The sequence below is a fragment of the Vigna umbellata genome, chromosome 1 (assembly GCF_029865625.1).
Source record: "Vigna umbellata cultivar VRB3 chromosome 1, Vumbellata_1.0, whole genome shotgun sequence".
In the NCBI taxonomy this organism is placed as follows: Eukaryota; Viridiplantae; Streptophyta; class Magnoliopsida; order Fabales; family Fabaceae; genus Vigna; species Vigna umbellata.
Window position 1 is genome coordinate 102,443,413 of NC_142165.1, and position 252,450 is coordinate 102,695,862.

Genomic DNA, 252,450 nt, shown 5'->3' on the forward strand with positions numbered 1-252,450 from the left:
TTACTTGATCATTCAAAATAGAATTCAGTTTCAGCTCAAGCTGCAGCTGCTGGAGGTTGATCCTCTTCCTAATAATTGTTTCCCATATAGACAGAGTAGTGTGCCATACGTTGTACAGTGATTTCTGAACCATTGGACAAGTTTTTGTAAAATGACGTAGGGAAATCATTTGTTATACACGATCTTCTGCAAAGCAGAAGAATTACACTAAAAGAATAAGCCAGCTTGAAAGACCGTAAGTCATACCTCCGCTTTTGCATTTTGGATGTAAAATACATCCTCTGCTTGCGCATTGATAAATCTCCATTGCAAGTACCTGTTGTAGAGAAGTCTCAACTGGTGAGCATCTTCTACGAGGGCCGCACCCTTTTTCCCCTTTTTAAAATCAGCAATAAAGCTGAGTACTGAAATTGAATTGTTGGATTGGTTGGATGAATTGGTTGACCTTATTCTAGAAGGACTAACCCCTCTAGGAGGAGTCGAAGGCCTTGACCGAGAAGGACTAACAACACCTCTTGAACTAGAAGAGGATAACACTGAAGTCTTACTTGGTGATGGGTGCCCTGATCCTGGATTAGGCAGGAACTGTGATCTGACTCCAGTAACTGCTAATCCCGTTTTATCCAATGTAATTGCAGGAACAAATTTATGAGGTCTTAACACATGAACATTGTCATCAATTGGTCTCACCTCGCCTCCTACTCTACCACTTTCAACTAGCAACATTAGTCTTGAAGCATCACTAGAAGCTTTCCGCAAGGGCTTACTAGCATCACCTGGTAAAGACAATCTTCTCAGAGAAGACATACTAGTTCCTGGAACTGAAGAGTTCAACGTTCTGGTTGTCTTATCAGTATGATCAATACCTCTACTTGATGCACTAGAACATACCTTCCCACTGATTCTGCCTGGCCACCGGTGCTGATCTATCAACCGTGAATGCAAGCCATCATCAGGTTTCGAATTCTCTGTCTGATTCGAAGCATTATTCCCTTTGAGAGGACTCCTCTTCCTCTCTGGCGTGGGCTTTCTTACAATTGGTGTTTGAACCTGCTTGTGAGTCACGTTTGAATTGGGCCGCAGTGTACGATCAACGGCACTGGTCACGGGCTTCTCCTTCTTGATAACAGGTATGGAAATAGTGTCGGACTGGAAAGAAACACTCAAACTTCGCATTGTGGATGGCCAAAGGACCTCTGGCATTCTGCTACCAGCCGCCCTTCTCGATGATAAATTCACATCTATCGATGAGTCTTGGACAGGTGTAGAAGGACGTGGTGGGGAAGGTGGAGTCGCTGGCCTCTTCCTCTCTGTAGACTGAGCTCTTTTGGGTAACAATTTGGATGATGCCTGTGTTGTCGGCCTTGTGAGGCTTGGAGAGGGACATCGCCGAGAACCAGATGGGGTTGCCCGAGTAGGAGAAGGTGACCTGTACCGTGAAGTAATTTCCCTTGTTGCCAAGCGTCTGGAGGTGATTGCATTGTTTTTTTCAGCTAGACCCAAGGGTTGTCTTGTTCCTGTTCTGTGTTTCCTTAATGCCTGCTCTGACTCGCATACATCCATCCACTCTATCCCAATTAGACCACATTGATGGAAATTTCCATAAAGCTAAACCAAACTTAGCAGCTTTGGCTCTTTGGCAATCATGTGTGCACTCGACGGAATAAGTGAAATGCACAGGTTATCCAGAAAGAAGATCCTTTTCCCTGCAATAAATCTGCCACAAATGAAAATAAAGTAAAGATACTACAGAGTGGGAAACTAAAGAAAAGCAAAGAATAAACCCACCCCCAATCAGAAAAGGAAAAGGGAGAATAAGAAAAGCGCACATCTTTACAGAGACTCAGATCTGCTGGGCAAGGAATTTGAGAATCACGGGCAATAAACGCAAGTTGGTATGTTTTATTCACACAAAAAGGCCAGAATCCAACAAGATCATGACAGAGCAAGAAGAATATGGAGAGGGGAAACAACATTTGGTGTAACGGGTGAGAGAAACTCGCGGAAACTGTCTCAACGTACATTTAACGTTTTATCATGAAAACGTTGTTAGTTTACGGTTAACTGAAGAAAAAAAAGGTTTAATTGGCGGGGAAGGGGGTCCCTCGGAAATTGGGGATACTGGGAAGTGGAATCCATGGAATGAATAATAGAGGGCGCAGGATAAGAGGGCGGAAGTGCGTAGGCTAAGAGAAGGAAGAGAGGCTTTAATTTTCCCCCTTTTGTCTCTCTCACGAGAATGCCATGGTCGGGTGGGCTGGCAATGGGTTCACTCCACATAAACCCACTCTGTCCTATAACTTCTTCTCTCTCAACTCCTTTTCATGAAAGGGAATTCAATGAAAGTGATGCCATAACCTGCATGCCCAAAAAGAAGAAAAAAGGTATCTAATATCTCTTACAATACAATACTCTCTCCCTCTTCCCAAACACACAGAGACACAAGTTAAACTTAAAAGAAGGCTTAGTTACCATAACATACAATAATACTAACACAACTGGGTCATGAGTTTCCTCTATTAAAATACACGGACAGAATTTTCAATGGAGCCTCTTTTGTTTTGTATGCTACGCAGAATATGAAATATATTACCTCACTTTAACTAAAGTTTGAACTCAATGGTGGTGTTGTTGTTCGGGAGATAGGTAAAGACAAGAGGTCCACGTGCAGGGACGATCATTGTCCATCCCCATAAAACTATTGTGAAAACCTAACATGATTCAGAGACATTGTTTCCTGCAATTTCATTAAATAAATAAATTATAATATTTAATGGACTAGTAGTAGCAGTAGTAATTAGGATTTTGACTGGTGTGAAGGAATATCACTGATAAAATCAAGGGAAGGAAAGAAAAAACCTTTTTACCTGAAAGAAACAAATGGTTCTGAACACAGATCCATGACAGATGTATGGATTGGCAGGTTCGTGTCTCGCTCACTGAAGACACGTTTAAGTGTTTCACTGTTCATGTAACCGCACAGAAACAATGCTAGTACTAGAGTCCATTCAATGACCCTTATTCCCAATTTCCTCCTTCAATCTACAAAAACGAGTTGCAAGTTTCGACAAAATCGAACAGCATTAAAATATATCAAAAATTAAATTTACTCATCATAAACAAATTTCTAACCGCATAGTACAAAATTTAGTCATAGCCTAACTGACTATATTACCACAATTTACAAAGAGTTTCTTACCTTCCTTTCACCTGTAAATAGAAACCCGGTTACGAAGAGGATTCAGATTCCGGTCACCGGAGATGGCAGTTTCGTGATTTTGAAGCAGAGAGCGAAAGCTGAGTTAAAAAGTAAATAGAAACAACGATTTCGTGTTACCCGAAAAGGTTTTAATTAAAATAAATATAAAAATTAAAAAGAATACGAGAAAACGGTTTCAGTTAGGAAAAAGGAGGGAGAAGTAGGGACGGTTGTTTTCGCGCCACCTACTTTTAATTGTTCTTGCCTCTTGATCCTTATGCCGTAATTATCGTTATATTTTTTTATTATATTTTAATAATATTCTATATAACTAAACTTCTATTATTTTATTCTTTAAATAAAAGGTACGAACATGTTCTGTGTAATTGCTTACATTGTTAACCATTCTAAAGACGCGTTGTCAATTACATCTCCATCGAAAATTGACTATTATTTTTATAATAAAAAAATTGACAAATATCTTCGATATCATTTTCCTTTTTCTAAACATTATTTGCTTCGAAAGCTTATGATCAAGTACGTTATTTATTTATACGATTTAATCAATTACTTGTTTCACCTACGACCCTTTTTCTTAAAAATAAAATAAAGGGTTTGCTTTTAATTTTAATTATTCACTTAAGCTTTCATTGGATATAAATATTACTAGATGACAATAATTCTGTGTAATGACATGATGTATAAAAACAACATATTTCAGCGCGTTATGCCGTCTAGGTATTTTCATGTGTACATCATCTTTTTGAATTTGTCCAGTATACGAAATATATAACTTGTCATGTTGTATTCAATTAGTGTAACATTTTCTTTTGTTTTTTTGTGAAATAAAGTTGTGGCTTATCACCAAATAAAACGGTCACCTGTGGTAAACGCAATAAGTATTAATTAATGTTGTTAGAGAAAACTTCCATTTCCAGTTTTTAAGTTTTCTAACGAAACTTAAATTAATGAGTTTTGACCAACTATTAATTATGATTTAGGTGGTCAATTAGTAAGCTAAATCAGTCACCAAGTCAGTAACATGTTTGGGTATAAAATATATACTAATAAGCATGGGCAAATACCAAAAAGATTAGTTAATTACACATAAACCCCAATGATTATTCCATAATCCGAACCACAAATTAATAAGTTTGATCGAAATGTCAAATAGACAGGATCAACATACATCAATCTATAGCCTACATCTCACAGTTCAAAGCTCACATCTCACAACTCATAACACAAGTCATCGAGATTGATCGATCACTAAATAAGTTGATGGATCATGTATCAATCCAGATAGTCAATCATCAGCTCGATGAGCAAGACAATAAACCTGACCAGCAATCTAATAGACTGGTCGACCATGAATTAGACTAATTAGATGAACATATAGTAAATTAATCTTAAAATTAATCAAGTTAAAGGTAAAGTATAATTACTTACAATTGTGTAGTAATTAGATTAATGTTAATAAAAAGTTCATTATGAAATTTATAAATAAATGTTTAAAATAAAGAGATATGTTACATGTATTTTATTACATTAATTATCATTTATTAAAAATTCAGCTAACTTTAACATCAAAAATACATTTGAAATTACATGAATTAAACGAACATAAACTTGTTTTTTTTATTAATATATGAACCTTAAATAACAGAATACAATCTAAATTAGTGACCTTTATCTTACACCGAAAAACCATACAAATGAAAAAAAGTGATGCATAAAATTTAAATTTGGACCAAAGGTATGAGAAGAGTTATATTATTTCATTATAATAATTTGTCTCATTGTTTTAATATCAATTAGTAAAACATTTATCTTCCTTCGTAAACGTGTTTTCATTACGAGACTTCTTACCCTTCTATTCCAACTCAATACAGTTGTGAAGCTATAGACGAAGCATCCATATCAAAGTATTATAATAAGATAAATTATAAACATTTTCATTATATCAAGAAAGGCACCCATTACTATAAAAAAAAGTCACTGTGAAGTGTATGGAAAGATTAATGCTAGCACAAATTAAATAGCAATTAACGTAAAAATATATATAACTTAAGAAGTTGGAAAAGAAAAAGATGTATTTATTTATTGGAATGTTCCATAGTAGTAAGAACAATTACATATGACATTAGTGATGAGTAGATGTTACATATGGGGGTTGTTGGAGTTTTTCTCTTTTACAAAAGAAAATGATTGCAGATGGAAATGGGTGAATGTCAGCAGCAGTGAAATTTCTCTTCCTCTGAGCTAAGTTATCTGCTTTTGTTTTTTGCAGTGTGTCCAAAAACATCAATCAAGGTTTTCAGAATAGTTTTGGTCGTTTGTTGTCTGTTTTTTCTGCTTAATTTTTTCTCAATGGAAGCCGATGGTTGCTAAGTCGCTCACTTAATCGCATCTACAGTCTTCCAAATTAAGCTAAAAGTCTCCATTAGATATCTTAAAGCGGAATTTAACCACTACAATAGGCCTAAAATCTTTAAAATAAACAACACCAGGAATTTTAGAAATAAGAGAAACCATATTAGAATTCATATATAGCAAATTCCAATGTTGTAGAAAAAAATTGTTGAACTGCTCTACATACATAATCTCTAATAATGTCCCAACAAGCACGATAAAATGATCCTCCAAAACCATTAGGATGAGAAACATTATCACCATTAAGAGCAAAATCAACACTCTTAAACTCATCTTATTTTTAAGTAAACAATTTTGATTTTCACTTATTTTCTTTACCAACCGACCAGTAATGTACTTTGTGTTGGGTTGAAGAATGAGATTGAGTTAAAACATGTGATTCTAGGAAGGACCATCTCTAATACGAAGGTACAAAGGTTGAAATATGATGAGAGAGACATTATTGATAATAAAAAAAAAAAAAAAAAGGTTTTGAGTAATGAGTTGTCGGCATCAGTGCATGTGTGGTGAGCTCGATGACAGACCCCACAACTTCTATGTCACTCTTTTTCTGAGGCTACATGTATCCATCACATCCTACAACCGAACAACTTTCCTCTTTGCAGCCTTCCACCATGCAATTAAACTGCCTCAAAAGATTATACCCATGTAAGTCTCACGTAAACTATTAATAAAATCAATCTAGAATTATTTTTCTAGAGAGAGTGAAGAAAAATGAATTTAAGAGAAAACAGAGGAAAAAATTGGGTTGTTTGTATAAAAAAAATGAGTTAAATACGTTTTTATTTTTTAATTTTACTGAAAATTGAAATTAATTTATGTTGGAAAATTTAGACTAATTTAGTTTTTCGTTAAGAATTTAACTTTTTTAATTAAATTTATTTAATTTTTTAGACATAAAATGTGTCCAAAGATATAAATAATTCAAAGTCAAGTAGTATAAACAACTTAAATCTATCATAAATGTCTTAAAGACGGTAAACAACTAGTTAAAAATTTTAGGATTTGTTTTTAGTCCTTAAACTATTGGTCGTTTTTTATTTTCGTCCCTCTTTCAAAGTAAGGTACAATTTGGTCCTCATTCTTTTCGAAACGTTCGTTTTAGTCCTCGAAAACTAAACACTGTTTAAAAATTTGGTCCTCATTTAGTAACAAACGAGGACTAAAACCAAAATTCCGAGGACTAAAACAAACGTTTCGAAAAGAATGAGGACCAAATTGTACCTTACTTTGAAAGAGGACGAAAACCAGAAAAGGCCAATAGTTTAGGGACTAAAAACATATTTAACCCAAAATTTTAATAGAATTTGATTAAAAAATTAAATCAAGGTAGTTATAGAGATAGAAGACTAAATTAATGAGAGATTAATTTAAATTTTCATTTAAAGTTAAAGACAAAAAAATATATTTAACCATAAAAATTTGAAAGAAAATTAAATATAATTTTTATATTAAACATACAATATATTAATTTGATAATATATATTATAATTAATTAATTAATTATATAATTTTAATGTTAATTATTAAATATTGAATTGTTTTATTTTATAAGATATTTAAATTCAAATTATTTATTTATGGTTATAATATTATTTATTTTAATTATTTATTATATTATGAATCTGGAATATGTACATTTTTTTAAATAATTCTTTTTCAATTTATTTTTTCAAGTAGACCATTCAATTCTTCGTCATCAGAATTCGGCTTTGGGAAGGTCGAATTTGCACCAACTTTTTTGTTTCCGATGAGTTTGAGAGGGAGAACTGTTAGCGATAAAAAAAATTGGCTATGACTTATTTTTTTGTGATTTTGTATAGTTTTTTTTTTTCCACTAAAAAACATTTTTTGAGTAGCATTGTTGTGCAATACCCTGTAAATATTTAAAAAGAAATGGGTCCTTGTATGTCACGTGAGCACTGGAAAAGCAGTCAGAATTAAGTAAACGAAATTCTAAGTTCTTTTTTCTTGTTTAAAAAATAGGTAGAGAAAAAATATCAGATCATTTAAGTGAAATCATGAGAATAATATTTTATAATTATGGTTTTTTTATAATTTGTATATTTATGTAGTGATAATAATTTATTTAAAAATTTTAGCAGTAGGAAATGCGAAAAATATTTATTTTGGATAGTTATTAATTTAATAAGTAAATAATTGGAAAACGTAAATTAGTTGAAGAATTTTTTCTACTTTCAATGAAATTATGTAAGTGTTTTCACTATGGAAATTATGATATGAGTTGTAGGTGTATGTTAATGAACAAATTCTTTTTTTTAATTATTATATTTTGTGAAAATAAAAGAATTTATTCAATGATATAATGTATTAAATAAATTAAGAAAGGAAAAAAATTGAGAAATTAATTGTTATCGTAATTAATAAAAAATAAAAACTTAATAAGAAATTTTCTTTTATAAAAGCTACCTATCAATAAATAAATATATATATATATATATTTAATTTCAACCATATCTCAACAAATATTAGAAGGATTAATCTTATCATTTATTTTGAAAAAATATTAAATGAAATTAATTACGGTAGTTTAAAAAATAACTTTTTATTACAAATTTTTTTAAGTTTGTATTAAGTATATGAACTTTAACCTGCACTTGATAAGGTCGAAACTTTGTCCCAAATAATATTGTCATCAAAATGGGTTCAAATTCGTGGATCAACCAAATTCACTACGAGTTTGCTTAAAATGAGTTCAAATTCATGTGAGTTAATTTTAAACCCAATTCACTTAGAACACGGCTCATCTAGGTTGAACCCGTGAGTGAACCGAGTTGGTTCACCAACCTACCTAACTTAATTTAATTATTTATTATTTTGTGTTTCAATATTATTAGTTAGTATTTTTTTTATTATACCGTCGAGGACAAAAAAAAAGATTTTAAGAGAAAATAATATTATAAATTTATCTATTCAAAACTCTAATATTATAAATTACGCTTGAGTTATATGATATTTTTATTTTATTTTGAATTATCTTTGGAGTTTAATATCATTTTAGAGTAAAATTTATTTAGATTTAAATTTAAAAAAATTATAATTTTTTATTTTAAAAACTTATAATTAAATGAGCTAGTAAGTCAATCTGTGATGTATCGTCAGATTTTTTTCACCTCATTAACAAATAACTCTAGTTGAATTGATTCACTAAGTGACCACCTCATTGTGAATCGAAACCGAATGAAATCAAATTACCCATGTTGACCCATTACCAAAGACATAACAATTCTCTTCCACGGAAAACAAAACACACGTAATCTTGTTCAAAATTTGACTTCGAAAAATCCAAATCCTGATAAGAAGAAACACTAACACAAAAAAAACTCATGCAAGTTCGAAGGCCCTAATTTTTGTCATAAGTAAAATAATCTACTTTGATAATTAATCTTACAATAGGTCTACTTGGAAAAATAAGCAGGAAAAAGAGTTTATTTAGAAAAAAATCATATATTTTATAATTCTTAAAATAATTTAGCATAAAAGAAAATTTTCTGAAATTGAAAATTAAAATTAAATTAAGATATTCAATTTTTATCAAAATTTAATAAATAAAGAACTACATTTCATAATAAAAATATATTAAAATAAATACATTTTCTTTTTTTATTATTTATTTTATTATAATAATAAAACATATTTATAAATATTTAACTATTATATCTTACATTTTAATTTAAAAATATATGATAAAATTAATTTTAAATTAAAATAATTAAATATTCTATTTTAGAACAGTACTTCTCCGTAGTTTATCTTAACATTGAGAGGAAAGTTTAAACCAAGAAAATGTTATAGTTTTTTCTGTTTCGACATTTTTTTAATCCTTGGTTTTAATAACACTTTCAGCGTATTTCTCTCCATGCCATCTTTTCTCGTCTGCAAACAAACACAATCCAAAAGGTGTTTCAAGAAAAAGAAACATATTTAAATTATCAGTCTCAATTTTAAATGATATGATTTTTTTTTAAAAAAAGAGTTAATGTATTTAGTGGAAGATAAATGAAAAAATTAAAAGAATTATATGAGGATAAATAAAAACATATAAAAAATAAAGCCACATGCAAAAAAAAAAATAGAGCTTAGTAGAGAGTGGTCATGCTGCAGAGAGACAGAAGAAGCATTGAATAGTTTGTTTTTGTGGACAGAAAGATAGCAAGTAACATGTCCCTGACACCCAACATAGAAGCAGGAGTCTGTGATTGAATGAATGGCCTTTGGATTCCCTCACACCAACACGCATTATTTTTTTCTTTTCTGTCTATGGATACATTGCTCTATGAAAGCAATGGGCAGTGTAAAGACATGAAATGAAATGTATTTATAAGTTTTTTTATTACTTAAGAAGTATAATTTTTTATTAATGAATATTAATGAATACCCTTTTCATGATATCTTATTTATAAAAAAATTTGGTTTTACATATTTAATTAAGAAAAAATAGCTTCAACTAATTGTCTCCTAAAGAAAGAACAAATGTGGATTATTTTATCTCTACATAGGATATTTTGCAACTTCAAATTAAGAACTTAAAAAAAGTTCAATTATATTTTCTATTAATTAAGTTTTATTTATAATCTCAAACTTTTTCTAAATTCTTTATATTTTTAAGATTTTTATTTTATCGTTCATTTGTTTGAAGATCAAAGTATATTATAAAATTTTTGATGTCAATGTCTACAATTCTATCTTATCAAAATTTCAAACACAGTGAGTTCATCTTTTACCCTTCTTTTTTGTCTTCAAGGAATCTATTGTTTTTGGGGTGTTTTTGATTTACTTATGACGTTTAAGGATTTAAGATGAATATTTGATCAATTGTGATTGTTAAGGTGTGATTTGATTGTTAATAAGAGTTCTCTGTGTATTGGTAGAGCAATCTAAGTGAGGTAGAATCTACAGAGCTTGTGAAAGTTAAACTTTTGTAGAATACATTTTGGAAGTCTAAGAACATCTATTTGGGAAAGGAAAGCAAGATTAAGTGTAAATAGTTTTATTAAATTATAGTTTGATCTCAGATTGTGAAATTGTGATTGGTACAGTAAAATTGAATTGCTTGTTTTTGTGTTGATTTAATTATGTTGATGTGTGAACTATGAATTGTGAAATTTAGAATTTGGGATGTGGAACTATATTGTAAACTGTTTAAGTATATTGATGGAATTGAATTGTGATTTTATTGCTTGGACTATTATTTTTGGGTTGTTTTAGTATTGTTGTCTCTGAAGCTGATTTAATTTGGCTAAGATTGTTCATTTTGATCTATTTAATGTTATTTCGAACTAAAATAAGGTATTATAAACTAGTAAGAAACTAAAGTTACATAGATTTTCAAGTTGGATAGTCTATTCAAGTTAATTTGGGAGTTAAAACTCTGATATAGCATGACGGTACCACAAAATTATTGGGTGCCACTCACAAGACTCAAGTGGTATAGAGCATCAAGTGTAACTCTGACATTATTGGGCACTCACTTGATACTGAGCTCTAGAGTTCCAAGGCGCCTGGTGATCCCCAGGGCGTTCATTTGACATTGAGCGCTAGAGGATTTGACATTAGGTGTCACTTGGGTTTTTTCTCACGGACTATCTCGGTAAAATTTAGATTACAGTTTTGTTAACCATTGGATCGAGCTAAAATTTTGATAGATAGTTATGGTTCTTCATTTTGATAGGTAGTTCTTGACATATGGTTCTTCATTTTGACAGGTAATTCCTGACTTATGAGTCTTTATTTTGATAGTTGAGATTGTTAATTGGAGGTTTCTGAAAATAAAAATGCATTTTATCGTCATGAATATACTTAACGGAAATATTGTAATTGAATATTATGTTAATCCAATAGAAAATAATTTATGAAACATTAACATGTAAATTGAAAGAAATAATAGGTGATTAATGTTATGTGATGAATTTAGATTAAACTAAAATACATATGTATGATATGATGTGATGATTTAAAGTTATATGTGAGTCATGTGTGATATGTTGTTCTTTGGTTATTCTACCGTGATTGTGTTTACCAAATGTTTATTGTGAATTAGGATGAATATGAATTGAACAATAGAATAATTATTTTTAGGGTAGAAATATTACAATGGAGAATACTACAATCAATAAATATAACATCGATTAAAACAAAAACGAATGTAATGTGTTCCTACGAATCAACTAAATGTTTGTTGAAATATATATTGCATATCGACTCTTTGGAATAACCTTTGTAATATGTAAACACTTTTCGGTTGTTCTAAATAACAAATATAATGTATTATATTTGTAAGAGGAAAAATATGAGTTATATGTATATTATCTTGCAATTTACAAATCAATAACAACTAATTAAACTAAATTGTGAAAAATGAAAACTCAATATTGGCCTAATCTAATAAATAATTAAATTTTCCTTAAAGATAAATATTTATTAATAATTTCATCAAAATTTTCATACATCAAATTATATCTAAACTAACCACGACTAATAATGGGAACTAAATTCATTGTCAAAGTAACACATTATTTCAAACACAACTAATGTTAATTTCTAATACATAAAAAATAAAAAAATATTCAAATATAACCAATCTATTATTGTAATGATAATTTTACTGCAAATAATGGTAACGATTTATGGCAACTCCCATTATATATTACAATGGTGACAAAGGTAAATGACCTAATAAAAAGTTGCATCGTGGAGTGTGGTGGTGTAAAAACGTTCTTATAATTACGAGTGCGGTAGTATCGGTAGTATTGGTGCAAACATATGACATGACGTTGTTTCACATGGACTAAAATACAATTTTAATTTACAATAAAGAAGTGAATATGAAAACCTTGTTTTAAAAATTTACTTTAGAAAGTTGAATTAAACTCTATTTTTTAATATAGTATTACAATCCAGAATTAAAGTTTATCTATTATTTGTTAAATCTATTATTTTATGAAATATAAAATTATTAATTAATATCTAACCTCATAATATAATATATATATATATATATATATATATATAATATATATTATATATATATTATATTATGATATTAATTAATAATTTTATATTTTATGAAATAATAGACCTAACAAATAATAAATCTATAAAAGAATGTAATAAAAGTTTCGTATCAACTTAAAAATAAAATTAATTTATAATATAAATCAACCATACCATCAATTTTTTTATGAGATTATGAAGAAACAACAATCTCACAACTATTCATTACGTTCTCGTGGTTCACGAGTGGAAGAGCACCATGATGGTTTGTCGGTGAAGAGAAGTTTCGAAATGGATTTTTGAAATGGAAGTGTGCCCGAAGTGAAAATGCAAAAGTGTAAATTTACAAAAATGGTGTAAGAGGAAGACACGTTTAAGGATTGATAGGTTTAAAAGGATGATTTATATATTGTTATAAACAATCAATGTAAAAAGTCAATAAAAAAAATACATAAATTCACATATTAAACAATATAATATAGTTGTTTGTACATAATTTACATCTGTACAATTAATGTAATAGCTATTAGTTGCACCAAAACTAAATTTATTTGTGGATGTAAAATAAACGTTTTTCACTAATGGATACGTCAATATATACTAATAAAAAAACAATTATTTGATTAACTAATAAAACCACGAAATAATATGTAAGATATAAAATAAATAAACCAACCCATTAATTTCCGTGGTTAAATACACTGAGTCAAATAAGTATGATTTTAAAATAATTGATAGTTTAATTTATCTTAACGTGGTTGATTTAAAAGTTAAATGAATGATGAAGGTCGAAACCTAAATATCCCACCATAGAGCTAACTGTGAGTTAGATCAGCCATTCACATCCCTCTTTCATATTAAAATTCCCTGACATAAGTATTAATTGTATTGACAAAAATGTCTCAAATAATAGACATTTCTTTTGCATATTTAACAAGCTACAATGCACAATTAGTAAATCTTAATAGACAAACTAAATTAGGTAGGGTTTGGTTTGGATTGATTGTTTATTTAGTAATATAGTATCAATATAAATTATTTATACTTTCATATTACTAATCATAAAATCTTATCACAAGTTACTTTAAAAATAGTCACGTAAATTTTAAGATATTTTTACAAATGTTATTTTAATAGTGAAGTTTTATAAAATCTGCATGTTTATTATTTTTTTTCTTATATGCGTAAGTCAATAAATAATTTATTAGAACAACGTCTTAAATTTACAAATAAATAAATTTATCTACTTTTTTATTTTTAATCTCTATTTATAGGTTTTGATGTAGGTATGAAATTAACAAAAATCATGATCCAAAATCTATTAAACTATGTTTATCGATAACTTTGATTAATTTGCGGTGTTTAAGGATGACTGTCGTAATGTTATGATCGTTCATATTTTTTTCTTTATGACTCATAGTTGATGGATTGTGTGATCGATCAGTCTCTTTTATGGTTTTATCCGATCGGTCGATACTTGACTGTCTGATTATACTATACAACAACTAAAAAATTAAATATGTAATTAAATTTTTACTTTTAAGAAACAAAGACATATACCAAACTCGTGTTTTAAATTTAAAATTCTCATCAGCACATTATCCCATTCTAGTAAATTTTCTTATAAAATCTATGTTAAATTTAAGATCTAATTGATAGTCTTTCAGAGATATTCTAAAAAAGAAAAGATGAATACAAAATGGCTGATAATGTAATTTACATAATCTATAATTTTGTGACTTAATGTGGTAGATTTTTTTAATTCTTAATTTTTTATGATAGACAAATGATAGTAGAAATAATAGCAGTAATAATAATAATAATTAATAAATAAAGTTAAAGTATAACCATAAAAGTAATTATTCTTTGACAAAATAATTTTGATTTCTCATGTATTTTTCTTTCTAGTTTTCATTTCTTATCACCCTAAACCCTAAATGTAACATCCCATAATCTCACACTTCATAATTCATAATTGATATATTTTAACATTACATTTAAGGTAACATCCCATAATCTTACACTTGATAATTCATAGTTGATATATATATATATATATATATATATATATATATATATATATATATATATATATTTAAACTTAGATTTCAACTACAAACTCATAAATATAACTCGAATTCTTCTAATTTATTCTTCTATCTCTTTCTTCATTGGCACTGAATCAGACGATATTTCTTCATAAGCTCCCGTATAACGAATTATACAATCATCGCACATACACAAACACAAACAAGTAGGGTGAGCTAACATGCAACAAATCATTTATAAAACATGCATAATTACTTTGATACACTCAACAAACCTCATATAATAATTATGTCAGACACCCTCGTACCATCATACAAGAATCGCATCATAGATACTCATCCCATCATACCACAATCCCTAATAGATATTCATCCCACAATACCCAATAGACATTCATTCCACAATACCTAATACACACTCATCCCACAATACTCAATAGACATTCATTCCACAATACCCAATAGACACTCATTCGGATGATACGTTGATGAGCGGTCACAGGAGGTTATGCACTTGTGATGACTTGTACTTCTTCTTTCAAATACACTTCCAAAATACTCCATACAATCCACAAGGTTAGTCCTCAACACTATGTCCAAAACCGGCACATAGACCAGGACCTCCTACCCCTCTCACCACATAATTCATCCTTCTCTACTTGAGACTGGATGGTTATTAGAGTATCAGGATAACCTCCAACAACAGAACCCTCAACATCAACATATACACAAATACCATATCATTACAGAATCTCTCCACGAGACTCATACCATGCTCATATTCCTCAACTCATATTAGACCATTACAAAATCTCCCCATAATACTCATATCATGTTCATATGGATAAATTCAAATCCACTATAATAAAATACAATCATCACAGAAATCATACAAAATGAATATATCACAAAATAAATTAACAATACTAAAATATCACCATAAATGGTCACCGGAGAAGAATCAAATGTTTGACGAATCAAACTCACCATAGTACATATGACTAGTCACAACTTACTGGATTTGACCAGGGCTGCTCTATGATCAGGGATGTACCAACTCCAGTTTTTAAGATTCCTGTATCCTACCATCACAATTATAACCTTAATATAAACGTTCTGGAGAACTAAAGAGTTGAATTTGGCATAGCCGGTTAGACATCTTCTTATCCTTCCAGAAAGATGAATCCATCACATGTTTTATATCAATTGAGTATAATGCATAATAGTTTAACAATACTTATCTGTTCAATAGGATTTAAGTTAAAAACCTATCGAGTAGACTTCCAGGAAAGAGAGGTGTGTCACCATGGACAACTTAAGTACCAAGTCTTTCCTTAGCCAAAGTGTTCCTCAACTAGTTTTTAACAAATTTCTTATTTACAGATTAAAAACAACAACATATAATATTAACACATAAATTCAATATAGATAGATATATAACAACCACATATGTTTTTCATTAACAGTATTCACATAAAACTTCAAAACATGAATAGTAATAAAACAATACTAAATCATAATATAAGAGCTTAGAAAGGTTAGCTATCCTACCTATATTCCAGACTTAATCTCTTGTTCAAAATTTGTTTCCTCGAAAACCCTCAAGAACCTCTACTCTTCTTGCAACTAAAAATTTCTTTCTATCTCTTTCTTCTCTATTTCTCAAGATTTCTTGATTCTTTCTCTCTTTGTGCAGAATAATCTCCCCTCTCATGGCTAGTCCAAAATTTTTACTATTTAACAATTTTTTAATATTATTTTATTATATTAATATTTTAATCACCACTTGACATATCTGATCCCATGTTCTTGAAATCACCACAATTTTCTACCATTTAAGCTACCAAAATTTCTTATTTAGCTTTCCACATTTTATTTTTACTAATTAAATTTTCCATTCACATAAAATTGTTACTATTAATGTAAATATTTTTCATGGTCTTACACTAAATATGCAACAGAGGGTGTTTACTGTAAGATTATTTCAACGTATGTAATAAAAGTATGAGAGTTTAAAATTATAAATGATAAAATTTACTAAAAAGATTAGTTGGACATTTATATATAATTTTTTTATAAACCAAGTGACATGATATTTTTACTTAAAAAATGATTATGTATTTATATTTATATTTTAGAAAAGTTAGGTTTTATTTCATTATTATTATTATTATTATTATTATTATTATTATAAAAAATTTAAAAATAAAATCAAATATAAAATAAAAAAATGATTCTGAAAAATGAATTGATGGTAACAAACACCTGGTAATATTTAAGTGAATAAAGTTGGAGTTTGATAGAACGGAGAAAATGTTGAACGTGGAGGTGTTAGGCTTCCACATGGCGAAAATAGACCTTTTCAATTCATGGATGCGTAGCCGAAGAAAGTAGTTGGGGGGCAGTTGGGAAATGACGATGCAGTGTTCATTTCTTCTCTCTTTCTCTCTCACACACAGACACACACTTTCTCGCCAGAAGCCATGGGCAACACATCTTCCATGCTCACCCAATACGACATCGAAGAGGTTCAGCAACACTGCCAACACGCTTGTAACTAACTAACTACCTACCAATCCTTCAATTTTAATTTCATTTTCATTTTCATTTACTCGTCTTTGATTTTTCGCGTGTGCGTGTGTAGTTACGCAGCAGGAGATTGTTTCTCTGTACCAACGCTTCTGTCAACTCGATCGCAACAACTGCGGTTTCATCTCTTCTGATGAATTCCTCTCCATTCCCGAATTCGCCGTCAATCCTCTCTCTCAGGTCTCTCTTTCTCTCGATTCAATTTTCCATTCAATTCAATTGAGGTGTTCACATTGATAACATTGCAGAGTTTGTTGAGGATGCTGGACGGATTGAACTTCAAGGAATTCGTGGCTTTCTTATCTGCCTTCAGTCCCCGCGCCACTCTACACCAAAAAATTCTATGTAAGTTATTTTATCAAAATTATCAATTTATTTTCTCTTTGTTCAATCGAAGACAGATAAATCACATCATTGTTTTAATTTTACTTTTTCATTTTGCAGTCATTTTCAAGTGGTATGATACCGATTGCAATGGAAAAGTGACCTTCCATGACATGCTCAGGGCTTTAAGGGATTTGTCAGGATCCTTCATGTCTGAGCAACAGAGAGAGGTCACTTTATTCTTTTGCTGCCTTTTGCTGATGCTGTTCGGTTTTTCTTTTCTTCTCTTCATATAGCACACTGCACTTTCTTGCTTGGTTTGTTTGACAAAAACTTGGTTTTACCAGTAATTACGAAGCTGCTTTCACTTTGAGTTGAATTTAGTTTTTATGCACTGACCTTAGAGTATAAAAAGTGCTTTACTACCAATTGCAAATTCTAATTGATATGACTTTTAAAATATTAGTAGGGAGTGTTGATTGAGTTATAAACTTTTCGGTGCCTGTTTTGCATTCTTATAAACACAAAAGTCTTTTTCATGTACAAATCAATAAATTTATTATATATAACCGTTTGTATATAAATAACACAGCAAAATGTCCCTAAAGATGCTATTTGCTCTTTTATTTTCCAGTGTTAAAGATTGTGCAGGAAATTAAAAAGAAAACGTGATACTTCTGTAATTATTTGTATTAATGTGTCGTGCAAATCATAGAGGTATTGGCCTTTCACGTTCTATAGTTATCTACCAAACCAATGTTTGTGTTCGATTATTATTCTGGTCCACATGACATCAGAGGAAACACATTACAGCTTACTTCTCACCTTTGTTCCTTTGAAATCAAGTTTTGGAATTGGATGGTTCAAGCAATTGAATTTAGAAGCACCGATAACAATATTCCTTGTATATAAAGTATGAGCCACATAAGCCGGAAACTAAGCAAAAGACAATAAGAGTTTCTTTGAAAGTTGTTATCTATTACAAGGCTCTCGACTTGTAGCTCTAATTGCACTTTTCATGCTTTTAAAATGAAAGGAGAAGAGTGTTTCCTAGCTTCCAAGTTGTATCTGTGAATATGTTACCAGGTGAAAAACATCTTTATCTTTTTTTATGAGAAACATAGAAGCACAATCCTTCATTAACCAAGTATTTATATGAGGTGTATCATCCATGTATGTTTTGTAACATCTCAGATTGCCAAATATATAAAAGGAGGATGTGATCTGCTTATAACAGCATCATGTATTCTCTTTCCTTTGTATATACAGGAAGTTCTGACACAGGTCCTTGAGGAAGCTGGCTATGCAAAGGATTCTTCATTAGTCTTGTCTGACTTCGTGAAGGTACTGAAATTTGCTTGACTTGCCTCTCTAGAAATCTGAAGTTTAGTTTATACAATCTTTTTAATAGGCAAGTACACGCTAAGAGATAGTGAGTTGAGTCTTCTATTATTTTTGGTGTTTCTCCTTCATATCTATTATGATTTTACCATTAACTTCAAAGATATACCAAAATTTGATTTTAACTGTGGTTAGGGCCTTAACATAGATGTGAAGAAGGAAATTAAGTAACAATGCAAAGATGAGTTTATAATGTCAAATGGGAGTTCTATTTTATTGATTTATACTGTAAATTAGAAGGCACAGTTGCCCATATGATGCATATATATTATCTTGCAGTGGTAAAGGTCTCTTACATCCAATATTTTAAACCAAAATAATATTTTCACTTGGTTCATAGGTCGCAATTAGCATAAAACTCATGATTGTTCCTTGGTTAGTGGATATTGCATTTTCATACTCATGACTGTCTAAGGGTCATACAACAGAGTTCTAGCTCATGATTGTTTGAGGGTCTTACACCCTCATACCCATTCTTGTTTTACACCGCGCATACTTAATAAAACTGCTCTTAGTTTGACATTTGTTACTGTGCTACCTTTCATATGGAAATGCTTGACCATCATCCCTTTTACTGACAGATTCTTGGCAATTCGGGTTTGAAGATGGAAGTAGAGATTCCGGTGGATTAGAGAGAGGATAGCACTATTGCCTTGTATAATATAAAAAAAAATAAAATAGCTATCATGAGTACTCTATGAGTTTGATATGGGAGCTTATTGGTTTTGGTATTTTGATCTTTATTGTAATGGGTAATAGATTATTTATTGAGTGTTTAATTACTCTGAAGCAAAATTATAGATGATACAATTTTTAACAAATGCTCTCAGGAAGCAGAATTGAATTTCTGCATGAAGTTTTTTAATGTTTGGAAATTTTATTTCGTTATGAACCACTTAGGTTTTTTAAATAAGTTCCTCTCTCAATTTATACATTAACTTTCAAGTTTCAAAATACTATTAAATTCTTTTTAATTTGGTATTGATACTAATGTAAGGGACAAAGGACTTTTATGACTTAATATTATTTTATGTTAACCATAAAACTTTATATTTTTTATACATGACAAGTGATCAAAATAATAAAATAATTAGCATAAAAAATTCTACCATAAATATTTAATTAAAAAATATAAAACGTTTAAATATTAAAAAAATAATTAATAAAATTCTAATTAAAAATAGAAATTTAAAATTTAATTAATTCTTCATTATATTACATGTGCAAAGTACACACTACACTTTCTTTATACTTTTTTTTCTATTTCTATTTTTTTAACAGTAACATATTTCAAGGGTTTCTATCTCTTAACTAGTATCTTTAAAATCCACGACACTAATTATATTTTTATCAATTATATCATTCACACAGTATTTAATTAGTTTATTTGTTACCACACAGAAATATAATTATATTTTTATCAATTATATCATTCACACAGTATTTAATTAGTTTATTTGTTACCACACAGAAATAAAAAGTAAAATAAGAAATCCTATATATACTTTATTAAAATAAAAAATATTGCATTTGCAAAAAACATCCTTAAAACACTTAAAAAAATACAGAATAAATTTTGTGGAAATTGAATCCACAATTACTCAAATCCTCCTCTCAAATAATAATAGCAGTTAAAGTTCATTTCAACCTTTATTACTGACCTAACCTTACTGCTCCTGTCTACGAGCAATGTCCTAGTTGAAAACATAATTCGCTCTCAGTATGCGTTTAATGACAAATCATTAGCAAGTAGCTATAATATTTTATTAATTAAATACAAAGTAAATGCATTAAACATTTTAATATATACATATAAATTTATTATCAAATCAAATTACACTAGAAAGCGCAACGAAAGAAAATACTACAGCTTAAGATTATCCCATCTATCTAAAATTTGGCAAATGTTTACTACTGTTCATTCTCGTTCAGTGGTATTCTTACTATTATTTAGCTTTTTCTTTAATCTCCTTCACTCTTACTGTATATTATTCTTTTTCTTTTAACAAGTTGTCCTTCAATATTGACAAAAATCTCTTTTTCCTTCTTCACGGGACAATGCTGTTTTTGGCTTAATATATTTTTAGTCAAATAAGTAATAACACCAAATTATTTCTTATTATAACCTGGCTTGATAAAAAATATCAAATCATTTAAGAGAAATTTTTATAGAATCCATACATATGAGGGAAACACATTTGTTGTTATACACAAGAAGAAGCTCTTTCTTTTTTCATCGTCACTCATCAGTTGCTTGGGTTTGAAGGATCTGCAAGGCCTGGTAAATACTTCTGTCAATATAATTGACTCTGAAAAAATGCCAAACTATATATAGTGATTTCTGAAAAACAAAGAACAAAAAATATTGGTAATACGTCCTCGACCAGAAAATAAAAGTAAGTATATATTGATATTTATAAAATGAACAAAGTTGGTAAGATATTTATTTATTATAACTAAAAAAATGGATACTTATAAATTGAATATTCTAAAAAATGAACATTTTAGAAAAATTATCTTTAAATGTAATATAAATATTTAGAGAAAAAAACTAGTCATATATATATATAGTTATTGATTATTAAAAGATTAACCGTTTAAACATAATTTGTTTTGTGAGCTAATAATTTATAATATTATTCTTTGCCTTTTTAACGTGTTGTAGTTACATTGAACAACTAGATTTCATTAATCATACAAAGTTTATGATTTGTAAAGTTTAACCTATACGTATTGAAGAAAAACTTAGTTGTTGTATAACGGTGCTATACGGAATTAACATAAGAACAGTTTAACTAAGATCTTACTGTAATTGAATAATGATAGTAATTTATTATCAGATTTAGCTGTTAAAAGAAAAGCTTATTAAACATAAGAGTATAATTTAATGTAATAATAGTTGGTGAAATGGTTTTTATTTTAGCAGTGTATTAAATTTAACTGTTAAAATAGAAAGGAATGATTTTGTTTGATGCATGAGGAGGCAAGCAGGAAGCGCGTGTTGGAACATTTGATTATGCAAAACATCATCATAAGGTGGTCGTGGTGTGGCTCATTGTAGCCGTTGGAAAGCATGAAGAAACGACTTTTTGAAACACCAAACAGAAAATAAATAAAGAAAGAATCGAAAAGAAGGGACTGCCTATGAAAAGAAAACAAGAAGGGACCTACGAGGAGACCATGGAACAACACAATGACGCGAAGACAAAAACGTTAATGAACCTCCATTTTGTCTGTAATGTAACTGTACATCATAAGGAAACTCACTCTCTGTTCTTTCCCATGGTATTATCATCTTAGGGTTCCTCTTTTTACTGCATCGTCTTCCTCTGCAAAACTCAAACAAACCCCCAAGACACACAGGTTTCATTCTTTTCTTTTTCTTCGGCCTTTCCTTTTCAATTTCCATACAAGAAACATAGGGTTTGGAAATAAATAAATATAATTCTTGGTGGATTTTGGTTTCGGAATATATAAATATGTTAGAGAAGCGTGATGGTGATTTTTTGCGGTTGTGCAATATGTCCCTGTTTAAACCTCGCTTTCTCACGAATTATTTTCGAAAGAAAATATTGAAAGCTGCTATTGTTAAGGTTTTCTACTTTGTCTGGTTTTAGAGAGAATTAATATGCCTCAATTTGTTGAGATCGTAGGATATATAACCTTTCTGATCAAAGTTGTGTTCTTTTGCATGGGGTAAATAGTTCCTAGCCACAAACATAAACATGTGGAATGGACTCTGAAAGCTTGATTTTCATTTTAGGTTATGTGTTTATGATATTTTGCCTTGCATCCGTACCTTAGAGCCATGGTGTTAATATTTAATTATGAAATTGATGACTTAGGAAAGAAATAGAATTGTATTCTATCCAAGCATTGTTTTCTCGTACTGTGTTTGCAGTGAAATAGAAATTGTTATGTTTTTTGTTCAGGAATAAGTGATTGGTGATTGCTTAAACATTTAAACATCAAATGGTAGAGAGCAGCATGGCTGAGAGTGATATAACAGTCATGAAGGAGACGCTTCGTGCCCAGCAGCAACTTCTGCAGAAGCTGTATGCAGAGTTGGATAAGGAAAGAGAAGCCTCTGCAACTGCAGCTAGTGAAACCATGGACATGATACTGCGGTTGCAAGGAGAGAAGGCTGCGGTGAAGATGGAGGCGAGTCACTACAAGAGAATGGCAGAGGAGAAGATAGGTCATGCTGAGGCTACTCTTGAAGTTTTTGAAGAGCTTATGTATCAGAAGGAAATGGAAATTGCTTCTCTTGAGTTTCAGATATTGGCTTATAGAAACAAACTTCTCACCCTGGGGTATGATTTCAATGCCAGTGATCTTGAATTCACTGAAGAACTGTTGATGAGTAGAAGTGCATCAAATGATCAAGGAGAAAATGATCGAGCGAGTAGTAGCACGGTAAGAAGGTTGACTTCATTGCCCCCTATTCCGCTTAAGAATAACTTGAAATCTGCTCGGAAAAGAGAAAGATCACCTAGCCCAGTTCCAGTTCCAGTTCCAGATACGTTTCCTAGAATAGTGGAGAGTGATGGCCGAGAAGCCACTTCTCCAAGCATGGATTTGCCCACAAAATCAGAAGACTATGCAGAGGGAAGTCTTGATGCATACTGGAACCAGATCATGAGGTTAGATGAAAAAGTGAAAGTAATTTCAGATTGTAAAGAGTCAGAAGGAGAACAATGCACCACGTTGAGGAGCAGAAGAGGGAGATCGGGTTCAATATTTTCACAGGCAAACATTAAGTTAAGCACAGACCAAACAGATACTAGTTGCTCAGGGAAAGAAAATCAAACACAGGACAGAGAGGCTGTTGTTATTCCCTCGTGCTCGAGTAATATCCATGATGTGTTTGAAGTTCCACAAACAGGTGAACCTGGGAAAAGAAGACTTGAGAAATGGATTTCAGATGCAGATAACAGGTTAACAAAACCAGACCTGGTGTCTGACGAAATCATTGGATCGCATGTTAAATATGATATGGACAAGCTAAAGAGCATGCTCAGTGCAAATCTTGAGAGCAGAATACCCAGTCCAAAAGACATGAAAGCCATTGTTTGGAAGAAAAAAGAAGGGGTGGATGTGGATTGCAATGCTATAGCTGAGTTTCAAAAGTTGAATCAGAGAATTGATCAGCTTGAGAGGGAGACAGTCAGTGCAATGAAAGAGATTATGAATGAAGTGAAAGGGGAAGAGCATTTGAACTTGTTGAAAGATATATGCAGTCAACTCAAATCAATGGAATCAGAGATGAGAAGTGAAAAAACCCCAAAACCCCCACCTAAGAGGGATACTCCTTTGGATCCTATTCAAGAGGTAATCTATACTCTAATGCTTTTGCCTTTTCTTTTGAGAAAAAAGAACTTTCTGTTGCCTGCAAAATAGAGCCGAGATTCTCTGCTGGGTTTTTTGTGCTATCCTCTGCTGAATATTTAAAATATACTGATGTTGGTGTTTTAAAAATCTTTTTAAGGTTTTTTAAGACATTGAAATCAGTGCCTATCAGTGTATTTTTTGAAGAAACAACATAAGAACAACACAGAAAAACCCAACAGAGAATCCAAATTGCTGCAAAATGTCTCCTTTCTTTGATTCTCTCATACTGGTGGGCTATTTGATAATGTTTTACATTTGATGATTTTGTTCTTGATTTATTTGTGTTCTTCTTCACCTTTGAAAACATTATATGAACAGGCAATGGTGTACTTTTGGCTTTGATCTAGTAAATGCAGAATGGCCATCTCAGAGAAGCACTTAACTGGATGCAAATTAGGTGTAAGTATGGTTTGTCCAGAGAGAGGATTGAATGTATGTGGTGTAGGCAGGTAGAACAGATCTTCTACATTGAATATTAGTTATGAGAAATGTAAATAGACTTTCCTAATTCCATATTTTACAATTGGGACTGGTATGATGGTGACTTGACACTGTTGTGTTGTTAAGTATGGTGTCGTATGTTTTCCCCCAAACAATATACATGACTTAGTTAAATATACAAATGGTTTGATTAGAAAACACATTAGAAAGATATTATCATTCTAATGTTTATGACCTTGTGCTGAACTTCTTAGCATATAACTACGAATTCATATGTTGAAACATAAGTACAACTATAATTCACTAATTAATATATATATCATATGAGATTTTTAATATTTTTCATGTTGAGGATAACAATAAAATAAAATAATAACATAATAGGTCCAATAACAATTATAAAGATGGTCTATGAGATTTTCTTAGCATATGATTTAAAGTCTAATTCAAATTCAACTTATTCAAAAGCTAGTTGAAGGTGTGAAATTTGATATCCAGATAGTTTATTTAAGTTAGTTCTCAGCATAATCTTACAGTACAAAGTTCATATCTTGTACCATGTGCTTCAAGTTATTCTTATGTCTTGCTTTTCATTTTTAATGTTGTGTCAAGAGGTTTTAGGAATGTCTCTGTAACAAGATAGCTTTTGGAGTTTTTGAATGTGAAAGAAATTTTTTTTTTTGTGAGTAAATCTAACTACCATACTTTATTTTCTATTCTTTTAAGTTACCATGTTATGTTTCCATCAAAGAAGGTGCAATATCTAATAGTTAACTTCCTATACATAATTAAACTCGAAATTCAAATACTGGATAATTCTAAGAGCAACATAAATTGTTTGTAAATATGTTTTTTTTGGTGATGCAAAAATTGATTAACTACACTCACAATGAAAACAATATATGATCTAATGTGAGATAGAATAACATTATCTTTTTTACTTCTCAACTTTATTTGGATTAACATGTATACTTGCTAGTTTGCAAATTGTTTTACCTATTTTATTTAACAAGTCAGTAACGTATTTTTGTTGAAATATGAAAATCCTTTTCTTAAAATAGACTAAATAGACTACTTAAATTCCTACAAAATATTTTACTATCTCCAATACTTAAATTGTTTTACTCATTTTATCATTTTCAGTTTGAGTGAACCTTTTGGACACCAGACAAATCTTGTACAAATTTTCTTTTCTTTTCTAAAACTAATTGATATATATATATATATATATATATATATATATATATATATATATATATATATATATATATATATATATATATATAACATCCTAAAAATACAGTCCAAAACTATATAATAGAATAATCACATTAATTAATAATTCAGATAAGTCTTTAAACTAAAATAAAACCGGACGTACATTTACGGCCGAACGGCCTTACAAAAGAGTGATCATAAACTATATAAAATAAGCAAACCTGACCGAACGGTTTACAGAATCAAATACCGAATGGTCATACGTAATATAAGGGAAGGTGATCGAACGACCACCTTACAATAAACTACACTAATGACCGAACGTCCTACTCTTCAGTCTTCACTTCTACCTCGACCAAATTTTCTTCTTCTAGCGCCTCTTTCAACAGCTCGTCTCCTTCTGCTCACATTCACACGAATGATCATTGCAATGACAAAGACGGACGTACCAAAAAAGACAGGACAGGAAAACACAAGGTAAACTTATGTAATTTAATTCATGTATAGACATACATTTCACACAATCAAACACACAAGATATATTTCATCATAGGTTCATATAAATCATAATACTAGACTGACTGTCCGAACTGTATGAAATCTGCGTAGCTACAGGCGTTCGTACACTCGGGTGATGTAGTAACTGGGATGCCCTCAACAGCTGCCACCCGAGGTTAGTCCTATCTGTCGAAAGTACCCCTAAGGATTAGGACCTCCTACCGTTCCCACACATGACCTACCCTTCTCTACGTGAGGACGAGTACTCACGGAACATCAGGATGAACCGCCAGCTTAGCATGCCCACAGTCATACTTTACAAATTCAATACTCATCCATGAGTCGTTCCTCCTTGGAACGCTCGTTCAATCCACAACATTTCATTCATCTCATATTTTCTTCATCTTTCGTTATTAATCTTCTCAAATTCATCTTTCATTACCAATCAGTTAAATTCCACCTTTGTTCAAGGATTCTTAAGGACACCCAGTACCGAACGTTAAATCCTCACTCAGAACGAGAACGAACATTTGGAACGAGATAGAGAAGTCTCCCGTTCCAGAATAGAATAAGACCGAGAGAGTTACTGTCAGATTGAGAAAGAAACCGAGTACAATTATATACCACAAGAACGAACGTTACTTACAACATGAATCAGTTAAATGAACTGACTCTCGTGAGCTCAAACCAACACTTCAAAGAACATGTCAAGTACTAAGGCTCTAGGCCAGAACCAGTGAATGTAGACATGTCAAGACGTTTAAAGAACCATACTTAGAAGAGTTCACATACAGAAACCTAATGTCAGTCAATGACCGAACACGGTAGAGGGAAATTCTACTGAAGTTGGACGAACGTTATTTTCATCAAGATAGATCATACCATAAACGAGTACAAGCGCTTGGTATAAGACCGAGCACTACTCATTTCGAGAGCTTGGTGTGAGACCGAGCACTACTAAACTTATAATAGAAAGCTTACTAAATATAATAAGATACTATTGGAATTGTGTTTAAGAATAACTAACATATACAAATACATATATTTACAAAATTTAAGTTTATCACCGAATACTCAGATGCAACTACGCTTGGCCGAACGCTCAAGCACAATATTACCACACGAAGATGCTCGTCCTCAACTAGGATTCTTCCCAAATGAAAGAATCCAATTCTAACCAAGATTACTAAAAATACCGAACGGTCAATGACCGTTCAGTGACGAACACACCCTTTCATAGAGGAAATTTCATACCAAAACTATTTATATTTCAACTCATTTCTTAACATATAGTTTCATAACTTTATACATTCATATCATAATCAATTTTCATATTCCATACCATCCAAACAGAAATTTCATATATTTCATGCATCATAACATAGCACAATCATTTTTCATATCCAATCAAGTCAACGAACGTTCATGCAACACATAATCATACAAATTAAATTAATAAGTTTCTCTTACCTCTGAGCGTGAACGAACGTCCTAGACAGAATACGGTTCGCCTGACTACAATTTCTTCTACTCTCGACGCTCAACAACTCTTCAATCTAAACCAAACAACAGAAAAACCAACAATGGCTTAGACAAGACAACAGCATGCAACCAAAACTTGGTTTGCATGTACCAGAGAACGAACGACTAAAGACAAGAAAACTTACCAGTTTCAGAACTCGAAACTGTTCGGTTCAAAATGAAGCTCAGGACGCTGGAAATGCTTCTACGGTGCCTGAACGGTGATCGGAGAAGAGAAATGGTGAGTTTTGGTAGAGAGAAGGGAGAGCTTTTAGTGAGAAGGAGGAGAAATGGAAATTATCAGAGTTTGAGGAAGAAGAGTGCATGTAGAGAGTATAACGTGAATTTCAGAAAAATCAGTTTTGTTTAAAACGAACGTCCGCTCCTCTACTGACACCTACATTCCACTATCTAATTTCTGACTCTCCTCAGCTTGACACCTAGTGTCTGATCAGAGGGATTTGGGTGCGTTTTTAATGGTTCTGACAATATATATAACACGTTCATTCTTTAAAATTTACCTTTTTCTTATATGATTGTCATATGGTTTTCTAGTAAAATTATAGAGATATACGAGAGAGAAAAAAATGTTGAAAGTGTTAAGTAGAATTTTAGAAGAATATATACATATACTATTTTTAAATATTTTTATTTTGTGGAATTAATGGTAGGTGCAATACATAAATTATTATTATTATTTTACCAATGAATGATATGATATATGTAAATAGACATATCTTCTTTTTTATGTTAGAGTGATTTTTTATTAATTATAATCATGTATGAGAGTATTTGTAAAATGTGTTTTCGAATAACATATATTTTTATCATAAAGTTTTATTTGTACATATCTTCAGCTAACTATCAAAAGATTTAATACAAAATTACCTACAATAAAATCTGGACATCTAGATCAATTTGTATAAAACTAGATAAATCTTGATAAACACTTGCTTTCTCACTAATAATTCCCTAATCCTTCCTTCAAATTATTTTAACTATTTTCTATTTCATTATTAACTTCTCAAAATCTTACTTAATTATTTTCTATTATTATAATTTCTGTATGTTGTTATTATTAATATATAAACTAATTCTAACTTTTAAAGAAATTTTATTTTTTCTTATAAGTAATTAGAAAAAAAGTTTTCAACCGAACCTCTTATATATATATATATATATATATATATATATATATATATATATATATATATATTTTATTTTTTTTTTATTATTATTACCCATGATCGTACATCAAGTGCAACTGACCCAGCCTAAAATTTCTCATAAAATCAGATTTTGCAGTTGTGTGGTCTTTAAATTAATGTTTTCTTTTTTATAAACTCACTAACTATTATGGTGAAAAAAAATTCCATGAAAGTCCATCTATTAAGAAAGTTTATAAAAAATCATTCACTACAAAAGTCTAAAACAAAACATTTTATCAATTAATAAATGATGAATATTCATTTACTATTTCTCAAAATCCAATAGATTATTACATTAATACTTATGAGTAAAAATAAGTCTAATTAATTTTTCATAGTTAAATACTTTTTCAAGTTACTATTTTTAAAAGATTTAAGAAATATATGTTTAATTCTATTTTATATATTTATTTTAAATTTTTTGTATTTATTTTAAATTTTTAGGAGTATTAGGATAGTTAAGATGTCCTAACAATAAATTGAATTATATATTTGTAAAACAAATAAGATTTTTTTATTAGATTTTAGTGGATCAAAATAAATTAATAACTTTTTTTTATCTTATATACTACTGTTCTTAAACGGATATTTAAAAAAAATATATAATAAAATTGTATGTACATGAATAGTCTCTATAACATATGATTATATGTTTAATCATTATTAAGTTCAACCCACTAGTTTCAACAGATTAAAATTAAAATCTGACCAATCCTAAATGTTGCTTTCAACAATTAAACAAATTAAGTTGACACTAGACTGGTACTTTAATTAACTTTCTTTGGGTCTGATAGTTGTGGTGTTGTTAGATAATAGTTTTACATAAATTAATCATGTGCATAGATACCTAACTTAATCTAATCTATTGATAAGATTATGCAGTGGCATAAACAACAGGAGCACTCAGGGCCTATATGTACTGGTGCATGAACCTACTCCTCTATATTTTTTAATCCAACTTGAGAAGAGGACGTCTGCAATATTTTTTTAAAATTTTAAAAATTACTTTATTATATTTATCAGAAAGAATGTGTTATTAGGTGGTTCAAAAGACATATTTAAAAGTATGATTTAATAAAGTTCTTTAAACCTTTTTGTTATGGAAAAAATTAAATCTATATTTATTCAAATAATATTTACATATCATAACTAACCTAACAATTAGTATTTTTTAAGAAATATTTATTTAATAATCATTTATACTCTCTATATCATCACTATATTCATAAAAATCTTAAATTCTATTAGCAATTTGAATGGCAGAGAATCTTATTTCAGTAGTGTATAATGTCGCGTTCAACGTCAAACCACTCAATAACCAACGTTAAAAATGACCGGTGGCACTGTTGTAAATAAATACAATTATTAAACGTCGTTTAGAATTGTAATTCGACGTAAAAGAATATAAAACGTCGAATGCCCTAGCGTTAGACGTCAAAATTAGTGAATTCAATAAAAATTTGAGCGGGAGATTGAAAATTCATTCACTTTATCTTAGCACGCGAGACTCTCTTGTCTGCTCAAACTTTTTTCGAACGAAGTTTGACGACCATCACATGTAATATTTCTTTCATTTGATACAAATGCATGTTAATTTACTACTTTAGGTATGATTTTTGTTTGTTTTGACTGATTATTTTCGTGTTGTTGTCCTTCATAGGCGCATTTTGTTTTCTCTCTCACTTTATTCCGATGAACCAAGGTTAGTTTTTGTTTTCATTTTCGTTTTGAATAACTTATTTGTTAAACTTGTTTCTTGTTATATTTTGTTGAACTTGTTTGTTGTTATTGTTTGGGTGAACTTGTTTTGTTGTTGTTTGATTGAACTTGTTTGTTGTTTGATTGGACTTGTTTGTTGTTTGTTGCTGATATTTTTACAAATTTTCTATTGAAAATTGTAAAAAAAAAGGATAAGCACGATAATTTATTGAAAATACCGTAAAGTATCGGTATTCTATATCTATATAGATATGGATAAGATACTCGATTAGATAATATCTGTGTAACAGATCAAATGGATATTTTAGGGTTTACATATATTGACAGTTGCTGTTATAATTGGAATGAACAAAGTTTTTTAATAAAAAAGCAATATTGATTGGTTATGTATCAATTTTTATTTTCTGATCTCATTCATAAAAAAACCATTTTCCCGTACATAGTTCATGCTTTACAAAATACCAAAAATTGAAATTTGTTGTTTTTATGCTTTTTAGATCTCGTAGAATTGTAAAAAAGGATTCCAATTAATTTTAACAAATAAAAAAAATTGATTAACGTCGTTTATTGATAAAATTCACACGTCAATTTAACATGCCCAAAATATTCGTAACATACCCAAAATATTCGACGTTGTACGCCGTTTTTGTATTAGTGTTTTGCTAAAAAATCTCTTCTTCTAAATAGTAAAAAAACTTCATTTTAACTAATAAGAACTCTTAAACCACAACTAAGATTTTGACTATTAGAAACGCTTAAATTACAGCTATAAGATTTTGTTACATGTTCACAAATTTATGTTCAAAATTTTAATAAAATAAAAATATTTATTAATTATTGAAAATTAAAATATGAGTAAGATTCTTAAAAGATGATAAAGAAGCGTGTATATATATATATATATATATATATATATATATATATATATATATATATATATATATATATATATATAAATTCTGTTGATCTATTGTTTCATGATTTTGGATTGAAGTTATTATCACTTTTTTAAGTGAGTTTGGTTCAAGTCTGATTGTTGTTGAATTTTCCTGGTAATTTCTTTTGAGAAAGATAAGACAAATTTTATGTATATATTTTATAAGAAATAAATTGTGAAAATAAACCTTAATGATGAACTGAATAAAGGTAAATCTCGTTGGGAATTTTCCTTTTTGGAGGTCACCAATGACAGGTGTTAGGAAGCACCAAAGTCGTCATAGAAGATGCATGCGTGATACACATTCATTACAAAGTGTTTTTGTAGAGATTTTAGGGGACGGAGACATTAACATTTCTAACGCTTGAATCACATGTTTCACCTGGTCCTTCTACCTGGATCGCGTTTTTACCGTTTGATCGCTCGGTTGACTTTTTGACAAAGAAGAAAGTATCTGTAAAAGACACTCTGACGTCCAAGTTCCGACGCCTAAGTTAGGTGTGTGATTGAAGAGCCTTGGCTCTTGATTGAATATTTAGTGAATGATTATTACTATTTGAATATTTGAAAATATGAATAGAGTGTGAGTAGACCCTCGATAGAACGTATCTGGTTGTTGGCCCTTACCCTGCATTTATAAGTTATTTCATGGATCCTAAAATGACATAGGTCCAATAAAATATAAACAGACTTACCTTAAAATCCGGTTGGTTGCTCATAAACTGCCTATTAAGATATAAATATTTTTGATTATTTTATCATCCGTTGGACATTGGGTCCAATAATAATATAAGCGTTGGCCAATTGTGGCCCAGCTTTAATAGAATTGTTTGTCCTGGTTGGCCATAGTGGTGAACGAACGGTATTGCATGTATGACCGTTCGATCTCTACTAGGTATAATACATAGCTTGACGAGCGCTGTTCCGGTTTGACCTAGTTGACGGACACTATTGTTGACGAACGAGCACTGCTACAATAAATAGACTGATCGGTCTTGAATACTAACCGTTCGACCTAAATATCATACTATACACAAAACAATTGCATAAAAGAAAGTTGCTAAACAATATACAATGGTCTTTCTCTAAAGCTAATGTCACTTTTCTTAATAACGCATTAGTAAGAGGATTAATAGTGCTATTTTACCAAATACAATTATATCATCTATCTCTCACTACGTATGTAATACGGATCTCTCCTACTAATATCTCCCAGTACGTATGTAATACAGATTTGTCCTACTAATAACCAGTATAATTTTGGAGCTCATTTTTTAAATCCCAAGTCGATTAGATATAAATTTCATTTTATAAAGATTTTATAAAGTTGAGAAATATTTAATATTTTTTTATCAAATTTATTTAAAATTTATAATTATAAGACTTGATTTTTTTTATGATTTATACACATTATTGAACTGTTTATTAATATTTAATTTTATATTTAATATTTCTATATTTTACTTTAGTAAAACATTAATCAGAGATAAAATAAATTTATAATACTTTTTATATAAATTTTAATGAATGCTGACAAATAAATTGGGTCATAAATTTGGAAAATAGATTGAAACTTCTATTTATGAGTGGTTTTGCTTTTCTTATACGGTCGTGGAATAGGCAATCGATTAAAGTGTAATTTGAGGTTCTTTTATCATGCAAAAGGGACTTGTTACAACAAGTTTTGCTATTATGGTGCTTTTTGTCATTTATGGTAAATATAAATTTAAAAAACTGTTATTAGAGAGAATATAAAAATAACTTTTACGACAAATCTTAATAAGATTGTTTCTCCATTTATAGTAAATAATGTTATTAGAAAGAATGTAAAAAATGGACTTCTTATAACAAGTATGGTTCGGAGTGGATTTTTTTTATTATTTGCAGTAATTAGAAATTATGTTGCAAAATTTTGTTATTATTGGAGAGAATGTAAACATGAACTTGTTCCAACAAGTCCTTTATAATTTTAAGAAATAATTTTACTAATATTGTAGTTCCAAAAATTAACTAATTTCCTATCATATAAAAAAGAAATATTTATCAATTTTAATCATCAATATTGATTATTACAATTTTAAAAGCTAAATTGATAATTGATTCTAAAAAATTACTTATGTAAAATAATTTTTTCATGCAGCTAAAACAATTATTTAACGACAGTTTTCAAATCTTCGTAAATGTTAACATGGTTAAAAATTCGACAAAAATAACAACGGTTAAAATAAAAGTCATTAAAAGTTTCAAATAATGATAATTGTTCTTGAACCGTTGTTAAAAATCATCTAGATAAAGAAAGTAATAATGTGTTACATATTGTGAAAAGATTAACAAAGATAAAACTACTAGAGTAGAGCAGACAAACATCTCCATCTAATTATTAAAAGGCACATAAGTTTTTCATTGATTAACCATTTGCTTGTTTGTGAAGTCGTAGAGATAAATCAGAAACATGTAAACAAATATTTGAATAAATGTAAAGTACTAACCATACGTGAAGAGGAGACTTGTGACAAGGATTTTGAGGTGTACAGAGAGCTTCACAAAGAAACCTTGCAACACAGTGTAGAGAGCTTTGTGGAAAACCCTCACGATATGGATTTTATAGCACGGTGTGACGAAAACTTGCAATGTGTGGTGAGATTGGTAATGCTTCACAACTAGAAGAAGTTTGTGTGGAACAATTCACAACTGGTGAAGGCTTGCAAAGGTTCACTACTGGCGGTAGTGGTAGCTGTGAGATGCTAGGGAAAAAAAAAAGAAAAGTATGAGGGGAAAAAATGAAAATACAAATAGAAGAGAAAAAGAAACACTTAAACGAAAGTTGCAACAAAAGAAAGAATCATATCCTTTTTTATAAAAGTATTGTACATTTGATGACGATTCTCTATATAATATTGTCGTTTCTCCAAATTTTAATGACAATTCTTTATACATTTGTCGTTTTTTTCACCGTCTCACTTTTAATGATGGTTGTATAGAGAATCATTGTCATTTCTACGACGATTATTTAAAGAATTATTGTAGAAAAATTCACAAAAATTATAATTTTGTGACCGTATGTTTCATTCCTATAACTTGTTAAACATCATCCAATGTCATGAAAAATCCTTTTTGCTCGAGTGAATTGAGACGGATATGATGTAATGGAAAGGTTGACAAATAACACACATCCTTTTCGAGGACCCAACCTTTTGTTCTAAAAGTGGAGTAGTAGCCGGCCAAACACAAACTTTTTCGAACACAACTAAGATATTGAGATCAAATTGTGGTGAATATATATATATAGGTGGAAAATGTTCCAACTTATACAATCATACCCTTAATCGATTTGAAGCCAAGGTTATCAATGAAATAAAAAAAAAAAAAAGTTGCCATAACTATTTAATGTTTATCCGGATGGCAAGGGCAAGGTTGTGCAATCGTCATACGGACGTCCGACCCTTTCGATGGCGAGCGGAAGGATACTATGGTTGGATCATTGTGGTTATGCGAACGTCCGGTCCGTTTGTCCGGTCCCAACTGGCACAGCACTTGTTATCTACTCTTGTTTGAGATCTCTATCTTGGACAACTTGACCTACCGACGTAAACAATCATGACAAAGTGATTTTTTAGTGTTAAATGATATCTGCAATCTGAATAGGATTCATGTGTAATGTGTAGTTCTTCTCTTTCCCTTTTTTTTTATTATCAATGTCCACTTCATAACCAGTTAGCTACATAAAAAGTAGCCAGAAAGATAAATGCATATATAATTAATATCAACTTGATAGTCTAAAAGAATAGAAATATTGACACGCGTGTTTCACCCAACTTTACATCACCAAAGAAAAAAACTTTCCTTGCACAAATAGCAGGAAGAATCACGTACAGTGAGAAACTCATGATCAATTCCCGCAATATACAAAAACTAACTGAATTAATGGCAATCACAATAGGATGAATGGGATTAGCCTACGGACTAAAAAAAAACAAGTGTGTTAGGAGAAATAACAGCACACATTAAAGAACATTTTATGTTTGAACTACTTAATGTTTTGTGGTTTTGTTTCAATAAGATATCTTGGTTGCAAAAAGAATTAATGTTGGGATTGACTTGAATGACGTGTGAAGGTCGACTTGGTGAGGTAGTCCTTTAACCTCTCCATCTCTTGTGCTATGTCGTGCATGCTTGGTCTTGTTGAAGGGTTGTGCTGAGTGCAAATCAGCCCCAGCTCAATGAGTTCCAGAATAACATCTTTCCACACTTTGTTGTGAGGATTTGGCAGACCAAAAGGATAGCACCTTTGAAGTGTTTGTTGAACAAAGCTTTGAAGGTGGTGTGGTTGTGTGTATAGTTTCTTAAGCCATTCACTCAAGCTTGAGCCTTCATGGCTGAGCACTTCTGTGGGGCGTCTACCTGAGACCATCTCCAACACAAGCACCCCAAAACTGTAAACATCACCCTCACTTGAAGCATCTTTTCCCATTCCGTACTCTGTGTAATGGAATACAAAACATTTTATGTTATTAAATAGATATAAAAGATACTATCGTACTTCCATTTTAAGAGCATAGTACAGAAAAATGTTGAATCTAAAGTGACAAAGTACATACCGGGAGCTATGTAACCGACCGTCCCACATAGCAAAGCATGTGTTGAACTGAAAGATGAGGTGTTGGTGGATGTGTTCTCATCACTTTGTACAAGCCTTGAAATTCCAAAATCAGTGACCAAAGCTGTCATATCTTCATCAAGGAGTATATTGCTAGGCTTAAGATCACAATGCACTACTTTCACTGGAGAGTAATGGTGCAGATAGGCCATTCCCTCGGCTACATCACTGCAGATTCTTACTAGTTGAACCACATTCAGTCCTTGGCTTGGATATAGGTGACTCTCGAGACTACCATTTGGCATCAAGGGAAAAACAAGAGCATTAAATTCTGGCCTACAACAGATTGTTATGATCCTTATTAAATTTCTGTGCCTTATCTTTTTCAGTATTTGACATTCCCTTCTAAAACTCCTTGAAATCTCACCTTGTGTTGTGTCCAACACCTTCACAGCTACTCTTGTATTATCTTGGAGCATTCCTTCGTAGACCTGCCCAAACCGGCCTGAACCAATTAAGCTTGTAGCACCGAAGCCTCCGGTGGCTTCTTTAAGTTGTTCATATGTGATTCTTGGATACTTGACCTCTTTTGCTCCTTCTTCTACATCCTCAAAATCACCTCTGCTAACAGTTGCAAATCGTTTTTTCACTCTTGACTTCATTACTATTGGGTACCTAAAAAGTATGCATAGGAAAGGGGTGCCAAATAGTGACACAGGAATTAACAAGAACACCAAATGATAACTACATTTCTTGTGACATTGTTGCATGCCTTTGAACGGGCCGCAGAGACCACCGTTTCCCAGGAAAGAGTCTATGGTAAGATTTGAAAATGCTCCCTTGTTTGACACTTTCCCTGAGAATCTGTTGAAAGAGAAATTAAGTTCCTTCAGAGAGGGAGACAACTGCACGGACTGTGGTATTGCCCCAGTCAACTGATTTGAAGACACATCAAGTGCTCTAATATAAAGCAATTGGCCTAATGAATAAGGGAGAGGGCCTTCAAAGGAGTTACCAGAGAGGTTGAGGTACTCCAGTGCTATGCAACTTTCCAGCTGTGGTGGTATGCTGCCAGAGAGGTTATTCATGGATAAATCAATAGCTAGAACCATGTCCATTTTGCTGAGCTTTAATGGAATAGACCCATGCAAGTTATTGTTTGATAAATTCAGGTATAGTTTCAAGCTACTCAAGGCTGCAACTTCTGCAGGAATCAACCCAGTTATATTGTTGTGAGATAAGTCTAAAATCTCCAAATTTACACATTTTGCCAGACTTGGTGGGATTGTTCCAGAAAGTTGGTTGTCATAAAGTAAAAGCCTTCTTAACTGGGGTAGATTTGCAAAACTGTCTGGTATTGGGCCAGAAAGCTTGTTTCTTGACAAGTCTAGAAGTCCCAGATGCTGAATGCCACCAAGGGTTGAAGGAATCTCACCAGATAGTGAATTGTTTGATAAGTAAATTCTTTCTAGCCTATTCATATGGCCGAGGCTGGGAGGGATTGATCCATTTATTAGGTTACTAGACAACTTCAAGAAATTCAGGTTGACAAGGTTGGAAATATGAGGAGGTATAGAGCCATATATGAGATTCTTTTCTAGGTGGAGTTGTTGCAGGCTGGTAGGAAGATCACCAATACTGTGAGGCAGCTTTCCACCAAGATTATTTCCCGCCAATTCAAGTTCTTGAAAGTTCGATAAATTCACCAAGGAGGCAAAGAAAGGTTCAAGGTTGGTATTACCATCATGGCTAGTAAAATTATTGTACGACAAGTAGAGGAATTGTAGTTGTGGCCAATTACTTACAATCTCAGAAGGAAGCTCTCCACTCAACATATTCAACCCCAAATCAAGCCATTTTAGCTTGGTAGAGTTTGAAAGAGCTAAAGGAACTTTTCCTACAAGCTTGTTAGACCAAAGTAATAGGAACTTGAGTTCTTTAAGGATGCACCCTTTGTTCAAGGGGATTTGGCCACCTAAGGAATTGTTAGATAGGTCTACATAACCCAGTGAAGTCCTATTGCAGAAGAGTGAAGAAGGGATCTCTCCCTCAAGATGATTGCTTCCTAAGTTAAGGTAGTCCAAGTTGTGAAGTGAACCAAACTCGGATGGAATGTGATCCTCAAGAAAATTCCCAGACAAACTGAGTTGTCTAAGCCGAACCAAATGGCCTATTTCTTTTGGAATCCGACCCACCAAAAAGTTCCCAGAAAGATCAAGAATTTGCAAGGAAGAGATGTTAGCAAGGGCAGGGGAAATAGTGCCTCCTAGAGACCTTCCACTGAGATCAACCTCTACGATCATGTCACTTGCATTGTTACATCTCACACCCGACCAATCACAAACATGAACACCGGGTGACTTCCAACTATCCAGAGCGTTTTGAGGGTCTGAAACAATGCCTGACATGAATGAAATAAGTGATTTTTTTCCATTCACGATGCCAGCATTTTCTTTCCCAAGAACTGTAGAATGAACAGTGTCCAGACAGAAAAACAGGAACACTGCTAACCTAAACAAACCCATCGTGAATCAAAGTGTCTTGTCTTGTCTTGTCTTGTCTCTATCTTAACAAGGAAAAAGAATGAAGAAAACGTTGAAAAGCAAAGAAAGATGTGCAAGAACTGGGGTGACAAACTAGGCTCAACGTGTCTGAATAAAACGGGAGCACTTAATTTAAAGCAAGGATTAGTGATGGAAAAATTGTGACACCATGTGCCTAATTGCCGTTGAAGTAGCAAACGAACGTTTGGTGCCTACGATGTTTGACTTTGAAACTACGTATAAAGAAATGACACGCGAGCAACGTTAGGGGGTGTTTTGCAATAGTGATTATAGATGTCAGCAGAAGAAGCCTAACATTGATTTTTTATTAACGAAGATATGGTATGATATAAAAATTTTGTTATGCAGCTAAGCGTTGGTTGGTAGATTGAGTTGAAGTAGTGGATTATGTGCTGTTTAAAAGGATAAGCTAGGTTAATAGCACGCCATGTGGGGACTGTGCTGACAATGTTGATTCTGCTGTTTCTGGGTTGCACTTATACATTCATACGTCTTTCGATTTCAGAATTATTTCTTTGTTTCTTGTAACCGTTCAAGAGTTCCCATGGCAATGCCAATTAAGGCGGCGGGACGCGGCGACTTGCCTCTCTCCACTCCTCATGTTAATAATATTTCTTTAAAACATTTAATTATAATAATCCGTTAATTAGTAATTTATTACTTATATTTAGATTTATATTTGTGATTTATTTTAATTTGTATTTTTGTTGTTAACTTAATTTAGACTTTAAATATTTTAAATTGAGTCAATGTTAACTTTTCTTTGTATTAAGGCAATCACTTATTAACTTAATAAAATATAATTAATAATTTAATTATATATTTTTCTTCCCATTCAGATGAACTCCTATATTGTTTATTAATCGAATATTTAATTAATAATTTAGTCATATATTTTTCTTCTCATTCAGATAAGTTCCTATATTGTTTACATGAAAATAACGAGGTTCTTTTTTCAACAACATCATCATCTGATGGTTTTAGGAAGAAACTCAAAAGTCACAAATAATTTCATGTGTTCATCTTTAATAATCTTGAATTTGTAGTTTAGGATATGAAAGAAGATATTTGATTTGAAAAAGATGATCTCAATGAGATTGTATTGCTAGAGAAAAAGAGATTGGAGAGCAAGAAAATGTTTGAACTTATCCGTAGTCCCTTCTTAACAATACAATGTTAATATAAGAGATGAATTTTCTATTTAGAAAATATTACAAAAATTAATCATATATATATATATATATATATATATATATATATATATATATATATATATATATATATATATATATCGTAATCAAACTATTAATTTAATATTTCATTAAATTGATATACTATTTTTTAAACAAAAAATTAACATATTAATATTATTTAACTAATATTAGGATTATTCAATTTAGTAAAAATTAAATATAATGACAAAAAAAAATTAAGCTTAAACATAAAAACTAAATTACTAATTAAATATTACACTAATTAATTAATTTTTTATGTTAAAAAAATACAAATAAAGAGTTATAAAAATTCATGTTTCGTAACATTTTAGTGTAAAACTTCTTCCTATTGTTTAAAAATGGTGTAATGAACTTAAAAAAACAAAGCTAATAGGCGAGAAAATCAAAAAGAAAAAGTAAGAATTAAGCTTAACTAGATGGAGTGATAAATATTATAAAAATATGAATTGGATGAAATGTAAAAATTTTCAAATACTACAAAAATAAATTTAAACAATATATTAATGGGTAGTAATACATAAACATCCCGTTTTCTTTTAAACACTGACAAAATAATAACTTTACTTCAAAATATAAAATAATTTAAAATAAATCGATAACAAAAGTAAAAGAATAAACATTTTTTATTAGATATTAAGAAGGATATGAAATCGAGAGACGTATTTGAAAATTTTTCCTTATAAATATTACAAGATATTTGTAATACAGTGCAAAAGCTAAGAAATAAAATATCAAGGTGTAATGAAATAAAAATACTTAAATGAATGGAACCGATCGTGTGTCTGATTAATATTAAAAAGTTAAAGTCTCCGAATGGATTTGAAACTTGACATGATCACTACTCCAATTTTGTTTTTTCTAATGAAATGCATGAAAAAATATATTTTATAGTTTAATTTTTAATATAAATTATAAATTAAACTTCTTAATTTATTGATATAAGTGTGAGGCATTTAATTTTCGTACTATATCTTACACATATATTTTATTATTTAAAATAATGTGTTTTAAGTACTAATATATTATAATAACTAGTTCGAATTTTATAACATTACCATGTATCAATATTGAAAAAAGGTATTGAAACAGGTTAAATTGAAGATGCACATGCTTCACAAGGATTCAAACCAAATATAAAAAAATCCAAAAGCTATAAACTGGGTGGAGGAAACCCATCATTATGCTACTTCAAAAACATTCATCAAATTGTATTTTTTAAATTGCAAAAAGAGAGTCCCTAGTTGTGTAATAATCTACTATTAATATTTCTTTGCGTGTTCTTTTACTCTGACTTTCATGTTGGAATTGTTTTTCGTTAAAATTAAGACAAGATATTTTTCAAAATCAAATTATTCCAATTAGCCTAAAATTTGGGAATGAAATTAAGAGTAATGTATAAATTAATATATAACTTAATTGGTATAAACTTCCAATATAATTTATTTCGATGCTTATTTTACCTTATGAATAAATTAATTTTAGACTATAAATAAACTTGTTTTTTACTTTCTTTTTCTATAAGTATATTTTGAAATGGTTATAAAAACACGATAGAAAATTTCAAGAATTATTATCATTATTATTATTATTATTATTATTATTATTATTATTATTAATTTTTGTGTGAACAAAGTACACCAGTATTCCAATATTTGGATTCAGAGTAATGTAGTTCATCCAAAAATTGAGTAAAATTTGATATATTTATCAAAAGTTGGTTTCTAAACATAGGTAATGGTGATTACTTCAAAATAATGTAAATACATTTATATAGATTTTAAGTTCATGTTGAAAATTGGTATATATAAAAATAATTATATTTTAAGAAAAGTAATTTTACTTGAATGGATATAAACATTTGATAAGGAAAAGAGAAAAATTGTGAATGGAATGGTCAAAAGTAACAAAGAAAGTAACAGCAGAAATAGCAATACAATGTGATCCATTTGAATCTGTTAATATATGATGTTAGTAAAAATAGCGCAACTACACCACGTGTTTTTTTTCATACATTTTTTTCTTTTTTCAAACACTTGCATATTTAATTACATGAGGAACTCTACCAAACTAATATAATTATTTTACCGTCCTATGTTTTCAATATATGATCATGCCATGATCTATTTTCAAATAAATAATAAATAAAATATATAAAGTCTGTTTTAAATGTTAACATTTGCAAATTATATATACTTATATTGTTTGAGAAATTCGACAAATTACGATTGAATAACATGGTTAACAGCTCTTACTCTGATATTTATCCGACGAGAGGATCTTTGTGTACAGTTTATCACTAATAAAACAAATATAAAATTAATAAAATAAAATAAATTTGTATTAATTTATAAATATAATATTAATATAATTATTTAGAAGAAAGTAATTATAATAATAAATATATGTAAAATAGCTAAATTAATTACTAGACAACCAAAAAGATTCTATAAAGAATCATTTCCACCAAATATATTTTAATACATATTATTCATTTGCTTACATTAATATTGTCGAGAAACGAATAGCACATAAAAAATACTAACACAAAAGATAATAGGGTAAGTAAATGTTTCTACAACTCATAAACATATAATCAATTGACTATAGATTCAATTACCTAGATACATGCTTTAACATGTGTATTCAATATTAGTATGTACCTGTAGTAATATTTATATTTTACAGAGTCATATATATAGGAGTTATCACCATACTACTCACATGATTAATCTTCCACATCTAAGACTAAAAATTCAGGATAAAGACCTCTTGTCACATGCTTCCCTACCTATTCATCTTTAAGATGACGTTTGTTTTCAATACTGTCAATTTAACGTTTTTAACTAAGACATCAAAGTTTATTTTAATATTAAATGTCAAAAATAACAAATGTTAAAAGTCATTTTTGTGATAATGTAAGATAAATAAAATAATGAGAAATATAACAAAAAAGTATATGCAAATCAAGTCATATTCAAACTTAGACGAAATAAATAAAACTTCAAGATTCATTTAATATTTAATGTACACAAACTTTGAATGAAGTTGGAGAGTGAAGAAGGAATTGTCACCACCCTTATGGAAAACTCATTATCACTTGAAAGAGTTCAAAACACACTTCTTACAAAAAAAAATGATGACCTTACAAGTCATTACAATTGCTAAAGAAACTCGAAAAAAAAGAAAGCAAGAAGCTACGAAAGATAAATATTCTCACACTAATTCTTTTTATTTTAAACAATATATAATCTTAGAGTTAACGTATGAAGATCAACATGTCATCATTAATTTTATAAAATAAATAAAAAAAAGTTGAGTTATCATTTTTCAAGTTGGTTCTTTCCTTTAAAAAGTAATCTAAATATATGTTTTTTTCCTTTTATTCAAAGACATAATAGTTCAAATATTTGACTTTAAACTTTTCGTTCCACAAAAAGGTCATAGCACTCTTCACATGGGTATACTTGTTATTTTAGATTATACTGATATTTCTAATAACTTATTTGTGATAATAAATTAAAATGTTATCATAATTAGAAAGCAAAACAAAGATGAAGATTAGGCTATATTTTATTCATTGTAATTTGTAGATTAGAAAGAAATGAAAATGACTCGAAAATCTGTTTATGTAGCAAAACAAAAACTTATTTGATAATATATGATTGATACAAACATAGATTAGGCTATATTTTATTCATTTTAATTTGTAGAAAATATTTATTACAGGTATAATTTATTACAATAATTATCCACTACAGGTATAATTATTGTGAATAAAGAGTGCTGCCATATTTTTTAAAAATACTTTAATTAATTATCTTAATATATATTCTATAAAGTAAACGACAATGGGGATTTCTCGTATAAATTTTTTCCATTATTCACTCTAATTAGAGATATTATAAAATTATTACATAATTTTAAAATATAAAAATATAATAATTCTTATAACTATTAACAGGAAGACATCGTGAGAAAATATGAAGTATTTAATAAATATTGAAATAAAATAAAGAAATGCGATCTTTTAGTAGATATGATCTTGAAAATATAAAATATAAACACGTTTATTTTATTTAATAATAAAGTTAGTTAAAGAATTGTTAGCTATGATAACAAATTTCATTTAATATCACAGTGTTATAAATGCATTATTTATGAGTTCTATAAATTTTAATAACTTATCATACAAGTTAACTACATTGTATTCAAAGAAAACAAAAGAAAATCTAAAAAATGTAAAAAAGAATAAAAATAAAACACAATAAAAACAGGGAGGGGTTTAGAAAGGTTTGATGTTATTCACATTCCAATGTCTGCACTGTCCACGCATTGCTTTCAATGGAATTTGCAACTTTCTTTCCCACCCCAATCCCTCACAGGGGAATCCCACCAGCAAAATCTCAATCTCTTCATCACTTTCTCTTCTTCCCAACCTCCATTTCCTCTTCTTTTCCTTCCTCTCTTATTCCAGTAACAATCAAACCCTCAAGATCTCAGTTTCATATTCTCTTTGATTCATTCCGACACAATTTCGTCCAAGACATCGAAAATTGTCACAAACCGGTTAGTGGGTTTCATCAGACCGAGGCCCCGGACCCACTCCAGAGGGTTTTCATCCAAGACTCACCTTGGATTTTGAACGACTCGTTGATGAATGACATTGAGGAGGAGGAGAAGCACAATTTGCTGAGGAGGAGGCAGATTCAAATGGAGACTGAAGCGTTGGAGAGTATGGTGGAGGAGTACAGAGAGCTAGAGAGGGAAATGCGTGAGAAGAATCTGATTCCCAATTTGCCTCACGTGAAGGCTCTATTCTTGGGGTGGTTTGATCCTCTCAAAGAGGCTATAGAGGCAGAGCAGAAGTAAAAAAGGTCGAAGAAGCACAAAGCGGCATTTGCACCCCACATTGATTCATTGCCTGCGGCAAAAATGGCTGTAATTGTCATGCACAAGCTGATGGGTTTGCTGAGTATGGAGTATCATCATGCGGGTTGTGTTCTCCTTGTGGATGCTGCTGTTCAGATTGGTATGGCAGTGGAACAGGAGGTACGTCATATGTCAACTTCCTCTTTATTGGTTTATCAATTGAAGGCAGGTGTTATTTCTGGCCAAGAAAGTGGTAAAGAATGTATTGGATTGAGATTTGAATTTTTTAAAAGACTGTTTTGGCATTTCTTTTTAGTATTTTTATGTAAAAATGCAACTATTTATAAGAATTTTTTTGAATGACTGTTATAATCAATATTTTGTAGTTAATATTTTAATGGATTTTATCATAAGAACTTACAAGATTTTAAAATGAATTTTATGGCTACTAATGTCAAACATACAATCTATATGTTATAAGAAAAAAAAAATATTAACAACGGTTGTTACATAAAAAATAATACAAAATACTGGGTGATTATAAAAGATATGTGTGATTTGTAATGTTTTCTACTGTTGAAGTGTGCGTGAGTTACTTGTAGCATTTGAATAGTTTGTTTCTGTTTATTTGTAATTTTAAAATATAACTAAAGGTAAGATAGAAATATGAAATGTGTAATGTGTTATGATGTTTTTGATGATTTGTAATGTGTTGTGATGTTGAAGTGTGTGGAGTTACTTTTATCATTTAGATAGTTGATTTCCATTCTTCTTTTTTCCTTTATTTTCTTTTAATTTTAAAGTATATTTAACGTTAGAATAAAAATATAAAATGTGTACAGTTAAAGAAAGAATCTTGTTATAGATTATAGACAGTGTTGTTAGTAGGATATTAAGTGTACTACTATAAGCTGTAGGAAGCTGTTTTTCAAGTAATAGTATTTGAGAAGACTCCTTAGATCTTTCAATAAACATTCAAAATTTAATCATTTCAACATCATTTTTGCAGAACATGTTTTGGCTTTGAACATTGTATCCAAAAGCCAAAAAAGCTCACCACCACCCGAACAGGATCTTTGTTTCTGCTGGTTTTGTGGTCCACGTGTAAGTTTTGAGGGACCCTAAAGAGTTTTGTTTTTGACTTATTAAAATTTAATTTATTTGGGTTTATTTTAGTGTGTTGATTTGTTTTGTCACCTAGTGAGATAATAAGGCTTTGTTATTGTTGTTAGGGCATAATAGTGAAATGATATGTGGTGAGGGACTTCCGAATGGCCAATTGGCACGTTTACAACCTTTTGCTTTTTGCTGTTGCATTTTGCATGGTACCTTACACTCACGTTTTCAGTAAAGTTTGCTGGACCCTTAGTCTGATAGTGTGTTTTGTGACTTTTTGTTACTGTTTTCACTTGAAGTTTCTGGCATTGGGAATAAAAGTGAAATGAGTTGTTCTGATGATCCAATACTTAACCCTTTGTTTGGGTTGCTAAAGGAAAGCATGTGTATCTCTTTCCCACCAGAAATCCAAACATTCTATTAATAATATGTTATACTGACTGAGGTTCAATCCTTTAATTACTCCTTTTAGATTGTATCTAGTCCAGGGGGCTCTTTGTCAAGGAATTCTCACATCCAATTTTACTGTTGGGGGAGGGAAGGTACTACTGGGAGTTCTGTTTCATTGAAGTTTCCTTCTGTGGTCGTGTCACTTTTATTGGTTGTTGTTGCTGTAATCTAGCATTAATAGCGAAGTGAGATAAGAATTGCACTCTTTCTACTTGTTCACTTTGGTTATAAATCACATATTTGTTTTGGCTATCTTATTGATTGTACTATAGGTTAGGATTCATAACTTCCTGGAAAAGACTAGAACACGCAAGAGTAAGAAAACAGAGGTTGTTCGTGAAGACTGTACGGATAATGATACACAAAAATTAAGGAAACATGTAAATGGCTTGATTAAAAGAAGAAGACTTAAACAGGTTCAGATGCTATTGAAAGAGGACGAATGTGGCCCTTGGGGGCGTGATACCCAGGCTAAGGTTTGTTTTAATGTTTGAGTGTAATTATCTTTGACTTTATTGTTTTAATTGGAACTAATAAGTGCACTCTATGAATCTCTGCAGCTGGGAAGTCGATTAATAGATTTATTAATTCAAACAGCATTTGTACACTCTCCAGTTAATCAGTCTGCTGACACTCCACCTGATATTCAACCAGCATTCAGGCATAGATTTAAAGTTATATCAAAGAATCCAGAGTGAGGCTTCACCCTTTTCTAAAGAAATTAAATCAATATAATGATTGGTTTAATAGTTTAATCCTTAGTAACTGAATTGCACTATCAGATTAGAGGAAGTAGCGATTGGCTGTTTGCTTGAATATTATGATGCTTTTAATCAATAATTATTAGTTTAGGATTCTCATTGACGAGCAGAAATTATAAGGTATTGTGATGAAGTATGATTGTTTCTTTACTTAAAGAAAATGAGAGGATAAAAATCTCACATTTTGAAGAGGGACTCATATTTCATGTGTATGTCAATTATAGATCTTTTAGAGTGTGAACAACAAAATATCTCCAAAGATAGGTGTTTAATGATTTGATCAAAGTGACTTCATTTAACCCGTGTGTTTTTATTGTTATATTTTGAATATCTGTTTGATATTTGTAGGCAAAAATTTTTGAAGAATTATGGTGTTATAGAATGTGATCCCTTAATCCTTGCTGGGATGGATAAATCTGTAAGTTGAGAGATCTATCCCCCACCCTCCTGATATGTTTAAACAATAACTTGAAGTTGAATTTGTCCTACTGAGTTGTAAAGGTTTTCATTTTACTGAGCGTGAAAGCAAAGCAAATTAATAATTGTGTATAACAGTATTGCATTATCCTGCTGTAAATTAGGTTTTGAACTTCTTATTACTCTCCTTCCCCTAAAGAACTTGTATTCAGGTGGAGGTACAGAAGGGCCTTAACACCTGGATTCTAATTGCTTTGTGTAAACTTCATGGTGAAGAGATTTTTGTGCTTTAAAGGACTTTATCTTTTCTTGATAGTCCTAGTTAAAAGCGTGAAGTTTCTTTTTTTTTTTTTTGAAATCATTGAACATTCACATTTCTTCTAACATGTTCTTCTGTTTGTTATTTGTAAATCTGTTTTCTTTTAATGTTAGTAAGGGCTTATTCTTTCCCAAAGGAGAGGATAACAATACCTTATCTTAATCTGTTTTTTTTTTTTTTTTTTATATTAATCTATGCATTTGTTTTGTGCAGGTTAAGCATATGTTAATGCCTTACATGCCAATGCTAGTACCTCCAAAAGAGTGGAAAGGGTATGGCACGTGGAATGGCTTATACTAGTATTTCATGTTGAAATATCTGCATTCCTTAGATTTAATGAGACTTGGCTTGAGTTATTGCCATGTTTAAACCCTTCTCAAAGCTGGAGAGAGGTGGACTTTGAGCCTAAGAACACAGCATAATATGTTATCCAATGATGAGTACAAGGAGTTTTTGCACTTCAGGGCATCATCTTTAGCCACTGGCTTATACTCGTAATTCTATGCTGTCTCTCTCAATCCTCGTTTGTTGACCATTTGATTATGGATTCTTGTGCTTCTAATCATGTACTTGGTAATCCTTTTCTTAACTCTAAATCATCCCAACTTAAAACTCCTCATCACATTACTTTGTAGGTGTGTCAAAAGGTAAAGCTAGTGGCAATGGTCAGTCACTCTTCCATCTTTATCTCCTGATTATGTTCTTGTCTCTAATTACGTTTTTAATTTGATTTCTGTCAGTCCTCCAACTCGTAGTCAAAATTATTTTATAAACTTTTCTTCTGATTCTATTTTTATATAGAATAGGAATATAAGGTGACAATTGGTACATGATATGAATCACGTGGGATTTATTACCTCCAGTCTTAATCCTCGGTTGCATGCACCAGTACAAGGTCTCCTAATCTTCTTTGTTGTTGGTTGAGCCATAATCTTAAAAATTTAAAGAAAGGGTTCCTCATTAATCTTATTTGTAGTACTTAGAGTGTGAATCTTGTCAGCTTGAAAAACATTTTTTTTTCTTGGTATCCTTGCAGTGTCTAGTCACAAACTATGCTCCTTTTGCTGTTATTCACTCTAACGTACGATGTCAAGGTTGTGTCACTTGTTCTAGGATGGGTTTTTTGTAACCATTATTGGTGAGTTTTCCATATACATGTGGATTTTTATCAAAATTATATGGTGTAACTAAAAAACTCTTTAAAATAATTCTAAATTAGTTTGATTGTTCTATTTATATTCTACGTAGTGATAATGCAAAAAAAAGTATTCTTCAACTCCTTGTATTTCTTTTATGGTCAATAGTGGATTAATACTTGTGTTTTTGTCCTTATACTCAATAAAATGGTATTATTAATATAAACAGTTATATTATGGAAATTGTATGTACTTTACTTATGAGTACTATTTCGCCTTTGAAGTTTTGGGGAAATATTGTCCTTATTTCACTTTTTATAAGTGAAATGCTATCTTCCACTAATCAAGACAAGGTGCCTCATTCTGTATTGTTTTCTGATGAATCCATGGTTTGTATTCCTCCTCAGGATTTTGGCTCCACTTGCTCTGTTCTTGATCTTAGTCCAAGACTTGACAAACTATTTTGCTTGTGTTGTGAAACATGTTTTCCTTGACTATTCTAGAGTTTAGAGGTATCAATGTCACTGTCCTTCTGCACATCATTTTTACACGTTAGAAATTATCAATTTCTTTGAAGGTATTCCTTTCCTGCTTCTCAAGCACTACTTATTCTTTGACTCACCTCAATTGTCCATCTACTTCTGTCCCGGATAGGTCAACTCCATTATATTCATAAAGGCAATCCTACTCCTTGTCCCTTGATAACTCATGAGTGTCGTTTGTGTAATGTCTTTGTTGAGATATCTCCTGCGAAAGCTCACTTGAGTTGTCTTTTGTCCCAACCTTCTACTATGGATTTTCTGGAGTTATTAACAGATCTGCATTCCAGTTTATAAAGGTATCCATTTCTCTTCTATTTATAATTTCCCTAGTTTATCACTATTTTTCTCCTCTGCACTATACCTGTGTCTTCATTCTTTCTTATGTCACTACTCTTAAGTCTCTGCTGCTCGTTCGCATCCAGATTGGCAATAGACTATGATTGATTAGATGACAATTTTAGGCTCCAGCCAAATGTGGACCCTTATTCATTCTCCTCCTGGAGATTGTACCGTTTGATGACACTGGGTCTATGTTGTAAAAGTTGGTCTAGACAGGGTAATTGATAGGATGATAGCTCATTTGGTGGCTAAAAGCTATACCAACATGTTTGCCCTTGACTATAATGATACTCCATGTGGCTAAAATGACCTGTATTAATTTCTTTCTTTCTATGGAAGCCATGTGACATTGATAATTGTACCAGCTAGATACGAAAATGACCTGTATTAATGGAAACTTAGAAGAGGTAATGGAACAGCCAAATGGTTTTGTTGCCCAGGGAAATCACATGGATGTACATTCTCTTTACAAGGTTTCATATAGTCTCAAATAGTCCCCTCAAGCATGCTTTATAAAATTTAGTAGTTATCTAGCATTTTCCCCTGATTTGGAGTGCAGTAGACTACTCCATTTTTAAGTGTGCTCCTTTACACAATATTTTTATTTGGTTGTTTATGTTCATATAGTCATTACATGCCATGATCATAACAGGAGTGCTAAACTGAAAGAATACGGACTGTATCATTTCCAAACAAAAAATCTAGGTTGGTTGTGGTACTTCTATAGGTAGCTAAGTAAAAGACAGGAATTGTTATATCTAGTGTAAGTAAATGAATATAAATGTCTTCAAGAATGGGATTTGAATTGGTGGTATTTTAAACTTGAAAAACTTATACCCCTAGATCTTTTTGAAAAGGGAAAACTTTGTAAAACGTCCTTTATTTCTCAAATGAATTGATTTACAAGTTTGAACTGAGCAGTGAAGGAACCTTTAATGATCTCTTCAAGAATTTAAGCAAATCTCCAGTTAATCGAATAAAGATTAAAAAAGTGAAAAATATTGGACAAAATAGACCACACAACCCTTTTTATACTGATTCAATTTCAACTCTTAAACTACACCAGTCTTGAACAATCAACACTTGATTGTAGGATTCCACTATAATTAATATTATGTGTACAGTTGTCACAACCTGATCCACTCCAACCAAATCACTTAGACACCTTATCTAGTACCCCTTGAGACTACCTATCTCAAGAACACAATCCACTTAGCTGGAACACAAAATTCGGCTCCCAACTCTTTACACAAATTTGTAAGTAAAAATAGGAAGGATTAAATCTACAGAAGCATGCACATCTATCTAATCTCTCCAAACATTCTATCTCTCTTTTCCAGGTGTAATTATGGATCGACTTGTGTATCATGTGTGGTAGAACTAACATTTATTTATGAGATCATACGTTGACAGATGTAATTGGTTACATTGTTCTTAATGTTCATACCGGTTTTCCAGAAACTATTCTAAGATTATGTAATCAATTACAATAGAGAACACCTTAATTCTGACTTAAAAATATTTTCCTTGTGTGAAATTATCTCGCTTGTAACCAATTACAACTTAGAGCTCATATACTTAACTGAGTTACGTTTTACCTTATGCAATTGATTACCATTGTTCATGGTTTTACCTTTGTAACTGATTTTCTTGCTTGTAACTGTTTATGATTGTTTTGTAATCTATCATTCCAAGCAGCATGTTTTCCTTGAAATTCAAGATTACATTACATAATCAATTAATTCAAGATTCTAATCAATTGTATAATAGAATCTTGTTTTCCAGGATTTTAGGATTTACTCTCTAATCACTATCATCTAGGTCCTGGGCTAGCTTGCCATCTTCAATGTTTGGAACTTACGAAGAGCAAAAACTATCTTCAAAACTTCTATGGCTTTTGCTTCTTGCTTCAAACATTTTACTTCCTCTTCTTTTATATGTAACACAGATGGTCCACATTAGATATTATGTTTTCATAGGAAGTATTTGAGATTATAATTTGATTTGTATTTATGAAATTAGCCTATTTATAGGAAATTCGTTGTACAATTTTAATTAGGATAGATTTATTTCATTCCCCCCTTATTTTTGGGTTCTTGTATCTATATATTCACTCATCCTTTGTATGGTTTAATCCATTAAAAATATGTGTATTTTTTAATCTTTTCATTAGGTCTCAATTGAGAATAACAAATTTGAGTTGAACAGCGAACTTAACAACTTATAGCCATTTCTTTTTAGAAGCAATTTTACATCATCTTTACAACCTTAAATTCTTAGGCGCTTCTCTCTCCTTTCATAAGACTGCATGTCTAGTATCTGACCACAGTCTTTCCAGGTATGAAAATGGTGGCTATTTGTTCTTGACATCTTATATCATGCGCACTCATGGATCCAAGAAGCAGCAAGATGTAATGAAGAATGTTGGGAGGAAACAATTGCGAAAAGTTTTTGAGGTACTTTATATAAATTTTTATTTCCCTTTTTCATTACCATGAAAGTTCTTAGAAGGTAATTAGGCATTAGCTGTTACAAATTATAGGAAATTAATCATTGATTCCTGATTATCATGTAAGAATTTATTGTATTTCATTTTTTAAATTGATATAAATACATACCATGTTGTTTGCATTTGTCACACAACACTCATAACATTTTTTTAATATTGTGGTACCCAGTAGTTTAGGTTTTTGATCTGCAGAAAGCTGATGAGAGGGTCGCACCTCCCACAAAAGTTGTGCATAAAAGAATGCAGTATAGTTACTAGGAAGTGACTCCTAGGTCGTCTCTCAAGGACCAATTTGGGTTCAGTCTCAGATCAAACACGTAATGGGGGGATTTGATGGTTGTTTTTGTGCAGGAAAATGTAAATGTTGAAAGTAGTAAATTAACAAACCTTAAAAATAAAACAGTAAATAGTAAAAACGAAATTAAACAGTAAAAATCGAAATCACAGTGAAAATAAAATGCGGAACAGTAAATTGCAGAGACGCACAATTACGGAAATTAAATTTTGAAAGTGAAATTATTTCTAAAAATTCCTAAATACCATAATATGTTGAGCTTCCATGTATTTCATTCAAAAGAAAAAAATAAAATAAAATAAAACAAAAGGAAATAGGTTCTTCAAACAAAAAAAAACCGTGGCCTCTCATCCTCTCCACAAGTAAACATACTTACTTCTCCTATGATTAAACTACAATTTAAAATCAAGTGCTAAAGTATTCTACCAACTCTTATCCTTCACGTAAAGAAAAGAAGCCAAAACCAAATTCTCTTCTCATTTAATTAAGTTGCTCAAAGAAAAACCAAGCTCCTGACAATAAGATTCAACACTAAGTATGCGGAAATAAGATTCTCATTCAGCTGAGTAAAGAACTTGAATTGCAAAGATAAGCCAATGCTAGTAAAATTTCAGTGATGTGCTAATAAAATAACAGTACATTCCAGCAGCTCAAGAAGAGAAATAGAACAACATTCAAGCTACTATAAGAAGTGAAAACACGTTCATGGAATAGAACAAAATGAGTGAACTTCCCCTCTTTCACGTTCCTTTCTCCATGTGTCAGCTCAACTCTTCCAGCTCAACCGTAACCCTCCATTCTCTCAACGTACTGCTCCCCTCTTCAAAGCAAAGAAAACCAAAAAAAACTCTAGGTGGCGGCTGGATGCCTCACACGTCCAACTCCCTTTTTTTCTTTCAACTCCACAGGTTTTTTAAACCCTCATGTGCCATCTGTCCAGCCCTTACGTGTGTTGCTGGACTTGCTTCTCCACCGTGCACACCCCAAGCTTGCTGCTCCAGATTAATCTGTCCGTGGGCCCCTTGTGCCAAGCTGCTGGACTGCTGCTTCTTGTTGTTGTGTTGGGCCGGGAGCTGCTTGGATTGGACCGAGATGCTCCTGGAAAGCTGGACGCTCCCTCCAAGCTGCTGAACTTGAAGGCTTCTACTGGACCAAGCTGCTGTCAACGCTTCTCCAAGCAGAAAATGAAGTTTCGTGGTGTAGCCCTTTGCTGGATGCTACCTTCCATTGCTTTTCTTCAACTGATCCAGCGTGGACGCTGCCTTCCACTCTGCTGGGCTGTTGGATGTGCTGCCATTGTGGGCCGTGGCATTCTCTTTCCCAGCCAGCTGGACACGTGAGTTCCTCTTCAAAACGTGTATATCCAAAGCTGCTCCTACTTGAAGGCAATAAAGAAACCAAAACTTCAATTTGTGGGCCGTTCGTGTGCTTCTTGCTGGACGTGTGAAGGCCTTAAATGAAAGATTACTTCCTCCTTAGGTGGCAACTGCTGCTTCCTTCCGTGCTGCTGTGTTGCTGGACCGTGGAATTCTCTCCTCAACGTGGCTGTTGGACCATGAAGAAACATGTTGGACGCTCTGCTGGACTCCACTGGAAGGCCTGCTGTCTCCTTTTGCTGCACCTCCCATTCTCTCCAAACACACCTGCTCAAATCCATGCTGCTGGACCAATAGCCAAGTGCCTAGTCCGTGTGTGAAGTCCAAGATATAATTTAATCTCCACCTCCTCTTTGCTTTTTAGTTTAAACAAAATTGATGTCACATTTTCTTTTGACCTCCAAAATGTCCCAAATATTATCCAATAATTTTCCTACAATTAATAATGAAAATAATTAGCTCAAATAATTCAAATTAATTAAAATAAGAATTTTTGGTCAAATTAAGCACAATTAGCAAAAACGAAAAAAATACCGGACATTTAAGCACAATTCCCTGATTAAATCTGGTACAATAAACTAAGTGAAATCAATAAAATATTGACTTATCAAAGGCTCCTATTTTTTCTTTTCTTTTCTTTTTTCTTGGGTGAACTCTACCCACAGCCACTGTGTGCCCTTTCCCTCCATCACCTAGTGTTATTTTCCTTTGGTGACTATTAGCAACCAGAATCACCCTCCGTTGGCAGCCACCGAGCTTTTTTCATCACTCCATTCCAGTGTCTCACATACCCACACAAGCAGCTTCTTCCAGGCGTGTGTTGCACGTGCCTGTAATATACTATACGCCTTCTGCCTCCTTCCTCATACCTAGTCACACTTAGGTGTCCCTTTTAGGTTCGTTCCCATGACTTCCAACAGTTCCCTTTAAAGAACCGTTTTGCAGTGTCTTTTACCATTGTTTTGCTGATTCCATGTGAAAAAATGACCAGGATAAGCAACTGCAGCTCTTGGGCTGCTGCTGTCAAGTTGTGGTTCTTGGGTCAAGGTCATGACAACCACTTGACCAAACAGGCCAAAGATATTCCTATCACTAAACAAATTAGGTGGTAGCTTTGGGTAACTCTGTGTAGTGTTCTCTAGCTCTCCATTGATGTTAAATTGCAGCCCAAAACCAAGATTTTACTATCTATTATGATGTCTGGAATAAAGCCAAGAGAGTTTACTCCAATGATGCTATCGACTAACAACGTTATCTCCAACCTTGTTTCTATAAAGCTGGAAAACCATGATATACAAGCTTTCTTGGTAAGCTCCATTGATTAATTTCTGATTTTGATCTAGTGATTCCTTTCACTAATGATGCGGCAAACATCTCAACATCGTGGAAATTTTTTATAGTTCGGTCTATTGTTGAACTTCCTCTTGAATTTGATTTTGTTTACAATCAAATATTATCTTACATTGTTGTTCCATCTTATGATAATGTTAGTCAACAATTAGTTCGCTTAGCAGTTTCTCACATGTTTGGGCAATCTCTTGAACTTTCAATTCGTTTGCCTTTTACTCCCACTTTACCTACCAGGTGGACGAAGTGGAAATTGTGGCCGACATTGTCATTGCAACTTTTGTCAATTATATGGCCATATTGAGGTAGACTGACATACAAAGGCATGACATCAACTCAAGATCACTAATTTTTCTCAAGTCATTTATCCAGGAGCATTTGGTGGTCTCTCAATTTTTGTTGATGCTTACCATGAGTATCTCCAATACAAGGCAGCCATGTAACATAGACAACCTGTTGCCACAGTTGCTCAATCTAGTAATCCTGTAGCCTTTGTTTCTTAGTCTTCCTCCCTTGGACCTTAGATGCTTGACTCTAATGCATTTGATCGTATGTTTGGTAACAATTCCCTTTTCTATGATCTATCTTATTTGGATTCTTTACCTGTTGCTACCATGGTAGAAGACTCAAATAAAATCATAACATTGGTTGAACACAACCACTTCCATGATTTTGAGCTTTATATTCCTAGGCATCCTTTTGATTTAATCTCCATAAGTAAGCTCAATAGCACCCAAAATTTATTTGTTCACTTTGTTTTTGTTCTTGTTTAGGATTAGCATACTGGACACATAACTAGAGTACGACATGAGTCTTGAGGATTATACTATCTGTCACAATCAATTTCTTGTATTTCTATTGTGTCTCAATCTCTTGAGCATAGACACTTAGGCCATCCTAGTATTACCAAAATTTATCTTATGGTTGTAAGTTTTTCTCACAATTCAATCTTTCAATGCAAGTTTGCCAGTTAGGAAAACACACTCATCATACCTATGATGCTCAAGTTAATAAAATTGTTTCCTTTCCTTTTGTCTTGGTTCATTAAGATATTTGGGTCGTAGTTGTGTTATTTCAACTTAGGGTTTTTATTACTTTTATTGATGATTTTTCTTGATGTACAGGTTATTCTTAGTGAAAAATCGTTTTGATGATTTTTCTGAATTCCAAAGTTTCTCAATTGAAATTCAAAATCAATTTGGCAATTCTATTAAAATTTTATGCATTCACAATGCTTGTGAATATGTCTTGCTAGTTTCAGTCTATTTTGAGTATCAGAGTATTCTTCATCAAACATCTTGTTCTCACATAACACAACAGAATGGTGTCATCGAAAGAAGGAATTGACACTCGGTTGAAATTGCCCATATCTTTCGTTGCCACAATGTTCATCTTTGCTTCTAGGGTGATGTGATTCTCATAACCTGTTATTTACTGCATGCTTTCCTTTACCCTTAATAATTAGGTTATGCATTCTCTCTTATATTCAACTAGAGGTCTTTACTCTATATCTCTTCATATCTTTGGTTGCACATGTTTCCATGACCTTAGTCGAGGTAAAGATGAACTTTCTGCCAAATATCTGAAGTGTATTTTTCTTGGTTACCCGTGCCTAAGGGCTACCATTGTTTTTATCCTCAACTTCAAGTGTATATTACTTCTAAACTCACCTTTTTTTTAGACTACCCTCCTTCCCATTGAATTTTATTCTATAAATTGGCATAATACATACTATGGTTCACATTTGACACAACATTTAGATAACATTTTCTTTTTATAAAAGTAACATGGCAATATTCCAAATGAGCGGTTCCAATTTTTTTATGAAATACTATTGTTAATTTCCTTTAACTTTCAATTTTTGTAGTCTCCTACGTTTAAAGGTGCTTTGGATTGAGCAGTTAATTTATATCTTAAAATCTTATTTGGGTATCATTCTTTTTAATTTTCCTTGTACAAAGGCACAATTCTTTTCAACACTTTCTTCTTTAGTCTTATTTTGGTACCATGCTCCTGGTGTATAAGCTTAACCTATTTATTTTTTTTAATGACAAATTTTTGTAGGCCCTGGATACACTTGGCAACACCAAATGGCGAGTAAATGGAAGAGTACTTGGTGTTGTGGAGTACCTCTGGGCTGCAGGAGGTAACATTGCAGGTTTGATAGATCGGAAAGATGTAAGCATAAACAGTATGTATTTCTGTTTTTAGAGATGTCTTTATAGGTATTTTTTCTGTTTTTCAATTTATTTTAAAAATTAGACGGAAAAGATAAATAAATGAAAGGACGTTTAACATAAACTAATTAAATATATTCACCTGTATGTTTCCTCCCTTTTTCACCAAATGCTTGAAGTATGACGAGTTTTCAGCATTCCTATTCTATGTAATTTGTCTAACCTATATATATATATATATATGTATATATTTTAAATTGACTTGTAGGTTCCTATACCAGAGAAGCCACGTTTGGAGGAATTAAAACAAATTCAGGAATGGAAGTGGAGTGTAAAGAAGGCAGAGAAAATTAATCTAGAGAGACATTCTCTAAGATGTGACACGGAACTCAAGCTTTCTGTAAGACCTCTCCAATTATCAGTACTTCTCTATTTTATGATTTGAAGAATTGAAAATTCCAGTTTTATATGTTACATCAGTGACCTATGGTCTTGTCTTGATCTTCCATACTAGAATGTTGGTTCCATTTGATCATGAGTTTCATAATCTCAACTAAATTTTCAATAATTATTTTCTATTCCATGTTTCACTTACTGAATAATAATTACAATATCATCTGAAACAGGTGGCTCAGAAAATGAAAGAGGAGGAAGGCTTTTATTATCCCCACAATATTGACTTCCGTGGTAGAGCATATCCCATGCACTCTCATTTGAACCATTTAAGTTGTGATCTATGTCGAGGATTGCTTGAGTTTGCTGAAGGGCGCCCATTAGGAAAGTCTGGACTACACTGGCTAAAAATACACTTGGCAAATTTATATGCTGGTGGTATTGAAAAGCTGTCTTATGATGAACGGCTGGCTTTTGTAGAGAATCATCTCCATGATATATTTGACTCTGCTGATAACCCTATTAATGGAAATCGGTGGTGGTTAGGTGCCGAGGATCCTTTCCAGTGCCTTGCTGCTTGTATTAATCTGTCAGAAGGCTTAAGAAGCTCGTCACCAAATTCTGTTCTTTCACACCTGCCTATTCATCAGGTATTTCATTGGAAGCCTTAGATAAGATGTTTTAACTTTGTAGACTACTTTTTTATAAGTGATCAAACCAACTCCAAGCACCCCTGTGGGCTTATGATACGTAGAAAATTTCTGCCAGATCATTAATAGAAATTATGGTATCTAAATAGTAACATACAACCATAAGAAAAGTCAGAATAGATAAAAAGAAATTCTACAACGATGGTAGGCTCTTCATATTGGAAAATCATTGTCATGTGTCCAGCTTTCGGTTTAATATTTTGATAAAAGGACAGTATGATTTGTTTTGTCAAGTATTGCACTTGCCTATAAAATGCTTGATGTCAGTCTTGGTACCTTCCTAATAAAAAAGTATTGAAATTTGCTTGTAGGTTCTAACAAAACCTGAATGCCAATTGGGGTGATGAGTGAAATTTTGATAAAATGGTAGGATGCCTGGAAAAATTTTCAGGCAACACCAATTGATCTTTGTGGAATAACAATCCTTTTTTAGAGGAGAAATTGGCAAGGGGCTGTGTCCACAATGTGACTTGTATAATCAGTCTCGTTCCTTCATCTGCTTCAATTTCCTTCTCCCACACCTCTCATTCAGCCAAATTTAACCCTGATAAAGATGATACATCATATGCTTGGAGAGAACATTGACTGCTCTATTTAAACTTCCCAGTTTGTACTGTACTTCAAAGTCAAAAGCGAGAAATTTGGAAGTTCATTCAAATTGATCCTCCCCAATAACCCTTTAGTCAACAAAAAATTTCAAGCTCTCTGTTCTATTTTTATGGTAAAATGCTGACCAAGAAGATAATGTCCCTTTTTCTGCACTGCCATCACAATGGCCAATAACTGTCTTTCGTAAGCAGATTTTTATTGGACCCTTGGAGATAGTGGTTGGATGAAAAAGGAAACTGGTCTTCCTTAGTTTAACAACACTTCCCTCACTCTCGTACTTGAAGTGTTAGTTTCAACAGTAAGTGGTTTGGAGAAATCTGGCAGCCAAAACGGTGAAGCCATTGTATACTTTGAGCTAATTGAAAGCATTTTCAGCCTCATCAGACCAAAGAAAGTGGTCTTTCTTGAGTAGTTCCGTAAGAGGCCATGCAATCGCCCCATGCTCTTTTACAAAGCACCTATAGTAGCGTGCATTCCTAATAATATCATCAGCCCTTTTAGTACCTTTGGAATTGCCTAATTTAGCATTTCTTTCAATTTCTTTGGATCAGCTGATACCCCAAAATCACACCTCCTTTTATTTACCCCCAATTCATTCTTCTGTAATAATTGAAAGACCTTCCTTAATTGTGTCACATGACTTTCCTCATCTTTGTTATATTTTAGTATATCATTAAAAAATTCTGACATAAATTTCCTAAGTATGGTTTAATATCATTCATCAAAGCTTGGAATGTAAAAGGTGCATTAGTTAGGCCAAAATGCATTATCAAATACTCGTAGTGATTGTCATTCATCCTAAAAGTTGTTTTAGGTATATCCTCCTCCTTCATTCTAATTTTGTCGTAATTAAGATCCAACTTGATAAAAATTACTGCACCCCACATATTCAAGAATTCATCAATTAGATGGGATAGGAAATTTATTAGGAATTGTTACCTTGTTTAATGCTTTATTTATATTCCACACAAAAATGCCAACTTTCATCCTTCTTCTTTACTACTATCAATTACTAGCTTCTCAATTTCAGATTATTGAAAATGAGGATATCTATAATGCCTGAGATTGGTGATTGTTGCTTCTTCTTTCAACAATATAAGCATGGTCATGAATCAAAAGTGCAAAGATCATCGTCTCATTCAATGAATAGGGCTTACAGATCCTTGATGGGCTCACTTAAATCTTAGATTTTAATTCTAAGTAAAATTTGAACGAGTTTTCTACCATTATGGGCTGAAATCTTTTCATGATTGCTTCTCCAAACTCCCTCAATTAAGATTCTTTGTGCTAGATTCCCACCACTGTAACTAGGAAAGTGCCTCCCCTCCATGGTTACCTAGACTGCATGCATCTATTCTTCTTTATTAAGGTTCATTAAGCAAAAATACCTTTTAATTCTCCCTATCCAACCTGGTGCTTCATCTCCTTCAGAACGGGATAGTTCTGCCTTCCTAAGTCATTCCTCAGTTGCCAAATCTCCTGTTTTGGGATTCAATGAACTGCTGCTTCCCTGGTTTTGATTTTGCCTGTACATTTCTCCTCCCATTTTAAAGTTCCCATTTCGATTCACCCCAAGATTAGAACTCCCTTATCGATTACCCATTTGTTGAAGTGGTACTTGTGTCCATTCCTCCGCTTTACAAAATTCTCTCTAGATCTTCAGTTCTTGCAAACCATAAAAAAAATTGTTGGATTGTTCTTCTTGGATACCGATTGATAGGATTCAATTGGCAGAATGGAAGATTTTGAAGAAAATAACTAGGAAATGAGCCTACATTTTCATCAAATGTCTATTGGTCAATGTTACCTACACATACAATAAGGTATTCTAGAGATCTCTTCTTAAAACTTGTGAATCAATTCTAACTTCCAACTACCATCCTTTATCCTCCTATTTATAAACTATTAGGTAATAGTTGTATGTCCACTGATAGCCCTTACATACACTCTCTTAAACACTGGTCTCCTATCACTTTTACTGGTATCTTTTTTAAAAAATTGCTAACAACACTACTTTGATGAATTTTAGGATGGTTCCTGTAATGGCTTACAACACTATGCTGCTTTGGGAAGAGATTCTGTAAGTCTACTTATATCCCGTTTTGATTTTGAAATCACTCATTACTCTTGAAATAATCCCTTCTATTTGTTCCCATAAGTTTGTACTTCCTCAATTTTGTAACAATTTTAGTATGATTCATTGTTCTATAGTTTTCTTCATTAGTTTATTTTTGTCACTATATTTTGAAATGTTAGTGTTATTTTGGAGTTTAACATAGCTTGTTCAATGTAAAATGGTATACTTTCTTGTTTTGGGTGCTTTACAATGTTTTTACCTTCGTTTTGTTTGGTATTATATTCAATAGTATGACCATTATTCACAACTATGTTGTGGCAATATAACTGATAAGCATTAAGACCACCTAGGCCACAACGATCCACTATTTGGAAAGTTTATTCTAGGAAAATTAGGAGCCTGGATACCCTTGGTTGACCTTGACTATTTAGTAGCATAGAATCATGACCTCAAGTAGAGGCTTCCACATGTTTGACCACATCTATGGAAAATAGCTCATCAAGAAACTGTAGCTGTAGCTTGATCTACTCACTTTCATTCTTTTCTGTCAGCCTTTCTTCAATTTTACCATTTGAAAGAATGTCCTATGTACCCAAGACCATGTAGGGTATAGTCTACCAATGGCTCTCTGAAGGCTCGTGTTAAACTCACGGCTTGATTCTTCCAACTTTGTTGTTTCACTAATGTGCAGAATTTCATTATAATCACCAATAAAGAGCTGGGGAGGTTTGACTGTACCGTAATGCCAAAACTCAGTTTTAATAACTGATATGTGACAGTTTATGGAGCAGTTATCATTTTCACTTTTATGTTTGAGTGTTAGGAGACAGTTATGTGTGCTGTTAGACAGTTTCTGGACTCGCAGAGCCTCTATATGAGTTTCTGAACTTTAGAACAGCATGAAATTGCTGTAATTTCTGTAACATGGTGTTATTTAAGTCTATTTACCATCTATTACAATTGGTGTTTTATCAATAATATTTTATTATCGTTAGTTTCTTCCCCATTCTCCCAATTGTTAATCATGAACTCCGATGAGTCAGAGCAGCCTTCTGACTTATTGTGTTATAGAGGACTCTTCTTTCTTCTTGTTAATCTACTTAAAAGATAGATATGCTTTATACAGACTCTCTATTTCCCGGACACGTGAGTCAGTTGGACCTGTAATTTCAATACTGAATAACTGATTATATTTCAACAGCAACTAAAGTGTTTGTTAGCGAGAAGTCAATCTAAAGTTGCAACCAAAGCACAACAATTAGAGGAGCACATGAATCTGTTTATCTAAGTTATTAAGTATTTATGTGTTCACTTTCATAAATTATTTTGATAAGAAGGGCAATTAAACTGATTAATTATTCTATAATATTTTCTATTCTGACTTTTCTGGAATAAAAATTATTTCAGATGGAGGCTGCTGCTGTTAACTTGGTGGCTAGTGAGAGACCAGCTGACGTTTACTCAGAGATTGCTGTTAGGTATGTTAAATCCATTATCAGCATCTTATACACTTCACATTCAAACCACTGTTTCAGGGTATATTATTTCAAGCTCATAATCATTACATTAATCCCTTGTTGAAGTCTGAATGCAAAATGCATTTTTTCATAACTGCATTGAAATACTAATATCAGTCATATAGATTTTTTGGTTAAAATATGTTACCTCGTGACCTACTTTGCTTGAATATACTTACTATATTATCATACAAGTAGTAGTTTGTCTACACCCCAACAAAGTACTAAGTGCACTATACAATTAATTTTACCAACTTACTGTGGATAATCAGTATCTAATTTTTACTTGAATATTTGAGCAGGGTTCATGATATTATGAGAAGGGACAGTAACAAAGATCCAGCTGTCTATCCAAATGCTTTGTTGGCAAGAGTTTTAATTGATCAGGTCAATATTAATTAAAATATATGTTCCTCCAATTAGGTATAATCTCTTCTTTTCACTCACCCAACTTTTGGTAACTTTCAGATTGACAGAAAGCTGGTCAAGCAGACGGTGATGACCTCGGTTTATGGTGTTACTTTTGTTGGTGCACGAGAGCAAATGAAGAGAAAATTACAGGAGAAAGGCCTTATTAATGATGAACAACTTTTATTTACTGCAGCTTGCTATGCTGCTAAAGTAAGTTTCAGCCATGTTATCAGACCTATGTTAGCTGTTAGAAAGTGCAATAGCTGATTTAATGTGTTTTTCCTATCCTTGCATCATTGGGAGATTATACCCTACTAAAACACTTACAGTCTATGAAGCATGGACACGATAAAGACAGTCACAGCAACATTTATAGTCTCTAAAATGTTGGACACGGCGACTGGGACACATATATATACACATATCAGGACTGATTTAAATTTATATTTTTAAAATCATTTAGAATAAAGTTAGTCGAATTTAACAATCTAAACACATTGTTGTCTAATACAAGAATGAACCTGATCAATCATCTACAATCTAAAAAATGATTTAGTTCATTTAGGACATTTCACCTAAAAAGACACCCTCTAACTAACGTTCATCTAAAAACAAATTAGCAACTTCAAGAATTCCACAGTATACGGGAGATATAATATGAGAATAAAACAATGTTCCTACTAATATATATACAATGTTGATATTATTTTTGTATAGGATTTACTCTGTCTCTATAATTGTAGCACAAACTTAAGCAATAATTTTCCGACTTCTGGAAAAATCACCATGTCTAACCTCATTATAGCTGTGTTGGAACCATTTAAAAGCCGTGTCGAAGCTGCAAAATATGTTTTTAAATTTGACATTTCAGCGGAGTAAGAGACACAAAGACATGCCATTGAATAGCCATGTTCGTGTTTCATGGCTTATAGTATACAATATTAATTTTTAAACCTGATCAATATGAAACCTAGATATAGTTTTATGATCAAATTGATTATTTTAGAGAATTGTTTATTTGGTACTATCTCTGTGTTTATTTCTTGATGGGTTTGGTTTTACTAAATCTAACTGTAATATGAGAGGAAATACATGTGAACCAACATGCAAAATAATGCTTATACAATAAATCTGCTCTAGTCTCCTGTTAGAGATATTTCTCTTTGCATCTTTTCTATTAGTTGTTAGAGATATCTCTCTTTGTATTTTTTGGTTAAGTGAATCTTTTTCGTTTTTCTGTTTTGTTCTTTTTGCTTAGTTGTTATTACAGATTTGTGTAGTTATATTCTGATAATCATTTTATAGGTGACATTAACTGCCCTTGGAGAAATTTTTGGAGCTGCACGTGTCATCATGAGTTGGCTTGGTGATTGTGCAAAGGTTTGGTCTCAGCCATGTTAAACTTCAAATTTTGGCACTGTTGTGTGTGTTCCTGCATGTTTTCAAGCTTTCTTTCTATTCCTGAATGGTGGGACCTTAAAATTTTGATAGGTGATTACTTCCGAAAATCATCCTGTTAGTTGGACCACTCCTCTTGGTCTTCCAGTTATACAGCCATACTGTAAAACTGAGCGTCATCTGGTAAGCTTTTATAAAACGTGATTCTGGGCCCTGTGCTCCCCTCCCCACTTCCCCTCCTTTCTTTATGTTATAGGCATTAATTTACTCAACAGTGACAAGTTAAAACCATCATACTAAATATACAATGGAAGATGTTATTGTAGTAATAAAACATCATCCTCTAGGATTGAATAAGCTGAGTACTAGATTACTAATTCACGTAATTTTGAGCAACAAAAAATATTAAGTGAAATGATGAACATAAACAATTGATGGGAATTCAAATAATATAAACAATGTTAAAAAATTGATTTCATACCTTTTCATATAAATTTTCCCCTTTCCAATTGATGTGTCAATTATAATTACCCACTTGAGTTTATTAAGAGCTTGTTTACCCTTAATTCCTTAGACAGCCAAACTTATCCATTGAATTCTAACCCCCAATCCCTTAGGTAAGTTAGAAAATTCAATAAAATCATGAAGAACAATTATTATCTCAATTGCAAACTAATTAGTTGTGTTCAATTTTTCAATTGTGACAACATCTAATCTGTTCTATTTATAATCGCAAATAATTCCCAATTTCCCAATTGTGAAACTGCTCATAGAATAGACATTAGAACATAAATAGAACACTAGGATAATTAAAATTACTAAACATCAATTAAAAAGGTTCAGAAATTATAATCAAAAGTTTTACATCAATCCTCTAACAAAAAGGAAATTAGTTCTGCATAATGTAAAAATTCTGAAGAAAAACTCAAAAGAAGAAGAAGAAGCAGTGTAGAAGGTGTTCCGTCCTTTTTTATGTCCGCCCCCTTCCAAAATCACGTCCCAAAATCCTCTTTTCACTTTTCGACTCATTCCCCTTTTTAGGAGAGTGTTTACTCCCTCTAAGTAACTGCCCTTCATTTCTCTATTTTTTAATCTCTTTAAATCTACATAATATGAAAGGTTAGTAACTGCTCTGAAAAATTTCACAACTCGTGGAAAAATCCACAATATGCTTGTGCTCTTCTTTGATTTCAATTATGCACTTCCTGAAGTAAATCCACAAGTTGTGGTAAAAGCCACAACTCACTTGTGGAACTCTTGTTTTGCCTTCTATTTCTCTCGAGATAAATCCACATGTTGTGAAAACTTTCACAGCTCAGTTGTGGAACTCTCTCTTTTGCCTCTGTAATTTGGAGCCAAATTCACAGGTTGTGGAACTGTCCACAGCTAGGTTGTGGAACTCTCTTATTTCATCGCTGCATCTTGGACATTAATTCTTCCCAAGTTGTGATTTTGACACTTAGAATCACTAATTACAAGAAAAACACAAAATCCAAATGTATGATCCGAAACAAAGATATGCATGATGAAATCATTCAATTAATGCAATTGTGTATGCAAATGACCTAAACTAAGATATGAATGTAATTGCATTTTATTCATACATCAAAATATCTCAAGCTTAGACTTTTGCTTGTCCTCAAGCAAAGAGAATTCAACTAACACAGAATGATAATGTACACAGAATGATGAATGAATTTAAATGGAAATATACCCTCTCATCTTAAGTTCAGTTCAAATAATGATATTCCTCAAGCACACAATTCACAATGCTTTTAGAATAATGACTAACTTATTGAGTCCCTAAGTGCAATTACTTAGTTCAGGTATGACACTAGACATCAAGGCAGATAATATTTGGAATTTTAGTTTCTCTTTAAAAGGATTTTCTATTAGGTTCCTCACTTAGAAGACACTTACCTGTCAACTAAGCATGGATCTTCCACTCAATTGTTTTCTCTTTTTCTTGCCACACTCAGTTTCAAAGCAGTGTCTCTTCCCCAGTAACATATAGTCTCAAAGGGTATCAATTTATTCACTCAATTTTTTTTTCAATTTTTTTCAATTTTTTTTTAGTTTTTTGACAGACAATTATCTAGTAAGCAAGTGCAATGAGTGTCACCATAGAAATCTAACAAAAAAAATATTTTCTATCATTTATGTACATCTCAAAAGTTATATTCCTTAAGTGTCAAATCTCACTGTGTAGTGTGTGAAGTTTACCAACAAGCAGTCACAAATAGATATTCACGGTATGCTTAGAAAATGTCACTGAACAAAAATAGAACTCAGAGTTAAGATGATACATTTCCATTTAAACATGAGATGCAATATGCAAATGTAAAAATGATATAAGATGCCATGCATAATAACACCCCAAGCTTAAATATTTACATGGTCCCCAATGTATAGAAAATAAAAAGTGTAGGGGGCTACAACTCACAAGATTACTGATGACGAGAGCAGAGCATGGTGAGAACGTCTTGCAAGAGTTGTTCCACATTTTTCTGATGGAAAAGTGTTTGGTTAAAAGGGATGATCGGTATTGCTTGGTCATGAGTGATATTATAGGCATGCCACCTCAACCTCTTCCTAATCCTGAGTTCACTACGGTGCATGGTAAAGATAGATGGATTTTCTCTGGATCTCAGTGCCGAAATACCTTTCCTCATGCTCCTGCTCCCTCATCTCACATTCCTCCCATTTCTATGCCTTCTTCTTTTGACACACTTCATCTTCAGTAGTCCATTACTGAACTCTGAACTCAACAACTCCAACATTATCAAGAGTTCATACGGTTTCAAGATACTCAACTTCTCCATCAGAAAAATGTGGAACAACTCTTGCAAGACGTTCTCACCATGCTCTATTCTCGTCATCAGTAATCTTGTGAGTTGTAGCCCCGTACACTTTTTATTTTCTATACATTGGGGACCATGTAAATATTTAAGCTTGGGGTGTTATTATGCATGGCATCTTACATCATTTTTACCTTTGCATATTGCATCTCATGTTTAAATGGAAATGTATCATCTCAACTCTAAATTCTATGTTTGTTCAATGATATTTTCTAAGCATAATGTGAATATCTATTTGTGATTCCTTGTTAGGAAACTTCACACACTACGCAGTGAAATTTGACACTTAAGGAAGATGATTTTTGAGATGTACATAAATGATAGAAAATATTTTTTTTTGTTAGGTTTCTATGGTGACACTCACTACACTTGGTTACTGGATATTTGTCTATCAAAAAAATTTAAAAAATTAAAAAAAATTGAAAAGAAAATTCAGTGAATAAATTGACACGCCTTGGAGACTATATGTTACTGGGGAAGAGACACTCCTTTGAAAATGAGTGTGGCAAGAAAAAGAAAACAATTGAGTGGAAGATCCATGCTTAGTTGGCAGGTAAGTGTCTTCTAAGGCAGGAACCTGATAGAAAATCCTTTAAAAAAAAATTTCAAAAATTATTTGCCTTGATGTCTTGTGTCATACCTCAACTAAGTAATTGCACTAAGGGACCCAATAAGTTAGTCATCATTCTAAAAACATTGTGAAGTGTGTACTTGAGGAATATCATTGTTTGAACTAGACTTGGATGAGAGGGTATATTTCCATTTAAATTCATTCATCATTATGTGTGCATTATCATTCTGTGTTAGTTTAATTCTCTTTGCTTGAGGACAAGCAAAAGTCTAAGCTTGGGGTATTTTGATTTGTGAATAAAATGTAATTGTATTCATATCTTAGTTTAGGCCATTTGCATGCATAATTGCATTAATTTAATGATTTCATCATGTATTATCTTTGTTTTGGATCATACATTTGGATTTTGTGTTTTTCTTGTAGATTTGTGATTCTAAGTGTCAAAATCACAACTTGGGAAGAATTGATGTCCAAGATCCAGAGAGTTCCACAGCCTAGCTGTAGTTCTGTGGATTTTGCTCCAAAATGCAGAGGCAAAAGAGAGAGTTCCACAATTGAGCTGTGAAAATTTCCATGGATTTATCTTGAGAGAAATAGAAGGCAAAACAAAGAGTTCCACAAGTGAGTTGTGGCTTTTACCACAACTTGTGGATTTACTTCAGAAAGTGCATAATTGAAACCAAAGAAGAGCACAAGCAAATTGTGGATTTTTCCATGAGCTCTGAAATTTTTCAGAGCAGTTACTAACCTTTCATACTACGTGAATTTAAAGAAATTAAAAAAATAGAGAAATGAAGGGCAGTTACTTAGAGGAGTAACCACTCTCCTAAAAAGGGGGAATGAGTGGAAAATTGATAAAAAAAGAAAAGGATTTTTGGGACGTGAAATTAGGGGGTGAGAGGACGCACATCAACATGGACTTAAGAGCTTCTACACTTCTTTTAGTTTTTCTTTGGAATTTTACATTATGTAGAACTAATTTTTCGTTTATTAGAGGATTGATGTAGTACTTTTTTATTATAATTTCTGAGCCTTTTCAATTGATGATTAGTAATTTTAATTATCAAAGTGTTTTATTTATGTATTAATGTCTATTCTATGAGCAGTTTCACAATTGGAAAATTGGGGATTGTTTGCGATTATAAATAGAACAGATTAGATGTTGTCACAATTGGATACAACTAATTAGTTTGCAATTGAGATAATAATTGTTCTTCTGATTTTATTGAATTTTGTAACTGACCTAAGGGATTTGGGGTTAGAATTCAATGGATAAGTTTTTCTATCTAAGAAATTAGGAATAAACAAGCTCTTAATAAACTCAAGTGGATAATTATAATTCGCATATCAATTGGAAAGGGTAGGAATTTATATGAATAGGTGTGAAATCAATTCTCTAACATTGTTTATATTATTTGAATTCTCATCATTTGTTTATGTTCATCATTTCACTTGATATTTTTGTTGCTCAAAATTACGTGAATTAGTAAATTTAGTAATCAACTCATTCAATCCCAGAGGACGATATTTTGTTACTACAATAACGATTGGTATACTTGTCAAACGTTCATCAAGTTTCTATGGTTTGGTTGCTGGGATCCTAATAGTTATACAGCCATACTAGCGTCATATGTAAGCTTTTATAAAACGTGATTCTGGCCCTGTGCTCCCCTCCCCACTTCTCCTCCTTTCTTTATGTTATAGGCATTAATTTACTGAACAGTGACAAGTTAAAACCATCATACTAAATATACAATGGAAGATATCCACCTAACTGGTTAAAAGAACGAATTTTGTTAAAAGCCCACTTAAAATGGTAACTTACGTGACATTATGCAATGGGTTGATGTGTTAATGGATTGTCATGGAACTGTAGATCTTTCTTCAACATGTTGCTACCATATGGCTGTAATTGTACGTGTTTCACCATTTCTTGACCAGTTGTTATGCTAAGATTCATAACCGCTATTCTCTACAAACTACATATTTTGTATTACTTGCTTTGGTGACTCGTCACTTCAGTAACTTTTGAGATGTTTGGTGATTTATTTAACCCAATAGTCTATCAATTGTGTGATACCTCAACAAATTCTTGCTATTAGGCAATGCAATGGAGATAGACTATGACCAGTCAGTTACCTGTGGAATATGTAATAAATTAATCTTGGTGGCTGTAAGACTCCACTGCATTTCAAACTATTTCGGTATGACCTTTTGATATTTCCTCATAATCTCTCAGCGATTATAATGCTGTGTGCTTGTTTGCTTCTCAGAGCTCAACACTAGTATTAAGAAGCACTTCTTTTAGGCTGTAGAGAGAAATGGTAAATATTCACGTGATATCATCCCCTTGTGTATATGAATACAGCTGAGGAACATAAATACATAACAGTGCCCAAGCTCATCTACAAAATATTCCTAGCATAAGCTATATAGATTTGCAGGCGCTGTGAAAGAAGCTGTAAAAACCCAAGACAACCAATAATTATACATTTGAATCAAAAATAATAGTTTAAGGATATTTTAACTATCTTGAGGCATGACAGTTATGAATCTCGCCATTGACTGCAGATAAAAACATCTCTTCAATTTTTGGCTTTGAGACGAGAGGGTAACACAGTAAGTGTACGCGTCCTCATTTTTGCAGCTTTCCTTTCTGTTGATATTTTCAATTAAAACTATTCACATTCCAGGTAGATGCCAAGAAACAGAGATCTGCATTTCCCCCAAACTTCATACATTCACTAGACAGTTCACACATGATGATGACTGCTCTTGCCTGTAGGGATGCTGGTTTAAGTTTCGCAGGTTTTAAGTTCTCCTTTCACTAACAAAATCCTAAAGCATATTCAAAATTTCGATCTAAAGTTGCAAAAATATAGAATATTTGTTTAATACTTATATTTTCTTGTTCGAAGGCAGTGTAAACCTAGGAAGGGATGGAAGTGTATGCCTTCTATTTCTGTTATTCCTATTGCCATGACAACTGGAAATACTACTTATCTTGGTTTACCTTTGTGGAGTTGTGATTCCTTAGTCAACCATATCATGACCATCTGAAAACAGAAATCTATTTTGATCTGTGAAGACAATTTCAATGTTAGGAACTGAGTTTCCTGTTATGTGTTGTTGCTGCGAAACAACCTTATCCAAGGTTGGTACAGTAATGCTTGTTCCCATGGCTCACTTCATCATAGGAAGGGAACCCACTGGCTGTTGCCCTTCAATTCAGGTCTAGAGGCTTGGGTGGTGGTCTATATGAAAGAATTGTTGACTCCTTTAAGAGTTGCTTCTTTTCCAGAATTCCCATGGACCATACGATTGTTCTATACTGCCTTCTGACCTGGTGACCACTTACATGGGCCTGGATTTTAACTCTTATGATGAATGATCAAGAATTCTTTTCTCTTCTTCCACCCCCAAAACCTTTTTTGTATTTTTATAGCAGCAGTACTGGTGAAGCCCTCTCCTTGCCCAGATTTGTTCATCCTAGAAGCTAAAAAGGAAAGAACTTGTTGATCTGACCATCCAATTCCTTCATCATCATCATGTTGAGCTAACGGTTTCCTCTGAATGTTATATGCAGCCCTGCAAAGAAATATCCCTGCCATTGGTCTTCTAGTGTTTTATATGTTTGTGACAACCATATTTTTTTCCCACTCCAGACAACTGCATCTTCTACTTTATTTCCAGCCATAACAATCACCCTGTTCCCACCATATTCTGCTTTCTTTCCTCTGTCTTCACCCTTCTTCACTGTTTTGACATACACATCACAACCTACGCCACTATCTCCCCTAGAAACAACAACTTTTGCCATTTCCTGGGCAGCAACACCAACAATGTCTCCATCACAATTTTTGTCTTCTGCACTGATATCTCCTTCTCTTTCCTTCCCAGAAATAGCAGCTTTTGCAACTTTACTTGGAGAAGCAAGAGTAACAACCTTCTCATCATGGTCTTCACCTGATGTATTTGCCCTATTGTGAACAATGGAGAAGATTGGGAGAAATCTCCCTTGTGTATTTTGCATACACATAGGGTAGTTTATTTATAATGTAAGATATGGGCCAAGGCCCTTAATACAAAATGGGCTGAGCCCAATTAACATAAACACACATCTTAACATCTAACACTCCCCTTAAGCTGGAGCATATAAATCATATGTTCCATGCTTGTTACAAAGATAGACAATTCTAGGTCCTCGTAAGGACTTAGTGAATATGTCTGCCAACTGGTTACTTGAGTTAACGAACTCAGTCTTGGTTTTTTCTTGAATAAAATGACAATCAACTTCAATGTGCTTGGTTCTCTCATGGAAGACAAGGGTTAGAGCTACTATGGAGAGCAGCTTGATTATCACATATAAGTGTCATGTGAGTGACATCTCCAAATTTCAATTCACTAAGTAATTATTTAAGCCACACAAGCTCGCAAGTAGCTAATGCCATAGCTCTATATTCTGCTTCTACGCTGGACCTTGCCACAACACTTTGCTTCTTACTTTTCCAAGATATCAGGTTGCCACCAATAGAGACATAATATCCAAAAGTAGATCTTCTATTAGAAGGGGAACCAGTCCAATCAACATCTGAATAGCAAACGATTTTTGTATCGTTGTTAGAACCATATAGCAAACCTTTTCCAGGTGATCCTTTAATATACTTCAGTATGCGAACAACTACATCCCAATGGTCTTCACATGGGGAGTTTAGGAATTGACTCACCTTGCTAACTGTGAAGGAAATGTTAGGACGCGTAACAGTAAGATAGTTTAATTTACCAACTAATCTTCTGTACCGTTCAGAATCTGAGAAAGGCTCCCCCTGATTTGGTAGGAGTTTGATGTTAGGATCTGTAGATGTCTCAAGATTTAGAGTTCATTAACCCTGTTTCCTTTAAGATGTCTAACGCATACTTCCTCTGAGATATGACAATACCAGTGTTGGATTGTGCTACTTCAATACCCAAAAAGTACCGGAGTTTGCCAAGATCTTTGATTTGAAAATGGTGACAAAGGTGTTGTTTCATCTGAGAGATGCCAAGATAGTCGCTATTCCTGTGAGAACAATGTCATCGACATACACTATTAAGTATACATCCAGCACTTGAGTGGCGATAGAACACTGAATGATCCGCTTCACTGCGAGACATACCAAATTGTTGAACAACACAGCTGAATTTACCAAACCAGGCCCGAGGAGACTGTTTTAGGCCATATAAGGATTTGCGAAGACGACACACCAATCCAGATGACTCCCCCTGAGCAACAAAGTCGAGCGGTTGCTCCATATAAATTTCTTCATGCAAATCACCATTAAGGAAATCATTTTTGACATCAAGTTGGTAAAGAGGCCATTGTCGAAGAGCGGCCATGGCAATAAATAGGCAAACAGAGGTCATTTTTGCCACTGGAGAAAAAGTATCACCATAATCCAAACCAAAAATTTGTGTGTAGCCTTTGGCAACCAATCGAGCTTTCAGACGATCAATTGTACCATCAGGGCCAACCTTGATAGCATACACCCACCTGCAACCAACAACAGACTTTCCAGATGGTAATTGGACAAGCTCCCAAGTTCCCCTTTTCTGTAAAGCACTTAATTCATCCAACATGGCTTGACGCCAGCCAGGATGAGTTAAGGCATCACCCATAGACTTGGGAATTGACACAGAAGAAATGGATGAGAGACATGCGTAAAAAGATGGAGATAATTTTTGGTAACTAAGAACAGTATAATGGGGGGAAGAGTTACGGGTAGAGCGTATACCTTTACGGAGGGCAATGGGCAGGTCAGACTCATTTGCTGGAGCCGGAGGAGACATAGGAGGCGGCACTGGAAGTGAGCCATGAGGGAGACGATTGCGGCAACTATAAACCTGAAGGGGTGGTGGTGAAGGACGATCCTGTGGTGAATGAGAGTCTAAAGAAGGAGGAGGCAAAATGGGTGGAGCATCATGAGGAGGATCACAGAAAATAGGAATATCAACAATAGCAGGTGGAGGTACAGAACTAGAAGATAGATGTGAAAAGTAAAAAGAAGATTCATCAAAAGTGTCATCAGCAGAGATAAAATGACGATTGAGGGAAGGGGAAAAACACTTATAGCCCTTTTGTGACCATGGAAATCCTAAGACACATTTGTGAGATCTAGGAGATAACTTATCAAGACCAGGACTAAAATCATGAACAAAACATGTAGACCCAAAAACTCTAAGAGGTAATGGATGTAGAGGGTCTTGAGGAAATAAGATAGAATGAGGGATTTTGTTATCTAGGACTGAAGATGGCATGCGGTTTATAAGATAACATGCAATGAGAACTACATCATCCCAAAAACGCGAGGGTACTTGACCATGACTTAGAAGTGTACGAGTTGTTTCAATAAGGTGTTTATTCTTGCGCTCAGCCACCCCATTTTGTTGAGGGGTATAAGCACTTGAGGTTTGGTGAAGAATGCCATGAGAAGCCATAAAATGTTTAAACAATTGAGAAAGGTATTCACGACCATTATCATTGTGTAAAGTTCGAATAGAAACCCTAAACTGTGTTTTTATTTCATTGAAAAATGATTGGAAAATAGTAAACAACTCATAACGATTTTTCACTAAAAACAACCAAGTACATCTGGAATAGTCATCAATGAAGGTAACAAAATACTGAAAACCTAAAGTGGACTTAACACGACTAGGTCCCCAAATATCAGAATGAACCAATGAAAAGGGGGACGACGCTCGTTCTGAGACACTACGAGGAAAGGAACTACAAGTATGTTTTCCTAACTGACAAGACTCGAACGACAAACTTGATAATTTCGACAAACTCGGAAAAAGTTGCTGCAGTTTGGCAAGACTAGGATGACCTAACTGAGCATGAAGAAGGGATGGTGACTCCATGATTACGCCAACATGTGGAGAAGGGCAGAGATGATATAGTCCATGAGACTCACATCCTGTGTCAATCATGTGTTTCGAACTCCGGTCCTGCAACCAAACAAAATCTTTGGTAAATGAAATAACACAATTAAGGGCACGAGTTAGACGACTTATGGACAATAAGTTGAAGGGAGACCCAGGGACATAAAGTACATGATCAATGGATATGGACGGAAAAATATGAACAGTACCAACAACATGAGATGAGACTCTAGATCCATCAGCCATTATTACCGAGGGTAAATTATCCGGACATGACAAGGAAGAAAACAAGGACTTGTTACCAGTGATATGATCGGTGGCGCCTGAGTCAAGTACCCAAGGTCCGAGGGAGTGAAAGTGAGTCAGACCAACAAAAGGTGTACCTTGTACGTGCAACAGATGCTAGTATAGTGGAACTAGAGTGCTGATGATCCTCATACCATCTGAGAAATCCGTGAAAGATTGCAGGGTTTTCTACAGTATTAGATGAAGTAGGATGGTCTGCAGACGGTGATCGGGGAGGTGGATCAAAATTAGCCATTGCGACGAGGAGGATGTCCATGAAGCGCATAACATCTTTCAATTTTGTGGCCTAACTTGCCACAATGGTCACATTTTGGACGTCCTTTACTTGGCTTGCGAAACCGACTTCGATCATCACGTTGGGCAGCCATAACTGAGGAATCATCAGTATGAGAAGATGTCTCAGTGACTGGTTTGCTCGGTATACGCAAAAGACCATATCAAGTAGAAGTAAAGTTGGGTATGACAGGAGAACCCAAAATCTGATCACGGACATGAGAGAAATCATCAGAGTCCGTATAATGCCAACAACATGAAGAACTTTGATCGTTGTTCCAGTTCTTCAGTAAGAGTGGAAGCTGGAGGTAATAGCTCATTAAAATCATGAAAGAGGGCATGAACTTTACCCAAATATTCTGCCATGGGACCAGGACTGCACGGACCAATAACAGTGAATAGGTCCTGACAAACACCATAAAGACGCTGAGTGTCATTTGTGTATAGCAACTTCGCTTATGCCCATACTTCTGAACATGTTTCATATGATCGAAACATTTGTTTCAGTGAGGAGTGAATGGTGGACTTTATAACAATGCATAACTGGGCATCAATTTTCATCCAGCGGGAAGTGTCATCTATGGTAATAGTAGTCACATTTTGAGTAAGGTGATCTATGTACCCCTGACTCTTCAACCAAAGTTTGATGTCGAACGCCCATGTTGCATATTTTGTGCCATTTAACTTGTCAATGGATAAGTGTACATTCACATAATTGGTGTATATTGAGGGATTAGATGATGAGCCACCAACAGTTTGTAGACGAGGAAGACGCCATGGAGAGGGAGAAACCCTAAATATCCAAAGTGCTCCGATTGACGCAATGACCACAGATCCAGAAAGAGGGCGAGGAGGCGATCACGACGGTGTGGAATAGAAATGCCCAAGAAACAAGAAATATCGCTAGGATAGGCTCTAACCATGGCTTTGATACCATGTGAATAATGGAGAAGATTGGGAGAAATCTCCCTTGTGTATTTTGCATACACATAGGGTAGTTTATTTATAATGTAAGATATGGGCCAAGGCCCTTAATACAGAATGGGCTGAGCCCAATTAACATAAACACATCTTAACATCTAATACCTACCAACATTTGTCACGTCATCCACCCCTACAGCAGCAACTCCTGCAACTTTCTCAACAGAAGCTTCTGTGACTTCTGTAGTTTGGGCTAACTTCTCAAAAGCAGAACCTCTAACTCTTCCTCCGAACCGCCTTATCAATGCCTCTTTCAATTCTTTCCAAGAAGGGTTCTTGGTTTTATTTTTCCAGACCCTGAGCCAATAGATTGTGCCTCCCTCCATGCTACTATAGGTCAATCTTAATTTTTCCCTTGGTGCCACATTTTGGATCTCAAAAATTTTCTCTGCTTTGGATATCCATTCCTCTGGATCAATCCCCTCAAAAATAGGCAATTCTACCTTCTTCCTCCAATTTCGCAGCACTTTGCCCCTATCTTCCTCCAGCTCTTCCTCTAAACTATCTTTCTTTCCTTTCATGATAGATTTCTCACTTTTTTCTGAGCCCTTTATGTGAATCTTGATTTCCTGCAACACACCCACACAGAATACTGGACAACAATAGTACTGAATATTATTTTGATGAACAACCCTCTCCTCTCAAGAACACACCAAACAGAACTGAATAGAATGTAATTGATGTATGAGTGAATCAGAATACAAAGAATCACCCCCAAGGAAGCCTTCCTCCCTCCACTGGACAATGTTCCAGTCTAACAATTCACAAATCCAAAAACTGCCCTCTACCAGACCCCCCTTGCCTTCTTATAAAGGCAACCCACTTCTAACTACCCAACAACAATTAATTCCTAAAATTGTTTTCTCTGTTCTACCCCTGTTACCCATTAAAACCTATCTTATTATATCCTATCATGTTTTATGTCAATCATTTTAGCAAGATGTCTCATAAATACTCAGATCCCTTAAGACATGTTCTTTTTAAAAGAAGGCACAATATATTTTTGTTAATGACATTTTTTAAGAAGTGGACTTTAAGCCTAACTCAATCCCACAAAACTGAATTTTAAGGTGAGGTTTGCACCCACTTATATACTTTAAATTGACCTTATCTCTAGTTGATGTGAGACTTCCAACACAATCTCCTCATGTCAAGGTATATACATCTTGTGCGTGAGACTAGACATGAATTGGTGGTCTGATAGCGTGTGGGACAATCTCGCTAGAATAGGCTCTAACCCATGACTCTGATCCCATGTTAAGAAGTTGACTTTAAGCCTAACTCAACCCTACAAAACTGACTTTTAAGATAAGGTTTACACCTACTTATATACTCTAAATTTGTCTTATCTCAAGTCGACGTGGGACTTCCAACAACATTCAATGTTTCTTTCATGTGACTAGACATTAATGGGTGGTCCAATAGTGGGTGGAACAATCTCGTTAGAATAGGCTCTAACCCATGACTCTGATACCATGTTAAGAAGTTGACTTTAAGCCTAACTCAACCCTACAAAACTGACTTTTAAGATAAGGTTTGCACCTACTTATATATTCTAAATTTGTCTTATCTCAAGTCGACGTGGGACTTCCAACAACATTCAATGTTTCTTTCATGCGAGTCAAAGAGTAGCCTCTCTCACATGGACCAATCAATACACAATGTCACGTATAGCAAAGACTTAGGATACAATAATTAAAAAGATTTCTTGAGGCTGATTTTTGGAGGATATCAACAAAAAACTTGATAAATTATATACGGTCCTAATTCTGAGAAATCTGAACTCAGATTTTGATCATGTATGTGATCAAATTTTCCCTTCTACATAGGTTAAGACCTGTTTCTGAATAAACTACTCCACACCCAAAACAAGGGATTGTTTCCTCCCTTAAAAGATAACCCCTAACCCCTATTAGACTTTGTAACTTCCTCTAACCACCAATGAACTGTCCAACCACTGTTGACTGTTTCGTGACTTCTAATTTTGAATCCTTTTCCTAACATACACCTTGAAAGTCTTATCAACTTCATGTCTCCAGGTTTAGACAAACTTTGCAAAGGATATTAAATGTTTTTTTTTGGAATATTCCTACCTTCAAAGAAGATACAAAAGTTATTTTCCAACTATCAAAAGGTACTATATGCAAACTTATGTCACCTTTATTTATTATGACATGCCTTTTTGTCGTCATAGAAGTTCTTGCTTACATTCAACATGATATCACTATTCCAACCTTTGGTCCTTCGATGACTTAGTTTCTTCTAACTCCACCCGAATGAAAACCAATCTGGCATTTCTCTTCCATCTCTCCTTACATTCCCACGCAAGACAGAAAAAACTTCTCCCACTCTTCCTAAAGTCTCTCATTATTCAAATCTTACTCCAATAGTTTCATATGATGGATCCTTCGTGATCAACTCTTTCACATAACACCACTTCAAAGTAACCTATTGCTCTTAGAATAGATATTTGGTCTACTTGTAATACATATTCTATTTAGAATTTTTTGAGTTATCATTATTTGCCTCCATCTATTCTTCTTTTGTTTCTTCTTCATATGTCAATATTTTTTCCTAAAACCATTCATGAGACACTGAACCATCCTTGAAAGTGACAAGCCATCATTGATGAAAGGTTGGTTCTTGAAGCAAAGACATGTGGGAGCTTGTTCCTCTTCTCTTTGTAAAGAAGGCATTTAGTTGTAGAGGCGTCTTTATTGTTAGAGTTTGGCCTAGTGGTGAAGTTGATTGCCTTAAAGTTTGGTTGATGGCCAAAAGATATATAATTTTACTACTGTGCTACTTCTTCTCTTGTGGCCTAGATTAGCACAATTAGATTTTTCCTTGCTATGGTTATTAATCACCACTTCAACCTAACATTAAAGTTCATTTTTTATTATGATCTTGAGGAGGAATCAACATGGACCACCCTCTTGGATTTGTTGCCAGGGAGAGTTTGTTTGTGTGTAACTTACACCACTCTCTTTATAACCTGAAACAATCTCCCCAAGCTTGATTTGGTAATATAGGTCATTCTATGCAAGCTTTTGGATTGAAACAAAGTGAGATAGATCATTCAGTTTTTTATTGGAATACTTCTCTTAGGATGTGTGAATCTAATGGTCTATGTTGATGATATACTTATTCAACCATTTGCAGACCAAAGGTCGTGGTTATTTAAAATACTTTTTGGGTATTGAATTGGTTCAATAAGAAGAAAGGTGTTTTTATTTCAACAAAAAAGAAAAAAAATTCTTCTGACACTCTAGAGGAGATAGGGTTGGCAAATTGCAAGCCTATTGATATACGGATCCAAATCACAAGTTAATGGTGGATCAAGGTGAAACTGTTTCAGATCCAGAAGGATATAAAAGGCTGGTAGGAAAAACCATTTATCTTAGCATTACAAGATTTGCTATTTCTTATGCAATAATTGGATTTGTTAGCCAATTCATGTAAGACTCTCACATTAATCATTGGAATGTTGTAATTTGCATTCTAATATTCCAAAAATTTTCTAGGACGAGGATTATTGTATGAGGACAAAGGAAATACTCAAATTATATGCTATTGTGATGCAAATTGGGTCAGCTGTTATATTTTCACGAGATCTATCACATGATATGATGTATTCATTGGAGGAAATATTGTCTCCCGGAAGAGCAAGAAACATAATATTTTTTCCCAACCCAATGCAAAAGTTGAGTATAGAGCTATGACTTTGGCCACTTGTGAATTTGTATGGATTAATCAACTCCTTTTAAGAGTTGAAATTTTGTGAAGTTGAGCAAATGAAGTTGTATTGTGATAATCAAGTAGTCTTCCATATTGCTTCCAATCTTTTGTTTCATGATGGGACATTATATACTGAGATTGATTGTCATTTTACTAGAGAGAAGATATTGTCCAAAGAACTCCGTAATGGATTTATCAACTCTAATGATCAGCTTGCAGATATTCTCACCCCTTGAGAGAATCTAGAATTTAGTTTATATGTTCCAAGCTGGCTCATACAATTTATTTGCTAGAGGGAGTATTAAAATTATTATTTTTATTGTATTGTACAACTTGTGCTTGTAATGTATTCTTCCCTTTTTCATACACACATACGTGTGTGTGTGTATACAGCTGAGAAATAATTCGCCAATTTTTTATTACATTCAAATTCAAGTGAGGCTATGATGCTAATTCTCAAGGCACATTTATGCTAGTAACCACTGTAGTTAAATCCGTAATCTAGTTATCTGGTTCAGTATATATATTTACGTCCAACTTTCACTTTATATACTACATGCTGGAGAAATTTTGGTGGAAAAGTAAATTAATTAAAGAAAAATACTTTTTTATATTTTGGTGCTTAAATTTTGTGAAATAAATGTGTGTGCAGGGGTTCATGACTCGTTTTGGACACATGCATGTGACGTGGAGAAAATGAGTCACATTCTTAGAGAAAAGTTTGTGGAGCTTTATAACATGCCAATACTTGAAAATGTAAGGTTTTTCTGTATTATGAGAAACACTGGCTTATGTAATCGGAATACATGGAGAAGAGTTATTTCTTACTTTCTCAGCATCAAATATTAAACATCACGATAATAGCACCATCCTACTTAATGCAAATCCTTTTCCTTTTAAACCAACAGAGGGAGAATGAAAACCTCATTATTTTATCTGTTAACAGTTGTTGGAAGGTTTTGAGACATCATACCCGGGATTAGCCTTCCCTCCTGTGCCAAAGAGAGGTGATTTTGACTTGGGGAAGGTTCTCGAGTCTCCATACTTCTTCAACTGAACGTTCCTTCAAAGGAAGCTATTACAAGATTCCATGGAAGTGTTGTTACCTTCACTTTTGAGGCAAAATAGTTCAGAATCTTCTGCTTCTGAGACAACACTTCATCCGGTCGGAAGTTGTGATTCAAAGAAAGACCCCAAGTTGCTTTTGGGAAAGGCCTGGAAAGAAATCTCCTGTTACTAGAATGCTCAAAACAATACTTATTTGGCTGGTTTAAGAAGAGAGAAGCGTTCATTATTTCTTACATATCTAATATTGGCGATTTCCTCGACTCAAACTTATATGTAGAAAGGCTTAAGCACAATGCGGAGCTGAAGACCTTAACTGATTTTGATGATGTAAACCATTTTTTCTTTCTTATAATGTATGAATATCTGTATTACATCTAAGATTGAAAGATAGATCGTTAGGCATAGAATAAATTATTTTTGTGACTTGTACATAGAGTTATTCATTTCATTAACTTAAATTATATATTAAAATTATATCAAGATTGAAGTAGATAGCAGAGTTCATCCTTGTTATGTCTATCCGCTTGATGCTATAAATCTGATATAATTTCATTTCTAAGGCCTGCAAAGAGAATTATGGTCATATCATCTTATCTTCCTTTCTAAATGTCTTGAAGTAACATCTTGCTTTTAAACTGTGACACATGTCTGAGTTAAACATGAAGGCCATAGACTTTGGGTTGTCAGATTTTGTTAAACCGCGTATACTTTGATTCCTTCAAAATATGTTGTGTTATTTATTATATTGGAGTTGCTTTATTTCTTGACTTTTCATTGTCCTTTATATATCAAAGACTTAGTGATATTGGTAGTCCATTTCAAGGTTATTAAATTTGAGAATTTACTTAAACTCGTAAGAGTAAACTCGACTCCTAAATTTAACTCGAGTTTATTTCACATAAAAAAATTATATAAATAATATCTTAATTTAAATAAGTCTACAAAATTATATAACTTTAAATAAATAAAATTTATAGTTATATTATTCACAAAAATAAATATTGTAAAACATAAATACTTGGATTATTGTCATTAATTTTGATGTATTTCATTAAATATATAACTGCTCCAAACTCGCGATTCTATACGATCTTATCGATTATGTAAAAAACAAGTTTACTTCCGAGTTAACTCGAAAGCCAGATCTGAGAACGTAAATTTACGAGTTAATTCGAGAGTTTGATAAGTATAGTCAATACTGTGTGGCTCATGGAGTTTACCGTGAGCTTTTGGGAATTTGTAATTTCATTTTTCTTGGATGATTTTCTCATTAATTAAAGGTGCTGATCATGTTGATAATCGGGTTCGAAATTCACAAAAACCCATATCCCTCTATACTCTGTTGACTGTTGCAATAAAACTACAGATGTTAGTAAATCTATCATCGGTTCCAGATTATCTTTTTCAGAATAAAAATTGGAATAAAAAGCATATGTTTTAAATTAACTGTTCCAAAATTTATAGCAGAGATTTACCTTTTCTCTAAATATGAGGTTGCATGAAAAACCAAATCGGATGCAAGAAAAAACAATCCACTTGTTATGTACCATGATAGCTCAATTTATTACCAAACTAACAAAAAAAGCAACAACCTATGCCAACATCGTCAACTTTTTACACAGGTTTCACACTCCGGCTTCTTAAACCAACTAATATGGTTGGTAGATAATGTACGAAACATTGGTTCTTGGGCAAGCAATTCATAGATTTATTAACACTGATCTGATAAAGCTCATGAAAATAAAAGAGGAACTTCGATTAGCACTCATATATAAATTAGTATTTTAGTTTATCGATTATACATAATAATAATTCTTTACTTTTATACAATTAGAATTTTAATAAGAAAATAATTAGTTCCATATATAAATTTCTGAATCATCTTGACCAAAGCCTTATTAAAGAGTTACTTTCACTCTTATTAAGACACATAAACCAGGTGACTTATCATAAGCCTAAACATTAATTCCAATATTTTTTTTATAATATTGTAGAGAGAGAGAAATGACAGGAGTTTTGGCATTATTTAGTGAATAGGAAAAGAAACAAAAAGCAGCTATAGTGGTACATAGACCACAAATCAGAATCACCCACTTGCAATCACCAATACAGTTTTAAGACAACACAACACACCAAAGTGTATCATTACTTAGTACAAGGACCCTAAGTTAATAAACATATTATTGATTTTAACATGTTTTAATTATAACTAATTGAGATTATTATCTAATATGAGTTTGTGTTGCGTCACTATACTTATCCTTTTGAAAAGGAGACAGAACATGTGGGATGCAGCAAAATCTATGAATGTGCACTTTGTGGCTCTGCCATGCGTAAATACATATATATGATGTGAGCATAGATGCATGCTTACTTGTTGATGTATTCGTATGCTGTGTTGTTGTGCTGTGGTGGTCCTTCTCGATCTTCATCATTCCCCTTTTAAGGTCACACATCATTGTCCTCAAATTTGAGGATGACCCAATTTTGAATTTTCTGGATTCTAAAATAATCAGAAATTCAACATTGGTCATTTCGAACTGTACATACTTAATTAATAACTAGGCCCATGTTTTCTATTTTGATAGTAATATGTTAAATTGGTTTTCGTTTTTTAAAAATTTTTAATTTTAACTTTCAAAAAGTGTTTTAATTAGTTTTTTTTTTAAATTACTGATCACGTTGACATGTCATTATGTGGTTTATTTATTTATTTTAATATTTTTTATTTATTATACTAATATTTATATTAATCTTTTGTGGTTAAAGTCATGATTATCAATAACATAGATTAATAATATACAATAATTTTTAATAAAAATATCAATGTAACATTTATATAAATAATAATTTTTATTTCAATTTAGAGAAAATATTATTTCATTTTTTAAAAAATTAAAATTATATTAAATCAAAGAAAGATATATAAAAACTAAATTAAAATTACGACACTGATATTTAACATTGATATTAATATATGGAAGTATCTATTACATCGTATTATCATGAGTCATATAAAAACCTTAACACATAACAACAACAAAATTTACAAAATTTTGAAAAAAAATTAAAAACATAAAAAACCTGTTAGTAATTTGTCAAAAAAAAATTGGTTAGCATACTTTTTCAAAAATTAGGATGTAATTAAAAAAAATTAAAAGTGAAAATCAACTTAACACTCTTACATCAAATAATTAAGTCAATAGTATAATATAGCAACATAAGGAGCCACATGTAAGAAGAAGATAAGATTGGACGGAGATTAACCACAGATGATATTGTGATAGACATGTGCTATTTTGAATCAAAGAGGACTTGTTTCTATATTATTATAATGTAATATGTATAATACCATATTATATATATATATATATATATATATATATATATATATATATAATATTCAGAAGAGGTATAGTTTAATTCCAACAAAATATTTGATAGGATGTGATGATGCAGATATTTGAATGATCATATCTTTGTCTGTTTTTTTATTGTTTCTGCGTGTGCATACACCTCATACAAAGAGGGCAAAACAAATTATTAAATTTTCTGAAAAAAAAAAAGAGAAATATTTTGGAATATTCCATAACCTCATTCCGTGATGAAATAATGTAAACCAATGTTCTGAATCCATCTTACTCTAATATTTCTTTCTTAACTAAAACCAATGATTATAGTTTTGAATCTAAGTTCCCGTTCAACTTTAATTTTTGACTAAAACAACTTTCATTATCTATTATTACAAAAAAAAAATCATAATCTATTTATCAATTATTATATAAAAATACAAATATGTAAATAAATTGAATATTACATAGAAATATTATCTATGTAAGTAATATAAGCATTAAATATAGAAATACTATTCTATCAATTATAATATATATATATATATATATATATATATATGTATATATATATATATATATATATATATATATATATATATATATATATATAAGCATTAGATATAGATATTACCTATATATTATAATTTTTGAATTTTTTAAATATGATGAAATATATATTTTGTTTTATTTATTTATAATTATGTTTCTATTTTTATTTAATTTTTGCCTTATTATTATGTTTTATTAATACAAAAACATCTACATATATTTTTAATGAACACGATACTTACATATATGATACTTACATATGTTCTGTATGATATTATTACCGGATGATATCAGTAAGTAATTATTTACGGATGTGATTAATAAATATACTTACAAATTTTGTTAGTAGATGATTACTAAGAATTTTATAAATAAATAATATATTCAGAGATTTACCTATAATTTTGTTATTATAAATAAATCACAATTATCTTCATAATTCAGTTATTACTTACAGATCATAGATAATTGTTTTTTTTTCTTGTAGTGATTTACTTTCAACTTTGTCATGTTAATACAAAATAAAATCGTCAACATAGTCATTATAATTTTTTTTATCAACATTTACATAGTTTGAAATGCAAAGGAAAAAATAATCACGTGATGGAATTGAATTACTAATTGTAGTAGTACTATGAAACCAGCAAGATGCCGTGCCAGAAAGAGACTTCAATTATCACAAAAATAATAAAAATAGAAAGAAGAAAGAAAGAGACTTCAATAATTCAATATTAAGTAGTTAACCGTTGTACTTAATGAAAATCTCTATCAAGTTATTATTAAACTGAGACGCAGAAATAATTATTTATGATATTGACTTTTCCACAGAACAAACTCGTTTTCTGAATGATATAATTAATTATGAGAGTTTTCACTTTGGGTTGTTTCCTTAGCAGTTTGATCGAAAACGATGTCGTTGCCAACATTGACCTTCATGTTTCTCCCTCAAGAAAACGACCATTGAAATGGTTAATTAAACCTTTTGGTTTTATTGAACACGTTACTCATCGTTGTTACCATAGATAAAAGGGAAATGGGGACCACGTGCCGAATATTTAGACATGAAAAAAAGAGATGAAACTATGTGGAAATTGCGATCCCTTTTCTTTCAATATTCTTATGTTCTAATTTTGAAACCTATCGGAATCAGATGCTTTCGCATTTACATGTGTTTGTTCTTAGGGAAGTTTCCAGGAACTTACCCTTAAGTTTCATTATGAGCCACAAAACAACCACTATCAGATAAATCCCACAACATCATCGTCCATTGTCGCCATGTCCAATAAATATTCACCAAGACAAAATAAGTCGCAAATACTTTTATGTGAGATTATTCAGTATAATATAATTATATAACACTCTCGTGAGTCGTAATTACTATAATAGGAGAATAACGCTTTATCATGATGACCACAATATCAAACTTTTTTTTTACTGTATATTTAAGAATTTTTAAAATATTTTCAGAGGAAAATTACAAGTAATAATATGTTTATTTTGTTGCAGAGTATCAATTATTATATTTATTGTAATTCCTCTCTCTGAAAGATCTACTTGACATGAATGATTGGTTGGTGGCTCACGTGGTAATTGTAATTGTCATTTCATAAGGAAAATGGCTGTGGTATTATAATGTTTAAAGGTGATTTTGTAAATCAATAATTGTGTTCGTTTGTTCGGAAAAGCAACGTATGCGGACATTATTTGCGTTTTCATTCACTGTCAACTTTCGAGTTTCTATATTTTATGTCTACTTCCGTTTCCACACGTGACTAATTACGTACCTTCATTTGTTATTATACCATTAAAAATACAGTAAGAATACGTATTTTTACTTAAACGACTGTATAGTTTGAATTGGATTTTAGTATACCATTTGTAGAAGTTTGTGGATACGAACTCAAGAACTATATACATAATTGTACATGCATATATAATATTGTGTTGTTCTTGTATAAATTATACTACTCTTCAAATTTGTATACGTGAGACATTCATAAGATTTAATACCAAGAGTTATCTCTCATTCGATTTTTTATTTCTAAAACTATCATATAAAATTTTATAAGAAGCAAATTGTGACACAATAGATGCAATTTTTATTTCAAATTAGAAAATGCAAAAAAGGGTTGCAAGCACGATATGCTAAGAACACCAAATTTATCCAAAAATATTTTGTATGTGTTAATGTCGTTCTCCATTCGAACATGAAAAAGTCTTAGTATCAATTGGAACTAGTCAAATGCAAACAATAAAAAAAAAACAACAACTGTTTACTTTATATGGATATAAATATTACAAATTGAAAATATTTCAAAAGCAAAAACAAAAACTGAGAAAAATAATTATTGCTTTGAACAGGCATAAGCATGGCAAATTGGAAATATAAAATTTGAGAAAGCCCTTCTTTGGTTACTCATGGAGACAAAAATGAATGTTGTAACTTTGAAGAAAATGAAATAAAGGGCAGAAGAAAAACAAAATATGAAATGACTCTATAATACAAATTTAACTGCTTTTTGATAGAAAATTAAATAAAAAAAACAACATGCATTCACTTTACTTGTACTACCAGTGAAAACACGTCTCTATATACATATGTATTTATTTATTTTTATTATAATAAAAAAATAATTATTATTTATATAATTATTATTTAAAAAATAAAAATAGAATAAATAACTTTTATAATTCTATTAAAGATATTAATTAAATTTTAAAAAACCATTACAGAGTTTAAATGGTACAATAATAAAATATTTATGGGTAAAGATAAAATTGGTAACGAAATATGTGTATTAAAAAATAGTTATAAAAGCTAATCTTTTTATTAATAGATATAAATAATAATACAAAATAAAAAATATTAGAATAAGTATAATTACATATGTTCCATGACTTTTTTTATGATAATAAAATATAAAAATTATAATTGTAAGAATATAAAAATTTAAGTATTGGAGTTAATATGGGTTTTAAAATAATAGATCGAGTATTTTAATTTTAAAATAATTCAATAAAATTTCTTAAACTCGTTTGATTATCTAAAACACACTCACCTTCTATCTAAAAACTTTATTTTTGAGTTCTCTCTACCTTTTCTAACTCTTGAGTCATCTCTTTGACGATTAGGAGGTGCCTAAACGATCACGACAGTGAAATCTACATTTCTACCCAATCAATTTCTTTTATAAAGCACATAAGTTTCTGCTCCTTTTTTCTTTCGCTATTTGTTTCTAAAATCTTTGGTTTAGGGGTGACGCATATGTCGGTCACCTCTCTTTTCTTGTTCTTTATTGATTAGTGGTCCTAAGGACTCACTTTGTTTCTAATTTTGCGATTGTTAGGCGTTTTTAAGTTTCCTAGTCATAAGTAAGGGTGTTGATGTTTTTAGAGCTTGATAGTTTCGGTGTAAGGTAAGAAGAGCTAGTGTTTATTCTTAACTTTTAATTTACATGTATGATTTTGTGGTTATTGGATGATGGAATGATTTAATTACAATGGAGATATTTATTTTGTGTTCATTGTGTTTGAATGAGTTTAATTAATTGTATGTTGCTTGAATGGCTAATATGTTTCTATTTGGATTGAATTTGACCTTGGGAAAGTTTGCTAGTGTGAAGGCTTATGGTGTGCGATTGTTATATTTGAGGGAAATAGGAATTAAGTAGAGTCTTAGCTTGTTTAAGTTGTTTTATGATTTTTATTGTATTGTTTCTGATACTTTGATGGGTATTTAGTGGTTTCATGTGATTGTCCGTTATGTTTATATGAAGTTATATATATGTGAATGAAAGGTGTGGAAAAGAGTTCCATTGAGAAAATTCTTATTGGTGGTTTCAGGTGTTGGTGGTATGAATGTATGCAACTTAATTCTAGAGGGTTATCCTAATACTCTAATGATCATTCAGGCTCAAATAGAGAGAGATGAGTCATGTGATGAGAGTAAGAGGAGGTCCTAGTCTGAGGGCCTTTTCTCCAATTAGGAAATGACGCTTTAATGGACTAACCTTGTGTGGTAGCTTTGAGTGGGTCAACTGTTCCACCACACAAGTGCAAAACCTTTGATATCTATATGTTCATACTATATCGAGATAGTCTAGTCTAGGTCTTGACATGATTAAGATGTTTGGATTGCTTTATGTGACATGTGACTCATGTTTGAAATATCAATATATATGTTATGATGCATTTTGTACCACTAGTTCACCCTTTTGTTTGTGTATTGTTTGTTTGTTCCTTGTGGGTGTGAAGAGAGGGTGATGATGTTTTCGGCGAACAACCTTTGGAGAGAAGACCAACAAATATTTAATTATCTTTAGATTATTTGCAAAGTATATAGTTTTGTTCTAGTTAACTTGTATCTAAAGTTTTAATTTATAGATGACTTTAATGAAATTTTTATTTTTCCTCTTTTTAACGATTTCTTCTTATTAATGATGTGATAATTTCTCTAAAGTATTTATATTATTTGAATGGAATGTTATAGTTGTTATTACTATTATAATTATTAAAATAGTTAAAAAAATTATAAAAGTAATATTGTTACGGAAGGTATTTTTTTTTTATAAATTATTTTTATCATAGATAAAATAACTATTTAAAAGATAAAATGATAAGAAGAAATAATAATGGATATTAAAATAATAAATGATAAGTAGGTATGTGATATATTAAAGAAGGTGAGTGATTTTGAAAGTGTAATTATTAGAAACATGAAATAAGAGAAACAAATAAATGCTAAATTGAAAAATAATATTGTAGGAGATAACTAATAATTCAATGTAGTAATTCTAGAAATATATATATATATATATATATATATATATATATATATATATATATTATACTGGCTTTTTAAGAGTTTACTTTTCTTATATATGTCGTTAAATAACAAAAAAAAAGCTATGATAATAAAAACTATAGAAAGTATAATTTTTAAAATAGCTATTACAGAAGTAAATAAACGTACATGCTAATAAACGTATTTATTGCATGTTAATTCGTTATCGAATACCGTTGTAAAATCTGTTAACATGATTATGACTAGTGCATAAACTTCTTTTATTTTTAAAACTTTAATTATAAGTTATAAATATTAAACAATTAAAACTTTACAGTTACATATAATGAATTTGCTAACTTTACAATAAAGTTAAGTGTATGTTGTCTTTATTTATCTATTACACTTTACTTTTTTCAAACATACATGCTAATAAGTATATATTTATTTGAACATTTTCTTTTTGTCTTTAACTTTTTCTTTACTTTGGAGTTTTTTTTTTCGTTGAAAGAGAAGTTAAAATTAAACAACACGTCCTTTCTCAATAAAAATATTGAGAATTTTTTTTCCAAAAGATAGGTGAAAAACAACTTCAAACAAAAAAATAATAATTAAAATATTATAACTATATTTCTTCCTTTAAAACGGTCTGTTATTTTATTAAAAGAAAAGGAGAGAAAATATAATACACGTAACGTATACCATATAACTATAATATTCAACTTCATCATAAATAAACAATAACAAAAATATTTACCTACTCTTTTCTTATTTATTCTGAAAGTAACTGATCCAAAGATAACTGCGATGTACTATTATTCTATGACCAACTAACAAATTTGTTATCTCTTTATTATATCTTAAACTTAATATATTATTATTTTGTTGCGTAATACCAACCGTTTTTAAGATATAATTTTTAGTAAATAAAAAATGGAAAAATCTGTGCGTGCACCATATGATTTTTATCCCCTAATTGATAAGAATTTCTGATAAAGATATTTTTTATATATTCTTTCAGGTTCCTATTTTGATTTTCTTTTAGAATTTTGTCCTTCTTTTTTCCTTTTTTACTTTCTATATAAGTTTTAGTATTACATGTTCTTTAACCAAATTATATCGTTAAAAAAATGATAATAAATATATCAAGATAGTCATAATGGATCATTGATCAGAGTGAAATATCTAGTTTTGAATCATGTGTAAGTTTAAAATTTTAGAAAATATTGTAAAATAATTTAGACTTTTGTATATAATAAATTATTTTGGTGTAGGGGTGAGGAGTTATTCAAGTACATAAACTCATGCTTGTATGTTGAATTAAATTGTCGAAATGTATTATTGTTAAAGTTACTTGATCGTTAGAATGTAATTATATATACCTTTGGAATTGTAATTGTAATATTACTAAAATTAAAAAGGAAATTAATTATTATTGTAAGTGTATGATGAATGTTACATATAATTAAAATGAGGTATAAATGATATTGAATTTTTAAGTATGATAAAATATGGAATCATATGGTTTTAGACGTATATTTCTTAAGTGATGAAATACTGGTAAGTAATTATTGCATGTATCAATACTAAAGTGATAAAACATACCATTCAAATTATGGCTTAAGGAATAAGTGAGAAATATGTAAAGACAAGTTACTATATACTTTTCAGTGACAAATGATCACTCAAGCATTGAGGTGTGAAAGTTGTGTATGGTGTTTTTCAAACTTGTTAGATCATGCAAATAAGTATCTTACTTATACGATATAGTTGTTCAAATGTTAAGGAGACAATGTGATTATTGTTTTTGAAATTTGTTTGATTACACAAATCTTCTTATTCAAGCATCTATATGACACTTGAATGACAAACGAAGATAATGGTTACTTAAGCGATAAGTGATCACTTGAGTGGAATAAATTTAACTAATTATATTTTTTTTTGGAATTGATGTACCTTAATCTATATAATACTTTCTATAAGAATAATTTTTTTTTCTTCTTTGAGAATTAAAATCATTCATGTGAAAGGAGTACTACTTAAGTGGTATACATCTAGTGATATTGTGATGAATTGATGAAAAACACACACACACACATACATATATATATATATATATATATATATATATATATATATATATATATATATTGGTGAAGATATGATAATATTGATGAGATGAATACACTTACATCATTTACTCACTACCGTTTATTTTATTTTATTTTATGGGCTTATATGTATGATATTATAACTTAGTATGATTACCTAAAGTATCGAACAAGTAATTGTATGATATTATGTACAAAAACTTATTATAAAAAAAAATATATTTAACTTTGTTAGTTCAATGAGATTTGTGCTTAAGTTGTTACCATGAAAAAAAAAAGGATGTATTTTCTAATGTGTTTCTTTTTGGTTGTGTTAAACGTTAATGAAATATTCTTAATAAGAATATTTTAAAAGATGATATATATACATAACAAAATACTATAAATTATTGAAATACAATCTATGATCCCTTTAATATTAGATAAAATTATTTCACGTGTAATTCAACGTGGCCTCTTCTTAAATGAAAATATAATGTATATTAACATACTTATATGTATTATGTTGATTTTAAATGATTAACCCATATTATGAAATGTTATATTTACACTTGATATATGTACTGGTAAGCCATGTACTTCTAAAAATAATAAACAAACTTATGAATACATATTTTCTTTATAATATTTCTTTATATTTTTTACATTTTAAAAATTGAGACTTAATTAAACATTAAAATAAAATGAAAATCAAATCAAACAAACTAAACAAAAATAAAAACTAAATCAGAAGGTAAACCATAAAATAAAAAGTCAGTGATATTTAGAAAAAAAATCATTACGATGATACAAAATAAATTTTATAGTATAAAATAAATAGACGTAATAGACACCTTATAAATTACATAAAAGATAATTTTGTTAATGGAGTCTGTAAAGTTTGTTGAGATTAGAGTAAAACAGGCACTAAGTTCTAAAAATAAATTCAGTTGAATTATTCTAATTTATTGGTCAGCGCAAGCCAGAACGACAATATTTTAGTTGTTATTATTATTATAATAATTTAGTTATTGCGTTGTGCCTAAGTTGACAGTGAGGTTTTATTTCCTTAAAAACATATTAACAGAATTTCTTTTTTCAGATACATTACAGATTGAATGTTATGTAAAAACAAAATGGGCGTTGTTATTAGCTTAACGTTTTTCAGGGTAAAAAAAAAACAGTAGCGGGTGCAATGTATCTTAATCTTTGCATAACCATCTTAAATGATTATCATGGCTAAAGTTAAAAGTAATCAGTTAATAAATGCGGATTACGCTCTATAATTCGATGTGATATATATAACAATTCACTACAGTGTCTGCTTTTTCAATCCTTCCAAACGTTCAGCCAAGACAGAAGAGAGAAGAGAAGAGAGAAGAGAGAAGAGAGAAGAGAGAGAGACGGGGTTCTGTTATGCCAGAGTTACTTCCCGCAGAAGGTTCTGTGTGGAATCTATAAGACAAATATGGGGAAAAGAGAAGAATAAATGCATAGGAAGAGAGAGAGACTGGAAGAGAGAGAAACTGTATAATTTTAAATTGGTTGTTGCAGTGATTGATTTCTAAGAAATCATCTAAAGGGTTTCGTGGTAGCCTTGTTCTTCTGCTTAGCCGAGATTCTGGAAAATCAAAATCTCCACGTAATCTTCTTCTAATCATATTCTTCCTTGTCACTCCAAGATTTTCGCCTTACCCTCTTCCCTCAACAACCAAACGGACTCTGTACTTCTCAATTTTGTTATGTATGCTCTGTCACGTGTTGGATTCTGACTTTCCTTCACGAACTGGGTTCCGGGTGGGGCGTAATTCGGGTTTTTTCTACGCCCTCGTTTTTGGGGTTTGATAGCTTCGTCTCTTTTGGGGCATTTTCTTCATTATCGCCTTTTGACAACGATAAGGGGTGTTTTAGTGTCGGCCTCATTGATTGTTGCTCACGTGGGTCTGTTGTTCGAGTTGGGGTGCTTCTAACTAGGGTTTTCGAGGGGATCCGAGGTTAAAGTTCGTGTCTTTCCGCGAATATCTCTGCTGGGTATGTGCAAAGTTGAGCTGTTGATGCAGTGTTAAGGGCTGAATTGATTGATTAATTGATTTGAATTTTTAGCGTAAAATCTATTTGGTTGTACGTTTTATTCTTCCGTTGGTTGGACTATTTTCCGGATTCAGTAATCTGAGAATTTATTAGGTTCCTAATCCAGAATTTTGTCCTTGTACCTCTTCTATACATTTTATCAAGTGAAGTGCAAGTTTGTGAGGTAAAAAAAAAGGGTTATGCTGGATTTTCCTTGGTGTTGTTTTGTGTTTAAGCTATTGGTGGGGGTGTGATTCGAACCCTTTGTGTGGTTTTGATTGGCTTAATATTTTGGTGGACAAAGGGATTGTGATTCATTCTTGTGTCGATTGGTGGATAAGATGAGTAGCAGCGTGTCTGGAAGTTTAGTCCATCAGGGCCAGTTGCTTGTTCATATTGCTGAGAATGGGCACAGTTTTGAGTTGGATTGCAATGAAAACACACTTGTTGAAGCAGTTATGAGGTCTATTGAATCTGTTACTGGAATTAATCTCAGTGATCAGCTTGTTCTTTGTAAGGAAATGAAGCTGGAATCACATCGCCCGCTATCTGTGTACAAGCTTCCATCTGACGAGAAGGAGGTGTTCATATTCAACAAATCAAGGCTTCAAAACAATTCGCCGGCTCCACCGCCGGAGCAAGTTGATATTCCCAGCCATTTAGAGCCTCCATCGCCGGCATCCTCCCATGATCCACACCCTCTTGATGATGCTTCAGATCCTGCTCTGAAGGCTTTACCTTCTTATGAGCGACAATTCAGGTACCATTATCATCGGGGGCATGCTATATATACTAGTACTGTAATGAAATATGAGCACTGTGAGAGGCTTTGGAGAGAACAGATGGTCCAAGAAAGAGCAGTGGACGTTGCAAGGGGTAATTTGGATCAGTATTATCGAATGATCAACCAAAGCTATGTGGAATTCATGAAACGTTATATGCAACAACACAGGATGCATTCTGATCTTGTGGTGAATTTTGGGAAGAATGTTGAGAAACTAAGATCCATCAAACTTCACCCTGCTTTGCAAACTGCTAATCGCAAATGCTTACTGGATTTGGTCAAGGAGGAAAGCTTGAGGAAGTCAGTGGAGAATTGCACCAGCTCCCACAAGCAGTTTGAGAATAAAATGTCACAATTTAAGCAGACTTTTGGGGAAGTGAAGCGTCGGGCGGAGGAATTGTTGTCCTCCAGGGCTTTCTTGCCCACCAAGAATATAGAACAGACAATTAAAGAACACCAGAGATATATTAATGAACAAAAGAGTATCATGCAATCTCTGAGGTTAGTTTGTATTTTAATATTTTTCAACTATTTTTTGTGTGCTCTGTCTTGTTGACGAAGCATCTAAGGTTAATGTGTATACCAAGTTTAATATGGCATCCTGTTTTTAACTTGTTTTTCTCTCATAAATATGCAAAATCTGGTTCTCAACTTCCCATATGCTGTGTTAGCGCATAGCGAGCCTGAAATAGTTAAACACCATTTCTGCAAAGTTCTCGATCCATTCCATGTTGATTATTTAACGTGTACGTATGATACTTTTTTTTTTTTGGCTTTTAGGAGTGCCTATAGTTCACTGGAGACGAATCAAATTGAATAATACTTGCTGTACTTAATTATTATTGTAATTTGTAACTTAATTTATATTTATATTTCATTTATTCTGAGATATTTTCATAATATTTAATGTTATCAGAACATCTTATCAATTATATTTTCATGGGATTTTTGCAGCAAGGATGTTAACACCGTAAAGAAACTGGTAGATGATTGTCTATCCTCTCAATTGTCTTCCTCACTTCGTCCTCATGATGCAGTTTCAGCCTTGGGTCCTATGTACGATGTTCATGACAAAAATCACCTGCCCAAAATGCAGGCTTGTGATCGTGCTATTTCAAAGCTACTAGAATTTTGCAAGGAAAACAAGAATGAGATGAATAACTTTGTGCACAATTACACTCGAAACATAACTTATGTTTCTTATCTCATTAAAGATCAAAAACTGCAGTTCCCTGTTTTTAAAGAGGCAATGGCTCGTCAGGATGACTTGTTTGGGGAATTAAAGTTGTTCTACAGTATTGGTGCAGCATACAGAGCTTGCTTTGCTGAGGTAGTGAGACGAAAGGCTTCTATGAAGCTTTACATGGGCATGGCTGGGCAAATGGCTGAAATATTAGCTGCAAAACGTGAGGTCGAAATCAGAAGACGAGAGGATTTTTTGAGAGTTAATAGTTCATGCATTTCTAAAGATGTATTAACATCTATGGGATTGTTTGACAATCCGAACCAGTGTGATGTCAATATAGCTCCGTTTGATGGTGATCTGCTTAATATTGACATATCAGATGTGGATCGTTATGCTCCTGAATATCTAACAGGAGTAACTTCCAAGATGGAGAAGCTAGGAAGCTTTAAAGGTTCAACTGCTTTGAGTAGTGATAGCTCTCATTTGGCTGAGGATGTCCATATTACTGCTGACTTAATTGAGAGATATGATTCTGAAGGTTTGCCAGATGGCAGTGAGTTGATTGAAATTGCTGGAACCTGCAAGATGGAAGTTGAGAATGCAAAACTGAAAGCTGAGCTTGCTGGTAGAATAGCTTTAATATGTTCACTCTGTCCCGAGGTAGAGTATGAGTCATTGGATGATGAAAGGGTGAATAATATGCTAAAGAATGCCAGAGAAAAGACAGAGGAAGCCTTGAATTTGAAAGATGAATATATTAAACATATTCAGTCCATGCTTAAGATGAAGCAAGTGCAATGTATGTCATATGAGAAACGTATTCAAGAATTGGAGCAGAAATTGTCTGATCAGTATATGCTTGGGCAGAAGCTTTCCAATGTAAATGATGTGACTGGGAAGGAAATAAAGTCAGAATCTATCAGCAGTGAAGCTCACATGCCTTCCATATCTACTTCTGAGCCCATGGATGAGGTTTCATGCATCTCAAGTTCCTTGGATGCAAAACTTGGTTTGTTCACAGAACATACAGTTAAAGTGTTAGATGGGGTGGATGAAAACATGTTGGATTCCTCTGGAGTTCAGAACCCACAGTTGGACTCTTCTATGATGGAGCCTCATCGTGAAGAAGCACAGAGTGCTGATAAAGATAAGAAAGACAAGATAATCGGACAATTAGGCATGTCATTAACAAACAGTTCTACTGGTGAGAACATACCTGTGTCACATGACCTTGTACCTTGTGACTCCACAGTTTCTCAAGACTCAGAATCCAAAGTAAATGATGATAAGGTGTTGTTGGAACTACGAAGTACACTTGCAGATAAGTCGGATCAATTGATTGAAACTGAAACCAAGCTGAAAAATGTTATAGAGGAGGTTGTTGTGCTCAAAAGGGAGCTGGAAGCTAGTAAAAAACTACTTGATGAATCTCAGGTAACTGTGGAGTTGAATCATACCCATCATTTTAGGGTTGCAATTTTTTTTAAAATCTGTTGTTTAGTTCTCCTATACTATTTATTATTTGTCTATTTATTTATTTCTCCCACTTTGCTATTTTAATGTCATTTTTTAATTTCCAATTTCTGTCCATTTTCTTCACCTGTTTCATACATTATAGAAGCATGCATTCTATTGGTTATTCTTCTGAAAAGTGTTTAAATTATTGTGTCAAAAACCAAATAGAGAATTTTTTTTATCATCTTTATATTGCTCTTGCCTTGCGACACCCACATTCTTGTTGTATTTTAGTGTCTATAGATCCCATTGAAGTGGTTATAGATGTATTACTAAAAGCAAATTTCCTAAGAAAAATATGCATTAATTTTGTTGTTCTATAAAGCCATGCCATGCAGAGTTTTATTTGACTCTTGTCAGTTGGGAAGTTTACTATAGATAAGCGAGGCTCATAAGGGCATAGTCTTCTGTAGATACATGTTGCAAATCTGTCGGGCTGAACTACAGGCATTTCTGTAAAAAGAAACCAAATTAAGTTTCTTAATTCTTTTGTATATTGGATCTGAGATGAAGTTGAATCCGTATGGTGAATTGAGAATTTCGTTCAAAGACTTGTGTAGGATCAGAAGGATATTGGGTGAATGAACTGTACATGTTGAAGTTTTTTTTTGCCACCGGCTAAGCTTTATTAACTTTATACCCATTTTTGGTTCAGTATTGTGCTTGCCTTCCATATTCTAATGAAATATTTCACTTTCATTACAGATGAATTGTGCTCACTTGGAAAATTGTTTGCATGAAGCAAGAGAGGAAGCTCAAACACAAAAAAGTTCTGCTGACAGGAGGGCTTTAGAGTATAATTCACTACGGGCATCTGTCATTAAAACACGCAGCTTTTTTGAAAGACTCAAGACTTGTGTTTATTCTCCCGGTGGTGTGGCTGGTTTTGCAGATTCCCTTCGTAATTTGTCGCAGTCTTTGGCCAAGTAATTTACTTATACTATGCCCATTCCCACTGAAAATATAAAATGACTTGTGGTGGTAGGCTTGTAGTGATGAAAACAATTTCTTCACTTATTAGAACTTATAAGTCCCCCATTTTATTACTCTCTCTGTTTCTTTTTGAGGGTCAGATTTTTAAGATTTTTTATGTCTATTTATCTGTTAAGTGATTTACATGTGTATTTATTGTGTGGGGGTGGATAGGGAAAGAGTCAAATTTTATACAACTATTTTATTAGAATCAAGAATTTTTATTATATTTCTTAGTTCACACAAAACAAACTTAAAAGAGTTAAACAAGAACGGAGGAAGTAGTAGGAATGTTCATTCATTAAGTTTGATGTTGATGATAACGAGGTTATTGATAATAAAGGAATTCATTCTGCAATCACTTTGTTAGGTTGACGATTGAGACTTTCTCCAACTGAGTAAACAGTTTTTGCTTCTTTTGTTCTCTTGCATGGAGGAGAATCTGATATAAACATTTCCAACAAATTTCTATGCCATTTTTCATGAACTGGAGAAGATTCCAGGCCTTTGTTTGAGACTGATGCGCTTTCCATTGATATTTTATATTCATATTCATTCTTAACGAATTGCTACTAGAAGAATGATTGGAACACTTATCTTTTTTCAGTTCTGCTAATGACAGAGATGATGATGACATTGCTGAGTTTCGAAAATGTATTCGTGTCTTGGCCGATAAAGTTAGTTTCTTGTCAAGGCACCGGGAAGAGCTGCATGAGAAGTACTCAAGAACGGAAGCTGCTAATGAACAGCTTCGGAAAGAATTGGAGGAGAAAATAGACCAGGTCAAAACTTATTACAATAAGCATCAACTTGAGAAGCAGGTATTACCTTGTTTTCTTAATGTGACAATAAAATGTTTGAGCCTATGAGATGAGCTAGTTTGTATCCACAGCATGGATGGTATTTTACTGTATTTTCTACCCATTTCAAAATTGTGGATTGAGTTATATTCTGCTTGTGATTTTCTGCAGGCAAATAAAGAGAAGATTTCTTTTGGTTGCCTGGAAGTTCATGAGATAGCAGCCTTTGTGCTCACTTCTGCTGGGTATTATGAGGCAATTACCAGGAACTGCTCTAATTATTACTTATCCGATGAATCTGTAGCCCTGTTTGCAGAACATGTTCCAAGCAGACCTAACTACATTGTTGGACAAATTGTGCATATCGAACGCCAGATTGTGAAGGCGGCACCCCCTCGGCCTGAGCATGGTAGGGCTGAAAAGTTTACTACTCCTGACAAAGGGACTGACTGGTTGACCTTGAATTCAGGATCAACTCCAAACCCATACGGTCTCCCTGTTGGCTGTGAATATTTCCTAGTGACAGTAGCCATGTTACCTGATACCACCATTCATTCATCGTCTCCTTCCTGATCCTGCTTCATCCCTGGCAGCAGATTAGACGTGATGGAAGAATTCAATTGTACATAAACTACATTCAAAGTCCAAGTGCTCTTCATTATGCCTGGTTTAACCATTTGTACAGCTGCTGATAATGATAAACAAATTTAGTTTCAATCTCCCTCTGTGAATATTTCAACCCTTTTATGACATTTTGTATAGATTGTGAATATTATTTACAACTTGTTTATTTCGACTTCTGCTGCTCCTTTCCAAATATGATATTTTGATATCTAAAATATATTTAATTTATAACTCGTTTTAATAATATAATGATACATACTAGCATTTTAAGTCAATTGAAAAATATAATTAAAGCGTATTAATTGTTAAATTGGTGATTGCAAGAGGTACTTTTTAAATCCACTTGATTCAAGTGGCTGCAACAGAACCTCTCAAATTACAATGATCTTTTTTTGTTATGGTCAGAGTTCAGAAGTCACAGTTCCCCCCACCTAACAACTTATTGCTATATAAATATCTGTATGTGGCACTCATTTCAATGTGATGACATTCCTTTAATATAATGTTAGGTACGAGGATATCCACCATTCTCCCCGTCTTCAATGTAATAAAAAGTTGATTCACCGTTAAAATAAATTTTGTTGAACGAGTTTAATTTAAAACTTTTACATCTCAAGCACAATAACCATGAAAGTGAAGTTTTAATTTAAAAGTGGCTCTTAGGATTTTCTTATATTTGAAACTAAAGAGAGAAACATTGTAGAAACAAACTAGATAACAAGACATTACTATACATAGAAGTTATATATCTTTTAATACAACATACCTACCTACCAATTGGTGGTTAAAAATCAAGAAATAATACAATGTTTGAATAATAGCTAGGCCCCTCAACTTAAACAGCGGTATTAGCCCAATATTCTATTAGGTAACACATCGTGTACAAATCCTAATGGTTCGAATGGTAAAAAGTTAAAGATGGCGTATTCTCTATGCACAGCTTGATCTTGACCATTTTTTATATTTCAAATATCAGAGTAACTATCAGGTTTAGCAGTCACTGTCATCTTCTGATATGTTAAGCAAGAATTTTGACAGTGAAGCAATACGAGGAAGGTGAAGAAGAAACTCTCCGAAAGAGTCTTTCCTGGACATGCCACAAGAAACATCTCTGAAGTCCACCTCAGCAGGCCTGACATCTATTTTCATTTTGATGTTGTGCATTGATTCAAGATCAATATTTTTTCCATCATCAGGTCCATCAGCAACATTTTCCTTGTCATGTGCACTCTGCAAAGCTGCAGGGTCCGTCTGTAGAAGACAGCAGAGAGAATTGACCCTTGTCATGAGTGATTTTTCATCAGAAGCCGCAATAACTTGATTGTCATTAAGAAGATGCTGTGCAATTTCCTCCAGCATTTCCTGAAAACCTCGTCTTCCATCACAAAAGGACGGATCCCCACAAGTTATTTGTTCCGAAAGGCAATGTTCAATGTGGCCAATAAAATCACTCACTGACATAGAAGTGCGCAGTCCAGGCAATTTTATCTGATCGCAATTTCTTGGGCCCTTGGAATCAGCTTCAGAGCTTGTGCTCCCTTCAATTACACAACAATTCATGAATTTTACAAGAACAATAAGTTAAAACCACACTTATTGTTTGAAATGTTTAAAATAGAATGACATGGGATAAAATTTAATGAAATGGATTCTATTCAAACAAGATTTAAGTTCTTACAGTACCTGAACTGGTGGAAGGTGCTTCACAGGGTGAACTATCCAAGCTAATGCCAAGACGACCATTATACTCATTCTTAAATGATGGTGACGGGGATGAATGAGGAGATCCTATGTCCTGCAAACAAGATGTGGTAGATACTTTTGCATTGACTTGATGGAAATCACGATCTTCTGGATTGTCAAGGTTCTCAAAAGCAGCAGGTCGTGTATCAAAATGAGGTGAATCCAAGATTATCTCAGGTTGCTGGCTTACGAAATTAAGATGTGCGTCACACTGAACAAGCCTTTCAAAATGCTTGGCTAACATCCCTTGCGGAAATTCCAAAAAATGTTGCCTACAAAACCACGGCATGAAGTTCTCAATATCATGGCCTAGTAAATACATAATAAAACCATGAGAAATGATACTTTAACACACAAATTTTTTATATTCATTCAATGATATCCTTTCTTACTTTTTATTTTTTTCTTTTTTTAAAAAATACAAAAATTTACTCTTCTATAACCATTTTATCCTCATAATGTGTATCAAATGAACATAAATGTGTATCATACTACTATTACTCTAAAACCATTATTCATGAGTCACAAGCCAACAACACAAGAGGACTTAACACCACATTTAAACTAAAACCTTCATAGGTTTGTAGAGTATTCTTATTTGTATGTTGCTCAACTTGATCATTTCTATACGATGTAAAACTCCTATTCAATCTTAAACTCTAACATTATTATTATTCAAAAGAGTCCTCTAAAGGCAACAAAAGATAGTGCATCAAATGCAACTCAACCACTCTTCCTCAACTATTTCAGTAAGCTATCTTGCTCTTATCAAGGTTTTATTGAAAGCTGGTTTTCCAGCTCAGCTCAAGATAAATCATAAGAAAACTGATCCTATGCAAAACTGTTGAGCTCACAGCCACACATCAGAAGACTGAAAAGAATATATACCTGTGTTTGCCAGCCTCTCCATCGGTAAAATCTGATGTTGTTTGCCATAGTGTATGCTTTCTAGGCTGAGGATTAGTCTCTTTGAAGAAAAGAGGTTCTCTTGCGAGCTGCAATACACAAACACACCAATAGTTCAATGAAAATGAAACTGAACATTCAGCCAAACATACGTGTTTGTATCATTGTATTGTAAAAGAACACTCAAAGTAGCTGTATAGAGAGGTATGAGAACAAATTACAGCTACAGTCAACGAGCTAGGTCCCGTATCAGGACAATTTGCCTTAAGTGACATGATATCTGACCACTGGATTTCCATTTTTCTCTTTAGTTCGCCTTCAAGAACTTCCCAAACTAGCTTTCGTTTAGCGAAGTAACATTTCGCCACTAAATCACCCTCGTGTTTTGATTTATACTGCCACAAAGAGAGACATCCTTGAGTTATTTAAAACTCAATGAAAATAATAGTTTCCCAAAATTCTAGAGACTAGTAGTTATATCTAGAATATACCTCCCACGAACCAATTCTTAAAAGTGAAGCTGGGAAATTTGAAGCCTTAAGCTTTTCAACAGAGCCTGATGCAGCCGCAGCCGGACTTTCCCTTTTCAAACCAGAGCTTAAATTTTCATTTTGTGTATTTGCAATAAAAGTAGTCCCTTGAGAAAGCTTCTTCTGTATCAAATGTAATAGCGAAGGGCTCTTCCTAAGACGTAAACCCAGAGGGCTAGGCTCATCAAGTATATTGTACTGGGGAGGAGAACTGGAAGCTGTACTATTTGAAGCATGCCATTGCTAAACATGCACAAGGAGAAAAGGAAGTTATCAAAGTGAGCATATATTAAACACGCAGCTTACAAAAAATGAGTACAAAGAACACAAACAAACAAATCCTTAAAATCTTGAACTGTTTCATCTAAGTATTTAAACTTGATCTTATTTTTCCAGTGATATAAACTTTTGAATTTTGGATTAATATGTTTGATAGATTGCATTCTTAAATACTTATTTAACATGACAGTACAGTACAAGTTTTTTAAAAACTTTCTCTGTGATATGAAAAATGCATGTTCTTCTATGATCTCAGCTTTATATTACTGACACTTCTCGTTCAAAGATTAAAACTGATAGACCCCTGGCACAGGCTTATCTATCTATCTTAGAAAAAGGATGATGATATTGAAAAGGATGAGAAACCTCTTGTGAAGCGGATGAAGGTTTGAAACGCTTATTGAGAGGAGCATGCTCTTCTTGCAGCGGTTCCTCCACCTCCAACTTGAACGACACCGTTTCTAGATACGTCATGAAACTCGTTGGTAGAACCATGAAAAACTTTGAGTGAAGCAAGAAATGGTGAGTCGCAAAAACCCTTAAAAAAGAAAAAGAAAACGCGGAGAAGACCAAACCAAACAAGAAAAAATGGAACTTTTGATTTGGTTGGAGTTGGTTGGCAACTGGCGGAAAGAAAACAAAACATCCTTCGATGCTTCTGAGGTGCAGCGCGTGAACGTGATCAATGGCGCGTGCGAATCTTTCAACTGTCTAAAGGAAGACATTTGCTTAGTTATTGTCGGCGCGTGTGCTGGCATACACACATGAAACGAAATGGGTTACGGATAATGTGGGCCCTTCTTTTTTCGCTTTTAAGTCACGTGGCCAATGGTTCAAATATTTTGCCAAGTGTACTCTTTGCATTCAACGACAATGGATAAGAGGGCGTTTTCACGTTTTGCATTCTCAATTTTACCTTTTCCTTTTGCTATTTACATTTTTTTATATTGCTCTTTCAAAATTTTCCACTTTTTTTACATTGTACATATTATACTATGTTTAAGAAGTGCCGTATAAATTAAGGAGAGAGTCATGGGATAAACATAAATTTTAGAATTTTCTTAATAATTTTTGTTTAAATCTTATTTTATTAGTTTTTAGGTATAGTAATATTTAGTTTGATTGGATAGAGATAAAATAGGGATACGTAGTTATGATTTTTGATTTATATAGATACTTTATTATTTTATTTCATTGATATAAGATAGAGATAAATTAAGTAGATTTTATTTTAAGTTAGTTGATATTCTATTGTCAATTTTTATTTGTATTTGGCCCAAGACCCTATCTGCACCTATTTAAAGGTTGTCGATATTCAATAAAAAGTGACCCAGTGAATTGAAGAGTATTATTATTTGTGTGGGTCACGTTTTTCTCAACAGTGATATCAGAGCCGACCGTATATAAAGATGAAAGACTTATTAACACATTGCTTTAAAGTTTTGGATAAAGAATGATGTTGATCCCTTATATAGTTGGCTCAAATGTTATTAATATTTATATAACCCATATGCCCTCTCGATAGACCCAACGTCTTGATCTCTCTAATTAAACTATATTAACATTTTGTTGATTAATGTTTTGGGAAGGAAGTAACTTCTAAGAAATATTATCAAAAGTTCAAAGGAGACGAAGATCGCATTTTGTTTTAAAAAAAATTAAAGCATTAATTTATATTTACTATCCTAACTTCTTAAAAAAGGAATGATGACAACCCGTTTGTATTTACTCTTTTAACATTTGATGGTATTTGATTAGTTGAAATTTCTTCTACCCACATATTTTTTATTCAAACTTGTTGGTTTATATGTTAAAGAGTATTTTTAGAGTAAAATAGTCACTTAAAATCTTAAATATAATATTTTACTTTTAAGAGATCTTTATCTAAAGTTATATTAAAAATTTAAGATATAAAAGGTGGGTTTTTTAAGAAGAACACTCAACGTCCTTAGAAAATATTTTTTTTATATATTCTTCCTCTAAAATTTAAATTGATAATTTTTTAAACTAATAAAAAGTTACTAGTGAAATTTATTATTAAAATAAAAATTAAATTAGATATTATATCCTCTGTGACATAAACAATACTATGATATATATATCATTACAAAAAAAATTAAATAGTAAAACTAAAAATAATTAGTCACTCTAATAAATAATTTATATATTAATTTGTAAATTAAAAATTATTAGTAGTTAAAATAATTTTTATTATAAATAAAAATTATAATTGGTTTCTAAATTAATAACTAGAATAATTTCTACATAAATTAGGATTTAAATTGATGATTAATATTAACTACCAAAATTTTAATTACTAAAAAAAATTAGTTTTTAAATATATATTTTGTCACTTCATTATTTATGAATTTTATTATAATATATATTTATTATTTAGGAAGGTGTGGTTGCATAGTGACCAAAACTCCTTAATAAAAGGTTTTAAAAAAGCAAAATTATGTTTTTGACATGTCTAAGAACATGTCGTTACGAATTTATAAATATACTATGAAGCGTATTCCTTTTAGATTATCTTTATTTTTCTTTGTAAAATATCTTCAATAATAAAACTATTTTGACACTGATAATTCTTCTGTATAAATTTTAGGAATTGTTTTTAAGATAAAGAGAAAATATGTGAAGGAAATAGTTATTTGTCGTATTTTCACAAAAGTTGTTCCGTACCGTTTTGCTGATTAAGGAACGGTACTTCCTGCATCATAATTTTTCACTGTCTTTTTATTAATGATTTTTTTGACATTTTTATAAGTGTTTTCTTTGGAATCTTTATTAATGATTATTAATTTTTATCAATCATTATTAACAATGCATTTTTCCTTTTCAAAGCATCATATCACTCAAGAGTCTTGGTTTGTTTGTAATGATTTATCACTGAAAAAAAATTTACGGATGATTGTTTTGGAATAAAAATACATAAGTAAAAATATGAAAGGAGGAGAATTGATTCTCCTCTTGCCAAATCAATTCCCCTCCTGGATATTGCTTTTATACGAAGTAATAGTGATAATGATAAATTATTATTATTCAAATTTATTCCTACAAATATTTTTTAATTTCAATTTTAACTTTTTTTGTAATTTTAAATAATAACTTCCTTTTCAACATAATTTTACTATTTATATTTAAATTTATATCATATTTACTTAGTAAAATAGTAATCGTATAATTTTATTTATCAAAACGTTTTTTTAATTTCTTATACTCATTATATTATATACAAAATTTTATCGTATAATCTTTCTCTTGATCCAAACAATCCTGAGAGTGCAGAAACATAATTTGCTATTAATTAAATTTATTAAAAATTTCAAAATCAAGAAAGAATCATACTAAACTTTATAACTTTGAACGAATTTCAACCAACAAAAAAAATATAATTTGATACTTAACATGAAAGGAAGAACGCAAAACTCAGTTTCAAGTTATCTACTCATGTTCCTCGAAAAACAATGATAAACTGTGTATCCCTTAAATTTTACCTAACAAAATGTTAGCTACACACTATTCAACATATTTTTTTTCATCATTATTAGATAGAAATCATGAGTAAATTCCATCTAACAGTAAATAGTATTTTTAAAAGAATGATTTATAAACAATTTCGTTAATATCCCTCTTCCGTTTTGATGAAGTATCCCTCATTACATCGTAAAAAGAAGAAAATAAAATCAAGATATACGCAAGAAGGAAGCTTGATTTTTCTTTAGCTATAACTTGAATTCGAACTTCATGCATAAAAAAAGTACAAAAGTTGCACATCCGGAACACCTTGTTTCAACTTATCAAATATGTAAAGTAAAAATATACCAGCTACACACTTTAACTACTCTTCGTTATTAGATAGAATTCATGATAGATTCCACATAGGTATATCACGTAACAGTAAATAGTAATATGAGAAGAAAGTATTGTAGAGTATTTTGTTAATATTACTCATTCTACATAACTCACCAAATAGATTATGATGCTCACGTGATTTTTATCATAGCTTACCAAACAAATCCAGAGATAAACAGGAAGATGGGAAATAAATAGCAATACTGGGATGTCAATAAATACCCATGTTACATGACACAGAAAGGTAAATCACATTCTTAAGATACCGATGTCTCAATTAGCCAAAACAAACTGTATTCATTTGAAAGCAGATTAGAGGCGTCACCATTCACAACTAAACACAGCTAGGCTTTTGACTCAGTTTTGCAAACACGACATCTATTTAGCATTTCTGTTTACTTTCAGATATGGCAAGGCTCCAATTACGTTGTCATAGTCGCTCCTGCTGACCGGATGCTGTGCAAGACGATAAAAAGAAAATTAAGACACGAGAAAACCAATCCCATAATTTAATAAAACAATCCAAATTCTAGCCAAAACATTTATTATAAATAACTCAAGGTCAACAAGAATAACAGCTGAATCCAGCCGTGTCATTCTAGAAATTCAACTACTGTTGAGATAGATATAGATTAGGCAGAAGTTATAGATAGCTGTATTCACATTAAGTTATCAAATAAAATTGAAATAGTTTGTTGATATTGGACAAGAAAATCACGGATGCTTAGTTAAATTAGGATTTTGAAATGAGCACAGAATATATGCAACTTGGAATAAACTGCTCAAGGCAGTTCAGTGACATATGACTGAGACTTTGGCTATGCTAACTTGGAGGATAAAAAAAGAATCAATGACATGTTTTGAATATCAGATGCTCCAAAAGGCTTGTTCACCATACACATCAAGTTCAAAACTGTTACAATCTCCAAATTTCAATTATACACAACACATATCCCTCAAAATCAAGCAGGTACATCTGAAAATAATTGTACCATTGCAGAGTTTTTCACATCATCTCTACAGATTAAATTTCAGATCCTAATACAAACAATGATGAAAATGCTAACAGCTGAGTGGCATTAATTAAACAATTAAATATGGAAAGCTTCTACGGAGAAGTGTTAGGAATGCAAACCTCGCCCCCATCATGATTTCTTACAAAAATTTCTTTTTATTATTCCTTAACCAGTTCCCTTAAATCACTCATTAGTAGGACTCTACAATAATTATCTGACAGAAGAAACCCATTACAGACAAAGTCCACATGTAGGAGACAAGAAATAAGCATTCTAAACTTGAATTTGGTATTGGTGAATGTTGGATTGCACAAAATTAGAAACCATTAAGAAAAGAATAGATTAACATTTCATAGGAAAAGGAGGGAGAAGGTTCAATTGAATATTTTCTAACTTGTTATTTCTTGCAAGCTCTTTCTCCCAAAATAAGATAAAAATTGCTTTCAAGTATCAACACTAAGACATTGAATGCAACAAACTATCATATGGCATCCATTAAACAAGGATAAACAAAATGCATCAACTAAATTGAACTCTAAAAGTTGTTCAAAAAAACTAGATTGAACTGTATAGTTGTTCAGATGAAATAAACTGGACAATATAATTTGACGAAACTGAGCCGAACTAAACTATTTTGAATTATTATCAACGAATATCTTATTTTAAAACATATTTTCAATCTTATAAGATGTAGTTCAGTTTAGTTCAAGTAATTCTATGTAAGAACTATTCAGTTTTTAAAGAAAACTAAAAATAACAACAATTCAGGATTCTATGAAATTCACTTGAATATCAATTTAGTTCAATTCAAATTGTTTTTTAACAGTCTTAACTACATCAGTCACTTAAAGTGTGGTTGTATTAATTTGTGCAATGGAAAGTGAAAAACTTCCGTTCAACTACAACCTTAATCGAACATTACTTATGCAATGCAGATTTACTTTTTCTATGCATAAGGGAAGAAGTTTTAAAGTTTGTTTGAATAATTTTTTCTCAAAGCACATAACAGAAGAAATAAGAAAGAAAATAACACAGACTTCTCTACTTTTCATATAAACTTTTCCAAAAGATGATTTTTAATCTATATGCATCTAAGCCGATTTTAGTTTATGAAGAAGGTTTTTTTTAAGGTATTGATGGGAAACAGTATCCAAATATATATCAAATCTTGAGTTTATGTTCTGGTGAAATGGGAGAGCAGATTAGAAGACAGAATTGACCCTCCAAAGGCAACGCTGTTCTTCTATCTCATAATTAACACCACAGCAAAGAAACTAGCAAGCACACTAAGGTTGTCAAGTTATAATGAAATGCAGTCTAAACAAGGAAATCTAACAAAATGCACAACCAAGCCCCAAAGGCAACTGTAGAACAATCAAAGCAGTCATTGGCCACCACAAAATCCATCACGCCTAGACAATTCACCAAAACCGGGTAACAAAAAGTGCGCTGGGAACATTGACTTGATTAGGTTAAGCAAGGAGAAAGTAGAGAGGATGATAATGCCATAAACATAATCTAACCATTTTGGAGAGTCGTAATTTGCGCTTGGTGTTCTTCTTGACAAGCAAATGCTGCTTGCCAGCTCTCCTACGAACAATTTTGCCTCGCCCCGTGACCCTAAACCGCTTTGCCGATGCCTTTATCATCCATTAACCAAATTCAATTTCGAAAAACCCGAATGAAGTCGGAAAAATAGAGAAAGAGAGAGAGAGAAAGAGACCTTGTGGGTTTTCATTTTGTAGCCCTTAGCGGATACAATGGTGAGAGGGCGAAGGGTTGGAGGGACAGGAGAAGGAGTTGTGCAGAGCTTTTGACGAAGAAGTGGGGCGGAGATGGAAGCTGAAGAACTAAGATTGAGGGAGTTGGCGTTGTTGGATGTAGGGAATCGAACTGAAGTGTAAGAGAGACGAATTGAAGAAGAAGAAGAAGCGCAAGGTAAAAGTCCCAAGCCCAACGACACGGTAGCCATCTTCAGTGTGAGGTGAGCTCAGCTTCGTTTAACCCAAACTTCTGGTCTATGGATAAAGCTGAGGTGCTAACTGCCTATGCAGCCAGGGAGAGCTAGCTCTTGTCCTCTAATTTTTCTCCCTCACATTCACCTCATCACAATTTCTTTTTATTTTTTAAGTTTGCTTTTTTACAGTTACAATTAATCTTTGTATTTAGCTTTATCACAAGCAGTCAGGATGGCCGAGTGGTCTAAGGCGCTAGACTCAAGTTCTAGTCTTCGAAAGGGGGCGTGGGTTCAAATCCCACTTCTGACATTTTTTTTCTGATCGAAAAAACTTACATTAAAAATCAACAAAAATATGCTGCAAGGTATAAAAACTCCACATCCAGTTTTGACGAAAAAAAATGCCAAAATTATTTCAGAAATAACATTTAAAATTTGTCTTTTAAATAATAATATATTAATATAATTTTTCAAAATTACCTTTAAAATTCGAATTCTATTCTCTTAATTTTTTAACTGATAAATTAATACATCTTCACCTAATATATATAGTTGTCAATCGTCTTGGGGCTTCTAATGACCAGAAATAACAAGTTAGGCTGCAAAGACACGATATCATAATAACGTTGCTCTGCAATGGGACAGATCATGAAAACATGATTACTTATATGATTATACTGCACAAATATCATTATTAGGATCACTTTTTCCCGAAAGAAACTCCTCCCAACCAGCTCCATTGTGTCATCTTTACAGGCATCAGTCCCGCCAAAGAGAAAAGATCTCTAAAAGCTAAAGAACTGTTAACATTATATATAATCTTGAAAATTTGAAGTTCCAGCCTTTTCGCCTGCAGTCAGAACCTCTTCCCTCCCTCCCCAGCACAAACAAATAAGGTGGTATGACATAGTTAACATGTTTTTGACCTAGTAAAAAAATGGAGTTTATACGAATCTAAAATAATAAAATCTAAGGAATTAAAAATGTAACGAGGCAAACTACCAAGACACAATACTTTTCATATTCACAAGCTATATCACCTGAGGTCTTCAAACTCATTCGCTTTTCTGCCTCTAAATATCTAATTCTAATGGATGTAGATTCTGCAGATTTCCTCCTTCTGGAGAGAAACTAGACATGATGGGCATTTGCAGACAGCATGCTTTCGTTAAAGACAAATTGTATTAACATAGAGAAAAATGGATATTTTTCTGTCAAAGGGGAAGTAGTACAGTAGATTGCGATTGTTGGAGACAACGAAAATGTACAACTAAAACATAAATATTACAGCTATAAATTAAGAGTAAATTTGACAGATACAGCATTTCATAAGCAATGCAGTCCATCTCTAGAGTGCAAAAGATGACGAAGCTAATTCCTCCGGTGTCACAGGATCGTGCAGCTGCACTCACAAGCAAATATAAAGTAAGGATAAGGTAAACTTAAAACACCGAGGCAGTTAACATTAATTTGTCTATTTCTAATATCTTTTGAATCATTGAAATGAAGTTCTTTGTCATATGCTATTTTGATGTAATGAATGGGAGAAAGACACAATAATTGACAAACAACAAATCAGAATCATTTAAATACAAGTCTCTTCGTTCCCGTCAGCATTTTATTTACTTTAAATTTTGAATGAATTCGCTGAAATTCAAAGTGCATGAACAAGGGCCAGAATTTGTGCTTCTGGAGGTGCATCCTCTACCCAACAAGAACTTCCACGCCTGAGAGACGAAGCCGGTAATACATGGGCTACCTTGTTCTCTGCCTCCCAAGTCCTAGTATGCAAACAATTTAAGTTTCTAAACAGAGAGGACAAAGTTCTAAACAATTTAAGTCTGGACAGTGCCTTGAGATAATCAGGTGGAGCCATTCCAAGTCCAAGCTACTAGCCTAGCCTCCACAAACGACATTCAAGAGGAAAAATCCTCTTAACGTCTACACAAGTCACAACTCAACAAGCTTTGGGCTAAATCTCAATTAATTTCTAGACTAACATTGTGTGATTGGAGAGAAAGACCTCATAACATATAATCAAGAAGCAATTTCCCAAATATATGGCAATCAAATGCACATACCATGAATTTCCCAATGCATAATGAAGAAAAACAACACTGAAAAATTCGTCATTGTACAAACAGTAAATACTGAGTTTTAATGTAACCAAAATGTCCAATAACTAAATCAAACTACCGCACTGCCATAGTGAGTGAATCAGAAAATACTTACAGCTTTTGCAACAGTAAGCCAATGAAAAGCTCGGAGCATTTCATCGTTATGGGAAGGAACGTAGTCATGGTTCCAATAGGTAATGTCCTGAAACGTTGCTTTGGTGACCCAAGAATTCGAGTATTGTTTAGACGACGGAGGCGATGTTTTCTTAGCCAGAACAAAACCTACAGAGCCACAGACAGGAACAGAAACCATTCATTCATTTTCATCAATTGTTGTCAACAACAAAGAAAAGTTAAATTTAACATATAAATATGAGAGAGGGAGACGAAGATAATGATATACCAGAGTAACCGTGAGGAAGTTGGAGAGTGGTTCCCTGGAGTAGCCTTCCTCTGAAATGCGCTTCCTGTAATGGCAAACCTTCGTCAGAGACGCCGTTGTGTTTGGGTTTGAAGTAGTGGGAAACGGAGGCGGGACCGTCGTGCTTGACGCAGCAGGGGAGTTGATGAACGCAGCCGCTCAAATCTTCTCCATGTGGCTTGAGATCTACGGTGGCGTTTTCCATGTCGGCCTTTGCTCTTCCAATCCACACCGTTGGGTTCTGTCGAGGGAGGTACGACACTGGAGGCGCGTATTTTGGTTTTGCCGCTAAAATCAAACCCCAATTCTTAATTAACATTCTTTCCTTCCCTCTGCTTTTATTTCCTCCCAAACCAAACAGGACTCAGGCAAAATTAATATAAGATACGTTACTTCAAGAAAATAAAATTAGGTGTGTAAAAAATTTAAAAATAGTTAACAAATTGTAGTGAAGTCTGAAACGAAAAATAAATTTTAAATTAAAATACATCTGGTTTTACTACAGTGAAACAAAGTTTGAGTGAGTTGAGTTTGCTATATCTTGATAAGTCATTGAAATTGAATCAATCGAACGGATGAATTAGTAGTGATTGCGTAATTGGAGTGATTGGTTAAACTTTAATATACTATTAGAATTTGAAAAAACTAAAAAATACAGTACAAAAAATTAAATTAAAAATATATATTTCATAATTATTAGATAAAACTAAGAAAACAAGACTAACATCGTGTATAATCAATATTCTTATTACATATAGAATTCAATAAATATATATTGCATATAATCACAGACTCGCTTCCAGTTAAAAATGAAATACGTAATTAATTCACGGCATTGAAGTATGCAAAAGTTAGCTATACAATAATTAATTTTATGACTTTCATTCATTTAGAATTTAATAAATACATGTAAGTTGTAGCATGTAGCTGCTATCACGAATTTACCTTAATTTATTGGTTTGTTTGTTGCAGCCGATATGGAGTAAAAAGGAAGAGATGGTGCTGAAAATAGCGGGCTTCACATGAATTTCAATTCCTTGGTAGAGGATTAACAAGAAAAAAAATGAAAATATCTGCTTCCATTCTTTTCGTTTTCTTCTTTCTTCTAAACATAAATTAAAAAAATAAATCCTCGTGTTCACATTAACAAGGGAATGCACTTTAGGTAATTCGGGTGGTAGGTAGTAGGAATTGGTAGAATGTGCCCCTTTGAGTCACTTTTCGCATGCTACATATTGTACAATCCCAAAATCCATTTGCGTGCAAATGGCTTTACAAAACGAATAGAACATTGCGGAATACATAAAAAGGATAAATAGTCCGTTAAAAGCTCCACTCCTTTGTATCACTTGCAATTTTATCCTTTCTGAAATTCAAGCCACCAAATGGTAGAAACTCTGAATGTTATTGTCTTGTCAATATGGCCACTGCTTCCCATTCTAAACTACATATCACATCCTGCATAGTAGTCGTATATCATCAGAAAGGAAGTTACCACTTTCATCTTTTCCTTACTTTCTCTTTCTACCATTTCTATTTTATTAATGTAAACAAAAACTATTTACAGTGCGTTTGTTTCTCCATTTAAAAAATCCATGGAGTTTCTCACTTTCCTAGCAACCAAGGATAAGTGTGACAACGAAGAAACAAGCACACTTGATCTGTTTTTAAGAAACGAAAAATTAAGAGCTAAAAAGCAACAACAAAATAATTCCGTCATAATAGTAATGCAAAGAGTATTAGCTGCCAGTCACTTACCGATGGATTATGTCGATCAATATCAAAGCTGTTGATTGCACAAGCTTCAGCTAAAAGCTCAACAGGTTCCTCACCTATACAATAAAGACGTCACAGAAGCACCAAATCAATCCCACCATTTCAGTATATTCAAAAGCTGTTTGATTTGGAAAAATACTAGCTTAGCTTTAATTGCAAAAAGGCCCCTTCTTTTTTACCATTTCCTATACAAATATTAGAAAACAAAAAACAAAACGAAAATGCGGTGATATTTTGGTAATTAAAAACAAAAAACAAGTAATGAAAACAGAACATTAAGAACAAAATAAACTGTTTTCCTAAATTTTCTGGTTCCACTGACTTGTAAACAGACTGTAAATTGCACATTAGAATTTTGCAAATTCCAATAAACATACCTTGCTCAATCACTGCGAGAATTCCATCCTCTGAGCAGATCATGGAAGGTAAGATCCGGGTTGATGAAGTGTTTGATTTTATGCAACGGTCATACTGTACCTCCCAAACCTCGCTTTCACATATTGACTGGATCATAGTGTTGCTGGCTCCAGTCCCAGCCCCTGCACCAGAAAGTATAATTGGTTGTTGCTGCCACCTAAGATCCCAAGCAAAAACAGTACCCAAGGAGCCACCAGCCTGAGCATATATTATAATCCCAGAAATGTCAGCAGCATACAAGAAAAAGAACTACGCATCTCTAAGGTTCGAAACCACCAGTTTAATTTATTAAAATCTGATACAAGAAATCAACTATCACTCATTCTTTTATTCATTTATGTCAGAGCAGTCGTTAATGCAGAAGTGAAAGACAGACAACAGCTCCCATAATGTCATTAAACCACCCCTAAATTTTGTTCGATCGCAGATAAAGCACATTACCAACACATCATAGAAGTGCATTTTAGTTCTCCCGACATTATGCAACATTCATAATTTCAACTTTAGCAGGGTAATACTTGTACTCGTTCAACTAGTAGTCTACTGCTGAGCATGAAGAAGTACCAGCATGAGCCATCGATGGGAAAAATATAAAATCTAAAAATCGAGGAGACAATGCTCCCAGATCTTTGCATGAACGTTCACAGAGAGACATGTATTTATTATCCATCCTATGGCCAAATCCACAAAATAACAAATGGAATGCACGCATCTTACCAGACAGGTGTGCTTTCGTGACGGATGAATGTCAATGGAGTGCACAATTCCTGAACTCAAATTTTTATCCCTGCAAACATAATTACAGGGCAACCATCAGGCAGATTTCTAACAACAATAAACTTCTATATGTATATCATCACGCGCACATCTAGCCGATAGTGAAGTAGTAACCATAGGAATTAAAAAATGCCACACATTTCAAGAGAGAGATGGCATCCATTTTGAAATCACTGATGAAATAAATGCGCTTTCACTGCCGTAACATTTTTCTCTTACCAGTTACCCTTAAAATTAGAAACCGGTCCTCCCGGTTTCCGTTGATCCCACCACTGAAGGCTGAAGCCGTACCCACCGGTAGCAAACTCCACCGACGAGGCCCACCTCGCCGCCGTGTAAGACACCAAGCCGCCGCTATCAAACAACCTCCGGCAACTCAAATTCGACTCCCCAACACCAACCAAGTTGACCTTCCCATCCTCCCCGACGGTGACGCACTCGACGCCACCGTCCATTAGGTCGACGGAAGAAGCGGGGACGGAATGAAGCGTACCCTCGGGAAGCGATACCTCGGAGTCGAACGAGGCGTCCGAGGAATCCGCGAAGAGGAAGTGAAGAGAGCCGGCGGCGGTGGAAGCGACAATGAGGGGTTTCTGAAGGAAGAGCGAGGTCTTGAGAGAGGAAATGCGGGAAGGCGAGGACCACGAGAATTGGGGATGGAGGGAGAAGGGATTTGGGGTGAGAGAGTGGATTTGGATAGATGAAGCATCGGAATCAAAATCAAATAAAGCAAGAACCGCAAATCGATCTAACGGAGATAATTGAGGAAGCCAACGAACTGCGTCTACATATTGGTCTTGGGGGAACTTGTGCATTGCCGTAGCTGCCATTGCCAGGGTTTCTCTGCAACTGCAACAAACTACACGCAGGGTTCAAAACCCCAACGGTGGCAAATTATTTTATGACCTGTGTATGTTTAGTTTTCTTCTATGAGAAATTAATATTTTAGACAAAAATTAAGAAATATAATTAATATTTTATATTTATTATACAATCTATTATGCAATTTCTAATATATTTTCTTTTATATTAGAAATTTTATTTATTTATTTTTTATTCCTTAATAAATGGTTATTGACCTAAAGAATATTTAATATTCTGTTGCTCTTGTAAGATAATAAAATAAAACTTTTTTTCAAATATTAAATAAATATGTCAAAATCATTAAATTCTTCATCTTAGTAGGAAACTTGTGTCTGCAAGAGGGGAATAAGACTCAGGAAGTGGAAGACAGGTGGCTGTAGGAGAGTGGACGATCGGTTTGCTGAAGAAATATATAATCTAAAATTTTAAAAGCTGGTTCCACTTTCTGCATGCAATCTTCTCCTCCAAACCTTCTGAACTTGTTTCTCCTCCTTCTCTCTAACTTCTCTCTAAAATTATCATCTTTTCCTCCATTAATTCTCACGTTTTCTTCCATCTGATCATCCATCAGAGTGTATGTAAGGTTGCTGGTGGCAAGGATCCTCCTTTCAACCGATTGTTTAGTAGTTTGAACTGGTAGGTTCGTTTACTTCTAAGAAAGTCTAGTTTTTGGGTACATGCAAGTTTAGTTTATGGTTGCATGTAGTTGTCTTCTTCTTCTTCTTCAAATCTGATCATATTTCCGGTCCTTGGGTTGGTTCATTTCTTTAATCAGTGAATCTGGGCGTTTGAGTGTTAGTCGTGGTGCAAAATTCGTATTGTGAGCGATCGGTCTGTTAAGAAGTAAGGAAAGCTATTAAATTTAATTATGCATGTGATGATTTTGTGTATATATGGAATGAGTTGATTGATGATTTGTATATGAATGTATGAAATGCATGTTTCTGGGTTTTTGGTGGTTCTGTATAAGTTTATAAGGATTCTACAAAATTATGTAGAATAGTTGGGTGTTCGGTCTCAACCGTTCGATTATGGTCAGGGAATAAGTTATCAATAGATTTAGCATTTTAGCCTTACCAGGGTATAATAGTTCGATTTATAGGAAGTGATTAATATATCAAGTGTTGATGGTTATATACATTTATAATGAGTCTTATTGGATTAGGTATTTTAGTTTGTGATAACTCATATATTATTATTACTAGACTTTGTATTTGGACTAGGCTTAAAATACGTTCGTTTATGATCGGATACCATTTTATGTGTAATTCAGTTAAAATGTCTTAATGTTCGGTTTCCTTGAAAGTATTAGGTTGGATGAATAGTTTGTAAGAATAATTATAAGTGTTCAGTATAAGCTTTAAGCGTTTGGTTTTGTCAGACAGTGAAATAGCGTTCGTCCTTGTTTTGAGAATAGTAGAATATCGTTCGTTATTACTTTGAGATAGTGAAATACCGTTCGCTCTAGTATTGAGGATAGTTAAATATGGTTCGGTCTTATATTAAGTATTTGGTTTAATTAGAGTGTTTTATTCTTAAGCTGTGTTCGGCTCATGTCAAAGTCCTATCTATTAAATAAACGTTAGGTTATATTCGTCTGTTGTTTAGATCCTTTCCGTTCGTTTGTAATTAAGGATGGTGTTATTTGAGCGTTCGATCTTCTTATGTGAAATGTTCTTTGATCTTTCAATGCTGATGTTATGGCTTGGTGTTGGTTGTTTATTACAGCAATGATCTATTATGTATGGGAAATATTATTGGTATTCAAGTAAAAGTTTATGTTTCAAGTAATATGGAAGAGAATTCCGGGAAGGAATGTCTTAGTGTAAGGATAATGTGGTGGTAAAGTATGAATACGGATAATGAAATTCACGGAGTTCATCCTGATATTCTGATGATTACCAATTCTCAAGTAGAGATGGGTAAGTCATTGTGTGAGAATGGCGGGAGGTCCTAGCCCATAGGTTCTTGGGTGAGTTATAACGGACTAACCTCGGGCGGCAGCTGATGGTTTTTCAGTTACTACACCACTCGAGTGCACGAACGGCCTCAAGCTACGTATTCATACAATCCGGATGGTCAAGTCAAGTGTCAGTTGTACGTAAATTATGATATTCAAGTTATGTGTGATATCTACGTTGGCTCTTGTATGTTATAGCGTTCGGTCTGTAATGATTTGTAGTTTTATTTCATGTACGAATGCATGCTTAATTGAATTATAGTAGCTTACCCTTATTTTATGTTTTTATCCATGTTGCTATTCGGTTTTCTATTGCAATGATCATCTTTGTTGGAAATGAGCAGAAGGCGAAGGGCTTACGTTGGAACAGGAGCTGGACGGTGAGACTCTTGCCGAATAGGAGATGACCGTTCGGTCATATAGTATAGATAGTTTTGGTGAACCGACCATTCACTATTTTTGTTCTGTAAATATAACTGTTCGGTTATATGATGAACGTTCGGTAGCAGTATAGGAAGCTCTTGTAAAGTTTGGAAAATTTTATGTTATTTTTGTAATAACTGTAAATTTGACTTTTTTATTGTAGTAATTGTTCTATCATATTATTAAATGTTAACACCTGTGTATATAATTGTGTGCTATATTTTTGAGATGTTACAAATAACACGAAAATAAATTTTACTTTCTCGTTGAGGAGAGCTTGTTTTTAAAGAAGGATTTAAGATAATAGATTTAAGAGAAGAGAGATGTGAAAGCGAGATTATGAGGATAAAGAAAATAAAAGAAATTAATGGATTTAAAAACAATGTTTATCAAAGTTTATAAATAATGTGATATTTGATAAATTTAGAATTTAAATATTATTTTGATTTTGATTTTCGCGAAATTTGTGTCATTGAGTTATTGCTAATGTTTGTTTTAGTGGAATGACAACCTTCATGGTAAATAAATCTTTATCTGAACTATAATCAGTTTTATTTTGATCTTCATTGCTAATGATTGCTAATGTGTGTATTAATCAGTTTATCTACTATATTTATATTTTTTTTATCTGAACTATAATAAATGGTGAAGGACAGAAAAAATCTATTAATATTAAAAAATAAAAATAAAAATGAGATAATTTTTTTCTCAAGTCAAATAAAATGAGAGAAAAAAACTAAATATAATTATCACTTCCTCTAAAAAAATATGTAGAAATTATATTCATTTCGATTGGTGTAGTTTGGTTTACCTTAAATGAAAATTACGAGGCTACCCTTCTTTGTTTGGGTGACTTAAAGCTAACGTAACTTGTTTACTGTGAAAAGCCAGTGGATAAGAGAAAATGGTAGGCACTGGAATTAGGTGTGGTGTTTTGGGCTTCAATTACTATGTTCCTATGAAAAAAATTGGAAGAAGGTCTGGAACCACGCTGGCTAAAAGGAAGGATTTTGACGAGAATGATAAGCTCCAACTGCGACCCTTTTCCCCTCTGAAGATTTCAAAGTCAAATATTGCTCGCGCTGCCATTGGAGTGTTTGGATTGGGGTTCATTGATGCCGGGTTAGTTGCTTAGTATGTTTTCTTTTCTTTCTGGTTGAGTTTGTTAATTCATGAAAATGCACAAATGTATGTTGTTTCAGGTACAGCGGTGATTGGTCGAGGATCGGAGTAATAACATCAGAGAGTGAGGAATTGCTTAAGGTTGCAGCTTTTCTTGTTGTTCCCTTGTGTATTTTTCTTGTTTTTTTCCTGCCAACAGACACAGATTCTTAAATTTTTTAACAAATGAAGTGTGAATTTGGTTGAAAATCTTGTAAACATAGAATCAATGGGCTGCTATTGTTCATCTTATGAGTTTCAGATCATACTTAAGATATGAATAAGCTCAATCCACCCACTTATATTCTGCAACTGAGTTGGAAGGTGAACTAACAGATCCAGAAATGCTAAAGGGTTTGAAAGAATGTTACTTGAATGATCTAATGGAAATAATAAAAATAAATAAATTGAATGATCACTTGGGAGTTGATTGGTGTCGTTGTATCAGTTCCTAGATTTAAATAAAATTTTCAAGATGTCATTGAAGTTAGATTTAGTCTATAATATTAGTTTAGAAGTTATTTCTCCTTGGCAAATGTTAATGTCCATGTTTGTATAATGTCAGGGACTAAGTGAGATATCAAAAATATGGTTAGTTTAAAAAAAAGTACAATATTAAAATTTATTTAAAAATCCATATATGATTAAATAAAAATAAAATAAGTGTTTCTTAAGACTAAAATTTGCATATATGAATTACCTGTTTTACATGTTATTAAGAAAATTCATAAGTTTTGCATGTTTTAAATGTCACAATATAAATAATATTTATATTAATATATGTTTTTGAAAAAAATCATATTAGTTATGACATAAAACTTCATCGAATAAAATAAATTATGTTGCTTACTAAATTGAATTTTAGTAAATAATAATTAGAATTATTTATAGATTTTCTTACAAAACTTATCTGAATATACTTTATTCTTGGCTTTAAAGTCTCTAACATATCATTAGCATATAGATTTATAGTATATTTATAGTATATAAATTTAAACATAAAATTAAAATTTGTTTTATTTTACAATTTATTACATCTTTATTTTTAAACTTAAAAGTAAATAAATATAATTTTCTTAACTTAATAACATTATTTTTTTTTCACATGTTAAACGACATTTTAACACAAGTAGAAAAGATAAAGTTAAAACAATTAAATTGTAATGATTATATCTATTTAGTTTTAAAATTTGAAGTCAAAAATTTAAGACAAAAATGAATTTCAATTTCAAATAAAAACTAAAAACATATTTAATATATAAGTTTTTCTTATATAAGATTTATTGGAAGACTCTTATGCTTCATAATAGACCTAATATGATGCAGCTAATCATCTAAATCAATATGTTAATCCGCCAAACAAATATAAGATAAAAGGTTATTTTCGCCAATATAAAAATGAAAGAATTTTTTTTAAAAGATTCTGATCGAACTGTGTTACAAATCTCATATATATTAAAATAAGATAAATTTATATTATATAAATAATAACCAACCTCGTCTTATAATATAGAATTAAATAAAGCTTAAAAAAATTTACTTACAAAATTTCACCACAAAATTTCTCATTAGTTATTACTTTTTCATCAGATCTCCAATCATTTAATAAGTAAAAGACAAACTATCTTAAAATCTTCCTTAAAAGCATAATATAGATCAATTACTTAATGACTTTTGTCTCTTTTGCATTATTAAACACATAAACATGGTCATCATTGTTTAGGATGAGATTCAATGAAAAAAATTATATTTCATCTGTGTCCCATCATATTTCAAATACAATACATTTGTCTTTTATCTCTGCAAGAAGTTTAAATTTAAGCTTAGCAATGTGTGTCTATCTGTTTCTTTTTCTATCCATAATATATTCAGGTGTATCTTTTATTAAAATTAACTGATTAATTTTTTTTGTTGCATGCATTTTTGTACAACTTTTCTTCTTTACTACGCAGTATTATTGTTAACAAGACAATACACTGAAACATAGAGTGCTTGAAAATACAACATTCTTCATAATGCCCTTTTTTCTGTTGTGATTACATTTTCTATGACTACGTCAAGAATAAAAGTTGTAAAAAAAATCAGAATTGCTAAAACACAATATCACTCTACTTTGCTCTGAGGAAAAAGTTGAAGGGTCTCTCTCAATTACCCAACCATTTTTCACTCCAATAATATGACAATGCATGCAATAGGAAACTGATACAATATCTCTCTCAAGTGTTCTAAAACATGTATGTATTAATTGGCTAATCCGCACAAGTAGGTAATCTCAGTCGGAAATCCAATATGACTAGTGTGGCAACACTATGGGCAAGTGCGCCGAGAACAACAAAGACATGAAAAATTTGATGGCTTTGCCCTGCGATGTCAAATGCTCCAGGCTTCCATCGTTCTGGTATTCTAGAAACATAAAACCCTGCTCCAGTGGCATATAGAATGGCCATAGCAAGCTCATATCCAAGTGCAACAAATATATGAGGCTGACCCCAGTACAGGATAACAGCATGAGCTGCCGGAATGACACCTGAAAAGCCCATGGAAAGGAATAAGGTGGCTCTGAGGGGTCGGAACCGAGGGGTAGAAAGTGAAGGTGCAAGCAGGGCAATGATGGCAAGAACTCCAAGCAGAGATATTGACGCCAAATAAAATAACCTTGAGTAAGGATTGCAGAAGAAAGCATAGTAAATAGGGGCAAAGAAGGAACACACAATCATAAGAGAGATCCCAGCATAATCTAGACGCCAGAAGAATAAGTTAAAGTCTTTAGAGTGGCAGGCCAGAAGATGGGAAAGAGAACTGCAAGCTAGGCAGCCCATTCCTCCAGCTAAGAAAACGAACCATGGCCATCGAGGAATTGTCGCCACCCCAAATCCTCTCATCCCACTAAGAATGGATGGGTCCATAACTTGTCTAAAATGCAAATCCTGAAAAACATAACAGAAAAACAAAACAAACAATAGGTAGAATAGCTAATGAGCTCTTACTTATATTACTTATATTATGTTAAGGGACCCACATTGTCCATCAAATTATAGCAAAGTACAATCTAGAAAATATGATTATAACATTGTCTACAATAGGATGAGTAAGATAACATTGTTCTCTATAATGCTATATACAAGATTGTGGTGAAAATCTAAAAGGGGATGAGGATGCGAAAGCATTAAAGAAGTGATGCTTAAACTTTAATAGATAATGTAAAAAATCTCAAGTGAAGCTAAATTGTAATCTTAGCACTCTGTTTCATTACTGATTCCTACTTTGTTCTCCAATTTTTTCTGCCATTTTAGTTCCTGAATTTTTTTAAAATTCACAATTTTTATATAATTATAAATTTTTGCACATGTTTATTTCTTTTATTCTATATTTTAATGGGTTAAATTATTTTCTGGTAGTATTTTAAATGAATATTTTGGGTTTAAAAGATTCAATTGAACCAAAATAAATATAAGGTATACAAAATTAAGAATTACACCAAGATCATAGTTTGTTTAATAGATGAAGAGTAGATCAGAAGTACCAAAATCAATCATAGATAGTTATGCCACAATTAATGTCAGAAGAAAACTGATAGTGTTGGGTAGGTATGGATGGTGTTGTTTCTAATCAAAGTTTGATTTTCTCATTAAATATGTAAGTAAGATTTGTCCTTAATGTTACTACAATCTTTGTCATATCTTCTTAATTTCTTTAAAAGATAAAGTAAATGCATTTAATGTTAAACATAAAAAACACTTAATATCGCCTTAAATAGGAAGATTAATAGAATATTTGTTTGGAGATTTTGAATTGGCAAAAATACAATAGGTGCTTCTAGCATTGTTTTTCAGTTTATATGCATAAAATATTCCATGTCTACCTTGCTTTCCTGATCAGAAAGGTGACCGAAGACACTTTCAACTAATTTAATTTGTATCATTATTTTATCTAACAATAAACTTTCTGAAATTAATTTTGCAATACACGCATAAAAAATTAATAATCACTGTCACTATTAACCATTATTATATAAAAAATTTCAGATGAACTTAGAAAACATTACCAAGAATGCGTCACTGTCAGAGCTATTAATCTCCGCCGCCATCGTCGGCGATCCGAGCGCCGTAAAGGATCTGGCGGTCCCATCTCACATTCACACAACATCAGTTCATTCATTCATTCACTCTCCTAGCGAATTAACACTATACAGAAACATCAAAAACGACTCCGCGATCCTGCGTTTAGCATACCTGAGCCAATTCCAGATCTCCGGGGTGGTGCTCAAAGCCGCCAACACGGCAAATATAAGAAAGCCTCCTACATGCCTGCAGTCAGCAAGCGCGATAAATTAAGCATCAAGCAAATGGAACAATCGCGCTAAAATTGAAATGTTTAAGGAAAGACTGGTGGAATTGAATTGGTGACGTACGTCCAAATGTTTAGGGTTTCGTTGTGCCATGCGAAGATGCTCCACAAGGCTTCCTTCACGGGCCATTCGGAGCGGTAATAGTCCAATATGAACTCGCTATCCTTTAAGTACTCCGGAAGCTCCTCGAACTTCACCAATCGCCGTTCGAATCGCTTCGATTTCACCGGCATGATTCTGCCGTGTTTCTTGTTGCCGCTCCGGCGAAGGCTTTTCATCCTTATCGTTCACCTTCGCCAGCGATTCTTCGCTCTGGGTTACACCTATTATACTCTTTTCCCCTTCAGAGGCACTTCACTCTACAATATCTTTGATTTCTATGGTATTCACGTTTTCTACAATAGTATTAAACAATCTATAAATTGAAGTGTTAATCTGTATTCATTCTTACTTTAGAAACAGATACAGATTATTTATAATTTATTTTGAATTTATATTGACATATTTCTTGCATTATAACCAATCAAATATGTTTTAGAAAAATAATTTGTTTGAAAATAAAATATAATAGACTTAGTTGTGTCAGCTAGACTTTGTTAGTGCTCCACTTATTTTAGTTTTACAAAGTAAATATTATAATATTCAACACTTTTATTTAATAAAATATGAAAATGTTAAACAGATAAAGTTTAAGCACAAAAAACACTATTCAAATTAAATAAATATTTACCTCGACAACAATCCTTACAAATGTTACGGTAATTTAGTGGTGGAATTAATAGTGTCTATTTTTTAAATGGTGAAAATAATTAAACAATTTAAAATACGAAGGTTATTAGAATGATACGCTTTAGAATATATAGGATAAAATTAATTATTAAAATCATGAAATAAAAGTTTCCCCATACTAACTTTACGAATAAAGAGTATGATGAATTCTTATTATAGTTTAGCAAAAATAACATGTAAATGTGTGGATCTTTACTTTATAAAATCAATTTATTATAAACTAAAGATATCTATAAAGATCTTTACTGTGTTTTTAATTTTTTTTATGAATAATATTAGGTTAAATTTTTATGTCTCGTTGGTTTATATGGAAGTAAAGAGGTGGATAAAGAAACTAAAATTATAGATTATTTGATTAAATGAAAATAAAGTTAAAATAGGATAAAGCTCGTTAATATATTTCCATTTTGTTTTTCAATCATTTTCATTTAAACCTTGTTATTTTTAGTTTGTTTAATTTAAATAACTTTGATTTTTATTTTACTTGTGGTGTATTTGTATCTACCTTATTAGTTTTCATTTATTCAATTTGATATGGATATCTTCGAAACTTGACATTGTTTTACCATTTTCTTCTTCTTGTCATGTCATGTCATTTGGTACTTGTGAATTAACCAATACTACACTAATGTCTGTAAAAACCAGGATTAAAAGTAATGCACTTTAAAAATTAAATAGATGAAATTAAAACATTTTTTAAAAGGACTAAAACAGAACTTTATTTATTTTAGATAAAATAGAAAACACATTTTACTCTATAATTACCTATGCTGAACCATTATGATGAATGTTTGAGCCTATGCGAATTATTATCTTTGGTCGCAATTTTTATTTTTTTTACATGAATTACAACCAATAATAAATATGTTCTTTTTTAATAAGATTACTAAAATAACGCCACTCCCAACTAATATAATACTTTTATTGAGATAAAGAAAACCAACTAATCTGATAATAAATAATTAATATTTCGTTGAAAATTGGAAACAATAATTAATTTTTATTTTTTTAACATATTAAATTGTTATAATTTTGAAACAAATAGAATAGTTTGGTGATGAGTGAACTTTATGGTCTAATAATAAATAAATATATAATTATCCTGGGATTTGAACAATAAAATAAATCGAGTGCAATGGAAAACTCGTTTATACATTGTACTAAAAAAAAAAGGAACGTTGCTCCTCCACCGTCACGGTATGCTTCCAGCATTTTCTAAAAATTTTTTATTTTCAAAACTATCATTAGGTTAAAATGTTTTACTTTTATCACGAATTTTTAATTTATTTTTTAAACCTAATTTTATTTTATTCATATTCTATGAACACAGCAGCTGCATCCCTAATTTAATATTCTTCTACTTAGTTGTATTTAATTTGATAAATTTATTAATCACTATGTTATCGGTTGAGTATTTGAAAAATATTATAGTATATTTTTTTTTATGTCACTGGATACCACACATATATTTTATACTTTTTAATTTAAAAAGAATAAAATATAAAGTTAGATTAGAATTCAAATCAAATTATATGAAAAATTAGTCCAAAAAAATTTAACTTTTTTAGTAACTAAATTTAAATGAACCGCAACAAAATATAAATTATAAAGATTTAATATCTTACAAAATAAATTCAATTTTATAGGTCTAAATAAAAAAAATAGAAATATGTGAATACAAATTTTAAATTATTCTTAAATGATTAATAGATTTTTATTATTAATTTTATTTTCATCATTCAAATTTAAAAAATTAATTAACTAAAACTCAATAATAATTATTAGATATAATCGAATACATGATAGTTTTATATACTTCATCAACAAAAAATAATTAAATATTCATATCTGATATGGATACAACTAGGTAGAAGAAGATTGAGTTGACATGGAGATAGGGATGGAGATGTAGTTGCTGTGAATAAAGTAAAATTAGAGTTTGAAAAATAAATAAAAAATTTGTGATAAAAATAAAAAAAAATTAACCTTTAACTTAAGGATGATTTTGGAAATAAAAGATTGGATAACATGGCCGAAATCCTATCCTATGCTAATCAGTGGGATGGGTCATGTCGTGTTGGGCTTCTTCTCACTGGTTCTGGCTTTCCTTTTGGGCTTTAATAATTGCAGTGATGCGAGGGTTTTGGTCATTTCTTCCTACACCTCCATAAATTCTAATATCCCACTTCACCCTTGATTAAAATATAATAAAAACCTCAAATCTAATTTCTTCTTCTTTCTTTCTTCTTATTCAGCAGCGCCAGTAACCTGCAACTCCGACGGAGGCAACGAGAGAACCAAGGAGAAGCTCCTCCAGGCTGCCATTGCCTCCGGAAAAATCAACACTGCAACCTCGCCACCCGAGAGCTCCACAAGATCTACTACCTCCACGCCATTTTCAAACTGAACATGCATCGCGTCGACGCCTAGACGAAGAGGACGCCAGAGTTTCCGCCGGACGGAGGGAGGGGTGGTTGGCAGGGACCGTTGGAGAAGAAACTGAGGCTACAAATGTTTGTTTTCTTCCCGTGACTCCATGCATGAGATGAACTGAAGCTTGGAGATGGAGATGGAGATGGAGGTATGCGGGGCACATGGAAGGAGGTACTGAGATTAATTTAGGGTTTTTATTGTAATTTAAATGAGAGTGCAGGAAGAAAAAAAGGAAGGTGCAAGAAGAAAAGACCAAGGTTTCTTTTTCTTAGATTATGAACTCTGATTGGCTGTTAAGAGTTGATGTTTTCACTTTTAAAAATTATTTTAAAATAAAAATATGGCGTAATAGTATTTCACAAATGAATAATCAAGATGATATTTTTGTTTTGTTTTAATTTGTTACCTACGTGATTTCTATCATTAAAGAAACATCTCTTATATAGTAGTTAATTTATGATTTTTAATACTTAACGTCACAAAATCAATCTGTAGATTTACTTGTATATTATATTTCGATTTTATTTTTATTTGATTGGTGATGTTAAGAGACGTGTCAAATAAATTCAGCTACTTTTACTATAATATAAGGAGCATACACAATTAACTAATTCATATGGTTAAATTTAAGATAATAATATATTTATGGTTTAATTGCTTCCTTTGTCCCCAGTTTGGTTGAATTGTGTCAAATCCATCCTCATTTTTTAAAAAGTTTCATTGTCATCCTCACGTGGTGTAAAAGTTTCATTGTCGTCCTTTGTGTCAAAGTAGTCATTTTTCCTATATATCTGTGTCTTCCTTTCATACAATCAAGTACAGATATTCATTTTACCTTATCCAATTTAAGGCTTTTCATAACTCCAGAGAAGTGACATATGAAAGGAAGACACAGAAATATAGAAAAAATGACTACTTTGACACAAATTTTTTCTATGTTTGGATTCAATTGACACTTTTATACACGTGAGGATGACAATGAAACTTTTTTAAAAATGAGGATGAATTTGACACAATTCAACCAAACTGGGGACAAAGGAAGCAATTAAACCTATATTTATCAAGCGGTCTTAATTCTTCTTATACTAATATAAATATTTCACAAGATAGTTTTGTGAGGTGTATCATGTAATAGAAGGATAATATGCAATTAATTGAAATTTGTGTGACAATCATTTATCGACAACGAATTTCATTATTTCTCCCAACTTTTTTCATTAGTATTCTTTCATTTTTTTTCTAACAACATTACCAACATAAGATTAAATATTTATAAATAGTCTAAGAGAAATCTAATAATTGAATACAATATAATATCCTAGAAGAACTTCAATAGAATGAGTTATATCATCTTGAATTTATGTTCATCTTAACCTAAAAAAAATTATGAATGATAATTGCAACATTTATATATTATAATTTGATTTGATTTTATTTAATATAAGATATTTAACACACTTCCATCTCCTCCATCTCCTCAATGGTTTTGCTTTCTAAAGACAAAGTCAATTATAATTGTATTAAATTTCTGATTTTTTTTCTTAATTCTATTATGTATATTTTAGTAGGTTCATTAGGAAACTTCTTACTTATTTTAATAATATTACATCGAAATCTCTTATAAAAGTGCATACACTTTTATTAATTGTTAAAAGGTATGAAAGTTTGCACGTGATCATTGATAAGAAAACAAAATCTAAATAAAAATATCTTAGAATATTAGAGATTAATTTATTCAATTACTTTATCTCCACTGTCTGATTATATATAAATATGTAAGCAATTTCTTATCAATATTTATATTAATTTAATTTTCATTAAAAAAAACACAGAAAAGTATAAGAAACAGAAATGATAAAACAAAAACAGAATCTTTCGAAACAAATAAAATTGAAACTCCTTTAATTTTTTTCCTTCAAACTTAATATATCTGAAAATTATGAAATGAAGTTAGAATATTGAGAAAAGAAAAATGAAGATGGGTAAAAATTATAGGGTGCAACAGAGGAAAGAAGAAGAGAGTGAAAAAGGGGTTGTTTGGTATATTAGGTGTAATTTAGGTGAGTCTAAGTGAGTGGAAGTGAGAGTGAGTGTTTGAAAATGAGCTACGGTTTGCTTACCAAATTTCTACTAAACAGCGATGCATGACTAATCAATGCACATCTTTTTTTGGGTGGTAAAACGCAAATGTGGTTTTCTCATTTAACAATTCAGAGTGCAATATGCATGCCACTCCATCTACCTCTCTTTCTCTCCATCCACTATAAGAACCAAATACTACTTACTTCAACCATGATCTAATTCTTAGGCCCCTACCACAAACATTAAAGTTTGAAAAAAAGCACGAATTTTCAGAAAATGGTGGAAAAGAGGAACACCCCAAACCCAAAAACTGCATCACCCTTTTAATCCATCACATGGGGTAGTTACACCTACATTGTAACATGGGGCAACTGCTCTCTGTTAAATTCCATGTCTAAGGAGACAACATTAGGTAACTTAGTATTATATTATACATTTCATATTTCTCTTTCGAAAAAACTTGAAGTAAATGGTTCAACCACATGTGCTATTGTGTTGATAATTAGGTCTAACAACGCATGTTTGTATGCTCCAAAATCACCCTCTTTGGTTAAGCTGTGCATATTCAACCGGCTAATGACTTTAAACATATATAACACCATGTCATGATTCTTTTTGTTTGCACCACTTGTACCATTTGACAACTCAAATTTAGAAATATTTTAGTTATTAAAAAAATTAGCTTTTGTAAAAAGAAATTAAAGAATAAAATAGTAAATATAAAATGTGTGTAAAAATTTGTTGGATAAATTTTAATAGATATCATGCATGTTTATAAGTAAGAAATTAAACCCATATTTAGGATTCATATATCATCATTTTAAAAAAGTATTGTAAGCTAGATTTATATATACCTAAATAAAAGATGAGAAGAGAAGGAAGGTGATGATAGAGAATGAAGATAGGTAGAAAAGAAAGGAAAAAGTTAGTATAATATTAAGAAATAAAAGAGATATGAAAACGTATTGAAAAGTACATGACATGCAGAAAGTGAGAATGAAGACAAGAGGGAAAGAATTTAACATAGAGCCGATTTTACAGACGGCCAGAAACATCCATGTTTGAGCCGGCTCTCCCCATCTTTGCCAGCACAATCTATTCTAACCCATCCTTTACCCCATTCCTTTATAAACAAACCCTCTTCACTTCAAATCACTACTTATATATATTTCATATTCATACATTTCTATATATATATATACAAGAAAAAAAAACTTATTTTTTCTAATGAACCATTAATATCATCAACATCCATCCATCTATATCTTATTCTTCTTTTCTCTTGCATGGTGCAACCTTTTCCATGGCCAAAAGATCACACTCACAGCTTCGAACCCAGAAAAACAATGCGACCAACATTGCCAATAATCTTAATGCAACCAACACTGTCCCCACCAAGGTCAAACGAACAAGGAGAAGTGTCCCCAGAGACTCCCCTCCTCAACGCAGCTCCATATACCGAGGAGTCACTAGGTTAATACATGTTCTTCTATCTCAACTTGTTCAATTCCAATCATTTTACGTATCATTAGCTAATTTCATTTAATGGGTGTTCATCTCCAGGCACCGATGGACTGGTCGCTACGAAGCTCATTTATGGGACAAGCATTGCTGGAATGAAACACAGAACAAAAAAGGACGACAAGGTTTCATGCTCTTTAAATACTTACATATGTATATGTGCAGTTTTAATGTTTGATGAAGTTGGCTGATGTTTTTAATGTGATTTACTTCCATGCGGTGTTCTCAATCTTGTGGGGGTTCTTCACATACGTAACCACCTCAGTTTACCTTGGTACGTGTATTAGATTATACATTGATTAAAGAATCAGCATGTTCGGTTACATGGATATTAAGAAATTGGTTCTGTAATTCAGGTGCTTATGACAATGAAGTGGCAGCAGCACATGCTTATGATCTAGCTGCACTAAAATACTGGGGTCAAGATACCATTCTTAATTTTCCGGTACTTAATTATATTCTAATTAATCTATGTTCTGTGGTTTTTCACATTACATATATGTATGCATGGTTCGTGTGGATTAATTTAGAACAAAACAAACTAAATTTGTGTTTCATTTGCAGTTATCAAACTATCTGAACGAACTGAAAGAAATGGAGGGTCAATCACGGGAGGAGTATATTGGATCTCTGAGGAGGTAAAAACATGATTTTGCAGAAAAAACTATTCCTTACATATGCAGAAGAACTTATTCAATATTAAACCGCAGGAAAAGCAGTGGTTTCTCTCGAGGGATTTCTAAATACAGAGGGGTTGCAAGGTATACTTATTATATTAAGCATTAATGTTTCATATTTACTCTTGGAGATCAACCATGCGTCTGTGGTAGTGATCATCTTAATTATAGTTAATAATATTTTCGTGACTTTTCTTATGATCAGACATCATCACAATGGACGGTGGGAGGCTCGGATTGGCAAAGTTTTTGGCAATAAATATCTTTATCTGGGAACTTACGGTAAGAAAATACTACAATATCATTAGTACGTAATTAATACACGAAAATGCTTTGGATCTTTACGTAACTACCTTGTTGTTGTTCTCTAGTATTTGCTATTATATGTGCAGTGGGAACACTTAATTAGTGAACATTGGATAACTTTGGATTTTATATATATCTTATTAAAAATCATTAAAGTTTAATCTTAGTAATTATCATTATAAATATTTAACGTCTGACATCTCAAAGATGAAGCTTTTATTTTCATTTTTGTCAACAAGTGCCACAGCTATAACTCTACAAGTGATCAATCCTTGCATAAAATTATCACCATTTGAAACTTAAATCAGTTTTGTAAATCAAAACCATCCAGAAGTAAAGTACTGCTTGAATAAATCTGTTTGGTCCATCACATTCAATTCCGTTATTATTTAATTAATTAGCTTATTCTCACGCCATGGGTTTGCATGGGTCATGTATGGCGAATTTATCAGCAGTATTCAATGGGGGCAGGCAGAAAAGCCACCAACTCTTAACTGATTTGTTAACTTAACCTTTTCCTGCTACGCACTATACAATAACATGTCATTATCGTTATAATAAACAAAGTTTAAATTGATTATATGATATCAATCATTATAAAAATCTTAAATCTGTCATCTGTTTAATTTATGTATATAATTATCACAGCTACCCAAGAAGAAGCTGCTACGGCCTATGACCTGGCAGCTATAGAATACCGTGGACTCAATGCTGTCACCAATTTCGATCTCAGCCGTTACATCAAGTGGCTTAAGCCTAATAACAACACCAACAATAATGACCAGATTAGCATTAATCTCAATGACATGAATAACAATTGCACCAGCAGCAACTTCACCCCAAACCCTGATCAAGAACAAGAGCAAGAACTAAGCTTCCTCCACAACCAGGATTCAGTGAATACTGTTGTAGAAGAAGCCACATCGGTGACACATCAGCCCCGTGCATCAGGTGCCACGTCAGCATTGGAGCTTCTGCTTCAGTCATCAAAGTTCAAGGAAATGATGGAGATGACATCTGTGGCCAATATGTCGACACAGATGGAGTCTGAGTTGCCACAGTGTGCGTTTCCTGATCACATTCAAACGTACTTTGAGTATGAAGATTCCAACAGATATGAGGAAGTGGATGATCTCATGTTCAAGTTCAACGAGTTCAGCTCCATTGTGCCGTTTTACCACTGTGACGAGTTCCAGAGTTGAAGAAGTGAACTTTACATAATCAATGCATGCAGACAACAAAATATTATATGTTTGTTTATTTGTTTAATTGGTCCATTATATGTGTTAAAGACCACTCTGGAATCTTCAGTCAAGTTTAAGGTTTTCGAAGAGGGTCACCAGTCACAAAAATATTTATAATAAGTGAACTTATTTTCAATCTGTGAATATGAAAAATTTATCTGTTAATTGCCTTCGCCACCAATTAATATTTTTATAATAATACTAACATTTAAGTCAATTAATGAGTTATTGGCAAATACTTAAATATATAATAACTTTATTTTTTTTATTTTTTAAAGAAAAGGATGACTGATTCTTCATTATCAATGTATTTCTATATAGATACTTCTCTAACATATTTAAGGCTCTAGAATACAAACAACCATTTTCTTATGGTTGATATTAACAAATTGAACTTTTGGATTTATTACAGTATCCATATTGACTCCTGAGAGCTGTTTTATGAACATGCGAAAAAGTTAGATTTGCATTATATAGAGGTTTTATTTGTGGTGAAGTTGTTGGATTTTAAAATGTAGAAATTTCTTGCAATTGAAATATGATTAAAACGAAATTATATATGAACACTTTTGGCTTGTACTTGAAGTGAGTTTGAATAAGCTTTGTTTGAACGTTTATGTTATAGTTTTTTTAAGAGTTTAAGCAATTACGAAAACTGATATGTGCAAGGACATTCTTTCAAACTACTGAAGGTCAAAAACCTGTTTTCATAAAATTTGAGGTACAAAAGTTTGATGTTACTAATGAATATGCATCTAACTCTGGTACATCTTAAGACTGTATTTTCTTCTGGGTTCCAAGGGTCGAATTCAACTGCTCATCAAACTTTCGCAAGTACTTACAACTTATCCTTTCACACAGTAATGTTTACCAAGATTAAACCAACAATCACGAAGAAAAGGATGGTGTCAACCATTTCAGGCTAAAATTGAAAACTCAAAAAAAAAGAAGACTGTACTGAAGATTTTTTTTTCACAGATCCCTAAAAACATCATCCAAATGCATCTTATTTTGGCATGTAATAGCCTTATATGTCCCACTATCATCTCCCTAAGGAGTGTAAGAGCAGTGCTTGTTCTGTCTGGAACAGCTGGCATTTGATGATTGCATTCAATTATAGCTCCTTTGCTCAGAACAATTGATGAGGTAAAAAAAAATAGAGCTGAATCTGTAACCAACAACATGATGTCGACAAATTATGTGGCTCTGCTGATTTTTCTGTTTCATAAACATGATGTTGAATGAATAGATAAAAATGAATTTACCAAGAATTCATTTGTCTGAGACAACCTTTGCAGTGGCTGCAGCTGACCCGGGGAACATCACTTCCAATGCCATTCTGCAAACACATTCCACTGGAATACCCAATTGCACCCTAACCCGAAAGTAAGCCTTAATTAGCTTCAAATTAAAGCAACAGAAGATTCAGTGCATAAAGAAATTAAACGTAACTTTTGAGCTTTAGGAAAAACAAACTTATCTGTTATTTGTTCAAAGGAAAAGAAATGATAGAATTGGCTAAAGTTGTATTTCAGTTCATAAGTGTAAAGAAGAAGATTTTAATTTACCTTCAACCCCATCAATAATTTATGATCCTCTCTTCTCTATCAATTAAAATAAAAAGAAGAAGCAAAGATTACAGAAAAGCAAAGACCAATTACTTACAGCTACATCATATGGGATAAAATAATTGAAACACAAGAAAACCATTGATCCAAGATACAGATGTATAAGTGATAGCCCTTCTATAGAAATATCATTTAACGTTAACTTAATTGGTCTTTGCTTTTCTGTAATGTTTTCTTCAACTAAAGTTTATTTAACCTAAGGTCCAAAGCCATTAAGCATTCATTTTAAGAAATATATATTCAATTTAAAAATGGTAATAGTTAGATTATATTAAGATGTAATCATTAAGATGTATACTTAAACGTTAACTTAATGATAAAGAATCCTCAAGAAGTACGAATTTGAGAACAAATCATTTTCAAGAAGGACGATAGAGGACCATCTCTTGAAACATATATAAGATCAAAGATCAAAACACGTCTCTTTGAATCATGATTCTTATAATCTTCCATAAAAAATGACATTTAAAGAACATGAAGATCATCAGCACAATTGAAGAATAAATTAGAAAATTAAATAAATTGTATTTTTATTTTAATTGCAAACAATTTATTTCTATTTTTCAAGTTATTTTTGGACCCAATGTCATTGGACTTTCTTTTAGGGTTTCTTAATTGCCTTAAACATTTGTACTTGTATATAGGAGCATCAAATACATATATATGCATTTGCATTTTTGAGAGAGGATTCACTTGGTTCTTGGTTTAGAACTTTTATTCTTATCAAAAATTAACATTTTTGTAGCGAATCTTCCTTAACTTATCAATTTGCTAGATTGTGGCATCTTTATCTCTATCTTATTTCGCGTTTTTCTCTGATTTATTTTTATTGTATCCCTAGAAAATTCAAATTCAGAAAAGATCGTACTCTTTTCTGGAAATGATCGTATTATTCAGTCTCATAAAATTAACACAAATTTTATTAAGATAAATTTTAACTCATGATTTAAATATTAAAAAATTTTAAATTTAACTAAATCATATAAGATAAAGTTTGCATTTATATATATATATATATATATATATATATAAATATATATATATATATATATATATATTCCAAATTATCAATTTCAATAATTTTATTTATTAATTTTTTAAAATTATTTGATTTTCATTATTAAGGAATGGCAATGCACTATATACAGTAGTGTCTATTCACTATCTCCTCAGTTAAAAAATCTATCTCGTTAGTCATCCTTTTTAACTATTGAGTATCTGTACAAAAGTATTTACCGTTTTTTTTACATCGAGTATCCATAAATATAAGCATAAATATTTATATTTTATTTATAAAAATGTTAAATAAAATTATTTAAAAATAAGTAATTAAAATATAAACCTAAATAACAAAATGAAATTTTGAATATTCATTCAAATCAAATTACTCGATAAAATATTTACACAAATAAATTTAATATTAATAAAAAAATAATTTCAATAAATTGCATTAAAATATAAATTTTAAAAAATTATTTTTTACAAATTAATTTTAATTTCATATATCTAAATAAAAAATATAAATATAAAAATAAAATATTAGGTAATTCTTCCGTGATTAATATTTTTTCAGACATAATTTTATTTAAATTATTTAAATAAAAATAAATACTTAAATAAAATTTATTAATAATATTCAAGCTAGTTACCTAGATTTATCCGTTAAAGTTATCTATTTACATTCCGTCACAAATTTTACTATTAAAATATTTACAAATATATATTTTTATCATCTTTAATTTTAAATGTAAAAATAAGAATGTTCAATGGATTTAAGACGACATTAGATGTCCATTTGTATTTCTCTCTAAATTTAATTACATTTCATATCAATCAAGACGTAAAATTAAATATCCAGCAAAATAAAAATGTTGGATGAATTTAAGACTAGTTGGGTGGTGAATATACTTTTACTCTTTAAACTTTAACTTAAAAGTTTAATTTATTTATTTTTCGAAATTTTAACATAATTATGTAAACTTTAAGAGTGAAAGATACAGTTTTTCTAACCTTTGCATTAAAAAAATTAAATATTTCGGGTTAGCGTTTTTTCTTCTTCAAATTATCCAAATCTATTCATTTAATTTTTGAAGATCATAAATTAAAATAGAACATTGTACAACCCAAATTTGTGTTATTTTCTTGCTTTATGATTTTTATATTCAAGTTTTTTATTTGTTTTAATTTTTTATATTTATTTATTTTACTTAATTAAGTCTTTATTTTACTTTTGAAAAGACTCAATTAAGATTTTGTTTTTGTAAAAAAAAAGTCGTAATATTTTTTAATAATTTAGCGTTAATGCTGTTACAAAGTGTCACACATTAAAATTATCAGAAAATGAATATACTCATTTTTGTCTATTTATTTTTTCAAATATTAATTAATTTTCTTAAAAAAATAAAAACATAATATCATGTGTTCAATGTAAAAAATATACACATTTTATTTTCTCCTGTTTCAAACATTAGGAAAGAAAATATAATTGAATTGACAGGATTGGATAAAAGTAAAATAAAAGTAGAAAATAATGGAAAAAACAATCAATTGTGGGTCGTAGACATAAGTAACGAAACTAAGAATAAAACAAACCTAATACATGTTTAATTTTTTCGTGAACTAAGTGACATAATTTTCATCATGTTCTTCACCTTACTTAATTGTCTTTAAGTGTTAATGTAAAATTTTGTGATTAATATATTGAAAATATGTTGGATAGAAATTGTTCGTCACCTACGTTAATAGCCATTACAACAACTTTTGGAGACGAAAAATAACAGTATGAAAATCACAAGGAAATACGACAATATCATTATTTAATATATTTCATTAAAAATCACTTATTATTTTATATTAATAATAATATATTTTATATATAAATCTTAAAATCTCATATTTCTTAACATGTTAAGATGTAAAAAGTAAACAAGATAATTCTAATGTTAAACTAAACAATAATCACCTTAAAGTTAAAAAAAAAACCCCACAAAAGTCACTTAAATATATAAAAATTAAATTAATATTTTAAACATTTAAGGATCAAATATATATTTAAATATTTAGTGAATAATGTTGCATGTCGATAAAACCACTACAATGAAAAGTAAATATATGTTTGTTTTTATTTATTTTTACTAAGGTCTTAAATGTTAGTGCATAGAGAAGAAGTGCAGGAGGTCTATTTTCCCTTGAGAAAGCTCCTACATATCATTTTCCAGCACTCCTGGTCTGCCTCAGCAGACTCAAGCCGACACTTCAAATCTTCTGCCAATCCTTTCTGAATCATGACCATAAGAAAGCTTCACTCATACATTCCAAGACCAAAAAAACAAAAACAAAACTACATATTGCAATGTTACCTGTATGACATCCATTTGGAGAAGGCGATCAATGAGATTAAACAATATATCTATGGTGTACTCAGGATGACCCTGAATTCCGAGAATGTTGTCCGCAATTGCAAACATTTCCACCCGAGTTTTGTCTGAAGATGCAATCACATCTGCACCCTCAGGAACCTCATAAACCTCATCTTGGTGCACTTCTATGATCGAAAGGAATGATGACATTTCATGATGATCTAGGTACCTATAACATCCACCTACATCTTTCATGAAATGCACTTCTCTAAACCCAATATCCCATCCTGTCTTCGATTTCCCTACCCTTCCACCCAAAGCCCTGCACAGCACCTATAACATCAACGTCATTCACAGAATTACAACTCTAAACCTTAAAACTTCAATTTGCATCTATTATCTTAAGTTATATAGATATAAAAAAAAAGTCATACTTTATATAATTACTGTAAAATGAAGAAACTGTGAAAGTCTCTGATTTGGTTACCCTTTACTCAGAAACTAAGGTCCAAATAAGCATTATAGATACCTGGTGGCCAAAGCAAATGCCAAGGAGCTTCTTCTCCATTGCAACAATGATTCGCAAAATGAAACAAAGTTTAAGGATCCAGTAATCATTTCCATAAGCATCACTGGGGCTACCAGTGATCACAAACCCATCATATTTATGTAGATCGTTCAATTCAGGAAAATCCCCCTCATACACTCTGAACAAATCCCACACATCTCCCTCTTCCCCAAAGGCTTCTACGTAGACGTTGTAGTACCCACCGTACACTTTCTCTACATACTCAGAATCATGCACTGCTTGCAGCACACCATATCTTCTACTTTCACAATCAATTGCCATCTTCAAGCTATGGCTAGGCTTGAAAAATATGAGCTTTGGTTGTTAGAAAGAGAAAGAGAGAAACCAAATTTGTTGTGTGTTGGGTCGTTGAGTGAAAGGTCTTATATAGATGGCAATTCCTTAGTACATGATCTAAATAACTTGTTTTTTGGAGTATCTCTAAGAACAGACATATTTGGAAGATGGTGCAGTTGATATGATGGACAAAGCATGTTTTAAACATCATGGAGTATGAGCTAAGGATACATGTCATTTACGAGCATCCAATTCTTATTCTTTGCTAAATCCATTTCATCTATACACAATGTTGATGGTATTTAGTAGCAAAGAAGGAATAGTTTAGTTCAAGTCACTGAAAACGTAGAGATTATTGTTCCAGTATAGATTTTGTTCGAATTTAAAGAGATGTAGACAGAATATTTTTTAAGTATATTTTGTAGACTAATTTTTAGTAAGTCAAATCTCAAGTTTTAATCTTATAGTGTTATATCTATGTTCTGGAAGCCAATCCAAATTCGTTTGTGGTATTGTGGGTGGCGAATATCAGGAGGTATTGTTGTGAGCAATAGATAACTATTGAAAATATGTTCTTTCTTTTATTGTTATAGAATTTTATATTTTAATCAATGATCATTTTATATATTTCTCGGTTGAACAACCATTTATGCTTGAAATATATAAAAAAAACACATGATATTTAATTTCGAAATTGCGATGGACTTACCATTTTTCTTTTAAAAGGAATAGATATTTGAAATAAATATAATGAATAATTTATTTAAGATTATATTAGAATACAAATAAAAATTAAATATTTTATAATTTATTTGATGAGAAAATGTTAAATAAATATACTGAGAAAAAAATATTAATGTTACGCGGTCCAGATGAAATGAAAAAGATCACGTGATCCAAGACTGTTGTTGCAGAGGTATTGATTAACCCAAGAATGTTGATGCAGAATGCTCAGTCTATAATTTCAAGGACCTTCTACAAAAATGACACATCAGAAAAACTATGACAAATGTCTTATTTATTAAAACATCACCGCTACACCATTTAATTTATTTTGTCATTTTACTCTAAATATAAATATATTATATACAATATAAAATAATATGGTATATATTATGTGCTGTCATTTGTCATAACTTTTCATGTATAAACTTTCTATTATTTAGTTTTTTTTTTTTACGTTTAATTTTTAATGTGTTTGTGTTTGATTCATATTTATGTTATTTTTTTAATAATAATTTTTATTAGATAAAAAAATATTAATGTATTTTACGGTGCTTTTAAGTGAGATATTATAATATATAACTATATACATAAATACTTAATATTATGATATAGATTTTAAGTTTAGTTTAACTTTATTAAATTAATATATAAAATAAAATTTATATTTATTTATATATTGTAAATTAATTTAATATTTAGTTAATATAGACTTAGCAACAAATTTGTGGAGCAATAAATTTATTAACAATGTTTCGTTTATTTATTTTAAACATGTATGGAAAGCTTACATTAAAAAATAAAACAACTTCTAATTTAAAAAAGAACAAAAATAACCATATTCAATTACATATTATTATCAACATAATAACAGTATAATTCATTAGGTAATTTACATCATACATAACCCAATATAATAAAAAAATGTGGTAAATATTTTTATTAATATTTATATTTTTTATTATAACAATAAAAAATTAAAATTATTATTAAAATCATAGATAAAGGAAATTTATTAGTTTATCTGATTCATACAATTTTATTTTCTATTTATTGTTTTTATTCTCATTTTTCGCGTCCTACTTCATATAACCTAATCTACACAGCATAAATGAGGTTAGAAAACACTCTTTCAAGACTTATACGCCTAAATGAATGTATCTTTAGGCATATTAAAAGTAAATTGTAGGCTAGTGGAATATATTATTTCTTTTTTAAGTTATGGCTAAGATATTAATATTAAGAATATTAAAATTTTTAAATTGATTTGTTATTGTCCCACGTATAAGGTTTCCATCACCCTAAGTTACAGCGTTTGATTTTCATGCATTATTTTGTACTACATAAAAAGTTATGACTAGAATAGTCAACTGTTAGAAAAAAAATTATATACTTGTCTTCTGCTATGAAATCAAACTAACAGTGAAAGATTTAATTTAATATTTTCAATTTTAGCTCTTAAAAAAGTGAATTTGAAGCATAAGTCTCACTTTAGAGCTAGCTTCCCAATTCAAGGACATTAGCGTGCTAGTTAAACTAATACTAATAACTAAAATAATATTAATTAGTAAATAATATAGGGACAATTAAATCTCTCTTTTTTTATTTTAAAAAATATTTAATTTAAGGTCGATTAAATAAAATATACTTTCAATATCAATTTAATTTGTGTCAATGTAGTTAAAGTTAACGAAAGTAATTTAAAATAAAATTATCGTAGTCTCTTCATCGTTAACAAAACAAAATATAAAAAAAAGTGGATAAAAAAATAAAAAACAAAACATGTACTTTTAGACTGATATACTAACTTATTCTATTATTATTAGAGTATTCCCAATTTCATCATAATCTTTGTAAACCTTTTAATTAGAGCTTCTTTGAATCGTGTGGTGTTTTTTTTTTTTTTTAATATAAATGTTATGCTTAACAGTATGTTTGGTCCTTATATTTGAAATACTAATTTAGTGTTTTTCTTTTGTTTATTTTTGAGTCGTATTTGAAAAAGAAAAAACTCATTGTGGTTCTTTTTAATAGTTTATAGTTTAACATTATTTAAGGTTGGTCCTTATATTTGAAATACTAATTTAGTGTTTATTTATTTATTTATTTTTTACTTATATTTAAAAAAAAACTCGTTGCGGTTTTTTTATTAGATTCTAGTTTTAACGTTATTCGAGGTTAATGGTACAGTGTATGTTAGTGTTAGAAAAATGATAATAAAGAACATGATGAAGAAGAAAAATGTCTACTGCAAAATAATAATATGTGTTCCTTTTTGAAGATATAACAAATCATTAGATGGATCACATTTTTATAAATATCAATTTTTTAAAAATTTATACAAAACAAAAATTAAATACACTTTTACGTGAGTTATTGTGTTTTTTTACGTGAGTTATTGTATTTGTTATACGATAGATTATATTTATGCATAAAAAATAGTAAATAGAAATAAATATAATTTGAATAAAACAATAAACAATAATAGGTTTGATTAAACTAAAATAAATATAATAAAGGTAGAAAATTGTTCACCCATAAACAATATTTAATCATAAAATTAATATTTCGTACAAATATGACTATAATAGGATTATTTATTTATTAAATTATATTAAATTAAATATTTGTAATAGTTAAGTCCTTCCTTTTCTTTTATGTTTTTTTTTTCTACGTGATCCTTCCATTATATTAATAATAATGTTATTAGATATTGATTTGGCATATACTAAATTATTTTATTATTCTTTTTCATTCTCATATTTTTTTCCATATTAAATATGCTAGGTAAAGGAGAGGAGAATGGAAAGGAAAAATAGACATGGATCATTAGTAGGAATGAAAATGTGAGGTGGGTCGATAAACCTACAAAAAAAAATGTATAATATATTGAATATTTTAGTTCATACGGGTCAATGATAAATTGTCCCATAGACTTAAATTTTAAAAGTCCATCCATATTGGTACTTGTGTGTGTTTTTTATAAACAACTTATTCATTCACATTTAGGGTGTTGTTGCTCGCTCCACCATCACATCTTTCTCTCTTCACTCCTATTTACTATTTTGCTCCTAAGTAAAAATTTATTTTTAGGGTTATTATTTTTTAATTTTACGTAACCTTTAAATGGAGGTGACATCCTTCAACGGATGTCAACATCCGTTTAAGGTAAAACGGATGTCGACATCCGTTTTTCCTTAAAAGGATGTCAAAGGTTACGTTTTTTATTTTAGGGTTTGTTTTATTAGTTTATTCTTTATTTTGAAAATATTTTAATAATTTAATTTAAATGTTTTGATTTATTATTTTTGAATATATTTTAATATATTTTAATAATGTGAGGAAAATGAAGAAGAATGAAACGAAGAAGGAGAAGTGAAACGGAAAAGACAAATGGGTTGTAGAGTAAAACGGAAGACAAATTGTTAAACAGAAATGAGAGATGAAAAGATTGGGTGCAGGGAGTAAAATAAGAAAACTAGGTTTGAAATAAATTAAAATAGTAAAAGTAAAAAAAATTTATCTGAAAATATAATTGAAATTAAAAAAAATTGGAGAGGTAGAGACAGAGGAAGAAAGATGTAGTGATGGTGGGAACAACAAACTCACGTTTATTCTCTTATCTATCTACAAGTAATTCATTCATTTATGATAAGTCCGTTAAGAGATAACCTCTATGTTTGTTTTGATTTAGTTCAAAAATATTTTTATTTTTAATAAATTTTACTTATAATTTAATAAATTGTATAATTATGAATATTATTTATTGAAAAAAAATAAACTTATAAAATTTATTATTTCTATTAATTTAATAAAATAAAAGTAAAATTATTAAAATTCTTATATGTATCACAACGCAAACATTATATAAACCAAAGAATTTAGTATATATTTCTTATACAGGTAAGGCAAGTTTATACTATACAGAAATTATATACAGTATTGACTACTCCCTTATGATTTGACAAAAAGGGCACCAGCTGAAAGAAGTACAGGAAACAAAAGTTCATAAGACACAGTGCATAAAAGACATAAAGGTTCATAATGTGTCATGGACAAAAGGCACAAAAACAAAAGTGTAGGAAATTGAAAAATTTAGATACCCATCTTCAGAGCCACAAGCTTCTGCAAATCTCAGGATCAAATCTTCTTTTTCAAACAAGAAAAAAATGGAGGGGAAGGTTGCAACACCACTCACATCAAAGATTAGAGAAAAATAGCATGGAATAAAAGGAAAGCACAAATGAAGAAAAAGAAGTCTCAGGAAACATACCAAACATAATCTTAGGAAACATATATTGTAATTGGGACACGAAGAGCAGTCGAAGGTTTTTCTTCATTTGACCAGAACTCAAACATTTGTTACATAGGTAGTTTGGGCCTTCCCTGTTTGAGAGCTTGTTTTGGTAAATTTATAAGACGAAACACACAGTCTCAACCCCACTCCAACTTTGTTGTTTGTTGTATTAACAAATGAGCATTCATGTGTTTTCTTACTTTTCCTATTGAAGATAAAAACTCATCAAGCTACAACAGTTGGTTCTGTTGGACCTTATATTGGTTTAAGAGCTACCCTACTCTTTTCTTCAGGTACCTCTTTCTCTTTCTCTTTCTCTTTCTCCCTTTCTCCACCCCAGAGAAAAAGCCCGTTTTATTTTTCCATAATCTGACTTTTCCTCAGACATTCTGTCTCTTCCTGCTCTCCAATCAAAACTTTTAGCTCACCATTTTCCACCTAATTATCTTCCAATCTTCCTATTCCCAACAAAAATAATAATAAACTCATCTTTTATGATTACTGTTGACCATTAGCTACATAATTTTCAACTTCAACTATTTTACTTGGTCAAAAACCAGTCATCATTAACCGTAAGTTGGTTAAACAAAAGGAAAAAAAGGGGTTAGTTAAAGCCTAAAGGTGTGTGCTCTCTTTAATTCAAAGTATACATATATATTGTATTGTGTACTATTAATGAGTGTTTTTAAATTAGAATAAAATACTGTAATAAAGTTATGTTATGTGGAAGTGTGCTGAGTTATTTTTGAAAAATAATGTTTTTGATGGTGTGGTGTAAAAGGACTGGTTAAGGAGGGAAGTGGGCTTTTGGGCTTATGGGCCCTCCACGGGTGTAACAGTTGGATTGCATTAATGAACGAAGATTAAGGAGATAAGCAGTTGAGCATCCCAAGAAAAAATGAAATTGGGAAGCGAATGAAAATGTTAGGTATTTGGTGGTTATCTCCAAAACTTTAACCTCGGCCCAAGTGCGTATTTTCAGTGTAACCAACCTTTCAAAATTCCTGCTCCTTCTGCTTCGTTACAAAAACCTAACTACTACAGTGAGAACGGCTACACCCAACTTTCCTGCTCCCGCAAAACCCTCTCATTTATTAAATATTTAACTTTATTACATTTAAGTTACTTATATATATATATATATGATCGGTAGACTTTTAAGTATTATTTTAATTCAAATAAATATTTTAAACGCAAACTTTTATTATGTTCAGTCTTTTTTTTTTCTAAAGACTCCTTCTTTCAAACCTTTAAGAGTGGTCCTCTTTTGAATCATATTTTAATTATCATAAATTGGAGAAAGAGACAAATGGATGCAAATTTCTTTTCAGTGTAGTGTGTCACGTTGGTAAGGTTTTGGCATTAGATAAAGACATATCTTCGGTCAATGGTTTTAATTTCTATAGGGATATTTTCAAAAATAATTAATTAAATGGATAGATATAATAATATACTTTTATTTAAGGAAATTATTTTCATTTAAAAATAATATAAAAGGTAACTCCTAAAATTGTTATCTTATTCAGCTGTTAGTATTCCGTAGAAATGCATTTAATTGATCAATTAACACCTGAATAAAACCCAAATTTAAACATGTTATATTAAGACTGCTTAATTTTCACCGTTATTCTAAAAATAAAAATTGACAATAACTGTTACATAAAAATATGTAACAAATTAACATATTACTAATATTTACTAAATAATAATCTTCACTTTAATATTTAACTATATAATTAACCAATGTGACTGAAACTTAGGTAGAATTACAATCGAACAACTTCTGTTACTGTATTGAAAATACCAATATATATATATATATATATATATATATATATATATATATATATATATACCCAAACTTACAAAAGTGAAAAACTCTTTAAACCTCAAATCATATTGATTGTTATCAACTTGTATCATGCACACATTGATAATAAATGAATGGAATGTGACATGTATTTAATATCATGACATCATGAGTATATTGAAATATATACAGAATATAATAAATATAGAGTCGGGTGGTTAAATATATCCATCAGACTTGTTTTTATTTTGCGGGTAAATTTATATGAATTAAATTGATTATTATATATATAATAGTGAATTTCCAATATAGTTTTTTATTTTTATCTTAATATGACATTATCATATTTGTTATAAAAAGTAATATTGAAAATTCGTATATGTCCAACATAAATATAATACAAGAGAAAAGAGTTATAAATTTATTGTTTTAAGATTTTTTTATTAAAAATTGTACAAGTCAGTTATGTGGATTGATCTTATAATACATTTATATTATCTTTTGTTAATGAAATTTAAAAAAAAATATAATACTAATCAATGGTATTAGAGGTGTTGTGTTGTTGTGATAAAAACAAAATAATAATATTACTACAATAATAATAATAAAGTTCAAAATAAAGGTAATTATACATATTTTAATGTAAGGAAAATATGTCAATGTAAAAGGGATTCAATTTTGAGAGATGAAAAATAGTGTCAATCTTTTACGTGGATTAATCTCAAATCATTGTGTAATCTTTCTCTAATAAATCATTCCTAAAAAAACTATAAGGGATATTATATTACATGTTTTTACTGAGGGCAAATGTATCGACGTAGAAGAAACTCAACCTTAAAAAAATATTATTGAAAATCTAAGGTGATACTTTAACTCATGGGAGAATATATGAATGTAGAAGGGACTCGTTGAAGTTTTGGTGTAGAATTGTTCTCACGTTGGAAGTTGAATGAAAATAACTTAACTGCACATATCAAGAATTAGAAATCCACAAGAACAAATGTAATAATCAGTCACCCATTACAAATATTTAGTCTTTGATCCACAAAAATCCCAACTTTGCTACTCCTTTCAATGTTTACAAAATAAAATGTTTTTCACGTTAGTAAATTAATACACAGTTTGCAACATAGCTTTTATCAGTACTCATTATAACATCGTTATCATAAGGAATCACATTTACTAATTTTAATAAATACAAACACCACATTAAGAAAAACTAAAGAATTATATGATTATTATACTTGTTAAAAAGAGTCATGTTAGAAAAATCAAATGAGTTTAAGTAGAAATGAAAAACATAAGTACCATAAGAGAAAAACTCACATTTATTATTTTGAGATTTTGGATTAGTTGTACCAATCATTTATATGGGTTGGTCTCATTATACACTTATGTTATCTCTTCTTAATGATTATTCCTTTTAAAAAATCATTAAAAATCATTAGTGGTATTAAGGTTGTCGTGACATAAACAATAAATAAGTAAAGGTTGTTGTGGTAAAAAAACAATAACACAACAATGTTATTGCAACATCAATAACAACATAGCTATAAGTAAATGTCATTATATATGTTTTCATTCAAGGAAAGTATGTTAACGTAGAAGGAACTTACACTTGAGGATTAGTCTTAAATCATTTATGTGGATTAGTCTTAAATCACATTTAGGTAATCTATCTCTAATGAATTCTTAAAAAACTAGTAGTGGTATCATATTACATGTTTTTACTCGAGGGGAAATGCATCAATGTAGAAGAGACTCACTTTTAAGAAAAAGATTGTTAAAAATCTAAAAGTGATACTTTAACTCATGATTGTAAAATGAATTCACCTTTATGAGAAAAATGGTTGAAAAAGTCTTACATGAAATAAAAACGAGAAAATTGAACAATATAAATAAAAAAGATTTATAAATTTATTGTTTTAAAATTTTGAATTAAAAATTATATTAATTCTTTATAGGTGACTAGGATAATAATAGTATTTTTCCTCCTTAGATATAATTAGATTATGTTCTCTTTTCTTTTTCTACTGTGATATTTGAAAATTAAATAAAAATCACTTAACTATACAATGAGAATTTCACAAACACAAATGAAATTATCAATCACTCGTTACAAATATTCAATCTAAAAAATTTGAATATCTAATTGATTCACAAAATAAACTCCAATTTGGCTACTCCTTTCAATATTTACAAATAAGATATTTTTCACGTTAACAAAATAATTAACACTTTATAACATAGGTTTTATCACTACTCATTAATTATAACAGTATTATTAGAAGAACCACATTTACTAATTTTAATAAATACAAACACTAAGTTAAAAAAAAAACTAAAGAATTATATCAAAAGCTTATTATAAATATTTGAAAAAAAATGGTATTAAACCATTTTTGTAAACACAAACATAACAAACTCATTTCACTTCTAACTACGAACAACATTAAACAATCATTTTTAAAAGGCGTCGTTCATTGGAAATTAATATCAACGATCAGAAAATAATTATCTGAATCCTACTTTTTGAATGATATTATTAATTGATGGAAATCGAATTATCCGAAATTAATAGTTAATATAACGATAACAGTAACACCATAAAACATAATATCAGAGGCTTATATTAATTTTATAAAGTAATAATTTCTTCATCTTCCTTTTTTCTACAGTTCACTAATTTTTTACTTGAATACCCTTCTCTTATGTGATATAAAACGAGAGAAAATATAATTTATAACATGTTTTAAATTGAGAAAAACAGGAGCCTACAATGAAGACAAAATACTATTAGTTAATACTTATAGTATATTTAAAAATAATGGGATGAGAAGAAGTTTTGGCATATTTTGTTATATTTTTAACGGACGTTGAAAGCACAATAATAATTGGAGATCGAAAAGCATATATAAATGAAAATGGAGCGTAAATAGTAGTATTGTATGGTGAGATGTAGGTGGGGAGAGTAGGGAAGTAGAATCCAAAGGGAGAGAAGAGAAAAGTAATAGAAAAAGAGAGAGGAAGGAGTTTGGAAGAAGGAGGGACCCGAATGGAATTATGGTGATTGACGAAGGTGAAGAAAGGAAGAGAAAAGAGGACAGAGGTTGCTTGCGCAAATCTAGCTAATCTGGGCTTCTGGGCACCCAGTGGAGAAAGAAAAGGATTGAGATTTGAGTTGAGGTGAGTTCAGAGAGAGAGAGAAAGACGAAAACACAACACAACACAAGACACAGAAAGCACAAGAGAATTATCTCCATGCTCGAACCGTACACAAAAAAGGCACACCAACCATTCATTTTCTTTTGCCCACGTTATGTTTGGCCAGACAATCACACTGTCTTCCTTCTTCACCTCTTAGCTACCACTTACCTCGCCTCTACCATATTCCACCACAACCCCTTTTCACCCATTCTTCTTCTCTCACTCATGCTTCCATTTTCGCCACCACTCCGGGGGAGCCCCTCGCTCTGGTGCCGCCACCACCACCACCAAAATATGCTCACAGACTATGGGATCCGACCACAATGCTTTCTCTTTCACTCCACCATCCCTCCCAGGCAAAAGGGTTTCGCTCAACTCCAATTCTTGCCTGTCACTACGCTCTTCTTCTTTTTCTTCTCCTGATTATACATCATGCTGCTGCTGGTGATATTGGCTAGATGGCTCAATCTGTTAGCTTAGTGGTATTAGCATTTAGCACTTAGCATTGCTATTATTTTTGTTTACTTACTCTCTTTGTAACCAATGTTAATATGCCAGGAGTGGATATTTCAAATTCAAACCAAATCTTATGTTGCTTTGCTACATTTCTTTTTTCTTTTATTGTTTGTCATGATCTGAGTTTGCTGACTGTTGTTTTTTGTTTTGTTTTGGGGTTTGGTAAAACGAAACAAAATTTGTTTTTTTGCCTGTGTGTGTTTTGAATTGAAGAAGGCCTGGGAAAGAAAGCAAGGAAGGAGGTAGACATTACTTGGTTTGAGCTTTGGGTTGCTACATTTTTGCAGTAAATGGGGATGCACCTAATCCTGTAGGATTTTAGTCAGTGATGCTTTAAATTTTGGGGGTCCCTTGAGGTACAGACTACAGACCCTTCAACGTCCAAACAATCTTTTATTACCGTTTCAAATTTAATGTCAGTCTTTGCTTCTGTCTTTTTTGCAAATTTTATTGATTTTTCTTGGGCAATGTGGGGCTTCTTATATTAATAAGGGGGGGTAAAAAAGGAGACCCATTTCTGATAAACCAGTAGCCTCAATCATCATGGTTTAAAAACTTTAGATTAACAAGTTGTCATTAGCAGCTCCCTTGGAACATTTTTATGGATTGGTTGAATTGAATGCGTTAAATAATGGTGTGTTGTTTTAATCTATATTGTCCAATCAGTGTGTGTTTATGAGGGTTGGTGAGGTGACAATGCAACAGGTGAAGTAGGGTCTTGGCTTGCAAAACACTGAAATTGGCAGTCCAAAGGAGCCTGTGTTGAGCACAATCATAGAGCATTTTATTTTATTTTTCTTGCATAGCGAATTAACTGGGTTAGTATTAGTAACGCAAAAACAGACACAGAGACAATGAAAGTTGAGCTTCGGGTGACGAATGCTTCTTTAGTCTATTTGCAAGTGTCCTATCAATTATGCTCCCAAACTCTTCTTTTCTCTCAATCCTTTTAGTTTTAGTATGCACGTGAAAGTGGGGATTCTGCCCTGCACCATTAAAAGGAATAAAGCTTCAAATTTTAAACCAAAATCAAACGAATATGATTCTTCCTCCGAAATGGACGTGTCTTCTTTAAACCACGGATCCTAAGCATTCAACTAAACTAAACCATCTTGCTAATTTTAGCTTCTCTCGGTTCCATAATTTTAGAAACTGACTCCTTTCGGTCCCTTTAGTTATACCCTTTACGCCACAACTTCAATTATTATTAATCTTAATCAGCATTTAGCGTGATACCAAACAACACCTAACCAATCATTCTCTCTTCCCAAATTTTCATACTTATAATGTCTGTCATCTGTTTCATTCTATTTTTAATTATTTTCTGTCTCTAGTATTATAGTCTGCTTTTGTCTCTGATATACTGTTTATAGACGTTCCTATCAAGCGTTTTCTTTATTTTTAATATCTCTCTTTAACGTTAGGATTCTTTTGGTAAAGTAGTTATGTGGCTAACTGCTGATTTCCTAATATTTTTTTCTTAACTCTCTCTTGGGCCTTGTGCTACCCTTTTAACATGGCATTGATGCAATTAAACCCCTCCTTTTCATTTCATATGAACTCGTTGAAACAGAGAAGCAACAAAGGACAAAAAGTAAAGAAAAACATCACATGCACTCGTTGAAACCAGCATATGCATCTTTGCACATGAACTACAACAACTTTCCAAACAAGCCTTACCGTTTCCATTTTCAAGTCAGTAGCAGAGTAGCTTTCACATACCAAACCAAGGATTTAAAATAACCAAAAACGATCGAGCTGAAAAGGGTCACGCTTCAAAGTGACGACAGATCATTGATCTCGGTGTGTTAGATAACATAACACAGGGATCAATTCCACTCCACAAAAATCATGATATTCTTATGAAAAATCCCCTTTTTTATATTTATTTCTTACGTAAAATTATGTAACTCTTTTTACCTGTTATCTGAAAAGTGATTAGAATAGTGTGATCGTAAGGAACCAAGTGGGTACGGTCCCATCGACCACAATTTAGAAGTACTTTGTACATTGTCTTCATAATGAGTTCGTTCCCTGCTTCTCTTTTTGTTTCCATATTGGACTTGTAATAAAGATCCATGTTGCCTTAGCAACTTTGAATTTTGGAGTCAGGTTTGGCCACGTGACTTGATCCCAACAAAAATTTCCATATTAATTGGAAGTTAGCAGTAGCAGTGTTCGAACTTCCAAGTTTAGGTACCAGAAAAGTGAAAAGAGAAAAGAAACTTGCAGAACAAAAGCATATATTTTTTTATCAACAAGTAATACATCATTTTGTATTGTAATAATGAGAGCCACTGAGTGAAAGCTTAATTATTTGATTCATAGTTGTTTATTTTCATCTTGATTGCCTCAAATTTTAACAAAGTTAAATTCAATGACAGTTGTCAAAGCCAGTGAAAAAGTACATGCTATTTGAACCGAATAGCTTGACTTAATTATAGTATCATCAGTGTTTGTGGGCAAATTTCTGTTCTTTCTCAATAAGGATCTTATTAATGAGTGTTTTATGATTACCAATTACCGTAAGAAATAAAAAAATACCATTTTTACTCACAGTTACAGTAAGGGTACATTACAAAACATAACAGAGCACATCGATTACTGCTCCTGCACTTTTTTTACTTTTAATATCCCAAAGAATACCAATGACATTATTTTTCATATACTTTATGGGAATGTTTAAATTTATTAATTTTCATGACATATAGTTTGGTTAAATAAAAAGAGAGACTGAAAACTTTCAATGAATATCAAATGATAAAAGGTAAATTAAAGGAAGATATTGGAACCCATTTCACTGTTCCAAAAGAGGAAAGCAGATAGAGAAAAGAATAGAGGCAAAATAGTGAGACCACAATCACAATAGGATATGCTACATGTGCATTCAATATGTACATATATAGCAGTAAAATTGAACAGACAAGGAGAGAAATATTTTTCTTCACACTAAAGCACAGCATTAGAAAAGCCATACTTAATGAAAGGATTATTGTTAATCATCTACATCTAAATTTTCAGCATTGCTTCCTTGAGTAGTATTACAAGCAATAATGTTAAGTTATGGTTATGTTTAAACTCGATGCACTAAATTAAATGGCATTAACAGTGCAATATGATATTAGAATTGAGGGGCTCTATATTTGTGATTTGAGGAAGTGAATCGTACAGTGGTTTTATCTATGAAATTGGGCTGCAGCCTACAAAAGCTAAGGTCCAGGAGAAGGGACAGGCACCATTTACGGCAAAATAGAAAAAGAAAAAGAAATCCCAACACGTTAAAGTTTAAACTGCACATGAGGGTGCAGCAGTAAATATAATCATCAATCAACTTTATCAGAAATCTTTTTCACATTTTATTTTCTTTTGTCTGTCTTTCTTTTTATCATTTTATTTGTCTGCAAACATCACCAGAAATTCCAAAAGGAAGCCATAGAGTGCACTTGATATAGTGCCTTTTTATAATGCATTCTTCTTGTGAATTTGATTAACTGAAGTATAGTTTGTGATGTGTATTCAATTCAAACATATGCCACTACAGAAAGTAAATGCCTGCATAGAATGATATCAGTTTCAATGATTCGCATATTGAAAGCAAATCAGGGTAACCAGATACGTCAGAAGATTGTTCATGGGAAAAACTACCATTGGCTTTTAGCTTTAGCTTTGTTTGAAGTGATATACGTGTCCCTTACTCACTAATTCTGGGTTAATAATTGAATCATTTTGATCTCAACATCAGTGACAGACAGTGGCAGTGGACTTTACACATAAGAAGAAAAGAGAAAATAGGTATTGGCAAAAGAAAAGATATGCAGAAGGAGTAGGAGGCGCGTGAGAGTGAAGTTTGAGATAGGGTTGTGTTATTATTAGATAGAGAATATTGAAAGTGAAGGTCGTGCAAGGACGGCTGAGCAGGCATAATGTAAATAAGAAGAAGTTGAAAGCAAGAAAGTGAGATTTTGTGGACCAGAATTATTGGAGAAGAATGGATCTTAGTTTTATTATGTTTGGTTCCTTAAAGGGTGAAATGAGGAGCAAAAGGGTTTAACTATAGTGAGAGAGTTAACCAGTTATGCAGTGTTATGCAGTATGGAATGAAAAGTGTTGTTGTGCACATTTTCATGCTCTTTCATACCATTATCAATGCTTGATTTAGATTTAGTATAAACAGAGACACACATCATGCTGCCTCTACACCTAGTTATCTTCATTTCTCCCCACTTTTCCATCTTTGAGAATTTGGTCTGAGACTGCAATGGGGGCCTCATGTTAAAGCACATACAATCGACAGTGACTTCCTAGTGCCACCTTTTTCTGTACGATCATGCCTAAAATACGACCAATGGTCCATCTCATGTTCAAATCAATAATAAAAATAAATGATTCTTTTAAGAAATAGACTTTAAATGTAATTCAATTTCACAAAAGTTATAAACAACAAACAACAAATATATTAATATAAGTTTTAAACAGACTCTAAAATTACGTTAAAAAATGAACTTTAAATCTAACTCAATTCCAAACAATTAACTTTTGAAAGAAAAGTTTGCATTCACTTGTACTTCAAATTGATCTTACCTTTACTAACATGAGACTTCCAACACTTTTCTTCTACAAAAATTTATACATGAATCATGGTATCGTCCATATTGAAATGTGAAATTACATGACAGTTTTGTCCCTTATAATATAAAAAGAAAAAGAAAAAGAAACTACAAAACAATGTCGAACTATTTGGACATGGTATAAGAATGTCCATGATTCAATTTCGTGGAACAGTGTCTTGTGATAGCAAGGCATCCAACAATATAGAGGTAAGGTTTTTTCTTTTGTTTTTTTTTTGCTCCCACAACTCCATGGGCCCAACAAACACCCATAGCTGGTCTGGTGGCCTTACAAATTTGCTGCATAGGCCTGGAGTATGCATTACGGTTTCTAGATGAAATGTTGGAATAAAATATTTCGTCTTTGAATCTGTTTGAAGAATGAGTTTTTTTTTATAGTATAATTGGAAGGAGAAATAATTTATATTTATAAAAAATGTAAAATATTTTATGATAAAATATGTTGTTTGTATAATTTGTTTAAAGAAATTTAAATTATAGGAATTGGATTAATTAAAATTAGATGGTTTTAAATTTTACCTTGAAAAAGTAAGAATTTTTTTTCCTCGGTTAAATTTTGACTCGAATATCGTCCATTTAACTTCCATTTAGACGATGTTGACTTGGACGAAGTTAAAGGATCATCCACACAACACTACTGTTTAGGTTGATAATGTGTTTATAGGTTTATCTATAGGTTAAAGTTAATGAAAATTATTTTTTACTCAGTTATCAAAGGTTATCTTTGGACAGAACATTCCAATGTTACTAAACTTTTGTTTAGATTTTCTCTATTAACATTAGCGATTATCAATTGTGATTATTTTTAGTTGAGATTGTTTTTCAACTAACATTGATCAAGACGTCATTCACTTGAACATAATTCTCAATCAACATTAATTAAAATTTTCTTGCATGACTATTTTTTTTAATATCAATCATGATTTTTATTTAAGTCAATAAGACTATTTTTTTTCCAGATACAAGAAAACATTTTTACTCAACATTGATGTGAGTTATTTTTTTTATATTACTAAAACCTTTTATCTTTCTTAAGATTTTGTTGATCAATATTGTTTGGACAATTTTTCTATTAATGTAAAAAAAAAAATCGACTGAATCTCTTGTGGTTTTGTTGTGGATTTTTCACTTAGCATGCCTAGTGCTAACGAATGGTAGTTTTATATTCAGAGGTAAATGTAATATTTTATCACTAAAAACTTAAAATTTAATATATATATATATATATATATATATATATATATATATATATATATATATATATATATATATATATATGTATTGTATCGAAAATGTTATATGTTACTTAAATTAGCGGGTTGAAAAGAACGTATCATCTTTTAGACAGTTTTATTGGTACATGGCATTGATACTGACAGTGAAGTTTCAATGTGCCTCACTATAAAAAGCATATGTAATTGTAAGGTGTAAATTACTCCTTGCATCTGCTTCAATCTAACATGCAGCAATGCCACTTTTTGTATTTGGGTTTGAGTTTGGGCCTGTATCGGTTTGGGTTTGGGCCCGTATGGGCATAAATTGCAAGAGAAGCAAGGTCCACGCTAACTAAAGCAGGACATGTTATGACAGTTGACCCCAAAAGTGGAAAACAGAGAATCTCACATTATTGAAATCGATATGGCACTTGGCAAAAAGAAAAAAGGTTGATAAGAACGAAGAGGTACAAAAGAAGCTATCATGAATTTATCATTGAAACACTGTTAAGAGAATTCAATAATTTCTAATCCACCAGACAAGATAAATTATTGTTTAAATTACAGGCTAGCATATCAGATTTATATACACCCAATTATCAAACGATAACACAATAAAATCTATTCAGAAGCACTTCACGAAAAACATCCAAGTCTGATGCTTTAGAAAGGAATATAAAATCGAAAGCTACAAGCTATTTTTACTGTGATAAGATTTATAATTAAATATATGGTTAGTATTTGACCTATAGTTTTTGGTAGTTAAAGTTATTGTTTTTGTTTGTTTTGTTTGACTTGAGTTTTTTCTTTTCTCAAATGTGTTATGATTTAACATTTGAACCTACTAATGCATGATGCAGGTTTTGGAATTGACCTTGGGTTATTGGGATTAGACCCTGCAGCACTGAGGAAATTTGATGGTACAAAAGAGAAGAAGTGGGTTGTGGGGAGTGTGGTTCTTTATGCTCTAATGATTGAGATCATGGATGAGGAAGTACAATTTCTATCTCAAACATATGTGTGTGTAATAATGCAGAGGAAACTTAGTTTTGAAAGGCAGATAAATGGGTGCTACTGTGCACTGCAGTGGAATCAATCATGAAACCAAATTTTAAGAATCTAAATGGGGTTTTGGTTTTGGCAAGGAAAGCTAAAATTACAGTGAATTAGAAAGGAAATGTGTTTTATAGCCACCCAATGGTGAATAGTGAGAAAAAGGTTGAAGGGGTGAATCACTGTTAAAGGTTTGTGTTTTGAAATTGTTTCCATCCAAGTATGCGTCCGCACATACAAATATTGTTTGTTTGAGAAATTTTGTTTCATATAGTACATACACACACACACACACACATATATATATATATATATATATATATATATATATATATATATTTTTTATTTTTTTTAAGGTAACACAATGTAGATAATATTTACTTCGATAGTATGGTTTTTTTACAGGTTATAATTCGGTTTTCGAATAACTAAATCTTGACTTGAATTTTTGTGAATTTAATGAAATTGTAGTTTAAAATTTGGATTTTTGTGAAATCGAGTTATAAAATTTTTTTAGTGAATTTCGTTAAGATATATTTCAAAATTTTGTTTTCGGATAATTGAATTCTGACTTAATTATTCGAAGAGTTAAGTTCTGACTTAGTTTTTTCGTAATTTTAAATTAAGTCAGAATTCGGATAATTGAAAACTAAATTCTAATATATATCTTAGTCAAGATCATAAAAATTTAATTTCTCAAAATACAATTCGATTAAATTCATGAAAATTCAAGACAGAATTCGATTATCCATCCGATAACTAAATTCTGACCTATAAAAAACCATGTTATTCACACAGTGGGCTACTTTGAGAAATAAAAAAAGCAAAGTATGCAATGTTTAAAATAATTTCATTGGTTTGAAGTTTTATCTATCTTAATTTTATCTTAAAAAGTATTTTAAAAAAGAAAAAAGAAAAAAGAAAAAGTATTTAAAATATATTTAACCTTAAGTTTGAAATAATATGTAATTATTGGATGTAATAGAACAAAAGTTAAAATGAGAGGAAGGGAAGAAATGAACCTGGTTGGTTGAAGGAACGAAGATAAAGAATCAAGTTCCAACAAGAGGAGGATGGAATGGAAGAAGAATAAACGCACTCCAACGAAGATTTTGTGTCTGAAATAATGGAGATTCCCACGTTACCACTACATATCCACTGTTCCATCAATTTCAAAATCTTTTCTAACTTCTCACCAAATATCTTTTACCTTCGTCTTAATAAACTATTATATCAATTTCTGTTATCATTATAATAAAGATTTTAATTAAAAGATTTACAAACTAAGAATCTCATTTGAACGAAAGGAACATGACCCAATAATATCCTAAAGCAGCAACTGGGTTCCATTCCCTGAGCCACTCATCTCATCACTCAGAATCACGATAATCAAACATACTTTTTGTAGAAAATGGATAAGATATTCATCCATACATAAAAACTAAGTTTGTGATATATTTCTATAAACGAATATTTTAATCATTTTAACTGATCGTTAATGAAATCATTCTTTATATTTAAATAACCTATTTTAGTTTAATTCAAAATCCTTCTAATCCATTTCCTTGATATCCTAAATTTAAATCCTAAGCAGAGGATTTTCAGCCACAGATAATTATGATGTGAATGCAGTGTCTATTAATTTTGAACACGTTTCAAAAGAATTTCTCAGGGCATTCCGGATCCATAATTGAATTTGTGTTTGAGCTAGTTGTCATATCCTAACTAACTTTTACTTTATATACTTTTTTCTTTCAATAATGATATGTCTGAGAGATTTTTTAGTTTTTACTAGTGAGAAAATAGGTACTTTTTAACTCTATTTTTAATAATTGTAATAAAAAATTATAACAGTGTTTACATAATTGATTGGTATACGGTGTATAAATAGGAATGTAAAAATGCGAGGTGGAATTTTCGTTTGATATCAGTTTAAGCGGACTCGCATAAGTTGTAGTCTCTACGTATTAATAACAGCTCAGAACACATTGGTCTGTATAATTCATAAAAAACAATTTGTCATATTCTAATTTCTAAGTTAGATATAAATTTGTTATTTTTTTTATTTTGTTGTTTTTTTTTATTCTATACTAAAATTATAAGTTAGTTCTTTTTTTCGTTTAACATCAATTAATTATTATAATTTTTTTAACTTAGATAATAATAATTATTTTTTATGTTTATTTTTTATAAAAAATTTAATTTTGATATATTTATTTCACATGAATTTTAATATTATGTTTAGTTTATTTATTTCAATTCTATTATGATAGACTCATGAATAAAGACTTTAAACATTGAAGTAAAATTATAGTTACAATATATATATATATATATATATATATATATATATATATATATATATATATATATGTATGTATATATATATGTATGTATGTATATAAAAGATTATGATTTGAAAATCCTACATTTAAGTATAATGGGAAAGTTAGTATCATAAAAATATCCATAAAAGTTACATATTATTGAGGTTTTTGGTAATAGATGATGTTATAAATTGACTCGTGTTTCATTCTCCTAGTTTACTTTTCTAGTAAAATTTCAAGAATGATAAAATCCAATCATAATTAGGATTAGAAAAATGTGTTGAGATAATAAAAAATAAGTGTATTACACTATGATAAAAAATAACCTATAATAACATTCAACTCACGGTTAAAATAAATGATTGTTGAAAATTTAGGTTAAATGTATGTAATAATATTTTATATGAATAATTTATATCTAAATCTCTTTAATCTATCTCCTAAAAATATTTTAACAATACATATTTGTAGCCAACTTTATTATTATTATTATTACTCAAACGTATTAAAATATTTTCATTCTTGAAAAAAAATTGTAAAGTCATTATTTTTGTTTGATACTTATTTTATTCCCTGAAATTCTGACGAGGATCAAAATAAAAGAATATGAATATATTATACCTTTTTTTTACTTTTTAATCAAACGAACACATATTTTAAATAATGGAGACGTATATAAATAAAAGTAAACATACTTTGGGATGAAAACTGGTTTTACTAGTGTAATGAACTTAAACAAACTTTGATATGTTGTTCATTAAGAATATTGTTCAATAATACTTTAATCTTGTTAACCATACAACACAATTATTTACTTTATTTGTATATATGTTGATTTATGTATTACACATCTTCATGAAAATGTTATTAAAATATGACATTTACTTATGTTTTGTGTATGATTCAAGTTATTGATTATATAATTGTACTTTATAAAAAGTATAATATTTTAAAAGTTTAATAAATTATTTGGTTCTTATTTTTATCTAAAAAAAAGTTAAGTTAATTCTCCAGTATATATATATATATATATATATATATTCTCGTTTTGATGTCGATTTTGTGAAAATTGATAAATTTAGTAATTTTTGTTAAATTTTTTAAAACGATTCAATGATTTTTCATCAATTAATTGACATTTAAATTATGTTAATTACAAAAAAAACAAATATTTTTTGTTACAAATTTCAAATCTGATAAAAAAATCTTTAATACGTTTCAATAAATTAAATTTAATGAAAATAAGAAAATCATATCAATTTTTCATAAATTATATCTAAATTACATCAATTTTTAAAAATTAAAATCAAATTAAAAATAAAGTAATTAGAGAACCACCTTAATTTTTTTTACTATGTGACTAATCAGACCTATTTTAAATGATAATAAACATGCTAACCGAGTAAGAAAGAACTACAGTTACATTTTGTATTTACCAAACATTTTCTAAAGTCTTCCTAATCGTATAATAAATAAAACATACATATATTATGAGTTATGTGAATATTGTATTATTAGTCGATATATACAAAATAATGTTGGAAAATTTTACAAATAAACTTAATCAAAATAATAGGAAGAGTCCAAATTTTAAAAAAATAAAAGTATACTCACATATAGTTTTATTACATAATGATATTTAATTTGGAAAAAAAATCTTAAAACAACTCATCATGTATTGATTTTATATCAATATTTTAAAAATAATAAACAAAAAATAATTTATCCAATTATTTACTCATTTATATTCTTTTGTAATAATTTATTTTCCTTTTTTTTCATTTCATAACTTTTCTTCGTCCAATTAGAAAAAGCAAAGAAGAAATAAGGAGGGACCCACTGTGTGGTTGGACGGAACAATTGGCTGCGCAGTGCAGTGAGGGAGTCTTTGTCAGATCAAGGCAGCTTTGCTTGATCGGTATCATCATCGCTTGCCTCATTTCCTCTCTAATTATTATTCTAATTTACTCCAAATCTTAATTAATATTTTGGTCAATTTCGTTAAACATAGTACTCATATTTTAACCATGTCTAGCAAGCTTCTATGGCAAGAATAAGGATGAAAATGTTTGTACTACTCATCTCATACCCATGTTCATAAGAAAAAACTTATACTTCACCTCACAATAATTTTAATCATCATCCTCGTATTTATTTTATTTTGGATTAATTATGTTGAGTTTCATTTTAAATTAATTATGTTTTGGTTTATTTTGGAAACTTTCTAACATTTTTATCTTCAAATTAAAAAATTTCAAATTTAAAAATAGTGAATATAATTATTTAAATTCAATTATATTAAATTTTTTTAATGTATCTAATAAATTTTTTAAATAAATATAGAAGTAAACTCGCGTCAAATTATATAAATAACTTAAATATTAGTAAAAAAATACATTTAACATGTAAAAAAATTAAAAAATTATATCAATTTATTTTTAAGATTTAAAAACTAAAATATATCAAAATTCAAAAATTAAAAATATACTTAATCTTCCTATTTCGATTTATTTGTTATTCATGTTTTCTCATAAATATATATAAAACTAAAAAGTAAAAAAATATTACAAAATTTCATGTGAAGATCTAATTATTTTTTGTATCTTATAGTAAAGTTACTAACGCCATATAATTTTTTTTTATTAACTTATGAAAAATATATTCATATTTTTATATCATTCACTTTATCTTTGTGTTATATTTGAAATACATGTACTGTGTATACTTTTTTTTAAATGACATAAACAGGGGAACAAATTAAAGTATTAATAAAGAAGTGAAACATGTTTTAGATAATCATATTCAAGCATGTCTCATGTGATGACAATGCCACCTTTGCTATTTCAAAACTTATGATAGTTTTATTTCTATTAGAGTGTATATAAAGAATCATCTTGTAATTTGTATTTGTACTTATGATTGTATAACTTGGTTAAGAGATAAAAAAGTATTTGAAATTTTCAACCGACATTAGTTCTTCACCTTCTTAGGTTTAATAGTCAATCTCTACAAATTTTGATAGAAAAAAAATGGTTTGAAGAGTGGAAAATAGTGGAAGAATTCATTGTTTTTGTGAACTTATAATATAACACAATATTCAATTAAAAAAACTCAATAATTTTAAAAGTTATTGTAAGATTAACATCTAGTTTGGAATAAAAAGTATGTAACACTTAAATTTTGAAAATATATGTGATTTAGTAGAATTTCTTTTTTATCAAAACATATATCGTATAACATATATGATTTTTATCCAAATTCATAGGTAGAATTATCATTTAAAGTATTAACATGTTTGAAAGTATGACAGAGGATCAAATTGCCATTATTAAAGAAGAACCCCAGGCTTATTAAAAAGTAGACTTTAAATTTAACTTAATCTCACAAAACCAGTCTTGTAAATGGAGGTTTACACCCACTTATATATTATAAATTGACCTTATCTCTAGTTGATGTGAAACTTTCAACACACCTCCTCATGCTGAAATATATACATATCGAGCGTAAGACTAGACATTAACGGGTGGTCCAATAACAACCCAATAGCGAGTGGAACAACATACCCAACAAACAACAAAATATCACTAGATAGATTCTAACCACGACTCTAATACCATGTTAATAAGTATATTTTAAGTCTAACTCAACCCCATAAAAATGGCTTGTAAGGATAGCTTTACACCAATTTATATATTATAAATTAATCTTATCTCTGGTCTAAGTAAAACTTCCAACACTATCAATATTGCTTATGGGTTAATCCTCGTTATATTATGCTTGTATACTATTAATAAAACTTATACGTTTTTGGGATTTATTTGAAAGTAAAACAAACCAAGAAACAGTAACACTTTTTCATTGCGATGAATGTAATATATAGTTGTTGGATTGTTCAAATGTTTCATTTGAATGACAAGTTTGTAACCACATGTGAAAAATAACAGTGAAAATATGTATGAACTATAACTCTAACAAAGTTCTAATATTATGTTAATAATTCCTCCTTAAGTAAAAAAAATAACAATAATAAAAATATGTTATTTTTTCTTAACGATTCGTAAGCAGTCAAAGTATATATTTATTGTATTAAAACATAAAAAAGAATAAAATTTAAACTAGTAAGAATTTGATAGAATACCTTGAAAATGTCTAATTTTGATTGATATTAGTTTAAGTTTGTTGAGATTACATCATACCACCCTTAATTAGGAGTAAATTGGGAGTTGTGATTCCTAATTTGAGGTATGTTTTGATATAATATGGATGTTTGATAAGTCATGAATTAAATACTCAACAAGTTATTCGGTCTTACATGGAATAGTGGATCAGACTATGAATAAAGTTAATCATAAAAATAATTATATCAACTTTAAATGAAATTATTATTATTTAAATCATAATTAAATCAATATTAATCATAAATTCATCAAAAGAACGATTAAATACAAATTTAATATTCAATTAATCAGTTACTTTTTTTTATTATGTATTTATGGTCAGAGCATTCATATAAACACTGACGTGTTTTATATACATGTAACTTCCACTCGATCTAAAAGAAAATGTTGAAAACAAAATTTTAACCTTAAATATTACAAACCCTTTAAAAGAGCATACTTAACCTCCATCCCATAAATCAAAATAAAATCAATTCCAAAAGACTGAGTTAAACATTCAAAATACTTAACTTAATTTTAACATGATTAAATAGGTTGGAACTAAATGTAAATTTTCATTAAATATAGTCTGGGAAAGCAATCATAAAAATAATCCTTATTTTAATTTCTACCCAGTAAACAAATTAATTTTTGAAAGTAAGTTGGTTATAAAAATATTAAAGAGAGTGAGTATTATTGACAAGACAAGAGCAGTGACATATATAAAATAGTAAAATGAAAGTGGGAAAAGAAAAAGCAGTAGAAGGAAGCAACGCACAGTGTAGGCTGGGACTGCACTGCAATGCAACATCTGATGGACGTTTTGATTCTCGCGGCCTCCTTCACGTTCTTCTGCTGAGTAAAAAGCAATCACACAGAAGAGAAGAGAGAGAGAGAAAGCAAAAGAGGAAAGAGATATACCAAAAGAAGGAAGAGGAGAGAGAAATCAAAACATAAAAGAAAAGATTGGTTTGGTGTAGTTGCTTTGGTCTAGTCTCATTCCTAGCACCAACCTTTCTTTCATCTCAACTCAACCTCCCTTTTCAAATATCACGCTCTTCTCTCCCTCGTCCTCCACTCCCATTTCCACGCTCATGGCTCTGCTCTTCCTCTTTCTCCTCCTCTTCCTCTCTCTTTCCTCTGCTTCTCAGCCTCGCAATCCCGAAGGTCTGTAACCATAACTCGCCCTGTTTCTACCATTTTTAAGCTTCACTTAATTCATATTATAATTGTTCGTACTGATATAAGTGAATTGCAGTGGAGGCTTTGATGAACATAAAAGCAGCTCTCAATGATCCTCACGGCGTCTTGAATAACTGGGATGAATACTCCGTCGACGCTTGCAGTTGGGCCATGATCACCTGCTCTTCTGATGACCTTGTCATAGGCCTGTTAGTGCTAAACTAAACGCCTTCTTTTCTGAACTTTTTTTTTTCGCTTTTCCTGCATTTCTTTTCTCACTTTGATTTTTTTTTTCTCCGCAGAGGTGCGCCTAGCCAATCTCTCTCTGGCACTTTCTCTCCGGCAATTGGAAATCTAACAAATCTTCGACAAGTGTCAGTACCTTCTCCTCTTTGCAATCTCTATAACTTTTTTTTTCCTGTTTTTCATGTCTCTAATAGTGTAACGGTCATCTTATGCTACACGGATAGCTGGCATGATTATCTTTTTATGCGGTTTTTTAGTATTTTTTGTTGCTTTATGTGGTTTGGAGTGCTCTAAAAGCGGTTTGGTGGTTGAATGTAGATTGCTGCAGAACAACAATATCTCAGGCAATATACCACCGGAACTTGGAGCGCTTCCCAAGCTTCAGACATTAGACCTTTCCAATAACAGATTCTCAGGGGTGATTCCTGCATCTCTTAGTCAATTGAATAGTCTCCAGTACCTGTGAGTAATTATTGTTTCCTTGATTTTAGTCCTCTTTTGGTAAAGAAAGTGCGGGAAATTATTTAAGCAAAGATTGGCTAATGCCCACTATCTGTTCTTTAGTTGTTGACTTGCTTTCTTTTTTCTGTTGAGGTGTAAAGTTTATTATTTTATTTTGTGTGTTTTTGGATTCTGTTGCCTCTTTTTCGGATTCAAATCTGGTTGTGTAAATTATGTAATGTAATTTATTAATTTACTGTTTCTTTGTCCATAATGGGAGCAGGAGGCTCAACAACAATAATTTGTCCGGATCCTTTCCCGAGTCACTGGCAAAAACCCCACAGCTTGCTTTCTTGTGAGTGTAGTTCCCTCTTCTCACACGTCAGTGTCTTGAAAATCGAAACAACCTGCCACTTGGTTCATTTCTTACTGTTTGTCAATTTCTTTGCTGAAACTGATATGCTAAATCTATGCACTCAGGGACCTGTCTTATAACAATCTCAGTGGACCATTACCTAAGTTCCCAGCCAGGTCATTCAAGTATGCTTCTCTCTTTATTGCTCATCTGTTTGTTTTGTGAACACGGTATTATATTATTTCACAGTGTTAACTGTGCTTCTGTCCTGATTCACTGTTTCTTCTGTTTGTTTAGTATTGTGGGCAACCCATTAGTTTGTGGGAGCAGCACTACTGAAGGTTGCTCTGGGTCAGCGACCCTCATACCCATTTCCTTCTCGCAAGTGTCATCAGAGGGTACGTCATTTTACCTCCCACCTTCTCGGTTTCTTCTATTTTCTTTACACAACGTTTTTAATATGTATTTCATTTTTTGTTTACAGGAAAGCACAAATCCAAAAAACTAGCAATAGCACTTGGGACCAGTCTTAGTTGTGCTTCTGTCATCCTCCTGCTTGTTGGGCTATTTTGGTATAGAAAGAAACGACAGCTCGGAGCCATCCTATATATCAGTGGTGGGTAGTTTTGCACCTGGGGTTCTTAAATTATATGGTACTGGATTGGTATTATCAAGGTATTAATATTTATGGCTTTGGTATTGTTGCAGATTACAAGGAAGAAGGAGTTCTTAGCTTGGGAAATCTAAAGAATTTCACTTTCAGAGAGCTTCAACATGCAACGGATAATTTCAGCTCCAAGAATATACTTGGTGCTGGAGGCTTTGGCAATGTTTATCGGGGGAAGTTTGGAGATGGCACGATGGTAGCGGTGAAAAGGCTGAAAGATGTAAATGGCAGTGCTGGCGAATCGCAGTTCCAAACAGAGTTGGAGATGATCAGCTTGGCAGTTCATCGCAATTTACTTCGCTTAATTGGCTATTGTGCTACTCCTAATGAAAAACTTTTGGTTTATCCTTATATGTCTAACGGCAGTGTGGCCTCCAGGCTTAGAGGTTGGATATTCTCTCCATGCCAGCGCACTTTCTGTGACTATATAATATTATATATTTTATTAGGTGCAATATTATCTACTTGTCATCTTGCTTGGACCTTGTTTTAATCTGTTATCTGTCTTTCATGTTTTGGCTTCGATATTCTTGTGATTGAAGGGCCTTAACGTTCATTTCAAATTGCAATATAATATGGCTTGGGACTTTGGGCACTATTTCTTTCCCTTTCTTTTGTTTTAGTTAAGTAATTTGCAATGTTAAGCCTACTTGTTAGTGTTAAAACATGTAATGATGCATTCATGCTTACAATATGTCATTGGTGTTCGCTATCTTGGTGCATTCTATCAAATAAAAATTCCCAAATTGTTGTAATTTTGAATGATATGCTAGAAAGGGTCTGAATAGTCGATAATCAGGGATACGCCTACAAAAGGTAGTTGGGTAATTGATATCCTAATAAAACTCTGATTGGATGATTTCTTGTCAGGTTTTCAATAATGTTTATCTAGGCGTCGGATCCCTACTTTTGTTAGAATGATAGATTCAATATTACTTGTTTCTTTGTGGCTGTTAGCAAGAGTTGCTATAAAGCCAATGGTATTTTCCTTTCAATAGCACAATAAATGAAAAGTGTGGGAGGTTTTTCTTAACTAACTGTTTACCTTCAAATTTTCCATATGACCAGGGACGATTTAGCTATTGAATCTTAGTACTTTCACACTCTTTGTGATTTAATATAATGTATGTTATATGATAGGCAAACCAGCTTTAGATTGGAACACGAGAAAGAGGATAGCAATTGGAGCTGCCAGAGGCCTTCTGTATTTACACGAGCAATGTGATCCAAAGATAATACACAGAGACGTGAAGGCCGCCAATGTGCTTCTGGATGACTATTATGAGGCTGTTGTTGGAGATTTTGGCCTTGCAAAGCTCCTTGACCACGCTGATTCCCATGTCACCACTGCTGTCCGTGGCACTGTTGGACACATTGCACCTGAGTACCTCTCGACCGGCCAATCATCTGAGAAAACAGATGTGTTTGGATTTGGCATTCTCTTGTTAGAGCTCATAACCGGAATGACAGCACTCGAGTTTGGGAAAACGGTGAATCAAAAAGGTGCTATGCTAGAGTGGGTAAGTCTATTCTCTGCAACCTAAACAAAACAATTACGGCATTCTAAAATATTAGACATGGTAATTGGCAGTTAGTCTAATATCTTTTAGCTTATGCAATATTTAACTCTCCATTAGGAGTTCCTCATGCATGGTTTTTTTTTAACATGGTCTTTTTAATAATTTGCTCTGATCTGCACTGGGCTACAGCTTCTACGAAAATGTCTTCATTTTATTTTATGCATTTGTCCTAATGTATTGAATGCGCTTAACCATAGTCTACACTTCTGTCGTCTGGTATGTGCATTGTATTAGACCAAACTGTTTTAACTAATTGCTCTTAATAACTCAAAAACATGGTTAGTTATGTGTCTGTGACTGGTCCAATATATTAGTTATTGCTTTTGAGCAGTTGATGGCTTATGTGCTGTAATTACTAAATTACAAGAGGAACTTACTATCTGCAGCTGATGATGGATGATACTCTTTTTTTCTTGAATAGTCAGTATGATATTAATGGAATATATAGTGAATATAGTTGGTTGCTACCTGTAAACCAAACTTCCTGGTCCCCCTTCTCCTCTCAGAAAAAAAGCATATTGAGTGTTGAGTAGTTGTTGAAATAGGTATCTGAAGGTTGGCTGAAAGAGTTATGTACACTTCAGAGACCAGAGATGAATATTTGTCCGTATGTTGTGACAGGTTAGGAAAATACTACATGAAAAGAAGGTTGCAGTGTTGGTGGACAAAGAGCTAGGAAACAATTATGATATAATAGAGGTGGGGGAGATGCTGCAAGTTGCTTTACTGTGTACTCAATATTTGACAGCCCACCGCCCTAAAATGTCTGATGTGGTTCGAATGCTAGAAGGTGACGGGCTTGCTGAGAAGTGGGCATCATCACATAATTACGGTAATCACGACATGAACCCGAGCCACAGCAACAATAGTTCATCCCTCCATACCTCTGCTTCGAAACATGATGATGTTCATGACCGTTCAAGCATGTTTGGCATGACAATGGATGATGATGATGAACAGTCTTTGGAATCCTATGCCATGGAACTCTCTGGTCCTAGATAAACAATAAATGGGGAAAAGAAAACAGGAAGAAGATAGAAAAGGAGAAAAAAGGAGTTATATTGGTCATGAATCTTAAATCAGTTAGTTTTGGTTATTCTAGGATAATATAATCAAATCAAATGTATATATATATATTCCAAAAAGTTGTCATATTGGGTCTGTGTTGTAAATAAAGAGGTTAGTACCAGTGCAGTTGTACTCTGTTCCTGTGTATTATTTGGGTGCAAAATATATATAATGGAGGACAATGCGGTTGGTGGGTGCGCAATACGCACATTAGACTTTTTATAGGGTTGGACAGGGAACATCATCAGATTCTTTGCCCTGGAGTGTGAAGCAGCAGAGACAAGAGGGTGTGTTCCGCAGAATGATATTTGACTGAAGACGAAGATGGGCATGCATATCTCGTAGTGTCCTCTCATATGTCTTGTTCATGTATGTTCAAACTTGGAAGTATCAGTGTGTGATGGTCACAGTCTGAGCTTTTGAGCTGTTAGAGGTCATTGTCAATCTGATGCTTTGCAGGGTCACGCTTGCCCTTTTTCTCCATTTAGTGTCTTTTCGTGTGTTCTTTTTTACCTTTCTGTCTTTGCTACTCGTATAGTAGTGTTGGAAATTTTCCCTTTTCTCCCTTTGTATGATTTCCTTTGACTCCAATACCTACTCCAAAATATGTCTAACGAACATGGTCCTCATGAATTGGTTGATTGTCAAAGTACGCTAATTCTTATTATTGAGAGCAGTTTTGGGGGGTTAAAATGGTGCTTAAACACAAACTCAAGAGACAGTACCAAAAGACAACCTCGTCAATAGAATCTCCACCTCCTCATATACTTTTAAACTTTAATAAAGGATCCTCTTGGCCAATCAGCGCCACTGTTATGAATTTTTTTTCGCTTTTTGTACTGTTCCTTTTTTAAAGTGACACCGGGTCTATGTTTTAACCGTTATTTAAAATTAACTTTGCTATTTTTTGTATGGAGATTTACTCTTCCTTGATGTTGGAGTTGATTTACGGGGCTACTAGCTGATAAAAAGAAAAAAACAGGGCTACTTCTGAACTATAAATAATATAAATTGTTTCAAAAAATTTAAAATACTGGGTTAAATTCTCTTTTAGAAATGTGATCTCGATAGTAACTAAAATGTCATTACTTGAAAATTAACTTTTGGAATGCTAAAATTCCGTTTCAAAATATTAATTCATAAATGATTTAAAAAATTAATTTCGGATGACCTGATACGCTCCGACAATAAAATATCTGAAACCATTTTTGTTATAACAAAGAGAAAGCAAGTATTGAAACCGTTACCAGAAAAAAAAAGGCAACGCGAAAATCAACATCCCGTCGCCAGGATGCCGCAGGTTGAATTTTGTTAAAGAAATGGAAATGAATATTTTATTTTTAAATTATAAAAAAAAATATTTTATAAAAATAAATATATTTAACATATCAAGTATATAAAGAAAAAATCTTGTGTACTGAGAATGTAAAATAGTTTTACATTACCACGAATTACAAATATGCAATAAAGTTAATAGTTTTTATTATAAACGTTACGTTTAAAAGAAATTATAAGAAAAAAACGTGTTCTCCTCTTTTCTTTGAAAACTATTATTTATTTTTCTTAAAAAGTCGATCAAATAAATGAATAGCTGTTATTAACTTTTGATAATATAATCCCTGTAACAAAATTGTCTTTTACAAAATACCTTTTGTTTACAAAATTATGGAATGAGTTCTTTCATTAAACCTTTCATTGAAGACCCACTTTCCTCACTTAAAAAGCCCTTACCAGAAAGAATATGCTGTATAAATTCAAATACTAATTTTCAGTAAGTAGCAACAATCGATCCACAGAACTCCTGAAGAAGATTGAGTTATTATTTTTATGGCTCACTGTTCAAGTTCTTATATTCCCGGTTCACAATTCAATTTTACTTCTATGCATATGATCTACTGTTTACTAATAAAAGTACAAACACGACAACCTGTGTGTCCATTTCTTCATGTCGTAATAAAATAAAATATTTAATCTAAATAAAAAAATTATAACAACTCATTTCATTTAATAGTATAAAAACTATTAAATAAAACATTATAAGTTTTAATAATGCACAACAAATAAATAAGAAAAATACAAAACATTAATCCAGTTATGCAGTAGAATAACTATAATATAGTATATGTATAAGAATATATGTATAAAAATACATGAAAACTATACAAGTTTTTCAAAAGACAAGAAACTACTATTAGTGGATAATTAACACTTAAACAATCATTTTGTAGTATCATCGATTTTTATTAAAGACATGTCGATACTTAACTCACTCTCTTCTTATATCGAGAGATAATCATTGTAAAAGATAAACAACATACAAAAGAAAAAGACATGGTAATTTAGTGTTCAAAAGTAAACATCATAATAAAATGGAATCATATTCAAATATCAGTTCAACATTTATGAAGTAATATAATTCATAAAAACATATATACAATTGACTCTACACTCATTTATCTCAATACATACTTCAACATAAGGCTTCACTGAAGGTGTGCACTTGTAGTAGTATTTATGCTCTGCAGAGTCATAAACATAAGGGTTATCACCCTACTATTCACGGTGTTAATCTTTTACGCCTAAGACCAAAAGTCCAGGGTAAAGACCTATTGTCATTTTCTCCCACACCCCATTCATCTTTATATGAGTTGAACAATTGAGGATACCTTCTTTTTGAACTCTCATATGTCAAAGCATACACTGAACAAGCCACAATCTATTCGTTCACCAAGTAGTGCTTAAAAGTACTCTCGCCTAGCAACTAGATAGCTCGCACAATCGTTATAACCCCTGTCAAGTTAGTGGATTCTTTGACTTTGGTTAATGAGATTTTCTCACCTAGCGACTAAGTCAGTAGCTCTCTGACTTTGAGCTCGTCTGATGACCATATTCTCGCCCAATGAAGGCCAAGTCGGTGAATCCCTTAACTTTGGTTTCGCCCAACAGCAATCAAGTCAGTAGCTTTCTGACTTTAACCTCACTCAATGAGTATATGCTCACCTAGCGAGTTTGCATAATTCTGTAAAATAAGAATTTGCATATTTATGTAACATAAGCCTCTACAATTTAGTTTAATACTAACCACAAATGTCAAAACAACCAACTATCAGATTATATACAATTCAATAACTCAATTTACTTCAAATACAATATCAACAATTCAACATGTCAAAATTATAGTCACGTCATCGCTAAAGACTATTAAAACTCCATAACTCAACTCAACAAGTCATATTTCATCAAACAACTCAATTACAAAAATCAATTACCATATAAGCATATAATGAACAATTATAACAATCAACAAAAAAAATTGTTTAATAAATTACAAATCTCAATAAAAAATTTAATAAATGTCAAATCGTAATAAAAATTGATTTTAAATATATATTTGATCTCTTAAATTCTTAATACATTGGAAAATGATTTTTTAACAACTTTTTTATAATGCCCACGTGATAGTTTGTGATTGATCCGTTTCAAATATTCTTTTTCATCTCTCACACTATGTATTCAAATACACTTTAAACAAACATATATATATATATATATATATATATATATATATATATATATATATGGGGTTTGCTAACGTGCGTACGCCTGTTTTTCAGTTGGTACATTTTAGCAATGTGTACCGGATTTTAGTAGACAAAAATACCCTTATATATTATGGATTCTAAGTTTTAAGGTTAAGGGTATTTTAATAATTTTCATTCTCAAAACTTAAAAAAAAAAAAGAAACCCCCCAAACCCTTACTCACCTCTCTCATTCCTCTCAATCCTTTCTCTTTCATCTCTCTCATTCCAACCTTTTCTCTGTCATCCCTACTATAGCCCCAATTGAAAAAATCAGAAACACATGCCTTTAAAAAATTTTCCTTTGTAAAGAGTTGAGTCATTGACATATTCACCTTCAAGGCAAAGGTTCATTTAAGATCTCTTCAATTTCACCATCTTCACTAACCTCTCTAATTTCATCATGTGTATTTGTTGAATCATCATCTCTAAAAAAACCCTCCAAGCCAATTACCAATTCTTTCGGATGTCATTATGCTTGTGAAAATTAGATAAAATTATATACGACAAAAATTATAAAATGAAAATTCGTCATTTTTTGTAAGAAATTGTTTAACAACTGAGTGTTTCTGATTTTTTTTCGAGGCCAATTATCAACTCCTTTGATTTATAATTTCATCATGTGTATTTGTTGAATCATCATCTCTAAAAAAACCCTCCAAGCCAATTACTAATTCTTTCGGATGTCATTATGCTTGTGAAAATTACATAAAATTAGATAAGACAAATTATAAAATAAAAACTCATTATAAAATCATTTTTTGTAAGAAATTGTTTAACAACGTGTATTTCTGATTTTTTCCAGGTCAATTACCAATTCCTTTATACTTGTAAAAATTGGATAAAATTAGATAAGACAATTATAAGATGAAAACTCATTATAAAATCATTTTTTTTGTAAGATTGTTTAAGAGCAAATGTTTATGATTTTTTCAATTGGGGTTACAATAGGGATGACAAAGAAAAGATTGGAGTAAGAAAGAGAAAAGAGAAAGGGTTGAGAGGAATGAGAGAAGTGAGTAAGGGTTTGGGTGGTTTCTTTTTTTTTTTTTAGTTTTGAGAATGAAAATTATTAAAATACCCTTAACCTTATTTTAGCAATGTGCACAGAGTTTAGTAGACAAAAATATCCTTATATATCATGAATTCTAACTTTTAAGGTTAAGGGTATTTTAATAATTTTCATTCTCAAAAAAAAGAAACCCCCAAACCCTTATTCACCTCCCTCATTGCTCTCAACCCTTTCTCTTTCATCTCTCTCACTCGAGCCTTTTCTCTATCATCCCTATTGTAACCCCAATTGAAAAAATCATAAACACTTGCCGTTAAACAATTTGATTGAGTCATTGACATATTCACCTTCAGGCAAAGGTTCATTCAAGATTCCTTCAATTTTACCATTTTCTCTAACCTCTCTAATTTCATCATCTACATATGTTGAATCATCATCTCTAAAAAAAATTCTCCAGGCCAATTACCAATTCCTTCAGATGTCATTATGCTTGTGAAAATTAGATAAAATTATATACGACAAAAATTATAAAATGAAAACTCATTATAAAATCATTTTTTGTAAGAAATTGTTTAACAACGAGTGTTTCTGGTTTTTTTTCAGGCCAATTACCAATTCATTTGATGTCATTATGCTTGTGAAAATTAGATAAAATTAAGACAAAAATTATAAAATGAAAACTCATTATAAAATCATTTTTTGTAAGAAATTGTTTAACAATGAGTATTTTTTATTTTTTCCCGGTCAATTACGAATTCCTTTATGCTTGTGAAAATTAGATAAAACAAAAATTATAAAATGAAAACTCATTATAAAATCATTTTTTGTAAGATTGTTTAACAACCAATGTTTCTGATTTTTTTGAGTTGGACTATCATAGGATGATAGAGAAAATGTTAGAGTGAGAGAGATGAAAGAAAAAGGATTGAGAGGAATGAGGGAAATGAGTAAGGGTTTGAGGTTTCTTTTTTCTTTTTTAATTTTGAGAATGAAAATTATTAAAATATCTTTAACCTTAAAACTTAGAATCCATGATATATATAATGGTATTTTTATCTACTAAAACTTGATACACATTACTAAAATGTATCAAAAATAGGCGCGTGTTAACAAACTCATATATATATATATATATATATATATATATATATATATATATATATATATATATATATATATATATATATATATATATATATATATATATATATATATATATATATATATATATATATTCTCTTGTTTTAATATCATTTGTTTTAAATATCTTTTATTTCTGTTCATCTATCATTGTTCCCATTTAAATATCAATATATGTTACTAAAATTTTGCTTATTTATAATATAATTTATACATTTAGAAGTGTTTAATCTATTTGTTAAAATATATGTTACTAAAATTTACTTATATGTAATATAATTTATATCTTAGAAGTATTTAACTTTTTATAGTTTAATTAAGTTTTTTAAGTGTCATATAAATTTAAAAACTTTCAATAAGTTTTTACTAAATTTTTCTGATTTATTGAATATTCAAAAATTAAAAAATTTTAAATTAAGTAATGTTCGATGTTTTCAAAGATGTTTTTAACGAGTGATATGACCTTTATTTTGTCACTTTATTTAGTTTGTACTAATTTTATATAAAATTAAAAAAATATAATTATATAATAACATTTAAAATCAAGACAACAATAACATCACTTGAATAACAGAAGAAACCAATAGCAGAAATTCAATTGATAAATTATAAATTTTTAAAAACTGAAAATCTTAATTAAAATTTTTAATATTTATCAATAATTAAACTTTTATTATTAAAAAGTTATAGAAATTTACAACTAACCTGATAATATATTTGATTTGAAGTGAGAGAATATATTTTTAAAAAGGATAGTTGTTTTAAGGGTGAAATATCAAAATTCTTAACCATCATCTATAAATACCTATCAGAAAACAATCAGAAGAAGGAGAGGGAGAATGCTTCTATTTGGTTTGGGAATGGTGATTATAGGTAGGGATTGGGGAAGCTTCTGAGCAGCACATGTAATTGAGACTCAATTCAATGGCCAACCACTCTTCTACTTCTTCTATCCTCTGCGCTTCTTTCAACCAGGACCTTAGGTCAATTATTGCTCTTTCAATTTCTTCCTTTTCCTCCAAAATTCCATTCAAATTCGCTCACTTCATACATATATATATTTTGTTCTAGTTACTTTGCTGTTGGCACCAGGGACGGTTTTAGAATATTTGAGACCAATTCAGGAAAACTCTGCTATGAAAGAGGTAAATTCCATTCAATTGATTAAAAACTTTTTTTTTCTTTTAATTTAATTTCTTAATATTCCCCCTTCTTTCCTGCAGCTGTTGGAGCTTTTGTTATTGTGGAGATGCTGTTTAGCTCCAGTCTTATTGCTATCGTTGGTGCTGGTGATCAGGTGCTGTACTAATGATTACTCAACAAGCTTTGCTATTGGGCATGGACTTGAGCTTCGGGCTTTTTTTTTGTTTGTTTAATTGTCTATTTACATGCAGCCATCTTTGTCCCCTCGCCGTCTCTCTTTATTCAATACAGCCTCGGGTGCTGCTTCTAAAGAATTGAACTTTCTAACTTCCATACTTGCTGTTCGCATGAATAGAGAAAGGTCAAACCTCCATCTTTTCTGTCAGGCCATTTTTTTTGTATAAAATCATATTCTGCTGTGTTTTTAATATTGAAATGGGCATCGAACATTCGTGAAGCCTGGTGGGTGGTTGATCACTGAAACAATGATTATTTATGTATACATATGATGAAGGCATCATGATATTTTCTAATACTCAGTGTAGCATTGCCAAATGCTTATTTTTGTAACGAAGTATGTTGCTGTTGTAACTATGCTGACTAGTGGTTATTTTTTCTCTATGATATCTGTGTCTTACTTTATGAGGTTACTCTTTGTGTTTTAACTTATATTTCATATTGTTGGGACTGAAAGGGGCAACTTTTAGACATTAGTTAGAAAGATTGGTTACGTCAGCAGGGGAAACTAAGACTCAGATTAGGGCTTAATTGTGAATTTGATAGTTTGTGAGTGACGGGAGTAATCCTTTTTGAAAGTGGAAATCGTGCAGGAGAGACTCTCCTCGGTTCTATTCTCAATCATCTAACAAAATCGTTGATTTCTTTCCATTTGTTTCCATCTATCATTCTCGCTCTTCTCACTTGGTTTGTAACATCTAGAGTAGGAGAACTAAGGAGAAAGTTTGGGACTTGTCTGTGGGTTGTTTTTGTCCAAATTTGCTGATCATTCAGGTGACTCAAATGAGAATGTTTACCAAATTGGTGTTCTGTCTGTGTTTCTGGAGCTTTGTATGTGGTCATTGTGTAGTAGAGAGATATGGTCAGATTATTATTTTGCTAGTTTATATTGAACATTAATGCATGCTAGTCTACGAGTTTTGGATTCAGCCACTTTCCTATATATTAAATTTTTTTAGTTGTTATTCTTTTCTCAATAAAGGTTTTTTCAAGTCCTATTGCCTTCTTTGACCACTAATATTACTCTAATCTCTCTGTTTCTCCATAATGTAGACTTGTTGTCATTTTACAAGACAAAGCATATGTATATGAAATGCGTAGTCTCAGTATTGTGGACATTATTGACACGGTGCCAAATAATAAAGGTGAGGGTGGAATCAATATGGGCCTTAATTTCATTTAATTGGATACTTTAATTGTTAATTGTAGTTCTTACTTTTTAGATTATGACTATATTATTCTATTCTCATCGGATTGCCACAAGCACGGTGGATTAAACTTTTAATCATGCCACCAAACTGCTATATCATGCATATAATTTTCTGAGGCAGTTTTTCCCCACAGGGCTTTGTGCTTTTTCCCCTTGCTTGGATGCTTGCTATTTGGCTCTGCCTGCCAGTACTACCAAAGGATCTGCATTGTTGTATAATGTCATGAATCGTCATTTACACTGTGAGGTTATGCATAAATTTCCTTCTGAATGCTAAACGACTATGTTACTATAATTTCATGAATTTTTACTTTTGTATCATCCTATCTTGTAGCATCAAACTAGTGAGATGATAAAACTTACAATATTATGCTTTAGGTTTTTGAATGTTTAGTAATAATCAATTTTATTTACTGTCTTCGTGATTTGGCATATCTTGTTTGTTCTAATATGTTAATATATTAACCAGTTACATGGATGGTATGCTAATGCCTACTTGCATTGTGGGATTTCCTCCTTTAGTGAGCACAGTAGAAAAAAGTTTTGAGTTAAACTACATATCAGCAATTGACTTATTTTATCTTCTGACAGTGGTATTTTCTTTTTAATGGTTGACGTATGAGCTGATAGTTGTTTATATTTTTTACCTGTATTCATGAACATTGTCAAACAAGAATTACAGATTGAGGCTCATCGTTCACCATTGGCTGCAATGGTTCTTTCTTCTAATGGAATGTACATAGCTACAGCATCTGAGCAAGGTACCATAATCAGAGTTCATTTGGTGTCAGATGCAACAAAGGTGATAAATTGAAGTCAATATTTCTAAATATTAATTGGGAATATTGGTGGTATAAACCATTATTTCTGACATCTTTCTGTATTCTTTCTCCTTTAAATTATGGTCATAATATTGGTACTGTTCTCTGGTAGGTCCCTTCAAGTCATATCAACACACAGTCCCTTAACTAAGAATGTTGGCTCAAGTGTGTGAATTCTTATAATATTAGCTGGCAGTCTTCCTAAACTATTTTTGCACCGTGGACATATATCCTCCATTTTATATTTTGCATGTGTACTATCTCATAGGAAATTTATGCAACGAGTCTTTACTTATGCATTTGTGTGGCGGTTTCTGTATTCAATGAGCATTTGGTATTGGTTGTGTTTGAGGGAGAAACCCTATCTGTTAGGGCTTGGGCGTTTATATTTGTAAACTGAGAGAGTGGTTAATTGGTCTTGTGCAATTCCTTGATTCTAATTCTCTCCCTTCTCATTCTCTGTTCAATTGCCTTCTATGTTGGATGACTCTTAAAGATAAGAGCAGTTGTATGTTTTATGTGAATAGGCTGTCAATCCTCCTGTTGTTTTCTCATATCCTTATTTAAGGTTGTGTACTGTCTGTCTACCAGATGAAACTTTGGATAGAACACTAACTGATAAACCAATTAAATACATTAATGGACAGAGAAATCGTACATGATACATTTATACAATTGCTGTCCCAGAGACAGGTCCTACTAAGGTTATTGTTTGCCCACAAACTTCGAAAAACAACACACTTGCCTAAAAATACATACTATCATGTTGGTTTTCTTATGATTCAATGCTTCAGCTATTATTTTGTTAAGGTTTTCTGGATCACTTAAATTCAATTTATAATTCATCAATACCTATTTTGGTAATATTTAGAAACTTAGTGTTTTGACTGCTTTCTTGCTCCATTGAGAATCTCTTTTGCTAGACACAAATCCTGATTGACAATCTCAAAGACATGACTATATTTGGTGGCGTACATGTCTTGATATTCTGGTTACATTCAGTAGATAGTAGATGTTATGGATTTTTACTGAATAATATGCTGACACAGATTTGGTGACCAAAGACTAGTTACAGTTTTTTCTCTAACCATGTTATTGAAGGTAAACATGTAAAGTGTCTAGCATAAATTGAACCATGGAATCAAATATTTTCCTCTAACGTAATGCTCTTTTTTTCTCAAGTGCTATTTCTTTGAAGTAATTCATGCATGAGTTATATTCATTGTGAATTATGTACCTTGTGGCTGTTTTTATGCTTTTACTTGTTACTATTTTACTTCAACTGTTGAACTGACATGTTTTTTTCAGCAGTCATATAGCTTTAGAAGGGGGACATACCCGTCTACTATATTTTCACTGTCGTTTGGACCATCGAAGGAGCTTCCAGATATTCTTGCAGCCTCAAGTTCTTCTGGTTCTATTCATCTTTTCACTCTTGGATTTGCTTCACATCCAAGGCGAGAATTGCAACTTAAAATATTCTTCTCCACTTTCCATCTTTTTGGCTACTTCATTGTTATATTCGGTGAATATTGTCATATAAGTTTAGGTTTCTTAAGATCACCGATGTATAGCAGCCTAATTTAAATTTAAAGCAACGTTATTTATCTTGCTTGACTCAGTTACCACTAAAATGGACCAGCAAGCGTGAGAGACCTCTCATAATGAAAACTTCAACTTTGATTCTGGTTATTTGGAGAGAGTTAGGGTCAAATAGTATATAAAGGAAGATGTGGTTGCATAATAGTGATTTCGTGATAAATGTGTACAACCTCTGACTGATTTTAGTTTTGCATATAATCTGGATTAGCTTTCTTTGCTCTTTGAGAAAAATTCTCTCCGATGTTTTTTCTCTTAATTATCTTGCTTTCTCTGAAATCGATTTGGTAAGTCATCTCATGTATATTTGGTGACTTTAGCAGGAGTATGAGTTCAAGTGGCTTTCTAGGATCAATAATTCCTGGTGCTGTGAGTGGTGTGCTCGATCCTGCTTATCATCACGTACTTCATGATGCTGTTCCTGCAGGGGTGAAAAGGTAAAGTATTGTTTGGCTATGTAGCTTTTTATTATATTGACCATTTTAAAACTTGGAACTTTTTCATATGATCTTTATTTTCCATAATCTGAAGAACTTTCTTTACCTTGAGATTTTATTGTGTTATCCAAACGAACCTTGTTGAGGATTTATGATTTCGTATTTGTATGAAATTTGCATATTTAGAATTATTTTTTAAAATCTTCTGTTTGTCTTACAGCTATGTAGTAATTCGCAAGGTTGAAAATTTGACCAACTCCTCATCATCTGAACTCCTAGCTTGTAGGTGAGTGCTCATTATTGATCTTGATCTCAGATGTTGATAGTATTTGATCTCAGCTGTGTGGCATTAAGAATTTATCACATAATTTTTCCAGAAATTTTCTTCATAGTTTTACCTTTTCTGTGCTTCGTATAACTTTTGATATCAATTTCATTTGCTATAGTTTTTATGTTTTTCCATTTTCCAGGGCAATTTTGTCGGTAATAACATCTAACGGATTCTTCAAGGAATACAACATAAGCATTAATGCCCGGAATGAATTATCTTGGGCTTTAGGTCGTGAGTTCAATCTTTTGACTGTGACCTAGGACAAGCAACCGGGAGTGGCAAAACACTGTTTATAGCGAACCATCTATAACTGTAAAGCTTGAGGAATTGCATTCTACACTCAAACTTCTAGAACTACCCCTGCTACCAACATTCAAGTGTTCCTCAGAAATTCTCAGAGCTCTCATGGCTTCCATCATGAGTGTTACTTGCACGAGTCAGTGATACAAAATTCTGTATAAGTTATGTGTACAGAGTAAGAACTTCATTTACTTTTCTCGGACAATGCAAGGGAAGTACGTTAAAATTATATTTAATCTGGGTTTCTAAAAGTATTTATAATCTGGTTCTCGTATGTTAAATTGGTTTATCAAGTGGTAAGTGCCTTGGATAACCCAAATTAGTACTCATGATGAACATACTGACTATTTTGGTCATCCTCGAAAATGTAATTATCAATGTTTGAAATAAATGATAAGGATATATTTGGAGCCACAGTTCACTTTGACATATTTGTATTTCGTGGTATTAATTATTAAGGTCATTTCTTTTTCATACGTTATCTTCAACTGCTATCAATGATGGCACCCGGACGATTATAGGAACTTTAAACCATTGTTTTCTAAACTAAACACAAGTTTTTTTCTTAGTAAAATTAATATAATGTTTTTGAGTATTTTTTTATTCCTTTTATTTTATTAGAAAAGAATTTCAGTTTGGAAAAAGGATAAAAAATCATGAAATTAACTATTTCTGAACTATTTTTTACTTGATAACAAAATGAATAGATTAAGAAATATTGTTAAGAATTAGTGAATCAAAAGATGTGCGCCTATTTTCTTTTTTCAAATGATTATTATTCAAACATTTTCATTTTAATTGAATTGATACGCCGACAAATTACATTTTGTAAAATTGCTACATTAATTATTATCTCATAATCATGTCACATGAGACTTTAATTTGAGAAACACTTGTATATACATGTACAGAAATAAAAATGAAAATAAAGATACACAAAGAAATATTTTAAAATTTATAAATACGTTTCAAACTATGAATTTCTTATCATACGTTCTGTTTAAATTTGTGGTACAAAAATTATGCAACTTAAATTATATTTTATATTTAAACAACATAAACATATTACTCTCACGAAATCTCATCCAAAATATAAAATAAAAACAGTATCTAAACGTATCTAAGTGAATAAATTTTACAAACACTCTTAAACTCATATAATATATACCTTTTTTATATCTAAGTAATAAATCTTTGAATGTTATATGTGTAGTATTTAATTTGATTTATTTTTGTTTTTAAGATAGGAATAACATCAAATTCAATATGATTCATAAGAGGATTGACATTTTCCAGTGACAGTACCAGCAAATTTCAACCAATTAGTAAAATGTTGATAGTGCTCTAAGATTTTGATCTCAATTTTTTTTTTCAGTACTTTAATGTAACCATCATTTTATTTTAATATTACTTTGTGATATTTAAACATTTTTCATTTCTTCAAAATATACTGATTTTTTTTACTATCTAAAGACTAATATATAATTAAAAAAAAGTCTAACCACCAAATAATTTTGTTTACCACACTGGTCGCCTAATTTGTTTATACGAATAGATAAAAAGTTACAATGTTTTTTTTCTTGCATATTGTGATTTTTCTATTTTCATTTTCTAATATTATTCTCAATCTAAATGTTAATTCTTTTTTAATTCTTTAACTTTTATTTTTGAAAATTTATTTAATCACTATATGAAATATTTCATTCTAGTTATAAGAGGGATGATATAACATGCTAAGATACGTATAATTTTGATTATATTTTTTGTTATCCACTAAGTAAAATTTGAAATAAAAGGTATATTAATAATCAAAGTAAATGTATCAATTATTGCAAAAAAACAAAAATAATAATAATCAAAGTAAATGTATCAATTATTGCAAAAAAACGGAAGCCACTCTATCAGAGACAGGTTTCGATCCAGGTTTCGACGATCCTGGGACCTGTGGGTTATGGGCCCACCACGCTTCCGCTGCGCCACTCTGATTTGTTGAGAGTTACTTGTTCTGTTTGCTTTATAAATATAAATATTCTGCGGACAAAAAAATTGTTTAACAGAAACTCCTTCAATTCTGTCAATTGGAAGAAAATTTATTGTGAAATCATATATCTAACAAGTTAAGAATAAAAATCAAGAAAAGAGGAGAAGAGCATGCTGAAATCAAATTCTCACACACAGTTATTTTAGTTAAATTGTTCAAATTATCATTAAGCTGATTGGAGAAACTGCAAGAATATAAATTCTAAGAATATGTTAAAAAGGTTCCTCGAAGGTTTCATATATATGTCAGATTTTAAAAAGTTAGAAAAAATAGTAACTAAGTTTTTATGGGACAGATTCAATACAAAAGGAATGGAGTAACTAACTTGTTCCTAGCTCCAGAAATGTTGTGTTATTGATGAATATCTCCATTGGTGAACCACCTGTTCCACAACTTGCGGTGATGGACATTGGTAGCAGCCTTACATGGTTTATTTGTCAACCTTGCACATCTTGTTCACCGCAATCTGTTTCAATATTTGATCCTTCAAAATCCTTCACATGCAGTGAATGTAACAAATGTGATGTGATGAATAATGGTGCTGAGTGAAGAAAGGCCCACTATTTTGAAGATGACTATGAAAGTTTTTCTTCTATTTGAATGGGATGCATCTCTATTTTCAGAGAATTGACTGTCAACTTCTTGATGGATGAGTATAAATTAGTGCTAATTCTGTCTTCTTTTTCCATTCTACATGAGAATTTACTCAACACGTTAAAGGAGGTGAGGTAATTAACGTTCTTATAATTTTTTTTTGTTTTGCCAATGCTTTGCGAAATAAAGAAACATAATATTTTTTAACTTTAATAAGATATTTCTATTTTTTATTTAAATTTTTCATTACTACGTCACAATGATAAAGATATATATAAAAATGACACAGAATAGTAAAAATCTTTTAAACATGGACACCCAAAAAGTAACTAAAAATGAAACATTAACATTTTTTGTGCTATCGAGTTTTGATATGCAAGCTACCAGTGACAGTACTCATTTTTACACACCTAGGATTTCAAAAACCTCCGTTTAAGCAATTCCACATCGTTCACTTTAGAAGATGTTGAGACGTTTGATAAATATGATGAATCTCGAAATTGACAACTCTTAATCTCAATATCCCACAAAGGTTAGCTTTTCCAAATACTTCTTCTAAACTGTGTAAAATTACATATTCTTGGAGGGCATAAAAGCGGAAAATAATGTTATACATGGAATACAACCCAGACTTTGTGCAGCATGTTCTCCCAATAACGTCGGAAGTTTCAGGGCTATCTCCATCAATATTGGGTTACAGTGTAACTGGGTGCGTACACTGAAACAAACTATCTAGTTCTTGTCTTCGCAAACTTGGGTCTCGATGCCTTCTTCTCCATCTTTTCCCTCTTCTTGCGGGTCTTTTCATCTTCAAATGATTCCTAATTCACAGAAGAAATACATAATTTACGTTATTAGGGTCTAGTTCTTTTGTGGTCCGAAAGTAAACACTGAGCAACAAGGTATATGGTTCTCTTTGTGGTCGGAAGTGAACATTGATCATCAAGGTGACCGTACCTCTGAACCTTGTGGCAAAAATCCTTTAATGAAGCCAAAGGACTTGTATGCTCCAAAAGCCGGTATCTAGAAAATGCCAAGCAAAGGCAAAATTATTTCACAGACTTAGTTATGTTTGATTTCAAATTTAAGAAAATGTTTGATTTATATACAATTAAATAAAAGTTGTTCATATAGAAAGAGATGCAATACAAGACACCAAGCCAAGCGTGGAATTGTTGAGAGAAGGGTTGAAAAAAAAATGAAAACTGAAATTAATGATAAAAAACACCTAATTTTATTTTTGGTATCTAAAATACCGGCTTTGGAAAAAATGTAGACTTCACAGATTTTGGATGAGAAATTGATTGATTGGTAGTGTAAAATCATTTGTGTATGGGCACCACGGACATCGCTTAGCTAACAGTTGGAGAATAATCTTTTCAGAGACAGAGACCATCAAAGTGAACTATGTCTCTCTTAACAAAGTGTTGTTCTCTATACACATGACTAGGAACTGAACCTTGGCCAACATGCTAAAGAAACTCAATTATAGATAAATGACACTATTTTTGTCAGCTCCTCTCTCTAGCATTCCAGTCTCTCCAATTGTACATTGATTGTTTTCAGGTATAAAGAATACACAACATGCACTACAAGAAACTTGTTCTGTCTGGTTTCTCTCTTTCTTGGAAAGTACTCTTCCCTAGGGTATAAGCACTCCTATGTCTAACTACAGCACAAGATAGCGAGAGCACATACAAATGCACACAGCTAAGGATGGAGTACAGTAAATCTCTCTTTACGGACACAAGAGTGTTTGAAGTAGCTCTAGCGCAAAAACTATATCATTAAAAATTTAAAAGCCTATATTCTAAAGCTGACACATTTGTGAGCAGAGCCTTACCACAAGATATGTATACCAGAACTTTCCAGAGATAATGGACATGACTTGCACAAAACATGTTATGTAGATAACATCGTGTAAATATCTGCAAAAGATTAATAATGAACATCATACACCAACTCAGAAGATATAAAGAGAGTGAATTTAATCGTCACACAGTGACAGCGTAAAACAATTTTACCCATATGACAGTTCATGTACTTATACTTTTAGGTCGTTATAATAAACTCAGAACAGAATATGTTCTGTGATCGGATGACAGTGTATTTCTTAGTATCTGAGAGGGGTCTAATCCCAAAAATAAAAAACATAAAACTAAGAAGAATCATGAAACATAGTCATCCCAGATACATCAGCAATTAACACAGGAAGTAGTTGAAAATGATACAACAACAAAGACATACCCACAAACTCCACCTGTAGACATATCAAACCCACCATCTAAAAGTTCACCATCTTCAGCGTAAGCAGGAGTCGCCATCCTTGCGAGCTGTTGATAGGGAATAACATATGCCAAAGAAGTCAAAATCAACCCAATCCAGTGCTTCCAGGTGAAACTCGAATGGAACACCAACATTCTTAGCAACACATAGATAACCTATATATCAATTCAAAAGTAAACATAAATTAGGTTCTCAATCGACAGTATCGAAAAAAAATTGGTTGCAACAATCACAATTTAAGAGAATAAGAGAGAGCACGTTGCAGGCGATGATGACTTGGCGTAGCCTAGCCATGTGACGAGCATTCTCTTCCTTGCGTTTCTTAGCGCCCTGATTCGCCATTGTTCTCTTCTCCTTCTTCCCCAAACGACCACACGCTACTGCACTTCCGATTCTGCTTATGCGTTGTCGTTTGCTGGAACAGACCGCAATAACACTCGAACTTCGACAGTGGGCCTTCCGGCCCATCACACTGAATTGGACTGTACAATTAAACAGTACTGGAAGTTGCTTCCTCCACCACCTCCTTCCGCACCTCTCCAAACAATTTTTAATTACAAAATCACCCTTTTTTTACTTTAAATTTTTTATCTTTTTACTTTTTAATTTATGAAAACCCTAATCTTTACCTCTAATTTTCACTCTATACACAGCCGCACACCCACCCCCTCCCAAACTCTCTCTTTCTCTCAAGATCCGTTTTTCCCAATCCATTCTTCACATCCGTTTTCACTTCTTTAATTTTTTCTTCTCCATTTTATGCTTTGGTCACATATTACTTGTGCGGTGGTGTCGTGGTGGTGCAGTGGTGGTTTGGTGCGTTTATTATGCAGTTTCCTCGATTCAAACTAAATTTATTTCATTTGAATTTACTGGAATATAATTTGTGTGTTGTATGTTTGGCCTTTGTTCTTAGGTTGATGCATTTTCTGTGTTTTTTATGGGTGCAGAGGAAATCGTCCAGACTCAACGGATATGGCAGATCCGTTTCTCCTTCAACGGATATCGATGTCTATTTACGGATGTTGACATTCGTGTAATATTTCGTGGCATACTCACATCCGTTACCTTCAACCACCACCACCAGACGAAGTTTTGGTATCAGCGAGACTGTTGGTTCGATATGGGTAGGGTGGTTTGGGTCAATATTTTGTTGTGGTGTTTTGTTTGAACCCCAACTCACTCTTGTAAAAGAAAAACACACTCGGGTTGATAAGAAAAGAAAGAAGATCAAGGTTTCACCCTCTCGGGTTGGATCACATAGATCAGAGTCTTCTTCATTACTACTCATTCGTTTCGCATAGGTGGATTGTTGCTCTTTCGTTTCACATGGGTGCTGCAGTGGAACTCTTTCTGAATTAAATCCTTTATTCTCTAATTAATGAATAAAATCTCATTAACTCCGTTTGGTTATATTTAATGGAAGGGACTATTTTGACTCAAAAATTTAAAAATAAAGACCAATTTCAAATATATTTCTAAAGATGGACTAAATTGATATTTGCCAACCAAACCACGGACAAAGTTGGCTATTAAACCTTTATATAAATCTTTTAAATTTTTGTATAAATATAAAAATTATACATAAATTTAAATATAATTATAAAATAATAAAAATTTAAATACAATTATGAAATAATAAAATATATATATATAATCAGCATGAATGGCATTTCATTTCTAAAATGAAACTTCGGATGTGGATATCCGAACCTATATGCATCCTATGTGTATATCCGATGGGCACTGTAATTATTATTTAATCTAAATTATTTTTATTAATTTTAATAAATTAATTTATATTAATTAAAAATTATATTACTATTTATAAACATTTAAAAAAATTATAAAATAATAAAATAATTAAAAGTGTAATATAATTAAAGTTTTATATATAACATATTAAACCTGCCGTCGGATATTGATATCCCAAATCTTCATCATCGGATCTCTATGTCCGATTTCTACAAACTCGGATTTTCATATTGATACTTTCATTTTCAATTTTTTATATTCAAAATTAGTTTTATTAATTTTAATACATTCATAAAATTATTTTATATTAATTAAAAATGATATAGTACATTATAAATTCATACATAAAATGTGTAGTTCAAAGGTGGAGGGAGTATAGGGTTTTTTAATAAAGATGAAATGAGGTGCAAAGGTGTACTGGGTGTAGAGTTTTTTTATAAAGATGAAATGAGATGCAAGATGGAAGATGTAGAGGTGCAAGGATGCAGGAGTGAAGGGATGCCACGTGCAGCAAAAATGCATGTTTGGTGATCGAAAGAAAATGAAGGTGGAGTCAATGTCCTGCACATAAATCCTTAATAATAAAATTTTTTAAATCACTATTAATTAGGGATATTTTAGGGAATTAGAGATGCATGATGAAATCCTTAAAGGTGTAAGGTGAAGCACTCTAGGAAGTTTCATCCTGCACTGTCCAACATATTACCATGTACTTCCAATTACTCCACTTTTAATTTTTATAAATATTTTTTATAAAATCAATATGCACTTTCTTTAGTACAGATTTTGATATCTAATTCATATATTTTTTTAAAATTTTACTTTTAAGTTTAAAATTTAATAATAATAATAATAATATAATCTAATTTAAATTTTAATATTATTTAATATACATTTATATCTTAATAATTATTTAATATATATTATTAAAAATATTATTAAATCTACATTTATTTAATATATATTTAATATCTTTAAAATATATATTAAATAATTATTAAGATAAATGTATATTAAATAATATTAAAATTTTAAATTAGATTAGATTATTATTAATTTAAAATTTAAAAATAAAACCTAAAAAAAATTATGAATCAGATTTCGAAATCCGTGTTAGAAGAGGTGCAGAGTGATTTTAAGAAGAAAGATAAAAAATTAAAAAACATTAAGAAGAAAGATAAAAAATTAAAAAACATTAATAAAGGTTAAAAATTGAATAATTGGAGGTGTAGGGTGAGATTAGGAATGATAAGGAGTCGGATCGGGCATAAATAATACCTACCGGTAATCCGACTTCAAAAAAAATTCATTCGCCACTCGCACGGATACTCACTTAACAAATATTCATGGTATTTTAAAACCCATGGATATACGCGGATACCCGTAAATATTTTAAAAATATATATTTTTATAAATTATTAAAATAAAAATTAAATAAAATTATAAAAAATATATAAAATATAATATAAATTAATTAAATTTAACCTTATATAATATAAATTAATTTTAATTTTAATTAAATTTAACTTAATAAAGTATAAAATAATTTTTTTTAATTATTTTTTCACGGTAACGGCAGATACAGATAATATAATACTCACACCTGACTCACTTATAAATGGATATTAAAATACCCGCAGATAGTAAATATCCACGAGTATCAATTATTCGTTGTGGATTTTATCTGCGGATATCTATGAGCACGAATTTTTTTGCCATCTCTATGTAATATGTTCAGTGTCATGTCACATTGTTATTGTCATGTGGTCACAATGTCGGTTTGACAGGTGACATATTTATTTTATTTTCCTAAAAAAAATTTAAAAAAATTAAAAAATAAAAATAATAAACAAATATTTAAAAAATTCAAAAAAATCACGAACTGATGACACGTGACACCTTTAATTATGTTGTACGGAATTTACTACAATGACTTAATTGCTTTAATTTTTCGAAAATAGAAATCCAATTAAGATAAGAAAAATAAGTAAAAACCTATTTAAAACTTTTTAACAAAATTAAAAATCTCGAAAATGATTAAATCTAAAAAAATATCTATTTTGAAATATAGAATTACCCGAAAAACCGTGTGGTGCAAAATTTTTGAATGAAAGAGAATGGAAGAAGATCATCTTTTAAAATACAGGAGGGATAAGATTTTTTTCTTGTTTACTTTAAAATATTTGAGAGAAAAAAGTGTACATTTATAAAATAACACAAATATTTTTACACAAACAAACTAAGAACAATTTATAAAAGAACACAAAAAACTTAAATATACCTCATAGTTCAACAAAGACACTGAGAAGAATTTAAATATTTCAAATATCTCAACCAAATTAAAATTGAAACCATACTTTTTATTGTTTCATTTTTAATCATAAAACGAGTTTGGGATTAAAAGCTTAAAAGTATCCATCCATATATTTGTAAAAATGATTCATACACTATTGAATTTGTGAGTTTTAGAGCAGGTCAATGGATTGATATGATTTTGACCTAAATTAGAAAAGAAAAAAACAAATTATAGTCCAAATCAATTTCTCCAAAATTGTTTTTTATCCCTTGTTTGTTGCAGTTTTTCAAAACAATTTAAAGAATAATAATATTTTGACTCCATTTAAATTTTTAAACACAAAAGAATAATTAAAATTTGAAAAATAAAAGTAAAAATATAATTTAAGAAAATAATTGGATCCTATCAATTGCAGTAATTTAATAGTTTGTATTTGAACCCAACCATTACAAATCCGAAATTTTAAACCAAGTAATTGATAACCTGTATAAATCTGTTTGTTAACATTTATTTTCTCTCATTTGTTTTTTTAAGTTTGACTCAAGTTAAACTTAGGGGAGTAAAGAGAGCCACTGGCATGAATTTAAAATGAGCTAAACTCTTATTATTTTTTTATAAGTTAAAAGTTTTGTAATTCAACTTGATTTATTATAAATTAATAAGACATTGGATTCACTTATTTAAAAATATTTTATTTTTAATTTATTTTATATATTTATTATATTGCAATCAAAGTGATTTGACTATTACTTTATTTTATAATATATAATTAAAGTGTTCTTATATTTTATTAAACATTAATTATTATAAAAAATATAATTAAAATTTAAATTTTACGAGTGTTAAAGTTGATTAATTCGATTCGTTATGGATTAAGTTAAAAAATTATCAGTTCAATCTCATTTTTTATTAATCCATAAATTATATATCTTGATTTGATTCATTACGAATTATAAATTGACTCGCTTATAAATATTTAATTTATGTAATTTATTTTATGTATTTGTTATAGTATAATAAAAGTAAATTGACGTTATTCAATTTTTTATAAGAGTGAAATTAAAATACTTAAATTTTCAAATATTATTATAAATAATATATTTGAAAATTAAAGTATTAACATATATAAGTTAACAAAAAAAATTAAACATAAAATTTATTTAAACATTATTAAACAATATTGTATTATATAAAAGATCAAATTTTGTAATCTTATATGATTAGAAATAATAATTAATTATAACAAAAAACTTATAAAAAAATGGTAAAAATATTGATAAAGTATTATTGCTAGTAAATTAATTGAGTGAGTTCAGTTCAACTCTTTTTTGAAAAATTGAAATTTTTTAAATTTAAGATGACTTAAACTTTTGCTGAATCAGATTGATTCATATATTAGAATTTATTTTAATATATCTAATTAATTTATATAAATTGACAAACAAATAAATTAAATATTTAAATAATTTAAACATTATTGATAAAAAGACATCAAATTATCAAACTATCATTATAAGTAATAAATAATTATAATAAAAACATTGTGAAATAATAATAAAAATTATTAAAAATTATTTGTAAATTTTGGATCAATTCACTTTCATAGTTAATTTGTGGATTAAGTGAGTACAATATAAAAGTATTGAATTTTTTTGGACATGTCTAACTAAATTTTCTCGGTATAACTGATTCAATTTTGTTAGTACATTTTACATTTGTTTACTTAAAGAACTTAGACAATTCGTGTTCTTTTTTCATATATTTCTGGGCCGAAGGACTTTTACTTAAAATTATAATTAAGCATAATTTTGGATGAAATATGTATTTTATTACAATAGGTCTTGAATAATTTTATTTTAATTTAGTAATAAAAAATGGACAAGTCTTTATATATTTACTTTTGTTCCGATTTTAACAGTCAACTAAGTCTTTAATTGGGCATACGAATTATTTAACATATTTCTATTTTTATAAAATAACTTGTGACAGTTTACAAGTATTTTGTACGACTTTTTTTAATATATTAGCCAAAATTGACCGGTTTATTTAAATTATACTTTAGTTTGTATAATACTATGCCTCATCTCTAAATTCATTTTTTATGTTTTTGTATCTAGTAATAAAGAAAAAGTGAACACATAAATATAATAATTCGACAGTAGAAAATAAGTTAAGGGTTAGATAAAATATTTTTCACATCTTTTTACTCATAATATCATATATTAAATTGTCAGATAAATTTCATGTAGTTGCTTTAGTAATTGATGATATTTTTATTAATAATTTCTGACAAGAGTATTTTCCTTATTTAATAAAAACTTTTTTAAGTAATGTTATAAGATAAAAATGTCAAAAAAACTAGTTTTCATGACTGTAATATACTATATTATTAAATGTAACATCACACCGTCACTTAATCACAACAGTTAAAATAATGCATTAAAATTATAGACAAAACAAAACGTGAAAGACCAACCAAATATGAGTCAATAATTTGAAAATAAATATCACGAAAATTTTTTGTAGAAAAATGAAAATATCAGAATTTAGTATAAAAACAAAATAAAAAAATTACATGTCCAAGATGATATAAAATATCTTTAACATATTTATAAATAATATATTATAATACAATAATTTATTACTAAATTAGTTATATTTTAACATATAAAATATCTTTAAATATTTACATTTAATATCTTATAATATAATAAATTATTATTATATTCTATTATAATTTTAAAATATTATAATATAACAACTGATTACCTAATATTTTCAAGATATAATAATTTATTATATCGAATAATAGAATATGTTTGAATATATTTATTTATGATTTATAAATAAATATGGCACTAACCATACTATAATATAAAATTAATAATAAAAATTATCTTTATATTCAATATTACTGTATCGATCTTCACTTAGATGTCAAAGAATATTTTGTAGACTCCACTTCAATGCATCTTATTAAATTTTGATAAGAAATTTTGACATTCATTGTGAGATTTATTATCATATCACAAGTCTTATGGTAATATATTAGAATCAAGGTAAAAATGATGTACTATTTTTTCCAAACAAAATTATAAAGAGACATATTTTAAGTTGTCGAAATTATTGTATGAATATCAAGTATGATATCACTAGTTTGACACAAACTTGGTAATGCAAGAAAAATTAAGCATGGAGACAATTTGACCATAATCTGAAATGATCCATAACTCATATAGTGGATTCACTCCATAAGAATATATGAACTTGATGAATTTGGTGGAAAATTGTTGTTGAGTAGAGAACATAGAATGGCACACATATAAAAATTACTTTAATTAGGCTCGAAGGGTAATACATATGTATGATACTTCAATTATACTTTGATGGCAAGACATTTGTAAGCAAATACAATATAACTTTAGATTGAAACACATATATTAAGTACTTAAAAACATCTAAAAGCATTAAGAAATGAAAGATATTCAATTACTAAAGTGTTTAAAAGCGTCAAGTATTGAAATATATATAATAATCAAAAGACACCTAGGTATCAAAGTGTAAAAAAGTGTCAAAAATAAAAAGATATATGAGTATCAAAGCATGTAGAAGTGCAAGGGATCGAAAGTTATCCACAGATTGAGAAATATCAATGAAAGATATCCATGAATTAAAATACAATTTAGTATAAAAGCGTTAAAAAACATAAAGGAATGACCTTACACTCTTTAATAATTTAAAATATGCTTTGCTGGCCACACACTCACAAACAACACATGATTCTCATAAAGTGATATATATACTCTTTTTCTTTTCATAAATTAATTTTTTTTCTTAAATTAGGTGTTTTGTCTAATAAAATTTTAACGAGACACGTTCTTCCAAGTACATATATCATTTCAGATGTACCTACATTTAAAAGTACGATTAATGGAGAACGATAACTTGTTTATTCATCAACATAGTTTACTTACATCTTATTTATGACTTCTTAGCAGAGAACTTATATACATACCCCAAAAATATTACGAAATATTTAAAAATATTTACAAATAATATCTTATTATATAATAACTAATTATCAAGTTTTCCTATGTCTAAAAAATATTATGAAATATATCTAAGATATTTACTTTTAGTATCTTATGATACAATAATTTATATATTCTATTATATTATAGTATTATAATTAATTATCGAATATCTACAAAAATATAACGATATAATAATAAATTATATAATATATTTAAAATATTATGATATGGTAATTGATTATCTAATCTATAAAAACATGATACTTAATTATAATCAAATAACTTAATATATTTGTTTATTCATAGTTTAGAAAATTTATAAATACGACGTGACATCACACGAATTACTTACAACTCAATATTTAATAATGAAAATTAAGACTCAATCTGTATTTTCTGTATGCTTATTATCTTTATTTTCTTATTAATTTAAACATTAAATAATCATTTACAGGTGAATATTTTTATATTATCACACTTAAAAGTTTATATTATTAAACAATAGCAACCTAATATTCAAAAGCAAAAGTTCTATCTCAAAATCTAAAAAAAAAAACATAATAACTAAATAAATATTATAACCTGAATTATCTTCAAACAATTTGTTTAAACAATAATATTTCACTTAATAAAACTTATTATAAAACTCAAATAAAAATAAATTCATTATATAGAGACTAATTAATATTTCATTAAATCAATACTTCAATCTATCATATTTTATATTTTATTTAAAATAAAATAAAAGATAAAAATCATTTGTATAAAATACATGATTTTTTTAAAAAAATCTTTCTTATCTCTACGTGTTCCTTGATTTATATCCACGTCACGTAAGCGTAAAGTAGTACGTGTTGGATTAAAATATGAATAAAAAATGGATAGTTGAGTTGATGGTGACAAAACAATAATAATTAAAGATTTGAAGCAACGTGGATTGTTGGAATTGTTTCTTTCCATAGGTGTCGAGAGAAAGTGGTGTTAAAACATAACCTGGGATTTCAACTCATAATAGTGCCTGAATTTGGAATCCACCATGTTTGATTGCTTCCGCGAATTGCTCATTTGTCATTCTATACTTTATGCACTCATTATCATTCTTCAAAACAAATCACAATAAAAGAGAACTCCATTATTTTTTATTAAAAATTTTATTCAAAATAAGAAAAAAAAACATGGCCTATAAAAACATGTTTATTTTTTTCTCCTAACAAATTTAGTAGTTGCTGGTGACGGTGGAAACGAATTCATTGGAACACGTGGAAGATGCCACCTGCAAGTTTTTGGGGTCTATTATTAATTATTGTACGGATTAAAAATGAAAAAAATAATCAAAATTATTATAACTGTGTTTAAACAAATGATATAAATTGGTAAAAATATTATATTATTTATGCCTTTTATCAGCTGTGTAAAGACAATGAATATAACAACGTCCATATACTAGAAGACAAACTTTCGAATAGGATCAATGCTCAACACAAGTGGTAAAAAATATAATAAATTCAAACTATCCAGTTATAGGTTTACACCTATGGTAGAGAGAAATATCACAGATATTAATCATTTAAAGCCTCTTACAGATATATTAAAAAATAGTTTAATTAAGTTTTAATTATATTTTAAATGTGTGTATTTTAATTGATTTTTTATTAATTCTTTTACTATTAGATATTTAAAATTTATATTTTTTAATTAAATATTTATCATTTAATTTTGTTATTAATAGGTTTACGTGATTATTAAATTGTATTGTCGTTTTATAAATTAAGAAATATAAATTTTTGTAGTCAATGTAAAATAATAATAAAAATTTATTTTATCTGACTTGTAATGTCACCAAGATAATATATACATTGCTTAATCAACAAAAATGAAGATTGAGCAACAAAAATTTAATTAAAAAATATAAAAAATTCGAGTCTTTAATTAACAAATTTTTAATTAAAAACACTTATATTTTATAAACACTATTTTAAGAGAAAAATATATCAAAATTAGTTTCTTTATAATTTAAAAATAATTTATATGAATTAATTTATAAAAATTCTCTCATACATTTTTTTAATTTTATTTTCAAATTATTCATAGATACATTTTAGTTTATTTAATTTAAATTATAAATACTACTTTATACAAATTTCAATTTTTTTTTTAATTTACAAAAGATCATTTAAAATCTTCTTCTTATGGAGACATATTTATATAGAAAATAATATAAAGATACTCAAAGTCTATTAAATTGCTTAACATTTTGAAATTAGTATTCAAATATTGATAAAAATAATAATGCGCGAGTCCTCTAAAATACGTGTATCAATTAATTTATATGTTGATTGCAAAATATAGTTAGTTTTTAATTTTGTCAAATATAAATTCAATCTCATCATAATTTTAAAAAGATAATCTTATAACAAAAAAATTACTATTATAGTTTATTTATATAATCTATAACGCAACGTCGCAGTTCAGAAAAGCTAAGTCCTAATTCAAAAGATTTCTAAAAATAATCTATATTTATACTTTCAAGTGAACTTTTATAAGATATTATTAAAATGTAATTTAATCTGTCATAGGTTTGAATTATAATTCAATGATAATATAGTGAAGTTATAAAAAAAAACTTAAAAAAATTGTTTTTTAATATATATATATATATATATATATATATATATATTTATTTATTTATTTTTTTATTTATTGTTAAAATAAAGAAGGGCAAAGAGAAAACAGTGGGTATCAATATTGTCATTCTTATTGACCTTTAGGTTATGCCAAAAAAATTAAAGCCAAGCTGACCTTAGCTTGTAGGCTCCATCATATGTGAAAAATTCCCACATTTCATGAACAAAATTAGTCCATAAAGTAAAAGAGGAGGCATTACCACGACCACGTTGTTGCAGCTCTTGAGCAAGCATCTTCACTTTTTTCTGAGTCCCTTTGCATCTTCAACTTTCTGAACAACTTGTATCATCGTAATCAGAGATCGTCATCTCTCTCTCTTCCAAACACTCTCTTTTCTTTTCCTTTTCTATTTACTACTGCTGTTCCTGTTTAGTGGGAGTGCTCTTTTCAGGGCATTTTCTACGTCCACCCAGGTGAGGTTTTTTATCCTTTAAATAATTATAGCGAGTGTTCAGTCTTTTTTTTTTTTCATTTTTTTCTCATTCCGTACTTTTTCTCATCGAAACGAATTGGAAATTAGCGGTTTTATGTGGTCTTATTAAGTTAACCTTGTTTTGAATCATGCATGTCTGTTGCATTTATTGGTAGATTCAATCGGCGCTTTGTTTAGTCGGAATATTCTCGCCAAGTTACGAATTTACCCTTTCGCTGTCTCTAATTTTGGTCAAAGCGCAATACCTTCTTAATCCTGTCTCGAGATTTTTTTGTTATTAATTTTGGATATTTTTTTGTACTGAGAAACTGTGGTGAATCACTAGTGTCTTTGATTTGGGATTTCTTGAAATTTGTTCATTTATAATTCTTGGGGAAAGTCGGAGTTCAAAGACCCATGATTTAATTTTGGTTTCATTGTCATGATTAAAAATTGAATTTTTAGTGAGTTGTGTTTCTGAAATCAGGGACAGTTAATTCCTTTCTTGGGGGCTCATTAGAGGAATTGGGAGTTGGGAGTTGTTGAGGATGAGAAACGTGCTCCGTTGTCTGCGACAATGGCGACCAGCCTTTCAGAGGCGACATTGTGTTTTGTTCAGTGTTAATGGTGCAGAAGAATCCCCATGTCATTTTGGAAAGAGCTGTCATATTCACAGTTCAGCTTATAGAGTTATTGATACTGCTGAGACCAACTTTTTCAAAAACCATTCGTTTGTAGCAATCACGAGAGCTCTCTCGACCGATGCTGCAAAACTCAGAAACACAGGTTCTCATCTATTTTTCTCTCGGTGTGCTGGATTCAGGAGGGTTTGAAACTTATTCTCTTCTTATTTCTTTTTGTATTGGAATTTGTTTTCTAAGTTACAGAAACAACCAAAGCTGGGCCTCTTGTTGAGTATGAACGAAGAATTGCTAATGGTGAACTTGTAGAAGGTGATGCTTGCCAGGTAGTGTCTACATTTCATTTTAATGCCTAATTTCATTGATGAAATGGATTTTCCTGCTTATTTTATCGATAAAAGGTTGTTGGATATTACTATATGGATTATATACTGTGGCACTTATTCCTCAGTTGTTGCACTTATTCTTCATTTCCTTTGTTCTTTGTTTTCTTTTCTTTTGAAACAGGTTGACACTCTGTCAGAACTTCAGAGACTATATGATGAGCTTGTTGAGTCTGCTGATGTCTGCCAACTGGATCGCAATCATGAAAAACCTGTAAGGTAATCAACCATTGCTTACTTCCAGTATAGGTCTTGCATCGTGCTGATATGTCTGCTCAAATCTTGAAGCTTATTTTTCACATTTTGTTTGCCTATTTGGTTCTGAATTTATTGATCTTTTGATTTTGCAGGAGTGGGTGGCTGTGGTCTAGGCTCTTGTCACATCCTTCTTACTCACCTGTAAAAGGTTTATATCTTTTTGGAGGAGTGGGTACTGGTAAAACTATGCTGATGGACTTGTTTTTTGATCAATTGTGAGTTTGAATGAATTTATTTTCTAGTGACTTTTGTTTTCTCATTTGATGTTGTCTTGTTGCATTAGTTGCCATAGCTTTTGAACTTTCAATATAGGAAGAATATGAGGCATTTTTAGAATATACTATGGAAGTGTGTCCTTATGAGGATTTATACCTTTACTGTCTTCACCGGTTGATTCTTATCAGGCCCTCTAATTGGAGGAAAAAGAGGATTCATTTTCATGACTTTATGTTGAATGTACATAGCATGTTACAGGTAAGTTTACCCAACCTGTTAATTTCCCGTCAAATGTTTTTCTTTTCTTTTCTTTTTGGTGGATAAAAGAGGCAAATCTATTTATTGTGATACATCTTACACTACAGTTTTCCCAATATAGTTACTGTTGATAATAAATCCAAGTAACCTACAGTCGAATTGCTTTACTTGTGTCTATTTTTGTGGTTGGAATTTGCTTTACAGTCGAATTTATTACTTAATACAGGGGGACAGTGCCAATAATTATGTATGTTTTTGCAAAGGATTTGTTTGAAAATCTTCGTAAGACAAAAAAGATGTCTTATGCTTTGAGCATTAATTGTTTGTTTCCAGTTTCCAGAATGATGTTGTCTTTGTATGTTTAATTGGCAAACAGAATAAGATGAAACCTATCTCAGATTTCCTATTGTTGTATCCTTGTAGAAGCACAAGGGGTTGTCAGATCCACTTGATGTGGTTGCAGGAGAGATTTCTGATGATTCAATTTTATTATGCCTTGACGAATTTATGGTAAAGTTTTAGCATAACATTTATTTATTTTGTGATAATAGATCATGCAAACTTTTTGATGCTATGTCTTGGAATTGTTGTTTGGTTTTTCAATAGGTAACAGATGTAGCAGATGCATTGGTACTAAATCGCTTGTTTAGACATTTGTTCAACAAAGGCATTGTAAGTAATATAGCTGTGTGGTGGTCTGTCAAAACAATAATTGTGGGATTATTGCCTAATTAATTTCAAACATTCGTGTGTTTCAATGTGCTTGAACACGAGTATAGATTCTAGTAGCCACATCGAATCGTGCACCAGATAAGCTGTATGAAGGTGGACTGCAGAGGGATCTCTTTCTACCCTTCATTGCATCACTGAAGGTATGTTTCTGTGTTAGATTGGCTTTCCAAGTCCATTGCTACATCTGCTTTGTGGAATTCGGGTGTGTACTGTGGAAGAAAGCAAGGAATAAAGACATATTTATATTTTTGTCTTTGTAATTGCCTATTATATGTTTTCTTATGTTATTTTCCCCTTTGTTATTTCCTAATACATGTATACTCCTGTAGGAAAGATGCGTAGTACATGAGATTGGTTCATCAGTTGACTACCGCAAAATGACTTCGGTATGATGAGGAATCTTATATATGTAAGTGCACTAATCTCAAATTGTTGTTTTTTTAATTGATTTTCTGCAAATTTGGATTGTAGGGCGAAGAAGGATTCTATTTCGTTGGGGGAGACTTATCTGGATTTCTCAAGCAAAGGTTTCAACAGTTGATTGGAGAAGGTACAGCTACTCCCCAAGAAGTAGAAGTAGTTATGGGAAGGAAACTGCAAGTATGTACTAAATTGATACTGGACACATTGAGCACACAATCGTGGTTATAATCAATTTTAAGCTGTGCTTGTTTTCTGCATTAGGTTCCATTGGGAGCTAACGGATGTGCCTATTTTCCTTTCGAGGAACTTTGTGACAGACCTCTTGGGGCTGCAGACTATTTTGGGTTATTTAGTAAGTCATTTTTGAGTGAACTTTCTCATTCATGCATACATACATTTTTTGTGTCCTATCCAGAAGACAGGGTACAGTTTTATTGTTTGCTATGAATTGCACATGGTAATGATAAAAGTAACAATGCTTTGAATATGTTAAAACCAAAAAAAATGATTTATTTTTTGTGTAACTTCATTTATTCTCATTGTGGGAAGTTTGGTATCCTCAGCTTCTAATGTAAGAACAATAAATCGAAGTTCTCACAGGATATCAATTTTGTTTTCAGAGAAGTTCCACACGTTGGCTTTAGAAGGCATTCCAATTTTTGGGCTTCACAATAAATCAGCTGCACATAGATTTGTCACTTTAGTTGACGTAAGTCTCTTGCCATTCTAAATGGGTTTTCTGTATATAAAACTTTATTTGTTGTGAGTTTCATTAGCATATTTTATCAAAACCTTTATATTGTAATATTTCATTCTGCCCACGGAATGACCTTGCTATCAGTCGTTCCCTTGCTTGTTGACTCTAGTATCATGCAGAGACGAATGCTAGAGCACATTTTGAATGTTGCTATCCACTCTCTATTGTTGAGTGGATTTCACTTCCCATCCCAGGTTCCTTGCGATAGTAGTGTGTCAGAAGTGTATTGTTATCATTTCTCTTATGTATATTACTCTCACTCTGAATAACTGAGTGTGTTTTTCTCCATCTAGCTGAGTTTGTTCCTGTGAATCTTGATATTTATAAATATTCCTTATATGGCATAAAATGTGGGCTTTTTCTACAAAAATAAAGAATAAAATTCTGCTTGTGTTTCCGAAACATCGAACAACCAAGAATTCTCATAACGTGAAGCTTAGGAATAATTACATTTAAATGAATTATCATATTCTTTTCCATTACCCTCTAGGTTTCTTTTTCCCAGCGTGAGAAGAATAATTTGCATTTTTCACTGTGATTACAGGTAATATACGAGAACAAGGCCAGACTATTATGTACTGCTGAGGGGACTCCTCAAGATCTCTTTGAAAAAATAGTAACAATATCTGAAGCTAAAAATATGGCTCCCAGAACCTCTTCAAGATCAAGGAAAAATGATGATTCTAATCTTTGCGTGGATAATGAATTGGGGTTTGCAAAAGACCGCACCATTAGTAGGTATGGTATATCTCTACGCAAAACAACTAGTAATATTTTTTTGTAACAATTTAGTGATGCCAATTGGAATATCTCGCCTTTTAATATTACTTATATGATCATCTAAGATCGAGAAAAACTATAGATTGAGTACTAGCAATGCAATTGAAGTTGCACCCTTAAATTTGTGAAATAGAGAAGAAAACTAGGATGTTAAAGAACTGGATAATGGTCGATGTGCAATAATAGGAGCCGACAGCCGCCCTTTATTCATCAGTATATTTTTTCATAGAAATATTCAAGCACTAAATCTCTTACCTCAACCTAAGATGTACATCCAATCTCCGGGATCTTGTAAAGTGTTGGTTATCAGGGGTACAAATGGAGTGAGAAGTGATGTACCTGAAACAACAATCTCAACACCTGAGATTTGGTATCTGAGTGTACTAGAGTAGAATTGAAACTGCTTTTGCCTGCAGTATATTATGAGTCAGTTGCAAAGATGTCTCTAGTGATTCAGGTACATAGGTTTACACCCATAGGGATCTAGCCGGTTTTGGGATTGATTGGCATTGGGTTATTCTGTTTTGACATTACCAAGAGCTAAAAGAAATATGAGCATGGAAATATATCATACAGTTACCAAGATAATCACAACTCTTCCTTGTAACAGGTATGTATTTGTTGCAATTACTGATTGTGATATAAATTTAATGCAGATTGACAGAGATTAACAGCAAGGAATATTTACAGCATCATGCTGCCATGTTATCAGAAAAGAAGGAAAGTATGGATCAGAATGCCCTTGAAGCCTGAAGAAAGCATCGAAAACTTCTTCATATTTTGGTTCCTACTGTTGTAGCTTATGGTGTGAAAGTGGAGTAAATTGATCGTGAGCAACCAAAAATTTAAAACAAAAAGAAATCCATATGCAGCGCATTATGATTTGGCTGAGTTTGGTTCTTATTGTTGCCTCGTTAATTTTCAATAAAAAGCAAGTGTAGAGAGCTTTATATTGCCACCTGCACTGGAAGAGAGATGTTAGATAGTATCAATTAGTTACTAGCATATCCAAAAATGTATAATCTGTGTAATGCAAAAATTCAAATAATTTATATGGATGTTGATCTTCCTATCTACATTCATTTATTTTTAATTTTTTCGAAGTTTCAATCATTATATTCATTGCTTTTATAAATAATATTCCCCATGTCAAGTCAGTTTGTTCTTACATGCTAGATGAAACCTTTGATTCCCACCAATCAATGGATTTGATATTCATAATAACTGCCTGCACTTTCTACTAACTGTAAAAAAGTGAAAAGATATAACTTAATCTGAGTCTCTTCTCTTGCACTCTTTGGTTACATTTCCTATGAGCACTCTTGGGTCTTTTGCTTTTCTTTGAAGAATATTTCTTCTTTCTCCAAAATCACTGCACAGTTGTGGCTGACTTCTTTTTTAACTTCCGGATAGCTTAATCCAGAAAATTCCTAGATTATTCGATCAGACACTTTTCAGATATTTGTTCCAGAAATGATTTGGAAGATTTTCAGATCGAGAACACTGATCTCACTATTCCATAATATTCTGTAAGAAAAAAAAAATCTTAATTCATGTTCAGAATTGTCCAATTAAGAATGATTACCTTTTTCTTATAAATATTTTATGGACTGTTTATTATCAGATGATCCGAAAACCAGTCAGTCACTAAAACAAATAAAAGCTCATTGATATTAACTTTCGTAATTTTTGCAACTACCAAAGGGGAATTAACTTTAAATCATCAGTAAAGCTCACAGCAATCCTTAAACTTGTAGTAATAGAGGATAAACTTCTAATGAAGTCAAAGAAAAAACACACCGGCAAGTAAAAAACTAGGAAGAAGGCACCATTCAAATAAAACATAAAGAGTAAAATAATCATTTGAAAAATTAGGGAACATAAAGAGTAAAATAATCATCTGAAAAAATTAGGGGTGGAGGAAGCAAAAGTTTCTCGTTTTAGTTTTTGAACAAGTGGAGGAAGAAGACACTTGTTCTTCTTTGTTCAGATTTTACAAATGCAAATTTTATAAATGTTGATAATATATATTAACATTATAAAATAATGTTTTTCATTGTTGATTTTTTTTTCCAAATTTGTCTTTGGTCAGTTCTCTAACTTTCGAAAATGTTGTTTTAATATCTGTTATACTTAAAATTTAACATTTAAAGATAACTTTTTATTATTGCAAAATTGATAAAAAGGTTAAAATTCATATAATATTATATTCATATTGTTATGTTTAAATTTAACATGTTATGATAGCTTTTTTCTGTCACAAAACTATATTAAACGTCTAAGGGTGTTTCTCCCTCCACCACCACCCTATACTTCCTCCACCTCCCTACATTATTTTAAATACAATTATATTCTTAAGTTAAAAAGATTTTTACTTTTACCCTATTTTAAATAATTTGAAACCCTAATTTTACTTTTTCATCACCCACCCACGGAACTCTCTTCCCCTTTCTCCATTTTCGTTTCACCTCCCCACCTCCTACACTTTCATTCCTTTTTCTTTCCAGTTTTTTTTTGTTTGAAAGCTTCCATTGCCGCCGTGGTGTGAAAGAGCGTCGCCGCCATGGTGTGGAAGAACATCGAAGAGCGTCCAGAACATCAACCAGCGTGAGGAAGTATACATCAACGGAGGTGACATCGTTCAACAGATGTCCCCTAATAAAACAAACTCTAAAATAAAAAAAAGTAACCTTTAAACGGAGGTGACATCTTCAACGGATGTCAACATCCGTTGGAGGATACATCCGTTGAAGGATGTTGATATCCGTTGAAGGATGTCACATCCGTTTACGTTTTTTATTTTAGGGTTTTATTTGAAGGTTTATTCGAATACGATGAAACACGACACGCACTGCACCACGAGAGCGACACTGCACCATGAGAGGGAGACTCCTTGATAATTCTTTCCACCACCACCAACCTTTGCAACTTGTAGTATCTCACAACGACGAAAAAAAGAGAAGAAGAAATATACTGTTAAAATGAAATAAAAGTATTTTATTCATGTACGGGACTATATTAGGTTATTAGTGAAATAGGTTGCGAATGGATAAAATTAAAAAATATTAACCCTAAAAATAAAATTTTACGGAACAAAATAGTAAAGAAGAGGTGAAAGGAGAAAGGTGTGATGGTGGAGGAAGCAACACCCAACGTCTAATCTCACACCGTTATTAAAATTTGAGAACTATAAGTTATAAATCAATTTTTAAAGTACCAAACAAAAAGGCAAATTTAAAAACAGATCAAAAGCAAATTTAATCCACGTTATAATTCAAAAATCATGTAATTCAAGAAAAGGTAATTATATAAGAAAGTAATATATATATATATATATATATATATATATATATATATATATATATAATCATTGTACCACAAAAAAACAATTTATACCATGTAATAAGAAAATTTGTTTTGATTTCTCAAAAATACCAATTAAAATTATAAGTATTTTCAACATGTTTTATAGTTTTTATAAGTTAACATGTTAGTTTTAATTTTAATTTGTGAATTTTCTTTTCAATTTAAAATTATTTGTTAATAATTCCAAAAAAATATTTACCCAACCAAAATCTGCAACCAAATATAAGTATTTTCAACATGTTTTATAGTTTTTATTAAAATATTTATTACCACTAACGAAAATACAGGTGCTCTTATTTTTGTTATGTTATTCTATGCCATTGAGTCAAAATTTAATTGTTGTAATAATTTTAATCATCTTACATATTAAAATATTAATTTTTGTTTTAATATTTATTTAATAATATTTACATAGTTTATTCATTTTTATGTTGTTTTATTTAAACTTGAAATATCATTTAAAAAAAATTAAATTTAAGGTAAGAATGTAAAGTCATCACATAGAATAAATGATATGAGCAAGAATGGATACAGATAAAGAAATAAAAAAAAATTCCTTAGATTAGGGATATATTAGAGAGTATAAAACGTGTAAGAAAATCCACTATCATTTCTGTGATCACTATCAAAATCATGGTCAGTGTCATTATATTATTATTTTTAATCTCATTAATGAATTATTTTTCATAAAAATTTAATAGTTATAAGTTGTTTTCAAATAAACAGTCTCACATAATGAATAATTAGCATATAGAAATAAACCCTAGGGCTCATTTTCTACTTTCTTTCTCTGTTAATAATCAATTAAAGCACGCGAGACAAAGTTAGCTGTGGCAAGAAGAAATTAGGGAATGAAGAACAAAAGAATAAAATTGAATGGACGTTTCTACAGCAGCAATTGTCTTCCAGTAGTCCCTCTCATAAATTAAATGCTTACTTGATTTGTCACGTCATTATTCCGATATTAGAACCGCGGACTGCCACTATTAGTTTGAATGATTTGGAGGGCAGTTCATCCAGTTTTCAACAAGCTTGAAGGAACCTAAAAAAGAGGATAAGCAAGGATTAAATTAAAGAAAAAGTAGGCCGAAACAGGAAATTTGTAACATTATTCTTGTATTGCAATGCAAGCAAATCCGTTACCAACCTTGCAAACTGCCAAACCATCGAGGCGTTAATTAAACTAAAATACGATAAGAATATAACGCCTTCCCTAGCTAGGGTGACTAATATATTCTTAAATGGTGTTTTCAGCAACTATTGAATAATGGCAGCCAGCATATGCGAGGGACCAACAAGCAGATAGAATTCAGCCCCGACACAGTGGAACATAGTTCAAATTAAACGTAATTGTAATAATTACTAGGCAATTCCACATTCATTTTAGATCATTCGTACCTATAAAGTCAGTACTAAGTTACAGGGAATGTTTTGCACTTTTTCAATAGCTAAAGTTTAGAGACAAGTTTATAACTCAACAAATCCATGATTTTTCAGAAACAAACCGATCTTTACAAACACTAAATCCAAGAACAGGATGCATGGGATAACTGAAGAAAATTCTTCGGTTTTTATGGCATGTGGTTAAGTGACATTAACTACTATTAAGAAATGGATTACCTTCACATGATGAGGCATGATCTTGACATCAAATGGAACATAAAGCCATGCTTCAGGTGAATGCAAAAGAAAATTCTCCGGCTTACTGGTATAAACATCTGCATACTGGTGGATGTGATATGCAAAAGCAGATTCTTGTCCTGTGCTAGTCTGGAAGGTTGCTCCAAAACATCTATTAAAAATCGTCTTCATCTTGCTGCGTGTTTTTTGTCTCTCCACATTAAGTTCTTCCAGAAGTGAATTGAAAGCTGGAGTTCTCACGCTACTACATGCCGTTGCGTGCAATTTACCAAGTAATTCTTGTATTATATGAAACTTTGCCTGCATTTTTCAACAGGACACAATGCATAAAAATTGACAGCTCTAACAGTAGATAAAGAAATAAATTATACTGTTACTCAACCAAACAGACTCTTTTTACCTTCTATAATAAGTTAAGAAATATTAAAACATTCATGTAAACCTTTCTTTTCAATAGTATTAAATTAAAATGTTTGACACAAATTCTATTAATTATTTGTGTAGTTATAAAAACACTTTCATAATGTCCAGAGGTTTCAGAACATCTGCGATTTTAACTTGGAAGGCAGAGAACTGTGACTATTTTCTTACAGCACACAAGCAAACTCATAAAGAAGGAAGACTACACTAAACACTAAATTGATTTAATTCTTAAAAATCTGTTTCTAGCATTTCACTCCGCAAAAACATGAAGTTGTAATTTATATCACAACTCTTAAACTACAATCATGTACGTATAGTGAGGTATAAAATGGACTCATAATCAATAAATTGGCTCAATCTCCATAACAAATTTTTATATTACTATTCATTCCTAATTCAGGAAAGTGTCTGAAAAGTAATAATTTGTCAGTGTTTACTAAGAGCAGGCAACAAACAAGTAAATTACAATTAAACTCTATGGAAAATAATAATACGTTTATACCAGTAGCTACTTGATTGATATAATTATGTTAGCAATTTTAATTTTATGAAATCTCAGTATGCAAGATAAATAACAACATTTGCATGAACTACTACTGATCCCAAAATTCTTCTGAATCACTCACACCTCAAGCTCTTATAAGAGTAAAATAGTTTTTAGTTGGTGAGTCACCGAGTCTTCAATACAATACAACCACTCATGGAAAATAACAGGAAAACATCGACAGTTTATGAACTAATAAGTATGAAGTTGTAGAGAAGTAATGTCAGTATGAACAAAAACGTGAAGTTACCAGCTCAGAACGGTAGGTATCTTCATTTTGCATTTGAATTTCGCTCTGCATTGTTAAAGAAGCAAATTCATAAATGTCTGTGTTCTGATGTTAACTATGACAAAAGTTCTACATGCATCAGATCCTAATTAAGAAACATATAAATTTGAAGGAGCATTCAACAAGCATAATTTAACTTTAAAAAAAATTACCAAGCACAATTATATTAATAATGTAGCAACTGCATAACCAACTGGAATTCTAAAGATTGATATTCATCTTTAGCAACTGTGTAACCAACTGACACATTAAAGACTTGACTCAACTACAACTGTTTTTACATTCATAACGACCATCATCACACGTACAGGAACGGCAAATTAAATTTTACTTTTGATAAGGTCAGTTTTCATATAAATGACCAAAAAAAAAAAATCTTCAACAATAAGAAAATAAATGTCATTGTCATTGTCTAAGGAGACAATATAATAATAAATGAAGAACAAAACAAGCACAATGATGCAAAAAACCTAGTGACTATTTACTGAAGCTAAGCCTCTCTATTAGAGAGAACTCACTGCCGATGGAGTTCTGTGTCTTACACCCAGCCACTAGGGGATTTGCACTACCTCTCAGTATGGACAAGTAAGCAAGAGGCCTACACACACTGGCAATGGTAAACCAAGCTACAGTGCTGGTGCCACTTATAAGGAGAACCAACACTCACAAGCCAGGCTGATAAGAGAGAGAGCCTCCTATGTAAATCAGAGTTCATGTTTCACACATACAGCTCATCTAAGACTCAGATTTTAGTTTCACAAACTCAGGCAAGTATAATGAGAGCCATCACGAATGCTGATAAATGAACTAACCTCGTTGGAAGCCCGACCACACAAAATATCTAAACTTGTACATATTTGGCCTCAGCAAACATAATATGATACGACATTTTCATGCCTGTTTTCTAGGGAGTCATATTTAAGAACCCACAGAAGGAGGAATGCCAACTTTGATCTATTTATCAGAAGTCATGAGAAATAATGACAAGCAAGCTCTAAAATCTACGAGAAAATGGATTAGATGGCACACATGCCTCTAGTTCATGGATGATTGCTGCTGTACGCCAACCTGCCTTTGATGGCCCTCTCAAGTCGCTAAATAGATGATCTCCAAAATATATCACCTAATTAAAAATGTGAATATTAGGATTTAGGGATTCCATGTGAAAAAATATTTATGTCAAATTCCATATTTGTTTTATAATTAACAATCATCGTAAAATTCATGTAAGTAAATGGAAATATTGCATACAATGGTTTATTATCAGACATCAAATAAAGCATACCTCTGGGCCGTTCCACTTGGTTATTCTGAGAAAGGATTTCAGGCATCCATGATAATAAATTTTACCTGGAAGAAATTCATCAACCTTGGTAAAAGTTAATGTGTCCTTCTCCGTGTCGTAACAACTGCGTGAAAGAGCAGGTTTCAGGACCTTTTCAAAAAATTCAAAATTTAAGAATATAAATTCAAAGAGATAATAATGAAAATAAATAATTAGCCAAAAATGATTCGCAAAAGAAAATATCCACGTTAGCTACATGTCAGGAAAATTATTTGTTTCTACCAGTTCTTCAATCACTGAATCCTAAATAAAGCCACATTTAAATGATCTCGTCCCGAAGTCAGTTTTATTATGTTTTTAATAAAAATAAATAAAAGGCCTATAGCACAATGTGACTCCCAAGTATCCTTTACTAAAAAATAGACCAGAATCAGAATAAGAAGAATTAAGTTAGAATAGAAAACAAGCTCCATATCACATGATAAAATTACATGTAAGGGATACAAACCGGAATGGATGCTCAGATGTATAAAATTGCGGTTTATTGGCCTTAGCAATCACAACATCAAACAATTCCGTCCAGGAGTCTCTACAATCCATAGAATCCTAATCAACAGTCAAGAATAAACTCAAGGAAATTATGTCCAGAAATGATAAGTGCTAAACAATCATGAAACACAAAAATTACATTTAAAAATAAGTAGGGAACTTTCAACCAAACAATTTAAGAGACCTGACTGCCATCTAAGTACTACGTGTACTATACCATAACTCCGCCATATACGTTCCCTTCCCTTTAAAAAAGTTAAGGGCAAGTCTAAATTATATTCCATATTCTCGTTCATGAGCACAGGTAGATCTCAGAACACGATAATTTTACTCCAAAACACTAAAGGATTAACAGTGAGATAACTGAAATTAGGTCATAGAGAGAAACCCAGGTTATAGTCAACGGCTACAACAAATGACATCGTGGAAAAATATAGAACTGACGCATGTGACCCTCATATCAAACTACTATTAAATGTAATTGGTTTGCCACATTTTAACCTGATAAAGCACAATCTGCTAATAAATGTGAGCACCGTGCTAAGGTTTGTGGATATATATGCCTTACAATGAAGTAGAATACCGTAACTCCTTTATCATCCACAATATTCTCACAAAATTTGAAATATATTTTCGCATCTATCTTCTAGTTCTGTACCTCTCCCTGTTACTGTTGATATTCCTCTTATATGTGATCCTCCTGGTGATGCTCCACCCATTTTGTCTTCTCCTTCTTTAGACTCTCATTCACCACAGGATCATCCTTCACCTCCACCCCTTTAGGTTTATAGTCGCCGTAATCGTCTCCCTCATGACTCACTTCCGGTGCCGCCTCATGTGTGTCCTCCGGCTCCAGCAACTGAGTCTGACTTGCCTATTGCCCTCCGTAAAGGTATACGCTCTACCCGTAACCCTTCCCCCCATTATACTGTTCTTAATTACCACAGATTATCTCCATCTTTTTATACTTGTCTCTCATCCATTTCTTCTGTGTCAATTCCCAAATCTGTGAGTGATGCCTTAACTCATCCTGGTTGGCGTCAAGCTATGATGGATGAATTAAGTGCTTTACAGGAAAGTGGAACTTGGGAGCTGGTCCAATTACCATCTGGAAAGTCTGTTGTTGGTTGCAGGTGGGTGTATGCTATCAAGGTTGGTCCTGATGGCACGATTGATCGTCTGAAAGCTCGACTGGTTGCCAAAGGCTACACACAGATTTTTGGTTTGGATTATGGTGATACTTTTTCTCCAGTGGCAAAATTGACCTCTGTTCGCCTCTTCATTGCCATGGCCGCTCTTCGACAATGGCCTTTTTACCAACTTGATGTCAAAAATGCTTTCCTCAATGGTGATTTGCATGAAGAAATTTATATGGAGCAACCGCCTGGCTTTGTTGCTCAGGGGGAGTCATCTGGATTGGTATGTCGTCTTCGCAAATCCTTATATGGCCTAACAGTCTCCTCGGGCCTGGTTTGGTAAATTCAGTTGTGTTGTTCAACAATTTGGTATGTCTCGCAGTGAAGCGGATCATTCAGTGTTCTATCGCCACTCGAGTGCTGGATGTATCTACTTAATAGTGTATGTCGATGATATTGTTCTCACAGGAAGCGACTATCTTGGCATCTCTCAGATGAAACAACACCTTTGTCATCATTTTCAAACCAAAGATCTTGGCAAACTCCGGTACTTTTTGGGTATTGAAGTAGCACAATCCAATGATGGTATTGTCATATCTCAGAGGAAGTATGCGTTAGACATCTTGGAGGAAACAGGGTTAATGAACTGTAAATCTGTTGAGACACCTATGGACCCTAACATCAAACTCCTACCAAATCAGGGGGAGCCTTTCTCAGATCCTGAACGGTACAGAAGACTAGTTGGTAAATTAAACTATCTTACTGTTACGCGTCCTGATATTTCCTTCGCAGTTAGTGTGGTGAGTCAATTTCTAAACTCCCCATGTGAAGACCATTGGGATGCAGTTGTTCGCATACTGAAATATATTAAAAGATCACCTGGAAAAGGTTTGCTATATGGCCCTAACAACGATACAAAAATTGTTTGTTATTCAGATGCTGATTGGGCTGGTTCCCCTTCTGATAGGAGGTCTACTTCTAGATATTGTGTCTCTGTTGGTAGCAACCTGATATCTTGGAAAAGTAAGAAGCAAAGTGTTGTGGCAAGGTCCAGTGCAGAAGCAGAATATAGAGCTATGGCATCAGCTACTTGCGAGCTTGTGTGGCTTAAACAATTGCTTAGTGAATTGAAATTTGGAGACGTCACTCACATGATACTTATATGTGATAATCAAGCTGCTCTCCATATTAGCTCTAACCCTGTCTTCCATGAGAGAACCAAACACATTGAAGTTGATTGTCATTTCATTCGAGAAAAAATCATATCCGGAGATATCAAGACTGAGTTTGTTAACTCAAGCAACCAGTTGGCAGACATATTCACTAAGTCCTTACCTTACGAGGACCTAGAATTGATTATCTTTGTAACAAGCTTGGAACATATGATTTATATGCTCCAGCTTGAGGGGGAGTGTTAGATGTTAAGATGTGTGTTTCTGTTATTTGCTTAGTCTATTCTGTATTAAGGGCATTGGCTCATATCTTACAATATAAATAAATTACCCTATGTGTATGCAAAATACACAAGGGATATTTTCTCCCAATCTTCTCTATTTCTCATAGAAGTAATGCACACAATCCGCAAGAAAACTGAAAAGTACAGAGGATCTCCATTCCAGATTCCTTCATCATGTAATGTAAATGTAAATTACAATCATTATAATAGTTAGAACTGACCACATTCATTATTCTACCAATACTGTTTTTGCATTATTTGAATAATAGTTTGCATATGTATTTTAGAGATGGAGCTTTGAAGCTGTTGAATCAATTGAACCATGTGATTTTCATCTGTGTCGACCATAATTGGACAACATCAACTGGTAAAGTGGGAATGAAGTCATAATAAAAATTCATAGGTTTGTCAGAAATAGAAGCCTTTACTGTTTATTATCCTTCCACGTATATTAGAAAGTTGTGATACTTAATTTCTTTTCTCATTTTCTCACATGTCTAATTATTGATTTGGTACCTATAGTTACAAAAATATTTCCTTCTAGTCCTTATCCTTGAAAATATCCTCTTTTAGTCCCTGTGCATATAACTTTGAATACCTTTTAGTCCTCCCTATATGGACTAAAAGGGATTAAAATGTTGTGTTTAGAGACTACACTAAAAGGGGATAATTTTAAGAATAGGAAGGAAAATTTTTATAACTATAGAGACCAGATAATTACTTACACCTGAAGACAAAATGCATGATACAGTTTCCTTTCTGTTAAATACCTCTAACATAAAACGCATTCCTCCATCCACAAAGTAATAAGGAGAATTAGTCAATAAGAAAAGCTTCTTCCCTCGCTCCCTTAGCATCTTAAGAAAATGTAATATCTTTCCCTGAAATATTCATCACAAAGAAAAAAATAAAGCCACAAACTCTCAATAGGAGAATAAAATAATTCAATCTGTTAATAAGACAACAGGAAGAAACAATGTCTACCTTGATAATAGATAGTACAACAGTCAAAATAAAACTTAAATGGATTAAGATAATAGACCCTGAGATAGCATTTTGCTCATATTATGACCACTTATTGCAGCATCCATTCAACACATTCATTGATACCAATTAAAGGAAATGAACAAAATGGTTGATTTGAACTTACATTTTTCACCAAGTATCTACGTGGATCAGATAGAATTCCTCGATGAACCAGGCCACTTCGATGGACATGTTCAATTGCACGAACAACATCTTCATATACATAGGAAGGATCGAATTCTAGCTTAGCATCAACAAAGTACTGCACTATGTCTGCAAGAAGGCATGCCTACAGAGCAACAACGCAAACAATCAGTTCTCAACCCTAGGATAGAAAGAGACTTCGTCCAAGAAGAGGCAAATGAAATTGGAGGATATTTTAGCTTTCAGTAGATTTTTCAAATTTCCAAGTGAATCAACTCCATACAAGGAGCCTTCCCTTAAAATGAAAGTTCTGTAATTTCAAAAATTGGCAACATAGTTCTTGCTTGCAATAGTGGTATAGCTTTCCTAGACAGTCTAAGAAGGTCTCTATCACTTTGAGTGCAACCGTCAACAACATAATAAATGGTCAATTGAAGAAGCAAGGGCAATTAGGATTGAATATACTAGGTCAAGTCTCAATAAGGGTGCGTACATTTGGATAAACTTTTGAAAACGATACTTTTGCTTTGATATTAGCTTATTATTGGAAAAGCAACTAAGCACCAAAACTACTTTTTTGGTTTCTTTTTCAAAAATAAAAAATATCTAATCAAAACTACTTTTTTGGTTTTTATTTCAAAAAAGAAAAATATCTAATCATCAGACAAATATTTAAAAATTGTGCCCTGGAAGGAAGTAACTTTTTATCTTACGAGATTTAATTTTTCCCTACATCCTATGGCTGCTTCATGTGTTGTAGTGGCTCAAATCAAAGACAGAAAGATACTGCAGTATGGCCATTCTGAATGCAAATCAATTATTTGTGTGCGCAACTTTATGACATGTATACACGAAATAACAATAATCTTCTTTGACATATGAAGAAGAGTACAAAACTCAGCATAAAAGTTCATTGAGGTAAAGCTCCAACATTACACAATACAAAAGCAGAAATTATTATTTATTAACAGGATACAAGGATCTAACCTCACTAAAGCAGAAGAAATCCATCAAACCAACAAGTGATCGAGCTTGATCACGACCAATATGTCGAGTGCCATATATCTCATGTATTTCCTTTTGACTTAGCTGAAAAATTATTCAATGGAAAGAAATCAACGCATAAAAAGAAATCTCTTTTACTGGCACTATTTTAATATATGAAAAAACAGACAAACTATGCTGGCTGACGTTTGTCAAATATAACTACCATTTCATTTGTACTCGTGCAATCTATAAAATAAAATTCACAGTGCCAACTGTATGTGAATTTTCAGAACCATGGAAACATTTCATGGAGTTTAAAACCAAGTTATAGAGAGGTGCGTTCAACTGCCAATGAAACAAAACAATGAGTTCCAAATACCTTCCGTCTACCATAGAAGCATTCATCCAGCTCAATTGAACCAAAGAAATCCAGCTTCATGAGGCACCCTTTTGCCTTATCATAGTATAGGCCTCTAATGGGGAAAGTTGGATCATATTTAAAACTCAAGCAAACCTCCGGATACCTAAGCTGAAAGAAGAAACAAGACAAGTAAGGAAACGAACCACAGCAATAAAAACGCACAGCCAGAGCGCGTTGTATAAGAGCTAACCTCACCAACCAAATACTCCTTGGCAAGGTCGTAAATCAAAGTCTGCAAATGCGACGAGTAATGCGCCAAAGTGTAATCATAGTCGAATCCATAAACTTGCAATTTATCCAATCTCAAGTTCCTATTCACATATATGCCTAATCAAATAAACATAAGATTAAAAAAAAAAAAAAAACTATCAACATAATTCCGAAAAGAAATATTAAAGCAACAAACCTTTAGGATTCATTTTGGGCATTCTTCTGAACGCATCTGGAATAGCGAGAAAACTCTGTTTGACGGCTTCGAATTCGCTACGGAGTACGGATATCTCTTCCTCATCGGGCTTCAGTAAACAATGTTGCGAAGATTCAACGACGCTGTAGCTTCGAGAGCTTCCCGAAAACCCTGAATTATACACGTATCAGCAAAACGGTTTCTGACGCAATGGTTAAGCGCGATTCGATATTAATTTTTTTCTATTTCTACTGTTAGTTTACTGATTAAAAAACACAAACAGGTAAAAGGCATAATAATAAGTAGTAGGTAAAAGTCTAAGAAAGAAAGTGACGATAGGAAAAAAGACCTTGGTGGAGTGGAGAAGGTGAAAGCAACGTCCGCTGTGAAGAATGAAAGAGAAAAATGAATGAATGTGGTTGAAGGAGAATGAATGAGAGTAGTGTAGCGTTATACATACGTGTATGGAGAAACAGAGAGGGAGACCGGTACGAATACGAAGAGAGGCCATTTGATTGGGCTTTAGAGTTACGTGCAGAGTTCAATCAAGATTGAGGAAGAAAAAGGAGCTTTTGTGTCCGTATTAGGAAAAGTATGTGTATGGTCAGAAAGCGCGAAGAACGTGCCCTTGCTTTTACGCGCCTATTCCCAACGAGCTTTAGTTTTTAGACAACCACTATTAATCTTCTCCGGTTCCTGAAAATTGAACTATCCGGTTTAAACGTTTTGCTCTTCATTTATGTTTTTATCTTTCAGGTAAAAGTGTTAAAATTAATAAAACAAAATGTATATTTTATTCAGTGTAGTATGTGATTATAGATGATTTTTTTTCCTGCCACCAAAAATTAATTAAAAAGACAAAAAAACAAAAAGGAATAATGATATTACGCACAAGAGATAGAATAAAAATAAAGGTAAGAAAATTCATAAATAATAATATAACTAAATAAGTATTTATTTGTTTGTTTATAATTATAATTATAATTCTACATTAAAAGGAATGAGTAGATTCTTTAACATTAAAAAGTCTACTGTATTTAAAAATTAAATATATAAACTATGTTTATATTTAATAAACAATTTAAATTATAGTGTGAAGTTGTTTTTAACATGAGATGAATACATAATTAAATATAAATATAAATAAAAAAAGTAAAAATAATTTAAAATATTAAGAAAAATTATTTTCACCTAATTATAAAAGGTGTGTGAAACATCTCTAGGCGACATATTGAAATTGAGAGACTAAAAAAAAATGCAATGATAAATACATTCAAAGAGATCAAGATAAATTCATTGTAGGATGAAGATATTAAAAAAGAAGATAATTACATATGGAAACAAAATAAAAGGAAATTGGTTATATATATATATATATATATATATATATATATATATATATATATATATATATATATATATATATATATATATATATACAAACACACTTTAATTTTACAATGTAATTATTATTTTATAAATTGATCACTTTATAAATTCATTCGAAGAAGTGAAATTAAATTTATTACATTTATTGAAGAATACATAATAAAATTAAATCACAAGAATAAAAAAAATACAAACAAATTTATTTTTTTAATTTCAAAATCCAGAAATTACAATTAAATCAACCAAAAGACTTAAAAAAAAGTTTCTAAAGATATTATATATTTTAAAAATAATATAACTAATTCATGATAAAATTATTTATATTAAAACTTGTTAATATTAAAATAATTAAATTTCATTATTTTTGAACTATTATTACTTTTAAAATGTCAATTTTTTTTGAGTCTTTGCATCTACTTCCGTAAAATAATCTAAGTTTAAGTAGTAAAGTAATAAATAATCAAGTTCAAACATTAAAACAATAATGGATGTTTAAGTATTAAAACAATGTTACTAGTTTCATTTTTCTATCACTAGTGTGACAGACAAAGCTACACTTCATTAACTTTATTTTTAATTTTAACACTTCCAAGAATTTAGTTCACAACGAATTCCGTTTTCAAATAATTTGGTGTATCCTTACATTTTTCTTTTGGTCCTAGGTTTCTAATGTTCGATAACTTTAAAGAACTATCGTACATAAGATAGTATATTTAACTATTGAAATTATAATTAAATATTCTTTTAAAAAAAGTGCGATGCAGAATTTTATACATCTAGCATAGCCCTCATTATATCAAACAATATGATTAAAACATCTTAAAATTCAGAAGTTAAAAAATAGTTAATGAAATGCATTTTCTATTGGCTGTTTTTACTAAATCAATTTCGGAAACATTTTTTTTTTAAAGACGCTCACCCAATTCTATTCTGGATAAGATTTTCCAGAAACTTTGATGGGATGTAAGAAAAAAATTGATAAGTTGCAGGAAAAAAACAGCCTTTTTTATTTTAGTTGTAGCTGCCCTATAAGCGCAAGGGCTTCATTGCATATTCGTTTCCTAAACCATAAAGCCAGTTGAACAAATTTGATTATACTGAGACACTAAATTTCCTAGGGAAATTAACCATTTGTTGCTTCATGAAAAGCTTCTACTTATTAGGTGGTCTGCAGTTCATGCTATGCAGACCTCCAACCCCTATTACTCATCTTTCTTGTCAAGTGAACAAAAGAACAGAAGACTCGCAACAAACCAAATACAACCTCTTATCTACACAGGACGATCCGTAATGGAGAATGGATTCTTCCTTCTCGATACTATCTCTGATGCCCAAGCTTTGCCAGTTTCAGTCTGGAACTTCCCTGCAATAGGGTAAAATTTTCCCAAACACATTATCTAACCATAAAAAGCAGAAAATGGATACTTCGTAAACAGGTGAAAAATCAATCATTCCAATCCAAGATCAACTCCTTACCAAGTGAACTAAAATATGCAGAATATCAAAGTCATGGGATAAATTCACAAATCAAGTAAGCGACTTAGAAATGTCGATTTTGAGATGTTATATATGACAATCAATCTCATGTTAGCAAGCAGTTACTGCCGAGGCTTAACATTGTTGTTCCACACACAAAAAAGGACAGGTAAGAGAAAATCATAAATGTGTAATTTCTTCTTATTAACAAACCACGTAATATCTAGCTTCAATCTTTCAATTTCCGAATACAAAGTAATAAACCACACTTTGAAAAAAATTCATACCAGCAGTTGACCGGAAAAATTCTTCCAAATTTTTTCCCTGCCCTGCAAAAGTCAAGAAAGAAAATTCAGAATATCTAAACCAGTATTATAACAGTGAAAAAAATAACCAAAATACCCCTTGATTTCAGTGTATACTAATATAAAGTTTTAACTCTAAATGCAACATGTACTAGAATTAAAAACCAGTAGGATGCAACCTGTATTATTCCCCACAATATCATTACAACAGAGAAGTCAACCCATCATATAAGTAGATGGTAAAGGATATCCTATTCAATCTAACCGAAGAAGAAACATATAAGGTTATTATTTTTTAAATTCTATGAAAAAGGCCCAACACTGCATAAAATTACTGATTAGGAACATTTGTATAAAAGATATATGAATGCGCAGTTAAACAGTTGTTTGCCCTCATCATTCTTATTTTAATATAACATATCATCAATGATATCCTATAGATAACAAATTCCGAAAAATTCTAGCCAAAATATTAGATATAGTTGCTAATCTGTTAAGGAGCATAATAAAACTCATAAGTTGTCGTGCCTCTGACCCTCCACCAAGCTTGTCTTAATTATTGAGGCCATCCACTTGGTCCAGGAAACCATGTGCCCAAAACTCAACATCACTTCTCTTATACAAATTCCTTGAACATATATAGATTAATTTGTAGATATTTATTATAAGAATTGTCAAACTATCCAAATGATTTAAAAAGGCCTGAATATGATCATAACAAAGTTAAAAGATAAGAAGAAAAATAAAATTCAAAAAATTGTCTCACCATCTTCGTATTCCAAAGCTTGGAGTATCATCTCAACCTGTATGGAACAGAATTTAGAGAATCGGGATAACTAGTTGTAAATATGGCAAGACTCCAAGGCATTCAGGCAAAAATGTGACAATAATTTTAAATAAATTAAAATCATCTGCCTGATAGAATATTAACAATAAATGCGATAGAGGAAAAGCAGTATCACATATTATATCATCTTTTCCCTTTCAATTAACATAAGTCATGAATCACAATATCTCATTATTAAAATGAATCAAAAAGTAATCCTGAGCCTAGCTCACTTGGATGGGACACGGCAAGTTCTCAGGATAAGTCCAATAAACCCTACAATCCCTTCCCCTTTCCCCCCTCCAAATGGAACAGCCCTTTCCCATTCCCCCACTTTCCACTTTTGCTCTTTACTCTCTATATTCCCCTCATGAGGACCTATTGATCACATAGGCACCAAATTACACAAAAGTCAAAAAAGCCACCAACCTTGTCAAGGTCCTTGACGAATTTAGCTTCTAGAGAAAAATTTGATTCATACTCCATCCACAACTCAGTTATTTCCGTCGCTTCAATATGAAAATTCAAATAAAAACCAAGGAGTGAGTTTTCTCCATCCTCACATTAACAAACTCATGTACAGACTACAGAGTGAAAAATACCTGCAGATCCTCCTCCGAGTACTTTACACATTTGATCTAATGCTGTTTTTTCAAGATAAGTTTTTTCCTTTTTAGACACGCCATCCATTGGCGTTATGTCTCCAACAATTGCTGTTAAACAAAGCACCAAAGTGAACAAATGAAACTGCAAACCTGATCTCTGATGAGAAGGCATGAGAGATATGATGATATTGTAAAACACTTATATTAAAGCTTCTAATAACTTGAAAACTCAAATTATGCTTCCATAGTAAACCCAAAATAGGGGTTATGAAAGCATTGTGAATTAGATGTAGTACTAAGTAAAACAAATTTACACATGTGGATTTCTAGTAGTTTTGGCATTTATCAAGTTCTCATCGTGTGAAACATTAAAACAGTAAAATAGAAGGCAGAAATGCATGTGCAATAATGTACATTAGTTTGTAGATCACTGATAGCTTGACATCATAACATAACAACTTGTTGCAGTCAGGATTTCCATCTAGAACACTATATATTACATAACGAATCTATTTCAAATTTCAAACCTAAACTTTCCTTTGTATTCACTCGATATCGTCCACTGTTTCAAGTATATTTACATTTCTAGAAGAAGTTAGCCTAAATTGTTCACAAACTCAATCTCATCCACTGTTTCAAGTTTATTTACATTTCCAGCAGAAGTTAACCTAATTTGTCCACAATATTATATGATTATTCGTAACAATGCTTTAGGCTTGCAGAACCACTTTAACCAGGCATAGACAATTAACTGAAAGCAAGTGGCAGATTAGCATACCTTCTGCGATGTCATGAACAATAGCCAATTTAATGCACCTGAAATAAGCGAACACAAACAAGTTTCAGGAAACCTACTTCCCTTTATATTATGGTCAATTTCATTACAAAAATAAAGTCATTAAGAAACGTATAATCATCTAATAGAAAAGGAATGTGAATTTACTTGTTTCGGTCAAAACCGGGAACATCTGGTGCAATTAAAGCCATCAAACCCATTCGATACATGTGATCAGCAATAGATTCTGGATTCTTAACACCTTTTCGTAACCACCCTGTTCTCTTTGTTGTCTGTTTTACATACCACACAGAAGTCAAAGAAGTTAGAACACTGCAAATTAAAAGCAGGCAAAGCACAAAATACGAGACGAAGCAACGCAAGTGAAATCTAACTTTTATTGAAGTCACTTAAAGTCAAGCAATACAAACAAATTTAATTCTGAAATCAATCTTAGGTTAACTAGTTCTGACAGTTTTAGCAAGCGAAATTAATCGGATCTTATCTAGATAATTTCTCCGGCACTTCTGAAAAACAAAGTACTACATTACAAAATAGAAAGCTCGTTTACAGATAAACACCTTGAGGCTTTGACAGAGGGAAAGGAAGTCAATGACGGAGGAAGCAGAAGAAGCGCCATTGCGAACCGCGTCGTCGGAAGGTGAAGCAGCCATGTGACAAACCCTAGTGCAAGAAAATGCAGATTTGAATTTAAAGAAGGTAGCAGAAAGAAAAGGAACGGGAGCACGGGATATAAGAGGGAATCGCATTCCACTCTCCCCAACTAATTACTTTGGATTGCTTCTCTCCAGATTTTTGGGAAAGTAATTGTGATTGTGTACAATATATGGAATGATACATAATGAATTGCGAAGAAAATTATCCGGAATAATTAATTTGTAAAAATGTTAAAATTAATTTTAAACATAGTATATGCTGAACTGTTTCAAAATTTATATAGATGATATTAATAAAAAAAATCTAACAAACTGTAAGATGGAATTCTATGATAAAAATGTTTTATAAATATAAACAGAGGTAAATTATTCAGATATAGTATAATAATGTTGATGATAAGTATAATATAAATAAAAATCATATAACCAATAATTAACATGAATGTGTATTTGATAACATAAAACTGTATAGCACCAGGCATGTGTTTTTAGTATAAGTATCACTTACATCATCTTCATGTTTATTGTAAATCCCTGGTAAATATAATGAATTTTATATATTTAAACACATTTTCTGGAAAGTATAGAATAAATTATCATGGTACACTTTATTGAGTATAGTTCTTGAATATGTATTTATATATGTTTAGCTACACATAATCACTCGTGATAAAAAAAAATTATAGAAATAACATTATAAGTTAACTTAAATTTAAGATGATAATGATAAAATGATAAAAAAATTATTTAATTTTGACATGCACAATTATGTATTATTTATATTATAAATGCATTTATAAATACAAAAGTTGATATGAGATTTAGGATGAGCGTTTTTTAAAATATTATTAATTATATCATTCTAAAAACTAATATTTTACCGAGTCCAAAAACTTACAACAACAACACAAAAGTAAGAATTAAGAATAAGAGTGAATTCATTATAATCCAAATCCCATTTTATGTTATAAAACAAATTCTTTCACTATTTCATTGCTTAATGATATCTTAGCCTATATAATTTGGTCTGATGCAAGAACATCTCTAATACGTAATATATGTTATTTTGCTTAATATACAAATTAGTTTATAAAATCATACAAGAATTTTGACATGCAACCTTCTTCTTACATGTACATTATTCCTAAACATTATATTTAAATCACAATGACATTATTTGATAGTATATATCATGCATCGTTTAAATAAATTAAACAAATAATATTCAACTTGTTGTCACATGATATCACGTACTTTTGCTTCATGATGCATATCGCAATTAAAAACAACTCTTAATTTTGTCTCTTTTCATATATTTAATTATCTATTACGATTAAAATCATTAGCATAATAATAAATAATTACTTTTTTATTATAATTTTAGTTTAAATAATAATTGTATGGTTTAATTTATATATCTATTTAACTTGTTCATACTTCTAAGTATAATAATTATTCTTGATTTTTTATATATTTAAGAATCATACAGTGGTATTTAAGTATTATTCAAATAAATTTACATATTTATAGATATAGGCTGTAACGTCCCTAAATTACTTCATGCTAAGCACGCTTAATCATGAAGTTTTTTGGCTTGGGCTACCGAAAAGCAAATGCATTTTGGTGATATGAGTAGCCAAATCAATCCCTTTAAGCTATCCCTCAACTGTATAGTCTCATACCTATACAGTCTCTAGATCCTTCTCATTCCGGTGTACGGTTCGTCCTCGAACCACACCATACTGGGAGAGGCTAGGCTCTGATACCACTTGTAACGCCCCGGCAACTTACAGGGAATATTGACTGCCCTCACACATTACCACGAGGCTTTCCAATGTGTTTTATCCTCACTCGCACACTTTTTGGGAAAACTTCCCAGAAGGTCATCCATCCCTAAATTACTCCATACTAAGCACACTTAACCATGGAGTTCTTATGGGTTAGGCTACCAAAGCGGAAGCGTGGTGGGCATGTAACACCTGGGCACTGACGAGGACGGGGAATGATCGCTAGTGCAAGAGACACGAAGTATAGGTATGAGACTATAGAGTTGAAGGATAGCTTAAAGGGATTGATTTGGCTACTCATATCATTAAAATGCATTTGCTTTTCGATAACCTAACCCATAAAAACGTCACGGTTAAACGTGCTTAGTTTGGAGTAATTTAAGTTGCCGGGACGTTCCATAGACTAACTAACATTTACATTTATATTCATATTTTAATATTTATTACTTATTGTATTGGAAAAAGTCATCAATTAAATAATTAAACTTCAATTATATACAATTTTCAAAATCCTATGCCTATCTACATTTATTTTTTATCTATGTTTCTCTTTATTTATATATAGTGATATTTGTATTTAACATATTTTTTTTATGAAACTTTATAATATCGAGTTACATTTTATGTGTCTGAATTTACATAAACCATACTCTAAAAAAAAAACTAAATCTAAAATATTTCAAAATTTAAATATATAACAATAGAAAGAAAAAAAAAGATAGATTTATTATTTTATACATTGTGTCTATCACTTCTATTTATTATTTTTATTGCATAAACATTACGGTTAAACCACATAGGATGTTAGTTAATTATTAAACTAACTTTTAATGGCGTGTTATTCCATTCCACCTCGATCACGATTGGCAACTAATATATATGAAGAACAAATTTCTAATACAATGTTATAGAGTAAACATATTTTCTTTTTTTCCTTTAAATTTAGACAATATTCTAAATCTTCTCTATCTCTTTTTCTTATATTCAAACATGATAACTTATTTAAACATTTTAATATATAATTTATTTAATTATTGACCAATTTTTGTCAATAAAATTAAATTTATTAACAAATTTTATTGATGAATTAAATTTTTTTAATTACTAATACAAATTTTTTAAATAAAATGTGTCAACAAAATACATCATAAAATTAAACTTTTAAATATTAATGGATTATTCTGTTCATTGATAATTATGTCAATAAAATTTGTTAATAGTTAAATTTTTTTTTTATGATTTTTTTCATTGATAAAGTAGACACCAAATTTTCTGTTTTAAATATGATTAAATAAAAATTATTTGATAATTCATCGGTAATTATATTTTTTGGAAATTCATCAATATGTCAATAAATTGATACTAAATTTTCAATAAAATCTTATAAAGTATGTTTATGAATTAATGAGACGAGTGAAAAAAATATAAAATAATAAAAAGAAAAGAGAAAGAAGATAAGAAGAAGACTATAAAAGCAATAGTGACCATAACAGATCAGGGGTGCAATAATGATGAAGTAACAGTAAAGGTATTAACGGTGAAGAGGAATACAGAGAATAAAATAATGATGAAATAACAGTAATAAAAGGTGTTAATGGTAAGAAGGAATACAATACAAATAAGAAAATAAGAAAGAGAAAAAAAAACAGAGAGAAGAGAAGAAAAGAAAAAGAGAAAAAAAAAAGAAAAGAAAGACATATTGTGATACTTACTGATAAGTTTTATTATAGTAAAAATTTGTAAGTATTTACTAATAATTTTTATCGTGGAATAATTATTGAATGATTTTTTTAATAATTTAAAATAAATAAATAATTTTTTGGTCATATCAATAAATTTTTATACCGTTACTAAATATTATTGTTCAGTATTTAACCAATATTTGTTTTCATTAATTTAATTTACCTTTAATTTTTTGTGATTATCAATTAATTCTGTTTATTGACAAGAAAAAAACTTTTTATGATGTATTTAGGCTATTTAAATTATAATCCCCTAATCTTGTATAAATAATGTAGATTCCAAGTTAAATGCTTATAACTTGACGTAGGAGATAACCTTTGTTTTATTTAAGAATTGATAAAAACAATTAGTGTCTAAGTTAAGAAACTCCAACATTAAAAGCCAAATAATGTATGAAAGAGTGCGTAGATTGTTCATTACCCAACCATCATCATGGCTTGATAAAGGGTAACAATTGGAATGAAGCTATTGTAATTGCTTCACAAATAGGTAGGTCTATGCTTTTCACGTTACCAAGGGTGCTAAGATTATATATGGTTGGTCAGTGTTTAAAGTTTAAAACGTGGAAAAGAAAAAAAAAAACATCTAAAATAACAATTATGTTTTATGGTGCATAAATACGACATGTGTCTGATACTGGATATATTTATTTTGAAAATAAATAATATTTAATATATGACATATACATATTAAAAAGTGAATATTTTTTATAAATTACTATCATCATAAAAATTTTAATGTCTCATAAATTAGATCTTTATCGATAAAAGATTCATAAAATATCGGATATAAATATAGGTTGAACATGGACAAATAATCCAAATTGAAATATCAATACACCGTAAATCACATCTAATTGAATTTGGATCAAATTAGTAAATACTTATTTTTATAAAAATCTACAGATATTAAAATCTCGTTTATTTTCATAGACGCAACAGTACTAAAAAATAAAATAATACTTAGTTATTTTTAATAAAAGCTCGTTATCTCGTCAAATTATTTTATATTGAATGAAAATAAAATAAAATAAAAACACGTTAGGTATATGCATAAACTTTTACAAGCATTAAAGCCTATCTAATCTCTTACTAGGTATATTCAATTTCGATATTTTTCTCATTGTAAATATAATATTTTGAAAACCTCTCATTTTGTTTACTTTGTTTTTCGGGATTTTAAAGATAAGTGTAACGAATATTATATTATATTATATTATATTATATATATATATATATATATATATATATATATATATATATATTATGTTTTTACTATTTTATATTCACTTGAAAGTAAAAATAAAAATAAAATTAAATAACTTAGCATCTTTATATTTACTTGTAAAAATTAAAATAAAAACGTAAAACACATTTTCTCAAATCAAACAAACTTTAACCAGTTAGTTCTTTAATTAGGTAAAAAATAAAGTAAATTACTAAAAATAGTTAAGTAGTAATTCATTAAGGCGATGCTGACAAACTTTTTGGCTATAAACATCCAAAATCTATTTTAATTTTGACAACCTAAAATATATAGATAGCGAATTTTATCGCAATATGTTAAAATGATATTCTATTGCTTTATTCATATGCATAAGTCTTTAACTTGTATAACAGCTTGATCCTATTAAACTTTGTAGATATAAGCTACGAGCCTGCCACAGAAAGTTAGTACATAAATTAGCCGAAATATATAGTTAACCAAATTAAAAATATTCGTTAAAATTAAATATTAAAATAATTAGCACGTGAAGAATAAGGACTTCGTTTAACAAGTGTCTTGAATAATTTGAATAGTGGCAGTTAAATTTAATTTTTTGTCTAAATTCTAATTTATTTATGTATTTAATTAAGGTGGGTAATGAGTTGTGAGTAGGGTAGTTTTAGACTTTACTATAAAATAATGGTTGTCTTAAATTTGATGGGGTAAGAATAACAATTCCGGGTGGTGTACATATTAAAAACAATATGAGCATAAAGCGTTGTTTGTAACTGAAATAATTTTAGTATAGAAGAATGGTGAACTTATATGTTGGTCGGGTGCAAGGTAAGGAAGTTCTTCTCCAACCCCTCTTTTTCAACTTTCATCTTTCCCCTTGTAATCTCTTGTGTATTTCGAATTGTTTTAAAAAGAAAAGATTTGGTGAATTTTCACCTCATTTTTGGTGTTATTTGGTTGGAGATTTGAGTTTTTGGATGCCACTAAGGAAATTCTTTTAATATTTTAGTTCATCATTTTCTCCAACTCTTCTTATTCTCTAGACTCGTTGAAAGTATAAATTAAGCGAAATTAACTTCATTCTTATATTTCAATTTAGACTTTTAAGCAATGACTTAATTTTGTAGTTGAGGGATATATATTGAGATTAGTTAACTTGGCACTTTAATCTTATATTTTAAATTGACGAATTTTTTGCATGATTTAACAGTGGTGATTTATTGTGCAAATTTCATTTATCTCTTATCGGTTGAGAGAGATAATATTGTATTTTTTTATTTGAGTATTAGAATATGAAGTGAGTAAATAAAACTGGTTAAACTTCAATGTTATATTATAAATTGATGATTATTTAGTATGATTTGAGAATGCTGGTTTTTTTTTTCGCAATTTCCATTTCTCTCTTATCAAATGAGAGAAATAATGTTGTATTTTTTTTAGTATTGAAATAGGAACTCAAATAAGTAAAAGAAACTATTTTAATTTGTCACGTACCAAATTTTTAAAGTGATGATATTTGCACTCTTACCAAATTTTGTCACGTACCAAATAAACAATACTAATTTTTCTCTCTACATATATATCAAGTATAAAATTTTAAATATAGCTGGAAAAATATCGAAAATATTTACAGTGTTGTACTTGTTTTCATATTGGGTAAATTCTGTCTGTGATCCCAATCTATAAGCATATTAAAAATTCATTGATGAGTTTTTGGTAATTCTAGAAAAAACCTGAAAAATTAGTATTTTTAAAACTTGACATTTAATAAATATATAAATTTAGTTGTGCCAAAAACTTTATTATTGAGAAATAAACATTGTAATTAAATATTTGTAAAATATACTGGTATCTAACCCTGTGAAATGAACGTGTCAATCCCTTAATTAAAAAAGGAAAGAATAATTAATTGCTGGGATTAAGTTTAAGTGATTACTATTGTGAGAATATATACGTGTGTGTGTGTGTGTGTGTATATATATATATATATATATATATATATATATATATATATATATATATATATATATATATATATATATATATATATATATATATATATATATATATATATATATATATATATATATATATATATATATATATATATAAATAATATTTGGATGTTTTTATTATTATTATTCAGAAAGGTTAAAATTCTGAAAAATGAGTTTTTAAAAATACAGAAGCCTAGGTGAAAAACATTCGTGTTCTTATTTTTCAAAGTTTTTCCTTTTTCTTTATTTTCCACTCATTTTAGAATCTAAGATCCTAGTATAGACAAATACGTGAGCGAGGAGTGATAGTATAGATAAAGTTAGTAGCTCTATAGCTTTTAAAATTAAGAAATATTAATTTAATTAAGAGTATTTATAGATTTTTAAAGATTGAATGTATTTAAACAAATATTAAATCCCAGTCTTTTAAAATATTTTAAACTTTTATAGCTGTTATTTTGTAAAGATTTTAAGTACTCAGCTGGATCATATTTATATATTAATAAGACGTCTAACGTATATTATATGTGAGTAAAAAAAATGAGAGATGCGATTTTAATAATGTGAGTAAAAATACTTAATGCTGAAAATATTGTTTGATGGTTTGTCCTTTGGCATTCTTATGGAAGGAAAAAGATTAGATTGAAGCAAGCAGCGTTGAAGGCAGTGAGTCAATCAATCCAAGCTGGCTGAATAAAGAGTCGTTTTTTTAACGCGTATCTCTTGTGCAACTGTTTCTTAATACCTATCAATAACGCCATAAACCGCCCAAGCTCCTTAATTTTGGCAACTAGGCCCAAAACTCTCATATTTCACTTTATAAACAAGCAACAACAAATCAGAAGATGATAGCTTCTGGTTACTTAACAAACAATTACTTCTGTTTGTACCTCAATCAAAATCATTTTTATTATTAAATAAATAAATAAATAAATTTATATATATTATCGTTTATTTTGTTCAGGCTAATCGACAAACCAGCTCACATGTTGATTGGGCCCACAAGACATGTCGGTGGATGTGATGTAACATTGTTAATCTACAAGAAATGAATTGGATTAAGTTAAGCACGCCACTTAGAGAAGATAAGATAGGCTTCAAAGACGACTAATAAGCAAATTAATCACTCCTGCCGCTAGAGGCCAAGGTCTCCATTTGAAGCAATTTTTTCGTCATCAATTACAGAAAGTGGTTTCATACGCACATCAAGAATAACAAGCAAGAAGAATGGCTTGGGACCCACCAGAAAAGTGCAGAGGTATGTGTGTGCAGTAATCTCCACCTAAAACAAAAAATAAAATAAAATAAAAATAACACCATTCACCATGCTTGTTTTCTTCACAGAGTGTCGGCAAGCTGACACTGTATTTGTGGTGAACCCACCATGACATGACCACCACTGCACTGCTACTTACTACGTAAGTACTTTACAGCTGGACAAATCCATCAAATTCCCAAAAATCCAACGGTCATCACTGTCTGTCCCACACTCTCACCACTTTGTGGATCCCATCATCACAACCATTTCACCACTTGTCCCTGTCATCCTAGCTGTCTCCACCCTTTCATATATTTTATCTCTCCTACAAAATCACATTACTAAAATTCCTTTTTTCAAAATTCATTTTTCTCACCTACCTAAAATAAAACCTCTTATTCAGATTGCATTCAATATAACCAGTTCCTCATACTTTTACCAAATCCAACACAACAATTCGCTAGCAAACCGTATCCTCCTTATACCTGCACTGACATTATTGGATTAATCAAACCTTTTAAATGCAGTTCAGTTGTTAAACCGACCATTCACAAAACAGCGACCATTGACAGTGCAACGCATTTCGGCTATAAATTAAATAAAACCGCAGGGAAAGTAAAAGAGATAACAAGATTTAAAGGAGACAGACAAAGGAGATGAACTTGAACTTTCTTTCTTTACAGAAAAAGAAAATGTAAAAAAAAAAAACACCAATTAATACCAAAAAAAGGAAAGAAATAAAGGAAGGAACAACAGCTGGTTTAGCTGGCCTCCTAAGTAAAGAATCTACTCTTATCCTTCTCTTTTTTTTCTTCTCTCTCGGATCCATTAAGCCTGTTTCCCTTCTTCTAGACCAGGGGTTCTTTCCCTTTTTTTTACACTGTCTGTTTTTATCTGTGACTTAAAAGCCTACCGTACTAAAAAACAGAAAAAACCCTCCCCACAAAAAAATAAGGGAAACAAAATTAATTTACAGATTTGCCGTGATTGTAGCCGTAATAGGAAAGGTACCACTTGACGAACTTTTTCAACCCGGTTTGCAAATCGGTCGTTGGCTTGTATCCGAATTCTCTCCGGGCGGAACTAATATTCGCGTGAGTAAACGGAACGTCGCCGTTTCCAGGCATGTCCACGATATTCCTCTTCGCCTTAACCTTCAAATGTCGCTCCAAGATACTCACAAGAGTGGGCACGGTAACGGGGGAAGTGTTTCCGAGGTTAAATATCCGATAAGGAGCGGGTCCCCGTTTCTTCCCACCCGACCCGGTACTCTGGCCAGCAGTATCCAACGAACCAAGGCACCCCTTCACGATATCATCAATGTAGGTGAAATCGCGAGCGAGGTCGACGTGGTTTTTACCGCGGTAGACGGTAATGGGTTTCCCCTGTAAGATATTGCGGGTGAAAGAGAAATAAGCCATGTCGGGTCTCCCCCACGGTCCGTACACAGTGAAGAACCTCAAACCGGTGATCGACAATCCGTAAATATGATTGTAAGTGTGAGTGATTTCCTCCCCGGCTTTTTTGGTGGCGGCGTAGAGGCTAGCGGGCTGGTCGGTGCGGTCCGATTCGGAGAAAGGGACCTTCTCGTTGAGCCCGTAGACGGAACTGGACGAGGCCCAAACGATGGCGGGCTGAGGGTTGGCCGATTTGCAGGTTTCGAGAAGCGTGACGAGGCCCGCGATGTTGCTGTGCACGTAGGATTGGGGATTCTCCATGGCGTAGCGCACGCCGGCCTGTGCGGCAAGGTGCATGACGTGAGTGAAGGCCACGACGTCGAAGAGCTTGGCGAGAAGCTTGGCGTCGTTGACGTCGCCTTCGACGATGAAGACCTCGTGCGTGTTGAGCAGCGATTTGCGGGCTTTCTTGAGGGAGGGATCGTAGTAGTCGTTGAAGTTGTCCAGTCCAACCACGCCATCTCCGCGTCGTTTCAAGGCGAGGGAGACGTGGGACCCGACGAAACCGGCTGCGCCCGTTACCAGTACAGACATGCCTCCCTGGCGGTGGATCTGAGCGGATGTGCGGACTTGCTTCTCCCACTGGATCCCGCCCCAGGAGGCGGAGAGGTAGCGGCTGCCGGAATCGACGAAACCCTGGAAGCTGAGGTAGGAGGCGGTGAGGGCTATGAGAAAGAGAGCCCAGAGAAACATGGTACTGGTAGAGGCGAAACAGCGGTAGAGCTGGCGGTTCATGGTATGGGCACGCTCGATCTTGAATTTGCCTGGAGTTGAGGGGAAGGTCTCGTCTTCCAACGGCGGCATTTTAGTGTTTACTTTCCTAATTGAAAAATGGATCTTGATTATTGGTGGTGGTGTTGATGATTTGCGTAAACGAAAAGAGTGGAAGGGTACAGATGCAGAGGAAAGAAACAAAAGAGAGATCAATTCTCCTGCACCTGCTGAATGAAGCAATGGGAAGGGTTGTTATATATAGTGGTCACCCACGGACAAGTGACAAGCTAGTCTACGCGTGAACGCGTTAAAGGAGGGACAGAGGAGAGAGAAATTAAACAGAGGAGCCCAGCGACTGAACCACCAGGAATTTAGCCCAGCCTCTCCTTCTCTCTCCTCTTTTTTAGATCCATAAACCAACTAACTGCGCCTCATGACTCACATAAGTTTAATCTCGCAGATAAAACTGGAGCATTGTCCATTTTTTTAATGCTCTACAAATTCTTATTTATTCCTCGATTTTCCCTATTTTTTTTCCCAATCAAATTTCCATTCTTTTTTTTTTTATTTCCTCCATTCACATCCCACCTACAAATTATCATTTTTAGTATGAGATAATAATCATCACAATACATTCCACTGTGGATGGATGCACAAGACCGGACCCCAAATGCTATGGTACCTAATATAACTAATGCATCTGGCGGTTTCATCACTTTTAGTTAAAGATCAACTCGATTAAATTATCTTAACTTTTTTTTTTTTAGGTAACCATCAACTGAATTTATATTTTACCCATTAACCCAATTACCACTGGTTTGCTTTATATGATAAAAAATGTTTTACTTTTATTAATTATCTCAATATTCTAATACAGTGTTATTAAATAGCATTTTATATATATGTTTTGAATCTCCCCTACTTAAGATATACCATTTATGATATAGTGTCTAAAATACTCATTTATCATTTTTTTTATATATATGTGTGTCTGATTAGTTAAACGTGTATTTATGGTTTATCAGTGTATGATTGAAGTCCGATATCTCACATAACTAAATTAGAGGAATTAGAGAGGGATTGAAGTCACAGTATTTATTATTCATTCATGTCATCACAATTGGTTATTCAAGTGTTAAATATATATCGGTCCCAACTCTAAAACCTTAAGTTTTATGGTGGAAGAGGTTCAAAGATAAGGTAAAATTGATTCTCTAATCAAATTTCTAAATGATAAACAACTTTCCACAATTGAATGTGAATGTGCAAAACATAAAAATGGTACACATACCTAATTAATAGAGTTCTGAAAAAATTAAACAGTACTACAACCTTTGATGAATTTCTACCTTTGAATTAAAAGTAATGGTCACATAATAATCATATCAAAATTCAATTTCATCTGAGAAGGAAAACCTGGTTAACTTGATTGTCACAATTACTTTTACAAATATCTCATTTCTCTTTATCTTGTCAAATAATGTTTGAGCAAGCAAATAACTGTGGGTAATTCAAAGTGGAAAAAAAGAAGAAGAACGACTTCCATAAAAAGGGATAGTTTTTTTTAATTGTTATATATAATAAATTTATCTATTTTGGTAAGATATTTTTTATTAGAAAAATGTGATATTTAATAGAAAAATATAACATAGATCACATGTATAACTTTTCTTTTAAAAAATATCAAACATGCTGCATTTATACGTCGTTGGTGTGTTAATTACTAAATTAGAGGAATTTGAAAAATAATTCGAAGAGGATGGTAAAAATAAATCCAATTGCAACTATATAATTTTAGAAAGTCAAATGTGGATCTCAATTTTAATTTATTAAAATAAAATAGTCAATTTGAAGTATCCGGATTTTCATAATTCAATCTTAATGTTTAAATTTGACTTTTGTATTTATTGAAATCTTATATAGCTTTTATTAAAATTGAAAGACATTGTCACTCAGAAAAACATGGAAAAATATCCTTAGAAGTATGACTAATCAATATTAATAATACTATGAATATAATCCTTATCATGTTTCCATTTATTCTCTAGAGCAGATCAAATTTAAGCCAATTTTATTAATGTTTTCCTTCATATGTCTATCCATTATCTGAAGTTTTTCTCAATATTTAATAATGGAATTAATAGGGGATTACGAAGGACGTGAGCCCCACGACGACATGCAGCTTGGCAGACAAGCATAACTATTATACTATCAAAGGTAGGCTTTGTTTTATTATATGAGAAAAATTAATTATTATGTTAAAATAATTTTATAATAATGTACTACCTATAATATCTCCCTCTCCTTCAGTTTCATTTTATCTGTTTCATCATATTTTTCTTTGACTAATCCTTGGTCTTAGTTGCTCTTTACACACTCAATTATCATAATTTTCTCATTCCATGTTTTTATTTTTTTATTACTTTTGAAATTTACGTATGTATTTTAATGGTTAATTGAATAAGCAAAAATATGTTGTGGATTTATGTAAAATAAAAATTAAAATGGCAATAAGATGATATTGTTTTATTTATGATTATATATTAACACATAGATAGAGTAAAATGTCTAAAAGTATTGTAATAATAAAATTCATAAAACAAATTAAATATTAAAAGCATGTGCGCAGGAGACAAAGCTTACCTTGGTAGGAACCCGAACAGCAAAAAAACACATTAACATATAACGACGCCGATTTTTTTTACCACTTTGGTTCATGTGCCAAATCGAATCCCTGCATAATTGTGTTTCTATTAAAAAAAATGTTAAAATTATTTTTTATTCAACACCTGCTACTCGTTTGAGTATAACATTTCTTATTGACAATATCAGATGAATACTAATTTTATATAATTAAAGTTGTAAAAAGTATTTAATTAAAACACACAGCTTATATTTAATTCAAATAGAATTTACTTATGATAAATAATTTATACTATGATTTATGTGATATCTTAGTGCATGATAACTGCAATGTTTAAAATTTAATTTTAAAATATTAAAATAGACAGATGGATAAGGTTAAATTAATGATTAGGAAAACTTGCTAAAAAATAGCTCAGTGTTATATATTTAACTTTTATAATAACTGTTAAAATACTAGGTGCATGCCTAAAAAAGGTTAAATTAAATGTAAATAATTTATTTTTATAATTAAGGAACAAACTTTTATGTCACGTACTTAGAATTTTAAAAGAGTAAAAGTTAAAATTTTAAGTTATATTTAATGTATAAATTAAACTTTTAACTATCCACTGATTTATTTTACACTATCACATTTTTTTATAGATCTGTTTTCTTTATAATCATTGTGAAATTTTACTACACATATAATATTGTGGAGTTCTGATTTTGTGATGAGTTGAAAATCTGGGCTAATCACTTCAAATTAAAAGTTCGCCTTAATCAAATATATATTTGTATGTTGCATTATTTTCATTTCAATTATAATTTGTAATGAAGTTATCAAATATATTAATAATGTTAAAATGAAAAAAAGATAAATAATTGAAAGTTTGGATAGTTGTATTATATTTCAAAAAAATATATTGTTTTCTGCATATTCCTTCAGTGACATGTTGTTTAATGAACTCAAAACCAGAACAATTTGGTGATGTAATCAATTCGAATTCATTTGATAGAGATTTATTGTTTACAAAGTCTTAACCTAAAAATAAATAGACAATTTAAATAATTAAAATATTTCAAATCATTTATTTTAACCAAATAAGTTAAGTGATATGAACCATATTTTATTTGTGAATTTTGGATCTGCCTTTTTCTACTTTGTTTCTCCTGGTATTAGTGAAATAATAAAAAATATATAACTGATATTTTTTTTTTACCATGAAAACTGTAAGTAATTATTTCAGTGGTGTTGCGTAGTAAAAAACTGAAGAAAATTCTCATTCAAGTTTTTTTATAGTACATATAAAAAATTATTCTGACTTATTAAGATTAAATTTTATCAAAAATATTTTTTATGCATCAAATGTTTTTTTTGTTTAAATATTCTTAATATGATTATCTTTGAAAAGGAACGTGACAAATTTTTTTAAATCATGAACAATAATTGATTATTCCTGTATTTTTAGATATAAGTAATTCAAGTGCAAAATATTGTATTTATTTTTTTAAAGTTGGAGTGTGTTTTGATTTCTTGTGATTGTGAATGTGTATTAATTAAATGTTTATATATCTGTCGAGATATATGTATGAGATCCAAATTCTTGGTTCAACGATATACATATGTAATTTGAAATTATATAATTATATCAAATATACAAAAATCTCTTATACTATAGATATTAGCAAAAGAAATAAAAAACGAATACATGGAATTATATATATTTTTTACTGTTTACATTTTTTTATGACTATATATACCTACTTTTTTCTTTTAACCGCATATTTTAGAATATCTGGATAAGATTGCAATTTGTAGTATATACTGAAAAACCAAAGAGTGTCACTTATTTTGGTGCATTGGAAAATAATTTTTACCAACAGGTTCAAATGAGTATGCTAACATCACCAAAAAAATATATTTAAGGGCTTAGTCTCAACCTGTTTCATTTTAAAATAATAGCAATAAAATATTAAAGGCTATTTTTCATGCTAACTGTTAAACGTATATAGTTTGTAGAATATATATAATTCTTATAAATACAAACGATCAAATATATTAATTTTATAATATTGTCTATTATCACTGTCTGTCAAAGAGACACGACTTTTTATTTTTGTTTAAACAAGATGTGTTACGCAAAAACATTTTTAGGATTATTTTTATCTTCATTAATCCATGTGGTTTATAGTATTTAACTTAGTAATTTTTAATTGTTTTGAAATACATTGCTTGATTTCAGTTTTGGTTTTGTCAAACAAAAACACGTTTTCGTGTAAGATAAACTAAATTCTAACATTATTAAAATCTTAGTCAATATAAAATTAAAGTTTAACGACCAAAATATAAATTTCACAATTCGATATCATTAGAGACGTTGTGTTTCATTAAAAAATGTAACTGTATATTTGTTAATCATTATTGTATGATAGAATTTATTTATTACATTATTGTTTATATTTATAACATCGTTAGTAATAAACATAGATTTTCCTTAATTTGTTTTCACTTATAATATCATACAAAATATTTAAGATTATAAATGTCCATACATGGAAAATTTATGAATTTTGAAACTAAAACTTAATCTATATCATTGGGATAAGTAAAAAGTTAAAGCTAGATTTTGATTTGAATTCTAAATAAAATGTAAAAATAAAAGAAAAAAGAAAAACGCTGGCAGAAAAAACTTTTTTAATGTCAAAGTTAAACTCGACTGTATTTTTAGATAAATACTTAACAAATAAAATTCAAAAAATACAATACTATTTTTTATATTAAAATCATGGAGATGAATACCAAATGATTTAATTTTAGATTTATATAGATGCTATTTTGTTCTTATATATTATTTACAGCGACAATATAGCTATAATGTAATATAATAGATAACTTTTCCAAATTCTCTATCAATATACTAATGATACTGATTTTTTTGTTATACAGCGTAATATCATAAAAAAATATATATTTACAGCAAATATTTCTTGGGGAAAAATCAAAAGCAAGACATTGGTACTATAAAAGTATTGAAAATTTAAGTTTTATGATAAGCAGAAGAAAAAGTTAAATATTTCACCAAAAAAAAAATATAAGCCTTTTATTTTAAAATTTTAAATTAGAAATGATGTGTTAATTTCTTATATAAAATTAGACTCATATTTTATTATTTTTCCAACAAATATTTCTTGAATGATTAATTAGAAAAAATATTTCTTTCAATTAAACATAATATTATATAGAAACTAGTAATATGAAATACGGTTTTGGTAATCTTGATATTAATATGAATGTATATTGATAAGTAATTTATACGAGAAAAAAATGGTTGAGTATTATAAAAGTAATATTGATTTATTATATTTACATAGTTAAAATAAATTTTAGAAAAATGAAATATAAGTTTGTTTGACCTTATCGGTGCTTCCATTCATGCGAATTGACAAGAGAGAGAAAAAGACGGTGAAGTTGATGGTTTTATGCCAGCTGGCGAATCATGGGAACATGTTTTCTTTCTGATATGCATTTTGGAACCTTCCCTTTTTTTTCTTCTCCACTTATTCAAATAAATAACTAAAAAAAATCAGATTTATCCTATTATTTTTCTCCACTAATCATGCAGGGGAATATTTATTGCTTCAATTTTAGGATCACTCCAAATGGATCTACTTCCTCCCATCTTAATTGCTTCTGCCACTCTAATTATTATCTCATGATTTTAGGTTTGATTAACGATTTTTAATAAGAATCAATCTAATGCGTACTTAATATTAATTATTTTTATGCAAAACTTTAATTACAAAATCCTTATGTAGTCCGATAAATAATAAGAGTAATAATTAATACATAATCTTGCTATTTTTATACATAGTGAATAACAATAAATAAAATAAATTTTTCAATAACGAGGATAATTAAGGAATTGAAATTAATAAAAATGTTTCAAAAATTCAATGACTCTCATTAATACGGAGGGTATTTTTGGGAAAAAAGTGTATAAATTTAAAACAACATTGAAACATGAATAGTCAGTAACTTTGACTTTATGAAAAATTAATTTGACTGTCGACATACACGGTAAAAAACAAATAATAAAAATACTAATAAAGAAAGATATTCTGGAACTTTTAATTAATATAAATATTAGGAAAAAGTCAAAACGTGTTTCATCGTGTTAAGAGTATTCTTGGAAAAATATGTAAATATAAATAAAAATTGAAAATAGGAATTAGATTTATCGATTTCATTAATTTGAGAAAATTAGTTAATTAAATCTTAAAATGAAGAACAAGAGACGATTGAAAAACAATTTAAATATATGTTCACAAAATATAAATCTTTGGACGACAAAGGGCTGCTTTGAGGGGGTGTATTGTTAAACATGGGGTTCAAAGTAGCAATTAGGTGCTTATTATATAAGAATGTGCAATGAATTGGGTCTTCACTTGGGCTTAACTCATCAGGTCTGCAACTTCATAGATGGCAAATAGTTTGAAACAAATTAAAAACAAGAGATATAAATTTGATGTAAAAATGCCGAAATTAAAATGACAGTGAATTAGTTAAATATGGGCTTTAACGCAAATAATTAAACACACAAATTCCAACAATTAAATAACTAATTTTACTAAACATGTTTACTACAAGTAAACAAATTAATTGATCTTTCTTCTGGGCACGTAACTTTCATTCTCATGGAAAACTCATGAACGGAGAGGTAGAACAAAAACAGCAAGTTTTTGTAATGTGCATTTCTCAAAGAAACTTTTATTTATTACGTATACATGACGTATGTATGCGCTTACATGATCAAACGTATATCGATACGGAACATTCACATGGATATGATATGACTATGATTCATAAATGGTTTTGCGTTTCCCTCTAACTATATATGTATTCCAACTTAATTATTCAATTCCCATAAAAAAGTAAATAATAATCTCATGTTTAGTTTTGCTTCTTTTTTAATCTTTGAAGTGAAGCAACTCGTTTAATACGAACAAATAATTTAAGATTTGGCTTTTTGAGAGGAAAAGAGTGCCTGATAATAGCCTGAACACCCTTTTTAATCTTTCAAAGCAAGCAATTTGAAATAATGTTATAGATGGTCCCAAGTTTTCTATAGGATATTCAAGCAAGAACTTAAAAGCAACTCCTTTAGGTAGTTTGACATTAATAAAAGAATGAATTTTGTATTGCATTGATGATGTGTTTACCATCTTTTAAAGAAATTATCATTGAAGTGATTGGCTTAGCATAGAACCCTTGTTATTGTCCAATGATCTCTTTAACAGTAAAGTGAGTATCTACCAAGGAAATTCAAAATAAAACTTTTCCTACTTTCTTTAGCCAACTAAAGAGGTTTTAACAATTCACATGCAAAATTTGCCATAAATTACCACCAAACTTAGAATAACCTCTTTGAATTCCAAATAAATAGTTAAAAATTTCTTTGGAACTCAAAACAATGATAAAAAAGTAAAGTCAAACTTGAGAAACAACAAATATATCATAACAATTCAGCCGCCCAAAGGTAACTGTTTTCCTTTATAGAATGCGATGCTGGCGCTTCACTCCTTTTGGTAGAAAAAAAAACAGGCAAATCAAGAAATTGACAGGAAAAACAAAACAACAATAAAAGAACACTAAACTATATACTGGAAATAAAATTTTCGGACTTTTAAGAATTTACGATGATTAACAATAATAATCATGAAAAAAAATTAACTTCGAAAAAATACTTATAGAAGTAAAAACCTTTGAATATAAACCGATAAATTAAATTTCACTAAAATCAAATATAAATATAAAAGAGTTAAATAAAAAGCATCTGTAATAAAAGAATTTAATGATATTCTTAATATGTAAAAACATTATTATTTTTACATATGTATAATAAGAAAAAAATATTATTCTCAACATTAAAAATCGTACTGTTTAATTTTTCTTTATACATATATAAAAATAATAATATTTTTAAATTTAAAGAGAGAAAAAAGAAAAACATAAAATAAGGTAATATAGCGAGAAAAAATTCTCTATCACTATTCCAAATAATGAAGAATCATATATCATATAACTGTTGTAAAAATTTCAAATTCATTCAACAACTAACACAGAAAATATGTTACATCCCAATTATATAGAAAGTATATATAATAAAGACATCCACATGCATAATCTAGGAAAGCAGTGAGAGTAAATAGAATTACAGTCATCCTCTAAGTAGCTTCAGAATATAAGCTTAAACTCCAAAAAGATATAAAATATAAGCTGAAATGGGAAATAGTATCCTAGAATATAAGATCAACTAATAACATCCTTGGAGACTAGGCAGCAGCATTGTCCTCAACTTCCAGAGCTGTTTCCAAAGGAACCTCATCGCCATCTGCTTCCATCCAATTGGATGATCATCGCAAGAAGAAACATACACAAGCAACACAAACAAGCAAGGGTGAGCTAGATATAAAAATCATGTTATTCAATCACACACGACATGCAACAGTCACTCAAACATAGTATATTGACATCACAAGACTCATTGCTTTATAGACCGACTCGTCCGGACCAAAATGATTACCGAGCTATGGCGGGTTATGCACTCGTGGTGGCCTCTACTGCTTTGCAAAGCTGTTGCCAATGGGTTCCACCCTACCACACTCACAAGGTTAGTCCGTTCCGCGCCCTGGAGCATACTGGAAGCCTCCAAGACTAGGACCTCCTGCTACTCCTCACCACATGGATCAATCCTCTCTACTTGAGAATGAAAGACCATTGGATCTGATAAGTGTGAAAAAGAGTTGTTTTTATACTTATAAATGAACTCAATCTTGTAATTATTCATGTTGTTCCTCATTGAAAAGTTGTAATAGGTAGTAGATTGTTATGTAAAATATTGTACAGGGAATGGTGTATTATTTAGATTCTGTCAGCCAATTTTCGCAAAGCGAAAGCCAAAATTCGCACTGCTAGGAAATGGAAATTCGCATAGCGCACCATTACTTGTGCGCTGTGCGAATAACATCAGTTGAGAGGCAGCGGTTACACAAAATTCGCATAGCGCACCAATACATGTGCGTTAAGCGAATTAATGAATTTAAGTGGCTTTAAAAGACGTGACAGAGCGACAGAAACATGGTCTTCAAAAAAAGAAGTTCCAGACAAAAGCAAGAAAGGAAAACATCTCAGGAACTTCCGGAGACTACTTCAAGGCATCAAGACACCATTTTTTGCAAGGGATTGCTTCAAATGTGTACGTTTAGATGACTAGGAGTAGTTTTTCTTTCATTGGAATTGGATGTAATGAACTTACTCTGATGTAATTTTCCTGTTCAATATATTGTTCTTCGTTCATATGCTCTTTCTTGAATTTACTATCATTGTATGAAAATATAATGTTATTTGAATGTTTCTGATTACTGGAAAGTAACTTTGAACATGGACGTAGATAGAGCACTTAAGTGATTTGGGATCTAGGAATAGACTCAATAACTTGATCATTCCTAACATCGGACTTAATGCAAATTGTATATTAAATTGACTAAGGGATTAGCATTTTAATATATTAATTTAGAACTAGTTGCTAAGGGATTAGGACTAGTATGCCTTGATGTGAATGTTTGAATGAAGTAATGAAATATTGAACAGAGTTTTATATTCATATGATTCATGAAACCCAATTCCAACGAAGTTTCATTTAAATATAATTCCGTGCACACCAACTGTTTGATAAAAATACCAAAAAGAGTTTCTTGTGTTTTTCTGTACACTTTGATGTCTAATTGAGTTATAAAAGGAAGAATTGTCATGTGTTGCACAAGTCCCTTGGGAGAACGATACTTTTACTTATTCACTGTATTACTTGGAACGATTTGGTATACTTGCCAAAAAGTTATCAGGATCGTCAGGAAAACCCCCAAGACTGAGCTACCATGCAATCATTCTACACACCACCAGGACACCACCATGAATCTTCTCCTTGAAGATCATGGAATTACGTCCATCAACCATATTGTTACACTTACGCCAATCACAACCGTGTTTCATACATACTTCCAAACTATAATTCACATATACAATACAACATACCTTCAATCATGTAGAAAAATCAAGCCACCCAAATCAGTTATATAGACATACATACATCTTGGCAGTCAAACAACATCAAACAACTCAAACAGATGAGGAAAAATGTGAAACTCACTGCACCAGGTCGCACAGCGCACCAAGGTGCAAGTTAAGACAACAAAAATTCGCACAGCGCACCACCCTTGGTGCGCTGAGCGTATTTTCCTGACGGAGGGAGTGTTTTTCAGCTAAAATTCGCATAGCGCACCACCCTTAATGCGCTGAGGGAATTTTCCTGACAAGAGGACAACTAAAATTCGCATAGCGCACCAAGTTTATGCGCTATGCTAAACTAAAATTCTAATACACATTATCAGTCCCTAAACCCTCGCATAGCGTCCCTAATTCGCTATTCGAATTAAATGGGCAGTGATCCCAGACCACCACCAGTCGCATAGCGACAGGATTCGCCATGACGAGTCCAAAAACAGTGAGCATCACCCTCTGGTAATTCGCACAGCGCAGTAACTCACACAGCGAATTACCAAGACAGTGAGCACTCTCTACAGGGTCTCGCTATGCGAGACAACTCGCATAGCGACACTGCAAAATCTGTAGAACGTGAATTCTACAGAATCACACACTCAGACTAATCCTTACCGTTTTCATTTATTTTCCCCAACTTCTAACCCTCCTAATTCTTGTATCACACCTAATTAAACTTGTCTAGATGATTATAACCATTCTTAGCATGATTCTAAAGTGATCACTACCACATTTTAACTTAAACCTCCAATCCTCATTAACCCAAGGACCCAATTTCGATTCTACCATTTTGAACATGACTTTACTCATTTTTATGATCCTAACCTGTTTTAATTGGCTCATACAAGCTAGCCACACTGTCCAATTGCACTCAAGACCACCTATGCTCAAATTCCCTACCTCAGTTCCTCTCAAAGGACTAAAAACAATACTCTCTTAACCTTGTACTCCTCTAACATGACTAACACAAGATTTCCACCTCAACCACATCTTCTTAACCCAATTGGTCATCGGAGAAGAATCATATGTCTGAACGCATCAGTCTCACCTTCGACGCCAGCACATATGACTAGTCACAACTGACTAGACCATGCTAGGGCTGCTCTATGATCAGGGATGTGCCAACTCAGGTTTTTAAGATTCTTCTATCCTACCAACAAAGTGCTCTCACAATTTACAGTTAATTTATCTAAGTTACCCAAACTGTCCTATGGTACTCTAGACCCCCATTGTCCAATTTCCCTACTCCACTTCCCTCACAATAGCCTAAGACAGTACTTGTACCCACTCACTACCCATTGTAACTATTAGAGTCCTTACTCCATTCCAGAAATCCAGTACAGCCAACACACACTCATCCAAGTCAAACAAGGTTCATTACACCATGGATACACAACTTCCACACATCCAGCAGATACAAATCAACATGCTTACCACACAAATACAATTCAACAGCAATAAATTGCAAATTATCAAGCATACCCACAGTACAGTTCAAACAAAACATAACTAGCTCCCCTTACCTTGAAGTTGAGCAGTACAGCCAACTAGAGTGCCCTAATAGTGCCTTCACAGTGAAGACCCAAACAGTGCCCTACAACCACCTAAATGGTGACGGAGACAACTCTTAGAGCTAGGATAAACAGGGAATCAAAAGGAACACCATGCAACCAATAAAGTTGCATGCCCTAAGTTCAAGAAAAGTAGAGAAATCGACTTACTCGTCCAATCAGAATTTCAATCAGATGAATGGGAAGCTCTCAACTTCGTGAACGAAAGCACACCACCTATTCAAAATTTCAACGGTGGAAAGTGGTGGAAAGGTAGAGAGAAGTCAGAGCAAGAAGAAGAAAATGGAGATTAGTCTAGAGAGAGAAAAGGAAACTGGAAATTGGTTCAGAGTTAGAAAAATAAAGGAACCCCTTCTAAGGTTATGGTGCCTTTGGCCCTTTGGGCCTGGCTGTCTCAGAAAATAGGGCCCCCTAGCCCATAAATTTTCAGGACCTTACAAAATAATTTACAAAAACATTAAGTAGACCAACACATTTTTTTTTTCAAACTGTAAAAATAACATTATCTCCTGAATGACCCTTCTTATTTACCTTAATTGAAACAAATTAAACTTAATTAAATCAGACTTTTATACAAATATAAACTTAATTAAATTAGAATTTTTAGACCATTGAGAGTCCAATTAGAATTTTCAGAACCCAAAAACTCTCGTGACATTCTAAATAAAACTCTTTCATCATTATTTTGCAATGTATAACACTTTCTATTTTCATTACTCATTTTTATTTATTTATTATGTTATTTATATAATAAGGTGTTCCTAACCTCATTTATTATATATTTTTATTTAATTTATTTAATGAAATGTTTATAATTATAATATCTCACAATTAATGTTATCCTGTACATGACATTTTGTCCAAAAAAAATGAAGAAAAGAAGTTATTATTATTTTATCATTTTACTTATTACACCCATATGTTACTATTTTGAAACCCTCATCCACCAGGTTTTTGCCGCTTCTTCTAATGGGCCAACTAACCTACTACGTTTTCATGGTCTTTAACTTTCTAATTTTTTTTTTTAAGAAAACCAACCTACTTCAATAATTTTATTGTATTATTTTTAGCTAAGTACTCCTCCCATCATTTTTTATTTTTTCTATCTAATTATTTTATTAATATTTTATAATTTTTCTACATTCATCGTTTCTACCCATCACTCTATAAATATCTACATATTTTCTCCTCAAGATACTACTTCATTTATATCTAAACTCTTTATTACAAGTTTCAAATTCTTTTTTTTATTTATCTTCTTCATATCCATTACTTAGAAGTTCTAAAATATCTTTAAGAGAAGAAAAACATCTATCATTTTATATATTTCATTTATATATATTTATTGATTTATTTATATTTATTGATTTATTTTATCTTAATATCTTATTTTTAATTATTTATTATTATACTATATGGTGTACGGATGGCGTACGCTTAGGAAAACTGACTATCCACAGAGCATAGTCGTTCAGACAGACAATCGTTAAAAGTAGTTAAGAGTCAATTAATATGGTAACAGTTATTAATGGACAGTTAATAGGTATCTTAACAGTCAATTAATAGGTTTGATCATTATAAACTCTATGAATATAGATTTAATGTCAAGGTAAACACATTTTTTTGGACATAATTAATACATGATTTCATGTGTTTGAAGAGCATTTTGAAAGAAGGCGTGAACATAAAATTAGGAGCGAGTCAGAACCAGAACCAGACAAACGTCCATCGACCCTAAATAGAAACAATTATTATTATTATTTTATTAATAAGATATTTATAACCTTATTTTTATTTTTATATTTATTATTATTATTTTATTAATAAGGTGTGTAACCTATTTTTATTTATTTATTGTCACTGTTTTTATTTTGAAAGAGAAATTAATGTTTTTTTAGGGAGAGTTTAGTTTATAAAAAAAAGAAAGGAGTTTTGTGAAAACAGAATTTTAAAGTAATCACATGAGGGACGGGACCTATTTTTACAACTCCATCTTATATATGTGAAGGTATTTTTTTTTCTTTGTAAATTAGAAAGGAAACAGTAGAAGCAATTCCTGTAAAGCAGTTTGATATTAATAAAAAAATATATTAATTTATATACATTCACCTTTATAATGTCCTAAGTAAATAATCTGTATTAAAATCCTCTTAACTATCCTTAAAATACTGGATAAATAAATAAAAATATTTTGATATTAATTTACGTACTTAGAAAATGTATTAAAACTTATTATATATGGCTAAGATCTGGTTGATCTAATTTTAGTACAGTAAACAAGTAATAAACAGTTGTACTGAAAGTTTTAATAATAATAAATATAATTAAAATTGAAAGGATCATTTTTTTGTTATGATGTGAAATTAAATATATTCATTTGTATTTTAATTAAATGGACAGGTAATTATGTTTTAAATAAAACTTTCTATACTTTAATAAGATCACATATTTTAAAGATCACAACATATTAAAAAAATATTGTAATAAGATTAATTTTGTTTTGATTTTAAAATTTATTTTTTTAATAGTGATAACATCGCTTAATTTAAAAGGTTGTTTATAAAGAATAAACAAAAGAAACTTTTATAAATAAACTGATTATATTTAAATAAATATTTATAATAATTGTTTATGTAATGTTTTGAGATAATATATCTAAAATGTTAAGAGAAATTATAACAATATTAAAATAATGCACATAAAAATTCAAACAAAAAGGAACAACATCATGTCTTAATGTGAATTAGTATAATTTTGTGTGTTATTTCATTAGATGATCTAATTTAAAACTAATTATATCACACCTTAATCTAATTAAATTTATGTATTTTTTTTAAAAATAAAATAAGATCACTAGTAAATGAATCTCCCTTAAACTGTGAACCTCTGGAAAATTTTCATGATATTATATTTTATGCTAAAATAATTATTAAATATATATTAATGAAAATGAGACAAAATTGCAATTCGAGATTGACATTTTATAAGAGAGCTTAATGATTCTTAAAAATGAAATTTAAGTGTATCTATATTTAATTAATCTAAAAACTAATTTACTATAAAATAAAATATTAAGATTACAAACATAGCCCTCTCTCTTTTCGTAGTTAACAGACAGTGATGATGATTGGACAAGCACTAGAAATTATTAGCCATAGTTACTTTATTGAACATATACAAAACAAAAAGAAAAGACGGACACATGCAAAGGAGACATGACCTTATTTTTTTGACTCACGATATACTACCTATCGAACTAACAATGACACCATAATATCTTCCTTTCACCATCTCATGCATGACTTTACTTTCCGTTACCACCGTATGATCCTGACCCAGCACGAGACCCTGCGTATGAACCTGCTTCTGACCCAGCTCTGGAGGACCCTGAGCCAGCATGGGACCCTGCATAGGAACCAGCTTCGGAACCTGCTCCGGAGCCTGATCCCGATGAGGAAGAAGAAGAACCAGAACTTGAATAAGATGAAGAGCCGGAACCAGAACCAGAGCCAGAGCCCGAACCTGCACCTGCACCTGCACCAGAGCCCCCACCGCCAAGGCCAATTCCAAGCCCAGCACCCACCCCAATTCCCACCCCACCAAGGTCCAACCCGAGGTCCTTTCTTGCCACTCTACTTTCACACACTATTGCATTGATTGCAACAAGCAAAGCAACAAGAGCCATAACCCTCCCAGTCATAGCAGATGCCATTGCCAAGGATCAATATAAAACTAGGGTTGATGAGTTAGCTATCTAAGTGGTTGATTAATTTTTTGTGAAGAGGCGATTAGATGCATGCTATTTATAGTTGAGAATTGATAGATTTACCTAGGAAGGTCGGCAGAGCACGTGTAAAAGCATGACGCGTGCGTAGTAGGACATTACGAAGTGGGGGTGTCACTTGCAGCCTTTGTCCCAGAGAATGTTTGCACCAGTTTTCATTATATTTTTGGTACAAGTGGACTTCTATCCTTCACATATTTTTTCAATTCAATCAAATCATTATAAATATTTTTTTCTTCTAATCTCTTTTAACATGTCACCTGTATAATTTACAATAAAAATCCTTGATAATGTTACGCCTATCTATGAAGTAATCATATTATGTATAATAAGCCTGATTGTGGAAGTGGAAAGCTATATATATGCAGTTTAATGGTAGGATATTATTTTATCAATGAGGCCATTAACAGCAGCAGATCCCACTCACTTAAGCACAATGATTTGCGGGATGTATGATTGGCACGGAATTCAATTTCTAAAGATAAAACTATTAAGGATATGTTTTCCTAATGCAAAACCACTAAAACATGTTGGAGATATAAAACATACGGGGAGAACAATCTAGAAAAGCAACCAATAACCTTTATCATAACTACATCAAATTCTGTCCTCCTTCAAAATCTTTTATTGAAGTTCGAATTGACTGAAGTTTTTCGTTTGTCTCAAACCCATGTCATTGCTATAATGAATTGAATTTGTACATATATTTGCTCATTTAAAAAAAATGAAATATTTATTTATGATGGAGATAAAAATGTTTTAGGCCCTGTTCTCTTGAGTGGATTTGAGGGAATGGATTTGAGGGGATTTGAGAGGATTTGAAAATAATTTTTTTTATCGTTTTTTTGAGCGAATTTGGAGGTAAATGAGAGTGAATTTGAAAATAAAATTTATGAGAATTAGTATAGAATTGTATTGACATGACATATTAAAAAAAATTATTTTTAAATTCACTCTCATTTACCTCCAAATTTACTCAAAAAAACGATAAAAAAAATTATCTTCAAATCCTCTCAAATCCCCTCAAATCCATTCCCTCAAATCCACTCAAGAGAACAGGGCCTTAAAAATTCAATGAATTGAAATGTTTTAAAATATTAAAATTAATTCAATATAAAGATGGAGATAAAAGAAAGTATTTTAAAAAAGATAAATAGTGAAAAACGCTTTGCAAATTGCCTAATAGGGTTCACTTTTAAAAAGATTCAAAGTCTTTTAAAACATAGAGACATTTGTTAAGGTTAAGTTTTCACATATTTAGAATCCCAGTAAAGATATTTTTTTCATTGTGTTGCTAAGAACACCTTTGTTTAACTCTACAACTAGGAAATGCGAATATCACTACTATTGCGAATATCGTTATTGCGAACGTGAATATTGTCTTTGGTTGCTTCTGATTGTTTTGTTTCAGTCTAAGTTCATAATGTATGTAAGAAGAACAACAAAAAAATAAAAATAAAAACAATTTTATAATAAAATTAGGTTATAGAAAAAAACTGAAGCATACAGGAAAAAATAGGCTTTGATTACTTAAAAAACTGAAACATATAGTCAAATACAGTTGTTTTTAAAAAGTCTATTATCCGCTTCTAAGTTTTATTTTTTTATTTTCAATTTTTTTTAATTGTTTTTAGTTTTAGTTGTTAAGACAACAAAAATCTATTCTAGAAGTATAAGTTTTCGATTAGGAACCAAAGACAGTAAAAAAAAAACTGATGTCAAAATATTTTGCAATGAAACATAATTAAGACTATTGAATTGATAAATTGTTTACTATAATTACAGGTATAAGATGTGAAATACACAGTAAGCGTCTTTGTTAACTTCTTGGCAAGTATACCAAATCGTTCCAAGTAATATAAAGTAAGTTCAAAGTATCGTTCTCCCAAGGGACTTGTGCAACACATGACAATTCTTCCTTTTATAACTCAATTAGACATCAAAGTGTACAAAAAACACAAGAAACTCCTTTTGGTATTTTTATCAAACAATTGGTGTGCAAGGAATTATATTTAAAAGAAACTTCGTTGGAATTGGGTTTCATGAATCATATGAATATAAAACTCTGTTCAATATTTCATTACTTCATTCAAACATTCACATCAAGGCATACTAGTCCTAATCCCTTAGCCACTCGTTCTAAATTAATATATTAAAATGATAATCCCTTAGTCAATTTAACATACAATTTGCATTAAGTTCGATGTTAAGAATGATCAAGTTATCGAGTCTATCCCTAGATCCCAATCACTTAAGTGCTCTATCTACGTTCATGTTCAAAGTTACTTTCCAGTAATCAAAGACATTCAAATAACATTATATTTTCATACAATGATAATAAATTCAAGAAAGAGCATATGAACGAACAACGATATATTGAACAGAAAAATTAAATCACAGTGAGTTCATTACATCCAATCCCAACGAAAGAGAAATTTAACTACTCCTAGTCATCTAAAACGTACACATTTGAAGCAATCCCTTGCAACAATGGTGTCTTGATGCATTGAAGTAGTCTCCAGAAGTTCCTGAGATGTTTTCGTTTCTTTCTTTTGTCCGGAACTTCTGTCAGAAGAAGTGTTTTTGTCGCTCTGTCATGTCTTTTAAAGCAACTTAAATTCATTAATTCGCTCAGCGCACATGTACTGGTGCCCTATGCGAATTTTCTTAACTGATGCACTTTAACTGATGTTATTCGCTCAGCGCACAGGTACTGGTGCGCTATGCGAATTTCCTTCTTCTGGCAGTGCGAATTTTGGCTTTCGCTTTGCGAAAATTGGCCGACAGAGTCTAAATTGTTATATAAAAGAGTACCGTTATATTGCAAAATATCTTCCGAAATATATGTTTTGAGAGTGAAGCTTTCTGTTGCATCCTTCTTCCGAAAGAAGTGGATTCACGTGGCTGCAACCTTTCGTGGTCAAAACCACTCCCGCAAGGTTTGGGATTAAACCGTGAAGAGAGTTTCGCAAGATATGGGATTTTCCCGTTGGTTTTGGGCCTTGGGCCAACTTCGGTTATTTTCTTCTCTATAAATAGAGTTGCTGCTTTCATTCCAGTATCATCAAAACCGAGTGTTCTCTTTCTCTCTGATTATTGAGCTTGCTCTCATTCCTTTTTCATAGATTTTCGTTAGTTTCTTTTTTAGTTCCTTTTCTTCTCTTATTCTGGGTTTCATTATTTCTCTTTAAGAGATCCTTGTTAGTTCTGAGATCCTCAGAAATTCTGAGAAGTTCCTGTTGTATCTTGGGGGGCTTGCGCAATACACCGCGGATAAGTCTTTAAGGACAGTGATCTACACGCCTCAGGAAGTATATTGTTCGAGATCTTTATTCTACTATTGTCAGCTTTTACAACATAAATAATACACCATTTCCTGTACAATATTTTACATAACAATCTACTACCTATTACAACTTTTCAATCACAGTGAGTTCATTACATCCAATCCCAACGAAAGAGAAATTTAACTACTCCTAGTCATCTAAAACGTACACATTTGAAGCAATCTCTTGCAACAATGGTGTCTTGATGCATTGAACTAGTCTCCAGAAGTTCCTGAGATGTTTTCGTTTCTTTCTTTTGTCCGGAACTTCTGTCAGAAGAAGTGTTTTTGTCGCTCTGTCACGTCTTTTAAAGCCACTTAAATTCATTAATTCGCTCAGCGCACATGTACTGGTGCCCTATGCGAATTTTCTTAACTGATGCACTTTAACTGATGTTATTCGCTCAGCGCGCAGGTACTGGTGTGCTATGCGAATTTCCTTCTTCTCGCAGTACGAATTTTGGCTTTTGCTTTGCAAAAATTGGCTAACAGAGCCTAAATTGTTATATAAAAGAGTACCGTTATATTGCAAAATATCTTCCGAAATATATGTTTTCAGAGTGAAGCTTTCTGTTGCATCCTTCTTTCGAAAGAAGTGGATTCACGTGGCTGCAACCTTTCGTGGTCAAAACCACTCCCGCAAGGTTTGGGATTAAACCGTGAAGAGAGTTTCGCAAGATACGGGATTTTCCCGTTGGTTTTGGGCCTTGGGCCAACTTCGGTTATTTTCTTCTCTATAAATAGAGTTGCTGCTTTCATTCCAGTATCATCAAAACCGAGTGTTCTCTTTCTCTCTGATTATTGAGCTTGCTCTCATTCCTTTTTCATAGATTTTCGTTAGTTTCTTTTTTAGTTCCTTTTCTTCTCTTATTCTGGGTTTCATTATTTCTCTTTAAGAGATCCTTGTTAGTTCTGAGATCCTCAGAAATTCTGAGAAGTTCCTGTTGTATCGTGGGGGCTTGCGCAATACACCGCGGATAAGTCTTTAAGGACAGTGATCTACACGCCTCAGGAAGTATATTGTTCGAGATCTTTATTCTACTATTGTCAGCTTTTACAACATAAATAATACACCATTTCCTGTACAATATTTTACATAACAATCTACTACCTATTACAACTTTTCAATCACAGTGAGTTCATTACATCCAATCCCAACGAAAGAGAAATTTAACTACTCCTAGTCATCTAAAACGTACACATTTGAAGCAATCCCTTGCAACAATGGTGTCTTGATGCATTGAACTAGTCTCCAGAAGTTCCTGAGATGTTTTCGTTTCTTTCTTTTGTCCGGAAC

At 31.2% G+C, this 252,450-nt stretch overlaps 22 protein-coding genes and 1 non-coding gene across 27 annotated transcripts in view; 10 read left to right on the top strand and 13 right to left on the bottom strand.

Moving 5' to 3' along the window:
- Positions 1 to 2,358, bottom strand: part of LOC124837681 (AUGMIN subunit 8-like) — a 4,594-nt gene extending 2,236 nt beyond the window's left edge. The window contains exons 1-3 of the mRNA XM_047313116.2: positions 1,830 to 2,358; positions 247 to 1,717; positions 5 to 124 (exon numbers count right to left, since the gene is read on the bottom strand). Of these exons, the coding sequence (XP_047169072.2) occupies positions 5 to 124; positions 247 to 1,563 (1,437 nt within the window). The 5' untranslated portion in view covers positions 1,564 to 1,717; positions 1,830 to 2,358. The remainder of the gene's footprint in view (positions 1 to 4; positions 125 to 246; positions 1,718 to 1,829) is intronic.
- A 14,635-nt stretch (positions 2,359 to 16,993) lies between these two features.
- On the top strand, positions 16,994 to 19,829 carry LOC124844091 (uncharacterized). Its single transcript, XM_047320949.2, has 6 exons — positions 16,994 to 17,247; positions 17,339 to 17,463; positions 17,532 to 17,628; positions 17,728 to 17,837; positions 18,877 to 18,951; positions 19,590 to 19,829. Exons 1-6 carry the CDS (start codon positions 17,178 to 17,180, stop codon positions 19,638 to 19,640), a joined length of 528 nt encoding a protein of 175 aa, XP_047176905.1. The 5' UTR covers positions 16,994 to 17,177; the 3' UTR covers positions 19,641 to 19,829.
- Positions 19,830 to 22,137: 2,308 nt separating this feature from the next.
- Positions 22,138 to 25,031, top strand: LOC124844089 (uncharacterized). Its single transcript, XM_047320948.2, has 3 exons — positions 22,138 to 22,371; positions 22,941 to 24,339; positions 24,718 to 25,031. The coding sequence occupies exons 2-3, from the start codon at positions 22,981 to 22,983 to the stop codon at positions 24,739 to 24,741; spliced, it is 1,383 nt and encodes a 460-aa protein (XP_047176904.2). The 5' UTR covers positions 22,138 to 22,371; positions 22,941 to 22,980; the 3' UTR covers positions 24,742 to 25,031.
- A 10,773-nt stretch (positions 25,032 to 35,804) lies between these two features.
- On the bottom strand, positions 35,805 to 39,063 carry LOC124821595 (Leucine-rich receptor-like protein kinase family protein). The gene is made up of 2 exons (XM_047293503.2): positions 36,540 to 39,063; positions 35,805 to 36,420 (listed from the first exon to the last, which is right to left on the bottom strand). The coding sequence occupies exons 1-2, from the start codon at positions 39,061 to 39,063 to the stop codon at positions 36,023 to 36,025; spliced, it is 2,922 nt and encodes a 973-aa protein (XP_047149459.1). The 3' UTR covers positions 35,805 to 36,022.
- Positions 39,064 to 44,678: 5,615 nt separating this feature from the next.
- LOC124821594 (DNA-directed RNA polymerase 3B, chloroplastic) lies at positions 44,679 to 82,305 on the top strand. The gene is made up of 21 exons (XM_088109349.1): positions 44,679 to 45,202; positions 45,250 to 45,386; positions 46,216 to 46,310; positions 47,045 to 47,248; positions 47,333 to 47,466; positions 47,882 to 47,951; positions 48,483 to 48,541; positions 52,625 to 52,742; positions 57,878 to 57,991; positions 58,259 to 58,390; positions 58,617 to 59,033; positions 61,732 to 61,782; positions 63,187 to 63,257; positions 63,599 to 63,683; positions 63,765 to 63,917; positions 65,013 to 65,087; positions 65,199 to 65,288; positions 71,106 to 71,153; positions 71,228 to 71,342; positions 81,400 to 81,503; positions 81,694 to 82,305. Exons 1-21 carry the CDS (start codon positions 44,679 to 44,681, stop codon positions 81,802 to 81,804), a joined length of 2,907 nt encoding a protein of 968 aa, XP_087965475.1. The 3' UTR covers positions 81,805 to 82,305.
- An 11,631-nt stretch (positions 82,306 to 93,936) lies between these two features.
- Positions 93,937 to 100,713, top strand: LOC124836643 (autophagy-like protein). Of its 2 annotated transcripts, none has more exons than XM_047311817.2 (5): positions 93,937 to 95,945; positions 96,399 to 98,064; positions 98,851 to 99,071; positions 99,725 to 99,938; positions 100,089 to 100,713. In XM_047311817.2, exons 1-5 carry the CDS (start codon positions 95,002 to 95,004, stop codon positions 100,488 to 100,490), a joined length of 3,447 nt encoding a protein of 1,148 aa, XP_047167773.2. In that variant the 5' UTR covers positions 93,937 to 95,001; the 3' UTR covers positions 100,491 to 100,713. The 2 variants fall into 2 exon arrangements, with proteins under 2 accessions (XP_047167773.2, XP_087961385.1); XM_088105259.1 differs by having other exon boundaries at positions 99,740 to 99,938.
- Positions 100,714 to 101,252: 539 nt separating this feature from the next.
- Positions 101,253 to 104,648, bottom strand: LOC124836655 (ATP-dependent DNA helicase). The gene is made up of 6 exons (XM_047311831.2): positions 104,366 to 104,648; positions 103,682 to 103,963; positions 103,412 to 103,585; positions 103,173 to 103,279; positions 102,225 to 102,556; positions 101,253 to 102,079 (listed from the first exon to the last, which is right to left on the bottom strand). Exons 1-6 carry the CDS (start codon positions 104,492 to 104,494, stop codon positions 101,532 to 101,534), a joined length of 1,572 nt encoding a protein of 523 aa, XP_047167787.2. The 5' UTR covers positions 104,495 to 104,648; the 3' UTR covers positions 101,253 to 101,531.
- Positions 104,649 to 107,975: 3,327 nt separating this feature from the next.
- PRPL35 (Ribosomal protein L35) lies at positions 107,976 to 110,962 on the bottom strand. Its single transcript, XM_047311829.2, has 3 exons — positions 110,597 to 110,962; positions 110,397 to 110,513; positions 107,976 to 108,313 (listed from the first exon to the last, which is right to left on the bottom strand). Exons 1-3 carry the CDS (start codon positions 110,843 to 110,845, stop codon positions 108,236 to 108,238), a joined length of 444 nt encoding a protein of 147 aa, XP_047167785.1. The 5' UTR covers positions 110,846 to 110,962; the 3' UTR covers positions 107,976 to 108,235.
- Positions 110,963 to 111,056: 94 nt separating this feature from the next.
- Positions 111,057 to 111,140, top strand: TRNAL-CAA (transfer RNA leucine (anticodon CAA)). The gene has a single exon. It is a non-coding gene; the product is annotated as a tRNA-Leu (tRNA).
- An 853-nt stretch (positions 111,141 to 111,993) lies between these two features.
- LOC124836645 (ribonuclease H2 subunit C-like protein) lies at positions 111,994 to 113,703 on the bottom strand. The gene is made up of 3 exons (XM_047311819.2): positions 113,351 to 113,703; positions 113,063 to 113,229; positions 111,994 to 112,232 (listed from the first exon to the last, which is right to left on the bottom strand). The coding sequence occupies exons 1-3, from the start codon at positions 113,685 to 113,687 to the stop codon at positions 112,179 to 112,181; spliced, it is 558 nt and encodes a 185-aa protein (XP_047167775.2). The 5' UTR covers positions 113,688 to 113,703; the 3' UTR covers positions 111,994 to 112,178.
- A 729-nt stretch (positions 113,704 to 114,432) lies between these two features.
- On the bottom strand, positions 114,433 to 117,244 carry LOC124836651 (Transducin/WD40 repeat-like superfamily protein). The gene is made up of 5 exons (XM_047311827.2): positions 116,558 to 117,244; positions 116,279 to 116,348; positions 115,522 to 115,759; positions 115,127 to 115,200; positions 114,433 to 114,826 (listed from the first exon to the last, which is right to left on the bottom strand). Exons 1-5 carry the CDS (start codon positions 117,166 to 117,168, stop codon positions 114,773 to 114,775), a joined length of 1,047 nt encoding a protein of 348 aa, XP_047167783.1. The 5' UTR covers positions 117,169 to 117,244; the 3' UTR covers positions 114,433 to 114,772.
- A 3,210-nt stretch (positions 117,245 to 120,454) lies between these two features.
- Positions 120,455 to 121,030, top strand: LOC124836649 (DNA-directed RNA polymerase subunit beta). Its single transcript, XM_047311825.2, has 2 exons — positions 120,455 to 120,707; positions 120,788 to 121,030. The coding sequence occupies exons 1-2, from the start codon at positions 120,490 to 120,492 to the stop codon at positions 120,918 to 120,920; spliced, it is 351 nt and encodes a 116-aa protein (XP_047167781.1). The 5' UTR covers positions 120,455 to 120,489; the 3' UTR covers positions 120,921 to 121,030.
- A 1,705-nt stretch (positions 121,031 to 122,735) lies between these two features.
- Positions 122,736 to 125,510, bottom strand: HHP2 (heptahelical transmembrane protein2). The gene is made up of 4 exons (XM_047311820.2): positions 125,158 to 125,510; positions 124,979 to 125,053; positions 124,792 to 124,861; positions 122,736 to 123,673 (listed from the first exon to the last, which is right to left on the bottom strand). The coding sequence occupies exons 1-4, from the start codon at positions 125,370 to 125,372 to the stop codon at positions 122,996 to 122,998; spliced, it is 1,038 nt and encodes a 345-aa protein (XP_047167776.1). The 5' UTR covers positions 125,373 to 125,510; the 3' UTR covers positions 122,736 to 122,995.
- Positions 125,511 to 131,621: 6,111 nt separating this feature from the next.
- LOC124836647 (AP2-like ethylene-responsive transcription factor At1g16060) lies at positions 131,622 to 134,234 on the top strand. Its single transcript, XM_047311822.2, has 8 exons — positions 131,622 to 131,871; positions 131,962 to 132,044; positions 132,185 to 132,193; positions 132,276 to 132,364; positions 132,484 to 132,557; positions 132,630 to 132,680; positions 132,802 to 132,878; positions 133,551 to 134,234. The coding sequence occupies exons 1-8, from the start codon at positions 131,702 to 131,704 to the stop codon at positions 134,102 to 134,104; spliced, it is 1,107 nt and encodes a 368-aa protein (XP_047167778.1). The 5' UTR covers positions 131,622 to 131,701; the 3' UTR covers positions 134,105 to 134,234.
- Positions 134,235 to 138,743: 4,509 nt separating this feature from the next.
- LOC124836648 (gamma-glutamyl peptidase 3-like) lies at positions 138,744 to 140,142 on the bottom strand. The gene is made up of 3 exons (XM_047311824.2): positions 139,663 to 140,142; positions 139,134 to 139,466; positions 138,744 to 139,051 (listed from the first exon to the last, which is right to left on the bottom strand). Exons 1-3 carry the CDS (start codon positions 139,981 to 139,983, stop codon positions 138,953 to 138,955), a joined length of 753 nt encoding a protein of 250 aa, XP_047167780.2. The 5' UTR covers positions 139,984 to 140,142; the 3' UTR covers positions 138,744 to 138,952.
- A 24,531-nt stretch (positions 140,143 to 164,673) lies between these two features.
- LOC124836644 (protein CLAVATA3 INSENSITIVE RECEPTOR KINASE 2-like) lies at positions 164,674 to 170,044 on the top strand. Its single transcript, XM_047311818.2, has 11 exons — positions 164,674 to 165,097; positions 165,189 to 165,321; positions 165,415 to 165,486; positions 165,677 to 165,820; positions 166,083 to 166,154; positions 166,280 to 166,339; positions 166,452 to 166,552; positions 166,639 to 166,770; positions 166,863 to 167,207; positions 167,962 to 168,341; positions 169,023 to 170,044. Exons 1-11 carry the CDS (start codon positions 165,025 to 165,027, stop codon positions 169,401 to 169,403), a joined length of 1,893 nt encoding a protein of 630 aa, XP_047167774.1. The 5' UTR covers positions 164,674 to 165,024; the 3' UTR covers positions 169,404 to 170,044.
- Positions 170,045 to 176,007: 5,963 nt separating this feature from the next.
- ATG18B (autophagy 18 B-like protein) lies at positions 176,008 to 181,692 on the top strand. 2 transcript variants are annotated; one of them, XM_047321725.2, is made up of 11 exons: positions 176,008 to 176,183; positions 176,272 to 176,345; positions 176,424 to 176,497; positions 176,595 to 176,704; positions 177,634 to 177,725; positions 177,925 to 178,037; positions 178,473 to 178,592; positions 179,920 to 180,068; positions 180,534 to 180,647; positions 180,868 to 180,933; positions 181,118 to 181,692. In XM_047321725.2, exons 1-11 carry the CDS (start codon positions 176,125 to 176,127, stop codon positions 181,236 to 181,238), a joined length of 1,092 nt encoding a protein of 363 aa, XP_047177681.2. In that variant the 5' UTR covers positions 176,008 to 176,124; the 3' UTR covers positions 181,239 to 181,692. The 2 variants fall into 2 exon arrangements, with proteins under 2 accessions (XP_047177681.2, XP_047177682.2); XM_047321726.2 differs by having other exon boundaries at positions 179,923 to 180,068.
- A 2,695-nt stretch (positions 181,693 to 184,387) lies between these two features.
- LOC124844731 (uncharacterized) lies at positions 184,388 to 186,616 on the bottom strand. Its single transcript, XM_047321727.2, has 5 exons — positions 186,458 to 186,616; positions 186,161 to 186,354; positions 185,757 to 185,841; positions 184,871 to 184,936; positions 184,388 to 184,734 (listed from the first exon to the last, which is right to left on the bottom strand). The coding sequence occupies exons 1-5, from the start codon at positions 186,539 to 186,541 to the stop codon at positions 184,642 to 184,644; spliced, it is 522 nt and encodes a 173-aa protein (XP_047177683.1). The 5' UTR covers positions 186,542 to 186,616; the 3' UTR covers positions 184,388 to 184,641.
- A 10,489-nt stretch (positions 186,617 to 197,105) lies between these two features.
- Positions 197,106 to 202,945, top strand: LOC124844905 (uncharacterized). Of its 2 annotated transcripts, none has more exons than XM_088105261.1 (15): positions 197,106 to 197,382; positions 197,869 to 198,167; positions 198,263 to 198,348; positions 198,530 to 198,624; positions 198,756 to 198,878; positions 199,068 to 199,137; positions 199,561 to 199,647; positions 199,744 to 199,809; positions 199,917 to 200,009; positions 200,199 to 200,255; positions 200,341 to 200,469; positions 200,554 to 200,644; positions 200,913 to 201,001; positions 201,594 to 201,787; positions 202,486 to 202,945. In XM_088105261.1, exons 2-15 carry the CDS (start codon positions 197,930 to 197,932, stop codon positions 202,580 to 202,582), a joined length of 1,515 nt encoding a protein of 504 aa, XP_087961387.1. In that variant the 5' UTR covers positions 197,106 to 197,382; positions 197,869 to 197,929; the 3' UTR covers positions 202,583 to 202,945. The 2 variants fall into 2 exon arrangements, with proteins under 2 accessions (XP_087961387.1, XP_087961388.1); XM_088105262.1 differs by having other exon boundaries at positions 197,107 to 197,382; positions 198,269 to 198,348.
- A 3,001-nt stretch (positions 202,946 to 205,946) lies between these two features.
- LOC124834379 (HAD-superfamily hydrolase, subfamily IG, 5'-nucleotidase) lies at positions 205,947 to 216,158 on the bottom strand. Its single transcript, XM_088105263.1, has 14 exons — positions 215,963 to 216,158; positions 215,852 to 215,885; positions 215,503 to 215,673; positions 215,287 to 215,423; positions 215,055 to 215,204; positions 214,676 to 214,777; positions 213,669 to 213,833; positions 213,289 to 213,399; positions 209,886 to 209,983; positions 209,378 to 209,501; positions 209,126 to 209,215; positions 208,054 to 208,098; positions 206,816 to 207,136; positions 205,947 to 206,237 (listed from the first exon to the last, which is right to left on the bottom strand). Exons 1-14 carry the CDS (start codon positions 216,011 to 216,013, stop codon positions 206,208 to 206,210), a joined length of 1,629 nt encoding a protein of 542 aa, XP_087961389.1. The 5' UTR covers positions 216,014 to 216,158; the 3' UTR covers positions 205,947 to 206,207.
- A 1,716-nt stretch (positions 216,159 to 217,874) lies between these two features.
- On the bottom strand, positions 217,875 to 221,707 carry LOC148207007 (uncharacterized). 2 transcript variants are annotated; one of them, XM_088105264.1, is made up of 8 exons: positions 221,460 to 221,704; positions 221,047 to 221,171; positions 220,882 to 220,919; positions 220,101 to 220,211; positions 219,928 to 220,007; positions 219,439 to 219,475; positions 218,655 to 218,696; positions 217,875 to 218,254 (listed from the first exon to the last, which is right to left on the bottom strand). In XM_088105264.1, the coding sequence occupies exons 1-8, from the start codon at positions 221,646 to 221,648 to the stop codon at positions 218,163 to 218,165; spliced, it is 714 nt and encodes a 237-aa protein (XP_087961390.1). In that variant the 5' UTR covers positions 221,649 to 221,704; the 3' UTR covers positions 217,875 to 218,162. The 2 variants fall into 2 exon arrangements, with proteins under 2 accessions (XP_087961390.1, XP_087961391.1); XM_088105265.1 differs by lacking the exon at positions 219,439 to 219,475 and having other exon boundaries at positions 221,460 to 221,707.
- Positions 221,708 to 230,218: 8,511 nt separating this feature from the next.
- On the bottom strand, positions 230,219 to 232,150 carry GAE1 (UDP-D-glucuronate 4-epimerase 1). Its single transcript, XM_047291396.2, has one exon. It carries the CDS (start codon positions 231,820 to 231,822, stop codon positions 230,527 to 230,529), a length of 1,296 nt encoding a protein of 431 aa, XP_047147352.1. The 5' UTR covers positions 231,823 to 232,150; the 3' UTR covers positions 230,219 to 230,526.
- A 14,936-nt stretch (positions 232,151 to 247,086) lies between these two features.
- On the bottom strand, positions 247,087 to 247,823 carry LOC148207008 (uncharacterized). Its single transcript, XM_088115629.1, has one exon. The coding sequence runs from the start codon at positions 247,754 to 247,756 to the stop codon at positions 247,349 to 247,351; it is 408 nt and encodes a 135-aa protein (XP_087971755.1). The 5' UTR covers positions 247,757 to 247,823; the 3' UTR covers positions 247,087 to 247,348.
- Between the last annotated feature and the right edge of the window lie 4,627 nt (positions 247,824 to 252,450).

Coding starts and splice junctions, on each gene's coding strand:
- LOC124836643 (XM_047311817.2), top strand. CDS start 95,002: ATGAGTAGCAGCGTGTCTGGAAGTTTAGTCCATCAGGGCCAGTTGCTT. Junction 98,065..98,850: donor AACTACTTGATGAATCTCAG/GTAACTGTGGAG, acceptor CTTTCATTACAG/ATGAATTGTGCTCACTTGGA. Junction 99,939..100,088: donor AGCATCAACTTGAGAAGCAG/GTATTACCTTGT, acceptor GATTTTCTGCAG/GCAAATAAAGAGAAGATTTC.
- LOC124836648 (XM_047311824.2), bottom strand. CDS start 139,983: ATGGCAATTGATTGTGAAAGTAGAAGATATGGTGTGCTGCAAGCAGTG. Junction 139,467..139,662: donor GCATTTGCTTTGGCCACCAG/GTATCTATAATG, acceptor TTGATGTTATAG/GTGCTGTGCAGGGCTTTGGG. Junction 139,052..139,133: donor TCCAAATGGATGTCATACAG/GTAACATTGCAA, acceptor GTCATGATTCAG/AAAGGATTGGCAGAAGATTT.
- HHP2 (XM_047311820.2), bottom strand. CDS start 125,372: ATGAAAAGCCTTCGCCGGAGCGGCAACAAGAAACACGGCAGAATCATG. Junction 125,054..125,157: donor GAAACCCTAAACATTTGGAC/GTACGTCACCAA, acceptor TGCTGACTGCAG/GCATGTAGGAGGCTTTCTTA. Junction 123,674..124,791: donor CTGACAGTGACGCATTCTTG/GTAATGTTTTCT, acceptor TATGTTTTTCAG/GATTTGCATTTTAGACAAGT.
- LOC124836649 (XM_047311825.2), top strand. CDS start 120,490: ATGGTAGGCACTGGAATTAGGTGTGGTGTTTTGGGCTTCAATTACTAT. Junction 120,708..120,787: donor TTGGGGTTCATTGATGCCGG/GTTAGTTGCTTA, acceptor ATGTTGTTTCAG/GTACAGCGGTGATTGGTCGA.
- PRPL35 (XM_047311829.2), bottom strand. CDS start 110,845: ATGGCTACCGTGTCGTTGGGCTTGGGACTTTTACCTTGCGCTTCTTCT. Junction 110,514..110,596: donor ACAAAATGAAAACCCACAAG/GTCTCTTTCTCT, acceptor TGGATGATAAAG/GCATCGGCAAAGCGGTTTAG. Junction 108,314..110,396: donor AATTACGACTCTCCAAAATG/GTTAGATTATGT, acceptor CGTCTTGCACAG/CATCCGGTCAGCAGGAGCGA.
- LOC148207008 (XM_088115629.1), bottom strand. CDS start 247,756: ATGGCATCTGCTATGACTGGGAGGGTTATGGCTCTTGTTGCTTTGCTT.
- LOC124836647 (XM_047311822.2), top strand. CDS start 131,702: ATGGCCAAAAGATCACACTCACAGCTTCGAACCCAGAAAAACAATGCG. Junction 132,365..132,483: donor ATACCATTCTTAATTTTCCG/GTACTTAATTAT, acceptor TTTCATTTGCAG/TTATCAAACTATCTGAACGA. Junction 132,681..132,801: donor AAATACAGAGGGGTTGCAAG/GTATACTTATTA, acceptor TCTTATGATCAG/ACATCATCACAATGGACGGT.
- ATG18B (XM_047321725.2), top strand. CDS start 176,125: ATGGCCAACCACTCTTCTACTTCTTCTATCCTCTGCGCTTCTTTCAAC. Junction 178,593..179,919: donor TGGTGTCAGATGCAACAAAG/GTGATAAATTGA, acceptor TGTTTTTTTCAG/CAGTCATATAGCTTTAGAAG. Junction 180,934..181,117: donor TCTGAACTCCTAGCTTGTAG/GTGAGTGCTCAT, acceptor TCCATTTTCCAG/GGCAATTTTGTCGGTAATAA.
- LOC124844091 (XM_047320949.2), top strand. CDS start 17,178: ATGGGCAACACATCTTCCATGCTCACCCAATACGACATCGAAGAGGTT. Junction 17,629..17,727: donor TCTACACCAAAAAATTCTAT/GTAAGTTATTTT, acceptor TTCATTTTGCAG/TCATTTTCAAGTGGTATGAT. Junction 18,952..19,589: donor TCTTGTCTGACTTCGTGAAG/GTACTGAAATTT, acceptor TTTTACTGACAG/ATTCTTGGCAATTCGGGTTT.
- LOC148207007 (XM_088105264.1), bottom strand. CDS start 221,648: ATGCGATTCCCTCTTATATCCCGTGCTCCCGTTCCTTTTCTTTCTGCT. Junction 220,008..220,100: donor ACTCGGAGGAGGATCTGCAG/GTATTTTTCACT, acceptor TTCATATTGAAG/CGACGGAAATAACTGAGTTG. Junction 218,697..219,438: donor AGCTTTGGAATACGAAGATG/GTGAGACAATTT, acceptor TGACTTTTGCAG/GGCAGGGAAAAAATTTGGAA.
- LOC124836655 (XM_047311831.2), bottom strand. CDS start 104,494: ATGGTTCTACCAACGAGTTTCATGACGTATCTAGAAACGGTGTCGTTC. Junction 103,964..104,365: donor CTTCATCCGCTTCACAAGAG/GTTTCTCATCCT, acceptor GTGCATGTTTAG/CAATGGCATGCTTCAAATAG. Junction 103,280..103,411: donor CTAGCTCGTTGACTGTAGCT/GTAATTTGTTCT, acceptor TGTGTATTGCAG/CTCGCAAGAGAACCTCTTTT.
- LOC124821594 (XM_088109349.1), top strand. CDS start 44,679: ATGGAATTTGCAACTTTCTTTCCCACCCCAATCCCTCACAGGGGAATC. Junction 63,258..63,598: donor TACTCAGAGATTGCTGTTAG/GTATGTTAAATC, acceptor ATATTTGAGCAG/GGTTCATGATATTATGAGAA. Junction 63,918..65,012: donor CAGCTTGCTATGCTGCTAAA/GTAAGTTTCAGC, acceptor ATCATTTTATAG/GTGACATTAACTGCCCTTGG.
- LOC124844089 (XM_047320948.2), top strand. CDS start 22,981: ATGGTAGAGAGCAGCATGGCTGAGAGTGATATAACAGTCATGAAGGAG. Junction 24,340..24,717: donor CTTTGGATCCTATTCAAGAG/GTAATCTATACT, acceptor TTATATGAACAG/GCAATGGTGTACTTTTGGCT.
- LOC124836645 (XM_047311819.2), bottom strand. CDS start 113,687: ATGTTAATTAAGAATTGGGGTTTGATTTTAGCGGCAAAACCAAAATAC. Junction 113,230..113,350: donor ACTTCCTCACGGTTACTCTG/GTATATCATTAT, acceptor GTGGCTCTGTAG/GTTTTGTTCTGGCTAAGAAA. Junction 112,233..113,062: donor GGCTTACTGTTGCAAAAGCT/GTAAGTATTTTC, acceptor TTGTGAGTGCAG/CTGCACGATCCTGTGACACC.
- LOC124844731 (XM_047321727.2), bottom strand. CDS start 186,541: ATGGCGAATCAGGGCGCTAAGAAACGCAAGGAAGAGAATGCTCGTCAC. Junction 186,355..186,457: donor AAGTCATCATCGCCTGCAAC/GTGCTCTCTCTT, acceptor ATTGATATATAG/GTTATCTATGTGTTGCTAAG. Junction 185,842..186,160: donor TCTACAGGTGGAGTTTGTGG/GTATGTCTTTGT, acceptor AATCTTTTGCAG/ATATTTACACGATGTTATCT.
- LOC124834379 (XM_088105263.1), bottom strand. CDS start 216,013: ATGGCCTCTCTTCGTATTCGTACCGGTCTCCCTCTCTGTTTCTCCATA. Junction 215,424..215,502: donor GCCCAAAATGAATCCTAAAG/GTTTGTTGCTTT, acceptor TTATTTGATTAG/GCATATATGTGAATAGGAAC. Junction 209,984..213,288: donor GAATGCGTTTTATGTTAGAG/GTATTTAACAGA, acceptor ACTGTTGATTAG/GATTCTATGGATTGTAGAGA.
- LOC124844905 (XM_088105261.1), top strand. CDS start 197,930: ATGAGAAACGTGCTCCGTTGTCTGCGACAATGGCGACCAGCCTTTCAG. Junction 198,168..198,262: donor TGCAAAACTCAGAAACACAG/GTTCTCATCTAT, acceptor TTGTTTTCTAAG/TTACAGAAACAACCAAAGCT. Junction 200,470..200,553: donor TTATGGGAAGGAAACTGCAA/GTATGTACTAAA, acceptor TTTCTGCATTAG/GTTCCATTGGGAGCTAACGG.
- GAE1 (XM_047291396.2), bottom strand. CDS start 231,822: ATGCCGCCGTTGGAAGACGAGACCTTCCCCTCAACTCCAGGCAAATTC.
- LOC124836644 (XM_047311818.2), top strand. CDS start 165,025: ATGGCTCTGCTCTTCCTCTTTCTCCTCCTCTTCCTCTCTCTTTCCTCT. Junction 166,155..166,279: donor ACCCCACAGCTTGCTTTCTT/GTGAGTGTAGTT, acceptor CTATGCACTCAG/GGACCTGTCTTATAACAATC. Junction 166,771..166,862: donor AGCCATCCTATATATCAGTG/GTGGGTAGTTTT, acceptor GTATTGTTGCAG/ATTACAAGGAAGAAGGAGTT.
- LOC124836651 (XM_047311827.2), bottom strand. CDS start 117,168: ATGGCAGCTACGGCAATGCACAAGTTCCCCCAAGACCAATATGTAGAC. Junction 115,760..116,278: donor CACGAAAGCACACCTGTCTG/GTAAGATGCGTG, acceptor ATATATGCTCAG/GCTGGTGGCTCCTTGGGTAC. Junction 114,827..115,126: donor TTGATCGACATAATCCATCG/GTAAGTGACTGG, acceptor ACTACTATGCAG/GATGTGATATGTAGTTTAGA.
- LOC124821595 (XM_047293503.2), bottom strand. CDS start 39,063: ATGGGTTTGTTTAGGTTAGCAGTGTTCCTGTTTTTCTGTCTGGACACT. Junction 36,421..36,539: donor GGTCGGTTACATAGCTCCCG/GTATGTACTTTG, acceptor TCCATTACACAG/AGTACGGAATGGGAAAAGAT.